The sequence below is a fragment of the Chanodichthys erythropterus genome, chromosome 7, assembly GCF_024489055.1.
Source record: "Chanodichthys erythropterus isolate Z2021 chromosome 7, ASM2448905v1, whole genome shotgun sequence".
Lineage (NCBI taxonomy): Eukaryota > Metazoa > Chordata > Actinopteri > Cypriniformes > Xenocyprididae > Chanodichthys > Chanodichthys erythropterus.
Genome location: NC_090227.1, coordinates 32,921,273 through 33,161,755, shown reverse-complemented (window position 1 = coordinate 33,161,755; position 240,483 = coordinate 32,921,273). Strand labels below are relative to the sequence as shown.

Sequence of the window (240,483 nt, the reverse complement as noted above, 5' to 3'; positions counted from 1 at the left end):
ATTGTTTCTAGGACAATATTGGGCAGGATATGAAATACATTTTTTTTTTAATTAAATACAGATTTTTTTTTTTTAGATCCCAGTCCTATGCATGCCTTAAATACATGCATGATTACTTAAATGATTATTTAACAGTTAGCCTATTAATTCCTGCATTTCTATTCATTCTATTTTTTAATTGTGCCCCATCAAAAAATTTTTGCACCAACCGCCACTGGTTTGTATAGTATTTTAAAATGTAACGCCAGTACGCCATATTAAGTTAATGCATACTATTGCCTGCGAGCTTCTCCTCCTGTCTGTACGGCAATTTCTCTACTGTGCGACAGAGAGTCGAGTGGTTATGACGAAATCGTTAGCCTATTTTTTACAAAAACTGTTTCTACGGGGCCATAATGTAACATAGAAGGTAATGGAGCCCTTTATACATTATCGTGTATGTTTAGAAATAAATTATGGACAAATGGAGTCTTTAAATGCCTTAGATGTAAAGTTATTCGATGTCAAAGTGACACCAAAATGAATGGGAGTCAATGGGATGCTAACGCAAGTGATCGTTCTGCTACAAGATGGCGGCACGCAGCCGACTTCAACTTCCGGTCGACTTCCTTGGGCACTGACAAAAACACGGCAGCACTCTATAGGGTATGCACGTGACGTCACCGTCGACCGTTACGACTGCGGTCACGTCCACTGAGTGGCAAAAGACTGAGCGGCAGCATTGTTTTTCAGCGTGAATGTCGCGAAAAAAAAACACAAAACACATCGAAACGGGAAAGAGCTTTGTGATTGACTGTACAAATAGCTTTGACACAAACCCTGAGGTATATAAGTTATTATTCGGATTTAAACCTACCTGTATTGTATATTCACTGGCAGATTTGCTTTATGTGTCTCCCCGCCGTCGAAATCAGGCACATATAAATGTCAGGAAACACGATTCCTGGCTGCATGCAATATCCATGGATTAGGTTTATTTGACAAGTTGTAATGAACACATTCAATTCCAACCTTTAGTGTAATTCGTCGCGTTTTCGCAGTTTCCTCTATTAAATCCAGTCACGCAGCAGCTTCTTTTGCCACTCAGTCCAGCTGAGGGAGCGCGCTTTCGGCGGGAAAGTGACGTCGATGCATACCCTCTATTCAAAAAGATAGGAGCTGCACTTGGATGCCCGATAGCCGTTTCAAAGATGGCCGCCGAGTGAAATGACTTGTCTTAAAGGGACTTTGGTGATAAACAGGAAAATAATGATGCAGTGATGCAAACAAAATTCAATTCTGCCTTAAAGCTGCTCAGTAGTTTCATTATTCAGCTGAAGTCAGTTCAGTGTTGGTTCAGTTGGGCTCACTAACTGTGTAAAGTTAATCAATTCAGTTCAATTCAGCTATAAAGCAGCTCTGCAAAAAGAGTGATTTCATCATCCAGCTCAGTTCAGTTCTCATTCAATAGTGTCAGTGCAGTCAAATCAATAATATTGCTGTATATTAAGTGTTCCCAACTAAGCAAGCCAGAGGCGACAGTGGCAAGGAACTCCATACAACTCTGACCGGATGAATGGACATGTGTGATTATGATAATGGAAATAAGAAATTATGAGTACAAATAAAACCAGTCAAATGAAAGACTGTTGACTTTGTAAAAAAAAAATTAAAAAATGTAGGCTAAAATTTATATTAAGTTTAGGGCGTAAACATATTTCTCACTCCCATTTCATGCCAAGCACCAACATCCACACCACATGCAAATAATCTTGACTTGAGGTTAGCCAGACTACCTAATCATTCCATTTCCATATGTACTGTTTTACCACAAACACTTTTTCTATCATAATGTAAATGTTTGACGCTTATTTTAGCAATCTGAGGTTTATTTAACTTACTTTTATGCCCCCATACGGCTATTTAAAAGCTGAGATTCAGCAGAGCAGTACACTAAATGTAATTGTTCTCATTTACAGCCTTATATTTGATGCAAGAGTGATCCTGATGTCAACCAAATTTGCAACAGACACATGAAAAACACAGATGGACACCCACTGCTCTTGAATGAAATGTAAAATTTGCTTTTTGATTTGTAATGACGTCATGAAGTATTCACTGATGATTGTGTGTTTACATATCTTTTCAGATGCCTGACTGAGAAGCTGTAATAGGAGGTTAGCACAATAAATATCTCTCTCACCCGCACATATGGCCGTGCACAGTAATTGACATGATTACTCATGTGACTCATACCGTGAAAATACAATTTTTGAGGGAATAACAAAGAGGCATTTAGAAATAAACTCTCAAGTGTTGTTCTATGGGCCAAACTAAATATTACACATATAACCATCATCTCAGTGGATTATGCACCAGCTGGCTTGGATATGGTCGTTTTCCTCCAGTTTAGCTCACTCAAACCAAGGAATTTAAATTAACTAACAGCTGCTGAATGAACACTTTTTATCGCGATTTTCGCAATAGCCCACAGTTATCCCTGTGCATTCCCATCATTTAAACCTAAACTAAATCAGTAACGTATACATTATTGAGGACCAGCAGTTCATCTACAGTTTTTCAGGTGTTTCCTTGTTTAAATGCACCTGCATTTTTTAAGTAATTGAGTGGATTTTCTGTTGATTTCAAACTATTCTTTGTTTATTACTTTGGCACCGAGGCACTCGTTAACTATGCCAACCTGCTATCATAGCTGACATATTTACTACCAGTTATAGGCCTACAGGTTTTGTCTCACAGCATGTTTTTATAATGTGGGTCATTGACGAATAAGGTTTTTAAAAGTGTAAAAAAAAGATTTTATTAAGTTTTATTAAGTGTTTACAATGAGATTATGTGGTTTTTATAATCAATTAACACAGATTTTGTCATTTATTTACAATATGGACAAAATTTGTCACCAAAAAAGGTCATTCGGTTTAACCAAAATTTCGGTTTTACCGAATGACACTTTTGATTATACCGAATGACGATATTTTCAAATAATGCTAACAGGCTGATATCTAGCTAGCTAGGTAATTAGCTTGCTAGTTAGCTAACAAAAGGACAAACAAACATTTTATTTCGTTAATGTTTTTAAAATATTACAACATTTTCCATGTTTTCTAGCGGTTGCACCGAATAGCCGGATGTTTCGGGACATGCGTATGCGCAAGAGTAAACATGAATTTTTCAAAAAGTTAAGAGAGAGTTAGTTACTTTGCTGTCTCAATGATGTCACATCCTGTCACATGATATTGAAAGCATGACTTGATCTAAAATGGTCCCTTTAAATTGGTTTTCTGGACATTCTTTCTCATAACAAAGCACATAATTTTATGTTGTTTTATGTTAATATGTTATAAAATCATGCCAGAATAAAAATAAATACATTTATTACATTTTAAGTAAATGAAATGTATGTATTGGCTTTTGGACGGTTAAACCAAATGACCTTTTGACACTTTAAAATCTTTAAAATACCTTTATTTGTAGCAAAATATAATTAAAACCTTTTGGATTCAATAAAAGAAATCTAGTACTTTGGATGTTATATCTTTGTTTTTTATTATTATTAAGGCCTTTGGACAAAAAAAAAAAAAAAGACCCATCATGTCATTGACCCATGTATTTATTCATTTATATTGCTCCCTGGAATACTCAAATCTGATTGGTCAGCTACAACACCTAATGGTCTTATATTCTGCATCTTCCAAAGTCCACTCAACCTCCATCTCTCGTTTCATAAAAAAAGGAGAGATTTCAGTAGCCTATTTATTTTCCTGTATTACTGTTGCAGTGTTCCTCTTGTTGCTAGGCAGATTGTTTTGCACATTGTAATGAATTTCCCGTCCAACATTTTTTCTTGTTCGAGACTCTACGTCACAATCAGGTCACAATAGGGAAAGAAGACCACAACTTCCCTTTAAAGATAACATACAGGTAAGATTATAAAATATTTTTAACTCTAAGGAATATTTTATATCCATGTTTTTATTTATTTGCTGAGTACATGCTACATGCAGTTGCATCACAAAATCATCACGAAATTCATTCAAGTTTGATGATCTAATTGAAGTCAATGCAAAACATAATTAGATTCACTAGTGTCTCAGCCTTTTGGACCACACTGTAGATGATAAAGATCATTATGATATACAATTAAAACAACTAAAGGAGATGTGATCCTTCAACTTATTTAAGTATAAAATACTATTAACTAAAGATATCAAGTTAAATGTATCATAACTGTAGGATCACTGCAACTCTATCTAAGAAAGCAGACCTTCAAATGACATTAAACCCGTCATATTATCTGCCGGTGGGATTATCATGAAGACCTACATGTGTTACACACACTTCTTATAATGAGGGATTTTTTAAGCAACATAAGCCATCCTCAAAACAATCGTTTCAAGTTCTAAGAGCCAGATGTGCCGGCCAAATGTTGTCTGAATGAAAGTGTCTATCCATGTCTACGCATACCTTTACAGTTGTGTGCGTACGTGTCTGTGAAAGCTCCCAAGACCTATTAGTGTGGGTTTGTGGCCCTTGTCACAGACCACCCGGCTGTCTGGTTCACACTTAACCTACGGCGAAACTTGACTCCAGTTTTTGCCTCCCAAAGAGGGTTTGAAAAGTGCACAGGCCTCCGAGGTCCACTCCAACTGACCGACTACAGCAAACTGTCTAAGCCGGCCAGCCAAACATCACACAGACACACTAACACAGAAAGGGATTTAAACAAAGATGCATGAGAGGATGTATATGTGTGTTTATGAGATTCTGTGTTTGAAAATGGGTAGACAGAGATATTAAGGATAAACATAGGATTTATTGTCAGGAAACAGAGCTATTTGGGTCCCATTTTACACTCCGCTTACAGGATCTGTACTTGTACATGCCCCTTAAAAAATAAAAAAAACATCAGCCATCCTCAGAACAATCGTTTGAAGTTCTAAGAGCCAATTATTAATCTGAATATTGACATATTTCTATATGGTTATCAGCCCTGGTAGCTTAAAGGGGTAGTTCACCCAAAAATTAAAATTTCTGTCATTTATTACTCACGCTCAAGCCGTTCCACACCCGTAAGACCTTTGTTAATCTTCGGAACACAAATCAAGATATTTTTGTTGAAATACGATGCTTTCGATGCTGTGCAACAAAGGCTCTGATTCCTTGACATGTTTTTTTTCAAATTCAAAGAAACAAGCAGCAAATCTATTATCGGTTAGCATTTTACTGAGTACAGTAATAGAGGTAGTGGCAGAATACAAATATCTTTCTGCTCTCAGGTTTAAAACAAACTGTAATTTCAGAACTCATAATTGTGTATAATAGAATAAGTTGGTCCTCATTATTGTACTAAAGCATACCTGTTCATTTACAAATCTATTTTGGGTCTATTGCCATCATATCATTGTTCCCTTGGCAGGACACTTCGAAAAGAGATTTTTTATCTCAGAAATTTTATTTCCTGGTTAAATAAAGGACAAATAAAAGTATTTATAATTATTAATAAAATTATAGGCAGTTTCAAAAATCACTAGATCCCTCTAGGTGCGTGTATAAATTAGAAAAATATAATAATTTCTGGCACAAATGACATGATTTCCTGACAAAAAAAAAGAGTCAAAGAAAGACCAAGAAAATAGAAGAAAGGAAGTAGAAAGTGCAGAAGGATGTGATCAATCACTAACTGTTCAAGATAAGGCGAGTTTATATTGTTTGATGAGGTCTGGGATTAATTAGTAGAGCTCTCAGTGTGTGACACTAGCGCTTGGCCTTTCACAGCTCATTACTGTGCGTCCAATCAGTGCAGGCCAGTGTGACTGCTGTTTATTTATACACACAGCCAACCATGGCAGCCATTTGGCAGTTTTCTTCACTGGGGAGCCTTAAACACTCCCACATTGAGCTGAATCTGCACGGACATATTCAGTAACACATTATCAGGCATAGAGCATGATCTAATATATCTTATAAGATCTATCCCAGCCTAAAAGTTGCACTATTTTATTATTCTATATTAGGCTATATAATGAAAATAAATTACATCTTAAATATATTAAAGGTGCCGTAGAACATCTTTTTAAAAGATGTAATATAAGTCTAAGGTGTCCCCTGAAATTGTCAGTTTCAGCTCAAAATACCCCATAATTTGTTTTAATTAATTTTTTTAACTGCCTATTTTGGGGCATCATTAAATATGAGCCGATTTATTTAATACAAAACATGTTTTCTTGTGAATATCGGTTAAATTATTATTGTTTAATTCAATTTATAGTATTTATTTCTGTTAGGAATGCTTTCATAATTCATACTTTCTTTGAATGAGGACTAAAAAGATAGAAACAGGAAAATAAACATACATTTGTTTTGTTTTTTATTATAAACACTTAGAGACAGGACAACACCTCTCTCGTTGGTTTCCAGATATGTTCCAGTAGGAAATTCAGGGCACTTGGGAAAAATACAATGCAGACCACTGAGCTTACTATGAACATTAATTTACATAGACAGCACAATATTAACATTAACATCATCTGAAATGCAAAGACTGGACCAAATCAAATTCCTGATACAACCATGCACCCATGTACAACACATACAGACATCAAATAAATAAATCCCCAACAATCTGACGATCACTTTAAACCAGCCCATATTTAACATCTGATTCCTCATTATTCGGTTAACAAAACAATGTATTTACAAACCAAATATATTAACTTTTGTTTGTTTTTTCCTCACATGGAGGACATTTGATTCAATACAAGCTCTTGAAGTCCCCACTCAGTGGTTGACATTCACCTCCACTGATCTACAGTCGAAGCGGAGGGTTATGATCGCCCTCTACTGGCTTGAAATGTAATTGCACAACAGTGTAAGTAGATGGTAACCAATGTGCATGCATACCATGCGCTAAAGACACAACACTGTACGACACTCAAACAGCTGCAGCGTGATACTTTTCTTTAACTGACTCTAATACAAAACGCAAGCATTATCCACACAACACTAACACATCTACTAGCTGGGTGCACAAACTTATGAGCGCTAACCCAGAGAGTCATGGGAGGATAACAGCATGCTGGCACAGGTTTGCTCGGACTAAAATGGGAAGATCACTGCTTAATAAAGGACTAAAGGCACTTTAAACAGGGGAAGAGAGAGACATGGTTCTAGTGTCCACAAATGAGGATGTCACAAACACTATTAATACTCAGTTTATCCGTACAGGAAGAACACAAGAAGTGCAATAGATGAGGAACAGGCCCAGTAGAGAATTTTGGAGAGTAGATGGATTAAGAAATATTGAGACTGATATCGATATATTGAAATACTGATATTGTTAGACTGTATTTTTGTTCATTATTTGTCATTGAATTTGCTCAGAGGGCACTTTTAGTACTATAGCTCTGTACATAAAAGCAGCAGGAAAGTTAAGGAAATAAATATTTAACTGAATGGGGCTGAGGATGTGTTTTGCATCATATTCACATCGCACAATATCAATTTATAATGACAGATACTTTGTCTTATGATGCTTGAAAACTGCTATATTGCTATTGTAGTATATGTGCATATTTTGTCAAATTGTCCCGGTTTTGACAAAAATGAACCGTTTCCACACATTGCAGCATCATGGCATGAGGCTGATCTATGCCAACCATTTAAATTGCATGATTTCTGTAATGTAAGGATCGTAGTAGGACTTTGGAGTGATAAACTGTGTTTGCATTTGTGGAATACTGATCATTAGAGTTCAAATGGATGTGCTGATGTAGATGGTAGTGTTTAGATGATTTTGGATATTCACTCGGCAGCCATCTGCTCAATGTGATCGCACAGCAGCTTGTATTGCTCTGAAAGAGGATCATAAAAAGTGAGAATCGTATTAATACATACATTACCATTCAAAAGTTTTTTTTTTTTTTTTAAGAAATTGATTATTTCAGCAGTGATGCATTAAATTGTGGCAAATTTTCTATTCCTCACAGAATCCTGAAAAAAATGTAACACAATTTACACAAACATATTAAGAAGCGCAATGGTTTTAAACATTGATAATAATAAAAAATCTTTCTTAAGAACCAAATCAGCATATTAGAATGATTTTTGAAGGGTCATGTGACACTGAAGACTGGAGTAATGATGCTGAAAATTCAGCTATGCTATCACAGGAATAGATTAGATTTTAAAATACAAAACAATTATTTTAAATTTAAATTGTAATAATATTATTTTACAATATTACTGTATTTTTGATCAAATAAATGTTTCAACAGAACTGTAATGAAGGCCACAAACTAAAAAAAAAAGAAAAAAAAAAAAAAAGAAAAAAAGGAATTATTTTTAATTTGGAAAATTACATTACCTTCATTCAGATTTCCAATGACTGCCTGCTTCTTCAGGAAGTCATTGCAAAGTTTCTTGCTCAGTCCAAATGCCACCATGTTATGAGTGAAAGTCCTAGACAAACAGAACAAGTATATGTGAGCATAAGAACATACAAAACTATGTCTGAACCTAGGGTGGTAAAATCGATTAATTGCAATTAATCATATTGTTTACATAAAATGTGTTTGAAAATATATTTTATATATATAAAACACACACACACACACATTATATATATATATATATATATATATATATATATATATATATATATATATATATATATATGTGTGTGTATATATATATAAATATATATATATATATATATATATATGTGTGTGTATATATATATACATTTCGTCTGTATTGTACAAAACAAGACCGATGCCATGTGACTCACCCCAGCTGACCAAAGGTGATGTTCTCATTAAATCTGGAGCTATCGTCTTTCTCTTCTTGGGTCATATGACACCACTTCTCTCTGAAGGTACAAAAACATAGGAGGTCAAGGTCAGAGGTCACTGATATTTTACCTTTTTTCCTCTCATCAAGAATGAGAGACCATCAAGAGATTTGCCTCTATAATGATGTAAAAGTTCACTCAGAAACCTTTTAAACACATTACAATGAATACTGGGAGGTTAGATAGTTAACAAGGTGTAAAAACAATCATACAAAAGGACAAATGTGTATTAGCCATACATTGATGCTCATGCAAAATCCAACAAACATTTCAGAATAAGGTTTAGTGAGCAGTCAGCTGTAGCCATGATTCACAATGAATCAAAACAAAAACAAGACAATTTAAATAATAAAAAGCATATGAGCAACACAGAACCACAGCATAATTCAGCTCAAAAACAGGAAAAAAAAAATGCTCAAGCAAACAAACCAAAATGCATTTTTTTTTATGTACAAAATGTTCCTTTCTTAAAAATAAACAGTGTTGGGGAAAGTAATGCATTATTCTTCTGAATCATTTTTACTTATTTGTATGATTTAAAGTGGATCATTGACAGTCAGCAGCAAAGACATTGGTTAATAAAGTGAAATTAAATACATAGTGCAGGTTTGCGTAATATTCAGAGTTTGCATTTCAGTTTTTTTCCTTTTCTTTTCATTTTGAAGAATACTGAATCTGATTTTGTGCAAGTGAGATGAATAAATGCATGTTGTTCACATTTAGTCTAGAACTACAATAACCATCATGTTCACACAGCCCACACAACACTGCACTTACTCACGATTTCTCTCAACATGGGGACAGGAGAGCTGTCAGTCAATAAATGGGAAAACAAAGTAACTTGCGGTACTTAAAAAGTACATTTAAAAGTAATGCGTTACTTTACTAGTTACTTTAAAAAAGTAATCTGATTATGTAACTCGTGTTACTTGTAATGCGTTACCCCCAACACTAAAAATAAATAAGCTCTTACTGGAAAAATGTTTGAGTTTAAAGGGGTTAGTTCACCCAAAAATTAAAATTCTGTCATTAATTACTCACCCTCATGTCGTTCCACACCCGAAAGACCTTCATTCATCTTCGGAACACAAATTAAGATATTTTTGATGAAATCCGATGGCTCAGTGAGGCCTGCAATGCCAGCAAGATAATTAACATTTCCAATGCCCAGAAAGCTACTAAAGACGTATTTAACACAGTTCATGTGACTACAGTGGTTCAACCTTATTGTTATGAAGCGACAAGAATACTTTTTGTGTGCCAAAAAACTAAATGACTTTATTCAACAATATCTAGTGATGGGTGATTTCAAAACACTGCTTCATGAAGCTTTGAAGCTTTACAAATCTTTTGTTTCAAATCAGTAGCTCGGAGCGTGTATCAAACTGCCAAAGTCGCCTGATTTCTGTAAACAAGGCTTCGTTACGTCATAAGTGTTTCGAAATTTCAATTTGGCAGTTTGATACACGCTCCGAACCACTGATTTGAAACAAAAGATTTGTAAAGCTTCATGAAGCAGTGTTTTGAAATCGGCCATCACTAGATATGAATGAAGTCGTTATTTAGTATTTTTTGACACACAAAAAGTATTTTTGTCGCTTCATAACAATAAGGTTGAACCACTGTAGTCAAATTAACTGTTTTAAATATATCTTCAGTAGCTTTCTGGGCATTTGAAAGTGTTAATTATCTTGCTGGCAATGCAGGCCTCACTGAGCCATTGGATTTTATCAAAAATATCTTAATTTGTGTTCCGAAGATGAACGAAGGTCTTACAGGTTTGGAACGACATGAGGGTGAGTAATAAATGACAGAATTTTCATTTTTGGGTGAACTAATCTTTTAAGTCTCATTTTTTTTAGCCCATTTAATAACCTACCAGGTGAAAGTCTAAACACTTTCACCTGTAATAGCAAACCTCCCTTCAACAAGCTGAATGATTTGAGGAATCATTTATGTCAGTAGCACAAACAGTGTGGGATGAATTACATGCAGAAGTACGGCTGGTTATCTGAACGAACCCCCTAACAGCAAGTATGAGCACAAGTAATAGAGATACTTCTCTTAGCAAACACTACTAATAATTCAAGCTGTTCTCGGTTAGCGGTTGACATTGCAATGAACAGGCACTAGGAATACAATACACTCTGAATGCATGCAATGATACAGCAGGAAAAATCAAAGAGCGAAAACACTGTGATCTCATTGCCCTCTTCTCATTTTGGGTAATGTAGATCAGCGGTTCTCAACTGGTTCCAGGACACAGATTTTTCATCAGACATCGTGGTGACACAAAAACAGTCCCAAAAATGTTTATCGTTCAAAAGTAAACAAAAATGTCCCTGGTTAAACATTGAAATGTATTAATATTATTGTTTTCAATAATGAGGGCATGTCATGCAACCTGTCCATGCTGGCCAGATGAATTTGATATGCCGTGCCAAAATACTGTGTTTGATTGGATGCAAGGCTTTTGAAAATCAACAATAGAAACATTTTCTCTTCCTGTTTTAAAAAAGAGCCTATTTATTTGCATTTATCAATGTTTTTTCCCTGCTGTCAGAATTGATATGACACTCTTTTTTATGTCACAATCCAATAGTATTTTAGTATTAATAAGTATTTTATTAGTTTTCAAGGTCCACTGTGTCTTTGAGAGCAAAGTTGATAAAAAAAGACAAAGCATTACATTAAGGCAAATGTGCCATGAGTCAGTGCTTTTTTGGTGGACCTCAAGCACTGTGAAGTTTCCTTTGAGCACTGTTGAAAATGTTATCAGAATGTTACACAGTTTCCTGTCTGGATCATGCGCTGATAGATACAGCTTATTGTGATTATCTAGCTGAAATACGTCAAGGGTTCACAAGGTTTTTGACTCATGAATTTTCCAGTCATTTGTGATAAGAATTACACTACCGCTCAAGTTTGGGATCGGTAAAATTTTTAATGTTTGTAAAAGAAGTTTCGTCTGCTCACCAAGGGTGCATTTACTTAATTAAAAATACAGTAAAAACTGTGATATTGTGAAATATTATTACAATTTAAAATGACTGTTTTCTATTTGAAAATATTTTAAAATGTAATTTATTCTTGTGTTGGCAAAGCTGAATTTTCAGCATTGTTTCTCCAGTCTTCAGTGTCACATGATCCTTCAGAAATCATTCTAATATGCTGATCTGCTGCTCAAGAAACATTTATTGTTTACAATTGTACAAAATATTTGTGTACAATATTTTTTTTTTTCAGGATTATTTGATGAATAGAAAGTTCAAAAGAACAGTGTTTATTTGAAATCTAATCTTTTGTAACATTATAAATGTCTTTACTGTCACTTTTGATTGATTTAATGCATTCTTGCTGAATAAAAGTATTAATTTCTTTTCAAAAAAATAAAAATAAAAATAAAAATTCTTACTGACCCCAAACTTTTGAACGGTAGTGTATAATGCTACAGAAGCTTTGTATTTCAGATAAATGCTGTTCTTTTGAACTTTCTATTCATCAAGGAATCCTGAAAAAAAAAGTACACAACTGTTTTCAACATTGATAATAATAACAAATATTTCTTGAGGAACTAATCATCATATTAGAATGATTTCTGAAGGATCATGTGACACTGAAGACTGGAGTGATGATGCTGAAAATTCAGCTTTGCCAACACGAGAATAAATTACATTTTAAAATATTTTCAAATAGAAAACAGTCATTTTAAATTGTAATAATTTTTCACAATATTACTGTTTTTACTGTATTTTTAATTAAATAAATGAAGCCTTGGTGAGCAGACAAAACTTCTTTTAAAAACATTAAAAATCTTACCGATCCCAAACTTTTGAGCGGTAGTGTACATTATAAAGAATTATAGATATTATATAATAAAGAATTTATTGTTGTTTCTAGTGGAGCAGAACTAGAAAAAAAATTATTTATAATATAGAGTTTTATATACGCTACCATTCAAAAGTTTGAGGTCAGTAAAATTATTTAAAAAAAATTGATCTAAAGTTACACAATACAGTTACATATACATTAATACAAAAGATTTATAGTTCAAATAAATGCTGTTCCTTTGAACTTATTCATTAAAAAAAATCCTAAAAAAATGTACCACGGTATCCACAAAAAATATGAAGCAGCACCACTGTTTTCAGGATTGATAATAATAAGAAATGTTTATTGAGGTCCAAATTAGCATATTAAAATGATTTCTGAAAGATCATGTGACACTGAAGACTGGAGTTATGGCTTCTGAAAATTCAGATTTGCCATAGAAGAAATAAATTATATTTTAAAATATTGTAAAAAAAAAAAACAAAAAACAAAAAACAATTGTTTACAATTTTAATAATATTCTACTCTTTTAATAAATTCAGCCTTTGTAAGCATAAGAGACTTCTTTGAAAAACATTTAAAAAAAATTACTGACTTCAAAACTTTAAAAGGTAGTGTTTTGAGATTTATTAGTTGAGATTATTAGTTTTAATTCTTTTTAGGTCAGGAAATCACCAAAATTCTGATATTTCCCAGTTTTCCATGACTGTAAGAACTCTTGTGCACAGTGTATGTATTTAAAATGCTGTTCCAATTCTGTCAGTATATCATCCTTTTCCTAAACTCTTTCCACTTTCCCCCTTGATTTATTCTGTGCTCATCTTTCACTCTCAGTTCATTCTAACTGATCTACCCCCCCCCTTTCCTTTATAATCCTCCCTTTTCTTTGCCTTTCCCGTCTAGCGGTGTCCAGGGCAGCAGACGGAATGAAGGACAGACCTTTCATCTTTCTCTTCCTCAGCCGTCCGCCTTTGCGAGGCAGCAAGGCACAGGGAGAAAAAGGGTTAAAGTCACATGCATAAAGAGAGAAAGAGCCACAGAGAGGAGACAAGATGAGCAGATGAGCAGTGTGGAAGAGTGAACCATAAGAGCACAAAGAGAGGCTGCAGGATCCAGACATTGAATATTTCCACTACAAATACACTGCAACACTGTCATATGGACTGGGCACACAGTCACGCACCTCAGCCGAAACTTCAAGCTAGTTTATTTCAACATCACTAACAATCTATCAAACACACTGTAAACTCTCAATCTCTCCCTCCGGCTTTAACAGACACACAAACAAACACGCAGTCTAAACAAACACGCAATCTAACATGTGCATTAGGTGCTGTGCGAAGTCTGTTTTGTTTAATAGCACGATATATTAGGAGAAAGAGAAAAGAAGCACTCTGTAGAAGTAATATGAATTACAGAGTATACTTTAAAACCCTGCACTCTCTCACCTTGTGGTAGGGGATCTTTTATTTCTCTCACAATGGACGGCATCAAAAAACGCTGCGTTCCAAAACCTCAAAGTGTGCCTTAAGATAAAGAGAAACAGATACAATCAGACCAACATTAGCATCTGTATGGGACAAATGATCAGACATTGTGAGTGAACAATGTTAGAAAAACACTGTACATTAAACACAACAGCCTCCTTTCCTGATAGGCTTCCATTGTAAGTTTTCTGTTTTGTTTTACAAACTTAAAATATTTTCTGAAGTAATGCGACATTTTGAAATTATTTTTATGGCAAGTAATTATTTCTCTGCCCAATTCTCATTACTGAAATGTGAAAAAGTAATGATATTACTAATTGTAAATACTTTATATAATAATATAATGGTACTATTTGTTGCAGGAAATTTATTTAATGCTGATTTAATAAGAGATTTATTTAAAGCACAACTGGTTTAATAATAATCCGAAATGTTTCTTGAACGCCAAATCAGCATATTAGAATGATTTCTGAAAAAATCATGTGACACTGGAGACTGGAGTAATGATGCTGAAAATTCGGCTTTTCCATCAAAGGAATAAATTAGATTTTATTATATTAAAATGCCATAAATTAAAACATTTTAGAATGATTTTTAAAATTTAAAATAAAAAATAAAGATTTTAAACATTCTGTCATTATTTTCATGACAATTAATTATTGCCCAATTTACCATAATGCAAAAAAATTTATATATATATATATATCATATATATTTATATAATATTAATATTATTCATATAATATAATATAATATAATATAATATAATATAATATAATATAATATAATATAATATAATATAATATAATATACACAATAAATGGTATATTGTAAATTATTTTAATATTATGGTAGCATTGTAGTAAATTTAATTAAAGGTAATTCTAATAATCGTATCAATAAAATAATAACTGTATAGAAAATTTGCAGTCACAAATCAAAATAAAATTAACGTCACAACTTTGTCTGGTTTGGTTTACTGTAGAGAATATAGAGAATACATTTGTATTTTTTTACATTACAGAGAATTACTAATTACTGTAATTTTACAATAAAAATAATAATAATAATAAAATGATAAAAAAATCATTTTTTTTTTATTCTGCCGTGAAATATGATTCTGGCGAATTCTTTGATTCTGATTAATATGTCTGAACGTAACAGTTGTTTGAAACATTATGCCACAAATGCAGTTCATAAACAATGAATTGTAAATAACAAGAATATTCCTTTAAAATGCTGATTATGTGAAAGGATACATTTTAGACAACTTCAGCTGTTCATTACATCAATTCTGCGGTGAAAAAAAGATTATTGACAACCTACCAAATGGGCTGCTGTTTCAGGTGCGTGTACAGGTAAATTTTCTCCTCTTCTTTTCTATCCGGGGAGAGGGGGGGAGAAACTACAGGATACGCAAGCAGAGATAAGCACAGTTAATAACTCAAACACCTACACATGTCTATAATTCCTGTGGGTTAGGTGTCTTGCTCAACCGCACACTGGTGGTAGTTAATGAATGGTTTGGGCAACCAACCCAGATTTTTAACCACTAAGTCTCACCACCACTATACATATAGAAAACCCAAAGTGAAACTGGTAATGACACAACAAGAGGTTACCACAAGTGAGAAGAGGGAATTAGAGAACACCTGATTAAATACATGGTGAACTACTGTACCTGGAGTTTTGGTTTTCTGTTCAACAGGTCTGTCTGCGTCTCTGAGGAGGAGAGAATGAGAACAGGATGAGCAGCAGAATCTTCAATGATTAAAGTGGTATTAATAGCAATGACAGAAAATCACTCACTCATTCTTTCGGCCCAAGGGTCCTCTCAGTTTGCTCTCAAGACCCCCAAAGAATCCTTTAACGTCAGTCTTAGCGGAGGTGTTTTTGAGCAGTCGCTCTGCGATATCCTTCTTCCCAGAGAGCCAGACCTTTCCAGTGCGCAAGTACGAGTCGATGCCCCCGCTGGGCCTCTCCAGCAGCTCTGTTGGAGACAGCTGGGACTTACCTGTCACAAACATATATTCATTAGAAATTAAAATGAAATTAATTGAAAAGGCACAGTAGGCAGTCACACTCTTTGTATTTGTATAATAGGAGTAGGAATCGTTAGGCACCACAAGGTTTAAAGAGTCATGATCCGATTCCAAAACGATTCTCAACATCCATGACATGAATTCAAATCTTTAGCAGTGTTGAATATAATGCATATAATGTATCTGTGTATACTTTTTCAATAAGAAAAAAAATTATTAACTACATTTTTTGTGAATCAAATCTAGTGAATCACATAACTATTCAAATGTTTGGGGGCAATACGATTTTTAAAATGTTTTTGAAAGAAAAACTGCTTACCAACGCTGCATCTATGTGATCAGAAATACAGTATAAACAGTAATATTGTGAACTATTATTACAATTTAAAATAACTGTTTTCTACTTGAATACATTTTAAAATGTAATTTATTTCTGTGATGGCAAAGCTGAATTTTCAGCAGTCATTCAGTGTCACATGATCCTTCAGAAATAATTCTAATATACAGATTTGGTGCTCAAGAAACATTTATTATTATTATCAATATTGAAAACAGTTAATATAAATATTATTAATATAGTTAATATTTTTATGAAACCCATGCCTTTTTCATGTTTCTGTGATGAATAGAAAAGAACAGCATTTATTTGAAATAGAAATTTTGAAGAATTATAAATGTCTTTTTTTGACCAATTTAATACATCCTTGCTAAATAAAAGTATAACAAATAAACAAAAAATGACTGACCCAAACTTTTGAATTGTAGTGTACAGGTGCTGGTCATATAATTAGACTATCATCAAAAAGTTGATTTATTTCATTAATTTCCTTCAAAAAGTGAAACTTGTATATCATATTCATTCATTACACACAGACTGATATATTTCAAATCTTTATTTCTTTTAAATTTTGATGATTATAACTGACAACTGAGGAAAATCCCAAATTCAGTATCTCAGAAAATTAGAAATATTACTTAAGACCAATACAAAGAAAGGATTTTTAGAAATCTTGGCCAACTGAAAAGTATGAACATGAAAAGTATGAGCATGTACAGCACTCAATACTTAGTTGGGGCTCCTTTTGCCTGAATTACTGCAGCAATGCGGCGTGGCATGGAGTCGATCAGTCTGTGGCACTGCTCAGGTGTTATGAGAGCCCAGGTTGCTCTGATAGTGGCCTTCAGCTCTTCTGAATTGTTGGGTCTGCAATATCACATCTTCCTCTTCACAATAAGAAAATATATGGGGTTAAGGTCAGGCGAGTTTGCTAGCCAATTAAGAACAGGAATACCATGGTCCTTAAACCAGGTACTGGTAGCTTTGGCACTGTGTGCAGGTGCCAAGTCCTGTTGGAAAATGAATTCTGCATCTCCATGAAGTTGGTCAGCAGCAGGAAGCATGAAGTGCTCTAAAACTTCCTGGTATACGGCTGCATTGACCTTGGACCTCACAAAACACAGTGGACCAACACCAGCAGATGACATGGCAAGTCAAACCATCACTAACTGTGGAAACTTTACATTGGACCTCAAGCAAAGTGGATTGTGTGCCTCTCCTCTCTTCCTCCAGACTCTGGGACCCTGATTTCCAAAGGAAATGCAAAATTTACTTTCATCAGAGAACATAACTTTGGACCATTCAGCAGCAGTCCAGTCCTTTTTGTCTTTGAGACGCTTCTGACGCTGTCTGTTGTTCAAGAGTGGCTTGACACAAGGAATGCGACAGCTGAAACCCATGTCTTGCATACGTCTGTGCGTAGTGGTTCTTGAAGCACTGACTCCAGCTGCAGTCCACTCTTTGTGAATTTTTGAATGGGTTTTTTTTCACAATACTCTCCAGGGTGCGGTTATCCCTATTGCTTTCTACCACATCTTTTCCTTCCCTTCGCCTCTCTATTAATGTGCTTGGACACAGAGCTCTGTGAATAGCCAATCTCTTTTGCAATGACCTTTTGTGTCTTGCCCTCCTTGTGCAAGGTGTCAATAGTCGTCTTTTGGACAACTGTCAAGTCAGCAGTCTTCCCCATGATTGTGTAGCCTACAGAACTAGACTGACAGACCATTTAAAGGCCTTTGCAGGTGTTTTGAGTTAATTAGCTGATTAGAGTGTGGCACCAGGTGTCTTCAATATTGAACCTTTTCACAATATTCTAATTTTCTGAGATACTGAATTTGGGATTTTCCTTAGTTGTCAGTTATAATCATCAAAATTAAAAGAAATAAACATTTGAAATACATCAGTCTGTGTGTAATGAATGGATATAATATACAAGTTTCACTTTTTGAATGGAATTAGTGAAATAAATCAACTTTTTGATGATATTCTAATTATGTGACTAGCTTCCCCCATCCCCCGTTTTTATACCAGGTCAAGAAAAACATTAAAATGGCATTTTTTAATTTGCCGAAACAATAAGAGACAGTGCCAGTAATGTCTGAGTCATATGCTGTAACAGGAAGTCGTCGGAGATCAGGACGTTTCTTTTTCAGACTCTTACATTCCACATGGTATTATTGCTTAATATTAAAGGTTAATATAAAAACTTTCTTACCAATGTAGTAATATGTGAAGCACATGGTCATGAGGTGTTTGGCAGGACTATAATCATCCACCTGGTGACATCTGTCAATCAATAAAATCTGGGTCACATGTGAGTCACACACATGGCACAATCGCCAGGAGTTCTACAGAAAACTGGTGAAGCAGCTCTCAGATGGTTTGGAGTGGCTTCCATGTAATGTCAAACATAAACCAGAGATATTATCGCTGATGTACTTACTCAAACAAAACAACGGCGAAGGACTGCACCAGCCTGTAGAAAGTCTGTTCGCTCACACATTTGGAGTGGCAGCGCTGCAAACACAACGCACGGTTATCATCACAACTGTATTTGTTTATGCATATGTATTTATTGCACAAGTTTTCTTGATCTTTCAGAAAGACTGAGCGATCTGCATATTAAGTCCGTATGGACTGAAAATGATGGCCAATATTTATTTTCAGATAGCCAACAAATGGGCAATTATTAAAATAATAGATTATTATTGACTAAGTAAATAAATTAAATCAATGAAAAACCTAAAATCAATAATTTTAAAAGCTACAAATGAATTCAGGCATCACACCATTAAAATGTACAGTACAAAAAATGGATATAAAAAGATTACATTGAACAGATTTATTAAAGGTGCCCTAGAATTAAAAATTGAATTTATCTTGGCATAGTTAAATAACAAGAGTTCAGTACATGGAAAAGACATACAGTGAGTCTCAAACACCGTTGTTTCCTCATTCTTATATAAATCTCATTTGTTTAAAAGACCTCCGAAGAACAGGCGAATCTCAACATAATACCAACTGTAACAGTCGGGATCATTAATATGTAAGCCCCCAATATTTGCATATGCCAGCTTAAGTTCAAGCATTAGACAAGGGCAGAACGTCTGGATCTGTGCACAGCTGAATCATCAGACTAAGTAAGCAAGCAAGGACAACAGTGAAAAATGGCAGATGGAGCAATAATAACTGACATGATTCATGATAACATGTTATTTTTAGTGATATTTGTGAATTGTCTTTCTAAATGTTCCGTTAGCATGTTGCTAATGTACTGTTAAATGTGGTTAAAGTTACCATCTTTTTTTACTGTATTCACGGAGACAAGAGCCGTCGTTATTTTCATTATTAAACACTTGCAGTCTGTATAATTCATATAAACATTAGCCACAGAGCATAGCCTCAAATTCATTCAATCAATGTAAACGATATAACAGTATACAATACTCACATAATCCGATGCATGCATGCCACATGCATGACGAACACTTTGTAAAGATCCATTTTGAGGGTTATATTAGCTGTGTGAACTTTGTTTTGCTGTTTAAAGGCAAGCGCAAGCTACATGGGCAGAGAGCGTGAGCATTTAAAGGGGCCGCAGCCTAAATCGGCTCATATTTAATGATGCCCCAAAATAGGCAGTTAAAAAAATTAATTAAAAAAATCTATGGGGTATTTTGAGCTGAAACTTCACAGACACATTCAGGGGACACCTTAGACTTATATTACATATTTTAAAAAGACGTTCTACGGCACCTTTAAATCATTAGTGTTGTTAAAGATTCACTTTAATATTGGCTGATGATAACCAATATGGTAATTGTATATTGTGCACCACTGCTGTGTTTTGGTCATTTTAACTGTTAAGTAGTCAAACTATTTTCACACATTTCTCAAACAATGGGTGTGTACTAGTTCCCACCATTATTTTGTGTTGCTTCATAAAATCCTATATTGCCAAAATGTGTGTTGCTAAATAGGTTTGCAGTGCATTAGCAACATGTCTGTTTTGTATGACACAGCAAAAATAGGTTTCGGCACTCACACTTACACTGGAACCAGTTAATGAATATGCACCATTCACACTGTGTTATTTTAGTATTTTATATACATACATATATGCTATTATAGCATTTATTAGCATTTAAAATTATCTTTCATATATATAAGAATATATAAATAAAATAATATATATGTGACCCTGGACCACAAAACCAGTCATAAGTCAAATGGGTATATTTGTAACAATAGCCAACAATACATTATATGGGTCAAAATTATTCATTTTTCTTTTATGCCAAAAATCATTAGGATATTAAGTAAAGATTATGTTCCATGAAGATATTTTGTAGATTTCCTACCGTAAATATATAAAAAAAAATATTTTTGTGAGTGTATATGTGTTACTAAGTACTTCATTTGTACAACTTTAAAGGAGATAATTAGATTTTTTTGCACCCTCAGATTAGAGATTTTTAAATATTTATATTTCTGCCAAATATTGTCCTATCCTAACAAACCTTCAAACATCATTTGAAAGCTTATTTATTCAGCTTTCATGATGTATAAATCTCAATTAAAAAAAAAAAAAAAAATTAATAAATAAATATATATATAAAATTGTTTTCATTTTAATTTTAGTAAAATTTTAGTAATTTTATGTGCTTTTGTCATTTTTATTAGTTTTTTTTTTTTTTTTAATATTTCAATTCAGCTTTAATTAATTTTTAATTCAGGTTACATTTATACAACAAAAATGTACTAAAAAAAGTTTTTCCTTTGCATTTTTTGTGTACAGACGACAACGTTGTCAAAATAATCCCGTTCACTCAGATCCGCAAAAATTACAAAAATCGCTGTATTATGCTGCCAGGCCAGTAGTTGGCGATGTCACTTTGTAAAGAAACACTACATGCCTCTAGACTGAACACGTAATACACGTGCATTACATCACCATTTTCACAAATTCACATTTTTATAGTGTACATGGAGATCATAACGGTATAAATTTAAAAAATGTGCACTTTGAAACCCGTTTTCAAATGTTTGCATTTTCTGGCCCCCAAAACGTGGTTGTCGTGTAAATGAACCACCAAAACGTGTAAAGGGACCCTTAGTTTCAGTTTTAATTATTTTTTAATTATATTAACTTACACTCATTCATTTCGATTTAAGTTAATTTTTTTCAACACAATATTTATATTTTATTTTATTTCAGCTTTATCTCAATTATTGAAAATGATTTTTAATAGTTTTACTTAATAATAACAACACTGTTCAGTTCACACACCTTTGGTGCAGAATGTGTGAAACAGGTCTAAACCAACCATCACCCAAAATGTAACCATAATCAATCACAAAATTAAAAATGAAAAGTCATGCAGTGATTGTTTATATGATTGACCATTGTTGCTGCTCCCATACCTGCGCACTGACATATTTGGCGAACCACTCCCTGCCTTTCCCATTCTCTCCAGTGCACAGCTCTCCAAAACGAGCCTTCTCCTCCTGATCAAAGTCCTCCCTGAGAGAGGGAAAAAGAATAAAAGGAACCATGAGCAATCGCAGGAAGAGAAAGACAAAAGGGTAGCAAGAGAGTACTTAAAACAAAAGGAACAAACGCAAACACATGCATCAGCTGATATGTGACTATAATTCACTGTGAAGTTTCTTCCACAATCAAGATAACAGTTCAACCAAAAAAATCGTTTACTCGCCCTCATGTAGTTCCAAACCTGTATGACTTTCTTACTTCCGTGGAGAACAAAAGTAGATTTTCAATACAACAATAGTGCACAGTGACAACTGGCTGTCAAGCTCCAACAAGGACAAAAAAGCCTAATAAATGCAGTCTATGTGACTCATACACTATATTCTAATCTTTCTAAAGCTAAACAATAGCTTTGACTCAGGAATAGACTAAAATTTAAGTTCACCTTAACAGTGGCATAGCGTCTGATCTGTGAGCTATGGTGGAAATTTTCAGTAAATAAAATCTTAAATTTGGTCTGTTCCTCATACAAACTTCTCATAAGTCATAGCACACAAGTACATTTATGGTGCTTTTTTGTACTTTCTGGAGTTTGATATTCACCAGTCACTGTAGTTACAATAAAAAGAGCGACATGAACATTCTGTGAAACATCTCTTTTTGTGTAGTTTGTGAAGTAAATCACCTTCCATGGAAGAGCTTTGCCACATAGGTTTTCATGAACACCCGTATCTCTGTCTCCTCTGTGTCCTCAGTGCTGTGACTGGAGCATGATGAGGACCGCCGCGTGCTTGATGGATGTGATGGCGATTCTGTGCCCTCGATCTCACTGTCAGCAGATTCGGTGGCATCACTATCTTCTTCTTTGTGGGAAGTGTGTGTGGGGGCAATGGGCTGTGGTAGAAGGGGCTCCATGGTGGCGTCGCTCGCAGGCTCAGGGACGAGAGGCTCGGATGAGAAAAAGTCCGCCCCACTAGGAGGTCCAAGAACAGAGGCCGCTGTCCCTTCTGGGGGTGAGTCGAAGTCTATGAGGTTGTTCACCACGGCCCCCTCCATGCTTTTTTTATGGGGGTAATTCAGTCACTAGGTGAGATATGATGATGTCAGCTCAAAAACCCACGGAGGGGACAGCAGTTTGCAGCTCCACAATTTCGTCACAGCAGGACCTAAAAAAAAAATAGTTAAAATTTTATAATCAAACATAAAATATATATATATATATATATATATATATATATATATATATATATATATATATATATATATATATATATATATATATATAGGGTTTGCAAGATTTTTTTAATGCTTAAATGTCTTTTATGCTCACCAAGGCTACATTTTTTTAATCAAAAATAAAAACATGAGTGTCACATGGCGCGACACGTCAAAAGATAATAGAACCAATTATAATCTGTAGGGATGCTCCGATCGATCGGCCCGAGATCGGTATCGGCCGATAATCATATTTTATGACTCGATCGGTACTCACTAACTTGGCCGATCTCACGAACCGATCGCAATTTGATGACGTCAGCGCGTGAGTGTGAGGACGCGCGGGAACATAGTGCTGCAGACATGTCGTCACCTGTGTGGAATTTCTATGACGTTACGAGAAACAATAAAAAATTCGCGATTTGCCGTGTATGTTCTGAAGAAATCTTTTGTGGAGGAGTATTGTCCAAAACGTTCAATACGACGAACCTGATTCGGCACCTGAGAACAAGCCACTGCGAGACTTATGCTGAATATGAAAAACTGGCAACTGCAAAAAAGGCAACGGTAACAACTAGTAATACGAATCTCACTCAGCCATCCATTACAGACATTCTGAAAAGTTTTTAAGTTAATTCAGACTACTCCATTTTAGGAGATTAAATGTTTATTTTGTCCTCAACATTTTACTATGGGACAGTTTTTAAGTAAACCTAATGAGCTGCATCACACTTATCCGATTTGTTGTTTTAGGACTTTAAATGTATTTTTCTTGGTTATGTTGTCCTGCTAGGACTGGTATTGGACAATGTTTAAGTTAATTCAGACTTCTCCATTTTAGGAGATTAAATGTTTATTTTGTCATCAACATTTTACTATTGTACAATTTTTAAATAAACCTTGTGGGCTGCATAAGACTGCTTCATTTTGTTTGTTTGTTTTTTTCTGTGCAGAAACACCATTTTAAATGCATATTAAAATATTCACTGTATAATGAATAATTGTTGTGATTTAGTGCCCTGTTAAAACTATAGTTGCATTACATACATTACCATAAAAATGGAACAAAAATATAATAAAGGCAACATCTATAGTATTTTTTTATCTGGAAAAAAGGTGATCAAAGAGCTTACAAATCAGTGAAGCATTGAAATCGGTACTCTGTATCGGCTGATCACCATGACAAGAAATCGGTACTCGGTATCGGCTGCCAAAATCCTGATCGGAGCATCCCTAATAATCTGTGATATTTTCTACTCTGGATGCAGCACTGAAGACAGATTCCAGAATCTACACGAGTTCAATGCTGGATTTGCACAAATGCTATTACTTAAAGATTCACACTTTAAAAACAGAAGCTGCTGTTTATTGGCTTCAAACTGTACGTACATTTTATTGTTTGTACATGTCTTTTAAACGTAATGTTATATTTCTGTTGCTATTTTTAATGCATCAAGGACATATACAAAGAGCAACTTGTTTTTGCTAGCCAGTTAGCTAAGTTCTAGTGCAACAAACACCAACAAAGATCTCTGTTCATAGACAAAAAGTTGTTCATGCATGCTATAAATGAAACGCTACCTTTACAAAAATGCGACTACTCAGGCATGTATTTACTACAGTAAAGCTTTAATCAGGATAAAACTGTATATTGAAAGCTAACAGCAGTGACAGCATATCTAAACACTTTGACACAAATACTAAATGAAATACCATTCATAAACGTCTTTTAAAAGCCGCGATTGCAGAGGTTCTGCTTTACCCTCTTCATCTGGGTCTGATTTGGCTCAATTTGATACAGCAATACAGGCACCATTATTTACATTTCCAGCTTAGCGCGTAACTACGAATGGTAAGGGGCGTGGCGTTTCCAGACGCTTCAGCGAATCATGATACACTGGGCCAGCTACCAACCTGCTAACCAATCCAAAGTCCCTTTAAGACAAGTCATTTCACTCGGCGGCCATCTTTGAAACACCTCTCGGGCATCCTGGGCATCATGCAATCTCTTTGAACGGGGAAACATCAAATTCTCCAAAACTGTTCGCCAACCTTACGATTAAATTCCATATTTGAAATCTAACAACAACCGGCTCATAAATTTAGTTTCTAAACGCTCGAATCATGACAAAAATGACAAATATTTTTCAGGCTGGATCAAGCTAATGCGCAGACTTAAATGCGCGTCTGACTGTTTCTATAGAAACCGGTGATTCTAACGGCCGCTGAAGTGACGCGATGACTTTACCAGTCGGCGTTTGGCTCTTATTTAGAAGGCGGGACTTATTCCGCCATATTGCGCGTTACACTTTCTCCCATTCAAAACAATACGAGTGACACGTCTTGTGTTATTCTGTAGTCTTTGACCAATCTGAGCACATTGCGTATTTCGGAGGGAGTGGCTTAATAGAAGCAGGAAGTCAAACGAGCCGTTCATGTGAGAGTGGAAACAGAGGTGTAGAATAAACATAAAATATATGAAAAATACAGCGTTTTCAAAAAAACAAAGCGTTAAGACATGTTAAACTGTGCCCCAAAACACAATCAAGCCTAGAAAAAAAACACTGAACCACCCCTTTAATGCATCTTTGCAGAATAAAAGTATTGATTTCTTAAAAAATATATATATTATATGTATATTATATAAAATAATATTATAAAAATACATATAAATATAAAAATTCAACTATTCAAAACATTTTCATGAAGTGGAACATTACGGTAAGGGTACTTTAACATCCTCTTTTGTCATAAACTTCCTTGCAGCTGTGTTTATACAGACTGACCACAGCATGAGGCAACGCAGAGTCTGTCAGAGCCTGTTAATATGATGTTAGATTATGAAATCCATTGCACAGAATCTCAGTGCAAAAGCATGTGTTTCTATGTCTGCCAATGAAGCACCAGACATAGTATAGAGCCACAATGATGCCATCTGTGTAATGCAATGAGTGTCTTTCACTCTCAGACGTGGCCAGAATACAAATATATATCGAGAATACATTTTTTTCAAATCTCAAATTAAAAAAATTCTCATGAAAACCAGTATAAAAGCTGCCCCATCAAATATCGTAATTTTTATCAATTTTATATCATGGTTAAAGTTTAATTTTCACAAGTACTTAATCTTGCCTCTGTGAAAATACCATCTGCTTCATCATACAACTGAAGACGACGTGTTTCCTTCTCAAACGAAGGGCTAGTTCAACAGACGCTAATGGTTATGGTGTTAAATTCAATGTGAAGTGCCATTTGCAAACCACTTCTAAGCATGACATATTTCAGAATGTAACAGGATATGAAAGTATTGATTGGATCATGAAAAGAAGTTATTCAGCTATTGGTTAACATTATCCATAAGCCTTAAGATGCAGTAGACCTTGCAAGGCTACCATAGCTTTTTTTAAACAGAGGCTTTTGGAAGTCAAACTCAATGAAAACAATGAATTCTGCATGTAGACCAATCATTCATGCTATACCGGCATTATTTTTTTTACAAGGCCAGAAACTATGTCCCCTTAGGTTTTGGACAAAACCCTGAGAATTAGGACTGAGAGGATGGTTATGTAATGCAGAGCTGGAGGAGCGTGACTTGGCTGGCATACACGCTCACGAGTGCACACAAACACACACACACACAGACACACACGCATTGACCAGAGTCAGAGATCGTGTCAACTGCGCCTGTCTTTTTTCACACTTATCTTTAAGAGGCACAAGGCGGAAAAAACAACTGTTATGTTAGCGTGAGCATTATGAAGAAAAGCTTTTATCACAGTAATGGTATAGGCGATATCACAACATTTTTTAGTTCTTCTAAATATGGATTTATTTATTTCAAAAGCATGTGGTAGTTGGTGACCTACCGAATACTAATACAGACCAAATTTATAGAAATGCCACCAAATATAAAAATTTGAAATAAATACTGTACATGTCAAGAGCAATCACTAAACTTACTCATGCTTCACAAGCATTCAGTGATTTTTTAAAATGATTTGAGGCTCATAACTAAAGATACCAAACTCCTACACATTGCTGCTTCTCTTGAGTTTTATAAATCTCAGCATTCGAGGGTAAATGCACATGCTGTAATATTCTTTCCTCCCTGCACCCTTCCCCCTCTTTCTACTGCATCCATCCATCCATGCAACAAAATGCCCCTTCATGGTGAGCCTCAGGGCCCAGCGCAGAGGTTCTGCTGTCAGAGTGATGGGTCACAGATGAGTTGGAGTGGGTCCACTGGTTTAAGAGACTAAATGGGTTAAGGGTTACCAAAGCACTGCAGTGATATCAGAGTCAGCAGTGCAGAGAGAAAGATAATTACATGTGTGATGAATGTCTCGGGGACAGAGATATTGGGTTGGCTTGTGGGCAAGGTCAAGTCGGTCAAAACTAGAAAACTAGTGAGCTAGAACAGTGGCTTTCAATTAGTTTTGTGTCAAGGCCCAGATGTTACACTGAACATCACATGGTGACCAGCGCCAAAATTTCCATCACACAAAAGCAAACAAAAATGTTTGTAAAAGCAAACATTTAAGTGTTTTAAATTCCTTTCCATTCAATTTCACTTTTATTGTTGGAATTTCTTCAAACATTGTCTTGCATCCCACAGCGTTCACCGTCTCACATCAATACACTTCAGTACTATTAATATTTTTATAATGATATAATATATATGTGACCCTGGACCACAAAACCAGTCATAAGTTGTAGCAATAGCAAACAATACATTGTATGGGTCAAAATTAATTAAATTATTACTTTTATGCCAAAAATCATAAAGCTATTAAGTAAAGATCATGTTCCATGAAGATATTTTGTAAATTTCCTACTGTAATATATCAAAAATGTATTTTTGTGAGTGGATATGCATTGCTAAGGACTTCATTTGGACAACTTTAAAAGGAGATTTTCTCAATATTTTCATTTTTTTGCACTCTCAGATTCCAGATTTTTAAATAGTCTCCAAGTATTGTCCTATCCTAACAAACCATACATTAATGGAAAGCTTATTTATTCAGCATTCAGATAAAAAAAAAATTGACACTTATGACTGGTTTTATGGTCCAGGGTCACATATATAAAAATAATCTATAATATTATCACAATAAATAATAATGATAATAATAATAATAATAATAATAATAATTCACATGAAACATTGCTTTCAGCACAAACCAAGTTTATCCTTGACGCAAAACAAGTGAACCCATATTTAATGTCTGGGTTGCATTTAATTTTACCTAGCATAATTTTGTTCATGTCAGACAACCCATTTGTCCCATCATTGTATAATCTGTGTAGCTTCTACGAAGCAACAGATGAATTTGTGCCAAAATACTGTTGAGTTTGATTAGGTGCACAACATTTGACAACAAGATTTTGGATAAGTTGGGAAGTCTGTTTATTTTGCCATCATAGATTTTATCATTTGCATTTGGCATTGTTTTTTTCCCTGCTGTCCCTGCTATCAGAACTGACCTGTATTCAACCCTTTGAGAACCACTTGTTTATTGCATTACAAGCAAAATGCAAACATGGAGGTTGATTCAGATTACATGCTGGTATAAAACCAAGAAGTAAAACTGTTGTAGGGAAGAAAATAATTATAAATCATGCAGGATAATACGTTGCCAGACAAAACCCAGAAAAGAAAAGATTTCATCTGGATTTGAAAAACTTGCAAAAGCTTGCAGAAATGTGTTTTTGGTGGAGAAGGCTGTGTTAATGGTGTCTTTGATGTGAAAATAAGGCCATGGAGAGGTTAATTTGAGGCTTTTTTATTTGCATCATTATGTAACATGCCCTGCTATTTCCTCAAGGGAAACCTCACTCATATCTGTCCCTGTATCAGTCACTGTGAACTGTCATTCATTCATTCATTCATTCATTCATTCATTCATTCATTCATTCATTCATTCATTCATTCACAGAGCTTGATCAGCTAGCCGCTGACTGATACTGCACAATCAGACACATAAACAAAGTCTAAGTGGATCGATGCTTCTAACCAGAGAGTATCAGATTCAATAAAAGTCACATAAAATTACCCTTTTACTGAGACACTGCAAAGAGCGCAGAGACTGAAAATTGCTTCTAACAGTGAGCTTTTCATCAGTGGCCTGCACTTGAATAGGACAAGAAAAATGATCCTCGGCTTGGCTAGAAACAAGAGCACTCTTATCTCCGGCCACTAGAGTTTAAAAATATGTATTCATGTTCATGAGGCCTGCAGTCAAGCATGGATGCCAGGTTTATCGGACTAACGCTGTTCAATAGGACTTAAAAGGATAGTTCCATCAAAAAACCCATGATCTACTCAACATCAAACCATCCAAGGTGTATATGACTATCTTCTTTCAGACAAACAGAATTAGAGATATATTTAAAAATATACTTAGCGTTATGAAGCCAAAAAAAAAAACTCCATCCATAATCGTCATTACGTTCGCCATTAAGTTGTGCATCAGGTCAAAGGATACTCTTCCGCCGCAAACTGACTTGCGCATTCTGCATTGAGCTGGTTATTTAAATTTATAAAGTTTTAAATATGGATATTTTTCTTACAAAAACGCATCACTTCACTTCAGAAGGCCTTTACTAACCCCCTGGAGTTGTATGGATTACTTTTTTTATGGATGGATACATTATTTTTGGCTTCAACAAGCGGCCCCCATTCACCGCATTATAAACCTTGGAGAACTAAGGATATTTTTAAATATATCTCTGATTGTGTTGGTCTGAAAGAAGATAGTCATAAACATCTAGGATGGCTTGAGGGTGAGTAAATCATGGGATAATTTTCATTTTTGGGTGAACTATCCCTTTAATGGCAAAAATGCACTAGGGTTGTGACTTTAAAAATGAATAAACCCCTGATAAATGCTTGCATCTAATTAAAATAATAATAGCATATAGCCTAATATTTCAGTATATCATAATTTATAAATGGCAGGTTAAATAAGTACAGGATTCTCATAATTAACTAAATCTTAAACTATTATTAAAAACATTAGTTAAAAATACAAATACAAGTGTTTAGAACGTAAGGGGAAAAAAACAGGTAATAAATTATATAACACTTGGCTGATAATTATTCACAATGATCTGAGTAGAAACATCTAAGTATATATCAACCACTGATCCAGGCAAACACACAAAGCAATTATTCACAACATATTGAAATAATGTGTGAATCAGATGCCACACCTGATAATGCTGTCCCAGACAGTAAGCGGAAATAGAAATCTTAAGAAAGTGAGAAGGAACTAGATTCTATGCTGTTGCAGGTAATCCCATAGATTTCTCCATTGAAAACAATAGCACTTCTGCTCCAGTGCTTTAGACCTTTTCTTTTAGTGTCTTAAAATAACACCTGTCAAAATACCAGCTTATCAAAAGACAACTCGCAGGCTTCATCAGAAAAATTTCCTACAGTCAAAATGGCCCTATTTTTAGCCTCCACAACAAGTGCATATTTTCATTAGCACTAATGCACAGGCTGCATCTCTGGTTGCTCGAAACACTGATGAAATAAAATAAGCAGTCACACATTGATCTGACAGGGGCTGTGGGAATCATTCGGGCATTAAATAGCACACACACATTGTAAAAATGATGTCTAGATAGGCAGTTCACTAGGTTTTGAGACATGTTCTCAAAGCTCATCATTCATACTTTCCTCGTACCAGCACTCTATGGCTCAGTTTACTCTTGCAAAATGAAACCTCCACCACTCCACCTCCTTATTGTAAACAACACTGTGCAATCATATGGCACACTTTCACGCGGAAAGAAAAGCGGAAAATTCTTGAAGTACATATGGGAGTTCATTTCACAGTGTTCATTCTGTCACTAACAGCATTTATATAACGGCTCGCGCATATATGTATACGGGTTTCTGCCTGCAACGTAATTACTATCAATAATGATTTTTATTGTAACATCCTGTTCATTCGCGCTTCGAGCTTAAGAAATGGCATGATGATGGACATGACGGCACCTATGCTGCGACTGTTAACGTCAAGTCCCCTGATAAAGTCTTGTTAGATGACACTTACCCTGGATGTTCCAGCTGGAGCTTCGTCTTCCCAGTCAGTGCGTACGATGTACAGAGCGCTCTGAAGAAGTCTTGAGTGTGCGCATGCGCGACAATATCAGTAGCGGATGGGGGAATCCAGTGACGTAGCCTTGATGACACGTGACTGCTCACTGCGCATTTTTTACTGTTCACGTTTGATATGGTCAGTTTAGTTGCTGCATGTGCAGTATTTTTTTTTAAATGTATTTCAGAAAGAAAGCCTATGTAGCAATTTTTGAATGTCACACATTTTCTCATTCCATATATGTTTGCATGACAACTATTAAATAATTAATAACACGAAAACGATTATATTATAATATTATTATAATTAATATACAGTAAATAATATATTATTGTAAGTATATATGTATATGCTAAATATTAAAATGTAAAAAACATTTTAAAACATGCTTGATTTTTTTATTACTTAATTTCATAATGTATTTTCGGTTGTAGCCTGTTGTTTCCATCTAAATGCGAACAGTTTTGTACATTCATTTTAATTTCATTCTCAAACTATTACACACATCCATGAAGGTATTTCTAATCATACAGGATACTGATACTTTTTTTTTTTATGCCAATTTCCAGATTTTGGCTGGATTTGGGAAACATTGAAATGCTTGCAGAAATCTATATCAATAGCAAAAGATTTCTCTGGCAACAACTGAACTGCATGGAGACAAAAATAATCATTTATGCACAGCACTATTGTTGTAATATAGAATTAGGCTGTGTGGAGTGCAGCAAGTTTTTTAGGCAGTTCTTCAGTGAAAAAGAGCAGCTTGCCCATCTTCAGACCCTGGCCCTCTGTTTGCTGCAATCCCAGGTTCATGTATTTATTAGACTGGTCGTATACAGGCCAATGCACAAGACCGGGCCCATTTGGTGAGCTGAAATAAAATATTTATTTAATGAATAAAGGATCATCAGTAACAGATCCTAATACTCTGTGTCCAGCATCTAATGTACTCACCCAGTACGAATAAAGTTAGCCCAGTATCCCATGACAGTTCTGCATAGTTTGTTTTCCTCCTCACTTAGTGTTTCTGTGGAGGACAAAGAGTTGATATCCATAATATAATTGTCAAATATCATAATAATTAACCAGGGCAAACACTTTCTTAAATCTGCTTACCCACAATTTTGATATGGCCATCCCAAAAGCAGGCCCCAAACATAAATCCAACGTCATCAGCATGGTCAGCCTTCACAAAGCTGGGTCTGACATCTTTAAATATACTGGGCCGGTGCTGGAACTCATACATATACACAGGCACCCCAGCATCTGTGAAGTTATAATTAGGATGTTGGCAAATAATAATGCCAACCAATAATGAAACTGCAGTACAAGTAACATTGCAACCAACCTCTGTGGTAAGTTGCAACCGTAATGGAGGGCATCACCATAAAAATATCCCCCAGCATCTCAGTTAATGCGTCACGAATGTCCTCAGGAGTTTTAGCATCTTTTAAGTATTCTTCTGCAATGATTTCATTGGCTCCTGATTTCTATGATGACAGAGAGAAAACTTAAACACCTTCTGCCAAGTCTTCTGAATTGTATTTTGTACTATGTCCACTAGAGTGAGACAAATACTAACAAATTAGCCAGAATGAGTTAATACAAATAAACAGGGCTGCATAATTTAAAGGGTTAGTTCACCCAAAAATGTATCACTCACCCTCATGTCGTTCCACATCTATAAGACCTTTGATCATCTTCAGAACACAAATTAAGATCTTTTTGATGAAGTCTGAGAGGTTTCTGTCTCTCCATAGAGATCCAACGCAACTACCATTCCAAGGTCCAGAAAGATAGGAAAGACATCATTAAAGTACTTCATGTGACTCCAGTGGCCTAAATTCAATTTTATGAAGGCAAGTGCTTTGTTTGTGCAAACAAACAAACAAACATAATTTACCACTTTATTTACAAAATAATATTATCCAAAGCATGTTCACACAATAATGCCAGCTCTCACATGAACACAAAACACATGAGTCGTGATGCTCTTGTGAACGTGCGTTGCAGATTATATTTTTGTAAGTAAAGTGGTAAATTACACTACCAGTCAAAAGTTTGGAAAGATTACTATTTTTAATGTTTTTGAACGAAGTCTCTTATGCTCATTAAGGCTGCATTTGTTTCATAATAAATACAGAAAAAACAATAATATTGTGAAATATTATTACAATTTAGAAATATGGTTTTCTATTTTAATATACTTTAAAATATAATTTATTTCTGTGATGCAAAGCTGAATTTTCAGCATCATTACTCCAGTCTTTAGTGTCACATGATCCTTCAGAAATCATTCTAGTATTCTGATTTATTATCAATGTTTAAAACGGTTGTGCTGCTTAATATTATTTTATAACCTGTAATAATACTTTTTTCAGGAAAATATCAGCATTTATTTAAAATAGAAATCTTTTGTAACAATATATACTACCATTCAAAAACAGTTTAAGGTCAGTAATTTTTTTTCTTTCTTTTTTTTGAAAAAAATTCATATTTTTATTCAGCACGGATGTGTTAAATTGATAAAAAGTGCTAGTAAAGATTTATATTGTTAGAAAAGATTTATTTTTTTAATAAATGCTGTTCTTTTTAACCATGTATTCATCAATGAATCCTGAAAAAAGTATCACAGGTTATAAAATAATATTAAGCAACACAACTGTTTTCAAAAAATTATATTTTAAAGTATATTAAAATAGAAAACCATAATTTTAAATTGTAAAAATATTTCACAATATTATTGTTTTTCTGTATTTATTATGAAATAAATGCAGCCTTAATGAACATAAGAGACTTAGTTCAAAAACATTAAAAATAGTAATGTTTCCAAATTTTTGACTGGTAGTGTTTTTTGGTTTTTGTTTTTTTGCACAAACAAAGCACTCACTTCATAAAATTGAGTTTAGGCCACTGGAGTCACATGGAATACTTTGATGACGTCTTTTTCCTACCTTTCTGGACCTTGGAGTGGTAGTTGCGTTGGATCTCTATGGAGAGACAGAAACCTCTCAAACTTCATCAAAAAGTTCTTAATTTGTGTTCCGAAGATGAACAAAGGTCTTATGGATGTGGAATGACACCAGGGTGAGTGATAAAGACAGAATTTTCATTTTTGGGTGAACTAACTCTTTAACTATAAATCACTAGAAATGATCTGGGAAGACAGAAGTTGTTGAGCTTTACACCAGCTTCGTTAGCAGTGTCCAAAATTGCTTTCACTGATTTTGTGTCCATCCCTTTTACCCATTCTCCTGAGACAAAGACCTGAAATAATAATATTTAAAAAATTAGCACATCCTGTTCAGCACCATGTATTGTTTGATTTTCCTATTTCATAAAGTTCATAAAGATTCTTAGACCTTTTGTTTCACTGTACTGTTCCATACAAAAATTATATGATACTTACCTGAAGAAGTATCCATCCAAATTCATGGTTTGTTGTTCCGACTAGAATTGGAACTTTCTGAAAGTCTTTGCTCTTTAGTATGTCCTCTGGTAGATCTTTCAGAAAGACCCCATCAACTGTCGCTCCAAAGAAAATGTGTTTCTAAGGAAATCACTTGGTCTAAGAAATTAATTAATTCTCTCTTCAATCTGTATATTAATACAGAATATCACCAACAGAGCTTAGCATTTTTTAAAATTCTCTGCTCCTACCTTTTTAGTTGCATTGATGATCTGTTCCTCAGTCAGTTCTTTTATGCACTTGACCAGCACTTCAGAAGAGCTGAAGTCACACTCAGTAACATTTGCTATCAACTGGTCAAACAGATTACAGACAATCAGCTTTCTTCTAAACATTGAAAATATCTATATATATATTACTCATGTCGTTCTACACCCGTAAGACCTTCATTCATCTTCGGAACACAAATTAAGATGTTTTTGATGGAATCCAATGGCTCAGTGAGGCCTCTATTGCCAGTAATGTCACCGAACTTCTCAAGATCCAGAAAGGTACTCAAAACGTATTTAAAACAGTTCATGTGACTTCAGTGGTTCCACCTTAATATTATAAAGCACTGCTTCAAAGCTTTATGAATCTTTTGTTTCGAATCAGTTGTTCAGAGCATCAAAGTCATGTGATTTCAGCAGTTTGATACACAATCCGAATCACTAATTCGAAACAAAATATTTGTAAAGCTCAGAAACAGTATTTTGAAATTGCCCATCACTAGATATTGTTGAAAAGTCGTTATTTTTTTGGCACACATTCTCGTCGCTTTATAGTATTAAGGTAGAACCACTGAACTCACATGAACTGTTTTAAATATGTTTTGAGTACCTTTATGGATCTTGAGAGGTTCTGTGACATAGCTAGGAATAGAGACCTCACTGAGCCATCGGATTTCTTCAGAAAAGATCTTAATTTGTGTTCTGAAGATGAACGAAGAACTTACGGGTGTAGAACGACATGAGGGTTAAATTCAATTTATGTGCCCTATATATTCTAACATCAGCAACATATTGCTAATGTTCCCATGTATGTGAACATTTCATTGTATCATTTTGCAAACATTATGGAAATGTTACTTTTGAATGTTCTCTAAACTGTCTGAAACAAGTAGTAACATTTAAAAAATTTAGGACGAACGTCTAACTAAAGCAGTTCAGAAAAAAAAGGGTCCACGAAAGATGTATAAATGATGTTTTTGTGCTAACATTTTGAGAACATTATTAAAGACCAGATAACTTGGAATGAATGTTCTATTAATGTTAATGGAAGATTGTTTGTTCATAACAGATTCCCTTAAGGAACTATTGAGCAGTACACACTGATTGCTGTTTTTGGACTAAATACCTTTCCATATGTCAATGGGTCTTTGGTGGAGTAACCCATCAAGGTTGCTACTCCACTCTGAAAGATGGCCCGTTGAAACAGACCCTTGGTCATGGGTGACAATGTCTAAATTAAACAATTAAACATAATTAAAACATAAATAATTAAAAAATAAGCAACAATAAACTGTGGCAGAGAAAGATAATGTTGCATTACAAACACTGACTGACCAGGAAAGAGGCACTGATTCCTCCTGCAGACTCCCCTGCTATGGTGACAGACTGGGGGTCTCCTCCAAAACCCTCAATGTTTTGCTGCACCCACTGTAAAGCTGTTATCTGGTCCAGGAAGCCCCAGTTTCCTTGTGCAAGCTTATCACTTGTGCTAAAACCAACAGCACATTTTATTATAACCCACCCAGCAGAAGCAGTGTCTTCAGTAAGCAATAATCTTATGTCATTCTTAAAGGGACAAACTGGATGAGTAGTGCCCACTGTTGATCCATAAAAGAATACCTGAAGAATCCTAATATTCCAAGTCTGTACTGAATGACCACCACAACTATGTTTTCATAGGCCGCCAACGGGGATCCGTCAAACATGGAAGCTCCGCCCATGACCAGGCCCCCTCCATGAATCCACACCATTACCTGGTGGTTTGGATACATTGCTTTTGTCAGAGGAGTTAGGAAAATTATACATAAAGCAGAATAGGAAAGTTCTATTGTGAATAAGTGCTGTCCTCTAGTTCAGCCACAATTCAGTACTCACTGGAAGTTTTTCTGATTCTGATCTTTGAGATGGAGTGTAAACATTCAGATACAAACAGTCTTCTGAGATTCCTGTGGGGGTGAAATCCATCTTCATGGCCTTTGATACCATAGGCACAATATCTGGGTTTTGAAGGCACCTAAAATGCAGCAAGAGAAGATAAATACTGCACATATACAGTAGGTGTGGTAAAAGGAGCATATAGTGTAAAATAAGGTTGGAAATCTGAGCTCCAACGTGGTCTATATTACTTTAATATGGCATGCTGAGGGATAATCACAGACGTAGTCTATTACTTTACCCATTGTAATATAATCTGACTTGATTTTGATCTAATTTGATTTTCACACACACATACAATAGTAGTACAGATATAGCCTATGGCATATATATTTCAGTTACTGTATGACTATATAGCCATCAGAGCTGGGTAGTAACAGATTAGTAATCTGGATTACGCAATAAGATTCCAAAAATCAAGTACTTGTAATTAGAGTAAACTACTTTTTAAAATACTCGTAATCAGATTACAGTTACTTTTTATGGATTACATGATTACATATTATTTACACAATGACAGTAAGTTGTTCACAATTCATTGATTAATAATTTTTCATTTTTTTTACGTTTATATATTTTTCATAATAAACCTGCCACTTATATATGGCGGTGAGGAGAAAATCTATATGAAATATATATGAAATATATATATGAATATAATAATAAAATTATATATGAAATATAGATGAAATATTTGATGAAGCAGTGATATTGCTTTATATGTTTTTCAACATTTGTTTTTGTTATGTTGCTGTTTTCTAAATTTACTTAATTTTAAGTAAATATGTTTTAAAATCTTAAGATGTGATTTTGTTTTATTCAGTGTTACTATCAGCAAACACTAACACGTACATTAGTGTTAGTATTTTGAAATATTAACTGTCCATACAATGCAAAAAATAATTTGCTGAGGCTGAATAGAATAGAATATATTTTTTGGAATGTATTTTTTCTTTGTATCTGTCAAAATAGTACAAGATTTTCCTACAATATCTGTGACATCAAATAAGTGTTAGCACAAAAGTAATCTAAATGTAATCCATAGGTAGTCAGATTACGTTACCAAAAATGTGTAATCTAAGAGATTATATATTACTGATTACAAATTTTGCCATGAAATTTGTAATCAGTAACTGATTACAATTCATAAGTAATCTACCCAGCTCCGATAGCCGTACTCACATGAGTGGGTGCTCAGTGGCATTTCTTATGCCCTCCCATCGCTGTACAGGAATAGGTGCAGCCAGACGGAGAGGACCAACAGGTGGCTGTGCAAAAGGAATGCCCAAATATTGCTCCACCACTTTTTCAGAGCCTTTAACTTTCATATATTGCCCACGGACACTGCCATGCTTCAGAACAACCACCGGCCCAGAGTCTGCACATATGCAAACAGAAATCTGACATAAACACACATTCTTTAATACGTGTACAAACTATATATACACACACACACATATATATTCGTGTCCATTGACAATACTTCTTCAAAAAATCAATAAAATAGATAATTAAATTCAATAGCATTTCAATGTATCATTTTTAATATTATTTAAAAAGCAATATAATAAGATGATATACTTGCCTGTTTGTACAAGGGCTGTCCAAACAGGGGCCAGGGCCAAGCACAGGCAGAGCAAAACGTCTTTTGCCATAGCTGTTCTATTAGACTGATACTGACTCAAGCCTCTAATGTAATGAAGACCACACAAAACAGGTTCAGTTACAAAATACTGCCCTTTAACCTGATCCTACTTTACCCCCTAAAAACAAATCAACTGTTACCTGTGTACACAGTAGAATCTGTGTACTGCACACGGAGGAGGGGAAAAATCACCCTATATAATAATTAGTTAATAATTGTATTGTATCTCTGTGATCTCTCCTGACATATTTGTTAGAATAAAGAGGTCTAAAATATTAAATGTATGAGTGAAGTGAACCAAACATATCAAATGAATCAACATATCAAAGAAAAGTCATAAATGAACTCCTACAAAATCATTTTCATTCTCAGCTATTCTCCCATATGGATAATTTAATTTGCCACCACAGTAAATTCTTCTGTCAAAAAGGTTCATTCTGATAAAGTGTGTCTTAATTCAGATGTTAAAGAGTGTCACAGAGCCTCAGATTCTTCACGGGTAGGTTAATAATTCATGTCTTATGCCGTTTTTATTGAACAAAGCTTCCAGGAAAGCTTGAAGGTTACAAAGTTGAGAGGTTAAAAGCTGTAAGGTTTCTTTCTTTTTTCTGAATAAACAGTTGTTTGACTAACTGGCATAACGGTTAACAACCTTCAACCCAAGGTCTGGGTTGGTAACACAAAGACTGTAAGTTCAAGCTTAAGAGGAATTGGTCTAGAAACAGGGGAGGTATACTGAGAGCTCACTTCTATAGGGGTGAAATGGTTAGTATAAATTTTCCATAAAAATGTAACTACATTTTTATATGCACTGGTGTAAATTTTAAACGGTTGATGGAAAATAAGCCAAAGTGCATTCTAAAAATGTCAACATTTGTTATAAGGTATCTATAAATATTCACGGAGCAGATAAAATATATAATCATTTATCATTTTGACATCCCTTTTCTTAAAAATGGTTTGAAGGGTAAAATGTGAGATTTATTAGTATTTTTTAATTAAAAGCTCATAAAAGACTCATGTTTCTTCAAATACACTCTTAAAAACAAAAGGTTTTCAAAATGATGCCATAGAAGAACCATATTGTGTTGCCTTAAAATGTTGGTTCACCCAAAAATGAAAATTCTGTCATTTATTACTCACCCTCATGTCGTTCCACACACCCGTAAGACCTTCGTTCATCTTCAGAACACAAAGATATTTAGTTGAAATCCGATGGCTCAGTGAGGCCTCCATAGGGAGCAATGGACACTTCCTCTCTCAAGATCCATAAAGGTACTAAAAACATATTTAAATCGGTTCATGTGAGTACAGTGGTTCAACAGCTGCGCTCTGAACAGCAGATTCGACACAGTGATTCATCTGTGCTCAGCTTCCTGAAACATTGTTTTGAAATCGGCCATCACTAAATAAGTCATTATTTAGTTTTTTTTTTTTTTTTGGCGCTCCAAAAATATTCTCACGGAGCCATCAGATTTCAACTAAAATATCTTAATTTGTGCTGAAGATTAACAAAGGTCTTACGGGTGTGGAACGGGTTAGTTATACTTTTAAAATAACGTTTGCACTAGATAGACTTTGCATCTAGATTTGTGTCTTTTTTATATTTTGCACACCTACTGAATATAATTTAAGGTATGCATGGGCTTGACCATTTCCAGCATTCATTTATTGCTAACAATTTTTCTTAAAGGTTTAGTTCACCCAAAAATTAAAATTCTGTCATTTATTACTTACCCTCATGTCGTTTCACACCCGTAAGACCTTCGTTAATCTTCGGAATACAAATTAAGATATTTTAGTTGAAATCCGATGGCTCCGTGAGGCCTGCGTAGGGAGCAATGACACTTTCTCTCTCAAGATCCATAAAGGTACTAAAAACATATTTAAATCAGTTCACGTGAGTACGGTGGTTCAATATTAATATTATAAAGCGACGAGAATACTTTTGGTGCGGCAAAAAACAAACAAAATAACGACTTATTTAGTGATGGCCGATTTCAAAACAATGCTTCAGGAAGCATCGGAGCATTGTGAATCTGTGTGTCGAATCTGCAGTTCAGAGCGCCAAAGTCACGTGATTTCAGCAGTTTGGCGGTTTGACACGCGATCCGATTCATGATTCGATACACTGATTCATAATGCTCCGATGCTTTCTGAAGCAGCGTTTTGAAATCGGTCATCACTAAATAAGTCGTTATTTTGTTTTTTTTGCCGCACCAAAAGTATTCTCGTCGCTTTATAATATTAATTTTGAGCCACTGTACTCACATGAACTGATTTAAATGTTTTTAGTACCTTTATGGATCTTGACAGAGGAAGTGACATTGCTCCCTATGGAGGCCTCACGGAGCCATCGGATATCAACTAAAATATCTTAATTTGTGTTCCAAAGATTAACAAAGGTCTTACGGGTGTGAAACTACATGAGGGTAAGTAATAAATTACAGAATTTTCATTTTTGGGTGAACTAACCCTTTAAAACCACTGTATAACCTTCTGTAGAGGCAGAGCGCACCCTAGTGGCTTCACCTTGTAAACAGGTTTGAAATAACTGCATTTGAAATAGCGTGCTCGTGTTTAATGTCTCCTGCTTTTAGTTTATTGTATTATGACATCATTTATTGTCATTATGAGTGTGTTATCCTTTTCATTTTAGGTCTTGATTTCATCACGTTTAATCATGAAAGACAAGATAAGCAATGTTCCACCATTATCAAGATTAACAAGATCAGCATTGATCTTATTAATAGCCTATTAGTAGTCTGAACCTTATAACAAATCTTAAAAATCATGACACAATACTGTTTTGTTATTGTTGTTGTTTGTTTGTTTGTTTTTGGCTAGTATTTGTGGTTGCTGCACAACTTTCAGGTTAGCAGTTGCTGCATATGACACGGTTGATGTACTTGACATATATTCAAATGCTGTGGTCTGCGAGGAATGTGTCCATAAGTTATCTCACTACAAGCATGGTGGCCTCTACTGTGAAGGATAAGATTAGCTTTTTTGTTGGTCACTAGATGGAAGCAGTGAGTTTTTGAGGAGGCCACAATGTCAGCATGTGTGCTAAGAGAACAGTAGCAGCATTCTCACTTTTTTAAGTAATTATATCATGATTGATAGCTATAATTGAATGACTTTTTTATTTCAATAACCACCACTCAGCATTTTACTTAAAGATGCTAGTCACGATCCCATTTAGGATTTTAGTAGAAAAGTATTGCAATGTTGCAGCAGAAAGCAACAGAAAGCAATAAACAATCAAAATAATCAAAGATTTGAAGTGTGCAGATTATACAATAAGATAAGATTTGTTTTATGGCAAAATATTTATTATCTTAATATAATAAATTACAAGGACAGAAATAATAATAATAATATATAATGATAATATTATTATTAATGATAATTAATTCAATAATAATATTATTTAATTTATTTTAATATATGTTATAATAATACTTATAATAATTATTCATATCAATAATAAGAATAATTCAATAAAATATACTTTTTATAATATATTTCATAAGAGTAATTCAATAATACTACTATTAAATTATAAAATATTTAATAAAATATCTTATAAAATATACATGTATTATTATGATCTTATTCTTATTATATCTATTTATATTCAGTAAAATGGTTATGAATAATAAAATATAAGAATAATAATCAATACAATATGAATTTATTATAATATATTTTATAAGAATAATTCATTAATACTACTATTAAATGTGTTATAAAATATTTAATAAAATACTATATATATGTATTATGATCTTATTCTTATTATATCTATTTATATTGAGTAAAATGATTATGAATAATAAAATATAAGAATAATAATCAATACAATATGAATTTATTATAATATATTTTATAAGAATAATTCAATAATACTACTATTAAATGTGTTATAAAATATTTAATAAAATACTATATATATGTATTATTATGATCTTATTCTTATTATATCTATTTATATTGAGTAAAATGATTATTAATAATAAAATATAAGAATAATAATCAATACAATATGAATTTATTATAATATATTTTATAAGAATAATTCAATAATACTACTATTAAATGTGTTATAAAATATTTAATAAAATACTATATATATGTATTATTATGATCTTATTCTAATTATCTCTATTTATTTATATTATTGGGTAAAATGATTTATAATAATAAAATATAATAATAATAATAATAATAATTCAATAAAATATGAATTTTTTATAATATTTCTAAGAATAATTCAATAATACTAGTATACTAGTATAAATGTATTACAAAATATTTAATAAAATATATTATGAAATATATATGTATTATTATCTTATTATTATATCTATTTATTTATATTATTAAGCAAAATGATTAATAATAATAATAATAATAAATTGTTATTTACAATTTATTATCACAAATTAATAATAATAATAAATTGTTTTAATAAATTGTAATATTTATTATAATAAATAATATCCAAATATTATTAATAATTATTATAGCAAAATATATTATAATAAATGTATAATTATTACTATTATTATATATATATATATATATATATATATATATATATATATATATATATATATATATATATATATATATATATATATATATATATCGTTTATAGCTTAAGTAATACACAATTATAATAATTACTGTTATTAAAATGATTAATGGTAAATAATTTTATTATATATTTTTTTTTAATAGCCCCTTGATATTTTTCGCACACGCGAAAATTGTATTGCATGCAAACGAGACATACATTTCATGTATGCATTGATGAAAGTATGAAGTATGATGATCGAGAGTTGTCTGAGAGCGCGGGCGCAGTGGGGAGCGTGCGGCATGGCATCATACGCAAGGGGCGTGACGGAGGCGTGTCATAACATATCAGCGCCACTGTTTCATGTGTCGATCGAGCCCCGTTGAGAACTGCGCTCTCTCTGTGCTTCACCGGAGTAGACATAAACAAATCATTAAAAGCTACAGGTTTAGTTTTCTAAAGCAGCATATGCGCTGTCAGGGCTACACCGGCAGAGTTTGTTGTGGCTAACAAAGAGGATAGATCGCTCATCTGGGAAGACGTCGAAAAGTAACTAAGGCTCACTCGGCCACAGGTAGCTCTTTCGGCTCTGAATATCAAAGTACAGGTCATGCGGGTGTCTCCGGACGGGCAGAGAACTGTGATCCAGTGCTGCTGTTACTGCTAGTCACCCCGCTGGACTGATCGCTTTTGCCGCAAGCTGAGCAGGAACGACGGAATAAGCATGTCTCGAAGAAAGCAGAGCAAACCCCGGCAGATCAAACGTAAGCATTTAAAGTTTCTCTGGAACCGGTGCTGTTGTTGTGAATGGTGACTCACTGTAAAAAGTGTGTGACATTATTCATATGACGGGATATTATTGTTTTCATGAGCGCAGCTCAACAATTTCTTGGAAACTGACAAGATATTTCTATTAACACGAGACAAACGGCACACTTTAGATGTGTGAGCGGTCTGTTCAAATAATCTTATTGTGTTTTAATGGTTTCAAGACAGTAGAAAATTAGAAATGGCTACATTTAGTTACAATTGCCATAGTAACCCCAGTAGCTTTTAGAACGCGCAGCTCGTTTTGTAAAAGCGCGCGGCACATGTGAACGAACTCGCGCTTAATTTTTCAAATCCAGCCGAGATAATTGTTTAAATCCGTTTTATTTTACTTTTTCATTTGTAAAAGTGCTTTCGTGTTTGCTTCAACCGAAGTGTAACCGTGGCTTCCTGTTTAATACTGTTGTGGAAACGTCACTGTTCTCTGAAAAAGACGATATGAGTTCAGATAAACAGCGATCCGATCCCAGTCGAGATAAGGATTAAAATTGGATCTTTTATTTGTTTTCTGTCTGTGGCTGCACCGAGGCTGCTGTTGCATTTTCCTCCGGCTTTTCAGTTCTCTTTCCAGAGATGAGACGTCAGATAGCGCACCCAGCTGATCTCTCCACATGATAGTGGATTACAATTGGATCTTTTTTTTTTTCCATCTATCCATTTTAACCCCATAATGTTCAGGCACTAATTATTTTGACTTAAAATGACATTTGCATGATTGTATGCAAAATATTACATTCTGTCAAATATTTGCACTCCCTCATGTTGACTTTCTTTCTTCTGTGGAACACAAAAGGATACATTTTGAAGAATATCATGGTTGCTCTTCTGCATACAATAACAACAAATGGTTGCTGAAGATGTAAAGCCTCTAGAACGACGCATAATAATCATAGAAGCGATGTATGTGACAACAAGCCTCTAAACCCTTGTCACTTTCCTGAGAAAAGTAGCAATGTTTGAGTATCTTTTTAATGAAATCGTTGATAGAAATCAGAAATATTTGTTGATGAATCAAACTTGAGATATTGATCCGGTTCCAGCCATTTAACGGCTCAGTGGAGGGGAATATTAATGGTGAATAACAACTCTGTCTCTCACACAAAGCAATAATAGGGCTTCAGACTTGGAATATAGTGTGCTTATACGTTTATAAAACCTTTTTGAGGCTTGACATCTTCGGTCATCATTCATTGTGATTGGAAAAGATGTTTTTTTTTTAAAACATCCACTGCTGAAATAAAGTCCTACAGGTTTGGACAGAAGATTTTGGTCGAAGTTAACATTTTGTGGCCAATAAAATCATAAAGTAAAAATCAAATTCGTTGACCCTTGCCTCTCCCTCTCTTTCTCTGAAAAGAACCAGCAGTGCTGAAAAGTCGTTTTGCTCTGGTGCCAGGCGCTGTTTCAGTTCTTCATCCAGAAGAGATGCTTCCAGGCGATAAGCACAGTAGCAATATCTTGGAGGTTGAGTTTGAAAGGGCTGCTCAAAAAAAATAAATATTAATGCGATTCAAAGGCAGAAAGCGACTCTTGAATAGGAAAGAAAAATGGGCTGATAAGGCAGCATTAGCATATACCACTGAGTGTAAACGGGCGGTATCAAGGTTTGTTTAAGTGACTGGAGAGTTACATTGGCCAGTGACAATGCCGGTGACCTGCTGACCCATGAAGTCGTTCTCTTAATTGAGATGTCTTATCTGATATAAAGCTATCTCTGCTTGCTTTCTGGAGAACTCATATTCTTACCTAGAGGCAGTTGCGAATGGTGGAACCAGTGTTACTACTTCGGTTGTAGCTGATGATTTAAACAATACAGAATAAACCTTCCTTATCTAGATTTCATATCCGGTGGCTACCCATGATCGCCAACTCAAGATGGTGCACAAGTATCTCAGATTTGGTGCTAGATTTCCCCAAAGGTGAGTTCCCCCCATAGACTGTAAAACTCTGGAACGCACGTGAACGTCTCTTATCTTACCTTTTTGCATATGTAAACGCCAAGAAGACTGCGTATAATAAATGCACGTTTGCATTGTTTTGTTACACTCTTACTGGAAGGATTACAATCCCGGCCCCTCTAAAAGAGGTATCCGGTGTCATGGAAGTCTATGTTGAGAGGAAATATTTTTGTGTGTCTTTTGTGCGTCACTCTCCCAATGGTGAAGATCGTGCTGATAGATTATCCATCCCTCCCTGATGGCGAGATTAGCTCACGGCCTAGCGGGGCCACATCCCAGGGCTTATATTTTGGCAGTTGAGATGGGAGACAAGATAGGTGAGACGGCGATCTCTGTGGAGATAGAGCCAACGTCGAGGGGGGTTGGGGGGAATTGGGATTATAATTACATTTGGCTGAAGCATTCTCATCTTTGTCATGTTTGTGTTGTTGTTTGGGACTGGCTGGGTGTATCTCTAGATAAAGAGTTAAAAAAAGAGAGAGGAGAAAAGCAGATAAGGGGAGAGTAGGATGGCAGGGCTGATAAGGGCTGGGGGAGAGAGGCAGGAATACAGAAATGGTAGATGGATGTACGCTGCGTTTTAAAAGCAGCTGCCTCAGTGAGATGGCAGGGGCCGATAAGAGAGCCGTTGAGATGATTGGGAGATAACTGAGAGGAGATTCTCGCAGATACCAGCCGAGTGACATCATTCAAATGGCTCAGAGGTCGGCATGGATTATTCATGAGCTCCCAGAAATTGGCGTCAGCGGCTGGAGGATGTTTGAGAAGCTTGGGCCAGACAATGCACTTGTTTGAGTAACCACCTCCTGTACCTTGGGCTTGCACTTTTCAAAGTGTGGACAACTGATGGGATCTCTTCCTGTTTTTGTTGAAACCATTCTTAGAGCTTTCGCTGCTGTCAGGTTCAGCGTCTCGGGGTCATTTGACCCGAGGGATAGTTTAATACTCGGCCAAAAATATTGAAAAGAATGAGAGATCACAGGCTTTCGCACACATATTTTCACACATACGCAAACACGCCTATGCGTCGCGGTGGTTTTGCTTGTGTGTTTTCCTTCTTTGTTCTGCTTTTAGCTCGATGTGAACTTTTGATAAAGCCTGGGGCCTGATCTCCGGTACAGATAGAGATCGCCAAGTGCGATAAGAGTTGTTATCAGCACAGAGCAGGCAGGAGCTGAGGCTTTGCTGCAATAACAAAGCTAAACGTAAGAACAGCAGGGCCCCGGACCCTGGCAATCAGTTCCAGCCTTAATGTGATTAATGTTGTTGTATAATTAGATGATAGGTGTGAATGCATTTTTTCCCCCCCTCTTAGTTACTCCCCACCCTCTCTTGGTTCCCACCCTTGTGTTTTCTCCTAACAACCATTGTAGTTGATTAATTTAATTAAAACTAATTCCACATATTACTCACTGTAGATCTGGTGTTAGATAGCATTGAGATGCAGGGTTTTTTTTTGTTCATCGATGTTAATCTGTGGGGTGCGTTTTGGTGAAAAACAGTGAAAAAAAAGTATTCAGCTCTACGCCTTGCGAAAGGAAACAAGAATGTGGCGTCAGCAGTATGGCTGAAATGTTGATTTGTACTGAGATATTAGATGCTGAGTGATAGTGGGTGCAATGAACACTGTGAGAAAGTCATAACGTTTTTATAATGTGTTGCAAAGCCAAGGACGACTTTAGTGAATTTGAAAAAAAAAATGATAATCTTTAAAGCAAGGTTGTTGAGGTCTTCAAAGTCCTGCTTTTAATGAATATAATTTAATAATCATAATGCATTATTGTTTCTAACTGTGCTTATATATATTAATGTTATTGTGGAATAAAGACTAAGCCAATTATTTATATTTATAATTATAATATCATACACACGGACACTATTTTTTTAAAAATATATAGTTCAAAATATATTCCTTTGATGCAAAGCTGAATTTTCAGCATCATTATTTACTTCAGTCTTCAGTGTCACATGATCTTTCAGAAATCATTCTAATATGCAGATTTGGTGCTCAAGAAACATTTCTTATTATTATCAATTTTGAAAACCATTTTACTGCTTAATATATATATGTTGTTACAGATTACTCTGACTGTGAAATACGTTACGTTAGTATATGATGATGTGTATCTATTATAGGTTGACCACACTCTAGTAACCTGACAGACATCTCAGAATCTGTTGATGTAAGGATTTTTATGAATTTCTTTGTTGCTTTCTGCAGACACAGATCTCTGTCACTCAGTCGTCAACTTGCTGAAACCTCAAGTTTTTATCTAAAACCCAAGTCCTTAAATATAGCTTCTTTTTTTTTTTAAAAAAAGGCCTATTTATTTCAAATAACATGTTTAGCTACTTTGTCCTGTTATCTTTTTCAGTACTTATGGGTGATGTTCTGATTGGCTCAGCCCATGAGCTGAGAGAACTTACAGTATGTGGACTGAGCATGATGTCAAAAAGCTGTAAGTGTAGATTAGAATTTACTGTTTAGGAAGTGTCTGCTGGTTTGCCACAGTGAAAGGAAAGGCTTTTAGGTGTTTTGATGAATTATTGCTCTTTCCTAATGTTTACGCCAGGGGAAGTAGAGTGAGTTATGATAACTGATTCTTCAATGACCCTTTAGCACTCCTAAATCCTCACTTCTTCTTTTGTTATGTAGGCTCGTAAAAAGCTTGAGTTCGAAAATGAATAGTAAGGTTTAATCTAAGATGATTCTGTTAAGCAGAAACTTTACATCCCATCAAGTCATATTTTGTTTTTTGTCATCCTATTTTGTCTGTTTCGACAATCTAATATTTGTCAAGTCAACCACATGTTTTATTTTATTTATTTAGTTTATATTATGTAAATATATGTAAATGACACTTGATACAGTGCCGTCAGAGTTCCAGCACTCTTTCAGTCCGCCCATCTTTCTCAGGAGCACAACTTAGATGAGCACCATAAAAGTTGTGAGACACCTCCTCAACCCCATCAACCACATCCCTGCCAAACGACAAGCATAAAGTGTTAAACACAGCTGCAGTTGCATATGATTGTGGAGCGGTGGATGAGAATAAAATATTAATGTGTTATTAAGGATCCCGTAGCCTCTGGCCCCAATGCAATTAAAAACAAGATGGGAACAGGGCAGTAATCTTTTAATGCACTGTTATCACATAGCATCTTATGAAGAGGACTTATTTTTATGTGCCGTTTTGATAGGAACGGCGGAGGTGAGATTTGCCATCGCAGGAGGGAGTTTTTTTTTTCTCCAGAAGGCTGGTGTAATAGAGTTTTCTGTGCTTTTTGGTTGGAGTTAATGAGTTGCGTCGTAAGGAGAATGGAGATATGATAATTTGTCCGATGTGGAGGAGCCATATTTGATGTGGATCACGGCTTACAGGGTTGATTAGATTGGCTGATTTCCACGCTGAGGTTTGATGTCATGTTCTTTATTTGATGTGCTTAATTGGCATGGTAGGGGGTGTGGGCCATCAATTTGATGTAGTGCTAAGGACATAAAGTTCAAGAGTGACACTATATACTGTTCCCTCCTTTAAAAGGATCTGTGCAGATATCTCAAGGGGGGCTTTATGCAAACAGTTCAGATGGGTGTGTTTGTCTGAACCATAAGGCTGTAGATTAAATCTGTTGGTCACATCCCAATGGCGTTCAGGTGAGTTTCTGTCTCAGAGTGTAAAATATACACTCTGGGACAGAAACAGCCCTCACTGGCTTGCTTGTTATGGCTTCCAAGAGCTGAAGTGTAATCAAATGCACAAGGCCAGATTTTTACTATTTATATAATGTTTGTGCATTGTGTGTCATTTTACTCTTATAAATGTGGCACCAAAGACTTCAAATAAGGCATTTTGCTCAAGAAGTTAATGCTGGTTCTGATAGAAAAGTGTCAAAATACACAGTGCATTGCAGTTTGTTGCGTATGGGGCTGCAGACCAGTCAGGTTGCCCATGCTGACCCCTGTCCACTGTCGAAAGCACCAACAGTGGGCATTTGAGCATCAGAACTGGACCATGGAGCAATGGAAGAAGGTGGCCTGGTCTGATGAATCACGTTTTCTTTTACATCACGTGGATGTAAACAAGCCGGCGGAGGCAGTATGATGCTTTGGGCAATGTTCTGCTGGGAAACCTTCCATGTGGATGTTACTTTGACACGCACCACCTACCTAAGCATTGATGCAGACCATGTACACACTTTCATGGAAATGGTATTCCCTGCTGGCTGTGGCCTCTTTCAGCAGGATAATGCACCCTGCCACAAAGCAAAAATGGTTCAGGAATGGTTTGAGGAGCACAACGAGTTTAAGGTGTTGACTTGGCCTCCAAATTCCCCATATCTCAATCCAATCGAGCATCTGTGGTAGGGTTGTGCCGATAAATGATATCGTATCGAATCGCGATAAAATATATGTCGATAACAATGTTAAGCTCTAGGCGTTTTTACTCGATATGGATTAATATAAGAGCCAATCATACAGCAGCCAATCAGCGTGTAGCTTTTAACGTTCACGTCAAAGAACAAAGTCAGTTTCCTACGGCACTTTGCAAAGCAAACTCGACACAAGGACGTCAAAAATGAGTGGAAGCAGCAACGAAAGTGAAACTAATTTGGTTATACAGGGAGTGCAGAATTATTTGTTGAATAAGTTGATTTTCTGATCATATTTTTTTTCCAAGCACATTTTACCAATTCCAATCCACATCAATCTTAATAACTACTATTAATATTGTTTTTAATCATTTATAAGTGATATATAATTGTTCGTGAAGGCTGGAAATGAAGAATGCCCTATATTCAGGTGTGCAGAATTATTAGGCAGGTTTTCTTTTACAGATAAAATGAGCCAAAAAAGAGATTTAACTGCAGACTGAAAAGTCAAAAATTATTAAATACTCATGAGAAGGACGCAATACTAATGTAATACTAGAAATTGCAAAGTTAAAGCATGACCATTGGACAGTGAAATGCTCATTGGGTCAGCGGGGTCATACAAAAACAGCTGGAGAAGAAAAGAAACGTTAACTGCAAAATAATTAAGAATTAAGGTGAAGAATTAAGTGTGAAACCATCAGGAACCCTTTAGTCTCCAGCGCCACCATTTCCCAGTACTGAAACCTACCTGGAGTCTTCAGAAGTGTGAGGTGTCAGGATCTCAGAGACTTAGGTTAGGTGAAGAATCCTAAAAAGTGACTTGCTCTTAATAAGAATCACAAGCTGAAGTGTTATAAAGTACATGAAGACTGGGTTTTTATAGGCCTTATAGACAGACAGCTTGAGAGTGACTCCTGAAGGACCAGCACCACATCCTCTTGTACCACTGTTTGAAGAATTTATCTTCCAGAATCTGGCAGTAAGGTGTGGGAGTTCACTTTTAGTCCATCTCTTATCCTGAAATGTCCATCTTGCAGAGATGGACTAAATGATCTTCCAAAACTTACTGCCAGATTCTGGAAGATAAATTCTTCAAACAGTGGTACAAGAGGATGTGGTGCTGGTCCTTCAGGAGTCACTCTCAAGCTGTCTGTCTATAAGGCCTATAAAAACCCAGTCTTCATGTATTTTATAACACTTGAGCTTGTGATTCTTATTAAGAACGGGTCATTTTTTAGGATTCTTCACCTAACCTAAGTCTCTTGAGATCCTGGTAAAATTCCACACATAGACTTTACTTGGGTGGGCCACCCAGGTATATTAACGGCCGTCCAAGTATATTTGGAGACACATTTATGCTTTTATTTTTATCCTCTCATACTTTTTTATCCGCCCAAGATAATGAAACCATCCACGATCGATTAACTAGTAGAAAATCTCCCCTCGCCCTACATGTTTCGTACCTGCTCATTATGTGTGCGTCAGAACTGTTTACTCCCGCTGACATTCCCACGTGCACTGCAGAGATTCTGTGAATATTTCACGAAGAGCGCTGCATGTTGCAACGTCACAAGGCGGTGCTGTTGCGCGTTCTATATGCTCGCGCAACAGCGCTTCAGGCTGCTTCAAAGTGATTCTCAATCAATAAAAAGCGCAGATTTATGCCAAGCGATTGCTAATGAACTCAAGTTGATGAATTATTGCAATGTCTACTTTATGGCCTTTATATAAAATGTTTTAGACGGTTGTAAGAATCTGAAGGATCAGCCCGCTATTGTGTAGACATTTTAAAATAAAAGTCCCAGTGTATTTCAGGTTTGTTAATAATTAAAAGTCACATGCTAAGTTAGTAAGTTGTCTTATTTTTTTAAGGCCAAATGTGTAATCTGTTTTTTTAATAAACTATACTTTGAAATGTAATTAATGAACCCTCAAATTGTTGTGGCTTCAGTCATAGTTGGGATACTCTTTTAAAGCTTGCAGCATTAACAGTTTATATATTGAAATATATATCTTTATCGATCAATATGGTAAAAAATGATCAAGATTACATTTTTGCCATATCGCCCAGCCCTAATCTGTGGGATGTGCTGAACAAACAAGTCCGATCCATGGAGGCCCCACCAATAGTCCAATGTCTCGGGGCTATTGTGTCTTCTTCCATTCGGGCTACCAAAATGTATCACCGTTGTATTAAATAGTGAAATAAAATTCCTTCGTTGATTCGCATTGTTCACTCTCTTGACTTTTTAAAGGAAAAATAGGATCACATACAATCAGTTTTTGATCATGGCGATTTGTTCAGCGTACTCCACAGTAAAGTTTACAGCCAAAGAAAGCAGCCACAAAGTAGAAGAAAAAAATCAGACTATGAGGTGAAAAGAAAGCACAGCTTTTTGGTTTCATGGGCAAAAGAATTTCCGTGGCTGAATCTGTTCTATCAGGTGTGTCGTCAGTTCACAGCAATTTCTGACTCGACGAGTGCTTATGTCACTGGAACCAGTAATTTTATGTGGGCTAGTTAAATTAATTTCAGGCTACCAAAATCTGAAGAGTGCCTGTGATTTTGAAATTTTGCAAGCCCTGCACTGACTTGTTGTACAATGTGAACAATAATGTCCTGAGTATCCCTATTGCTCACGGTGCATAAGGCTCAGGCTTGGGTGTTATATGCCAAGCAGGAGGCTCTTGTGGGAAGGGAACACCGGGCATGTTTCATAAGGAGAGGCGGAAAGAGAAGAGATAAGCACAGAAGGGCAGCTGGGACAAAGGCCCTAGAAAGAGGAGAGGTTAGACCGCCTCCAGGGAGCCACCCCTGAACAGAGGTGGTCTAGACCAGAGTGGCTCCTCTTTCTGCTCTCACACACTCCACTTGGCCTGCTCTAGAAAGAGAAGGGAGACCGCCAGAGATCAGCCTCCAACCTCTTTCAGCTTCTGTCTGGGAGGGGTATGTGTGTGAAGTGTGAATCATATCGTGTTAGCCACATGAAATTGACAAAAAGTTTCAGTTATTCAGACATGTTGCAAATGTAGCTAATGGTCATATGTGATCTCATTGCTCTGTATTCGTACATTTCAGACACATTGCTGAGCTTCCGTTTAACAGTAAACAACTCCCATTTAACAGTGTACAATGTGTTTTTGCCTTTTTTATCCTTTTTATTGGGAAATCTAGCCTAAACCAGTGACAAGGAAGACCACATTGAGGTTGTCTTGAGGCGATAGATGGCTTGCCTTTGCCACCTAAGTTGTTTCTTCTGTGCTATTTCTGGTCATGGCTTTCTCACTTCCTCTTATTTCAGTTTTGCCCCTTCGTTGACTCTTATTATGACCCCTTTAGCAAGTTGCAAACACTTATCTCATTAGATTATTTGTTTCACACCCTTTCTGCAAGGCCAAAGGAATATCTCTGTAGCAACAGGTGGTAGCATGTTCTTTATAAGGCGTTTCCCACGTTAGGTACCCAGCATTTCGTACAACATATTAGTTATTTGCTTTAATTAATAGCAGAGCTGCATGATTAATCATTAAAAGATCTCCATTCAAACACCCATGCGATCTTTATCCTCAATGACAACAATTCGCCTGTCTATTAAACCTTTGACAATGTCAAATCTGTTCACGCTGTCGATGACACAAGGAGAGGAGTTATGTTGAGGTATGAAACCGCTTCACAAACAGTCTTTTCAACCACACAGTATTGTTATTTCTCCTACAATAATTCAGATTATCACAGAAGTACTGGGATAAAAGTTTATAGTTCAGATATAAACACTGATGTCTATAGTAGTGATCAAAATAGAGCAAATCACCTTTTGAATGTAAAATGGTGCTTCAAATAACGATTGTATCGATGACATTGTAATGCCACTAGGTTAAAAATGTATTTGTCATTGAATAATTCATTCAAGAGATTCAGGAAAAAGTTTCATTGATGTCATTCAGAGTATCCAATATAAATGGACCATTTTGGATCAAGTCATGCTGTCAATATCATGTGACAACATGTGACATCATTCAGACATCTGCAAAGGACCACTTGGTCATGAAGCAAAGTAACTGACTCTGTCCTAACTATTTGAAAAATTCATGTTTTCTCTTGCTCATACGCAGGTCCCAAAATATCAGGTCATTTGGTACAACCGTTATAAAACATGGAAAATGTTATAATATTAGTTGAAATTTTGGTTAAACCGAATGAATTTTTTGGTGGTCGATTTTGTCCATCTTGTAATAAATGACAAAAGCAGTGTTAATTGATTATAAAAACCACATAATCTCATTGTTAACACTTAATAAAACATAAAAAATAATTGTAGTTTTTTGACACTTTTAAAAACCTTATTTGTCAATGACCCTTCTATTGTTTTATTTTTTACTTAAATAGACAAAGCAGTATAGAATTTCAATATTGGCCTTTGATTTTAATGTAATCATCTGCATCACTACAAATAGCATTGCTTACAATAAGTAGATGAGCATTGGCATAATAACTGGAAGATCAGGAAGATTGTGTTTTATAAACCTGCAGGGTTGAAATGGGTCAGTACTCCACAGGAATTTATTGTTTGGTCTATGACTATCATTGAATCCATTTGTTGTGTATCCTTGCTCCAATTCCAATGAGCAGTATCTTAACAGTATCTAAAATGAAATCTTGCCTGTCAAAGGTCATCATCCACAGGGGCTTATCTTTTTAAATCATCACAGTGAAAATATTATCATTATCATGATGATTATAGGATAAGACTTGGTAGTACATTATAGGCAGTAATCATTGCGATTTCATGGACTTTTGGACGTCACCCATTCTCTTGTTTACCCAGAATGCAGTCTGAAAGTCAAGATTACTTCTCAACCTGTCAATCAAAGTCCTGCCCAGTACGTACGCCCTTCCTCCTCTGTGTGTTATCTCTGCAGACAATCACAATGAAAATATTATCATAACAGAGTTGATTATATGATAAGACGGGTGGTATAAAATCATCAATCAGCATAGACTTTACTCCTCTAGGCATTCCTGACCAGAGTTTCATTCTGTCAATCAAAGTCCTGACTTCCCAACCCTTTCAAGTAAGCCCCTCCTCCATCTCTCCCCCTTCATTTCTGGGCTGCTTTCCATTACTCGTCTCTCTCTCTCGTCTTCGATATCTACCGCTATCTCACTCTTTCTCTCTTCCCCCCCACCCCCCCAACAACTGTCTCTCTGTAACCCCCCTCCCTTCCCTTCTCCCCCTGTCTCCAGTCAGACCTCTAGCCTCACTGAACCAGGTCTTAGCGGTATGATAATGTGGAAAGTTGAACTGGCCCCATTACAGCTTGGCTGATGGCAGCGCCGATAAGGCCCTTGATAATGGGTGCAGATAGAGCTGACACAGCGGTCCAATAGCCAGCCCTCTCTCTCCCATTATCATTCCTGCCCACCGATGGGCTCCCAGCACACTATCTGCTCTCCATTTCCACTCCTGCAACAGATAAGAATGGAAATACTGACTTCATAGCTGACTGATTAAAGTGTCTGCCTTTCTTGATAATACACAGATAAATTATGTTTTTTTTTCTCTCCCTCTTTCTCTTTTGCTCCTTTCCTCTGTCTCTATCGCTTTCTCTCTTCTTCTGTTTCTCTCACTCTCTAGAAAGGAGAGGGGCGGCAGGGAGAAAAACGTCTCCTCTGTTAATTTCTCTTTCTTTGTAGGTTTATTTGAGAAGGAGAGAGGAGGAATGGGGAAGGAGGGGTATGTGGGAGAGATGGCGAGATGGTGCGGTTAATAAGAAAGTTGTGGAGGGCGGGGGAGCACTCGGGGTGTGATGGGGGAATGACTCCATTCAAGTGCCTCTCAGGGACTATTACATTTGGAATCTTGTCGACTGACACTCTACGACGCGCAATCACATCGCCATCTGCATAAACATGCACTGCCTAAATGCTCCTCTCTCTCACTCGGAAACACTGGGTCACCCAACCGCTGTGAATATTCATGGAAACGGGCTAGTGGCCGGCCAACCACTAATTTCCCACAGCGACCGGAGGAAGTAGCCAGGTAGTGCGTGGGCAGCCCTATCGCTGCTGATGACCTCCCATCTCCAATAACACGCTCTTCCAGAGTGTGTTTTATCAATGATTGCTCCAAAGAGATACCGTGCTGATCAAACCGATTACATCCTTTTGTGTACAGTAAACCATGTCCGCTCTGTCTCTTCCTCCTTGTTTCTTAGTTGTAAATTGTGTATTTTCCTCTCACACTTCCTGGATCGCATTGCTGATGTCATACGGACTCATGTGTCATTAATGATGCAATCTAGTAGTGGCACACCTCAAATCTAGGTGTTCCTCCTGCCCTGCCCACAAGTGATGTCATGCACATGTGTTTTTATGTGGATGTAATAAAGGATGTCTAACAGACTAATATTTTCGATGAGGGATTTAGGCCTCTTTTTAGTAACTTTATCTTTATTATGCATTTTCTGTACACCGCCTGGTTATCTTTAGTTGGTCTTTCTAGATAGATAAACGTAATTATACAGTAGATTTTCAAACTGGGCTGTGCAGAAAAAAATTGTGAAAAAGTACAAAATAAATTTTAATATTTTATAATTAAATAAATATATATTTTTTTATTTTTTTAGGTAAAAAGTGTAATGAAACTGTTTTTGAATGAAGTCTCTTATGCTTACAAAGGCTGCAATTATTTGATCAAAAATGCAATAATAAACGGTAATATTCTTAAATATTATTGCAATTCAGAAGAATAACTGTTTTCTATTTTAATCTATTTTGATATAATTTATTCCTGTGATGGCAAAGCTGAATTTTTAGCAGCCATTACTCCAGTCTTCAGTGTCACGTGATACTTCAGAAATTATTCTAAAATGCTGATTTGCTGCTCAAGAAACATTTGTTTTTATTATCAATGTTGAAAACAGTTGTACTGCTTAATATTTTTGTGGAAGCCGCCATTTTTTTCCATTCTTTGATAAATAAAAAGTAAAAAAAGCCAGAATTTATTTGAAATAGAAATCTTTTGTAACAATGTAAAAATTCACTTTTGATCAATTTAGGGTACATTTACATGACAGCAATATGCTTAAAACAGGGAAGTTTTTCCTTTTGAGTTTTCCGCGTACAGTCGACACCATTGTCAAAACAATCCCCGTTCATACGAATCTGTAAAAAACTACTAAAAATGCTGTATTCTGCTGGCAGGCCATTAGATGGCGATGAAACACTAAAGACTGAACATGTAATACGCATGTGCATGACGTCATCGTTTTCACAGAATCGCGTTTTTGTTTACATGGAGACCATTTGCTAAAACTTGCATTTAGGAACCCGTTTTCAAAAGTTTGCATTTTCATGCCACCAAAACGCTGTTGTCGTGTAAATGAATAGCCAAAATGCTCACATGACATTGCTGTGCTGTCATGAAAGCTTATCATTTGAATGCATTCAAATTATTGTATGCCTGTATAAACAGTCAATTATGACTTAAGTGAACGTAAACAGTTTAGAAAGAAAACGCATGTGAATCAGTATTTTGGATCCATGCATTCAGTCTTAAAGTGACAGCAGCCTAATAAACCTGCTGCTGTCTGTGTCAGTAATGTTAAACAACAAATGACAGAAAATATCTCACTGCTCTTGACTGAATCACTTTTGTAACTTTTATAAGAATAAATGTGTATTTAATTTACACAGTGAAGACTCTGCAGTGTTTTTTTTATATATACATTTTTATACATACAGTTTATGTACTAGTATTTCTTATTTCTTGTGCTTTAAGTTTTTCAGGTAGGCGTATTTCATTTGTGTTTGTTCTTTTGTAGTTTAATAACTATATCATAATATCATTAACTTGAAATAAAGTTTGTGATATCGTGTCACGAGTAAGATTGTGGTCATGTGGTGCATCTAATGTCAATGACATAGTGAACATTATTGTTCACCTGTTGAAACCTTCCTGAAAATCTTTATTGACCTCTAAATAAAACATATTAACATATTTAGCAAAGCATTACTCCAAAAGAATGTTTCTGGGGTCATTCTCTGCATTTACTGTTGATTTTCAATCACTTAATCCCGGAAGTTTGGGGTGAATTCTGTCTGTTGTACCGTCTAACTGACTATCTGTCCTTCTATCTTCCTGTCTTTCTGTCCAAGCGTCCGTTCTCTGCTTACATAGAGAGCTCACTTAAACTGCTCTTTTAAACAATGCAGTATTTGTTCAGGGCACTGTAACTGACCTTGATAGATTAGAGACCTTTTTACTTTCTGTGGGAGTTTGATCACGTTAGACAGAAATTATTAGTTTGTGTCTGAAAATGTCAGTTTTTTTCCAAATCGTTTGGTTTAGGAAGCAATATTTTAGATATACGGGAAATTTAAAAAAAAAAATGTGCTGAAAATCTTGACGTTCATTCTGACATAGCTGCACTCGCACAATCTCTTCAACCATGTGTCCCTGCGTGTTGAATTATTCACATTAGCAAGCCTGTAAAAAGCCTGCATAAGGTTAATTTGATACCAAAACCTTGCCTAGATTTTTAAGGGCAGTAGACCTTTTTCAGTTGGGCTACAAAGAACAGGGAGTGGAGGCGAAGAAGAAGAAAAAATAACGAAAGCATGATAAAAAGCTCTGATAACGGAATGACTGTGTTGTGTAGGAGTTGATATCAATGTTATCTATCTGTCTTTTTCACTCTCTTAGCCCTTCTGTTGTTTTTTATGCCTTATCTCTCTCTACCAAAATGCCAGGAACAAAAAGGGAAAAAGAAAAGAAATTACCGTACGGATTATTCATGGGGCCTGCTGATAAACGGGTGATGCAAAAATTAAGAATATACGGGGCTATTAGGTTTTTTCCCATGGCAGTTGTTTTGTAGGATTAATATGATTATATTTATTTTATTTTATTTTTTTTGATGAGGGAAGAGTGAAAAGATCTTCTATCTTTCTATATCTGTCAGAGTTAGTGATTGGGCCTGTGTTAACCCTTTCTGGTCTGTTTCTAGACTGACACACATGCTTTCATAACACACACACCTCAGCATTTTTAGAGCTGCTGGCCTCTGATAAGGCTAACCTCAGTCTGACCCAAATAAAGAGGCTGGACAAAGCGGACAGGCATGTTGCAGTGGGCGACAGGCGTCTGCTGTTGTTGAGGACAGCTGATTGGATGATCGTTAGGGTGCAGTACAGCTCACTTCCAGCAAAAGTGGAAGGAACGCGACGTTACACGTTATTGACTTTGCTTAACATTTATAAACTCGTTTTTGGAGGCTCAGTTCAACGGCTTAGTAATTTATTACCTGGCTAATAATTTTTCCCTTTGACAGTTTTATTATGACTCAGAGTTTCTAAACTTGTGTGTCTTAAAGGGACAGTTCAAAAAGAAACTCAAGTTTAATTGTTAGAACTGAAATTTTAAACATGTGATGCTTTGAGCGATGTTGAGCGGATTCGTAAACACCTCTGATTGGCAATTATATTTATGCGCTTATCAGATATATCTGTGATTGGCTACAATGATCAGCGCTTCAAAAACGTTGTAAGTAGTCATCAGATGCCTGCTTTCAAATGCTCCCGCTTTCAAAACGTTTTCAAACACTTCCGTGTGCTTTCAAACGCTCCCGTGCGTTGATCATCGTAGCCAATCACAGATCTATACGTTGAGTGCGTGAACACAATTGGCAATCAGAGGTGTTTACGAATCAACTCAACGATGCTCAAAGCGTCACATTTTTAAAATTTCAGTAGCGACTTGGTATCAGTCGTTACTTTTGACAACACTACAATTTAGTATTCACGCACACAAAGTGTGCACGCACAAACGGGCCCGTTTCACATAGCGCGCAAAGACCGAATTAACATGAAAACATCAGTTTACTGTCAGGGATTTGTTGTGTCGCTGCTCGCATCCGGTGTGGACACGGTGTTATGCTGCGTTCACACCGAACGCATTTGGGGCGTCTGATTTAAATGTTAAGTCAATGTAAACGCGCGTCTAGGTGTCCTGCAGCGCGAATCGGCCGTTGACGTGCGAATTCAGCGTCTGACGCCCAAACGCCTGAGTTGAAAATTTGAACTTTGGCATAAATTCACGGCACATTAACCAATCAGGGACTCTGCTTTGGAGGTAACGTGTTTATGATGTGATCAGTGGTGGAGACCAGAACAAAGATGTCGCTGTGTGTGGCCTCCCTGCTCTATTATATGTTATTATGGCTGTTTCTCAATTCCAAGAACGCAGAGAACAGACTTGCCAGGTGACCTTTAAAAAGAACGATCTCGGAAGGACACGAGGACAGAGAACGCATCATTTGAGAATTGAGATGTGCTGCGATCTTGTTGCTCAACTGACCAACTGACCGTCCCAGCATATTATAAGTCGCTAATGCACAGTAAATACAACATAACATCACAAACAAATGTCATAACCTGTTAAAAAAATATATTTCATATAACGTTAATGTTTTCATATAATTATCTTTTTATTTCACCGCGTGTATTTATGAAAATGAGTAGCCTTTGGCTGTTATGCTTTGTCAATGTTAAGATTATTTTTTTATATGTTAATAAAAATACTGCAGGCTTTCTTCAGTTTATTATTTTATTAAAATTAAGCAAAACAAACGGTTTACTTGCACGAGCCGTCAACGTATTTGCGAGCTTGTAGCTGGAATCTCACGAGAACTTCAAAGCTTACAGGCTTCCATACGTCGACCGCCGCAGCGTCTTCTGGGACTTTTAACGGTTCGATTCCCTCAAGTTTGCATTCGATGCATCCTCGATATCAAGAACACATCCGGGTACCTTGAACTTCGACGGTTGATGATGACGTAAAGCAAGAACACAAGGACGCAAGATCGCTGAAGAACGCATATTGAGAAACAGCCATATTTTTATCGAGACAGGAATAAAAAGGACCTTGCCTGGAAGAGAATAAGCGAAGAAATCGGACATTTTGGTTAGTTGTAAAACTTTTTGCATGATTTTAGCCGTTGAAACTAGCCCACCTTCTAGCTAGCAAAAGTCGGCCAGCATAACAGAGTTAAATTGCCGCTACAGGTTTACAACTGACGAGATTATGTGTTGTTTATTCAGAGAATCTGCAGAAAGAGATGAAAGCCCCTCCCATGACGCGAATTCGCGTCTGAACAAACTTTGTTTAGACGCGCGAATTGAGCGAATTTTACGCGCGTCTGAAGCGTCTGACTTCAAAATGTTCAAGCGTCCAAGTAGACGTTCGATGTGAACGCAGCATTAGACCTTTGTTAAATTGTATTATTATATATGCTTGTAATTAGTGTATTAGTTCTTATTTTTTTACAGACCTCAATCCTCCCCCTCCCCATTATTTATTTATTTATTTTCTTTCTGATCCGAAAAATGATCTGATCTGTATCACTACCATTCAAATGTTTGGGGTTGGTAAGATATATATTTTTTTTTTGTATGTTTTGGAAAGGATTCTCTTATGCTCACTATAGCTGCATTTATTTGATCAAAAATACAGTAAAACAGTAATATTGTAAAATATTATTACAATTTAAAATGACTGTTTTGTAATTAAATATATTTTAAAATGTAATATTATTCCTGTGATGGCAAAGCTGAATTTTCAGCAGCCATTACCCCAGTCTTCAGTGTCACATGATCCTTCAGAAATCATTCTAATATGCTGATTTTCTTTCAATATATGACAAAATATCTTCTTTATTTATGTCTTGGGTACAGTAATGTTCTCTCATATCTGAGTATGGTCCAGTCAGGAGTCTTTCTGTGGAGTCCTTGTGATTTACACTTGACCCTGTTTTTTTAGCGGAAGGTCAGGTGGTACTCCAAGTCCTGCGCTCGCCCGGACGCTTCAGATTTCCTCTTGTCTTTGTGCCTCGGGCTGTTGTGTGTGAGAGCGGTCTCTGTGTGAGAAGATTCATGTGTATATTTTTGTTTGCGATTATGCATGTAAGAAAATGTGCACACATTAAAAGTTTGATATTTACTTTTTTTATGGAGGTGCATCTCCATGACAATGTTTTGTCTCTATTGCATTTTTCCTTGTTTGATTGCAATTAGCAATTAGCATGATTGGTTTATTTTTAAGATCTTTTTGCAGCTTTTGACTGAGAACCACCCACTTTAACAGTTAGAGATAATATAAATGACATGCTTAGTGACCACAGTTTTGTTTTTGCAGATGTGAAATAGCACATTGTGGGGAAAAACACATTCAAATGATGGTGTTTAAGATGACGGAAAATCTAAATTTCTGTCATCCAAAATCGGTTTGGAATCGATATGTGCAATTTTGTAGGCATGTCGATTAAGGCTATTTATATGTTTATTTCTCATTTTCGTTATGCTGCCTAGCTGGAGATGTTTAACTGCATAACTGTTTAACTTCTTACTTATATATTGTCTGTACATACTAGTCTGAAACATACTTCAGCACTTTTTAATGTTGAGTTGCACACAAAGGCAATATGCAGCATTTGAGTTTCTGTGATATTGAGCATTATTAAATCAGATTGTGGAGTGAAAGGAATGTATAATCTCTACGAAAACTGTCATTTTAAACCTGTGCTACTGTTAGAGCCCATTTTGATCACAATCACCTCCGTGAATATCCCTTACTCACGCACACACACACACACTTGGCTCCTTTGCCCTTTCCTCTTTGTGCTGTCTATCCCTCCCTCTTTCTGTTCTCCCTCCATAAGCGGTGAGTCTTGTCTAAGTATTAGTATTAGAGGCAGCAGTGTCCCCTGAAGTAAAACAATCTGCTGTAATCTATCAGTGTGTTATCGGCCCTATCTGAGAGCTGGAGCGAGCCGGGCCGGGGCCATGGCGCCGTGCTCCGGAGCTGATAAAGTTTCAGAGTTCAGCGATGATGAATGTTAAGAAACTACACCCTCGTTAGAGAGGATGTGGACTTGGCAGAGACCATGAAGGGGGCCGCACATGAAAGCAGGGAGAGAAAGGAAAATGTTGGCACCCCACACTAGTCGTCAGGTTAGAGGTCAAAACCCTGTTATTGCATTTTCGCTTTCCTCTTTATTTTTCCCCTTCCTTCTTTCCTAGACTTTTTCAGTTTAAACATCCTGACGTGTTAATGCGCAAACGTGTATCCAGTGGTTTCAAAACGTTTTTTGACACAAATTTTAAATTGTATTAATGTCTTTTTTCTTTATTTTTCAATGTATCAAACCAAATTTTTATTTATTGTAAGCAAAGTGATACTAAATAGTACTTTTAGGTCAAAAATTTTGTTATTGGTTCTAAAAAAAAAAAAAAAAAAAATCTAAAAATTATTTTTGAGGCATTGAAGTTTTGCCTTTTGGCATTTTAAAATATTTTAATAATATTAAAATATGTAAAATAATATTTTAAATTATTTTAATAATATTTTGTTTAATATTTTTTATTTATTTATTGTATTTACTATCAAACTATGCATTAAACTTTCTAAATCTACTTGGCATTATAACTTGGTTGAAAAAAATAAAAAGCACTTTTTAAACTAATTCAGAGCATATATAAATATTTAGATATACTTTCAGTATCAATTGAAGGCTGAAAACATATAGAATTAATTGTTTTAGCTATATCACCAAGCCCTAATTTAAATTTCTTCTGTATCACTACATCTTGATGATAAAGTTGCTGTCTTAGCGTTGCTGTCTTAGCTGAAGATTGAAAGTGCTTATCTCTGCCTCTAATAAACTAGTACAGTCGCTTCCCTCATGAGAAAGTTTACAGAGGACAGCTGGATGTCATCTGGAGTGACTGCTTTGTTGTCCTCTGTCATTAACTAGCTAATTATTTTGAGCTTGTGAAGAACCAGCTTCTCATGTCCAGAATCCAATCCTGAGAAGAATTGCAGAACTGGACGCAGACCAAGCGCACAGCTTGTCTTGCCCTAGTACTGTCCTCTGGCCCATCTTTCCAGTGACCTCTCTGCCTAAAGCCAGCACATCAACTGCTCCCATCTATCAGTTTGTGTCATGCCTCAAAGTCCCCTGATGACGATGCATTTGATAAGAGAGCAGTACTTAGAAGTGCACAGTGCAAATAGCCGATAAAGCATTATTTTCCTGACAGATATTAAGTGCTTAGAGTTCAAATTTCAGGCTAATAGCTTTTCTGAGTCTTTACTCAAGATTTGTTGTGGTGAAACAAAAATAGCTCAGCTCAGTCTTGGGAGGGATGTGCGACGTTTTGTCAGTGTGAAAACCTGCATGTCTTTAACTAATCACCTTCAATCCAGTTAACTAGGTGGTAATGGTACCATATTGGTTAACAGCCTATATATGGATTTTATTTTTTAATTTATTGATATTAGAATTTAAAATATGATGCTCATTTCCTCTGTTTTTACATTTAGATTATCTTTGTTGTCATCTAACACTCACTTACTAACACTAACAATACATTGGTACCACGGGTTTTTGGCCTATATTGGATTTATTTTCCATATTGAATTTATCTATCAATATTTGATATTTGAAACATGCACATTTCCTTCATTTTTACATTTAGATAGCCTTTGCTGTCATCTAATGTTCACATAAATGTAATCTTTAAAAACAATAATAATTTAAGAAGACTTAAATGTAATCTTAAATGTAGCAAATCTCCCTTTTTCATACTGTGCATTATAATGTGATGCCTAAATCTGCTAAAATTGGTTTTAGTTTTAAGTTTTTTATTTTTAATTTCATTTAGATAAAATAGTATAGAAATTTGACCATTTTATCATTTATCGACCATAACATTTTACACACATGACACAACCCATAACACACATGACACTTTTTTTTATTTACCGTGTGGCCAGACTTTTAATATCATTAAATTCATATAGTTGCTAAATAGTAGTGTTGTAACGGTACACATATTCATCCCGAACCGTACAGTACAGACGTCACAGTTTGGTTCATGCAGGTAGACGACAAATACAGTTAGTCACAGGTGATACACACTCCAATCCAGAAGGGGGCGCGCGCTGTAATGCAATGCTGTTTGCTAACCGCCACAACAGGAAAAAGCGCAGAAGAAGAAGAACCGATGATCTAGATATGCATGTAATGTCTCAGCCAGTGTTTCAACCTTGGAAAGACATAAATAAAACAGCTTGAGAATAATATCTCACGTAGCATTACATTTACCTCAAGAAAGTCATTTAGTGTCCACAGAATGTTAGTTCACTAGAGAAATGAACTATAGAGAGGAGCATTTCACTAAATATATGCACTATATTAGCTTATATATTCATTATATTTACTTTACCTGTTAGTAATGTCTTAATTATCGATCAAAATGATCAAAAATGAAATTTCTATCATAAACCCTAATGTCGTTTCACACTCGTAACACCTTTGTTTATCTTTGGAACACAAATTAAGATATTTCTGATGAAATCCGAGTTTTTTTTTTTTTATCTCCCATTGAAAACAATAAAATTACCATCATTCAAGGTCCAGAAAAGTGGTTCAACCCTAATTTTATGAAGTGACAAGAAGAAAAAAAGAAGAAAAAAAAAAAGTAATTTTATGTTTAGTTTTCTCCCCCCTGCTGTACTGAACGTGTACCGAACTGTGACTAAAATACCGAGGTACGTACCGAACCGTAATGTTTGTGTACCGCTACACCCCTACTAAATAGGTATTTAAATGAATTAATTGTCATCTTTTCATTGCAAACACCCCTGATTTCTATAAAAAACTAGGTGCTTGGATGGTGAAATTTTTGGCTGTGTTTGTGACGTAATTTTTCTAGTTAATCAGGCACTAAAACCGCACAAAAGATGGTTCAGATAAATGGCGCTAATAGTAGGAACAATTATTTCTTGGTGAATTCTTCCACTGTCTGTTGAATTAGACCACGACGGACCTCAATAAGAGCACGACTCGCGTTTCCTCCTTGTGCAAAGTCATATTTGAGTCTTCTGATAAATAGAAAGGAATTCTCAGTCCTAAAAGCTCTTAAAAGACGGCTATACCATTGTGATCACGACAAAGTTCATGAGCGTATAATGGAAGCTAATGTGACGCAGGGCGCGAGTAGCTTTGTTCGCAGAAGTGCAGAGCGTTTAATAGAATCTGATAGGCGTCAGTCCCCGGGCCCAGAGGACAGAGGGGGGACTACGCGCTCATCAAGGAAGTCTTTGCTCATCAAGGGAGTCGGGCGCGCTCTGAAGGAATAATTTGTCAATAATTGGCCGTGTCAGTCTCGTTAGACATTTGATAATGTCCCGTTTCTTTAGGGTCGGCCTGCCAAATATCTCCAATGAAAAGCAGCGCATGGCAGCAGATCTCCGCTCCCGATAGCACCATTAAGAGCTTTAGAAGTATTTTAGCTGAATTCACACAAAGCAAAAATAGATAAATAAATAATGAAAAAGAAAAGTGGAACATCAACTGTCAGGGAAGTGATATGGACTATAAAAATCATTGGGGAGGGTTGAGAGATAAAAGATTATCCCTTTTTTCTGTCGCCTTACTGCCTCCTCAGCCATCGCTGAGGCTAATTCGCTTACTCAAGCAATAGAGCAGACTTACAGTGCAAGTGTGTGTGTGTGTCCTGTGGCCCTGTTTTAAGAACGCTTACTCTAGCACTGCAGTACTCAATACGGGTGTCTGTCATTTTCATAAAGTGCCAGATTTATTGGGGATCTTCTTTTGGACATGTGCATTCTTCAGTTCTTCTGTCAGATCCCAAATCACTTGAAGAAGTATGGGATCCATTATCCATTCTGAGAGGCCAGGCATTCCTTTCCGCAGATATGGCGGAAAGTCTATCTCTGAAATATCTCAGAATGGCTAACCTTCATCAGATTTCCCAAAAACCTTGATGACAGCCACATTCCAGAGCGCCACTCAGGTCTGTGGTTGTAGAGATGTCAGTGTAGTCATACAGGCTTGTGTATGACAGAAGCTGTGCTATCGTATGAATCTACGGTGGTGTCGTCAGATTGTCAGAGTTTGTGTGAGGTCCATGATCTCTCCCCTGGCCGTAGTTTGGGAAGGTGTCCCTTAGTGCCTATCAGAACAGAGATCAGCCTGATACGAGCTGTCAAGCCCTGCTCTTGTTCGCCCTGTGACCTTTTAGTCAACTGGGCCCGGTTTGCATGCACGGTTGCTCTTTCCTTTTTATGCAAATGCACTCTCAGGGGTTGCTGAGAGAAGTCTCGGCCCTGCCTAGAAACAGAAGTGTGTGTATATTAGTTTTAGTGTGGACTTACTTATCTGTTTATTGCTTTCTTTTTTATTCCATTGCTTTTGTTGTTAATATTATATTCCAGGTTATATTCTTATAAATAGAGTTAAACTGGCCAGAAAAACACCAAGAATTCAAATATTCAAATGTATATATGATTTTGTCTTATATATTGTCATTTACTGCAAAACAAACAAAATTTATATATATATATATATATATATATATATATATATATATATATATATATATATATATATATATATATATATATATATATATATATATATATAAATTAGATTTACATATTATATCTGTCGATATATATAAGGAAATCTTTCCTTTTTTGTTGATCACTATCGTCTAACTGACCATAAAATCAATTAGAATTCAAACTGAATATTTGCATTATCTTTTACTACAAAACTATTTTTACAAATATGTAAATTTCTTTATTGAATATTTGAATATTTTATATATGATTTAAAGATGTGTGTGTGTGTGTGTTTATTTATTTATTTGTATATATATATATATTATATATTAGTTTTTTTAAATTAGATTTTCATTTTTTATCTGTCGATTTATATAAGCAAATATTTTCTTTTCATAAAGTTGAATGTTGATCACTATCATCTAACTGACCAGAAAATCAATAAAAATTTAATATTGAAATTTAATATTTGCATCATCTTTTACTTCAAAATAAACTAACTTTTACATATGATTTAATTAGAGATGCTATATATATTTTTTTATAAAGATTTTATGCTATATATATAATTTTACACATATGTAATTTACATATATATTATAATGTATATCACAATTTTATTATGACCGTGTATAAGCAAATCTCAAAATGATTATGCATTTCAGTCTTAATTTTGTAATACCTAAATTCACTTGAATTTTTTGTTATTTTATTTTATTATATTAATTTTATTCAGCCTTTTATCCGCTATTGGTCATAACTATGAAATAATTACTGCTTTATCAGTATCGGCCAGAATTTTTATCAGTGCATCCTTAGCATTTATAATTAATGGTTACGAAGTCTTTGGAAAGGAATGCAAGGCCCTCATCCCACCACAATCAGGCAAATCTTGTTATGGTGCATGTGGAATAAATATCATACTTATGTTTCAAACTGCTTGTTATGGATTGTGCCATGTTCTCACATTAATAAGAAAAAACTATTACCGTCAATGGGATAAAAAAAAGTGCAGGGGGCTTAAGAGTTGAATGATGAGAATGAGGGAATTGTGGGTAAAGGGCTTGGCTGGGTAGGGAGGAGAAAGACAGACACATTAATATTCTCTTCCCAGTGAAAGTGTTTCACAGAAAAAAAGGGAAAAGAAAGAAACGAGACATCTATCGCTCTCACCCCATGCTTTTATTTCCTATTGCCTCATCTTAAATTTCCATTATTCACTGCGAAAAAGCCAAGCCAAGCCTATTCACACTCCTCTCTGACACGGGCGGCCCCCTTCACACACACACTCGCATACATTCACTTCAACCAAACACCATTATTAATCATCCCTATCAGTTTCTTCCATCTCCCTGCTATTTGCTGTTTAATCACTAAAATAATATCAAGAGGGGGGGGGTAGAGGGCCCGTTACCATGACGACCAAATGGAAAAGGTCAGGGTGAGTTTATCTTATCAGCGATAGAGAATGGTTACTAATTACAGATAGGTACTACCAGTGCTCAGTCCACAGGGCCCTGCCTTAAAACACTATCAGCAATCCACACCAGCCTGATATTAAAATTATCTGTAGTCATCCACATACACACGCAGACACACCTCATCCTGGCACACGTCGGATGAGATGGGCCTCGGTTTTCTGTAATGTCCATTAACCCTGCTAATTCACAAATTGCACTTAATACTACTGATAAACAACGTTTGTTCTAGCTAGAGAGTTGTGTCTACTTTTAGAAAAGCCTGTACTTGCTAGCTTTGATTTATGACAAGACCTAGCATGAAAACCATTAATGCTTCACACTAATGGTGCAACCTTTATCAGTCCAAGTAAGTCATCGTCAAATATTTGCTGTATTAGTATAATTGTCGTGAAACCAATACCCCACATCCTGACAACAGAATCCTGTTTGGAAGTGACAAGACGTTGTGTTCCCCTGCTGAGAGCCACTGAACTGGCTTTGTAACCGCCGAACTATTGACCCAAACTAAAGTGACTGTTTCATTTAGTTGGCTTACCAATGTTCTTCTGAAGCGAGTCGCTCTCATTAATGTTTCCTTACCATGATTCGCGGTTAATGACAAACCAGTTGTAATTAGATTTAGTGAGGCTGTGGAGATAACGACGCTAATTAATGGTAGGTGTTTGTGTACGTGCATCCGCACACATAATGTTAAAGCAATAGTTCACCCAAAAATTAAGATTCTCTCATTATTTACTCACCTGTTTCATAACCTCATGAATTTCTTTCTATCGGTTTAGTACTGAAAGTGAATTTTGGAATAAAATGGAAGTAAATTATTAAATGAATGTTTGGTTTGAGTTGGGTCTTTTTGATGAGTCTGTTGATCCAGTTCACAAAAATGGTCTGAATGATTTGTTCATGAATCACTGACTCGATGATCCAGCTGTAACTGCTTTAAGATTCTATCATTATTTACTCGTTGTGTCAAAATAGTTTAACTTTCTTTCATTGAGTACTAGAAGTGAATTTTTGAACCTTGTAGATACTCTTTTAATAGGATCAATATTGATTAGGGAATTAAATATTCATGTGAGTTGGATTCTTTGGATTAATCTGTTGATAAGGTATTGGCATTTTTGTCTTTTTTATTTTTAAAGTACTAATAGGTCTCAAAAAAGAGAAGTGGAGGGCGAGGCAGGGCGTGTGCAGGGGGCAGGGCTTGTCCGTCGTGGCTATAATGAAGAAATTTGAATTAAAACACTGTTATGAAAGAAATAAACGCATAAAAATATGACATGAAAATGTCAATCAAAATAACGCTAGATTATCAATAATGCATCAGTGTTTTCGAAAATGAAACATCTAAAAGGAATAGCTGATGAATAGATGAAACTGAAGAGTGAATGAAGACCAGTAAACTGAAACTCGTTCTATATGACATTAGGCTATACAACAAAAGTAATACTACAACTTTGATTTGCACAAAATCATGCAAATGTGAACTTGACTGTGCTCAGAACTTCTGTTGTGGATGCGCTTTTCCCGTAACAACAACGCTGAAACACGGGCAACTAAAGCACAACGAATTTATAACACTTTGTTACAGTAGTATTCTCATTATAATGTTATGTACATGGCAGATTGGCACTTCACATTTTGCACTTTACTGTATTTTCATGATCAAAGTGATTCTAGGCATCACTGCACACTTTAAAATACATGGTTACACTTTATTTTGCCAGTCTGGACAGCATGCTGTCCTAATGCTAACCAATAAGACCTCAAGTACCGGAAAAAAGATGGCGATCATTGTTTTTATGGTTGATTATTGCTGTCATGTCCAAGTACTCAAGTACTCTTGCACATCCCTACTGTTGATCCAGTTCACAAAACTGGTCTTAGTGATTTGTTCATAAGTCACTGATTCTGGTTCGGTTTTTATTGATTATTTGTGAATAATGCGTAAATTGCAGGCTTTGTTTGTCATGCAAAGCTATCATATGACTTCAAAATACTTGATATATACACTTAAATGTTTGCCCAACCTGCTGGGTAGTTTTATTTAACCCAACTATTGTTTGAAAATGACTATATGGCTGACTTAAAATGAATCTAAAATGAAATTAAAATGTTCATTTATTAAACATATTAATGTCAATTTTCAAGATATTTTGGGTTCATTTTAAGTAAGCAATACTGTAATTTTTAAACAATAGTTGAGTTAAGTAAAACTACCCAGCAGGTTGGGCAAACATTTAACCCAACTGCTGGGTTAAAACAACCCAATCGCTGGGTTTGTCCATTTTCAACCCAACTTGTTTTTAACCCAGCATTTTTTAGAGTGTACACTGCCTGGCCAAAAAAAATAAAAAATTTAATTGGCAAATATTTAGTCTATGGATGGATCGTTATTACAGTGATTATTACTTTTCTAGCATGTTATATGTTTGGCAATGGTTCTTTTAACCCTAAAAGATGGTATGTGTAGCACTCATTCATTTCTTAAACAACCATGTATTTCTTAAACAACCATGTATTAAGATGTATCATGGCCATATTCCAGAATGACAATGTCAAGATTCATCAGGCTCAGACTGTGAAAGAATGACTGGGAAGGAGCATGAACAATCATTTTAACACATGAATTGGCATCTCTGAGCCGTGACCTTAATTTCATTGAAAGTCTTTGGGATGTGCTGGAGGAGACTTTACAGAGTGCACACCTCTTGCATTCTCATTTACAAGATCTTGACCAAAAATTGATGCACCTCTTGATGGAAATAAATGTTGTGATGTTATTTCCATCAAGAGGTGCATCAATTTTTGGTCAAAAATTATTCTTCATGCTCTCTGAACCATTCTCTCACAATTTTAACCCTAATGAATATTGGCATTGTCATGCTGGGATATGGCCATGATACATCTTCCAGCATGGTTGTTTAAGAAATGAAAAGCTACACACTCCGTCTGTTAGGGTTAAAAGAACCCTTGCCAAACATAAAACATGCTAAAAACATAATAATCATTGTAATAATGATTCATATATAGATTCTTAAGTATTTGCCTATTAAAATCTAAACAGCAAATCAATTTTTTTTTTTTTGTGCATTTGGCTGGGCATTATATATTTATAGTAATAATATTATTTTATTATTTAAAATAATAATACTTATATTTTTATTTAAAAGCTCTAGTCACCATTTATTGCAATTGCATGGAAAGTTTTACATTTTGCTTTCAACTGAAAAAAAAAAAAACTAATGCAGGTCTGTAATGACTTGAGTAAATTTTCATTTTAGTTGAACTATCCCTTTAAATCGGTGGCTCTTTTTTTTCTGTTCTCTGCTTGCAACTTTTATCATTGTACATTTTTGTTAAAGAGAGCAAACAGACATGTTCTGTTTGTTCGCGTCTTAGACATGCACATCAGAGTATGCTGGTGTTTCTGTGCACTCCTTCATTTATCATCGTTGACATTTGGCTGTGCTCCCTCTATCTTCCTCTCATCTGAAAAGAACACATTTTTCCCATCAGAAATCCCGTTGTGACTTTTGCGTTCGAGGGGTGGTGATACTTCCTTTCACAAACGGCATCTCTGTGCGTATCTTTCCCGGGCTGCGTTCCCTCATCTCCCCCCCCCCCCCCCATCTCTTCTTCCCCCTTCTGTACTGCTCTCTCTTTCTCTCTCAACATGGATGTTATCGGAGGCACTGAGGGCTCCAGTGGTGCCCTGCCTCTTGAAAATACCCCCTTTTCTTTCCTGCTGCCAGCTGTGAGAGGCTTTATATTTAACATACCTACTTCATCTGCCCTCACCACCCCCACTCTACGTTCACCATACTTATCTGTGCCACCCTCACACATCGCTGTATTTTTATTTACTTTTTTATTTTCTGCCTCTGCGACAATGGCGAAAGATAACATTTCAACAGCAAATCCTGCCTCTTTCCCTCTCTACTATCATGCAGATAAATTTGTGTGCACCTGTACCTCAGATGTGGCACATGCATACATGTACATCTGACCACAGCTGAATAATGCGAATGCATGTGAACAAAAGTCCTTTGTCTAGCTTGTGAATTCTTTCAGATGAGGTTCCTGTGCAATGGTTTTAGTGGGTTTGGGCAGCCTGAGGTGACCCTTTATTCTTGCCTTTTAAAGGGATCATTCACCCAAAATGAAAATTCTGTCATCATTTATTGAATGTCATGTCATACCAAAACTTTTTCTTCTGCAAAACTCGAAGAATGATATTTTGAAGAATGTTATTAACCTAACAGTTCCGGTTACCATTTACTTCCACTCTATGGGCAAAAAACACAGGAGCATTTCTCAAAATATCTTCTTTTTTTCTGCAATCTTGCAAGGATGGTTTTATGATTAGGCTGATGTTTTCTAGATATTCTCTTTCTCTAGGAAAGGAACGATATCATTTGATGTCCCTCATATCCAGCTTATATTAAGAAAATTAAGAAAATATTTAAACCATTAGGTAACGATTAATGGTTCACATGACATCAGTGAGAGGAGTGAATTGTTTAGAAGCAGTGCTGGCCGCTGAAGTGTTTTAGTATGTGTGTGTGTATATAACAGTTATCCTGTCTGTCTGCTTCAGCTCCTGGCCAGTAGCTCACTATGTTGTCTGTTTTTATGTGCTTTTATGGTGATTAAGTCATAACAATTATACAAGAGCCATAAAGGGCTTTTCTCTGCCTCTTGACAAGGAGTTGAGAAGAAAATATACACACTCGCACTACAAAAGTATTTATATATAAAACGCATGTATTAGTTTAAATGTACACAACCATTCAAAAGTTGTAAGATCGTATGATCTTTTTTTGAAGTCTGCAAGGCTGCATTTATTTGGTTAAAAATACAGTAAAGACAGTAAAACTGAAATATTATTACAATTTAAAATAACACTTTCTATTTTAATATGTAGTCATTTATTCCTGTAATGGCAACACAGAATTTTCAGCCATTTTAATATGCCATTATGATTAATTTCTTGTTATTATTAATGTTGAAAACAGTTTAATATTTTGTGGAAACCATGATACACCAATTTTTGAGGGTTCTTTGATGAATAGAACCTTAAAAAACAACAACATTTATTTGAAATAATTTGTGTTTTGTTTTATTATACATGTATTTACTGTCACTTTTGACCTATTTAATGTATCCTTGATGAATAAAAGTATTAATTTCTTTCAAAAAAATAAAAGAAAAAATGAACTGACCCCAAACATTTAAACAGTAGTTTTTATTTTTTATTTTTTAAACATGTATATGTTTGCAATGTCCATTTCATGTCATTGTGTGCTACAGTTCCCTTTCCCATCTCAATATTTTGTATAATATATGTATTATAACATGAAATTCAAATGAACCCTGTCTACATTCTTAATGCATATTCCTGGTTGTATTGTGAACTATGACATCATTTAAGCTGTGTAATATTGGATTACTTCATCCTAGTATAGAACTACCACTTTTTTCACAATTCAAACTATTGTAATTCACAAACTCATCAACTACGGAAGTAAAATGTCATCAATGGCAATTACTATTAGTTTAGTCACGCCCTCTGCTGTTCTTCTTTGGGGCATCATGTGGTCTTGTGCCCCAGTCTGCACATCCGCGGTGTGTTTGCATGATCTGCCATGTTTAGTCTTTACTCTGGACTGGAACAGCTGGGGATGTGTCTGTACGGGGGAGCTGGAAGATCTGTACAACTTATGTCTTCTTGAAGCTCAGATCTCAGGGTCAAAGTCTGGATAACCGGTGAAGGCCGTGTGCATGTCTGTGTGTGTGTGTGAGAATGTGTGTGAAGAATGAGAATCGTCACTAGTAAGGGGTTGATTATGAATCTGTCAGAGCAGAAAGTGAAGGGCATGATGGAACGGTGAAAAGAGGGAGGGAAGGAATATGAGAGGCATCTCCTCCACATACCGTTGCGATGGCTGCCTCTCCCTTTCCTCTGAAGAGTCTCAGAAATGTTCTGGGTGAAGATGAGTCTTAAGAGGGATTGCTCTCATCCTCCCTCTACTCTTTCAACCCATCCGCCTCGTTGATGCATTCTATCACTGATACATTCGTTGTAAGATATAGTATAAAACACACATGCAAACGTGCTTATTGTCTTGAAGGTTACGGCGTCTGATGTTAATGTATACTTTTGATATTAATTTAATCTGCGCTCGTTTCTTTTGTTGGCTCATGCTGCTTTAATTGAAGGAGTTTTCATGGGAAAAGAATGTGTCTGAATATTGCCTCAGGCTTATCCAAGGACAGCTCATATCAATCAAGTTAGGGTCTGATAACAAATGCAACAATATCTTTGAGAGGCCTTTTGCTAGTACTAGGGGAGTCTCTTTTACCTTGTTCAGTATTTGATGAGGTGAGTGTCATTAAAAAAGACAATATCAAGATCTTTTATTTGGCTTTAGTTATGCTTATAGTATAAAAGAAATTATAGAAATACAGAAATTAATGGTGGGCAATATGATCAAAATCTTATATCAAGAGTTAATTTAATTCACAATAACAATATAATTCTTTTTGACTGTTAATGAAGATCCTCGCAAAGACGGGCATTTTGAGACAAGTGTGTGTATTTGACCGTTCAAGCCATATGGTGGCAAAAAGAACTCAGTTCAGTACTCACACTCTCTATGACTACTTTCAGACAGTGCTCACACACAAAGGGGTGGAAAATTTCTGGTAAATTTCTGGTAAATTTCCAGAGTTTCTGGAAACTTTCCTGGATTTTTGGAAACTTTTGGGAAATTTTGAAAAGTTTCTGGAAATATACCGGAAATTTTCCATCCCTTTGCATCCCTAGCGTGCACATAACAAAATGAGTTCTCTTTTGCTGCATTATGTGATTCAACTGTTTAAAATAACTTGTTTTTAACCCTTTAAAACCGGATGTGTCGTCGGCGATACATCCAACCAAGCTGTATTCATGTTACCGTAACTCTTGAACCCATTTGTGCCATTGTAATCATTCAATTTGCTGCAGACAATACACAACATGGACTTTTTGGCAATATAAGGGTTATTATGGTAATTTTGTGCCTTCCGTCAGCAAATGGCAGCCGCTTTCGGGGAGAGATTTGCACAGAGCGATATGGAGCGTGGCAGTTTAGGGAGTTTTGGATCGCATAAATAATAGAAGAAACAAACAAAAACATGGCGAAGGAGTACACAGTCATTTGGGATTATTTTTTTTTTTATAAGACTTGGGAGGAGGCTAAATGAGACTCGCATTTCGCATTTGCTGTGTGCATCTGTATAATGTGTCCGTGCGGTAAATGTATGCATGCCGATGCGTGCATATGTAGTATATGTATGCGTGTATAAAAAAAATTCTCCTGAATGAAAACTTTCGATCATCATTTTTCTCTTTTTTTCTAAATAAAAATCAGAAAATGTATTATTATTATTTTTTTTATTTTCCTCTATTTAAATTCTATTTACAAGCTCACCATATACATTAATGGTCAATAACTGTAATTTATTGAAAGCCAGTTGTTTTCTGAAAAAGAATGACACCTTGCACTTGAAGATAGCACATTGTTAGAGAATTTTATAATTAAAAAAAGCATAATATGGGCTGAAAACGGGCTATTTTAGCTTTGGTTCTAAAGGGTTAAACAACAATGCTTAAAAATGCATGCAAATGATAAGCTTTCATGATGGTGCAACATGGCAGCGTCACGTGACTGCATAACCACAATAGAGAGAATAGTCCAAAATCGCTACCAGTTGATACATTTCTACCAGTTAATCGTGTCTACCCCACCCCTGACAGAAATGCACTTGTAATAGAAGTCTACGGGGCAGTTTAATGATTATATTTCCATTTAAAGTGCATAATTGCAAACACTTTTTTTTTTTTTTTTGCTGACAGGCAAGTCAATATAGAGCTTAACTACTATTTAATGCAGAATTTGGAAACAATCTTTAGCTGAAACATGAATGTGAGCAAACTGAGAGCAGTGTGTGTGCCTGCCTGTATTACACTTGTATGTGCGTTAACAGGTTGTGACCCCTGCATAACCCCACGGATCTGTTTGCACCGATGCTCATTATTCTATTAGACGCGTCTCGGCAGCTGTTGCCCTGACCCCTTTTGAATAGACAGAGAGCTTGATGCGGCTTAGAGACTGTTTAGCTTAACATACACAAACATGCGTTTGCGTATTGATCTAAACTTGCATTTGGGTGATGGGTGGGAGGGGTGCTTCATACAAAAGAAGTGCCAAAATCGGTGTCGGATAAATAAGCATGATAATGCTGTGTCCATATGCTTGTCAGATTCTTTTTATGCTGTTTTCACACTTACTAGCTCCATTATAAACCTAGTGAGCTGCCTACTGTTAACTGATGTTAGCATGTTACTAGGCTAATAAGTTATAATCAAATAACCATAAGACATAATGGGTTAAAAGAGTCAATTTTTTTGTATTTTAATTGGTGTTATGTGGTACTGAATTCATTAAATTAAAGTAAATTAAAGCCTGAAGTATACTTGGAGCCTTGAAGTAGCCTAACTGGTTTTTGCATGTATGCAAATGTAAGCATCCAGTGCATGTGACATAAATTTCATCATTAGCATAGTATGGGTGGTACTGCATGTGTTCATCCAGACTTTTTTAACCACAATATGCATATGTTAAGAGATTTCGTCAAAACTGAAGTATGCTTTGGCCTTTATAATCAACATTTTACTTAGGGCTGGGCATTGAATCAAATTTCACAAATCGATTCACAAGCTCCTGATTCAATTAGATTTCAATTCAGTATCAATTTATTTGGATATATCTCACATACAGTGCATATACATTTTTAGATATAATGGTGAACACTCAAATAAATATGTTGTATACATTTAAATTGCACATAAGGTAGTTATTCTGCTTAATAATATAAGTATGATTTCACTTCAATTTGTTATTTCATGTAATTTGAACTAAGGTGGCACCAAAACAACATTTATTGTTTGAGTTTCATGATAAAATTGACAGAATTTGAAAGCTGAGGCTGTTTTATGTAAAAAGTAACAAAGCACAAGCTTATTGCGATTACTGGATGGGAGGCATGTGACAAGCATGTTTGGTGAAGATTTGTTCACACATCAGCAATAAACAGCATAAAGATCAGTTTTGGAATTTAAGAAGTGTTATCAGTTCATCAAAATGAATATTGATTAAAAATCGATTAATCTATTAGCCTTAATTTATCTCAGCTTGCCGCCATCTTGGCCCTGTAATGCTGTTTTGGTAGTCAACTATCTAGGTTTTAGAACATCTTTGTCCATCCTCAATTCTTAAGAACATTTCCGCTTTTAATCATAAACAGAAGTTTTCCGCTTTGCTCCTCCTGCACTTGCTTGTAAGGTGGGGTGAGCGTGGCGTGAGGAGAGAGGAGGAGAGATTGAACTGGGGGGAGTAAAGTTGCCAGGCAGCCGGAGTGGAGACCCTGGACTATCGAAGCCAGGCACGCAGACAAGAGCCAGAAGATAAGCCGCCTGATAAAAGATAGAAAATAGCAGCAGATTTCAACTTTCCCACCATCCAAGATTCCCGGGGAGGAGGGGCGGCTGAATCAACTACTTATTTCATCCATCCATATCTGTCTTTCCCCACGAACAACTTGCAAGGCTATTGAGAAGGCACACATACGCACACACACACGTTCAATCTTAGCGATGGGCATTTCACACATAATGCACACACACTCTTTTCTAGACTTTCAACTTTTTGCCTGACCTTCAGCTGAAAATGTTCCTCTGCATCTGTAAAAAATGATTGTAATTTTAACTGTAAAAATGTGATGGTAAAAATCTGTTAATTGGTTAACGGTAAATTACCTTACTATATACAAGCGAAAACTATAAAATATCTAACCTTAAATTTAATTTAAATTTACAGTAAAAAGATCAAATTTTACTATTAAATGTACCTTTTTTGGAAGTAAAAAGAACACATCATCTTAAAATTTAGTGTTAAGCTGTAAACCGACATTCCCAGTGACACTTCACATGATTATGTTTCTTAGTTTTTTTGTTATCAGTGATGTACACTAGGGTTTTATGTTGTTAAATGAATGTTTATTGCATGGTTTTGTATTTGTGTGCATGACACTGTGCACCTTCTATATATTACCACAGCTTGTGGAAAAGCTACTTGTGAATGTGATGGACGTTGATTCATCATGTAGTTTTCTTTTACTCCCTCTGTTATTATGGTGGATGTCAGTATATGTAAAAACCACACAACAGATTTTAGTAGCAGCATGGCCTTGCCAAGTAAGCAGAAAATATCTTTACATTTTTACTGCTTTTTTTTACATATTATACTGGCAACCACAGCTGCCAGCTTTTTTTTTGTGTGTGTGTGTGTGTGTGTGTGTGTGTGTGTATCATTTCCTTTCACCCTTCTGTTTCTCTCCCTCACCCCTAGCTTTTCTTTTTCAATCATTCTCTCACATAAATACTCATACACGCCCCCTCTTTCCTATCGTGTCTCACTTTGCAAACATACACAGGCGCACATGCTCGGATATGAGTCCGTGTACTCACGTATGATCTGTTTAGTCTATTTCTGCTGTTCTGGTGATGGGAGGAAGGTTGGAGGAGTGAAGCAGAGATGTGGCTTGGTGTAAGACGTGTGTGTGTGTGTGTGTGTGATGAAGTACCAGGGTGTTTAGCAGTGACTCAAGAGGGAAAATGCACCTTTTCACCTCTCCAGGAAAAGGGGACAAACAATGCTTATGTTTTTCAGAGAGTGTTCTGACCTTTTCTTGTCATATTGAGAATTGTATAGTAAACATTATCATTAAAACGGTAAGGTTTTTTGAAATATGTCTCTTATTCTCAACAAGGCTACATATTTGATTAAAAATACAGTAAAAACACTAATATTGTGAAATATTTTAAAGTTGTAATATATTTTAAAATGAAATTCATTCCTGGATTTTCAGCATCATTCCTCCAGTCTTAAGTCACATGATCCTTCAGAAATCATTCTAATATGTTGATTTGGTGCTCAAGAAATTTTTATTATTATCAATGTTGAAAACCGCTGTGCTGCTTATTATTTAAGTGGAAACTGTGATACATTTTTTTTAAGGATTCTTTAATGAATTGAAAGTTGAGAAGAATGGCATTTAATTGAAATATAATTTTTTTAGTATCATAAATGTCTTTACTGTGACTTTTGATCAATTAAATGTTTATTCACTGAATAAAAGTTTTTTTTTTTTTTTTTTTTTTAAGAAATTAAAACATGACCCCAATTACTGACCTAAAACTTCTGAATGATATTATAAATATTCTGACAAATTGCCAACAAATAGGATTTTTTTTTCTGACCCCCCCTTACATTTCCAGTCCTGTCTATGCCACATATGAAAAAAACAGTGGTAAAAAAATGGACTTGCCATGTACTGGGTTCCCATTATGGAAAACTGACATGGGATATTAAGACTGGCTTGGAAAAGCCATATAAATGTAACAAAATCAAAAGAATCATGGTGATTTCTATAGTGAATATGTAATTTTTGCTCCGCTCCAAAATATTTAATTGGCTACAAAATTAAAAATCATTCATTAAGGGCTAGAAAAGCTGGTCAAAAGGTGTGAGAATTTCCTTTCATGTGGATTTTTGAGGCTCAATATTATGTAATAACTTGAAACGTTCAGTATCTTTTCCCCTGAATATGACGTTTATATATATGTTGTAAGAGAACTGTATCAGCGTAATTGTTCCAACACAGAAAATAGAACTCAGACGTATTTTGGCTGGGCTTTTTACCCTCTACAGGAAGGGTCTGATAAATTGGTGAGAGCAGGTTTGTTGATCTGTACTTGCAGGGGTAGTTTTTCTCTCAAAGGGGCATGAGAAATACCCTCAGATGCACCATCCATCTCTATGGCGACTCGACTGGCTTGTAACCTTAGAGATATCGTTGCCGACAATCGCACCTGCCCTCTGTGGACACAAAGAACAATTTCCAGAGCAGGGGTAAAATCTGATTTCTCCCCTGTTCAGTGAATCCATCTATGTTTTTATTCCTCTTTTCTTTCTCTCTCATTCAGTCTCTAGCCCTATCGCCTCTCCTTGACCATTATCTGGCAGACAGCTCCTGCTCATTAAGGAGTTAATTTTCTTCTCTCTATCTCTGATTAGTATAGTTGAACCTAAAGCACTGTGAATTCTTTAAATTTTCCCTCCCTGTTATCAAAAGGAGAAAAAGGGGAGTGGGGGATATTTAATCGTTTAAGTAGTCTTCCTGGGGAACTGCTGCTGCCGTTTCTGTTTTTTTTTTTCCCTTCCCTCTTCCCAGCAATGTAAAGAAATCCTGCCGAAGCCGCCCAGCTCAGTAATTCAGGTTTTAAAGCATGAAAAAAAATGACTTGATGAAATTCCACTATCAGCTCCGAACCAATATGCAAAATATCTCGCTGGAAATCAAATAGCTATTATGTTTTCATTTCCACGTCGGCGTATTTGCTTAATGAAGAGGAGACAGATCAGACCGGTAGAGTCTGCAGGAGGCGATAACCGAGAACGGCTCGCAGCTATCCACACAGAGTGACGCTCCCAGTCACTCTGTGTGGATAGAGAGAGAGAGAGATGAAGAGTGAAAGAAAGGAGAGAGAGTAATGGGGAAAGGAAAGAGCCGAGAGAGAGGCAGAGAAAAGGTGCAGACAGTAACATGATGGAGGGATGTAAAAAGTAAAATAGGAAGCATAGAGTGAGAGAAGAAGATAAGGAAATCGAGGGATGTCTTTAAAATGTGCCTCTTTGCAGTGTCCTGGGCTCACGACTGTTTGATGTTTGACAACCTGCTGACAAATCCAAGGCGAGGATCAGTTAGGCCTGTTTGAAGTGCTCCGATGCCCGCCGCACATGAATACCATCACCACACATTATCACCTTACAATAATCAGTCATTATCATAAGTATTATAATCACTCACTCGTGTGATTTGACTGATGGAAATGAGAACAGTATCTTCCTGCACTGTTTACTCTTTTTATTTCATTATTAACGAGCCTCGTCAAGTATAACTATATTATTTGTTCTGTGTTCATGCTCTGTCTTAAGAGTTTTTGATAATTATTCTTCTTTGTTTGGCTGGCGCTCTTACTCTTTATGTTCATGCTTTGGCAAGTATAAAAGATATTAAGTAAATATACTGTGGTCCTGAATGTGTTTATTTTTAAGCCTCTCTCTCTCTTTAATATTTCAGTTCAGATTTTAAAGGAATTATACAGAGGTATTGTTTAATTACTCTAATGTCTTTTGAAACCTGTATAACTTCTATTTACTATTGTATTAAACTATTGAATGGCCTCAAAAGACTTAGCATGAGGCGTTTAGACTGCTTTCATGGTGCTTGGGAAAAAAAACCTAAACCTGTTGTACCCATCCACTTTCATTGTATAGAAAAGAGCAGCATGAACATTCATTCAAACATCTCCTTGTTGCAAGGGCGTAGATTTGGTTTCAACTTTTGGTATGGTTGTATTGTATTTGGGGGATTGTAACTGATGGCTTTGAATATTGGGGGGGTTACCTCCCCCCACCCCCACCCCACAAACTACACCCCTGCCTTGTTGTGCTTCACAGAAGCACAATCATATGGCTTTGGAACAACATGAAATGAATAAATGATGATAGAACTATCCTTTTAAATAGAAGTAGGCTAGTTCACCCAAAAATTTTGTCATCATTTACTCATTCTCATGTTTTACCAAACGTGTATGAGTTTCTTTCTTCTGTTGAACACAAAAGGAGATATTTTAAAGATGGTTGGTAATCAAACCGTTGACGTTAGCCATTCCATAATTTAATTTTTTCCTACTATGTAAGTCCATCGACTGTTTGATTACCTACATTATTTAAAATATATTCTTTTGTGTTCAACAGAAGAAACTCATACAGGTTTGGAACAACTTGACGGGTGAGTAAATGATAAAATGTTCATTTTTAGGGTAAAGCTCAAGATTTTTGCCATTTTTAATTACCTTTTAATAGATTGTGTACAATAATTTAGCAAAAACAATTCACAAAATGCTCTTTCAATTAATTTTAGATGGAATATAACATGCAACACCACTGCTCATTTTGTTATACATAATTAATGATTTCAACCCAGTCTTTTGGGGCATTCTTGCTATATGGCCTTTAACTGTATAACTGTGAAAATGAACAACATACCATGTATTAAAGCACTTTAAAATGAGCTTATCGAACACGTGATGTTGTGTGGCCTAGAGACTCTACTGTTAAAGGTGCCCAAGAATGCTTTTTCACAAGATGTAATATAAGTCTAAGGTGTCTCCTGAATGTGTCTGTGAAGTTTCAGCTCAAAATACCCCATAGATTTTTTTTTATTTTTTTTTAACTGCCTATTTTGGGGCATCATTAACTATACACTGATTTTGGCAGCGCGTCGCCCCTTTAAATCACGTGCTCCCTGCCACACGAGCTCTCAACTATATTACAGCGCATTTACACAGCTAATATAACCCTCAAATGGATCTTTACAAGATGTTCGTCATGCATGCTGTATGCAATGCATTCTAATGCATTCTAATGCCTTTAACATGGACTGGCATATATGCAAATATTAGGGTCATACATATTAATGATCCCGACTGTTACGTAACAGTCGGTGTTATGTTGAGATAAACAAATGAGATTTATATAAGAAGGAGGAAGCAATGGGGTTTGAAACTCAATGTATGTCATTTCCATATACTGAACTCTTGTTATTTAACTATGCCAAGATAAATTAAATTTTTTATTCTAGGGCACCTTTAATTTAGTACAATGATTAATAATATTACACCGATGCCTGTTTCTAATTGTGAATGGTGTCTTGTCAATGACAAGACTCTTTGGCCTTGTGTGGATGAAGTTACTCCGTTTTCCTGAATGAACACAAGAGTGCTATTCACTACCTCATTTCACACAGCATGCTGTGTTGGCAGAAACAGAGATGGAGCGAGTCTTGGCAAAGCAAGTGAAAGTCCACTCCTGTACGGCAGTGTGTCCGCAGAGGTCCTGCCAGTGGTGCGCAAGCCCAGAGGCTCCCGGCTTATCTACGGCTCCAGCGACGCTGGTGACACGAGTCCCGTCCAGCCAGGCCTGTGTCTCAGCACTCGACTGGCTCATCAATCATTTCAGCGCATTTCCAGCTCACAGATCAATAGCTCCTTTTACCTGTCTGTATATAAACTGATCCGTATTCCCATCAGCCGTTTCAGTACTCAAATGATGCATTTAAGCAGAAGTCTCCTTTTGATTTATGTGGGATTCCGTGCTTTCAAGTGCCCGGGATCCGGTCTAACCCTTGGATCCATTTAATTACCAAGAGCGTGTTAATGCCCTTGGCTCTGATCAATGCGTGTAGCCACTTGTGCTTGAAATTATAAGTACCGCAGGTACCGCAGTTCTTCCTTGAATGCTTGCACACACACACACACACACACACACACACACACACGTGGACTCCCACCAAAGGCTCACTGTTCTCCTCGAAGTATCTTTCTTCACAAGTCCCTGATTTCCCGATACAAGCAGTGTTCTTTTTTTCCAGTGTGTTTTGGCTGTTTGGTAATGTGGTGATTAACGTGAGGGTGAGGAAGTTTGTTCGTTTAATCAGGGCTCAGGTTTGATGTGTTGTCTCTTGGTTTAATCACTGCCGCTAAGCACACTGGTTTGATGTGGACGGGGGCTGCTTAATAAAGCCCTATCTCCTCCGCCTTCATCAGCTTTCTCACTTTGTTCTGTCTGTTCGAGTGCCAGTTAGAACTCAAAAGTGTATTTCTTTCAGTTCATCTTCTTTCTTTTGCTTTGTATAACAGACAAAATAGGGGCTTTTACAGTTGACAGTTTAGTCCTTAAACGTGGATTGGGAAAAGTTAGCATTTTTATCATTTAAACAATTTTATACCATAACATTTATTTTAAATCTTAAATTATTGTTTTTTTTACTATAAATTTACAGGTTAAAACAATCTCAGACATTTATCTCACTGTATATTTCAAAAAGCTCTCATGTTTCTACATGTTAAATGTCATTGAGTGCCAGATTTTTCATCTCTTTTTTTTTTCTCATTAAATTTATGGCAAACAAAGTTGTCTGCTGACATTCTGAATGTAGACAACCCTTTTTCTGTCTTAATTTCTGTGAAAGATACATATTATTCCTTGTACAAGACGAAGAGGGAGAGCAGAAACTTTTTTCCGCGCCATTTGATGTCTGTAAGCAGTGATGCGGCGATTTATTCATTTAACCAGAGCGGTAATAGGAAAGAAAATCATAATTCAGACTTACATTTAAACACGAAATGTAATTGGAATTTTAAACAGAGGAGCCTCTTTGTACAATTATGATTAAAGGAAAATTAATTGTATGAAAATGTCGCCACAGATATAGAAAATTAGATCTAGCAATGCCCAGACTACATTCTAAAAATATGGCATATGGGATCGATCTTTTTTACTTTTCTCTCTCTCGCGTCCTTTATTATTAAGGTCCAAATCTAAGTGTGTTAATTTTATCTGAAATTACAGTGAACCATGCAGGCGTGGAAGTCGAAATTAGCCTAAAGATGTTTCATTTACAAAGACAGAAACACTTTGTCAGGGAGCGATTGTTTCCAAGCATTATCTCCGCCTCGTTTTAATTGCTTTGGAAGTGAAATTAACAGAATTAGAAAAATTGCCTTTGCCTTTTTCTACAAGGCTCTTTATTCACGGGTATTGTTGTGTGCTTTGTATAGATTATAGGCCTCTTTGTTCTAGGAAGTGTAAATATATACGCCTCCAGTCACGGCTTTAGCTCCGAACAATCCCCTCCCTGTTCATCACAACTTAATGAAAATTAATTTACCAAAACCTGTGGTAAAATCCGATTTTCCAACCTCTGGTAATTTTGCTTAGATGCAGATACATAAAATAGTGGGTGTCCTGGTTGAGTTTTGCATTGTGAAAATGTACGTGATTCTTTTCAGCACTGTAGTTTTGCTCATCTCAAACCTAATTAGAATAACAATACGGTCGACGAGGGTTGAATTAACATGCAATGGCGTCCACTACAGCAGCCCTTGTCAGTCTGCGTTCATTTATTTTAGAGGGAACAAGCCATACAATAAAAGCGCTTTGTGAGAATATTATCATTTAAAACAGATTTTATGTTCAAAAATAGTTTTACTACTTCTGGAAAGGTTTTTTTTTTTTTTTTTTTTTTTAAAAATCAACTAATTAAATAGGTATTTTTAAACACCAATGTTTGGTTATCTCATCATGGTTTGAAAGTGTAATGTTTTGTTCAGCCACTGCCAACTGGGAATGTATTGAGTTATACAAATGAGTTAATCACCCTGGCAAGCGATACAACACAGACACACTCCGTGTTCATTTACTTCCTTGTGGTCTGAAGCTCTGGGATTTCCAACCAATTAAAACTGTAAAAGACTTGTAGAAAGAGGGTTTGAAATGAAACGGAATTTACTTTCTTAATCATGTACTTTATCACTTTTTATTTACGGAACACCCTACTTCCTTTAAGATATCAACAGCATATATTCACATTATCTAAAGCCTCTCAACTGAGGCTTTGGCATGATATGGGATCTTTTAAAAGGCCTTTTAATGTTGGATGACTTTTACTTTATATTGCTCCTCTTTTTATGACCGCACTCTCTCTGTTTTTCTCTGCAGGCTCTATTGGGGATCTTAATGGATGTGAGGATCCATCTGATGATGTAAGCATGTCAGGAGAGGAGGGCGGAGCTTCAGACCAGGAGGACTCTGCAGAGTGTGACGGTTCAAGTCCACCTTCATTTACACCACTTTATAACGAAGGTGAAACGACGCATACTAAAACGGCTGACTTAAGAAAATCGTCAGAAGCCGTCTGAATGTTCCTGTATTGTTTTGTGATGAAACCGTTTTAACACTGATGTCTATTGATAACAGTATTAGATATCTTATTCACATCTGATATTCTGGATTTCGTAAAATGGCTTCTTTTTGCCATACGACTTAAAGGGGTAGTTAAAGGATACAATTGAAATTCATTCTCATATTGTTATAAACTTATTTGCCTTTTTCCCCCCAGTGGAATACAGAAGGAGAATTTTCACACATTCAGAACATTCACATCAAGCTCTAAAAAGGACAAAGAAAAACAAAAATAAAAAACACAATCAAAGAAGCATAAATCTATGAACTTCTGGAGCCATGTGATAGCTTGTTTGAAATATAGACTGAATTTTTTCACTGAAAATCCACTAGCATTCTATATAAATGTTAATGAACATGCAAGAGACATTGATGTTTGCTGCTGCTGATGTCCAACCTGACACGCATTCCAAAGCTGCCATATTTGAAATGAGAGCTACAGAGTTTTCAGTGAACTTGGGATAGAGTGGTGCAAAACATCAAAATATAGTCAAGTTATGTTTACCACAGGCGTTATTTTACACATAAATCGAAAAACCCCATTATAAAACCCCATAGGAAAATCTCGAAGGAACCAGCGGCCAATTAGCCTAGTCTTCCAGGTTCTGACATCATACATGCACCAGTCTATATAGTGTTGAGTCATTATTTTTGTTATTTTTACTTCATTTTTTTAATGAAAAAAAAATTTGTATATGGTTTTTTTTTTTTTTTTGTCCTTTTTAAAGCTTGATGTGGTCACTATAATGTCATTGTATGAAAAATCAATGCAAAGATTCTTCAAAAATTACGTTTTTTGGTGTTATGGAAAAAAATAATAGCATACTGGTTGGGAATTACAAAAGAGTGTAAATAGTGAAAGAACTATTACTTTATAAAATAATTGTTCTCTTCAGTGAAAAAAAACACTTGCTGGATGAGACAGAAATCTTTGTTTAATCAAGTTTCCTCTGAAGAGAGCCCATCAAAGTATATGATTAGATTGTTTTAATACCTAGTTTAGTTCATGGAAGTGTTATAGACTATCTTTTATAGACTTAAATAAACAAATTATACGCATTTTATTTTTAATTTAATCTTAAATGAGGTAAAATAATTGTAGTTTTGCAGACATGGATGTACTGTATATGGTTGCCTTGTTGCACTTTCTGTCTGTTTTTCTAGCCTTAAGATATTTAAGTCACATTCTTAGTTAAGATTTCTGTTTTTCCTCCTTTTTTTTTAATCTGGAAAATTCCTGTTCTTGTGAAATTGGGGACTGAGGAGATAAGAGCCGGTTCGTTGGCTGCTTTTGATAAACGCATGGAAATTCTGTCAGGTGCTAATCGTGACTAGTTTAGAGATTGTCCTGTTTTGTTTGTGTGTGCGTTTAGACAAGTGAGTATATGGCATTTGCAAGTTTGTATTTGAGGTGATGTTTGTCATCCTCCTATTTTCCAGTGTGAAAAGAGGGTCTATGTTAACGTGTTTCTTTAGCTCTTTTTCCTCTATCAATCTCTCGCCCCCACCCCTCTGGGCTCCACTGTTGCCCAGTGCTGCTATTATCAGCCTCTGTAAATCAGTCGTGTTTGACGAACCTGCTCTTTCAACCTGCGATCAATACCAGGTCTTTATCAGGCCAGCAGTGGCTAATAAAGGCAAGCTCCCTTATCCACCATCTGGGAGAGAAAAAGACAGGCGATAACCAACTGATAACTGCTTCAGAAAAACACTCAACCAGTCACAGGACACACAGTGTCGATAACCACCTGTAAAAAAATAAATATAAATGAAAATACCACCTTTTAATAATCATTAATGACAAAGCGGCTGCTGGTTTCCATGTGAAAGGGTCAGTCTGAAGCAATCCGAAGGAAGATCTGATGGTGAAGTCCTCATCCATATCAGCAGAGAAGCTGATAAGCTTTAAGCAAAGATGGCTCCGTGTTCCAGAACACCTTTTGTTATCTCAAACCCGGTGAGGAGGTCTGATTGCGGGCTTGATCTGGCTTACGGTTTCACCGAGGCTGAAATAGTTAACTGGATGGAAACATCTTAGCCTGTACACCAGCTAGCCCCACTTTGGGCGCCGTGTTGCACTCGGAGGCGATATAGTTGAGCTAGGTGTACTTTACAAGAAAAGAACTTGACCCTGCCATGATGATCTGTTTGGGAGAAAGAACTTACAGAAAATTGACTCTAAAAAATGAGGCCAGCCAGGAAGAATGGAGCATGTTGGGTGACTTTGCCCTCCAGGTGTGACAAGGGAAGTTGCTGTTATCAGATGAAAGGAGGTTGTTGGGTTGGCGATGGGGTGTGTGTGTGTTTGCATGTGCTGGTAGACTAAGGAGTATGCCGGGGAGCCAGGATGGTGGCAGCTCCCATCCAGCCCGCCCTCTTTTCCTGATACCTGTCGTCTCTGCTCAGATGATATGGAAGATTATATTGATAATATTAAATGCAATAACTGTGGCTCCAGCTCCTCTCCCCACGCTGAGCGCTGCAGGATAAAATCAATGTGCCATTCAATGTGATTTATCGCTGAAAATAATAGGGCTTCTTAGGCAGGGAGGGAGGCGCGTCATGGGACGGCATGCGCTGGGACGGGCTGAGAATGGCGGTTGGGCCTGGGTGGAATTGTCGAGGCTGACGAAAAGGGCGTGTTCATGTGTGATTTATTTGATGATGAAGATCTAATCTCCAAACTGTTGCATTAATAACAGCAGCTCTGTCCGCGGCATGTTTATGGCCGGTATCGATCGGCAGCTATCGCTGTTTATCGCCACGGGAATGCAAGGGTAAACATGCCCTTTGTGCACCACAGATGAGTTGTAATCGAGGTAGGGTGAATGGGAGGGGAGTTGGGGAAGGGGAGAGGAATAAAATGTGGAGTGTGGGAGAGAAAAGAGCAAGAAGTCATGTCAGTTTACTCATACGTTACACTGGCACTCAACCAACCAAAAGAGAGACTGCTATCAGTAAGGTGATCACATTGATCAAAGAGAATTAGTAATCATTGGCATCAATGTCTGGGAGATCTGTACTCTTGTCTTTCACACTGATGTAAAAGATCGCCTTAATAAAAGGAAGACGCTGGCCGTCTGTTGGCAGGGGTTTCCAATTCTCGCTTGGTAAATCAAAAGCGTATGGGTCGGGTTTATCCTAAGATGTTGTGTTGCTGAATCACACAGGCCTCTCTGTCAGCCGCATTTGATCGTCAGAGCGAGACCACGCTCATTTGTTGAGTATTAGAGATAATTGGAGAACAATAAAACGAAAATGAAACATGAGACGTAATGTAATAATCACATGCTAAATGCAAGGTAATATTATAAATAAAAAATGAAAATATTAATAATATGTGGAATTTTTTTATTTCATTTTATATCATTTAAAAATATAATAATGTTTAAAGGTAACTTTTTTTTTAAAGAAATTAATGCTTTTTTCAGCAATAATAAATTCATTTGATCAAAAGTTACTGTTAAATGCATTTATAATTGTATAAAAGATTTATTTTTCTAACAAACGCTGCCCTTTAAACTTTCTGTACATCAAAAAAGTCCTGAAACAAAATGTCATGGTTTCCACAAAAATATTAAGTAGCACAACTATGATAACATTTGATAATAAGAAATGTTTCTTGAGCACCAAATCAGCATATGTAAATGATTTCTGAAGGATCATGTGACACTAAAGACTGGAGTAATGGTTGCTGAAAATTCAGCTTTACCATCACAGAAATAAAAATATATTTTAAAATATATTAAATAGAAAACAGTTATTTCAATTTGTAATAATATCTCACAATATTTTGATCATTTTTGATCAGATAAATGCAGCCTTTGTGAGCATAAGAGATCCCAATCTTTTGAACAGTGTCTGTGTATAATAAATATTATATCATATTTATTTGGAATACAATAAAAATGTAAAACGAGTGAAAAAAATGTTTTAAAAAAAAAAGTGCAAAATACAATCTCATGGTAATAAATATTTTCTCAGATTTGCTCCCCATTAGCAGCTGTGACAAAAGTTAACTTTAAAGTCGCAGAAGCATCTACAGATTTAATAAGTAAGGGGTACTGTGCAATTTGCTGGTCGTGTTAAAAAATGATAATATAACACAAAAATCAAAATGTCATACGAACATAAACTCTGGTTGTTTTCAGAATATGAATGATTTTTAAGTATTAATTCCCTGTCATCTAATTGTTCCACTGGTTTTGACAGAGCCAAGAACGCACGAGTCCCTGGCAGTGCCGGATGAGGGTGAGGAAGATGAAAAAGGACTGAAACGCTGTGCAGAAGATGATGATGAGGAGGAGGATGAGGAGGAGGAAGAGGCGGATGGGGAAGGGGAACCCCAGTGGAACGGCCCAGGTCAGTCTCTATCTGTCCCTCCTTCAGGAGTGTTTTACTGACACATGAGTCACTGGCTTCTCAGGAAGGGCCAGCCGCAATCATACTGTCAGCTTGGCAGCCATGAAACAATATAGGCCATGACTTTATCAAGATACGCATTAAAAAGAGAAATGATTCAGTCTGAACTGCCTGTAAATTTTAGAGAAAGTACTGTCATTCTCATACCTCTTTGCAGGGTGAAACTACTGTACACTATCCAGTGCTTAATCACTTTTTGTGGCACGTTTGAGAATTCTGATAAACTTTCAAACCTGTTTCCAAAAGAGCCTCATTAAACAATGCTTTAACTCCTGGGTCAGACCACTAAGTTATCATGTAAATGCATTACTGTTGACTCAGAAAAAACTCTAGTGCATTTATTGACCACACAACATCTCAGAAATGTTCTAACAGTCTCTGTGAGAGTTCGGACTTGTTTCTCTCATACACCCAGCCCTGTTTTGCAGTAAGATAACCAGTGCAAATAACTTCATACTAAGCTGTTTTAACATTGGTCACTTCATGTTCTATATTTGTGGTATAAAGCAGCTAAGAAAACATGCAGGTTAGTCCTATCACACATAATTTAAATTGTTATACGTGACACGTCTGTATTTACATGATAAATATGAAGTAATATAAATTTGTATATTTTAATATAAATATTTTTTATCATAAGTATAATATTAATTAATATTATTATTTTTCAGGTTTGATAAGTTATTAATAACTAAAACGTTTCAATTCGAGGGCATTTTTATTTAGTTTTTTATGATAAATAACATTTATCATAAAAATATTGGGTTGCTACTTAATGTTCAAACTAGGGCGATTAATCGCGATTAATCGCATACAAAATAAAGGTTTGAGTTGGCCTAATACATGTGGGTGTACAGTGCATAATTATTATGTATAAATACAAACACATTCATGTATATATTTGAGAAATATTTATAAATATATGTATTTATTTATATTTTATATAATTTATATTATATATAAATAAAAATTATTTTGTACATAACATATTTCTCTTAAATATATACATTAATATGTATATATAAATACACACAAATTAATTACACACTGTACTCACACATATATCATACAAACTCAAACTTTTATTTTGTATGCGATTAATCGCGATTAATCATTTGACAGCCCTAGTTCAAACTAGGTTCTAAAGCAAAATCAGTTTAGAACCACTGCCATTCCTGCTGAAGAAAAAAAAAAAAACACATCTTAAACCAGCCTAAAGACCTGGGTATACTTTGTTTTTTTACGCGTATGCTAGTACATGCACAGTCGAACGCACAGCCTTGGAAAGTATACTTTTTTAAAGCAATCTCTCGCCACAAGTTATAACCCATGGAAACATCTTTGTATTCTTTCATGCTAGAGTTGTAAAAATGAGGGTACTTTGTAACCTCTTCGCACAATCTCTCGTCTATGTAGGCCTCCATCGTCGCTGTAGCTTGCATGTGTTCCCGTCTGTTCTGTTTATGCAGTTTTTCTATGACTACCTTGTGAATAGATGCCCCCAGGACACAGTTGCCACCTTGTGGATAAACTAATTACTGCAAAAAAAATTTAATGCGCATGTGCAACCGGCACGTACAAGTACGCGTGGTTAAAAAAATCTGGCGATGCCCGTACAGTACGAAGAACTATACTTTGGGCTTAAGCTGTTATTCTGGTCTGTTGCTGGTTTTAAAGGTGTTTTGGCCCTCTTTCAGCTGGAGACCTCTAAAGCAGTTGAAGACCAGCTAGTTTAAACAGGTTTTTAGCCAGGGATACAGTTCCCAGTTGTTCCCACGCCAATAACCCTGGTGAAGACTCAAAAGTGCAAAAGTATAAGTATTCATCAACCTCTAGGATGTTTTTGAGTTGTTTTCTTGCCTTCAAACTGGATGTATAAAATCGAAGACATCCTAAGAACATTAAGATTTTACTGCACTGTGAGTGTAAAAACAAATTGGTAGTCTTTAATATCGGCCTGGATAACGTAATAAGGCTTTTTCTATCGTTTTTCTCCATCTATTTCTCTCAGGACCACACGGCTGAGCAGTACAGCTTATAGCGATAGTGCGGATCTAGTAGAGTATGACATGATTCAATATGCAAGGCATTTTCTTTATCTCGAATATTTAGAAATCGCCTAAATATGTGTGTCTTCCCGTGTGTATGTGTGTTTTAATTTTTCACGTCAAGGATGTGTTTATTATCGTCCTGTTCCAGCCTGTCCTTTTAACAGTAATTGGAGTGATATTAATTGCTGTGCGGTTGCCGCTTGATGACAGCGCTGGCGATGTGAGTGCGATAGGCTCCCCCCCCCCCCCCCTTCCCTCGCAAACTAACTGCCAGGAGAATGAGGAAGACGGGGAGAGAAAGAGAGAGAGAGAGAGAGAGAGAGAAATAAAGAGGGGGGAGCAGGAGAGAGATAGGCCTTCTATCAGTACTGGAGCAGGCACTGCCTTTATCAGGAGCACGATTGGCAAAAGGGAAACTTTGACCGGTCTGAATTTTTCCCTTATCATCATGACCCCCCTCACACCACCCCACATCCCACCATTGGTCTCTCCATCCCCACTAACGCCCCCCTGCACAATGCAGACATGCACTTTTTCCTTGTTTCTTGTTGTTTTGGCCCCTCAGCATCAGGGGCGGAGTCGCAGGGTGTTTGTTCATGCGTTCATTTGGTGCAAGTTGTCTGGGAGTTAAATGTTCGGTTCAATGGTTTCATTGTTCACTGTTTGCATTATTGTCATTAGCCGAGTTCTGGTGTTAACGACAAGACTGACCTCAGCCTTTTCTGATGACGTCACATCCTGTTTTACTCTTTCTTGTGGGCTTTAGGTGATGGTATGGTTGGACAGCGGCAGCCAAACCCATGAATTCCGCATATTTTTCAGTCATTATGCAGTGTTTTTGTCATTCTGTACTGACCATTTCTCTGTTTTCTATTTCTATTTGACCTTTCATATATTGACCTAATGTTTCCAGAAAGTTCTTAGCTGGCAGGTTCTCATCCAATGTCCTTCTTATCAGTTTATATAAAGCTTTATTGTATACGCATGCACAAAACTCATAGATACAGAGATAGAGATAAAACATGGGCCATAAATAAACAAGTATGCTTATTTATGTGTTCCTTATCGGTTTTGAAGCTCTACAATTTACTGAATTAAAATGAAAAAGTATATGAGCCTTTTAGCATATTATATATCCATTTAGAATTGTCACTCAGAAATATGGGTATTATTAATATTATTTTTTTTCAAATTCACCATATCATCAAAGGATATCGCAATTTAATATGCATGGGTGGTCTATTCGTCCTTTAAAGCATCCATACGTAACGTCCATGGAAAATTCTTGCTTGTTATTTGTTAATTGCTTCTGTATCTTTATAGAATATTTTTCAGGGTGGGGTTCTGTTGAATGAATTGATAGGCAGTGGTGAGGCAGAAGTGTCAGGAATGGGTTGATATGGCAAAGCAGCTTTTTAATCTATAACGTGTCCTGCTGCATGATATGCAAAATAAATTATGAAGAAAAAAATTATCTTCAAAATGACCTTGCTGGCTGGAGGGTTTGATATTTTCCTCTCTGCTTAAAATTCTTGATATGCAAATGGCCGTCACAGTAATCCCTTCTAGCTGGCGGACCGTTACTCCTTTTTCCCTTTCTCCCCCTCTTTCTTTCTCTCTCTCTCGATCTTGCTTTCTCTTTTAGAGTTTCACAGGATGGAATAGGACCTTGACTAAACTGGCTCCGCATATAACGTTCCTGCTTGGCTAGCATTCCCTCCCCATCAGCATTCCTTATCCACACAAGTTATTCAAATTACTCCAATAAAGCATTATAATGGCAATGATAATAATGATTATTATTATTTACCTAGTGTGGTGGGATTTTATCATATTTAATTATAAGGGATCGGAGGGAGCAGCGTGTGCATATTATCAGTGGCATTTAAAGGCTGATAAATTATTTGCGGGTGCTGGAACTGGCATTGATGAGAGGGCTGCAGGGACGCTGATAGGTGCGGAGGTGTTGGTCAGGTTTTACAGCGTCAGCAGAGAAGCAGGAAAATCTGCATAGACCTCCTGAAGAGTCCTGAGCGCTGGAAAATTAAAAACATATCAGCACAGCTCAGAAAGAGTGAGAGAGTGGAACTAAATTTAAATAGAAATGTATTTGCGGATGTCAGTCCAATGTCATGAAATGTTCCTGCAAATACAGACACATACACATATTGGAGGTGTTGCTGTGAATATTTTCTTAACTGTGGCTAGTGGTTTTCCAAAGTTACTAGCCACTCAGCATTTTCACTGGCCACAATTTTGACATTGATACCATGGGGAAAAACTGCTATACACATGGATATTTTTAATATTATCTCATAATTTGGCAGCAGATATATTAGGCTGCTGTCACTTTAAAGGGTTAGTTCACCCAAAAATGAAATTTCTGTCATTAATTCTTCCCCCTCATGTCGTTTCAAACCTGTAAGACCTTCGTTTGTCTTTGGAACACAAAGGCAAGATATTTTTGATGAAATCTGAAGGTATCTGTTTCACACATAGGCACCAACGATGTTTGCACCTTTTGCACCTTCCTGATCTGCAGGAATGAGTAAAATTATGCACAATATGCAATCATCCAGAGCAAATGAAACAAGTGAGTTTGTGAGTGCGTGTCAACTCGCTGTCGGAAAGATGAGAGTGCAAGAAAGTGCAGCTGGTACTGTGTATTTATTCTGCGCAGAATGAGTCTTAGAAGCTTTTCAGATATTTCAGTATTGATATGTATCAAAAAAACAATATTTTTGACAACTCTACATTGCACTTAGTGTATTATTTCAGATGCCTTTTTAAAAGATTACAATTAAAAATGTATATATTATATATATAAAATTTAACCCGCGAAAGTGGCTAGTAGGAGTGACTGTGTTAAACGCCACTGCTGAAATCCACCCGCATTATATATATATATATTTCTTGCAAAATTTGTATTTGTATTGTACGGAAGAGGATTAGGGCCAAGCAATAATAAAAAAATAAAACCATCTCGAGATTAAAGTTGTTAAATTTCGAGAAAAAAGTCGAGATAAAATGTTGAGAATAAAGTAATTAAATTACGAGAAAAAAGTCTAGATAAAATGTTGAGAATAAACTTGTTACATTACGAGAAAAAAACTCGTTAAATTTCGAGAAAAAAGTCAAGATAAAATGTTGAGAATAAAGTAATTAAATTACGAGAAAAAAGTCTTTAAATTACGAGAACAAATTCGTTAAATTATGAGAAAAATTTCATTAAATTTCGAGAAAAAAGTCGAGATAAAATGTTGAGAATAAAGTCATTTAAATTATGAGAAAAAAGTTGTTAAATTACGAGTACAAATTCGTTAAATTACGAATTTGTTCTCATAATTTAACGACTTTTCTAGCAATTTAATTACTTTATTCTAAACATTTTATCTCGACTATTTTCTCGTAATTTAATGAGTTTATTCTCAACATTTTATTTCAACTTTTTTCTCCCGAAATTTAACAACTTTAAACTCGAAATGGTTTTATTTTAATCCTCTTCCGTAGTATTGTAACGTACTTGCTCTGGCATTAGTTTTGGATGAAGAGATGTGCTTGTTGTCGTTTGTTATCGTTGTACAAGCAGAATGTGACGGTTGGTCAGTGTGGTATTTGTCCCGCCCCTCCTCCACTGTGATTGGATGGCTGGGCAAAAAGTGACAGTGATGAGCGCATTCTTGAACTCTCAGTGACCAGTAGAAAATGCAGAATTTTAAAGCAGCAGACAAGCACACTCTTAGAAACAGAACGAGACCACCGCTAGTGTGGACACTAATATAGTTATCTTTAAAGTTACGATGTTGGTGTGAACAGGCCTTTAGACTGTGTGCGATGCTCAAACGAGCAGAGTATCAGTGTTTTGATAGTGCCACAGTGGTTATGCTTTTTACAGTAAAAATACTCACACATCAGCTTTAAATCAGATGAACCAAGAAAACCGAATATTACTGTTCAAACAAGTGAATTGAATTTAATTATTATACAGAGTAGCGTGTGGTAGTCCTTGTTAAACATATTTATATTGTTCTCAGGGAGACAAAAGCGCCTGCAGTCTGAGGTTTTATCAGACGTGTCTACAACACCCATCTGCAGGAGTGAAATTCACTGGCGAGTCATTCAATCTCATCCCTGGACCCATTGTTTCGCTGCTGAATGAAGAAGCTTAGATCAGAGCGCCGCAGTGTATGGATATAATATCCAATTGTGCTCCACATTTCAAAGTTAATTCAAAAGATTCATTCACAAGTTTATTTTGATCTGCTGTCACTCTCAATGGAAGGGCATTGGTGGCGCTGATGCTTTGCTAGACCTTTGATGATCTATATCCTGCTGTACTAAACTGAATTTCTTTCTTTCTTGGCTTGGTCTCTTTGTTTTTCTTTCTCATAATTTCTTGAATGTGTTTTGTAAGCAGAATTTAGTGGAAACCTGAAACCACTATGTTGGTACATCTGTCTAGACAAATTCAGCTCAGCCTAAACATGCTAATAATCTTGACATGCTGTCAATTATGTGGTTAGTGTGGTTAAGATTATTTGGGTTACACAACAGTACAAAAGAAATACACACTATAAAAAAGACTCCAGTACATAAACTTAAAGCAGATCTGTAATTGTGTACTGACTATTAATCTTCTACATGCGGCAGAAGTTTTGTTTTCTTTAGAAAAATATACGAGAGAGAGTGTGTATTGTGTAAAACCTAACAACTTTCATGTTGTAACAGGTTCATGGAATGAAAGGAGCATGATGGCAGGTGTTTTGAGAGAGTCACACGAAGTGCCACTGTACAACAGCACCTGGTATTTTGCCAGTGTACCAAACGTGTTTTTTTTTTTTTTTTTTTTTTATAATTCCTGTGTCGCCGAGAATGTATTGGCAGTGTAGATATATCAGAAAGACAGCCTGTGAGCTTGATGGTTTTCAGTTATTCTGATTATCTTGCCTTCTTTTGCAATCTTACATTATTTCTTCCTGAGATCCGGCTGTGGTTGTGCTGCACTATGAGGGACTCGGGCGAAGCTGTTATCTGAGGCTGAGCAGAGCGGGACCAGCGTCAGACCGTTAACTTCCATTCTCAGACGCTCTCACTTCCCCACGTTACCCTCTTATCCCAGCACAGCGTGTTCCCCAGATTCCTGACCTGACATGTGGGAATTGTAAATTATCTGTATCTGTTTATATTGGTTATATACTGGATATTTAACTGTGCATGCTCAGTTCTCGTTTTTACATTTACTTTATCTTTGCTGTCATCTCATGCTCTCTTTAAGTTGATCTTTAACAACACTAATAATTTAATAACACGTCTTTAGCAAATCACATCATTATATCCATTTTTCTTAAGGTAAATTATAATGATGTGATGCCTAAATTCACTTTTAGCATTTAAAATAATTGACTTTACATTTCGACAACACAGGCCAATAGCATTTTAGGTAATACTTTACAATAAGATTCCATTTGTTAATATTAGTTAACTACATCATTTAACATGCACAAACAATAAAAAATACCTCTAAAGCATTTATTAATCTTAGTTAATGTTAATTTTGACATATACATTGTTAAAGTCAAAAGTTGTATCTGTTAAAATTATTTAATGGGCCTGATCTAACATGAACAATGAATAGTGGAATTTTTAATAACTAACGTTAACAAAGATGAATAAATACTGTAATAAATGTATTGTTAATTGTAAATGTTAATTAATCCATTTGTGTGAAAGTCACCATGAAATCAAAATGTATAATTCTTATTTTTATGAAATATTGCAGTATTTATTAGCTATAAATGATTTATCCATATTGTTTTTTTTAATCATATGCCCTTGTAATCTTTAATAAAAATAACTTTCCTTCCCACTTGTAGCGATATCTCTTTTCTTCTCTTCTTCTCTTCTTTTCTCTGATGACGTTTACTGGCGTGAGGGCGGAACAACCTCTCACATGAGATCACACCACAATGATCCAACTAATTCCTGATGGACCAAATCAAGTCCTGTTCTGCATTTTTTGTTGTTCGAGAAGCTGTTCACTCGGATATACGTCACAACAGGGAAGAAAAGACTTTTGCGACTTCTGCTTCATGCTGACTAATTAATGGGACTTTATTGTAAAGTGTTACCAGATTTTAAAGGTGCCCTAGAACCCCTTTTCAAAAGATGTAATATAAGTCTAAGGTGTCCCCTGAACGTGTCTCAGCTCAAAATACCCCATAGATTTTTTTTTAATAAATGTTTTTAACTGCCTATTTTGAGCCATTATTACATATGCACCGATTAAGCGTGCGGCCCCTTTAAATCTCCCGCTCCCGCCCCCGCTAGCTCTCAACTGCCTTAAACAGCAAACACAAAGTTCACACAGCTAATATAACCCTCAAAATGGATCTTTACAACGTGTTCAGCATGCATACATCGATTCCTGTGAGTATAGTATTTATTTGGATGTTTGCATTTGATTCTGAATGAATTTGAGGCTGTGCTCCGTGGCTAACGGCTAATGCTACACTGTCGGAGGGATTTATAAAGAATGAAGTTGTGTTTATGAATTATACAGACTGCAAGTGTTTAAAAATGAAAATAGCGATGGCTCTCGTCTCCGTGAATACAGTAAGAAACGATGGTAACTTTAACCACATTTAACAGTACATTAGCAACATGCTAACGAAACATTTAGAAAGACAATTTACAAATATCACTAAAAATATCATGGATCATGTCAGTTATTATTGCTCCTTGCTTGCTTACCTAGTCTGATGATTCAGCTGTGCTCATCCAGACGTTTTGCCCTTGTCTAATGGCTTGAACGTGGGCTGGCATATGCAAATATTGGGGGCGTACACCCCGACTGTTACGTAACAGTCTGTGTTTTGTTGAGATTCGCCTGTTTTCCAGAGGTCTTTTAAACAAATGAGATTTATATAAGAAGGAGGAAACAATGGAGTTTGAGACTCACTGTATGTCATTTACTGAACTCTTGTTAATTAACTATGCCAAGATAAATTCAATTTTTCATTCAATGGCACCTTTAACATCTGCGATTTATTGGTTATCAGTCATAACATAATCAGCTTATATGTATCAGCCTGAAATTTTAAGGAATAGTTCACCCAAAAATTAAAATTCATCATTTACTCACCCTCAGGTTGTTCCAAACCTGTATGAATTTCTTTCACAATAGAAGATATTCTGAAGAATGTCGGAAACCAAACAGTTGATGGATCCCATTGACTTCCATAGTATTTTTCCCATAGTATTTTTTGGTTACACATATTCTTCAAAATATCTTGTTTTGTATTCAGCAGAAAAAATAAATTTATAAAGGTTTGGAACAACATGAGGGTGAATAAATGATGACAGAATATTCATTTTTGGGTGAACTATCCCTTTAAGAATGACATTCCTACTACTGGACTAACATTTCTTTAATTTATTAAGAAATGTTTTCTTCCTCACATTGGTCATTGTGAACCAGCAGAGCGACTGGTGCCCCCTCAAAAAAATCAGTGCATGATGCCTGATTTGCATGCTTTTTTTCTGTTGTTTTTAACAAGACTCACTATATCTGATAGGCGATTCAGTTGAAGATTATATCATAAATGAACAGTAACAAATGTGTCTTAAGTTTGTCAGTTTGTATTTTTTTTTTCACTGTCTTTGAATTTGGCACGCATCCCACACACCTGCTGAATACTGGAACTTTATTGCACACAGTGGGCTGCGGGACAATCGTCCCACACTTGTGGTTAAACGGAGCTCAACGGCAAGCTAATACTCATCACATGAAAATGTTTAGAACGACCGCGTGTGTGAATAAGTGAGCATTTCCCTGTAAGGCTCACACAATGATGATTGACTGTGTAGGAAGGGGCATTTATCTGTAATTAAGAACATACTCTTCCCTTTCTGTCTGTCACTCTCTTACCCTGTTGATGATTGAGAGGTGTGGGCTTTAATCTGGAGGAACATTTCTCACTGCCGTCCCCCGCTGCTATCTCCCCAGCTGCTCCATGTGGCCCACGAACTGGCGGCTGTAGACGGGACACTGCCACGCCGATTACCAGCCCTATCAGATGCCTGCGCTTTCCTGCCGCTTCCTGTCTCTCTTTCTCTGCCCTGCATTTCAGTTTGTCCTTCCTCCCTCCTGCTCTATATCTTTCCTCCGCCAGGCCTTGTGCCACTTGCATCTGTCATTTGCGCCTTGTAAACAGTTAAACGTGAGGAATATTTTATAGGCAATTATGAAGAAACTGGCAGCATAGGGCCTTTTTTGTTTTGCATTGATATTAGATTCATGGTTGGATTAAATCGATTAAATATTTATTTCCTTCAGGCTTTAAGTCATTGACAGTTTCCTATTTCAGAGTACACATACAGTGTCTTCAAATTTTATTTAGACTGTTTAGCCATACATAAAAGATTAGTTCACTTTCTTTTTAAATGAAAATTACCCCAATCTTTACTCTCCCTCAAGCCATCCTAGGTGTATATGACTTTCTTCTTTCTGATGAACACAATCTGAGCTATATTAATAAATATCCTGGCACATCCAAGCTTTATAATGGCAGTGAACGGAAAACAAGAAGTATGAAGCTCAAGAAAGTACATTCATCCATCATAAACGTACTTCACATGGCTCTGAGGGGTTAATAAAGGCCTTCTGAAGCGTTTGTGTAAGAAAAATATCCATATTTAACAAGTTATAAAGTAAAGTGTCTAGCTTCCACCAGACCGCCTTCCGTCTTACACAAATGCATCGCTTCACTTCAGAAGGCCTTTATTAACCCGTTGGAGTCATGTGGAGTATGTTTATGATGGATGGATGGAAGCACTTTCTTGAGCTTCATACTCATTGTTTCCCATTCACTGCTATTATAAAGCTTGGACGTGTCAGGATATTTATTAATATAACTCAGATTGAGTTCATCAGAAAGAAGAAAGTCATATAGGATTCCTTGAGGGTGAGTAAATCTTGGAGTAATTTTCATTTAAAGTGAACTAATCCTTTAAAAAAATCATTCATTTATTTGCATTACAATAAAGTATTAAGCCAAATGGTAATGATGGTAATAACAGCAATTTTTGTAATGAAAGATGGCACAGGCACACTGTTGAAGGGAAACATTTTGCAAAAAGACATTTTGATCATCTTGGGATTGGTTGGTTTAAAGCAATTAGTTAAAATGTTTTGAGAAAAGGTTTTATTTTATTTAATGCAGTGATAATTCATGCATTTTAAATGTTGGCCAAATGTGTGTTTGCACTCACGGAAGTCTAGTTTTTAGTGTTTAAAATCTCTCACCCCGTATTTCAGTGTAATTTCCCATACTTTCCTTTCAGAATCTAAATCCTTACGCCGCTATCATCAAAATGTCCTTTTTCCAGCCAGAAGGAGTTGCTAAAGTAGACATGAAATAATTATTGAATTAATTATCAAAGTCACATACCGTACAATTAATTTGATGGCTTTTCCCGGAGTCTTTTCCCCTGTCTATGCAGCGAGAATGTCAAGAAACATTTTCTAATTAATTTATGTGTGATTATCAGGACGAGTTTCTGGAAGGTCCTCACTTTCAATTTGTGAAAGGGTAACGGTGGTGGAAGACAAGGAAAAGCAGCTGAAAACGCACACACACAAGATCAGGCCTGCAGTCATACAGAAGATTATAGAGCATCTATATGGTCTCTTAACCAGAAGACAGTCAAACGTATAAATTAATTAAAGTAGCAGCATTAAGGGCAAAACTATTCTCCTAAAGCAATGTATTACCTGTTAAACGTCATTTCCAAACCCCATGAAATCAAAATTAGAGGTTTGTGTCTATTAGCTGTGAAGCTAATCTGTATACTTGTATAGGCTCAAATCCTTTTTTAGCAGATGTATATGCATTTAAAATTTACATTGTTTCTCATGGAGGAAAATGTACCACAAATATTGATGACTCATCCAGATTTTTGTCCAATCAAAAGCTCTCCAAAAAAACGAATGTCCCTGTATAGCAATTCATATTTCATGACTGTGAAGTAACTAAACCCTTGTTTTTGACCCCTTAAAATAAAGGACAAACCCTTCAATATGTTCCTTTTCCACCTCGTAAAGACTAATGGTACGGCCAAATCGGTAATGGTGCTTTGCGTCTGTTAAAAAAGTATGTTGTATATATAGTATGAATATTTTTTAAATTTAGATTTAAATATATTTCTCATTGTGTCCATCAGACTTGCATTTCTCTCATTTCTACTATAAACTCTCTTCAGCACTTCAAATGTTTCTCCATAGTGGAATCTAACATACAGCTCAAAGTCTTTATTTGTTTCTCCAGGCATGTGTCTTCAAAGGCACATCTTTGCAGCAGTGTGAAACGCTTTCTATTTGAGCATAGCTCATCTTCTCTACCCCTTTGCATATTTGCTGTTTGGCATCAGCTCTTTTCCAGGCCTTGTGTTGGTCAGATAAAAGTTCAGAAGTACAGTTAAGAGAAATTAGTTGTGTAAACAGTAGTAAATGTCAATGATAAAGTTCTGTTGAAGCTCATCTGATGAGAGTGGCGAACGCAGGTGTCTTATCTCTACCCAGCAAAAGAAGGGTAAAATGGAAATGATGCTGTGCTGAATATACGATGCCTATCCCAGAAATTTGTATCTTCTCAACCGTACTCTTTGACCCACGGACGCTTGGGTGAGTTATCAGGGACTGTTGTGTGAATGTGAGTGTGCGTGTGTGTGTGTGTGCGATTGTTGATCACTGCTGATGAACTACAGAATAGCCACTTCTCTACTAGCGTTACACACATGCTCGCTGACAAACACGCCTACACACTCTATTTTCACTCTCAATGGGTTAGGAAAGTGTGGGATTTGTCATTCAGCAGAGGTTAAACCCCACCTATTAGCGTAGGGTCGGAGTGTGGCTCTGATAAAGATTTCCTGTTGTACTGTGTCAAAAAATCAATGGCCACAGAGCGATCTGCTCATTTGATATCAACAATAGTCTTTTTAAAAATCAATTAGTCCTGATAGAGAAGCCAAAGGAGCCACGGAAACCTGAATTGGGGCCGACTGGATAACTACTTGCTTTTTTTTTATCCAATAAAGAGGAGCGAGTCACTGGAGCTTTAAAAAGATGAACTCACTCAATTTTGTCGTTATGAGAATATGAGGATGCTTGTTTGTGTTGGACTCATATTGAGTGTTTTTCAGGAACATATCTGATAAGGTTAAAGCTAAAAGGGAAATTAAGTGTGAAGCTGTTACCAGTCAAAAATCAAAATATATTGAGAGGAGAAATCACTAAGAATGAATAATGTTGATAAATTCCATGCATTGTTTTTAGGGATGCATTGATGTTCAAATTCTGGTGGATGCTATTAATATTAAATAGCCTAAAATAATTTCTCATCATGTTATGTCTAATAACAGATAATTGGCTTTTTGTCTAATTAAATTAACAATAACTAAATGCTACTGGTGAATTTAGATATCACAATAATCTTGGAAAAATGGATATTTATTTTGAGATTTTCTAAACAGTACTGTTACGTCTCCCTATTCATGTTGCTTAGAGTATGTATCATAAAAGTGTTAAAGTTAAATAAAAAAATAATAATAAATCAAATAAACGGGTTCAGATACTGATAACTTGTGTGACGAGATGAATCAGGAAGAGACAGATTGGAATGAATGCTTTTTAGCATCTCATTATCTTGAAGAAAATACACCCGATGGTTTTTACAAGGAAACAGTGAATCCAGAAATAAATATTTACAGAATTATGTACAAATAAACTTAAAATGATTCAATTAATAGTGACTTTAAAGATTTAAGTGAGTATTAGATGATGGCAAATGCGACCTTAAAGGTACAATATGTAAAATTTTTGCAGTAAAATATCCAAAAAACACTAGGCTAGTGTTATATATTTTGTCCAGCTGATTACTAACAATATCTCTAATGTTTTCAACTACTTGTAAATCATGAGAAAATTCCAATTCTAAACAGTGACACGGGCAGTGCAGTCCCTTGTCAATGACGTCAGTTACCTTTGTTACCGCCTTTACTGACGTAGAAACCACATGACAACAGTGCTGTGGACAAATGCGGAAGTAGAGTCTAGCGTCCAGCAAACCACTAGCTTGCTTCAAGCAGTTCCTTATTTACTTCTTGCACGTTTTATGGTGGATTGTGTTACTTATTTATGGAACTTAATTACTGTTTACCATCTGCCGCTGGTTCTGTCGACAAGGACAGCTCCCGTAAACTCATGACCGGAAAAGCGGCGCCGGCGACTGTGTCATAATAAAAGTCCCGCTGCTCATGAGGAGTGTGTTGATCAATCGCTCCAGCTCCTCGTTCAGCTCCCGCAACACTCGGCCCTGCTCTGCTTCATACTACAGTAACGTTAATAATCGCATCCACGAACATGAGTTCTTCCAGACTCCAATCCCTATTCTTTTGCACCGTCCGTTGAGATGGAGACCACATGTCCCAAGTTTCCGCTCTAAAACTTGGCGTCATCAAACTACGCCTTTGTTTTGAATAGGCTTCTAGCGACCTCTAGCGGAAAAAAATATCACAGATTGTACCTTTAATGTAAAATTAAGGAAATGACACATGCAAAAGTAGGCTAAATATATTGAATATTGTCATTTACTAATATGGTACTGATGTACTGTGCATCCCTAGTTGTTTTAGCATCAGATTCACTAGTAATAGTAGTAATAATAATACAAAAGTAATAGTAATACTGCAGCAGGTAATGATTGCAAAATGATTGCAAAATCTGGGATGTTTGCGTGATGCAATTCTGCAACTGTTTATTCATTTCCCCTCTATGTGTGTGTGTGTGTGTGTGTGTGTATTATACATACAACTCCTAGTGAAAAAAGTTAAAGCCACAGCCCATCAGTAACCGCTTTCCACTGGAATCTGTGTGATCGTTAATGAATTGCCTCAATTTATGGCAGTTTTATAATCAACGTTCATCTGTCTTTGCATAACCATGACTGCCAAATTTACCAAAAATAGCTCTGAACAATAACCCAGTCATGTATACTTGCATGCAAATGATATGAGAAGTAAAGCAAGAATATGTTATGTTAATTGAGAATTGGTCGTTATAAGAAGGAAATTTTGTGTTTTTGTTTGGTTTTAGTTGAGCTAAGGTGAATCCTCCTTTAAAGGAAGTTTGTGGCTGTGATAACTGTGAGTACTACTGGTTTCTCAGCTCCCACCATGGAGTGATTTGTGTTGCCTTCAGGGTGTTTACCACATTGCTGCTGCTTGTGAATTGCTCTTTTGTAGAACATTTTCCTCTTGTATGATATGCAACTGAATTCATCCTTTCTTTCTTTCTTTCTTTCTTTCTTTCTTTCTTTCTTTCTTTCTTTCTTTCTTTCTTTTTGTCTGATGGTGTTGGGTTAATGATGGGGTGATTTTCTTTTTTTATATAGAACACTGGCTACTTTGGTGTCTGCGGAGGCAGGCATATTGATAAGGCGCTGTGTGGACACTGCAAGTGTGTAGAGCTATTGATAAGAGCTGTGTGGACTCATCGCTATCGATAAGGGCGACGTACATTTTTGGAAACCGGTCACTCAGAGCTATCGATAAGGTTGATGGGGTTATTGTAGGGGAGTTGCTATGGCCCAACACAAGGGCAGCGTCACAATTATGTCAGTGTATTGTGTGGGAAAATGGTAGGGTTTTGAAGATAAGACTTCTTGGTCTTTAGAGAGAAGGTGTTTGGGTTATTCACAAGGGTTAGGGTTGTAAATTGTTCAGCATATGCCCTGAAAACAATTAACTTGATGGAAAGGTGTGGCAGAACTGTGTACTTAAAGTTACCATGAAATCAAATTTGACACTTCCTATTTTTATTAAATAATGCAGTATTTATTAAATGATTTATCCATGCACATCATAATTAAAAAAAAAACAAAAAAAAAAAACATGACCTCGTTATCTTTAATCCAAATAACTTCCCCTCCCTCTTGCAGCAACATTGCTTCTCTTCTCTGTTTACGTGCTACTGGCATGAGGGTGGGCAAACTGTCACTCACATGATACTGACCAATGGCAAGCCACGACAATCCAACCATCCAATCAATTCCTATTGGACAAAATCAAGTCACACCCTACATTTTTTCTTGAACATGATGCCATTTTGTCACATATACACCACAATAGGGGGGAAAAAAGACTATCTCAACTTACGTTACATGTCCACTTCAATATATTATGTTATTCAATATATTATAATATTTTTTTTATTTAATACTAATACGTATAATAATACCTATTATTAATGTTAAATTATATAATGATTATATTATCAGTAGAAGTAGTCTGTATTATTAATTAATTAATATATTTTATTGGTGGTTTCTTTTTAGTCCTTGCTTTAGTGGGATTTTGTATAGAATCACTTTTGAGAGTATAAGAAATTGCAAAAACAAATTTTTGGGTAAAATGTGCTTAAAGGTTGCAATGTGTAAAATTAAAGAGAATCTATTGACAGAAATGCAATATAATATACATAACTATGTTTTCAGTGGTGTGTATTGCACACAGAATTGCATCACGCAACCATTACTAATGGACCGTTGTGTTTTTATTACCTTTAGAATGAGCCATTTCTATCTACGTACACCGCGGGTCCCCTTACATGTTTCTACAGCAGCCCTAAACATCTTTGTCCTGTGTTTACCAGTTCGCAACCTCACCGCTACATGCCGCTAAAATTCACACACTGCACCTTTAATTGTCAGTAAAATTTGCAAGAATCGAAAGGGTTTGGAAATCATATTGTTTTGTTTGTTTGCTTGTTATTGTTTACCTGGACCTTTTTCCGTTGGATTCACTTATTCAGACACCTGAAATTTTACTGTGGAAAATCTACCTGTTGGCAGTCACCATCTGCTGATCACAGATGGTGTAGGAATTGCTTATGTAGGAATTATGCCAGTGATATAATAGTGTGTTGGTAATAATGGCAGCTGTAGTGATAAGATTGGGTCATGTGAGAGGTCAGGGTGGGTACTGATGCTGGGCTTAGATTAGAAGGCGTACAGTAGATAGGAGTCATTGACTCTGTGCTGCGGATGTACAGCTCTGGACTTTAGACTGCTGATAGAGGCCTAACCTCTCATTAATAACAAACCAAACCCACCACTGACTGATTTATAACTAATCATTTAATACTGCCTTTTAGACCATTACAATGATATTGTCTGGTAAGTCTCTTTCTCACTCGGTGATGTGTTTCTGTCCTGCATCCGTCCCATTCCACCTATGTACCCTTCTCTCTCACTCCCGTTGCCCTCTCTCTCCCTCACGCCCTCCCCCGCTCCACGTCTTGGCTGTGGGAAAGCCATTTTATCAGCGTCTGTCTGTTGTTCTCTGGTGGGGATAGATACAGAGAAGATAGATGAGTGTTTTGACATGGAGAGTGTTAGACAAACACTCTTATCGGCCCCAGCACTTTAGCCCGACCCCCAAAAGCGAGGCTGGTGGGGGGGCTAAAGGGAGGGGGTAGTTAAACAGAGCTGCACTGGGATGAAGATGCTGGAATGGACTGGAGCACCACCACAGGTCGGCCTTTCCAGCGACTCTACTTTTAAGTTACCCATACCAACTGTAGCGAGGACATGTGCGGAAGAGCTTTCCTAATAAATGTATATTTAAAGCATAAATACTAGGTTGAGTGAACGGTTGGGTATTGTGTTAGCTGCGCCATATCTCTATTTGTGGAGCCTGTGTTTGTTCCTGTGTTAGGCCTGCGTTTGTGACTCACCAAAGCCTTGACTCCCATCACACTGCACTTATCTATAATAGGAAGTACAGAAGTTGTCCCTGTTTTGGTCCAGTGTCACTGCTCGGTGAGCGTCAAACTCCCCCTAGTGGTACTGCACGTCCTTATTTTGCTGAGTTAGATGCGTTCCTGGGTCAACATATTTTGTTGATCCTGGAACAACATTCCAGTCTGAAAATTTAGTCTTAACCCTATTCCTACCCCTAAACCTAACCCTAACCATAAGTTATCCCAAAAATCAGAAATGATAAATGAATAACACTGATGTAGAAGCACCAATTCATGATTTTAAGCCTAAACTTGACATAATCTATAAACTTGTCCCTCAAATCTGATTGGTTGATTTGAATGTTGTTCCAGGATCAACAAAAATGTTGACCCAGGAACATGTTGAACTCAGCAAAATCAGTGGTACTAAACTTGGTAGTCTGTTTTAGAATTGATAGTCAATAAGGATAAAGACTGAAATAGATATGGTTTGCTAAGGTGTTCTGAGTGGTTTTTACACATGCGGTTGCTAGGTTGTTGCTTGTTGGCCCAACGAAGTCGAAAGAGCCAGCCTTCAAGTCTCTGGTATTCTGGTTCCTAGATATTGCTTAGATTGTTCCTGTACCATTTATTTATTATTCTTTCAATTATTTATCATATTATGTTATTGGATTTTTTTTGTTTGTTTGTTTAGATATACTTTTAGGATTATCTAATGGCCACTTAAAGTTGATCTTTAGAATTACTTCAAATTTATTAACAGTTAAATGATTTTTTTTTTTATCATTTTAATTATTTATCGATATATTGATTTTTTTTTTTTTTTTTTTTTTTTTTTACATTTACCTAGATACATAGATTTATCTTTGGCATTATCTAATTCTCACTAAAAATTATCTTTAGAGACACTACAAATTTAATAACACTGTTAAATGTTATCTCCAAATTATTATTTTTTTACACCGTACATTATACTGTTATGATGTCTAATTTCATTTGTAACATTGAAATTATCGTTTTTTTTTTTTAAATTTATTTAGATAAAACTTTAATAGCGACCATGAATTGGTTATCGTTCATAACATGAAGAAAATTAGCAGCTTATAAGCTAGAATTTTAATATTGATTCTTCCTACTTAAAGGGATAGTTCACTCATCATTTACTCACCCTCAAGTCGTTCCAAACCTGTAGAGCTGTACAGAATGTTCATTTTTGGGTGAACTATCTCTTTAAGGATGAGCAGTAGCTATCACCTTAGCAATCACCAAAAAACAAACCAACACTCCTTCTTTTAATGGTTGCTCTGATATATTTACACTCTTTCTCCCACTGTGTGTAAACAGATGATCTTATGCTAAGCGGCAGAGCTGATGACATCAAGGTCCTGGCCCTCAGAGACCTGTCAGGTGACACTGTGTGGGGTCCGTTTTCTGGCAGCATCCAATCAGGAGAGACGACAGATGGACCTGCCAATGAGGTAAGAGTGATATGAAGGGGTCATCGATCATGTCATGAGGATATTTGGTTAAGATTCCTATCTCATCTCTGTTCAATCATAGCTCTAACATTACAGTTAGAAACAAACAACATGTTATATTGGAGTTGCTAATATCAAGTGTTTTTTGACACGCCACCATTTACTGTAGACTTGTGTTGTATTAGAGTATCAGTCATGTGCTGTAGGTCATGTGATGTCAGCTCAGGGAGAGGTTTCCTGGCTCAGACCATGCTCTCAAACATTTTAGAGATAACACACACTCGTACACACTTTTACACACAGGCAAAGTTCCTCGCTTGGCTGATTTCCATATGAGATGGATGCATACAAAATGTTGCATGTTTTTGATTCAGGAGTAGGTATTCGGTGAAATGTATTGTGTATTAAGTAAAACGGGATTGAATTTATCATCCAACCCCCTTGGCGCTAACCTATTAAATTAAGGATGAATGGGCGGACGTCTGCTTTGCACAGATTCAAAGTGAGGAGTAATCCACGGGAGTATGGGTGTATGCAAATGGAAGCGCAGCGAGGTCTTGAGCGAGTGTCATCTTTTTTTCCCCTGAACTGCGCTCGGCCGTTCCTGCACGAGATTGGCTAGACCCCCCACCCCCCAGACGGACGCTTCTCTTTTATCTCAGCATGGCGCCATCCTCTTGGACAACAAACCCCAGTGATTGATTTCTACTTGATAGGCTCTCATTTCTAAGATTTCATTTATTATGAGAATTTCTAAGGCCGCGCACCCCGCGCGCCCTCCCCTCCCTGCACCTTTCCTTCACCTCCTCCTAATCTCTCTCCCTACCTCTTTCTCTCTCTCTTTTTTTAAAAAAAAATCTCGTTATCGAGGCAGGGCTTTGTTGATGATTTTCAGCTCAGAACTTTCACATTCGCATTCTATTGCGTTTGCTCTCGCTCCGCTATCTCTTCATTGAAGGAGTGTGTATCTGGCAGAGATAGTGTGACGAATCTCACATTCCTACGGCATCTCTCGCCGTTCCTCCACATCCTCCTGAGTCTGGAGCTGCTGGGGTCACTCGGCATCAGGGTCCGTCCTGTCACGACTGCGCTTGTGTACTTCTTGGTCTCCCTGTCCTAGAGTTTAATCTGAGACACTGTGAGACATGAAATGGATTGAGTTAAAGCAAAGTGAGCTATCTGTAAATTGGTTGAAATCAAGTATGGTATTGTATTTCTTACAAAATACACTTTCATACTGAATTCTGTTGTTTTTGGTCATACATCTAATTCCTAATTTGTTTATTTTTACTGTGCGCATGAGGATTTAGTAGGCATTAAGTAGGGCTGTGCGATTAATCGTAATTGATTTTTAGATTTTCAGATCTGCTGAATAAGTGAGTTGTAAAATGCAGTCTACTGTTTCTAAACTGTGGGATATGCCTGATATTAAAGTGTCAAACGCATGTGTAACAGTACATTGGATCCGTGCAGCTCTTAAAGTGACAGTAGCCTAATAAACCTGCTGCAGTCATTATTGTTAATCAAACAACAAAAGACAAAGATCTATATTTATACAGTTTATACATACAAGGCTATGCAGTGTTATTTTACATTTAAATACTTTATTCAAGTTCTGTTGTAGACTATTACTTACTATCTGAATACTACTGTTAATACATATTCCTGATAATGTTTAGTTTCTTTGTTCTTATTGTATTGCTGACTGTTTACTTGTCTTGTGTAACTTGTTTTCTGTCTTGAGGAGCTTTCACTTAGGGTGCGTTCACACTTGTAGTTCGGTTTGTTTGGTTCATTTGGTCCGGACCAAAGAAAAAAAAAAAAAACATTTAGTCCTGGTCTGGTTAGCGTTAACATTGGCAATTTTATCACCGAACCAAAAGATACCGAACCTTAAGGCATAGGGATACATTCACAACCTGATTGGTCGGATTTTATGACGTATTGCCTATTTTGAGACGGAACTTACCGAACATCCAAAACAATGCTCGTTGTGTGTGTGTTGCCTGCATGTGATGGTATTTTGGCCAGCTGGGAACTCGTGAAGAGCTTATAAAATGTGTAAAGTAGTCAAAACACCGGCGGGAATCCATCAGTCACACACACACAAACGATCTGCTGCATGGAGACGTGCGTCTGATGCCTGTGATGGGCAAACTTTTCAGCGGTCTCGGTCCGCTTGTTTGGTGCGCACCAGGGTTCGGATGGCAGCGTTCACATTATGTTCAAATGAACCGCACTAACCGAGCAACCGCACCAGGGTTCGTTTTAATCGAACCAAACATGACAAGTGTGAACGCACCCTTAGCTATATTAGTTCACCTACTTGTAGTTTTTTTCTGAAATAGCCTATTGATAATTGTGAAATTTTACTAAAATTTTATCTAAAATGACTCGTATCATGAAACAAGACTTTGATCATATCGCCCACCAATAATCATATTAAATAATTGTAATTTCAGTATTGACCAAAATAATCGTGAATACGATAATCGAGCAGCTCTAGTGTTAAGATGTTAAGAGAAGCTTCTACGAATTCTGTGAAAACTCTCCTGGTCCAACAGGTCCTTTTATTATTGATTATCTCTTTGAGCTGGCTGTTTTATGTAAATCTTTAAATTTGCATATTTACAGAAACCACCATAGCATGTTATCTATTTGAATATGTCTTTGATAACTCAAAGACTGAAAAAGCTTATACGAACAGTCATCTCTGTGTGTCCAGGTGTCTTCATTGGGATGGTAGACACTTTCCATAACAGATCCATTTTCACTGTTACAAGTTTCCATTGTAAAATAACTGTTATGCACTCACCTTTTTTATAGATATATAAACAATGTAAAGAACGACAGTAGACCCAAACCGTAAAATTAACGTTTTGTCATTGGATTACACAATAACATAAGAGACTGAATTTGAGGGAAACTGACTTTTAACATGCACTAAAATCACCTCAAAACCATTTAAAAGTAATTGGCAAAATGATTAGGAAAATTCAAATTAGCTCTAGCATAATTTGTTTACAGATGAACATGATTTGTTATTTTGTTTCCTAATACAATTACATTGACATTTTTAAGTGTGACTAAAGTGTCCAAAAGTGTTTAAATACTTTTTAGGATCACTGGATAATGTTTGAAAGGACACTTCTTCACTAATTATCAGATTTATGGATATAAATGTATTATCAAATTTTATCTATTATTTTGCAGTGTTTGTTATAATATACACTACCAATGTTTTTGAAAGAAAGAAGTCTATAATGCTCACCATGGCTGAATTTATTATGATTGTGTAAGCAGTCATATTGTCAAATATAACAATTTAAAATATCTGTCCTCTATTTTAATATCTTTTAAAATGTAATTTATTACCGTGATTGTAAAGCTGAATTTTCAGCATCATTACTCCAGTCTTCAGTGTCACATGATCCTTCAGAAATCATTCTAATATGCTGATTTGCTGCTCAAGAAACATTTATTATTATTATTAATGTTGAAAACAGTTGTGCTGCTTAATAATTTTATGGAAACGATGATACATTTTCAAAAGAACAGCATTTATTTGAAATGGAAATCTTTTGTAATAAAGGTCTTTACTTTAGCATTTGATCAATAATGCATCCTTGTTGAATAAAAGTATACATTTCTTAAAAAAAAAATACTGATTTTAAAAGGTAAAGTATTATATATTTAATATATTATAATACAGTATTTTTCTGTGTAATCATTGTACTGTAAACATGTAAGGACATTGATCCTGTGATTAGCCTACTTTTGATGTCGACATGAGCAGAACCATCAGTCAGACTTTTGGTGGTTAAAAAAAATATTCGCTAGTTGCAAACAAGCGCAGAACGACTTCCACTACCACTTCGCCATTGTTCTTTCCACTTCGCCTCTCCTGTTATTTCGTGGAACGCCGCCCGAAGGCACGATGGTAGCGGGTGGGGAGTTCAAAGCGTTATCATGCACCGAGCGCCTTTTCATCATGTTTTAGAAACAAGCGTCCCAACTAATCCCCCAATAATCTCTCCAGGAGAACTGCTCAGATAAGCCCCGCCACCCACTGCTCTCCAGCCCACTTTTTTAGGGGGAGCCCTGCTCTCCCCCCTCTCTGCCACCCCACAAAGGACACGTGAAGGTGAGCGCTCTTCATCTTTCTTTTTTTCCTCTCTCGCCCACCCTTCTTCCTTGCACCAACAGGGTTTGTTTACCCTCATCCCAATCTCTGGTTTATCTACATCTGTCAGTAGAGTGATCTCAGAGAGTTACCCCTCGCTACACATGCTTTTCCCTGAAAGGAATGCATGAATACCCTTAATTATTGGCCCTCTCAATTATCTGCATAATGATAAAAGGGAAAGCAAGTCAAGCTTCAAATGGGAGTCCAATTGAGAGCATCACACATTGGCACCTGTGGACCTCTCTGCTCTCCACCCATAGAGGTGCAGAAATGTAGCGGAATTGGTTGGAACATCAAAAAATGTTCAAAGTAGAGAAACTGACCAAAAAATAGTGCAGAGAATTTAACAAAACAGGCATAAAGTGTAAGGTTGAATGTTAAAAAAAAAAAAAGAACAAAAAAATTGCAAAAAAAAATCTTTTGTTTTTGTCTTGTTTTTCAATAAAATATTTAAATATTAATATTTACATAAAAAAGATTTTTTTGTTAGATTAAACCTTTTAGAAAATATATCATTTTTCTTACCTCTTTTTATATTAACCATAAACCTCACTTTTTAATTAAATACATATATAAAACATAAAAAAGTGATTATCAATGCAAAAGGACCTGCTAAAAACAGGAGAGTTTTCACAGAAATCGTAGGTGTTAAGATTTTAAAGGTTCACCCAAAAATGAAAATTTGATGTTTATCTGCTTACCCCGAGGGCATCCAAGATGTAGGTGACTTTGTTTCTTCAGTAGAACACAAATGATGATTTTTAACTCCAACCATTGTGGTCTGTTAGTCTTATAATGCATGTCAATGGGAATTCCATCTATAAGAGTAAAAAAAAAAAACATGCACAGACAAATCCAAATTAAACCCTGTGGCCTGTGACGACACATTGATGTCCTAAGACACAAAACGATCGGTTTGTGCGAGAAACCAAACCGTATTTATATCACTTTTTACCTCTAAAACACCACTATGTCCAACTGCCTTGAGCATCCGGTGTGTGAGGTCTGAAAACGTGCTCTGATGCCAGAAGAGATCACTTCCGGCGTCAGAGTGCATTTAGACCTCACACTCTTATAGTTTTGACTCTTATAGATGGAGTTCCCATTGACATGCATTATACGACTGACAGACTGCAACGGTTGGAGTTAAAAATCATCATTTGTGTTCTACTGAAGAAACAAAGTCACCTACATCTTAGATGCCCTGGGTGTAAGCAGATAAACATTAAATTTGCATTTTTGGGTGAACTATCCCTTTAATCAAAGCTTCCTCATGCGCACAGCAAAAAAAATAAACAATTTATGATAATATATATATATATATATATATATATATATATATCTCTTTGAAAACAAGATAATATCTAATGAATTTTTTTTCAGAATACAGAAAAAAACAGTAAAATATTGATATGGTGTTTAAGAAACATTCTTCTTATTATCAATGTTTACAACAGTTGTGCTGTTTAATGTTTTTGTGGAAATCATAATTTTCTTCCAGGATTCTTTGATAAATAGAAAGTTCAAAAGAAGTGACAACTCTCGGAAGATTAATTTAAATGTGTTGAGCAATAAGCATTGGCTGCAGATACAACATGGACCAATCAGCTTGTGCCAAGTTGTTAACTGTGTAATTATCAGCTTGCGTTAGAACCATAAGCCATAACCATAATCTAGAGTTTAATTACAGAACTATACATGCATACAGTATATGGATAGTATAATAATATATATATATATATATATATATATATATATATATATATATATATATATATATATATATATATATATATATATATATATATATATATATATATATATATATATATATATATATATATATATATATATATATTTATATTTGTAGGAAGCAACAACACTCATCACTTCAGATATGCACAAAGATGTACGGTTAACGTTTGATCGTCATGTACTTGGATTTGCAGGCTTTACAGTGGAGAAAATGACAAAGAAAGATAGGATGGGTGGGGAGTGGAGAGAGGGAACCTTCCTCTATCTCCGAGGCCGATCACCGGCAGATCAGGAGCCCGCTTTCCAAGAGTGCCTCATTTTCAAATCTCTTATCGCACCTTTTTAAGTATCACAGTTTCCCATTTTTACATGTCATTTGCATGCTGCTCATCTCACCTGGATGCTGTTTTCTGGAGGGATGTGTATGCGGAGATGTGCTGCTATTTGCTTTGGGTTCATACATAGGAATATATGTGCGTAAGTGCTTTCAGTTGGATGTGTGCGAACGAGGCCTGAAAAAAGAGAAAGATGGAGAAAAGGAGAGGGGAAAAAAGGATATGTGTGTGAGAGAGGCGGATGAGAGAAGGTTTCTGATTGTTATCGCCCTTCCTTTTCTTCTCTGTATTTTTGGAGGATTCACACACTGACCTCTTTGTTTGGGACAGTATGAACCCCTTTTCTACCCCCCTTTTGGGAAAGAAACCATTTCCTGTGGAAAGGAGATAGAGAGAGGGGTAGACAGAGGGATAGGATTGGGAGAAGAGGTTGGAAAAGTGAGAAAGGGATGTGTGGAGAGATATGGAGAGGAATAGATAGCGAGAAGGAGATGGAGACAAAGAGTGTGGCGGAGCATGAAAAGAGGGATATGGACAGATGAGGAGAGGGATAAAGGTGGAGATAGTAGAGAAACAGGAACAGAAGAAGATAACGCCGGAGTAAAAAGCAGAAAAATGAGAAAGAGAGGTAGAGAGCACGCTGGTACTGAAGAAACATACAGTGGGAACAGGGTTAGGTTTCATTTTAGTCATTGAAGTTTTTCTTTTGACCAACATATCTGTTAAATTATGTTAATATTGAATTGTATTGTATCCATTTTTGGCATATAATCTTAATTTAGTTCAATCATGGCTGTGAGTGATGGTGTTAAATGTGGGAATGATTCAGTGGGCCATCAGGTTTAGGATCCAGTATAATTAATTCAATGCATTTTATGTCAGGAAAGGGGCCCAGAATTCCTGGTTACGATCCTGTTTTACAAATTTTGTTCATTTTCTGTTTTAGAGACGGTTAAGTATGTTGCGCTAAATAATGCATGTATAATTACACACTTTGACTAGCATGTAACTTAGTTTAAGTTCATTTTCTTTACACATTGAAGTTGTAATATTAGGTTGATGTTGTGGATATCAGTGATTATTCTCACAAACACTATAGTTCATTTGCATTAAATTGATCAAAAGTGACAGTAAAGACATATTGTTAGAAAATATTTCTGTTTCAAATAAATGCTGTTCTTTGATTAATTAAGCAGCATGACTGTTTTGAATTAATCAATGAGCAGCAAATCAGCATATTAGAATGATTTCTGAAGGATCATGTGACACTGAAGATGCTGAAAATTCAGCTTCACCATCAAATATATTCAAATAGAAACCCAGTTTTTTAAGTAGTAATAATATTTCACGATATTACTGTTTTTACTGTATTTTTGATCAAATAAATGCAGCTTTGCTGAAGAACATAAGAGACTTCTTTCAAAAACATAAAACAATTTTACTGACCCAACCCCAAAATTTTGAACTGTATTGATGTGTTTAAATGAGCTAGTTGGCCTGCTAGTAAAGCAGTTTGGTTTACTGCTGTTTAGCTCTTTCAATTAAAGCCAATTCACACTGCAAAGGCAAATGCCAACAAACACGTTTGTTGGGTTTTGTCAGATTGGTTACCCTTATCGGCATCTGTTGCATTGGTCAGGGTTTGTTTTCACCCAACTGAACATGTTCAGTCAGCGTTTGCCGGTGTCTGTTGGGGCAGTGTGAACATGACAGCTATTTTTCATAAAATTTTAAATCTAATGGCCAACTTGTTTGTTGGCGCTTGTCTGTGCGGCGTGAATTGGCCCTTATAGCATATCAATCCCCAACATACGATGACTGGATTATAGATCCTTTTTATAAATTTCTTTTCTTTTTGTCATATTTTTGTTGAACTATTAATCTTTTCCCTCTCATATTCATTACTGCCAAGTCGACAAACATTTTACTTTAGTGATCTCAGTAAATTGAGACAATTAACACTGCCAGGGCGCCTCATTTAACAATGGCTCTTTTATTTTTTATTTCACTTCTTGCAAGTGTTACATCACAGACCACTGCAGGATTACACATTGTCAGATACATACTGTCATATCTTGAGCAAACACTTTTTAAAACCTTGTTCCACACTATCATAATGAGCATCGGTTTTAGTGTATTTGCTCAATGTTTAATGCGTTAAACATTTACATGTGAAGCATATGGAGTGTGCGTTCCAGAGATGCTTAAATGATGATTTCTAAGAATGTCAGAAAGACCGGACTGTCCTTTGGCTGCTGGAAGATGAGTTCAGTCAGTTTGATGGGTTTTAATTGGCTCCGTAAACCTGGATGGATTTGACTCAGGGGGGTCATACTGTAGGGTCACAGAGAGATACGGCCCTGTTTCTCTCTTTAATGAGACGGTGAAAGATTTTTTCCCCTACCGAAAGGAGACAAAATGAGAAACGAAAATCGTCCAAGAATCATTTGCATTCAACTTTTATCAGAGCGAGAGGAGGGTGTTTTTAAGAACGATAACGCTGCGAGTGGCATGCACCAGGCTTGACTGTGAGAGTGTGTTAAGGGTGTTGTGGTATGATGGTGGTGCACAAGTGTGTGTGTTTGTGTGTGTGTGTGGAAAGGTGCATCTACCTCTTTTCCTGATGTCGTGCTTGTGTAAGGAGGAGAGAGGGAGGGGGCTGGTTAATATCAGACCAAATAATTAGATTCGCTATCAGGGCGGCGGCAGCAGTGCGGGGATCAGGCAGATTAAAGCACGGCCGTCGTCATTAATATTCATGAGGGAGCAGGGCTCGGACGAGGGGGCTTAGACTGTTCCTCAAAGCTCCGCACTCGGTGGGGCTTAAAGCGCCGCTCTCAAAGTACCCTAGTTCCTTGTGTGTGAGGGGGTGGGGGGTATATTCACCAACACCAGGGTTACACTCTAAAACATGTGGTGATCCCATACCAGTCAACATTTGGTTACCGGGAGAGGCAGGCTAAATACACATAAATGAATGCATAATACATTGATTAAAAATTAAGTCACGTTATTATGATAATATTTTCTAGCTATGGCAGAATCAGGAAACATGCCTGCAACACTAGCGTTGAAGTCATCACAAAATAAAAAAGGATATTCTTTCTTCGCAATCAATCAACAGTGCCATTTTCACTTCCACCTGTAACACGGTTTCTGTCTTCGTCCATCCCTGTGGACGAAATGGCCGGTGTGTGTGATTGTGCCATTGTGATTAACGTCATTTTTCCCACCGTGTCCGATATTAAAATCAGTGCGACACACTTTGCGAAAGGCGTGGGCATTGTCGATATGGCTTCGAGATATGGAATTTAATTCTTCCGTCCACCTGTTGTTAAATTTACTTATTACACGGCTCTGTGGAATACTTGATTCTGATTGGTCAATCGCGCCATCCAGGGGTATGTTATTCCCAGATAACAACCGCTAAAAACAGATAACACAGGCTCATCTGGGTAACTGAAGTCTGCAGCGCTATACGCTTACTAGGAATGTTTTTTCCCGGTGGAAGTTTTGCGTTTGGTGAGCTAATAAAATATTAAAATGCAGTCAAATCAGTATTTGTGTTCAGTTATTTAATTATGTCATCCGGTATCGCGGATTCGCGCTCTGTTTCATACAAACGCAGCTGCTGCCATTTGCGACTGTTGTTTTGTTCGCTTTAATGGATTATAAGATAACAAACAGGTACGATTTTAAATCAGTTTAATCTCAGATCAATATCTCTTATCCCCATAATCATTTATGTTGTGAAATGCCATGTAATCTCTTATATGTTCGTCGAGTTTGAACTTGCCACTTGCTAGCAACTGCTCTTTCCGTGGAAGCTTTGCGTTTAAAGAGCTAATGAAATATTTCGACTCAAGATCAATGCTTCATGTCTAATTATTTACTTATGTGGCAAGTAGCCATGTAATAAGCGGGATAATGTACATCTAGCCGGTTGTTATCGCAGGATAAACCCCTTCAGGCTGATGCAAGACCCCTCCGCTCCGTTTCAGGGTCCTGATCACTCTGTCAGTGTTTATTCTGCGATAACAACTGGCTGGATGTACATTATAAATTACATGTAGGCCTATATTTTGTTTTGGGTCAACTTCCTACGTCTATTGCCTGCGCAGACAACAGAGCAACTGGGTTGTAGGCTGCCAGGTTGAGGTTACAAATGGGTTGAAATTTGTATGATGTGTCGATTGTGTGAGTAGGATGCGTTTCATACAAGATCTGGCAACTGGACAACCTTGGAATAATATTGATATGATTATTTATTCATATAACGAGGTTTGGGACATACAAATCATGGGAGTTTCCCGGGAGGAATAACAAACGTAAGGGGGTGGAAAATGGGTGTGAAGTACAGGGGAGACTCCCTAGAAAAAGTGTTGACAGGTATAGGCGGTCCTCCTTTATAATAGTGTACATTTTGTCTGTCACCACACTGTCTTTCAGCACCCACGTTAACACAGGTGGTGTGATTCATGTGTCACCTGCATTTTTAGGCCTGTTAAAACAAGAGTGTGTCAACTTTAAAGTGGAGCCTTATTTACCACTTTTAACATTTAGTCTTTAAAGGGTTAGCTCACCCAAAAATGAAAATTCTGTCATCAAGTACTCACCGCCATGTCGTTCCAAACCCGTAAGACCTTCGCTCATCTTCGGAACACAAATTAAGATATTTCTTTATGAAATCCGAAAGCTTTCTGACCTCCCTACACTCTAAAAAATGCTGGGTTAAAAACAACCCAAGTTGGGTTGAAAATGGACAAACCCAGCGATTGGATTGTTTTAACCCAACTGTTGGGTTAAATGTTTACCCAACCTGCTGGGTAGTTTTATTTAACCCAACTATTGTTTGAAAATGACTATATGGCTGACCTAAAATGAATCTAAAATAAAATTAAAATGTTCATTTATTAAACATATTAATAAATGTTAATTTTCAAGATATTTTGGGTTCATTTTAAATAAGCAAAACTGTAATTTTTAAACAATAGTTGAGTTAAATAAAACTACCCAGCAGGTTGGGCAAACATTTAACCCAACTGCTGGGTTTGTCCATTTTCAACCCAACTTGGGTTGTTTTTAACCCAGCATTTTTAGAGTGTATACATATAACAAATTTTAAGGCCCAGAAAGGTTATAAAGAAGTTATTAAAATAGTCCATGTGACTTCATTTCTTTGTTCTGCTGTACACAAAGGAAGATATTTGGAAGATTGTTTGTAACCAAGCAGATCTCGCCCCCATTGACTATCTTAGTATTTTTTCCCTACTATGGTAGCCAATGGGGGGATGAGATCTGCTTGGTTACAAACAATCTTCCAAATATCTTGCCACTTAGTCTTTGCCCAAGTGATGTGTCATCTCGACACTTACCGATCTCCTTTATTTAGCCAAATAAAAATAAGGACCTTCTGTGTTTGTCTTGATCGCTTTGAACCAGTTCTTGTTCACTATTCACAACAGGTCATAACCATTTACATCTTCACTTACTCCCCGTCTGCATCTGCGTGTGCAGATCTGACTGTGTCAATATGTGTGTGTGTTTAATTAGAGAGCGCGTTTGTCTGGAAGTGTTTTGTCAAAGGCGAGGGCTGACCAGCCTGCCCTCTCCTTTTGTGAAGCTTAAAGTCGAGTCGTGTTAAATGAGTCTGAAACAAATTAGCAGAAGCACGCAGCACTTATGCCACAGACGGCTCCAGCATTGGGTTTCAAATTAAAACAAAAGGAGCCCTATCTCCTTATCAGCACTAGTTCCCCATGAAATACAATACGGACTGTATCTTCAGGCAAGAACAGACAGAATTAGAAAGAAACCCTTCAGCTGTCCTCCTCTGCTGCCCATCTCTTCCCCTCATCCTCTCGACTGGTGGCTTTTATCCTCCTTTACACAGTTGAACTAATGTCTTTTCATTTTCCCCTGTCTTTAAAGTTGATTTGGTAGCATGTCCGGGATATACTAGTCTCCCCAAGGGCATGTCTTTAATTCGGTGTAGCCGAGTGAATAAAGGAGTGGGAATCTTTTCTTAAATGTGAGGTTATTACTGAACTTGGCCTGCAGAAATGCTGCCACCTAGTGGAATGGATCAGTCACACTCAAAAAATTTGCTCTAAAATGTGACATGCAATTTTGTGAATTTCCGCCTGAAAATCAACCTTTCAGTTCATGTACAGCCTATTATAAGCACCATATAATGCCTTTATTGTGGCTATATTGGGATATACTTTGTCAGTCGTTTTGCTGCTCATTGTGACTGAGAATTTCTGTTAAAGGATTAGTTCATTTTCAAATGAAAATTAGCCCAAGCTTTACTCACAGTCAAGCCATCCTAGGTGTATATGACTTTCTTCTTTCTGATGAACACAATCGGAGTTATATTAATAAATATCCTGATGCATCAAATGGTTATTAGCTGAAGAAAGTGCATCCATCCACATCCATCCATCATAAACATATTCCACATGGCTCCACAGTTCAACAGTTCAAAAAGCTTACGCTACATTCTACGCCTCTCCTATTCAACTTACGGAAAAGGTGTAACTGACGTGATGCCAGTTTACACTTTCTTCGTAACTTGAATACTGAAGACTAGCTTGGAATTTTACTTCATAACTTGTTAAATATTGATATTTTTGGTCCCACTTTATATTAAGTGGCGTTAACTACTATGTACTTACATCAAAAATAAGTACAATGTACTTATTGGGTTCATATTGAATTGCAAAACACTTTTGCTGCTATTGAGGTGGATACAGGTAAGGTTAGGGAAAGCTTTGGTAGTATGGGTAGGTTTGAGGGTAGGGCTAAGGTGTAAGGGATGGGTCAACAGTGTAATTATAAATGTAATTACAGAAATTAATTACAGATGTAATTACATACAGGTGTGTTTAAAATATAAGTACAATGTAAAAACATGTATGTACACAATAAGTGCATTGTATCAAATGATTAATTTAAATGTAAGTACATAGTAGTTAAGGCCACTTAATATAAAGTGGGACCATTTTTTTTTTTTAAACAAACGCATCGTTTCACTTCAGAAGGTCTTTATTAATCCTCCAGAGCCGTGTGGAATATATTTATGATGAATGGATGTGGATGGAGGCACTTTCTTCAGCTCATACTCGTTTGGTAATGTTAACTGCCATTAAGCTCACATGTGTCAGGATATTTATTAATATTTCTATGATTGTGTTCATCAGAAAGAAGAAAGTCATATACACCTAGGATGGCTTGAGGGTGAATAAAGCTTGGGGTAATTTTCATTTGAAAGTGAACTGATCCTTTAAATCTTAGGGTTTCTTTTCCATTAAACCTATTAACAAATTCTTCTACTGAACAATGAAAAGATTGTGTGGGAGGATCCAGGTGTGTTGTTTATTAGGATATTTGCCAGCTGCCAATATACACTTCTACCGTTGCATACCCTGTTTATTTTACTGAACATGTTCAGTTGAAATGGATCACGTATATACTTGCGTGATATCCCATTTCCAACTGCCATTGTGATTTTCCTGGGTGTTTTTTTTTTCTTTTTTTTTTTCCTTCTTTTCTCACTCAGGGCATACATGTGCCTAGTGCCCTATTGTAGGATGTCTTTGCCTCTTTTTTTTTTTTTTTTTTTGTCGTCTTTTTTTAATGTCTGTGGTCAGAAGTTAAATTATTAAAAAGCTATTTATTGGTCAGGAAGTGTAGGTCTGCTTGTATAATATTAAAAGTTAAAAGAGGTATGCAGGATGCTGAATTTTAATGGCACACTATCAGGAAGAAGGGATTAAGTGTGCATGTGCTTTTTGTATTTCTTTGAAAATAACATAAAACCATTTCTGGAGCTGAAAAAAAGTCACCGTGTCTCTCACAGATAAACAGGTGGTTTTCTCTTGGAAAGTGCAATTCAAAAGCAAGTTTTGTACTGAATAGACAGCTGGAAAATATAGGAAAAGAGCAGAGAAATTAGTAGTGGTCAATTTTAAAGGCAATAATTATTGTCTATTTTAGAAATAAAGCAACGATAACCTCCCCGTTAGATCTACTGTAAGTGTCCCACTGAGGCCTGCTTTACCTCTATCTCTGTTCTTTTAAAATTGCAGGCTGACCTTGTTTCTCTTTTTCTTTGTGTGTTTAGAGCCCTGTAATGTCTCTGAAGTGTGAGGAGGCAGACTGCTGGCTCAGAAGAATTCCTGTGACCTCAAGCTTCACCGAGTCAAACTGCACCATCTACAGTCAGGGTATGACACAAAAACACATACACCTCTCACATTCACTACAGTATTAGATGGAGAGTCTTACAGTCACAGTTTGTTTTCCAGGAGGAGCGTTATTCTGTAAGCTGACACAGGAGCTGTCCAGTGGAGATGCACTTCTGGCAACGCTGTCCTGCTCCACAGCGGAACAATCGGCAACGACTCAGACCCACGGCGTGCAAGTGAAGGAGGAGCCTGCCTATCCCGCCGCTCTGCACTCTGAGATCCAGCTCCTCCCACAACAGGCTGGCATGGCTGCCATCTTAGCCACTGCTGTCGTTAATAGTGAGTCACTGCTTGCTGATAAACACAACATGTCTTCACAGCTTCTTGTGTTTTTATGAGTGTGTTTATATCTGTGATGAGGGATGGTGGGCTGTGTTTTTGCATATGTGCGTAAATCATGATGCATAATGCGCAATAGATTAAAAAAATAATTTTCAGGGGTTTTTTTAGTTCTACTTCCACAGAAAGTACCATGATGTTAATGTTTTTAGACACTATAACATGAAAATATTCTTTTAATACTGTTTTATGGATATGTACATTGATCATATCATATCATATAATATTTTCGAAATATACCATGTAAATGCCATGGTATTTGAATGTGGTAATCATTCATATGTAAAATACCCTGCTACTCAATTTTTTTAATTATCATTTTATATATATATATATATATATATATATATATATATATATATATATATATATATATATATATATATATATATAATTAACACTTTTATGCAGCAAGGATGTATTAAATTGAACAAAAGAGTGAAATATTTTGTAACAAAAATGTAAAAGTCTTAACTATTTCAAATAAATGCTGTTATTTTGTGAACTTTCTAGTCATAGAATAAGGTTTCCACAAAAATATTAATTGTTAGAACTTGACTAAAATTTAAACGAAAACAGTTATTTTAAATTAAAAATAATATTTCAGTTTATACTGTATTTTTGATCAGATAAATGCAGCCTTGGTGAACAAAAGAGACTTCTTTACAAATTTAAAAATCTTAAGGACCCAATCTTTTGAACTTTTGTGTTAAGATTTTAACATTTTTAAAAAATATAATTTGAAAATATACATTTTATACAGTCTTGTATCATCACTGGCTTGTGCAGTTTTGTATTTAACTTAAATGGTAATAAAAAGTAATTGTGCATTTAATTTGGGAATGAGACACATACTTGTTTGAAGTTTCTGCATGTTGCCAAATTAATTTACAATGGAGAACACATTAGTTCAGCCATCAAACAAAACTCTAAAAATAATGATTATTTTTTATACAAGTTCACAATTGTAATGTATTTTAACATGGACAAATGACAAGACTTCACCGTTAAGTTGCTTGTCATTTATGGCCATCGCCAGTAGGTGGCAGTGTTGTGTCAAGTCCGACAGCGCCTGCCCTACTGCCCTCTCTGCTACATCAGCTAAACTGCATGAGGAGTGGGAGTGGACATGCACATGCCATGATGAAGGCATGAATCACTGTAAATAAGGCTAAAGGGTAAAACATGATCAGCCCAACTTTGCGCTTCCCGCTGCATTAGCTGGGCTGCAAGTAGACGGATAATTGGATGTGACGGTTGTTATCAAATATAGCCTGTTCAACATGTGCCCTGACACCATATCAGCCTGATTACATGCACACTTTTGCGCACATCACAAACTCGACGTGCCCGTTGCCGTGGAGATGGAACAATTCTGATTTTAGAAATTTGTGTGTATTGTGTTTGTGTCGGTTATATATGCAGTGGGTGCATTATTAAACATTGAACATCTCACATATGGTTAAATGCATTATGTATATCAGTTAAAAGTGGGCTTGCAGAATAAATGGGATAAAAGCATTGTCAGAAAAATATTGTTATTGCTATTAAGTATGCATTTCTAATTAATTAAAGTTTTTATTTCTATAATCCATGTTTTGTCCTTTATAATAAACACACAAAGCACAAAATATGCAACATCAAGAATGGACACTCCTCTCTAAACATCCTCTGTGATAAACTATTTATATCTTGAAAGGATAATCAGTTGTTTCCTTTTGTTCTTAATTGTCGTATTTTGTGTGTTTGTGTGTGCAGAAGACATTTTTCCTTGCAAAGACTGTGGGATCTGGTACAGAAGTGAGAGGAATCTTCAGGCCCATCTTATGTACTACTGCGCAAGCCGACAGAAGCAGCAGACTTCTGCCTCTCCTCCACAGGACAAGCCTAAAGATTCCTACCCTAACGAGAGGTTGTGTCCCTTCCCGCAGTGCAACAAAAGCTGTCCCAGTGCCAGCTCTCTGGAGATCCACATGAGAACACACAGCGGTGAGACACTTTCCTGACAGTTACTTTTTTCTTCTTGAAATTGGCATGCTTGCTTGAGTATTAACAATGTTTTAATAAATTGTCATGTATGCCTGATTTGTAAGTAATTATGTGTGTGTCTGTTAATGTTTCTCCAGGAGAGCGTCCATTTGTGTGTTTGATTTGCCTGTCAGCATTCACTACTAAGGCAAACTGTGAGCGGCACTTGAAGGTTCACACAGACTCGCAGAATGGTTTGTGTCATGGCTGTGGTTTCATCTCCACAACGCGAGACATCCTGTACAGCCACCTGGTCACCAGTCACATGGTTTGCCAGCCTGGCTCTCACAGTGAGGTGTACTCTCCCAAACTACCACTGGCTGGAGGTAACAGCTCTAATATCTGAACTCTGCAGATCACAAACAAATCCAATACAAACAATGCTGCATATTAGTATTTAATAAACTGTTAAATGACTAATAAAACATATTGTAATTATGTACTGTAATACAACAGTTTTTATAATATATTGAAATATAATAATGAAACTTTTTCTGAACTATTCATCAGATCTGAGTTTTCCTGTATCTGAATGTCTGTAATTTTTTCTTTGTGACAGGCTTGAGTCCAGGAGACTCTGGCATTGTTCTGAAATGTCAAGTGTGTGGCTACTCTGCTGACACACCTGCCCTACTCCAGCAGCATGTCCACACTCACCTGGAAGTGAGGGTTCCTGCAGAGAGGAGCCCCACGCCTCGCCAGAGCAGTCCTACTTCCTCTGAGCACCAAGACCCGCAAGAGAGGGAGCTTGATGCCTCCGTGCCCCGACCTGACTCTTCCAGCCCAGGAGCCAATGGTAGCTCTGCCTCTCAAGGCTGCAGCCCCCTCAACCAACTCAACATCAAAGAGGAGCCACGTTCAGACTATGAAAACGATACAAAGGAAGAAGAACAGGTGGGCAGTCCTCAAGGCAATGCTGTGGAGGCAAGCTCATCTCAGTCTACTTCACCTAAGAGTCCTACGGTGGTGGCGGTTAAGACTGAACCGGCCAGTCCCACCCCAGGTTCCAGTCCCACACACCCTGAAACAGGGGGTTCGGTTCTATCTGGAGGGGCGATGTTCTTACCGCAGTACATGTTCAATTCTGAGGCTGCCATAATGCCACAAGCGTCTGAGATTCTGGCTAAGATGTCTGAAATGGTACACAGTAGGCTTAAACAGGGACAAGGACCAGCATCTGGACAGCAGAGCTTCTATCCACCAGGCTCTCCTGTCAGCGTTCAAAAAGGAGCCACTTGCTTTGAATGTGACATCACCTTCAACAACATCAACAACTTCTACGTCCACAAGAGGCTTTACTGCTCTAGCAGGCATCAGCAAGGAGAGGCAGCAGGCTTGATGAAGGAAGGGGCGGTCACTGCAGCTGCTCCTCCTGCTGCCCATGCTGCTTCACCCCAGGCCAGACCGGTCAGTCGTGCGGCTTCGGCCTCTCCTAGCTACCCCGACCCTGCAACTGGAGGCACAGCCTCTGAGCCCAAGTTGGTGGAGGTGAAAAGTGAGGATCCAGGGATGAAAGATGTCACCTGTTCGTCGTCCTCGGAGGGAGAGGGACCAGGGGGTGGGCAGGCCAGCGAGGGTAGCCAAAGTCCTAGTGGCTCCGCTGATGACACAGATGACGATCCCACTCGCACCTTCTGCCAGGCCTGCAATATCCGCTTCAGTCGTCACGATAACTACATTGTCCACAAGCGATTCTACTGCGCCTCGAGACATGATCCCTCCAACCAGCGACCCCATTCTGGCAAGACCGCCTTCCTTCCCCAACCTATCCGCACACGCAAGCGCAAGAAGATGTATGAGATCCACATGGCTCAAACCGAGGCTTTGGCTAATGCCACTGCTTTGCCAGCAGCAGCAAGTCTGGGGGTGAAACAAGAGGGCCCTTCCATTCCTCCATTGCCCCAAGTGTCCACCCCAACACAAAGCTCAAGTCCTGAGGGCGACGGACCCATCGACTTGAGTAAAAGACCCCGACTAAGGGAAAGCCAGAGTGGCAGCAGCATTCCCGCTCTGCCCCTTGCTGACTACCACAAGTGCACCGCCTGCAGCATTAGCTTCAACAGCATAGAGAATTACCTGGCCCACAAGACCTACTACTGTCCGGCAACTACCCTGCAACCGCACACTATGGAGCAGCTTAACCGGCTAAAGAGACCCGCTTCCACCTCACCGAAGAACCGAGCTTTGGACCTGCACCCTGAGGCCAAAGGGCTTCAGACAGGTAAAACTGCAGTGGTTGCGCATCCATCCACCTTGCTTGGCTCTGAAACTACCCCTCCACATGTGCAGGGAGCAAAGACCCCAAGCACCTCCCCAGTAGTGTGTCCCTACTGCCCTCCCAACAAACTGCTGACCTGTGATCTGATGGAGCATTTTAAAACGACTCATGGTCTGGTGCTCACACTACAGCAACATCTCGAGACTCAGTCTGCTGGAGTCAGTCCCAGTCCTAGCCTTAGCCCTCGGGAAGGAGCTCCTCTCACCCCTCCCAAACCAAGCCCTCGGCCCCGTAAGGACAGTGTGAATGGCCGGAGCATCAAGTTGGAAGCAACTTCTCCTTCCTCACCTGTACTTAATGGAAGTCCACTAGAACCCCAGTCTGTGGGGTCTGGTTCTCCAAAAACCGTACCCCCTGCCCTCTCCCCTACAGGAGTAACTGTGTCACCTGTGCCTGAAGCGCTAAGAGAAGTTGGGCAGCTAGGCCACACCCCATTACCCGCACTCTTCCCTGAAAAGGCGGTCCTTGCTATAAGCCATGCCCACACAACTCCATCCATGCCTAAAACACCCCTCGCCTCACCCCTGCAGAATGGGAACACACGCTACTGCCGGCTGTGTAACATCAAATTCAGCAGCCTTTCCACTTTCATTGCACACAAAAAATACTACTGTTCCTCTCACAGTGCCGAACATGTCAAGTGAGCCCTTTACCTAGTCAATTCTGCCATTCCTCTCATGCATAGAAGTGCCAATCACGGCACTACCCGACCTGATCTGGACAGAGCATGATAGCGGGACTGTTACTAGCCAGATACAGAGGTTTCCATGTCGACCATGTTATCTGGTGTTGTTACTATGGTAACTTATTACATGTTTTGGGTCAAGTTTTTATCACACTAAGAGATGAGACTACCTGCACACAGAATGTGCCCCACTGACCTATTCCCACATCCCTGCAGACTTCTCATTTCACCTCTGAGTTTAGAAATGTGCTGATGGAACGTAACCCTTTAATTAGCTTTGAAAATGTTGTTTAATCACTCCTATGTTTTTATGTTCCTTCTAATCAATGATGGCATTGTATATTTGTAAAAGATTGTTTGTCTGAGCCATTTTTGTTTTTTGTTCTAAATTGCTAATTTGAGGTAAACTCTGACCCCTAGTGGAGGTCTTTATAGAATCCAGTCTGCAGATTTTTGTCAATACACTGACTCAAAAAAATTGAGTATACAGCTGAGTAACCCAGTTGAAATTGGTGTCACCTGGTTACCAGTTCAAGATGAAAGAAAAATGTGAAGAAACTATTTATCATTTGAGTCCTTACGCATTTCATGCGAGTTAAATACTACCTAGTTTCTTTTTAAAGAAATACTTTTTGTTTTCATACTGTCAAAAGGAACCATTTCAGTCTTCAGTGTGATGTATTTTCTTGGTTCTTGCATATGGAAATGTGTCATATTTGACTTTATTGCATTGATCAATGGGACTTGGGAAGTAATTCTGTAAGTGTTTGTCTAGTACGGGAGAAGACGGCACATGCTATACTGTCTCAGTATTTGGTCATGGCTCCCAGACAGACATTTTCCATCAGATGGATGTGCATTTCGGATCTAAGGACTGTCGAAGGGTTTTAGGGTTTGGATTTCGAACAGCGTAAGATGTTTGTTCTGTCTCTAGTCACCAGCTCACCTTGTCTTTGTACCTTCACTGCTTCAAATCCAAAACCCTTTTGACCTGCTGAAAAAGTGCCATCTGTACTCTACACAAACTGTCATGGACATGCAAAGAAAAGCATGTTTGTTTGGTCTTTTTTTCTTTTTCTTTTAACCTTGAAATGAAGAATAGCATAGAAAAGATTCATATCAATGTCTTGCACACTCACTGTTGAATAATGTTGAAGGCCACTGAAAGCAAGAGAATTCGAAACTGACTCATTGCTCGTATTGCTTCTTTCTTAAACTGGCAACGCAGCGTCACTCTTGTCCCCTCATTTGCGCTGTTTCTCTTTCAATTTTACATTCTCAATGATGACTCATTGACGTTTTATGCTCCTACATGTGCGTGTATGTTGAAAAAAAACAGCGTCATGCAATCTGTCCTCCTACGCAGGCTACCTTGGCAAAGCCTTAACAAAGACTCTCGTCACTATGTCTGATACAACGGGTCACTTATGTCAACGATGCTCGTCACTCTCCCCCACTAAGTGGACTTTGTGTATGTTACAAGTGGTGTTTTCCCATTTCCTGTGTTACAAGAAAACAACCTCAGTCATCTCTGTGGTAAGAACAGGAACACGCAAAACTGCGTGCAAATGAGAAAAGTTTAAATTTCTCTCTGCTGTTGTGGTTTGAAACGGTGCTGCAACCGTCATGAACACATACAGGGGCGTTTACAATTGCATTGTTTTATCATTTAGCGACTGTCGCAAGTCCAAAAGACCAGTGCTGAAAACTTTTGACCTTTCCAGATCCCTTTTCTATTGCACTGTGTTGTACAAAAATGCTGAATGTTTTAGTTTTAGAAGCTTTTTTGTATGTATTTATGTTTTTACAGCACTTTTTCTTGTTCAAACCTATCCCCGAAGGACTTACTCGTGATTTAGAACATTCTAACACAAGTGAAAGGTAATTAAAATACTTTGTGAATAATTAAAAATGTTGATGGAAAAAGAATGAATGTCAACCTTTTTCTTTGGGTTTGTTTTGATTGATTTTTTTTTATTTTATTTTTATTTTTTTCAGCTACAAAAAGTTCCACTACACACTTGTCCAAACTATGCATGGGAAATAAAGAGTCCAGAAGGACATTCAAAGTGCAAGAGAACTTGTCATACTCTTCTCTCTCCAAGTAGTTTGTATACTGTGATGCAACACACGTTCTGCATTGTGGGAACTTTGCATATTATTTTTTATAAGATTTGTTTATTTTTCCCTTTGGCGTAACCGTTTGACGCAATGTTTATATTGGTGGCATATTTTACTTTTATGTGTGTGAGAACAAATATTCAAAGGGAAAGTTCAATCAAAAATGAAAATTAGGCCATTTATTAAGCAGTGTGTTTTTCTTTGTTCAGTGAAACACAAAAGAAAATATTTTTTTAGAAGAACATTCAGACTACACTTACATCCTGTGCCTTCCCTATTCAACTTATGGGAAACGTACCATTTTTTCCGTAATTTGAATTTGGAAGGTGGTCTGGCGGAAGCTAGATATTTTACTTCATTACTTGTTAATTTTTTTTTTTTTTTTATACAAACACATCACTTAACTTCAGAAGGCCTTTATTAACTCCCGGAGCCGTGTGGAGTACGTTTATGATGAATGGATGTGGATGAGGACACTTTCTTCAGCTCATACTCGTTGATCCTGCTCACTGCCATTGTAAAGCTTGGATGCGTCAGGATATCTAATATATCTCCGATTGTGTTCATCAGAAAGAAGAAAGTCATATACACCTAGGATGGCTTGAGAGTAAAGCTTGGGGTAATTTTCATTTGAAAGTGAAATAATCCTTTAATGTGTAAGCTTTAGACAAAAATTTTAGTCATGTTAACTGACTATCTTGCCTTTTGCGGTGCTTTATTGTGTTTTTTAGAACTTTGCAATGCAAAAATCTCAATCCACTTTTGTTGCATGGAAAATAAGCATGAATATATAAAAAAATCAGTTTGGGCAAACTTCAGGCCTTTGAAAAATTTTAAATGAGTGCTTTTTATATGCAACTCTTTGGCCATTATTATAGTGGTTTTTTCAAGCCTTCTTGATTTATAAAAGTACTGCTCATGCAGCCATTCCAGAAGCAACATGCTTTTACAATACACATGTTAAACCCAAGCTGTAATTATCTTAAAGTGAAGCTTTCTTGCCTTAAGAATCAAGGCTATTCCGCCCGCTCTTTAAAAGGACTGCTGGATGCCTGTACCTGTGGATTAATCTTCATTGTGAAAAAAAGAGTGAGAATAACATTTACCTGTGTCATCTTGACATCAATTTTAAGGCTCTGCTTTTATTTTGTCATCAATTGAGCATATAAGATATCACTTGTTGGTGAAGCTATGTGGAGAAAGAAAGACAGGCATTTGTTTCACAAACAGTCATCAAGATGAGGTTTGGGGAATAAACTGTTTCTTTAACTTGTGTCTTGCGGGAGCCAAGTGCAATTTTACCTTTCAGTTTTCATGGTCATTATGAATGATATTTAATGAAAAGGTTTTGTTGAATAGTATTTAGATGGGTAAAATCCATTTGGTATTTTAATGGATATAATGCATCACAAATTGTGGAGTTGGGTTCGTAAATGTTCCATTTTTGCATAATGGTGCACAGTTCCTGTAGGAATCGAGTTATTTAGCATATTCCTGACTTGCCGAGGCAGGGAGGTCAGAAGACAAGAACTCGTCCTTGACTAAAACTCCTCTCCATTTTCTTGAATGTCCAATAAGGCTTTATTATTTATAATCCACATAAGTAGTTTACTTTATAATCATACATTCTTGAATGTTAAAGGGTTAGTTCACCAAAAAAAAGTAATTCTGTCATTAATTACTCACCCTCATGTCGTTCTACACCCGTAAGACCTTCGTTTATCTTCAGAACACAAATTAAGATGTGTTCAGTGAGGCCTGCATTTCCAGCAAGATAAAAAACACATTCAAATGTCCAGAAAGGTACTAAAAACATATTTAAAACAGTTAATGTGACTACAGTGGTTCAACCTTAATATTAGAAAGCGACAAGAATACTTTTTGTGCACCAAAAAACAACAAAAAAAAGAATAGCGACTTTATTCAAGTGATCTAGTGATGGCTGATTCAAAACACTGTTTCATGAAGCTTCAAAGCTTTACGAATCTTTTGTTTCAAATCAGTGGTTTGGAGCGCCAAAGTCACATGATTTCAGTAAACGAGGCTTTGTTACATCATAAGTGTTTTGAAATTTCAATGGTTCATGTGACTTTGGCAGTTTGATACGCACTCCAAACCACTGAATCAAAACAAAAGATTCGTAAACTTTCAAAGCTTCATAAAGCAGTGTTTTGAAATCACCCATCACTAGATATTGTTGAATAAAGTTGCTATTTTGTTTTTGTTTCTTTTTTTGGCACACAAAAAATATTCTTGTTGCTTTATAACATTAATGTTGAACCACTGTACTCACATTAACTATTTTAAAGGTGCCCTTGACTCAAAAATTGAATTTACCCTGGCATAGCTAAATAACAAGAGTTCAGTACATGGAAAAGACATACAGTGAGTCTCAAACTCCATTGTTTCCTCCTTATATAAATCCCATTTGTTTAAACGACCTCCGAAGAACAGGCGAATCTCAACATAACACCGACTGTTACGTAACAGTCGGGGTGTACGCCCCAATATTTGCATATGCCAGCCCACGTTCCCAACAATTATCAAAGGCATTACACAAGGGCAGCCAGTTAACTATGGAGGACCAAACCTGCAGAAATTAAAAATGAATAAATGAATAAATAAATGAATGAATAAATATATAGATTAATAAATAGATAAATAGGTAAATAAATGTGATAATAGGAAAATAAATTAATGAATAAGTGACAATAAAATAAATATAATTCATTTTTAATAAAATTCATTTTTTAAATTTTCCCCCCTTAATTTATTATTTTCTGCGTTTATACATTGTTACATTTTTAAAACTTTTTTTAAATTTATTTTTATATTTATATATTATTTTTACATTTATTTATGTATGTATGCATTCATTTATTTTTAGATTTATTTATTCCCACATGTATTTATTTTTAGATTTATTTATTTATTGATTCATTTATTTTAACATGGAAATGAGGAAGGCGGTCCTTCTGTAGCTTCATTGCATTATTGGTTAAGAGCTCACGAGCAGAATCGTCAGGCCAGCTAAACGATAGAGATCGGAGTTTGCAACGAAAATGGCGGCAGCCGTAGAGTTGTAAGTTATTTTCACCTACTGTTATTCGCGTTATTCCGAAATATGTAAGCTATTTTCCAGAAATAAAAACACAAAGCTGAAGCTACTTATGTGATCCCCCACAGCATCATCGTCATCGAGTCTGGAACCGTCGACGTCAGACGCTAGGGTGAGTCAGACACTCAGTGGACGATTGGTTAGATTATTAATAGCTATAACTTTAGCAAAATGACAAATAACATTAATGCAGTAAATGTTTTAAATTGGGAGCACGGAGAAAACTTAATACGACGATCAGATGGTCTCATATCGACATTGTTAACGTGGATATAGACGATATGAAGAAGTGGCCAGAGGAAACCATGGGACTGTCAGGAGTTGATGGAGCAGCATGTAAAGGGTGTAGGTGAAGAAGACTGGAATTATTTTAAATCAGCTTTGTAAAACAAGAGATAACTTTGTGATTTGTTTTAGAAAATGTATCATTTAATACAAGTTGTATAAAATCAGTTGTAAGAGTGTTTGTTGTTATCAGGAAGCTAGAGAACTTTTACTGACCTTCATGTAATGTTTCACCATTTAATTTTCATATGCAATAAACCAAGATGGAATTTATTTGCAAACTTGACATGACTTATTCCATTTAAATCAGTAGACTTCATTCCTTCCAGTTTTAAGGGGAATCTACAGAGCTTACATTATATGGTTTTATAAGAAATTACTGACAGCTAACATCTGGCCACATTGTAAAGATTAAAACAAAACTTCACAAAAGATAACATTATCATATTGTAAAGGTTTATAGAAACAGATAAGTAACATAGTAAAGGTTTATAAAAAATAACTACATACACTATTTACACTGATTAGTTAAATCAAAACTACAGCACAGACAGAAGTGGAACGCACCTACAAATCAACACTTATTCCTCCTATACATCAGAAATTATGTTGCTTAGGTTACACAGGACAAATTCTCTAAATGATCAATTTTAGGGGTGAGTTTAATTGGAACTGTTTTAAGAAAGGATTTTGAAGTTTTTCAGTCATATGACCACTTGGCGATGGTGATTTCTTCAGAGAGTCTCTCTTGGTGAATGATGCTGGAATGACAAGTTTCACCTTCCTTTCATAGTGGAAATCGGTAATGGTGAAGCCTCTGTCTGCATTTACTTCAGCGCCTGGACAAAGGTATTCCAGGAACTCAAAATTTGCAGTTATGAATTTATCACAACACCAGGATTTGAAACACCAAACCTTTAAGCAAGATCACCCTGCAATAAATTAAGACACAGCTTCATCAGTAATCAGGAGCTGATCCCAAGTGTGTAGCTGGAAGCTGTTGGTGTATGTCTTGGTAAGGTGCTCGGCGACTGAATGAAACGCATCCGATGTCAACCCTGTGTGCTGGCAAAGATGGTTGTTTCTCAGCAGGATTGTGTACAATGGCGCTGGCTCAACGCATTGCATTCTCATATCAGATGTAGGTGGCTTCAGGTTGAGATGCGATTTTGATGTGTAGATGTGGTCAGAGACAGATGGATCCTCCTATTGTGTTTCTGCATCACAGTTCAGGGCATGTGGATGTGAGCATCTTCACTGTTGTCTACATCACTGACGCTCATCGATGCATCTGTGGAAATAGTATAACCAAACACATTTTTACATTAGTAATAATACATCATGAGAATGAATATCCAATGCCACTCATACTTGAACAGAACAGTGTGAGAGAGAGATGCATTAAAAACGAGACAGTATATACACAATCTCTAACTCTAGTGTTGATACGTACATCAATATCAATTTGAGAGATGTTGCTAGATTGCCTGCTATCATCTGCAATCTCTGTAATTTACAGGAATAATGTAAGATACTGTAAGACTATTGTACCATAGTACTACAGTAAATGTACTATCGTATATGTGAAATATACAGGTGACAATGGTAATAGTGCAAGATTCATTGTGTTTTGTGAATATTACTGATCTCAAATTCATAGAACGGACTTCACAAATCTATGGTTAGGTTAACAAGCACATGGCTAGCTAAATTAGCTTACCTGAATCTGACAACCTGTTCAGCATCTGGCGTGACTTCTTCACGGGAACATCGTAGCCGAGACATTTCTCGGGTAAGGGTGTTCGTCAGTCAGCTTCCCGTCCATGAAATGTGGGCACTTCAAGTTTAGCGCCTTCAGCCATTGCCTCAGGTGCTCCTCCTCGTCTTAAGGCGGTGGGTGTTGAATTGTAAAGTGCAGCGCAACACTCCGACCGCTTAATATAATCTACCGTTACAGTTATAGGATTACGGCTAGAGACTAGCATTAGGTCCCTATCAACCATAAGTAAGATAACTAAACGAACGCAATGGTGTCACCCTTGTTGTCGTCAAAATAACGCGCGAGAGCTACAACCTGTCACTACACAGCCAGAGTAATCGAGCAAGCGCTTCAATCAATGATGAACCAATGGTAAGCAAGACCAACCCACCTAATTATCATACATGACAAAGAAATGTAAAAATAAATATGAAGATAAATTTAAAAAGTTGAAATAAATAAATGTTACAATAAATAAATCTGGAAATAAATACATATTGGAATAAATAAATATAAAAATAAATGAATGCATAAAATAAGTAAATATAAAATAAATGGAAAAAATAAATAAAATAAATAAATAAAATTAGAAATAATTAAAACATAAAAGCAGAAAATAATAAATTAAGGGGGGGGAAATGAATTTTATTAAAAATGAATATTTATTTTATCATGTTGTTTATTCACTAATTTATTTTCCTATTATCACATTATTTATCTATTTATTAATTTATATATTCATTCATTTATTTATTCATTTATTCATTTTTAATTTCTGCAGGTTTGGTCCTCCATAGTTAACGTCTGGATCTGCACACAGCCGAATCATCAGACTAGGTAAGCAAGAATAACAGCGAAAAATGGCAGATGGAGCAATAATAACTGACATGATCCATGATAGCATGATATTTTTAGTGATATTTGTAAATTGTCTTTCTAAATGTTTCGTTAGCATGTTGATAATGTACTGTTAAATGTGGTTAAAGTTACCATCATTTCTTACTGTATTCACGGAGACAAGACTGTCGTTATTTTCATTTTTTAAACACTTGCAGTCTGTATAATGTATAAACACAACTTCATTCTTTATAAATCTCTCCAACAGTGTAGAATTAGCCGTTAGCCACGGAGCCCAGCCTCAGATTCACTCAGAATTAAACTTTTAACATCAAAATAAATACTTTACTCACATAATTCGAAGCATGCATACAGCATGCATGACGAACATCTTGTAAAGATCCATTTGAGGGTTATATTAGCTGTGTGAATTTTGTAAATGCGCTGTAATATAGTTGACAGCTCGTGTGGCAGGAAGCTCGCGTCTTAAAGGGGCGGCGTCGAGTGAAATCAGTGCATAGTTAATGGTGCCCCAAAATAGGCAGTTAAAAAAATTAACTATTTTGAGCTGAAACTTCACAGACACATTCAGGAGACACCTTAGACTTATATTACATCTTGTAAAAAAACGTTCGTGGGCACCTTTAAATATGTTTTTAGTGCCTTTTTGGGCGTTTGAAAGTGGTAATTATCTGAGGCCTCACTGAGCCATCGGATTTTATCAAAAATATCTTAATTTGTGTTCCAAAGATGAACAAAGGTCTTACAGGTGTGGAATGACATGAGGGTGAGTAATTAATGACAACATTTTCAATATAGGGGTGAATTAATTTTCACCAACTGAAGTCTCAAGGGTAACCCATATGAGCATGAAATCTTTATTGCACTCTAAAATTATTCATTCAACCAGTTTTAACTGCATTTACATGCTGATAAAATATACTGAACTTGATTCATCTGTAGTCAAGTATGTCCAATAAAACAGAATAAAAGGGGTTAGAGAATAATGACCCAGAGAGGTCTCCTCTTTAGGAGCAAATTACAAAGAACCTGACGTGTTTTTCCTTGTAGCAGTGCTTTTAAATCTCATTTAACATTCAGTTAACGTATTCACCATTTATCGTAGTTCTGACCCCTATAGATCTCTTTTGGAAAGGAGACAAAGAGTGAAAACAGAGTCTGTCTGTGCAAAATAAACCAGTCAATAAAGAAATATGAAAACAAAGCTCACCTGTTGTGCAAGAATGCAATTTAGCACAGCATGTAACAGACAGTGATGGTTCTAATCAAGTGGGACATGTAATCAAGTGCATGTTTATGAAGGTCAGATTACCATTAGGTGGTCATAATTCATGCTTTTTTTTGTATCTGACAGTGCTTGTTTGGGTTATTTTTTTTTCTTTTTAGTTGTTTGAATGCTGTAAAATGGCACAGCCTTTAGTGTGACATCTGGCAATGCAGATAAAGTCAATGAATGCAATTTCAGATGCTATGTATTCTTGAGTCGGTTTTGAATGGCTTTTCAATCACGTGTCGTGACATCGCTGTACCTGAAGTACCCAAAGCTGTCCACTTTGGCATCCCCAATACACATCAAGTGTCAGATCTTCGACAACCTCCCCTGGCCTTGGCTGAGCTCATCTGTGAAAATGCTTTGGCACCACTTTATTTCATCAGTGTTTTTCATTTTAGGGCTGACGGCAATAGTGAAGATGAATAATCATATCTAAGCCCATGGAAATGCTCTTCATATGTTGTTTCAGCCTGTTTAACAATAAAAAAACAACAACAAAAGATCATAATCCAGCCTTTCTTGCACCATTTTATTTACACACTCATTCTCTAGTCCTTCTGGGCAGGAAGTTTAGTGATAGGGTCAGTGACCTTTGTTTATTTTCAGTAATCAGATACTTGAACTATTCCTCTCATTTTCTTTATTAACTTCCCTTTTCTCCACAGGAGAACGACACATCTGACACAAAGGCAAAGAAAGAATAGGGATGAGTATGTTTGAAGATCAGAGCTTGTAGATCTCTAGATAAAAGATAAATTATCACACAGTGTTGGGAAGTAACTAAAAGTAGCAATGCAATAAACCTAACAGCATTTATCAGCAGCATGACGGTTGGTCAGCTGCACTGAAAACGCATTAGAGTTGTCAGCAACAAGCTTTCCAGCTAATTGCATGTCTAGCAAACAATAAATCGTCATTTGTCACTTTATATTGTACACGTCGAGTGAACTGACACAGCTCGACTGCACTTTCTTGATACTGGAAAGACTGATTCATTTTATTGGTCAGTTTGGACAATTCATTTAAAGGTGCAATGTGTAAAATTTGGGTGATATAATATACATAAATATGTTTTCAGTGGTGTATAAAGACCTTACATAGTGAACCGTTGTGTTTTTATTACCTTAGAATAAGCCATTTCTATGTACATACACCGTGGGTCTCCTTACATGTTAAGACGCCATTATGCACCATTGGTTCAACAAAAAAACAAAAAAAAATACATTCTACAGCAGCCCTAAACGGACAGACACTCTAAAGAGTGTGTTTCGTCACTATGTTGTTGTTCTTCTAAATTGTTCATGTTTTTAGAGGCAGCTTACATCGTCACTATGTTGAATACGCACAAAGTAGAAGTAGTAGTTGTAGTCGTCTGGTTTATTAGAAGCAGAGACCGTTCTTTGTTAGAAGTAAGAAGAAACCTCATTGTTTGACTAACTAACGCACTCTCAGACAACGACATCTTTGTCTTGTGTCAGCCAGACGGCCACCATAGCTTCTCTATTTTGCTTTGTGAGCGCTGTTGTTTGCAGTTCGCAACCTCACTGCTAGATGGCGCTAACGTTTGCACACTGCACCTTAGTTAACCTTAAAGTGTTAGCTAGTTCACCCAAAAATGAAAATTCATCATTTACTCACCCTCATGGTGTTCCAAACCTGTAAGACTTTCGTTTAACTTTGGAACACAAATGAAGATCTTTTTTAATGAAATCTGAGAGATTTCTGTTTCTCCATTGACAGTCTACACAACTACCACTTTGATACTACAAAATGTTTATAAAGAGATTGTAAAACTAACCCATATGAATTGAGCAGTTTAGTCCAAATTTTCTGAAGAGACACGATTGTTTTATATGATGAACCGATTGAACTTAGGCTTTTATTTACATATAAACATTCATTAACTCACACAACAGATGGTAAACAGAAGCTCAGCATGTTTTCTTTGACGTGTGAGAACCAATGAGGTTCATTCTTGTGTGTTACGCAGCATGTTTGAGCTTCCGCAAGAACCAATGAGGTTTGTTCTCACGTGTCAAGCGGTTTCAGCTGAGCTTCTGTTAATGTCCTCTGATATATGTGAATAAAACCCTAAATTCAGTCTATTCATCATATAAAGCAATCGAGTCTCTTCAGAAAATTTGGACTGTTTTACAATCTCTTCATGAACATTTGTCAATGGAGTGACAAAAATCTCTCAGATTTCATTAAAAATATCTTCATTTGTGTTTCGAAGATGAATGAAAGTCTTACAGGTTTGGAACCACATGAAGGTCAGTAAATGATGACAGAAATGTCCTTTTTGGGGTGAACTATCCCTTTAAATGAAATGGTTCAAAGAACAATTCATTGAGCAGTGACGATTGCGTGACATTTTACACTCTAGAAAGTAAAACATTGGTTCAACAAAAAAAATAAAAAATAATAATAATAATATATATATATATATATGTGTGTGTGTGTGTTAACATTTTCCACTAGAATTTTTAACTTAAGCCAATTGGGACAATTACATTAATTCAAAGCAATATTTTGCGTTTATCCAACATAATGTTTTAAGTAAGATGAAGATGTTTTTTTGCCACAATAAAAACACAAAATTTCTAAGTAACATGAACTTAATAATTGTCAACATGAATTCAACTATTTAAGTTGATCCAACATAATGTTTTAAGTAAGGTGAAGACGCATTTTGGACAAAAACGCATTTCTAAATAACATGAACTTACCAAGCACTGCTTGTCACCATGATGGTAACTCTCCAAAAACCCACATTAACAGAAACTCTTCTAAATTAGCATAACAAAACACTAATTACTGCTAAATCTCCCTTACCATTAATCTTGTGCAAAAAACATTATAATAACACTTAATTTTAGCATTTACTCTCCCTTTCAAGTGCCATGGGCAAAGCATGATGGGAAATATAAATCCCAGCCTAGTTTCACATAACTTAAGTTCGTCTAAATTAAAAGAAGTGTACAACTCAAAACAATGAAACACGTTAACACGTCATCAGATTGTATTTTACATTAACAGAACTTAAAATTAAATACATTTTTGATTAACTAAAAATGTTTAACTATGACAAGTCATGATAGTATATCGAATCAATAGGCATAATTTGTGTGTCATCCAAGATCAATAAAATAACAATTACATGTAAAAAGTCTAACAGCATTTCAGAACTTGATTTTTTATTTCACAACAATATATATATTTAAGTAATGACTAAAGGTCCCCTGAATTAGTTTTTAGAGTGTACGTATTCTCTCGTCATGCCAAATTATACTGTTATAGAATCATTTTAGAATCAATATAATATTTAATTAAATTTATGTCAGTGTAAACAAAGTCCTTTTCAATGATCTTTAATGTAAATTGATTTGCCTAATTGAGATGATCATTTTTGTGTCCCAGATAAATATCCACTGCAATGCTCTGATTGCAAAAAACTAAATGTAAATGTTAGCTACTTTGTGTTAGTAGCTTGTAGTGTAAAGACTATATATTTCAAAAGTGTAGTTGAATGTAAAACTACTTTAAATTATGAGGAGCTTGTAGCTTGATTGCTGCAGTTTGAAAGTAACTTCTCCAATTTTCTAAATGTATTTACGAATGCTGTAAATATTATATATTATGTTTTTCTTAATTTATTTTTAAATGATGGTACATGAATGTGTGTGCAAAAATACTTTGAAGGTGGTTTTATTTGTAACAATGAATCATCAGAGATGTAGAACTCTGAAAAGTTCATAAATCATCGCTGAGATGATTATTTGGTATTCTGAGAAGATAGGGAGTAGGTGCTAAACACTGTCGTGAGGTAGACTAATAGTTATGGTTTTAAGACACACCATACTAAAGTGTCAATATAATCAGCTGCTTAACAACAATCCTAATGAGCTGTTCTTTATCAGAGTCACATAACTGGCGATCCTTTCTTGTGAATGCTTTCAAGCAGCATTCCGACAACGTGCAAAGAGCTGTTATAATGAGATGCCCAGGTTCTGAACATTAAGGATAAATATGTTATACTACAAAAGTGTTATCAGCTCCTCAGGTGTCTTACCCCTCGACATTGATGAACTGAGCACCACACCAGGAGTGATCTGAATGTATTGTCTTCATGGTTATGACCTCTCTCCTTGTTATCTAATCTTTCTTCTGTTCTAGATGTATTCTCTGCAGGCAGACATAAAAGTCCATGTCTATTAGTGATGCAGATATATGCTTTAGACGAGAGACTGCACATTCTGCAGGAGAGGTGAATAGGCCTTTCTTTCAAACATCTTACAGTGTTGGTTTTAATGATGGGCTCCTCGGGAGCCACTATCCAGAGCAGATGATTAATCTCTTAGAAAAAGATACAACCATTCATTTATAGACCCCCAGAAGTACACGATTTGATAGGCCAAACCTTGACCCCTAGGTCTCACAGTGATTGACAAAGTGAAAAAGAAGAGGTAAAATCAAATGCAATTATATAAGAAATATTGTGTTCAAACAGATATTGGCAAGATCAAGGTGTCTGACCCCCATCTGGGGCATTTGTGAGTCACTCTTTCCTCACAGCATCTCTCATTAGTCCAACATACGCTTCTGAGAGCACCTCTGACTCACTCAGCCAGAGATCTTTTATTGTCGCACTAAGATCATTCCAGTCCTTTATCGGCATGTGATAATGTCTTTAGGTATTGTACAGGAGCTGTAGCTAAGTTAACAGAGCTCAAGTTTAAGTACAACTTATATTCACAATTATGCATTTAGCAGATGATTTTATTCAAAGCAACTTACAGTAGAGAAATATATGGAATTTGTCACGGATGCAATGATAGAATGCCAAGAGCGTTTTCTGCAAAAAAACTTTTCAAATAACAGAAAAGTATTGAGAAAAGACTGTTAGAGAAACCATGTGGACAGAATACTTTGACAATAATTTCACTTCATCAGAAAGGTGATACATATTTATTAAAAGGAAGAAATATCACAGCATAGCAGGCTGAACAGAACGTGAAAGTGAAACTTCATTGACAATTCTAGTTGAAACCTTCAACCTGCTATAGGTGTCTTCATGATTTGCTATTTATTAAATAGATTATCTGACATGTTTCTGTTTCATCTGCATAGTAACCAATTTTACAGTTACATTTTAATGAGTTATATTGATTTTCATTCGTCCATCCATTGGTTCATCCATCCATCCATCCATCCATCTGCACTTTGTTTGGTTTTTGTTGTGTTTAAGCTGGTTTAGATGGCCTCCTATCCTGGCTTATTTGGTGTGTGTGTGTATTGACATTAAAACATCATGATTTCACTGTAATGTAGCTCCTTGTCTTGCTCTCATTTTATGTTCAACCCTTTATACTGTGATTTTCTCCCAATATTATATAATATATATTCTAAGCACCTTTTTGATGTCACATTTTAAGGAGTGATATTGTTCAAAAAAAATGTTGGCCATTGGTTTCTCTTACAGTCTTTTGACAGTACTTTTCTGTTATAGGAAAAATCTGTGAACATTTTTTTGCAGAAAACATATTGTTCTTGGCTCAAAGCACAAGAATGTGACACAAGCGTGGTGCAATTATGTTTACTAGTTAAGGATGTCATCGGGCATTTATGCAGTGACTTTCAACCTTGTAACATTTGATTTCAAAATATTAGGAAAAAAGGGCTTCCACAGAACTTGTTTTGAAAGAGAAATGTCATGGGAAAACTCCATTTGGCTGTTTTTTGGCATTAGCAGAATAATTGAAAAATATCCATCGGTCCCCCCATCCATCCATCTGTCCACTGGCCCATTCATTCGTCCATCCTTCTGTCCATCCATCCCTCCATCTGTCCATCCATTGGTTCAACCATCCATTGGTCCATCCATCCATCCATCCATCCATCCATCCATCCATCCATCTGCACTTTGTTTTTTGTTGTGTTTAAGCTGGTTTAGATGGCCTCCTATCCTGGCTTATTTGGTGTTTAGCTGCACTTTATTTATACTATTTTCTAGTAAGTGCAATGAACTTTCATTTTAATTCGACAGTACTTTTGAACAGGCATTCTCTGGAAACTCCAATATTGTATTCCTACAATACCAGAGGCTGCAGCATTTCTAAGACCGTAGTTTTTTGCGACATAGCCACCTAGCCAATTCTACTCCAACAGAGGAGACCTGATTAAAACAAACAGAGGCAAAGACTAGGTCTACGGAAATGATTGAGTTTTTTATTATCTTTCAACCATATTTTTGTCAGGAAACAAAGACTCGATGATGGTAAGTAAAGACAGTAAGTTTATTTAAAACAGTCAATGGAATGCATAAATAACCGACAGATGAGTGAAGACAAACAGGGATACAACAGCAGGTGATAAGAACAACACACACAAACAGTCACTGATAATGATGATGATGAATAACTTTCCTTTTCTTTCTTGTAGATATTCGAATGGATGGAGAAGTAGTGTAACGAAGGGGACTCACAGGCAGGGATCCAAATGCAGCGTTTATTAGAAGTAAGAGTGGTCGTACAGGCAGGGTCAAAACAGGAACAAACAGGAGCAGTGAGGAACAGGCAGAGTCGTAGTCAAGGGACAGGCAAAGTTCAGGACAGGCAGCAACGGGTCAAAAACAAGAAACAGGCAGGAACGATAACAAGCAGGCAGACAGGATAGAAACGCTCAGAAATGATACAATGGTAATCAAGACCTCGCGGTGAGGTGGTGTGAGTGAAAGTCCTTTATAGTCCTGTTAATGTACTGCAGCTGGGTGTGGTGATTAGTGATAGTGATTGGTGGAGTGAGTGCAGGTGATTGGCAGAGAGGATTATGGGTAATGTAGTCCGGGAACTGACAGGAACAGACGGTGATCATAACAAGTAGATTGTAGACGGAGAACTGGAGAAGGAGACTGGAGACGGGGTACTGGAGATGAGTCCAAGACGAGACTAGACAAAGACTGTGTGTTTGGTGAGTCCTTATATCTGGTGCAGGTGTGATGAGTGACAGTTGGACGGTGATCAGTAATCAGGAGATTGTGAGCAGCGATACTGAGTGAGGGTGAAGACTGGTGATTCTGCGACAATTTTTAATGTCAGAGCAGGTGTTGCCATTTTAAACTTGAATGTGTGAGGCTTTCGGTGTCAGTAGTCTCTCCAGTTATTATTTAGCTGTGCAAAAACAGTGTATTGTGCTGCTGGATGTTGTAAGCTGGTATTTGTTTTCAAATTATTTTAATGTATTAACGTACTAATAAACACAGAAGTTTATAGTGCAATTGTTTTACTGTTTACCAAGAAAACTGAATTTTAAACCAGAATATCGTTGCTCATATATTGAAAAAAATTTGGTTAAATATTTCAAGAGGGTTACTAGTGGGTATCCTATGTTTAGGGGGTTTGTTAGGACAATATATCAACAACTAAATCATTCCTGAAAAATAATAATAATAATAAAAAAACAGAATTCATTAGTAACAATAGTAATGGCTGACCATTAGTGATGAACACCTGCTGTTAACAAGCAGAATCACTGAAGGACAGAGAAATAACAAGAACATAAAAAGAGAAACACAAGAACTACAACCAAAGTCCCTTTAAGACAAGTCATTTCACTCGGCGGCCATCTTTGAAACGCCTCTCGGGCATCCTGGGCATCATGCAGTTCCTATCTCTTTGAATGGGGGAAACATCAAATTCTCCAAAACTGTTCGTCAACCTTACGATTAAATTTCATATTTGAAATCACCAATGAAATCTAACAACAACCGGCTCATAAATTTAGTTTCTAAACGCTCGAATCATGACAAAAAAACTGTATTTTTCAGGCTGGATCAAGCTAATGCGCATGCGCAGACCTAAATGCGCATCTCTTCGGAGGCGAGCGTCTGACTGTTTCTTTAGAAACCGGTGATTCTAATGGCCGCTGAAGTGACGCGATGACTTTACCAGTCGGCGATTGGTTCTTATTTAGAAGGCGGGACTTATTCCGCCATATTTCGCGTTACACTTTCTCCCATTCAAAACAATACCAGTGACACATCTTGTGTTTTTCTATAGTCTTTGCTACAACTGACTTCCAGCCACAGCCTTGGATGAAAGAAAAAAGAAGACATTTAATCTCTCAAGATCTCAGCAGAGGATGATTGAAGGTGCCCTCGAATGAAAAATTGAATTTATTTTGGCATAGTTAAATAACAAGAGTTCAGTACATGGAAATGACATACATTGAGTCTCAAACTCCATTGTTTCCTCCTTCTTATATAAATCTCATTTGTTTAAAAGACCTCCGAAGAACAGGCGAATCTCAACATAACACCAACTGTTACGTAACATTTGGGGTGTATGCCCAAATATTTACATATGCCAGCCCATGTTCCCAACATTATGCAATAATAACTGACATGATCCATGATATCATGATATTTTTAGTGATATTTGTAAATTGTCTTTCTAAATGTTTCATTAGCATGTTGTGTTGTGTTAAATGTGGTTAAAGTTAGCATCATTTCTTACTGTATTCACGGAGACAAGAGCCATTGCTATTTTCATTTTTAAACACTTGCAGTCTGTATAATTCATAAACACAACTTCATTCTTTATAAATCTCTCCAACAGTGTAGCATTAGCCATTAGCCATGGAGCATAGCCTCAAATTCATTCAGAATCAAATGTAAACAATATAACAGTATACAATACTCACATAATCCGACGCATGCATGCTGCATGCATGACGAACAATTTGTAAAGATCCATCTGAGGGTTATATTAGCTGTGTAAACTTTGTTTATGCACTATTCAAGGCAAGCACGAGCTCCGTGAGCATGGAGCAGGAGAATTAAAGGGCCAGTAGCCCTGAATCAGCTCATTTATAATGATGCCCCAAAATACGCAGTTAAAAAAATGAATTAAAAAAAATCTGTGGGGTATTTTGAGCTGAAACTTCACAGACACATTCAGGGGACACCTTAGACTTATATTACATCTTTTTTTAAAAAAAAAGTTCTAGGGCACCTTTAAACAACTCCACAAACCACATTACCAGCTTCACTTATTGCAAACCAGCTTGACTTTATTTCTGTCATACGTTTACAAAAGTTCTTATTGAGAATTAACAGAGGTTTACATAGACTTTGGGTCACTTTATGATGACGTCACCATAAAAAATAGCCAACAATACCTGATCACCTTGCAACAAATAATGTGTTTTTCTTAAACACACAGTTAAAGCAGCCAGAGAAAATTAATGTTAAGTCAAGGGTCAAAAGCCCAACAAAAGCAAACACTGATTACCGTGATGGAATGTCAAACTAAACATTTTCAATAAAAATCATCTAAACCTCTGTTAATTCTCAGTAAGAAATTTTGCAGACATATGACAGAAATAATGAGGTTTTTCTCGTGAATTTTACTAGCCTTACTCTAGACTTCCTAATTCATACTTCAAATTTTGAATTTTACAATGTATGAGTGGTTGTCCTAGTTGGTTAATGAAAATAGCAGCAGAATGAGCAGGAGAACATTTGACAAATCAGAAAAGGATGCTAAACTAAAGCAGACAGACGCAAGTCCCTGGTGACTGGAGATGTTATGTTGTGTTCACTCAATATTGCACTTAAGTGGACATTAACTGATCATGAGTGTTAGTGTTAAGAGCTACCTTTTGGTGAGTGCTTTGTGCTGTGCATTATTTAGTGACTAAATTAATGTGCTTTGACATGATGCGTTCTTCTGTTCGAAAGGTAAACTTGAGTTAGATCAGACAACCCAATAGACACAAATCTGCCTCCTGTCATTTGAAGAAAATACTTCGTTTGTTCAGAGCTTTATACAGAGCAGGTTTGAATCTCAAATGATGGAGCAATTAGAGGAACAGAGTTGTTATATTTGTCAGATCACAGAGCCCTAATCTCACCTCCGAAAGAATAGGTGATTGCTAATTATAAATATGGCTAAACTTTGTCCTCAGAGTTCATGGATATACAAACTAATAAGGATAAACAGAATATGCAAAATTCTTGTCAATTTAGGGCTGTTTCTACAGCCAATAAGCATGTATATCTGGTGTGAGACTTTAACAGTGCTGGCCTTTTCTGCTTAAATGCACAACTCTTTCAAACCTAAGATTTTTTCATGTATTCTTGTAGCAGATGCTTTTATAGACAGCAATAAATGAAAAAAAAAAAACACACAAGCCATTACCTTATGAATGACCTCAACGTCCTTGCAAATTGTATTTCATTTGCTGTTTTTCTCAAATTTTATCAGGTTTTTATGCCACTAAAAATTATGATCACCTTTCATGAGAACCCTTCTTATTTGATTACACTTAAAGGATTAGTTCACTTTTAAATTAACTTTTGCTGATAATTTACTCACCCCTATGTTATCCAATGATGACATGGGGGTGAGTAAATTATGCTTCGCATCCGGTGTGCGACCCCCTTTAGAGGTGTTTTTGTTCTGATGGAGAAGGGTATGACAGTCTGATGGCACTGACAATACAGGATGGAAGAACCTGTAGTGAATGTGACAGACATAATTCACCTTTGTTATTAAGTGTAGTTCTGTACACCTTGTTTCAGCAAAGTTTGTGTGGCACGGCCTCAAGAAGGACGTTAGGGACTGGGCTAACACCTGTGTTGAGTGCCAACGGGCCAAAGTACACTGCCACACTAAAGCCCCGGTTCCTGAGAGGCGTTTTGACCATGTAAACGTGGACCTGGTTGGTCCTCTGCCCTCCTCTCAAGGTTTCACATATCTCTTAACCATGGTTGACAGGACCACCCGCTGGCCTGAGGTGCCACTGACATCGGCGGCGTCTGTCGAGATGACACAGGCATTTGTTGGCACGTGGATTGCCCGTTTCGGCACCCCTTCGGACATTTCCTCTGACCGAGGAGCGCAGTTCACGCGCTAGCTTTGGGACGCTGTCGCATAGAGCCTCGGAGTGAGACTCCACCGCACGACTGCATATCACCCGCAGGCTAACGGACTCTGTGAACGTTTTCATAGATCGATGAAGGCTGCCCAGTCTCAAAGACAGCAACTGGGTCGACAAGCTCCCGTGGGTGATGCTGGGTATCAGGACTGCACCAAAGGAGGACCTTCAGTCCTCGTCCGCAGAGCTTGTTTACAGACAGCCGCTGCGAGTACCAGGGGATTTTGTCCCTAGCACCACAATTCCCTGGTCTGCTACTCTCCAGCGGTCTACTCTACTGGATAATGCGAGGCTTTTTGCACCTGTCCCTACTTCCTGTCACTGCCTCCCTCAGTCGCACATCCCTGCTGGTTTTCAAACAGCAGACTATGTTTTCATTCGCCACGATGCCCACAGGGGACCGCTACACCCGCCCTACGAGGGCCCATTCTGGGTTCTGGAGACAGGGGACAAACACTTTGTGGTGGACAGGGCTGGTAAACCTGAGCGACTCTCCATTGACCGCCTTAAACCGGCTCATTTGGACATGGCCAGGCCCATTGACCTGGCCCAGCCCCCACGACGCGGACGGCCTCCTGCTCTGCCCCCACCCTGTGCTCCCATCCCACCCAAGCCTCCCACACCCCATGCCCTTCACCCGTCTAATGATGGTACACCGGCTGCAGTCGGGTCTCCTCGACCTCCGGTACAACGCAGTCACTGTGGCTGGTTGATACGCCCACCTCCCCGTTGACTGTTGGGTTTTTCTGATATGGTGAATTCTGGGGGGACGTGTATAGTAAATGTGACAGACATAATTCACCTTTGTTATGAAGTGTAGTTCTGTACACATTGTTTCTGCATAACTGTTCAGGGATCACTGTCCCTTTAAATGTTCGGAATGCATGATGATGTAAAACGCTGGTCAGCACCATCTTTCTGTTTTTTGTTTTTCCTTGAAAAATAAACGACACACGCATTCGTGTGCTCAAAGTGAGAAGTTGTCCCTTGCAAATTACTGCAATTTCCACAAACCATTAGTTGTTTTACTTTTTTTTGTAAACGGCGTTAGACTTAGTATTTGCACGTTCAACTTGTAAATGCTGAGTCGGTACTTCCGCCTAAGTCAAGCGTGACCTTTTCAACGTAATTGCATATTACGCGACGTCATGAAATGCTCGACTTCATGAAATGCGACGTCATGAAATGCATCGCAGAACAGAGCAAGTCGAGCATTTGTGCTTATAAAACTTAAACTTTATTATTTTTTAAAAATGACCTATCGTTTCACCAGATAAGACCCTTATTCATCGTCTGGTATTGTCTGGTATCGTTTAAAGCCCTTTGAAGCTGCACTGAAACTGTCATTTGGACCTTGAACCGTTTGGTGCCCATTGAAGTCCATTATATGGAGAAAAATCCTTTCATCAAAAACCTTAATTTCTTTTCGACTGAAGAAAGAAAGACATGAACATCTTGGATGACTTGGTGGTGAGTAAATGATCAGCAAAAGTTTATTTAAAAGTGAACTAATCCTTTAAGTAAACAGAGAGGCTTTTTGAAGTAATTGATACAGAGTTCTGCACTGCTAATTTGCTATAATGTACGTATAATGCATGCAGATTCGCCTGTTCCTTCCAAAACCTATGACTGATGGCCGGATGATTTTTGAAAGGTTAACTAATTATTCACACTTCTTATTCTTTTCCTTCATGAATTTCATTAGTGATTAATTATTGCACATAAATTGTCATGGCAGCAGCTCCAGTGAAAGCTAGCAGAGTGACTGTTATTGACAGATGTCTGTAAAGGCTGTGAAAACTGTCTTTCATTAAATTTTCTAAAAAATATTGTTAAACAAATTGTTTAAATGTGTTTATAATGTTGTAGAAGGAAGAAAAACATGTTTAAAGCAATTAGAGTAGTGTTGGTTGTTAAATGTCTCCATAGAAACGTGGGAAAATGAGGGACGAGATAGAAAAAACTCAGAACTATTGTTATAGCCTGAGCCAAATGGAGTTGAGAGCTACAGTAGATGATTTACTTTGAACTGCTTGATTGGAAAATTATCAGCCTTAAGCAAGACCCGCTGAGTTCCCTGGGCTCTGCAGACCTCGGGGTCTTCACGTTACATGAGAGCGTCTTTCAGCGAGGAAGTCTCTTCTTCAGAGTGAGAAGCAGGGTCAAATGTGAACTCACAGGCTGGAGAGACTCTGACAGTGTTGCCACTTAAATACTGGCTGTGATTGAAAATGAACGATCAATTAACTCACATGAACAATGCAATTAACTCTCTTTTATCTTATATTCTTGCTTTATATTACATCTGCTGATGATGCTTTATTCAGTAACAGATTAGTTAAAAGGATGATTATGATTACAGTCTTTGAATTCTTTGTTCAGTCTTCACTTAGAAATGCAAATGATCTATCTATCTGTCAGTCCGTCTGTCTTAAACAAATTCCTGTATGGTAAGAATAAACAGTGCCTGCTATGGAAAAAATGTAAATGTTAACGCTAAAACATTCTAAGATATTCCAAACTATGTGCATAAACGAACAGATTCCCACTTTTCAGAGAACACTATTTATTTGGAGGACTATCAAAAAGTGCTTTAGCCATATTACTGGAGTTTGATATGATCATTTAATTTATTTCAACGTGAATTCAGCTCTCATGTACGTTCCCAGACAGCCGTGACTCATAATCATGGGTTGTCTCATTGTGTGTACAGCTATAAACCATCACTCCTACACAGGGCACCTGCAGTTATTACCTGGTTTGTGTGTTTTCATTAACCAGTACCTGTTTTAATCTCTTCAATGCTGAAATTGATGAAATCATCAGCGGTAATGTCAGTAAGTTGCCCTTTTCTCATACAGACCCCCCCATCTTTCTCTTTCCTATGTGGTTGCCATGGCAGTGAGTCACACCAGCACTGTAAAAAATGGCCAAATTCTGACAGTAACATACTCTTTTACAAAACTACAGTTAATGTACTGTAGAAAAAAAGTGTATTTTGGGCAATAATTTGTATTATATTAACTGCTGTTAATTTATAGCCCATTTTCAACACTTTATGTATTATTTTGTACTGTAGTACGCAATGCATTGTGGGCATTTGAAGCAATAGCACTATATAGTGCCCCGGGGATGATGCGTTTTTGTAGGCCAACCCGGAAGTTAGCAGCGCACGGGTTCCCTCGGTTGAAATCCTATGTATTTTTCCCATAGACTTTTGGAAAATCGCAGAAAATAAGCTCTGTGTTTAACAAAGGGTTATGACTCTTACACGTTTTGTCTATCAAGATAATCTTTACAAGTTAACACACCATTTATAGATTTTGAAGCCTGAATAAAGTCGTCAGATATAAAAGGCTAACAGTAGGCTATAAACGGACTACAGCACACCATGGTCGTGGATCAACGTCACCACCACCAAGCTTCCTCAAACTGTATTTAGAAAACAACTCTATTTAAAAACATGCTCGCTGATTATGATCTGCGCTGTGTATGAATACTTATCCACTTTTTCATGAGAAATGCTGTCCAAATGTCCCGTTTTTAATGATGACGTCTAAAGTCCCCGCCAAAGGAAGTACGTTAGTCCCTTTTAGCAATTTGTTAGCAACCGCCGATTTTAAGACACAGTAAAAGTTTAAAAAATCACAAGTAGATTTTAACTGGTGTGTTTTATGTCATAGATCAAAACATGAAAGTATTTAGAGGCTTTGTAAACCACAGACCTTGTTTCAGGCGATTTAGCAAAAACCCATTCAAAAAACCCATAGACTTGATGGTGTTGGAACCGGAAGTCCTAAAATGCTAACTCGCTTCTGGGTTTTGCCTACAAAAATGCATCATCCCTGAGACACTCTATTGTGCTGAACAGATGTTTTACACAATTTGAGCGGGTTGCACAAATCGTCTGGCTTGAGTAGTCTTTGCCTATCCGTGTTTGTGGCCCTCATAACAGGAATATGTGCAGTGTTGCCAAGTCTGTGGGTTTCCCGCGGAATTGGGCTACTTTAACACTGTTGCTGCAAGTTGTTTTACATGTCTGCAGGATGAAGCAACCCCAAATAACATAATATTTAGCCCCTGGAATGTGAATTTTACAAGGGGAACCCCAGCAAAAACGTTGATTTCACCAGGGGACCCGCCCTGAAACGTGGTTGGTCTAGTTTTGGGCCAGTTTTGAGTAGCAATCGGGCAGGTTGTTGTGAAAATCTGGTAACCCTGAATATGTGTGGAAAATAGAAGAAAATTAATCGAAGCATTATAACTAGTCTTCTAACTATTGCTAGCTGTGGATGATATCAATTTACAGAAACCAAACCAATGCATTTTTTTACCATGCTGTCACTAGTCAAATCCATCAGATTAAACCAGTGACCTTTGATTTAGGTCAAAGTCCCTTTCAAGGAATGTCTGTTCACTCTGCGGCCATATTTGCAATGACTCTGGGCAGCTATTTTGGGCATCCAAGACCAAGTCCTATCTATTTGAATGAGGGAATCCTGAAATCTCAAAAACTGCTTGCCAAACTCTCTTAAATAACAGATTTCAAATCAGCAACAAAATCTGACTACCCAATAAATGTTGTTTCTTATGCTCAAATAGCGTTAAAAAAAAAGCACATGTTTTCCAGCTAAACCAGCCAATGCACAGGTGCAGTCCTAAGCGGAAGTCTGAGGTTTCTATAACCGGAGCCTCTAACAGCAGCTGCAGTGAAGCAATGACTTTACCAATCAGTGATTGGCTCTTTTACTTAGAAGGCGGGATGTATTCAGCCACATTGCGTGTTGCAGTTTCTCGCCTTCACACAGTGTTGCCACTTGCCAATAACACTGTTGCCACGGGTTGTTTTTCATGTCCGCGGGTTTAAGCGACCCCAAATAACATAGTATTTAGCCCCTGGAATGTGAATTTTACCATGCAGGGGAACCCTGCCAAAATGCTGATTTCTGGAATGGGATTTTTATCGGCGGACCTGCCCTGAAACACGATTGGGCTAGTTTTGAGTAGTAATTGGGCGGGTTTTGTTGTGAAAATCTGGCAACCCTTCATTCACAAGTAATAGAAGTGAACTGTCTGTCTATGCCTATAGTCTTTGTTTAGGTGAAATTATTTTCCATATATCCACTTAACTATGTTTTTATGATTCAGGCATGAATGGGGGGCTACCTAAAACAAAGTCTTTTTAAGATTTCTAAATGGCCATTGCCCTTTTTGGGCATCAGAACACTATAAAACTCTCATCCACTTGCTGACTCGATTTTGCCCGCTTTATTCTGGATCTAAATTATGTGCACCAGTTCAAAAATGCTGAATGCAATGTGAATTTGACATAAATCACTACATAAATCACTACCATGAGGGCTCTTACTGCCTGGAATTGGCTTAAAGATGGAGGATGAGAGTAGATGTGTGAAGATTGATTGAGGGGAGATGAGTCAGCCATGAACCACAAATATGAGAATCATCAGCACTTCAACTGTAGATTCAGCTGAAGGTAAACTGCATTGGCCTTCAAGGATGATGACGCTCTAAAACTATGTGCTTTCACTTCTAGGCGAGTGAGCAATTCAACAGGAATCCTGAGAACTCAGTTTTGAATTAAAAGAAATTCTTGGCTAAAGACATGACAGATGCTTCCTCTCTCTTTCTTGCATGCTTTCTTTCATTTTCCCCCTCCTCTCTATCTCTCTCTCTCTCTCTCGCCCCCTCCAAGTTATATTTGTTCAGAGACCTGAGGTCACATGCAGAAGCTGTGTGCTGGCAGGCATGATTTCAACATGCTGTTCCTTGGCTCTGTTTGTATGATAGAGAACAGATCAGTCGTAGTAGCTGTGACAGATACAAAATAAATAGATTATGAGTATTTGTCATTGTACAGCAATACTGCTAAATATTGTACTCTGTCACTACATTTTTTCATCTAAATTTTTCAGTTCCACTCTTTGAATCTGAATTCTGTCTGTCCATTAGTGCTGGGATTTTTTTCGTCACTCTTTCTGTAGGCTACATTGGTAGCCAGTTGGTGGCAGCAAGTGACTGTCTTTATGAGTGAGTCATTGAATCATTCATTCAACCGATTCCTTCAAAAACACTGAATAGCTGTCTCATTTTGAAGGCTATACATCCTCAACTGCATACGTCATTGAGGATGTCTTGTTTCAGAAAAGACTATTATGAAATTGAAAGCAACAATGGACAATTCTCCTGAGATCTTGAAAATAAATGAAAGAAAACAAGAACGTTCAAACTCATTGTGAACAGACAAATGTATTCTATGACGAAGATTGTTTCAGTTACTCAGTATGTATTTTTAATAATGTTAAAATGGTATAATGTTCATGAATTTATGTACTTTTCATTTTGTTGCGAGTGCCGGGAGCTTGCCGAGAGAGCCCGCCCACACGCTTTTCTGATTGGTTGATTTTTGATTGACTTTATCACATCATATCTCATAGCCAAGTCACGTCGCTGGAATCTTATCACATCGTGTCTGTTTAGGACTCAACAAGCCTGCATTTATTTGGTCAAAAGTACAGTAAAACCAGTAATACTGTGAAATATTATTACAATTTTAAATGTAAAATTATTTCTATTTGAATGTATTTTAAAATGTAATTTATCCCTGATTGCAAAGTATATATTAATTTTTTATGCATTTTTTTTTTTTTCAAGATTCTTGGATGAATTAGAAAGTTTAAAAGAACAGCATTTATTTATTTATTAGGAATTTATTAATTAGAAATTCTTTGTAAAATTATAAATGTCTTTACTGTCACTTTTGGTCAGTTTAAACTAAAGCATCATGTAAAACAATATTATGTATTGAATAATGTAACAAAATATGTGTATACATTACATTATATTAACGTGTATATATTAATAATGTATTGAAATGTAGGCTATATAAAATATGCAGTGCAAATAATGCTTTTCTTACTTTGATTTTTTTGTCCTGTTTCTAGTCCAAATATTTTTTTTTTTAAATGTCTGAAATCAAGAAGCATTTTCTAGACAAGTAAAAATTATTGTCTTGTTTTCAGAAAAAAAAAAAAAAGAAGTTTTTCCTTAAAACAAGCAAAATAATCTGCCATTGGGGTAAGCACAACAATCTTATTTCAAACCGAAAACAAGATTATTTTGCTTGTTTTATGGAAAAACTTGAAAAGACAGTAATTCTTCTTGATTTATAGACATTTGGACTAGAAACAAGACAAAACTCTAAGTAAGAAAAGCATTTTTTGCAGTGTGTATATTCCAAAATAATATGCTTTATTTTAAAATACAGAATTTATTACTCACTGACAACCCAGCAGGTCAGATAATACATTTTATCAGTGGCTGAGATTTTCACTGAAAGACTCATATCATAATTAATGTTTTTCTGTCTAATTCTGCAGCCTTACAGTTGCGATATATTGAGTCACAATCATGACCAATATCTCGCCAGCATGTTACGCGGGGCGTTAGGAATGACATCTCTGCAGTCTGTCGGTGGAATATCTAATTAACAACATAAAGGAGAAAAGAAAAAAGAGGCCATGACGACAAGGCTCTTACAGATAAAAACTCATTTTCATTAGGCGCAGAGTGACACGCAATCTGGGAACGGCCTTGTGTGAAAAGTTCACTGATAGTCGCTTCGTTTCATCCCTGTTTCAATCTCTGGAATTTCTCCATCAGTTTTCTGCCCATTTGCAGCTCATCAACGGTCCCTCACGAGACATTATTAAAGACGATTTGAGAATATCACACAGGTTATTATCTGGCTAGTAATTACGGAAGCCCGCTCCTCAAAGGCTCAAAAGATTCGCCACAACATTCTCCTGATTTCTCTTGATAAAAAATAATTTAGACCAAATAAAGTCAGTGCATTTTGTGTATACTTCCTTTTATTGAAATTACTCGTCTCTCTCCGTGGACCTGCTTGTCCATCAGTGAGCCTTTGCCTGCGTCTGTTTTGCCTTTGTGTTCTTGATCTGTGTGTTTAGTTGTCATCTGGACACGTGTCAGATTCTGTTATTATATTTTGAAATGATATTTCCCCAGCGACTCAGCATGTGGTAACGGCTCAATGGCCCTGCAGGCAGCTGCCACTGACTGGTCATTTTGTCTGTCACACTTCACTACCTCTGCAACCACTATCTGAACTCTAAAGGTCACTATAAGTTTATGTGTTATACATGTAGTCAGGCATTTGTAAGTGTTTTTTTTTTTTTTTCTGACTGTCAGTCTAAAAGTGTGTGCATGAGACTAAAGGGACCAAAAGATCTTGTCATCCTCAGACAACTGAGCAGTTATGAATGTATTTTTGCTGGTCTCTTGCTGTTGCTGATAGGAGGCTTAAAGAGATAGTTCACCCAAAAATGAAAATTCTGTCATCATTTACTCTCCCTAAAGTTGTACCAAAACTGTATGAATTTCTTTGTTCTGCTGAACACAGAAGAAGATGTTTTGAAGAATGTCGGTAACCAAAAAATTGATGGACCCCGCTGACTTCCATAGTATTTTTTTTCCATATATTATATTCTTCAAAATATATTCTTTTGTGTTCAGTAGAAGAAAGAAATGTTTGGAAAAACATGAGGGTGAATGAATTTTCATTTTTGGGTGATGGGCCAAAAATGGCCGAAAAACATCTTGCCACACAGTGGTCAACATTTTTAAATTTGTGGGCCATTTAAATGCATTTCAGACTCCAAACAGGCCAATGTGTTGGAAACTATTGCCCATTCATGTGCTCCACAGTGAATCTATTGTCTGATTCTATTAAATTTCTTCTGCTGTTTCCTTTTTCTCCTCAAATATGTTTCCAAATGCCCTATACAACATCAGGGACATTCAATCAAAGCATGACTAAGTGGATTTATGCTTTGAGTTTTAAAATTTTGAAAGAGGTCACAGCTAGTCTATGATGTTAAGCCACATGAAACATGAATTTGCAACCTTTTTTATTATGTATATAAATGATGGATGCTGATTTGAAGAGAGTGCAATCAAAAATGAAAATTCTACCATTTACCTTAATGTTGACTCAAATTAGTATGATTTTCAAACAAAATCAGATGTTCATTTGGATTTTGATGCTACTCTTTTACATTCAGTGAAAGTGAATCAGGGCCTGCAAATCTAAAAAATGACAAAAAGACAACATGAAAGTATGCTATATTCATATATCCAGGATCAGGTAATCCATTTTTGTACAGGTTTTTCCAAAGCAAAATAGGATTAGATCACCCTGATCCAGATACACACTTTTTCATTTTACCAAATCTGGATTACCAGTGCTCCAAATGGGGTTTACATTTCACAATGTAGGCTAAAGGACAACAGAAGGGAGTCAATGTGTAAAAAGAAAACAACATAAACAAACAAACAAACTTCCATTTTTAATTTTCTTTAAATATTCAGACCCCTACAGAGGTACTTAAGGGACATGGTGATAAAAGAAAAAAATGAAATGGGAGAAAAATATATATTTGAATGCTTTTGCATTCTCTCGCAAAAGTTTTGTGTTCCATCGAGAAATTTGCGTTCATTTGCAAAGAACTAGAAGGTTTTGTGAACACAGTTTCTCAGGGGAAGGCAAAACTTTTGCAAGAGACCACAAAAGCATTTAAAGGGTTAGTTCACCCAAAAATGAAAATTCTGTCATTTATTACTTACCCTTATGCTGTTCCATACCCGAAAGACCTTCGTTCATCTGCAGAACACAAATTAAGATATTTTAGTTGCAATCCGATGGCTCCGTGAGGCCTCCATAGGAAGCAATGACACTTCCTCTCTCAAGATCCATAAAGGTACTAAAAACATATTTAAATCGGTTCATGTGAGTACAGGGGTTCAATATTAATATTATAAAGCGACGAGAATATTTTGTGTGTCGAATCATGATTCGGATCGTGTTTTAAACTGCAAACGGCTGAAATCACGTGACTTTGGTGCTCTAAACAGCAGATTCGATACACTGATTCATTTGTGCTCGATGCTTCCTGAAGAAATCGGCCATCACTAAATAAGTTATTTTGTTTTTTTTTGGCGCTCCAAAAATATTCTCATCGCTTTATAATATTAATATTGAACCACTGTACTCACATGAACTGATTTAAATATGTTTTTAGTACATTAATGGATCTTGAGAGAGGAAGTGTCATTGCTTCCTCACGGAGCCATCGGATTTCAACTAAAATATCTTAATTTGTGTTCTGAAGATGAAGGAAGGTCTTACGGGTGTGGAACGGCATGAGGGTAAGTAATAAATGGCAGAGTTTTCATTTTTGGGTGAACTAAAAAAATTATTGAACTTTAAAATAATTTTTTCCTCCCATCGCCGTGTCCCTTTAAGGGCTCTGTAACCCCTCATGTGACCCAGAACAAAAACAAACCAATATACATTCAATAAAGGATGCTTTTGTTAGAAACTACTTCCAACTGGCTCATCTCTGATGACTGTGCCAATGTAGTTGATAAACAAAACACATAAATTTTTTGTTTAATATTGACCGCCTTACTGAAAGCCTTATTGGTAGCCTATATGTCTACTTCTAATTGATTACTTTAACGGTTAAAATAAACAAGAGCAAAATAAAAATATAAATGTGTGTATATATTACATGATTTTAATTTTTTTTTTTTTTTGACAAGTTTTAGAGTATGACATTTTTGTTTCTGAAATCTACCCTTCTGGGACCTGGATAATACTGATTTTTTTAAAAAAAAATTGTATCCCAATCTTACCAAAAGATTGGATTTTGTGATCTAATCTGATATCAGAATCTTATTTTTTCTTTTGAACAACACATTTTCAAGATTTGAACAATCCAGTAGTCGAAATCTGATCATATTACTTTTGAACAACTGGGCTCTGCATGGTCACCATTCCGTTTTATTGTATGGAAAAGAGTCAGCTGGTTGGAAAAGAGTCAGCTGGTTGGTATGAATGAGTGAGAAACTTGTAACAAAACCATCAGTGAATTCATGTAAATGACTATAAATGTAGTGGTACAGTATTTCCTGAAAGTGACAGTGAAAGAGGAGGGTTCAGATTTTCTAAGTGGATAAGTATTAATAGACTTTTTTCTGCAATATTTTGTGCAAAGTGCAAAGCGCCCGGGAGGTCAAGGATTTCCTCTTGGAGCGAGCTCTTCAAGTTTGCTTGTGTTCGCTCTGACATTTTCAAGTTTCAAGAACATCCTTAATATACCGACTTTGACTTCTGATCCCTTGGGAGTCTTGGCCCCGTTATTCTGTCAGCAAGGATTTTTCAGGGAGTCTTTATATCTGCAGGGATGATGTTGTACTAATTCATGCTAGCAAAGTGTTAAAACATGCTAGCAACATGCTAATTAATGCTATCAAAATGTTAAAACATGCTAATTCATGCTAGCAATCTGCTAAATCATGTTAGCAACATGCTAATCCATACTACCAACTTGTTAAATCATTCTAGCAACATGTTAATTCATGCTAGCAATGTGTTAAAACATCTCGGCAACATGTTAATTCATGCTAGTAACATGTTAAGCATGTTAACAATCTGCTAATTCATGCTTTTTTTATTTTTATGAGTAAAACCTTCAAACTTCAAGCTGTTCAAAGTTATTTTAAATTTTCAGAAAAGGCTTTGTCAAGCCAACATCAAAGTTTGTCATCAAACTTAAACTCAGCTTTACTCTAACATATAGCTGAGCTAAGGAAACACATCAGATGTAAATACTGTTATGCCGTATTTACGTACTGTATATTACCATTCAAAAGAAGGGTCAGAAAGATTTCTTAAAGAAATTAATAATTGATCAAAAGGCCACAGTGGAAAGGAACCCAAACTCCATCAGTTGACAGAAATGGAGAAATAAAAACCTTGGGAGAAACTAGGCTCAGTCGGGGAGCCATTTCTCCATGCTTAGATGAATGAACATGGTTGTGGATCGATATCATTCAGAATATTTCATCCAGTTACTTCTGCTTGAAGATTGGGATGCATTATGCCAGCATTTGGTGGGAGGTGGAATTAAAGATGGCCATAGGGTCTGTGCCGAGGACTTGTCTGGTTCCTGTGGTCTTTGCTGAGGGTCTGTGCCGATGGCTGTCTAGTCAATGAGGTCTTCACAGGCGGTCTGTCTCTAGGGCTCGTCTAGTTGTCATGTTCTCTGCTGACATTCAGGGCTGCTGTGGTCGTCTCTAGGTGCAGGTTCACAATCTGGTCTGGATCAGCATAGATGCCATTCCTAATTTGATGTAACAAGTACACTGGATGTCATGGGAAGTGTTCCCGGTTCTGGTTGACCTAATTTATGCAGCCTAACAATCCTTTAAGGGGTTTAAATTATTGAAATGTGATAGTGTATTTTGTGTATGCCAAGTTAAAGAGATGGGTGTTAAATCTAGATTTAAACTGACTGCCTTCTGAACAAAGCCTTACTGACAGTAAAGGTTTTACACTGTAACAAAATAAAATCTATTTCGAATAAATGCTTAATTTTAATTTGCATGTTAGACTGATTTCTGAAAATTCAGCAATTTGCCATCACAGTAGTAAATTGCATTTTAAAATATATTAAAATAGAAATTATTCAGAATTTTAATAATATTGTATTTTTCAAACAAATGCAGCCTTGGTGAGCATAAGAGAGTTCTTTCAAGAACACTGAAAAAACCTTATTCAACCTCACACTTTTGAACAGTAGTGTATTTTAAGACGTTCACTATGCAGACTGCAGAATACAAGCTGACTAGAGCTCTGAGTTATTGTTGAGAATATTTAATGTCACCCTGTTAGAGAGTAAATTTCAGCAGGCAAGTTTGGGAACGCAGCAATGAAAAACATGAGACATTGCAGATTGACATTGTGTGTTGTGGACTTCTGCCATGTGTGTAAATCCAAGCATTCCTGCCTGGCGTACCAATATGAGCTTCTTTTTTTCCATTTATGGAGTCATATCAGAAAAATTTCCTAGTTGCACAAAAATTTTGTTGTCAAATATTGTTTATCTGATGGTGTAGATAGTCAAATGCCAGAACAGGGAGGGATAATCCAGCCAATCACAACATGATCAGTTTACTTTACGTAATACAACATTTTTTTCAGCCTGTCTCCTCCACCCATTATTATAGTATTTATTTTGTCCCACACTGTAAAAAAAATCACAGTAAAATTTATGGTAAGCTGTGGTTGCCAGAACTTTACCGTAAAAAATACAGTAGTGACGTAAAAAAAATCTGTTAAATTTACGGTAAAATAACATATTTCATTAACTGATATAATGTTAATTTACCAACCTAATGAAGTACTAATATCTGTTTTGTACCTTTATAATACACTGACAGTCACCAAACACAGTGTTGATAAGAGTCACATGATGAATCAAAGTTCATCACAAGCAGATTTTCCACAAGCTGAGAAGGACAACACTAACATATAGAAGGTGCACACAGTGTCATTCACACACACACTAAACACCATCATGGTAACATGCATGAAATTTTAAAAATGCAATAAACATTAATTTAACAACATTAGATGTAACATAAAACCCTAATGTACATAACTGATTAGAAAAAAATGAGAAAAACTAAGAAGAAACAGAGTTATTTCAACGAAAATATATCAAATGTGAAGTGTTACGCAGGGAATTGTGGGAATGTCAATTTACCATTTTTTCACTGTAAATTTTACAATGAATTGTTATTTTTCACTTCCAAAAACTGTGAATTTACCGGTATTTTACCGTAAAATTACATGAAATGTACTGTTAGATCTATTACAGTTATTCACCGTATATAGTACGGAAACTTTCTGTAAACCAACAGTTGAGTTTTTCACTGCAGCATTTTTACTACGCAGTCTTTTACTGTTAAAATCATGGTCATTTTTTACAGTGCACATTAATTTCACACCTGTCCAGTACAATTATGTGGTTCTGTTTCATTAATACAGTGTATACTTTTTTCTTGATTTACCAAAAAAGAATGGAAGTGAAATCTGACAACATGCCCCATAGGTGGGGTACATTGTAACATGTGAGGGGCACATTGTAACATGACCATACAACAGCTTAAAATGTTATCTGATCTAATCAAAAAAATATACAAGAGAAACTAATATATTTTGTCAATAAAATACAATTATTAACTTTTAATGAAAAATAAACTTTTTTTGTGTGTGTTTGACAACAAACACGGAAAAAAACACAGCTATACAGCATAGTTCATAATATAATAATAATTAATAATTTCTGAACATTGACTCTCAGTCTTTATTCACCTTTTTCTCATGCTTTCTCAATAGAATTCATAAAAGTATAGAATAGAATAGCATAGTTCCAATAGGGGCACATCGTAACACAGTGTTACAATGTGTCCCATCGCCGCAACTGGGACTTAAACCCGGCTTGTGTCTTCTGCTGGCTAGATCAGCATTAAAGAAGTATCTCAACTGTTAAATAACAGATATAAGATTAAAATAATATCAGATTTGTCTCATTTTAAATAAACACAAAAAATAGAGATGAAAAATTAACTTAAGAAATTTACTTTTGCTATGGTTAAATAAATGTTCATTGATATCTTCCAAAGATTTTTTTAATTTTGATCCAATTTTTTCTCGATATAGTGTTAATATGGCAACCAATAAATACACTAAGTTTCATCATGCTGGCATGTGTGGAAAGTTTTAAACTATGTGTGTTACAACTAACCCCACGTTACTTTGTGCCCCGTGGGCGATACCACTTATTTTGTTTTCGATACGATACCGATACTTTCAAGGCCAATATCACTGATATCGATACCGATACCTCTAATATGAACTTTTAGATTTTAACATTTATTCAGTTATTGATTTACTAAGAGTAAAATGGGTTATGATACCCACTTAACATTATATTGAAGATTAATACTTAACACTTAATATTATATTAGACTATATTTTTGTTTACACGTGGCTAAAATGTTTACTTGGTATGGAAAATCTACAAATAAGCCTACTATATGCCTAGCTGAACTATGGTCACTATGGTCATAAGGGACTGCCATTGACAGGATGTTGCATTAAATGAAACATTTGTTTTCTGACAGATATCAATATGAACTTTTAACGTTCATTTTAAATAAATGTAATTGCACAAACCATTGTTCTGGGCTGCGTTTCCCAAAAGCATCAATGGTTTCTTACGATACTAAACACAGCCCTACAGCTGTTTGAATGTAGTGTCGGCAGTGAGCGAACGTTCTGTGATCGATTGGTTCTGACTTGGAGCATTTGCATGTTCAGATGAGCAGGAAAATACTTTTACTACAAATTATTCGCGTACCTAGGTTATTTGTCCAATCCAATGCATATTTTATGGATTAAATTTATTGTTAAATAAACAAAATCACTGGTTAAAAAAAAAACACCTTAGTATCGATATTTTAATTTGAGTATTGATGCTTTCAATACTCAACGTCAGTATCGATATATCGATACTTCATATCGATCTGCCCATCCCCATGCTCCCCTACCCCATTGTCTCTTATTACGGACAGATAATTTGTGTGCATGATATGAACATATGAAAGGTCAGGTTTTGTCAAATTGTGCTAAAACATGGTAGCAACATGCTAATTCATGATAATGTGGTAAAAACATGCTAATTCATGTTAGCAAATGTGCTACAACATGCTAGCAACTTGTTAAATCATGCTAGTAACCTGCTAAATCATTCACAACATGTTAATTCATGCTAGCAATGTGTTAAAACATGTTAGCAAAATGTTAAAACATGTTGACAACATGTTAATTCATGCTAGTAACATGTTAATCATGCTAACAACATGCTAACATGTTAATAAAAAATTTTTTACTTTCTCTGAGTAAAACCTTCAAACTTCAGGCTGTTCAAAATTATTTAAACTTTCTTTCAGACCAGGCTTTGTCAAGCCAACATCAAAGTTTGTCATCAAACTTAAAATCATCTAGTTCAGCTTTACTCTAATCTGTATAGCTGAGCTAAGGAAACACATTAGATGTAAATACTGTTATGCTGTATTTATGTACTGTATATTACCATTCAAAAGTTTGGGGTCAGAGGATTTTTTAAAAGAAATTAATAATTGATCAAAAGGCGGCAATGGAAAGGAACCCAAACTCCATCAGTTGACAGAAATGGAGAAATAAAAACCTTAGGAGAAACTAGGCTCAGTCGGGGAGCCCTTTGTCCATGGCTAGATGAATGAACATTGTGTGGTTATGATTCCAGGCTGCATCACAAGTCAGATTGTGGATCGATATCATTCAGAATATTTCATCCAGTTCCTTTCTTGAAGATTGGGATACATTAAAGTCACAGAAAAGTCACAACTTTTCGCATCTTTTGTGCGCTCGATATGAACATGTGAAAGGTCTTCATTCTAAACTGAAAATGAGAAGCACATTTGAGACATGTGATCATCAGTTACAGTAGTAAAATATGTGATATACACTGTGGTCTAAACGTCCAAAACCACAAGTGAAAATGCTTCTATTTTGCATTTTTGTAATTTAATGCACCTTTTCATTATACATGATAATGAAAAAGTGTCTTAACGCTGCCTCGGAACTATCGTAAATACGAGTTTGCTAGGTAAAAAATTGCACATGAATGCCCTCCCATTTCAAATCTTGAATGCGATGAGCTTGTAATCACGAATTCAGAATTCAAATTTCTGATAGCATGTGTTGTGAAGGCAGCATAATATACACTACCATTCAAAGGTTAAGGGACATTATGTTTTTTCTTGAAAGAATTGAATAGAAAATTTAAAAAAAAGGATGCATTAAAAGTGACAGTAAACACATTTATATATATATATATCAAATAAATGCTGTTCTTTTGAACTTTCTATTCATCAAAGAATCCTGAAAGACATGCAGCACAACTTTTTTCAACATTCATAAAAATAATAAATGTTTCTCGATCACCAAATCAGCATATTAAATTGATTTCTGAAGGATCAGAAAAAAATCAGCATTGCCATCACAGGATATTAAATTATTAAAACAAAAAATAATATATTAATGATACAAATAACATATTACATATATTATATTAATAATATATTAAAATATGAAAACAGCTCATTTAAATTTTATAACACTTTCGGTAACGCTTTAGATTACAGCCCGGAAAGTACTGCGTAATTACAACGAATTTACAGCATAACTTTCAATAATTATAGTGTAACTATACAGTAAGTATGTGTAAGTATAGGGGAACAATATGTAAAGTATTGGGAATAAAGGGGGAACAACCAGGAAAATAACAAATTATTTATACTGTAAATATTTTATATCTAAGGGGTACCTATGACATATAACTAAGGGGTAAGTATGACATTACGGGCCGTAAATTAAAGTGGTGCTTGTTACCCTCTTATTTCATTTAGTTACAGGGTAAGTAATTAATAAAATGCAAACAATCTGATATCACTGACTCCGAAACCTTTATTTGAAAAACAACTTTATTAAAAACAGGTCTACAACACTTATTATTCATTTTTTTAAATCAACTTTTCATTTCAAACTCTAAAGTCCTGACAGAAAGTAACAAGTTTTGTCCGTTTTTTGGTTGTTGTTTTTTCTCGCTTGGCTTCCACCTGCTCTTGTTTCTCAGCTGATGAATCTTAAGAAGGAATCCCGTTGCTATTCTGTATTATAAGAAAATACAGTACACCCCGACATTTTCTCATGGTTTAGGCTATTCATCTTTTCGCTTCTGACCAACTGTCACCAGCGCCTGCATGAGAGTCGACTTCGCGTTAGGGATGGGCGGATCGATCCTAAAGTATCGATACTTTCGATACTGGCGTGGTATCAAAAAGATCGATTCTCAAATGGAAGTATCGATCCTATCTGTTTTTTGTTTTTGTTTTTTTTGGGGGGGGGGGGGGGGTATTTTAATAATAGTAGTACGCCGTATATTATTTACAATTTACTTAAATAGGAACGGCAGTGGGAACTACATCTTCTTCCGCTGTATCTCCGCTTGTCGAGACAGTGTTCGCTCACTCTGTCAAAGACAAGCAAGCACGCACAGCGCAGGATCGTAAAGGGAGTCGAGTGCGTGGCTGCGGTCATGACTGAAAGAAAAAGAAGCATAATCTGGAGTTATTACACTCCAGTTAAGAATGATGAAGCTTCGTGTGACGTTTGTCAAAAAACAATACGCCACACTTTTTTCAAAAGCAAGAGATTTTGATCAGTCAAAGAAAAACAGGCTGAAGAGGAGAAAGTCAACATTCACTTTGTTTCATCTCAAAAACCTATAAAGGAAAGAAATGTAGAAACGTGACAATTATTGAGAAAAAGTTTGTGAGACATGTTACATTTTTTTTGTTATATTTTGTTTTTAGCCTACAGTGATATCTTTGTTCATTTAATTAATAATGTTCAGTATTTTTTAATAAATGTAAAAAAAAGAATCATGTCAATTGCAGTTTATTTAATATTAATAATGATGGCTATCAAAAAACAATATAAAATTACTCACATGAAAATATTTAATTGGAGTATCGGTATTGGTATCGATATCGTCGATACTCGTCTCGAAAGTACTTGGTATCGGATCGGAAAGAAAATGATTGGTATCGCCCACCCCTACTTCGCGTTCGATGCGGTTCGATGAAGCAGCGTGAAGCTTTCATGACGTTCTCGCGGGAGATTCGTGTGAAACTCGTGCGAGAACTGCCGTCTCTGTTATTCTGTCTTGTTTGTTTCTCATTCTCATTATCTGTTATTCTGTGTATTTTGTTGTGTGCATTACTAAAATAATAATAATGAAATATTAATAATGAGAGTTTCTCGGCATGCCTACGTCACGCTTCAAGTTACGTCACGCATGAACTCTCAACCCTCGCATGCACGCGCAAGGAGACAGCTGGTCGAAAGTTTTAAAAATATTCAAATATTTGGCATTTTTATTACAAATACGTATCGTTTCACTTCAGAAGACATCGATTCATCCATTGGGGTCGTATGGATTACTGTAGTTATTGCTGTTTGTGCTGTTTGATGCTTCGACTTTTAGGAACACGTGAGCTTGCATTATAAAGCGTTCCCAGATGATTTATTTTTTTCCTAAAATCCTTTTTGTGTTCATCTTAAGAAGGAAAGTCGTATACATCTCAGATGGCATGAGGGTAAAAGATGAGTAAACGGTGAGCACATTTCCGGGTGTTCTGTAATTTTTAAATACAGAATAGCAAATGGGATTCCCTCTTAAGATTCATCAGTGGAAAGAACGAACGAAGAGGAAGAAGAGGAGGAGGAAGCCAAGCAAGAGAAACAAATAAGAAGTGTTGTAACTTTAAATCTGTTTTGAAATAAGTTGTTTTTCAAATAAAGTTTTCCAAGTGATATGACTGTTTGCGTTTTTATTTATTTTTTTTTTTTTATTAATTACGTACCCTGTAACTACATGAAATAAGAGGGTAACAAGCTCCACTTTAATTTACGGCCCGTAATGTCATACTTACCCTGTAACTACATGAAATAAGAGGGTAACAAGCTCCACTACGGCCCGTAATGTCATACTTACCCTGTAACTACATGAAATAAGAGTGTAACAAGCTCCACTTTAATTTACGGCCCGTAATGTCATACTTACCCTGTAACTATATGAAATAAGAGGGTAACAAGCTCCACTTTAATTTACGGCCCGTAATGTCATACTTACCCTGTAACTATATGAAATAAGAGGGTAACAAGCACCACTTTAATTTACGGCCCGTAATGTCATACTTACCCTGTAACTACATGAAATAAGAGGGTAACAAGCTCCACTTTAATTTACGGCCCGTAATGTCATACTTACCCTGTAACTACATGAAATAAGAGGGTAACAAGCTCCACTTTAATTTACGGCCCGTAATGTCATACTTACCCTGTAACTACATGAAATAAGAGGGTAACAAGCTCCACTTTAATTTACGGCCCGTAATGTCATACTTACCCTGTAACTATATGAAATAAGAGGGTAACAAGCTCCACTTTAATTTACGGCCCGTAATGTCATACTTACCCTGTAACTACATGAAATAAGAGGGTAACAAGCTCCACTTTAATTTACGGCCCGTAATGTCATACTTACCCTGTAACTATATGAAATAAGAGGGTAACAAGCTCCACTTTAATTTACGGCCCGTAATGTCATACTTACCCTGTAACTATATGAAATAAGAGGGTAACAAGCTCCACTTTAATTTACGGCCCGTAATGTCATACTTACCCTGTAACTACATGAAATAAGAGGGTAACAAGCTCCACTTTAATTTACGGCCCGTAATGTCATACTTACCCTGTAACTATATGAAATAAGAGGGTAACAAGCTCCACTTTAATTTACGGCCCGTAATGTCATACTTACCCTGTAACTATATGAAATAAGAGGGTAACAAGCTCCACTTTAATTTACGGCCCGTAATGTCATACTTACCCTGTAACTATATGAAATAAGAGGGTAACAAGCTCCACTACGGCCCGTAATGTCATACTTACCCTGTAACTACATGAAATAAGAGGGTAACAAGCACCACTTTAATTTATGGCCCGTAATGTCATATTTACCCCTTAGTTATGTCATATGTACCCCTTAGTTATAAAATATTAAAAGTATGAATCATTTGTTATTTTCCTGGTTGTTCCCCCTTTATTCCCAATACTTCACATATTGTTCCCCTATACTTACACATACTTACTGTATAGTTACACTATAATTATTGAAAGTTACGCTGTAAATTTGTTGTAATTACGCAGTACTTTCCGGGCTGTAATCTAAAGTGTTACCACACTTTCTATTGGTATATTTCTCCTTTTCCCTCTTTAATCAGCTCCACCCGATGCTCGTGTTCTCAGAACAGTTCACAAATGATCCAAAGAGCATCATGTGTTTCACAGTGGAAGCGAGCACACACTTTTGTACAAAGTAGCTTGATGTTTCAAATTGCTTAGTGACCTAAAAGTAGTGTAGAATATTAAACATTTCTCATTCACTTTCCAACACAATGTTTCTTTGTTTAAAATTGCTTAAAATCCTAAAACTGTGTTTATTTTGACATTTAAATTAGATTTGAAATCCCAGATTTTCAGCGTGGATCTCACTGTATTTCTACACAGCTCTAAAAACAGCAATTTTCTCAGAGTATCTTTATGTCAGGCAGACTTTGGCAGACATGTCAAACGATTGAAAATTGAGACATGTTCTCAAGTGCTAACAGCTGTTTTCTGTCTATAATAGTGCTATGAGAAAGTCTTTTCCAATATATGGAGAAAGGGGAACAGTTCTTAGTGTTGGAGGTCCCAATGAGGCTTATTTCTCAGGAATGATATTGCCACTTTCACCTCACCATTCTAGGCGACAGTATGTGTGCATTTGTGCAGTTATTTTTTAAGTCCACCATGACCCTGACACACATACAGTAAAGAATGGCACCCCTTCTACCTGCTGTTTTCCCCCGAATCACAGGCACTTACTCTCTCTGTCTCTTTTTCTTTCTTTCTCCCATCCATCGATCAGCATGCTGTCTCTGTCCCCAATTTCCCTCCATCTTTTCAGTTACTCATAGTCAATGCACATGCTTTGTCTCTCCTCTTTTCAGTTGAAGCAGCTCAATCCCCAAATCAATGTCCTCTCTATTCTTTCAAATGCAGGGAATTTGTTTTTCATGCATCTCTTTGAGCCATTTGATGGAGCCAGAAAGGGGTGTTGGATGTTGAGGGCAGAAAACGAAAACCGAGTGAGAGAGTCATCTTCTGTGGAGAGCGAAAAACATAATTGGAGTCCAATTCAAAAATAGAGCACTCAGAAAACTGCTGGTTTTATCACTCTTATTGCTGTTTTCTTGTCTGCGCTATTTGAGAGAGTGGTGTGACACGTTTTAAACTCTTTATAGTGGCCTATCGTGCTACAAAGGAAGATATTGCATGGACATAAATGTAGATAAATCAGAAGTTATTTCGTACAGATCAGAAAGCATAAAGCCATTATGAACAAATGCAACAGTGCACACAAACAAGAGTTCTGAAAGCACGATATCACAGGAAATGGGAATGTTGTGTTGTGGTTCCTTCCTTATGCGGTGTTGAAAACCATGTAACACCTTTGATGTTAACGGTCAATGAGGCCTACAGTCAGTCAGTTTCAGGGGCCCCAATCAGTTACAACCCCCCCAATATTTCAACATGAAAATCACAGTAGATCTATATTAAAATATGTATAATTCATTTATTTTGTTACAATAATTTTGTTTCTAATCAAATGAGTTTGTCATAATAAATTAGTCAAAAAAAAGTGCCTTCCTTCCATTGAACCGATTGGTTACGCCCAACCAATGCGCATCGCACTTTCACCAAAACAACGCGAGTGGAGCTCTAATGTTTGAATGGAGAGTACAGGTAGCACCAAAAAATGAAGAGAACCGTTGCCCAGCCGACTATTTTAAATTTCTGTTCAAAGAGGGATGTTAAAAAGAATAAAACATGTACTGAGAAGGAGGTATGAAAACATTGTAATAGCTAAGTACACTCCACATATATTTTAGCTAGCTAATCCATTGTAATTTAGCCATAACTATCAGTGTAACTGTAACCACTTACTAAAACAGCCGTCTGTTTTGTTACTTCATTTTTCAATAATGTCTTATCAATGACAAAAGTATTCACATCGGTGTTTGTTTTCATCCTTAATTAATCTCATTTTGAACGAATTTGCTCGATTTAAGTAGCTCTCTCATTAAAACATCGAATCGCTGCCACCTATAGGCGTTTTTAATATTTAACATAATTTCTTTCTTTTTAAAATCACTCCGTTATGTTAGAATTTAATGAATGGTTATAGATAAATTCCATAAAGTTATGATAGATAGATAGATAGGAAATAAATTATCCAATAACACTACACATAAAACAGATTTTTTTTTTAATTAAAAAAATTACAGGCAGCATACCAACGCTCAATGTTGAAGCCAAATCTACGCCCTTGGTCAGTTTTAAACATAAATACAAAACCTGTCCTAACTGAAAGAAAACAAGTTAACAAAAAGATGTCACCATTATGTTCAGTTTAGTTTTGTTCATAGACTTTTAGTTTGTATTTCTTCAGTTCCTGTGTTCCGTCAAGCTGACGCTGACGAACTAGTGGCAACGAAAGCAGACTGCGGGATTGGCTCACGTCGGCAGCGTCTGGGTCCAAAGTTGGCCTGACACACCAAACCGACGCTCGACAGCCGACGGCCAAGTAGCACGTCCATTCGGCGCCTGCACAAGATGAAATGCCTTACCGTACCAGCAGGTGGCAGTAGCTGAACAGCCAATCAGAATGATCAGATGGCCCGATGAGCTCCGACACTGATTCAACATGTCGAATCTGCCGAAAAAAAGCCGATGAGGGCCAACTTCAGCCAACGATGTGGAACACACTGAGAAAACTTAGTCGGCCGACGAACAAAAACTGCCGACGGCCAAACCGTTGGCTTGGTGTGTTCCTGCCTTTTGATTTTCCCACCTCTCCGACGGCCAAACCGTTGGCTTGGTGTGTTCCTGCCTTTTGATTTTCCCACCTCTCATCTGTTACTATGGACACTAACTATCATCACAGCTGTTCGTCATTTAGCTCCTCATCATTGTGTACTTAAGTTCCTCCTGTTCACTTAATGTTTGTCTGGTCTTGTATATGTTATAGTGTGTTTCTCTGCCTTTGTTGGATTACTTTGCATGTTTGGATTAAACTTCATATTGGATTTTTTTTTATTATCCGTCTGACTCTTTGTCTGTTTGTTTGCTACACACACATGAATATGTGACATCACATTTATAACAAGGGGAAAACATGTTGGTAAGTACTAGTTAAAGGGATAGTTCACCCAAAAATGAAAATTTGATGTTTATCAGCTTACCCCCAGTGCATCCAAGATGTAGGTGACATTTTTTCTTCAGTCGATCACAAATGATGATTTTTAACTGCAACCGCTGCCCTGTGTCATTCAAATAATTGCAGTAGATGGGAACTTCATCTATAAGAGTGAATAAACCTTGCTTAGACAAATCCAAATGAAACCCTGCGGCTCGTGACGACACATTAATGTCCTAAGACACGAAACGATCGGTTTGTGAGAGAAACCGAACAGTATTTAATTTTTTACCTCTAATACACCACTATGTCCAACTCCGTTCAGCTTCCTGCTAGTGAGGTCAAAAAACGCGTTGTGATGACGGAAGTGATGTCTCGCCCATATACTTCAATAAGCGCGAGACATCACTTCCGTTGTCAGAGCGTGATCAGACCTCACTAGCCGGAAGCTGAACGAAGTTGGACATAGTGGTGTATTAGAGGTAAAAAATTATATAAATACTGTTCGGTTTCTCACACAAACCGATCGTTTCGTGTCTTAGGACATTAATGTGTTGTCACGAGCCGCAGGGTTTAATTTGGATTTGTCTAAGCAAGGTTTATGCACTCTTATAGATGAAGTTCCCATCTACTGCAATTATTTGAATGACACAGGGCAGCGGTTGCAGTTAAAAATCATCATTTGTGATCGCCTGAAGAAAAAATGTCACCTACATCTTGGATGCACTGGGGGTAAGCAGATAAACATCAAATTTTCATTTTTGGGTGAACTATCCCTTTAAGTGTGTGAGCTAAGTGTGAGCAAAGTCATTAAGTCCACATTCAGCAGCAGAATACGGTTGTCAGTCCTGTATTTGAGTTCTTAAAGGAACACTCCACTTTTTTTGAAAATAGGCTCATTTTCCAGCTCCCCTAGAGTTAAACAGTTGAGTTTTACCGTTTTCGAATCCATTCAGCCGATCTTTGGGTCTGGCGGTACCACTTTTAGCATAGCTTAACATAGTTCATTGAACCTGATTAGACCATTAGCATCTCACTCAAAAATGACCAAAGAGCTTTGATATTTTTACCCATTTAAAACTCGACTCTTCTGTAGTTACATCGTTTACTAAGACCGATGGAAAATGAAAAGTTGCTATTTTCTAGATCCGATATGGCTAGGAACTATACTTTCTTTCTGGTGTAATAATCAACGTACCCTGGGTGCAGCAGGCGAAAAGTCACGTGATTTCAGCAGTTTTGCGGTTTGACACAAAAGATTCATAACACTATGAAGCTTAATGAAGCAGTGTTTTGAAATCGGCCATCACTATACAAGTGTTTTGTTTTTTTTGCTGCACCAAAAAATATTCTGAGCATTTTTGGGAAAAAGAAAATGACACAAACACAACATAAGTGTAGAGGTCTACGAGAGAGACCCTTCTGGAACAGAAATCTGATGGCAAAGGTCATTTTAACAGCCATTTCTGTTCCCCTGGCAGGAGCACAGATGCAACAAGAACCAAGTTCTTTCAGAAACCTCAGGAGTGCAATCATGAACTAACATACAGTGATGCATATGTGCATCACACACTTCATCTGTAAGAGTTTTGTTGCTCACAATGGTGAACACTATTGGACATCACTTAAAACAATGCAATAAACTGCTTATACGTACCATGTATAATTTCTGCACCAAAGGCATCTGTAAAAACAACTGGATTTTTATACTTTTGGATAAAACCATGTTAGGGTGTTGCAGTGGTGTTCTGGGTGGTTACTAGAGCATTGATAGGGGTTTGCTAGGGTGTACTGAGTCATTGTTATGTGGTTTCTTTCTAGTCCACCCCGGAGTTTACATAATATTTCCTAGATAAGGCTCTTAAAGGGATAGTTCACCCAAAAATGAAAATTCTGTCATCAATTACTGACCCTCATGTTGTTCCAAACCCAAAGACCTTCATTCATCTTCAAAACACAAATTAAGAAATTTTTTAAAAACTCTGAGAGATTTCTGTCTCTCCATTTACAGCTATGCAACTACCACATTGATGCTTCAAAAAATTCATAAAGAGATCGTAAAACTTATCCATATGAATCAAGTGGTTTAGTCCAAATTTTCTGAAGAGACACGATCACTTCATATGATGAACAGATTGAATTTAGGTTTTTATTCACATATAAACATTGATCAGCGAACATAAACAGAAGCTCAACCAATGCGTGAGAACAAACCTCATTGGTTCTCACACGTCAAGCAAACATGCTTGAGCTTCCATTTACCACAACTGATGTGTGTGTTGATAAATGTTTACATGTAAATAAAAGCCTAAATTAAAATTGGTTCAGCATATAAAGTGATTGTGTCACTTCAGAAAATTTGGACTAAACCGTGCAATTCATATATGGATTAGTTTTACGATCTCTTTATGAACTTTTTTAAGCGTCAAAGTGGTAGCTGTCAATGGAGGGACAGAAACCACTCAGATTTCAGTACAAATATCTTCATTTGTGTTCCGAAGATGAATAAAAGTCTTACAGGTTTGGAACGACATGAGTAATTAATGATTTTCAATTTTCAATTTCAATTTTCATTTTTAGGTGAACTATCTCTTTAAGGTAACAAACTGTATTTATATCTGTACCATATATTTGATATATTTATACGCTCTTTCTTTTTCTTCCAGCCATGTCTTACTATTTTATTCATTGCCCCACTTTAACCCAGGCTGGTTGAGTCCACATAAAGCAGGTGTTGTAGACACAGGACATCCCGCTCACGTGGAAGGGGCTGTCATCATATTTATTCACACTCGAGTGCTCAGTGGAGCCAATTGCACACAGCAAAAGAGATGAGGAAAATTGCACATGACCCAGATAATCTGGGTAGACTCTCTGACAGGGCTTAATTTAATTACAGGGCAATTAAAGATCAGTATGAAGCAGCGAGAGGTTGGCCCCACCACAGAGTTGATGATCTCCCACAAGGCATCTACCTGCTGGCATGACAACCACTCACGGGCACGATGCATTACACGCTGCTAGGGGGAGAGTTAACTCGAGAAGTAGTTGATGTTTTGAGGTTACATGGCAGGCAATTTAGCATTTTTGTGTAATGCCATTACATTTTCATTTTCAAATTGTTGAATATGTGATATGTTATGTTTAAAGTCATAGAGGCAAACGAAAAATGAATGTTAGCTCACTATACACATTAAGCAGGGAGGGTAGAGACATGTCTCTAAATGTTCAAACGAAACCTGCGCCACCAGATTGACCTCTTGATACACACATAAAAACAACCAGAGCGCATAAACGATGGTAATAACATCAGACTCTAGCACTGAGCCATCATTTTATCACACCAGCTCCTGGTACACACAAATAAAATGCAACAGAGCCCAGCAGATGTGTTTTCTGCCCCTCACAACTGTCAGCAGAAGTTAACGACTTAATTTATGGCAACTTGACTTTACTAGTAGTTTTCCATTTCTGAGACATTTCTGACACTTCCATCTGCTTGGCCCTCCAGGTTTTTATTATTATTTTCCAAACTAAACAGAGGCAGAGAAAAGCCCCAAATTAGTCTTACTGACAGTAGGTGTCATTGATCTACGATTACTTATAGTTGAATTGAGGTGGCCTGAGCTCCCCAACAGCCGTCAATCACTCCTCTCACCTCAGCATCTCCTCGGGGCCAGATGGAGTATTTCCTCCAGAGCAGAGCTGAACCGTGAGATTAAGTGTGACAGTTTCCCTGCCGCCACAGCACAAGGGCTAATCCATTTCCCATCAGGAATCGCCGGGAGTGTGCAACATTTGTTTCAAAAGAATGCAAAACTACTCTACACCTGTGCTGCCCACAGATGTGAGTCATATAGATCTTATAGATTAATTTATTTTGATTCACAACAGTGAGTCATACCACATATCTCTCTCTCTCTCTTTTCTGTGTGTATGTGTTTCAAAAGTGCTCCCTACCCAAAAACTGCAGGCGCAGGTTTTAGTGTCTCAGGAGAAAGCATGACGCAAACGAATGTTTGAAAGTCAAGCCAAGCGAACAGTATCACAACAACACTTCTATAGAAGTAAAAGTTACATTTTAGTGGAGATTAAAAAGCATTTTGAGTCTTTGCCACAGTGCACTGCATGTCAACGATTCTTTATCACTTTGTGCAGATGTACAGTAAGATTATCAAGTAACTTGGATTATCACAATATAATCTATACAGTGCTCAGCGTAAATGAATACCCCCCCCCTTTGAAAAGTAAAATTTTAAACAATAACTCATGTGGCGAGTAGGGCGGCCGAGAGCCGTGAGGGAACGGCGTGAGGCCGGTGACGCGAGAGATAATGAGCTCCACCTGCGAGGCACACCGGCCTTGAATCTCTCACGGAGGAGCTCCGGAAGCATAAAAGGAGGAGCGACGACAGTAAAGGACGAGAGAGGACCAGGCCTGGACTTTATTTTATGTTTTATTATGTTTGTGTGGCCGGCAGATGTCCGCGAGGGTCTGTCGGCATTACTATCATTTTGTTCATTTTGAATTAAAGTTCCCTTTCAGTCGGTCACGTTCGACGTACGTCAGTAGTGACCGACGAATTGGGATATCGCTTAGAGAGCCCTATCATCTTCGTGTAAACTAAAACAAGCCAATGGAATTGGCGTGCGATATTTGCATAATGCGCACCGCCCCCGTCAGGTGTATATAAATAGGAAGCAGATGCAATCGCACTCTGTCTTTCGCTTCGGAGCCATTCACTGGTGTCCTGTTTTAGAAGACTCCTTTCTTCGTTTGTTTTATTCTAAAACATTGCCTCAGAAGAGGATTTACAGCGAGCTTTCAGTGCTGGTGAAAGGGCACGTTCAGCGAGGTCGCGAGTCTCCGAGGAGCTGAGCTATAAGCTCGAAAACTGCTGTTTTCACAGCAACACAAAGAGTGTGTGCGTGTGTAGCGATTTGGGCCGGTTCCTCGGTGTGTCAGGGAGTGGTGTACCTGACACATCGCTTCGCTCCCTGGGTGCTGGGGTCCCCTCTCCTATGCCGCGTACGACCGTTTTTTCCGGCCCCGGGAACCGGAATGACGGTACGGCGCTGTATAGGAAGGGTGACCGGAGGATTACGGTCAGGGCTTCCCCGCCGAGCGGAAACGCTCCTCGGGCCCCTGCCGCCTCATCAGCACCGCAACCCATCGTGCCACCGTTGGTTTCCGCTGGGCCCTCTACGGACTGTCCAGCCGTTACCTTTGGTGTGCTGGCGGCGGATCGGATGTCGATCGCTGCATCGGAAGGTGAGCCTGAGTCCTCGGGGGAGGATTCGGACGCGCTGCCGCCCGGGACGGTAGCGTTGCCCGAGTCGGATCCCGAGCTCACGGCTGTGCTCTCCCGGGCCGCCTTGTGCGTCGGGCTTGAGTGGAACCCTCCACCCTGTCCCGGCCCATCTCGGTCGGACGATTGGTACTTGGCGGGGGGTCGCGCTGGTCAAATCCAGCGTCCCGCCCCAATGCCTTTCTTCCCGGAAGTACACGATGAGGTGACCAGGTCTTGGCAAGCTCCGCATGGGGCTCGTACAGGGCCTGGTCCCTCGTCCACCTTCACCTCCCTGGACGGCGGGCTAGCCAGGGGGTACGCGAAGATCCCGCCAGTCGAGCGGTCTGTTGCGACGCAGTTGTGTCCAACGGCCGCTGGCTGGCGCGGTGAGCCGCGTCTCCCGTCCCAGGCCTGTGAATTCTCAGCCGGTCTGACTGAGAAAGCTTACAGTGCCTGTGGGCTGCCTCTGCCCTGCACGCGATGGCCCTTTTGCAGGTCTATCAGGCAAAAGCGCTGTCGCAGATGCCCCAGGAAGGTCCTGACCAACAGCTGCTTGGGGAGCTGCGCGCTGCCACTGACCTTGCCCTCCGGGCAACGAAGGTGACAACGCGTTCTGTTGGCCAGGCGATGTCTACTCTGGTAGCCCAGCAACGCCACCTCTGGCCACCTCTGGCTGACCGACAAACATCGGTTCCTGGATTCCCCCGTGTCTCCAGTCGGCCTTTTCGGCGACGCGGTGGAGAGCTGTGCCCAACAGTCCTCCGCTGCACAGAAGCAGGCTGAGACTATCAGACATGTCATGCCACGGCGGTCCGCTGCTGCCTCCACCCAGCCGCCCGTGGCTCAGCCTCAGCCCGCTCGTCGCCGAGGGCGCCCGCCTGCGTCTTCCTCCGCCCCTGCTAAGTTGGCAAAGCAGCAGCCTACACCAGCCAAACAGCAGGGTGCCGGGCGCGGACGTGGTGCCCAGCCCGTCTCTGCCAGCCAGGTGGCAAGCGGTCGGGGAAAACTCGGCCCTGAGACGGGCGACCTGGAGCGGAAGGTTCCTGCCCTTTGGGAGAGTATTCCATCTGCTCTCCCACCCCCGGAGGAGGGCCGGGGGGGATTTTGTGGCGGCTGTCCATCTACCGCCGCTGGCTCTCCGGAGTCCAGCGGTACCCACTTTGCCACAAAAGGAGCAGTTTCCTCAAACTCCAGGTCACAACAAGGGGTGTCTGCCAGTGTGCCAGGCTCCGCCTCGCTGCTGTCAGCTCCCTCCCCATTCGCCAGCAGGTGGCAGTGTGATGGTGCAGACCGCGTCCCGTGCGCCGTCTCCCATGCACACTACTGCCTCGCAGAGTCCGACCCCACTCCGGGCCGCCCTCAAGCCGTCCGAGTCGGGTCCCTCTCTGCCTTGCTGCCCCACCCCCGGTGCGTCTGTGGTGCCTTTGGTCCCGCTGACTCAGTGTCTGGAAGCGTGGATAGCACTCCCCAGCCTGTCCAGTTGGCTCATTCGTACTATCAGACTCGGCTATGCGATTCAGTTCGCCCGGCGTCCCCCGGTCTTCAGGGCTGTCCACTTCACTCAGGTTTCGTTGGACAGTGCTCCTGTTCTCCGGGTGGAGATTGCTGTCCTCCTGGCGAAGGGTACAATCAAGCCGGTCCCTCCAGCCGATATGAAGTCGGGGTTTTACAGCCCCTACTTCATTGTACCGTAAAAGGGCGGTGGGCTACGGCCAATCCTGGACCGTCCCCAGGATTGGTTTGCAGCAATAGACCTGAAGGACGCATACTTTCATGTCTCGATTCTGCCTCGACACAGACCCTTCCAAGGTCGGTCTGCGTTCGAGGGTCGGGCATGTCAGTACAAAGTCCTACCCGACATGGTTGTAGCTCCCAACCGGTTGGGTCTTCAGGTCAACTGGGACAAGAGCAAACTCGCCCCCGGGTAGAGGATCTCTTGTTTCGGTCTCGAGCTAGACTCGGTCGCACGGACTGCGCGTCTCACCGAGGTGCGCGTCCAGTCGGTGTTGAACTGCCTGAGCTCGCTCAAGTGCAGGACAGCGGCTCCACTGAAAGATTTTCAGAGGCTCCTGGGGCATATGGCATCTGCAGCCGTGGTAACGCCGCTCGGATTGCTTCATATGAGACCGCTTCAACACTGGCTCCGCGGCCGGGTCCCGAGATGGGCGTGGCAGTGCGGCACGCTCCGTGTCCCCGTGACACCGAGCTGCCGTCGCACCCTTGTCCGGTGGTTGGACCCTTCGTTCCTGTGGGCCGGAGTACCCCTCGAACGAGTGTCCAGGCACGCTGTGGTCTCCACAGATGTCTCTGCCACGGGATGGGGGGCCACGTACAACGGGCATGCAGTGACAGGTCTTTGGACGGGGCCTCAGCTGCATTGGCATACCAATTGCTTCGAGTTGCTAGCGGTTCGTCTTGCGCTGGCCCGCTTCAAGGAGCTGTTGTCAGGCAAGCACGTTCTAGTCCGCTCACTAAGCACTGCGGCCGTTGCGTACACCTACCGTCAAGGTGGTCTACGCTTCCGTCGCATGTTGCAACTCGCCCGCCATCTCTTGTTGTGGAGTCAGAAGGATCTGAGGTCCCTTCGGGCCACTCGTGTCTCAGGTGTGCTCAACCGTGCAGCCGACGAGCTGTCACGGCAGCATCTACTTGCGGGCGAGTGGCGGCTCCACCCCCAGGCGGTCCAGCTGATTTGGCAGCGTTTCGGCGAGGCCCAGGTAGTCCTGCTTGCCTCCCCGGAAACTGCCCTCCGCCAGTGGTTTTATTCCCTGACCGGCGGCACGCTCGGCACGGATGCCCTGGCACACAGCTGGCCCCCGGGTCTGCCCAAACATGCGTTTCCCCCAGTGAGCCTTCTCGCACAACTCATGTGCAAGGTCAGGGAGGACGGGGAACAGGTTCTGTTAGTGGCTCCGTACTGGCCCACTCGGACCTGATTTTCAGACCTCATTCTCCTCGTGACAGCACCTCCCTGGCCGATTCCTCTGAGGAAGGACCCCCTGACTCAGAGACGGGGCACCCTGTGGCACCCGCATCCCGATCTGTGGAACCTCCACGTGTGGTCCCTGGACGGGATGCGGAGGTTCTGAGTGATCTCCCGCAAGCGGTCGTAGACACCATCACTTCCGCTAGAGCTCCTTCCACTAGGAATCTCTACGCGCTGAAGTGGAACCTGTTCGTCGAATGGTGCGCCTCTCGCCGAGAGGACCCCCGATCATGTTCAGTCGGATCCGTGCTTTCCTTTCTGCAAGATGGGTTGGAGCGAAGGCTGTCTCCCTCCACCCTCAAGGTGTATGTTGCCGCCATTGCCGCACATCACCATGCAGTTGAGGGTAAGTCCCTGGGGAAACACGATCTGATCGTCAGATTCCTGAGGGGGGCCAGGAGACTGAATCCTCCTCGCCCTTCCTCCGTACCCTCTTGGGATTTGACCCTGGTTCTCACAGCTCTCCGGGGTCATCCCTTCGAACCTTTGCAATCAGTCGACCTGAAACTTAAGACGGTTCTTCTGGTTGCATTGGCTTCCCTGAAGAGGGTAGGGGATCTGCATGCATTTTCGGTCGACGAAACGTGCCTAGAATTCGGGCCCGGTGCTTCTCACGTCATCCTGAGACCCCGGCCTGGATACGTGCCCAAGGTTCCTACCACTCCCTTCAGAGATCAGGTAGTGAACCTGCAAGCGCTGCCCTCGGAGGAGGCAGACCCAGCCCTAGCTTTGCTCTGTCCCGTCCGCGCTCTGCGCGTTTACGTGGACAGAACGCGAAGCTTCAGGACCTCAGATCAGCTCTTCATCTGTTACGGAGGCCAGCAGAAGGGAAAGGCTGTCTCCAAGCAGAGGATGGCCCACTGGATAGTGGATGCCATCGCCTTGGCGTACGAATCCCAGGGCGTGCCTTGCCCGCTCGGGTTGAGAGCCCACTCCACCAGAGGGGTGGCCTCTTCCTGGGCGCTGGCTCATGGCGCCTCGCTGACAGATATCTGTAGAGCTGCGGGCTGGGCGACACCTAACACGTTCGCTAGGTTTTATAGCCTACGTGTAGAGCCGGTATCCTCGCGTGTACTCGCATCCACTAGTCGGTAGACGTGTTGTACCCACTCTAAGTGTCGGCTTGCAATGCCATTCCCGCCACTGGCCGGATACGTGCATACTTCCACTCCAGTCGTGTTCCCCGCTTGGCGAACCCTGTCGAGTTCCTCCGCCTCCCCCTTCGGCTCGGACATTGCGGAGTGTCTGATGCCAGGCCTACATCCGTCGCTGACGCTGTCTGTTGGCTGGGGCCCATATGTCGTGACCCCTCTACGTGAGCGGTCCCATATGTGTATTTTCCACGGTTTAAAACTCCCTACGGGCCGAGTCCGTGTCTTTCCCTTAGCAGAGCCAGCTCTGCTGTCACCTGTCAGATGAGTCTCCCCCTAACCAGGTGGAGCCATCCCAGGGACTCCATATGCGTACTGCCCCCCCGGGCCAGTCCATGTGTGTATTCCCACGTAAACTCCTCCCCCATTGGGTAGGTAGTGGTCTCCGCAGCGTCCCTTACGGGTTCGCTTTCCCAGTGTGTCTAGTTTACTTAGTGGGTAGTGGTTAGACAGCAGTAGACTCTCTCGGTGTAAGCTCGCCCCCTTCACCGCCAGCCGGTGCTATGGGCGGCTGAGCTTGCGCTGGGCACTGGAAGGGGTTTCGTAACTGTGGCGCTTTAGTTGGGATCCCAATTCGTCGGTCACTACTGACGTACGTCGAACGTGACCGACTGAAAGGGAACGTCTCGGTTACGTATGTAACCCTCGTTCCCTGAAGGAGGGAACGGAGACGTACGTCCCGTCGCCACAGTTTCTGTACCCTCGCTGTAGCGCGGACACCAGTTGTCTCCTCAGCGAAAAACAGAGTGCGATTGCATCTGCTTCCTATTTATATACACCTGACGGGGGCGGTGCGCATTATGCAAATATCGCACGCCAATTCCATTGGCTTGTTTTAGTTTACACGAAGATGATAGGGCTCTCTAAGCGATATCCCAATTCGTCGGTCACTACTGACGTACGTCTCCGTTCCCTCCTTCAGGGAACGAGGGTTACATACGTAACCGAGACGTTATGTTGAATGTTTGCCGGTTCCCGCCTCATTTTTCCGGTATCTACGAACTGTGTTACATCTCAATGAACACAAAAACAATTTCCAAAATGTTGACAAGACTAACTTTTATATAACATCTGTTTAACTTATAACATGAAAGTAAGGTTAATAATATAACTTAGAGAACAAAATTTTCAGTTTTACTCAAATTAGGGTGATGCAAAAATGAGTTCACCCCACAACAAAAACTACATCTAGTACTTTGTATGGCGACATTTTGCATCTATCATTTTCCATTTTTCAAGAATGACCTCTTTTAGAGAATGAATGCTGGATGGAGAATGATGCTCAACTTGTCTCTTCAGAATTCCCCACTGGTGTTCAACTGGGTTCAGATCAGGAGACACTGAATCACTTTCACGCCGTTCTTCTTCAGAAATCCAACAGTGGCCTTAGATGTGTGTTTAGGATCATTGTCATGTTGGAAAAGTGCACAACGACCAAGGGCACGGATTGATGGTAGCATCTTCTCTTTCAGTAGAGAGCAGTACATCTGTGAATTCATGATGCCATCAATGAAATGCAGCTCCCTGACACCAGCAGCACTCATGCAGCCCCACATAAGGACACTGATACCACCATGTTTCACTGTAGGCACCATGTATTTTTCTATGTATTCCTCACCTTTGCGACACCATACAGTTTTGAAGTCATCAGTTCCAAAAACATTTATCTTGGTCTCATCACTCCAGAGTATAGAGTCCCGGTAGTCTTCATCTTTGTCAGCATGGGTTTTTTTGTGCCTGGGCTTCAGGAGAGGCTTCTTTCATGGACGGCACCCATGCACGGCATTCTGTGCATTCTGCAGTGTACGCCGTATTGTGTCATGGGAAATAGTCACTCCAGTTTGGCTTTCTACTTCTTTAGATAACTGCAGTGAATTTGCATGCCGATTTTCTTCAACCCTTCTCATCAGAAGTCGCTCCTGTCGAGGTGTTAACTTCCGTGGACAACCTGGACGTCTCTGTGAGATGGTTGCAGTTCATCTTTTTTAAATTTTTGTATCACTTTTGCTACAGTATTCTGACTGATAAGTAAAGCTTTGCTGATCTTCTTGTAGCCTTCACCTTTCTGGTGTAAAGAAGTTATTTTCTTTCTCAGGTCTTGGGCCATTTCTCTTCCATGTGGTGCCATTGCTGACAGCATGAAATGGGAAGGGGTTTTAACAGCCTTTCATAGTCAACTGTCTGCTGGACACCTGTGTAATGAATAATTAGACTCACCTCTGGTTAAGGTGAGCACCTGGCTATTGATCTGTTGCGGGACAGTAGTTGTGATTTTTGCGGGACACGTGTGAGACAGATACATTTACAACTATTACGCTATGTAAATATTGATTTACATTTCTTGGCAAACTTGTTTCTGGCCCTAAAAAAGTTTCTGGCGGTGGGTGCCCACACTGAAATGTTGCTCTTCTGGCAACATTAAATCCTGGAGAGAAGATAATTCTACATTCATGGCTGCACATGCAGGAGGACAACGCACATGTAATATCTGAGCAAAAGCGCGCGCGTCCAGTTTTTTGTGAGAAGGTAATCCGCCTGTGAGCGGAGAGATCCCTGCTCGCGCATTCGATGTACTCGTGTTACAATAATGCGCTTTCGACATTTTTCATCATAATAACGCCATAGAACCCACATTAAATTAACCATTAACGTGAGAAGAAAGTCGTGTCTGAAAGACACAATCAATTTTTTATTGGTTAAAACAAATGGAGAATATCTAATGTTTTTCCGTAGGTGCTCGACCATTTCCGTGGGTAGCGGTTTGAGCATCCAGGATCGGCGCATGTTCGTTGGAAATATTTAACATCAGGATGGATGATTACATGTTTTAAATCATCAGTTTGGGCAGCTATGAGCAGCTTTGAGGTTCTTATCCAGTATGTGAGATGAAATTCCTACTGGTGAGCTGTGTTTACCCACTTTGATGAGGCCCGCAATTAGCTATTCCTTTGTGCTGTCTACTCAGCTGACATCAGCAGGAAAACCTCCCTCTATGATTAAAATCAATTGAGAACAAACATTTATTTAAGTTGCTAAGAGTGGTTGCTAAGACTGACACAGCAACATACACACTTAGTGGTGCATCGACATACTTATGTGGTCAGCTGTATGTTTTCAGGAATTTTACAACGGCTTCGAATTCGGCTCAACTAATCAGAATCCGGAACTATCCATTTTATAATCACCAATCAATGTCAAGGTTTCCAGAAAGCCACATAATAAATCACCATATAAAATTATCTATTTAAAAAATGTATTCGTCATATCAAATAAAATATTTTTTAAAAGTAATCGACTGACATACGTAATTATAAAAAATAAACTGATAATTGATCATGTTAGTACGGAAGAGGATTAGGGCCAAGCAATAATAAAAAATAAAACCATCTCGAGATTAAAGTTGTTAAATTTCGAGAAAAAAAAGTTAAATTTCGAGGAAAAAAGTCAAAATAAAATGTTGAGAGTAAACTCGTTAAATTACGAGAAAAAACTCATTAAATTTCGAAAAAAAGGTTGAGATAAAATGTTGAGAATAAACTCGTTAAATTCCGAGAAAAAACTCGTTAAATTTAGAGAAAAAAGTTGAGATAAAATGTTGAGAATAAAGTAATTAAATTACAAGGAAAAAGTCGCTAAATTACGAGAACAAATTCGTTAAATTATGAGAAAAATGTCGTTAAATTTTGATAAAAAAGTCATTAAATTTTAAACTTTTTTCCCGTAATTTAATGACTTTATTCTCAACATTTTATCTCGACTGTTTTTCGCGATATTTCATGACTTTTTTTCTTTTGAATTTGTTCTCATAATCTAACGTTTTCTCGTAATTTAACAAGTTTTTTCTCGAAATTTAATTACTTTAATCTCGAGATGGTTTTATTTTTTTATTATTGCTTGGCCCTAATCCTCTTCCGTATGTTTGTAGTTTGAGTATTGAAAATTATATTTTATAATAGTAAGTATTATATAATTATGATTTATTTTTCTATAGGCTAATTCCCAATAGAATTGTAGCTAGCTACACCTTAATAGATTCGGTCAGAAGGAAATGCTCAACAGGAGCGGCTAATGTGCTGTCATGAAGCCTTCCTGCAATCTTTCATCCTCTGATGGATGTTTTTCTCCGTCTGGCTCTGCTAAAGGGCTCTGGAGGTCATTCTCCTACTCAAGACGTGGTTATCACCACTCCACGGGCATGCAGCTGTCTTTGTGCCAGTGTTTCTGCCATGTTTAATTCATAGAGCCAGTCTGGCATGTGACTGCCTTTGAATAGTTACACACAACGCTAAACCCTGAAGCTCTCCAGCAAGCCTCCACAATACACCACTACTCTCACTCGACTTGTTTTGATATTTTCATCATCTCTCACAGGGGTGCCCTCATTCACTAAACCCTTTTTTGCTTCGCAAGATTCATTTTCTTTGCTGATTAAAAATTAATTGTGGCATATGAATATATTAGCCTAAGTATGAATATTATAATAAGTGCATTGTTTTTTATAATTTAATAATTAACAGTAGTAATGATTTAAGTGAGTGATTTTATTTACTCATCTTTCATTTATCACACAGACACACACACACACACACACACAAATACTTCTCTTGAAAAGGAATTTGAGTGATTTCTTTCGTCAGGCGCAGCAAAATGTTCCAATTTAAAAATATAAAATGTGAAAAGCTATACGCAAGCGGAAATAGGGTTAGACTTGTTTCCATGGCTACTTGTTCATTACTTTTCACAAGGTCCCATGCACTATGCAGGTTCAACAGTTTAGTGTATGTGTATTTTTCACTTCTGATCTGTTGGTAGTGGCTGAAATAGTTTAATTTTTATCGCTCAAATATCTTCAGAATAGAATGTCTCACAGGATCAATTCACTAGAAGTCTTCTTACACCTGCTGTCATTCACAAAACGCAATTCCCTCTTACAGTACGTCTGACATTCAAGTCACTCCATGCAGGAGAATGTAACATGGGGATTTCTTAACCTGCACACAATCCGTGACTAAAGTAACCTTGTCTATCGCCATGACGATAAACACCCCCACGCCCCTTGCATTTGTCAACTTGTGGCTAAATCAGTGTGGAACAGAAGGTCGACAGAAATCACATCCAACTTACTTTGACAAAAACAACCTAATGAATAAATCATGCAGCTTTCCACACAATAGCTCAGTGCTGTTTAGAAAATGACCGGTTTATCTTTTTTTTTTTTTTTTTTTTACATTATTAATACGACTTTTTTCATATTACTTTCAAATAACTACAAATGATTTTATCATTTGTGTGCAAATCACTTAGTTGGTTTGAAGCATTGAATTTCGTGCTTGTTTGTCTGTCAGCAGTTTAATATTTAATGACACTTCCGTGTTTTTTAGTTTACGAGAGTTGATCTCATATTTTAAATATTTATCTGCTACACGCAGTCTTCTAAGTTTTATTCCTTCTAGAAGGCCTATTCAAATTCATCCAGATTTTTTCCCCTTCATTTTGCTCTAACAGTATTTCTGTGAAGCTGAAAGGCAGCATGTTTTTAACCTTTAATGCTTTTGCTATATTACATGGGCTCTCAGTACATCTGCTGAAGATTTGTACTTCATTGTTATTTAATTGCTATATACTTAATAATTCCTTTCAACCCCTTACTTTTTTTTTTATCACAAATGTACCAAGAACATGTCTGTAATTGGACAGTATGAGATCATACGACTGATGTGAGCATGTGAAGTGCTCTTTTTGTTTGTCTGTACTGGATATGTGTGTGTACGCCTTCCCTAAAGCACAGCACCCATATGTTTGAAGTGCCATCCTCTGTCTGTTGTCTAACAAAGCACATGTATCCCCCAAGCTTGTGTCCTCCACATTTAAAAACACAGGCTCTTAGCTCACCCTCATAGTCCTTTATTCTTCCTACACTTTATTTAAAATAACCATACAACTCATTGTCTTGCCATCAACATTGTTATTGTGATCCGTGCAGCATAATCAGCATGGTAATCCAAAACAGATCATTCAAGTGTGGACATCAAAAGAGTGGACCTTGAGCTCAAGAACAGTTGAGCAGCTTTAACAATTGCTGTTTTATTACTGTTACTGCCTTGTGAGAGACGAGCAAGTGCACTTGTGTTTGCTATGAAAGGAGAGGTCATGTTGTTTTCTGATCTCTGTACAAGTGCACAAGACAAGTACACACGGTACAAGATGTTCACCACTTTCAAATTTGGTTTCTTTTTCTAAAAATGGCCATGGGAGCAGCTGTGATTTGGCTGTGGCCTTATAGCGGAGCATCCAACTAAACAGACTAAGCTTTGAAACACTGTTGTTCAAAGGTTTGGGGTCAGTGAGAAAGAGTAATACTTTTATTCAGCAAGGATACATTAAGGGTTAGTTCACCCAAAATTAAAAATTCTGTTAGCATTTTCTCACCCTCAGGTTGTTCCAAATCTGTATATGTTTCTTTGTTCTGCTGCACACAATGGAAGATATTTGCAAGAATGTTTGTAACCAAGCAGATCTCATAGGTTTCTCACCTGAGGGTGAGTAAATGAAGACAAAATTTTCGTTTTTGGGTGAACTATCCATTTAAAGGTGCAGTGGAAGACCTGGGAAATGCTAACATTAGCCTGCTAGCATTGAAAGCATACAATCCCAAAGCCACGCCTACTCAAAAAAACATGAACGCGCGCCGCACACACACAGCTGCTCTCTGCAAAGCGTCACAAGAGATAGCATTAAACTACCTCACGTCTCAAAGCACATAACATTACAATAAAAATGAACGTAAACAGCTTACTTGTACCTGACTGCTGCAGACTCATTTCGGTGTTGATACTGTCGACATGGAAACGTGTAATTCTGAGTCTGAAGACGTGAACTGCTCCGGTTAGAATGCCATGGGTTGCCATCTCTTAATTATGGTATTTTTTTACAGTCTATGGGTATGGCATGAACATAAGCTTGTTGTTTTGATTCGGTAGGAACTGTAAAAGGTGGCTGGCTGCTGTTTGTTTGCAGAGTTTATACAGACATACTTCTGTCATGGAGCACTGCATAGCATGAAACACTAATTTTGGACCGAATATAATAATTGGATGAGCATTTTATGGTCCTGTGCCTTCCACAGACGATATTTATTTATAAAAAATACATTTAGGCACAATATGTACGATTTTTAGATTAAAATATCCACAAACCACAACAGTGTTGTATATTTTGTTGACTTGTGTACGTACATTATCCCAAATGTTTCCAAGAATGTTTAAATCCACAGAAATAAGCACATTATAACCAGGACATGGAAGTGTCAGACTGTCTGTGCGTCGTCTATCAGTGACGCCATACCCGTGTTACCCTCGATTTCCGGAAACCATGGAAACACCAAAGACGCTTTAATATTTTACATGTTTCATTATTGTCTGGCTATCACCAGACCAAGCTCAATTTAAAATTGAACATTGGTCTGGGGAGTTTGCTATATATTTTGTACTGCACAAGAGGCGTGATCAATGAGCATTATTCACGCAATTGCATAGTCCTTCAACCAATCAGATCAACGATCCGGGTGACGTACTTTGCAGAGCGAGGTGAAAACTCCAGACAGGTTTAGTTTGTATTGGTTTGTAGCATTGATCAGCGGTTTGCAGAAGCAGCAATGGCATAGAGCGTTTTTTGCAGGTTGTGCAAAAAAAACATTGAAGTGAGTGGTATTTACACCCACTCAAGCGATTTGCTTGCTAAACTAAAGAAGTCATTGATTCAGCATCGTCGAGAGGTTAAAAGGAACTGGATTAACGGTCGTGCTTGCCGTCGCTTCTCTATCGTCATCGTGTTATACCCGCCAATAGCGAGCAAGGTGGATAAGCCAGTCTGTGATTGGTTCCCGCAAAAGTGTAACAGAAGCAGTAGAAATGAATGTACGGGTTTCCAGACTGAGTTGCCGGGTGAAATCAAATCGCCGGCAGATCAGGTTTTATTAGACAAGGGAACAACTGTTTGGATATATTTATAGACAGAAAATGAATTATTGTTACATAGCTGAACACATTTAGTCTTACTGTTTAAATCTAGTTTTAAATCTTGATTTTCTGCGAGTACCATAAAATAAACACTATTTTGTTAAGTAGCTAACATAGCATAAACAGATACAGCTAATACAGCATTTTCTCCATCAAACAATATGTTTGTATTTAATCTTATACACTAATACATATCAATACAGCCCTGCGTTACCTCATACGCTTGACCAGAAGAAGCGGCGCTGGCGACTGTGGCATAATAAAAGCTGTGTCGAGCCGTGTGTCGCACTCGTCTCTCAATAGCAATCGCTCCAGCAGCCTCATTCAGCTCCCACAGCACTCGGCCCCGCTTTGCTTCATACTACAGTAATGTTAATAATCTCATCCATGAACATGATTTCTGCCCGAGTCCCGTCCTGATTCTTTTCCACCAGCTGTGAGGTGAAGACGACATATCCCAAGATTTCACACTCAAACTCACCGTCATCAACTTCTAGCGGCGAAAAATCTACATACTGTGCCTTTAAAGCAGAACTAAGTAACTTTTTTTACCTTCATAAATTCTTTTCTAAATCCTTACGATGGTTAATTGACTTGTAGTTGTGTGTTTGAGGCGAGCACTAACCCCCTCTGGCACGTCTACGCCAAAAAACAGCACTTGCAAGTTGAGCTTCGCCGACCCAACACAATCTCGCCTCATGTTCACGTTCACGCGAGAGTGACAAAATGCTTTATGGTAATTCAAAAACAATGTATATATTATGACTTTATAAGACAATTTCGAAAATTACCCACCTCCATCGAGATTTCTTGTACTGTATTTGCAAAACTACTGCGCTGGCGAGCGTTGTAGTCGTTGTAGTCCAGAGCTGCGCTTGGAGTATTTACGACAGTGTGATTCACTGAAGGAACCTGTAGAGGGAGCTTCACAAATCTTACTGAGTTCCGCTTTAACATAGTGATTGCTATTAGGATATGAGGAGAAACAAAAAATGAAAAAATTTCTGTAGAGAATCACCTTTTGCACCTTTAAATTGATTGAAACATTAGATAGTAGATACATTTAAATTGTTAAAAAGATACTGTTCTTTTGAACTTTCTATTTATAAAAGAAACCTGAAAAACGTATCACAGGTTACACAAAAATATTAAGCAGCACAGCTGTTTTCAACATTGACAATAATAAGAAATGTTTCTTCAACGCTAAATCATATTAAAATGATTTCTGAAGGATCATGCAACACTGAAGACTGGAGTAATGATGCTAAAAATTCAGCTTTGCCATCACAGGAATAAATTACATTATAAAATATATTAAAATAGAACTGTAACTGTAATAATACTTCACAATATTATATATTATATGTGATTACGGAATATTTGCAGCCTTGGTGAGCAAAAATCTTACTGACCCCAAACTTTTGAACAGTCATGTGTAGTCTGTTATTTGAGAATCTGAATGTCATAAACAATTCCAAAGCCAATTTCCTCTTTGCAGTAAAGATTGTATTGTTTCTGCAGCTTTACATTCAACACGGAAAGTTCCTACTTAGAAAAGTGCAATCGAACGGCAACCTGTGAAATCCACATGTCCGATTTCAAGAGATGCGGGGGTTTGACATCACACAAGCACTGTGGCACCCAGGGAGATAATTATAATGATACGCAGCTAATGATACACGGCTAACGATAAACATTCACTTTCTTTGTGAATGAAATGCACCAATTAGCCAAAGTTTCCACATAAGAAAATCTGTAAACACTGTAAAAGAGCTTAAGCTTATTTCTTTGAGAATTGTATGCAAAAAAAAGTGAATACTACTGTTAGCATTACTTACCCTCTGCAATCTGAGGAGGCGTCTTTATTGACAATGAACAATTCCTAAGCAAATGCTAGCACTGCATTTTGTTTCTTTGAATGTATGAATCATATTGAGCCTTAGGGAATGGAACACCTTTATGGTCAGAAGTTAGATAAAGTTGTGTCCACATGCTAAAAAGGCAAGCTTTACCCCCTGACTAGGCCGTAATTGTAACTGATCAATATTACTGATTAGACAAGATTGACCAGCACTTCTTTTATTAAATTAGTTTCGTTCTGCCTCGAGCACTAAACAACAGGAGAGGTAATCACCCTCCACATTCACTGTCGAACATCACGCCAAACTCCTCGGCTGGGTTAAATTATCAATGTCTAAAAGGTCGTAGAGGTTTTCTCGCAGAAGAAGGAACATATGTTTAAACACAACAACACACCCACACGCCTCCACACACACCGGATATAGAGGAAACACAGGCACTGTGTGATCGGTGTAGTATCATGGCCAAGCAGCTCTGGCTTTCGGCACCCTGCGGAGGTTGGAAAAGACAAATTAAGCAGCGGCGTGTAGAGCCTGTTCACACTGGCATACATGAAACACAGTGTTAACGGAGGGCAGGAATGCCTTCGGAGCTAATGAGAACAGTGGGAGAAATATTCACAACATAAAGCTCCTTAAAATCCTACAGACATCATCACTGCTGTAATTGGTATAAGAATCTCACATATATGGGGTCCAAAATGAAAAGGGGGGATTTTTTTTCCCAGTTTAACCTGGACATAAAAGTTTTAGGATTTTGAAATATAAAAACAAACAATAAATGGTAACTCTGTACAATAAGGTCCCATTAGTTAACTAACAATGATTTGGAAATATAAAAAAAAATGGTAACACTTTACAATAAGGTCCAATTAATGTAAGTTAATGCATTAACTTAAAATGACCTATATATTTCTTATACACTGTAAAAAAAAATAATTGTTGGTTTAACTTAAAAAAAAAAAGAAGTTACCTGGTTGCCTTAAAATTTTGAGTTCATTGAAATTAAAAATTTGAGTTAATACAATGAAGGCGACGGCTTTAATGAACAGAAACTTGAAATATTATGTTATCTGAACCACATTAATTGTCCAAGTTGACAAAAGAAAAAAATATTTTTACGGTGTAGTATTTAATCATATTTGTTAAAATTCGTTAATAAAAATACTACTATTCACTGTTAGTTAGCTTCTTCACTATATCATACTGGTATATACAGTATAAGTTAATGAAATAATAATACCAGATACAACTTTTGATTGTAATATGTACTGGTAAATATTGAAGTGAACAATAAGTGAGATTGGAAAAAAGCTTTAGAAGTTTTTTTCATTGTTCATGTTGATGCAGTTAACTAATATTAACAATTTGAAACGTATTGTTAAGTGTTACCGCAAAAATTTACAGCACTCTGAAAAATGGCAAGCATTTTCATTATAGGACAAAGACAACTTGTGACATAAAATAAATAATAAATATTTAAGAATATTTAAATCAAAATTCTTTTACCTTTTTTTGTAAGTATAATTATTTTTTTATTTTATTTTAATTTGCTATAAATTAGTAAATTAGTAAAATTCTAAATAGAAGCAGTGGTCCTATACTTTTGAACTCTACTTATTAATATTAATTGAATACAGTATGTTTCTGAAAGGAAAATGTTAATTATAAAGTACTCAAACTGTAATGACAAGATTTTTTTCTGAGCTTGAAATTAAACAGTGGCTTTCAGATGTTTAAATCACTGGACATTTGGAAGGTAAAAAGAAAGTAAAGGTTACGTTTGCCATTTGTTAGATGAAGTCACAACAGTTCATTGTAGTAATTGAACCTTTTTAGACTGAGATCGAATTCTTTTATTGCGTGATGTCTCTGTGTGTGACACTTTTAGCTCAACAATTCTCAGAGCTACTGTGTCTCTTTCACTCCTTTATCCCTTTGCTAAGATTTGATCATTTCATCTGTGTCATGGTTAGCAGAGAGCTTATCCTCACAGTCTGATCTTCCACCAAATCCTGAGCTTTTCTACCGAAAGATACGAGCAATCTGACAGGGCAAAGACTTTAGTGAGAGCAAGAACATGTGATACTCCAGTCTGCAGATATGGTTTCTTTGAAAGAGCACCATCAAAACAAAATCATAGACTTCATTTTCTTGGGTTCTTTCCTAATGTTTAAGACAATATATATATATATATATATATATATATATATATATATATATATATATATATATATATATATATATATATATATATATAGGTTATCAGTCTTGCTGTGATGTAAAACTGTGAGTCATTTTTTAAAAGGGCAGCAATGATTCATAGTTTAGAAAAGGGCTGCAAATGTCACTTTTATTTCTCATGAATATGAAAGCTCTAGCGTAAGTTCTGCCAGGAAGACTCAATGTTACGTCACCAATTAGTTTATTAGAATTTTATCATTATCTTGCACTTGGAGTATATAAGATTGCTGACACATGTTTGTGTCTGCAGATGCTGACGAAAACCTTCACCTCCATCCTCCCCACCACCATCAGGATGGTCCCTGTCCATACCTCCCGGGGGTTGGCTATGCCCCTGCCTTCATCTTCAGGCAGGAAATGCAGAGTCCACAATCCTTTAGGATCTGAGTTACGGACGGGGCCTACGCCAAAGAACTTTCTTACAACATTTTGCTTGCTGATTGTTAATAAATATGGTTGTCACGTTATCTTTACTCCCGGAGTCTTTCTGGTAGAAATATAAATCTCTTTTAGTTCTGATCAGTCTAATGTCTTGTTATGATTCTTCAGAGAGTATCATAACAATGCGTATTAGATTTTATACAACAGTTAATGCTGTTTGGTTAGCATTGTTAATCAGTCTATGTAATAGAGGTGAACCAATTAATTAAAAAAAACACTGATTTAAGGACGACGTGTTGTTGCGACTTTGTTTGGATCTATTTTTATTGGTAAATTGACAACATAGTGTTACGGGTGGCTGGTAGAGAGATGAGGCAGATACGGATTTCCACGATAATAGAGACTTTACTTCAAACAATGGCATTGAACAACAGACAGACACCTTAACAAAACAGAGAACGGACCAGGAGTGAAGGGAGTGAGTGCAATATATGGGGAGTGCTGACAATAGAGTCCAGGTGCAGGTGATGAGTGACGATGAGGAACTGACGAGGGAAGTGAGTGCAGGTGTGGAGAACAGGAGGATTCTGGGAAATGGAGTCCAGGGAAACAAGGGATCTGTAACAGTACCTCCCCCTCCCGGTAGGCGCGTCCTCGCGCCGTAGATGTAACAACCGGGAGGGGGGCGGGCGCCCTGGAGACCTCAAACCGGAGCAGGGGGATGAGTAGACTGGAGTGGAGGTCTCCAGGGCGGGCTCAAAAGCCATGGCGGGTCAGGGGCCGAAGGCAGCCATGGAGGGTCAGGGGCCGAAGGCTGCCATGGAGGGTCAGGGGCCGAAGGCAGCCATGGAGGGTCAGGGGCCGAAGGCAGCCATGGCGGGTCAGGTGCAGCGGGCAGCCATGGCGGGTCAGGTGCAGCGGGCAGACATGCAGCGGGCATACATGGCGGGTCAGGTGCAGCGGGCAGCCATGGCGGGTCAGGTGCAGCGGGCAGCCATGGCGGGTCAGGAGCCGAAGCCTTCGAGGCGTTGAGCCCAGGCGTCGCTGAAGGACTGGCGGGTGATGGCGGAACCGAAGGCTCTGCCGACCGAAGCGCAGCCGGGGCTCCAGAAGGCCGCAGTGAAAGCAGAAGGACAGCCAACAAAACGAACACCGGGGGGAGTGAGGAGGCCAACTGAATCCGAGGGACGGAGTGACGGAGCGGAGACGGAGGAGTGAAGTCCAGAGGGGAGGGCAGGCTGATGAATGACCAAGGTGTGAGTGGAGGCAGGATGGAGACTGGTGAAGCTGGAGGACTGATGGGCAACGGTGGAGCAGAGGGAGGTTGGAGCCGGGTGAAGGTAATCGCCCCAGAGGTCCGAGGTGGAGTTCTGGGCGAGGGGGCTTGTTGTGGAGGTGCAGTATAGCCATGCCTTGGCGGAGGCGGGAGTGGGTGGCTGGGTGGGAAAACAGTCTTTGGGCTGGAGAGTTCAATCACAGAGACCATACTAGGAGCGGCTGGCTCGGCGGCGGCGGCTGGAGCGGCAGGCTCGGCGGCGGCGGCTGGAGCGGCTGGCTCGGCGGCGGCGGCTGGAGCGGCAGGCTCGGCGGCGGCGGCTGGAGCGGCTGGCTCGGCGGCGGCGGCTGGAGCTGAGGGCTCGGCGGCGGCGGCTGGAGCTGAGGGCTCGAGGCGGCGGAGACTGGAGAACTTTGCTCGGCGGCGGAGACTGGAGAACTTTGCTCGGCGGCGGAGACTGGAGAACTTTGCTCGGCGGCGGAGACTGGAGAACTTTGCTCGGCGGCGGAGACTGGAGAACTTTGCTCGGCGGCGGTCACTCGAGAACTCTTGCTCGGCGGCGGAGACTGGAGAACTTTGCTCGGCGGCGGAGACTGGAGAACTTTGCTCGGCGGCGGAGACTGGAGAACTTTGCTCGGCGGCGGAGACTGGAGAACTTTGCTCGGCGGCGGAGACTGGAGAACTTGGCTCGGCGGCGGAGACTGGAGAACTTGGCTCGGAGGCGGAGACTGGAGAACTTTGCTCGGCGGCGGAGACTGGAGAACTTTGCTCGGCGGCGGAGACTGGAGAACTTTGCTCGGCGGCGGAGACTGGAGAACTTTGCTCGGCGGCGGAGACTGGAGAACTTTGCTCGGCGGCGGAGACTGGAGAACTTGGCTCGGAGGAGACTGGAGAACTTGGCTCGGAGGAGACTGGAGAACTTGGCTCGGAGGAGACTGGAGAACTTGGCTCGGAGGAGACTGGAGAACTTGGCTCGGCGGAGACTGGGGTTGAGGGCCATTTCATCCCCTCAAATACAATTAAAATCCCCACAGGCACTGGAGCTGGCTCTGTGGGGACTGGAGCTGGCTCTGGAGATACTGGAGTCGGCTCTGGAGATACTGGAGCGGGCTCTGGAGATACTGGAGCGGGCTCTGGAGATACTGGAGCGGGCTCTGGAGATACTGGAGCGGGCTCTGGAGATACTGGAGCGGGCTCTGGAGATACTGGAGCGGGCTCTGGAGATACTGGAGCGGGCTTTGGAGATACTGGAGCGGGCTCTGGAGATACTGGAGCGGGCTCTGGAGACATTGGGGCCGCTTTCTTCCTCCTCCTCCGCTTACTGGGCCCAGTAGCGGAATATGGGTCCAGCCTGGGGCAGGCAGGGAGTTCGCTGGAGCGGTATGCGGAGGAAGCCGGAGGTTGACTGACTGGCCCGGCCAACCGTGTTTCTGGATGGACCGGACGACAACACTGATCCTGAACCTCTTCTACTAAGAAATTGGAGCCATTCAACCACAAAATTAAATTGATAGTGTCGCTTAAGGAGAAACAAAAAACAGGTTCATCAAAACGGATAGTGTCGTCATCCAATCCATCCAAAAACAAGGAGATCAACTGAGCATCGGGCCAGTTAGACAAGTAAGCAAGCTCAACGAACTCCTCCACATACCTCTCCAGCGAACGTCCTACCTGCAGGAGCCCGATAATGCGTTCGCTGGCTGTTAGAAGAGTGAGAGGTGCTGGAGGAGCTGGATCCAGGGAGCTGGGGAAAGTCTCCATTCTTTTTTTTCGTGGAAAATCCGGTCGGTTTTAGGTCCGTTCTTCTGTTACGGGTGGCTGGTAGAGAGATGAGGCAGATACGGATTTCCACGATAATAGAGACTTTACTTCAAACAATGGCATTGAACAACAGACAGACACCTTAACAAAACAGAGAACGGACCAGGAGTGAAGGGAGTGAGTGCAATATATGGGGAGTGCTGACAATAGAGTCCAGGTGCAGGTGATGAGTGACGATGAGGAACTGACGAGGGAAGTGAGTGCAGGTGTGGAGAACAGGAGGATTCTGGGAAATGGAGTCCAGGGAAACAAGGGATCTGTAACACATAGTGCTAAAGGATTAGCTTACTTCAGAATTAAAGTTTCCAGATAATTTACTCACCCCCATGTCATTCAAGATGTTCATGTCTTTCTTTCTTCAGTCGAAAAGAAATTAAGGTTTTTGAGGGAAACATTCCAGGATTTTTCTCCATATAGTGGACTTTAAAGTCCTGGTAGTGGGTATACTTCGTTTTTTTACGTATATGCTAGTTTACACACACAGTCAAATGCACAGCCTTGAAAAGTATGCTTAATTTGACGCGTACGCATATACAGGCGTTCAACACATGTGCAGTTTTGAACAATCTCTAGTCACAAGTTACAACCCATGTAAACATCTTTGTATTCTTTCATGTTGTTATAAATGAGGGTACTTTCTAGCCTCTTTGCATAATCTCTCATCTATGTAGACCTCCATCGTCGCTGTAGCTTGCAAGATCTCTGGTCTGTTCTATTTATGCAGTTTTTCTTTGACTACCTTGTGAATAGATGCCCCCAGGACACAGTTGCCACCTTGTGGATAAACTAATTACTGCAAAAAATGAAATGCGTACGTGTGACCTGCTCGTACAAGTACGCACAGTAAAAAAATACAGCGGTGTGCATACAGTATGTGCGTATTCTTCTGATGACGCAATTTGCATCACGCACACGCTACGCTGAAGCCCTGGGTATACTTCGTTTTTTTTACGCGCACGCTAGTGTAAGTGCACAGTCGAAAGTACAGCCTTGTAAAGTATACTTCACTTGACTTGTATGCGTACACAGGCGTTCGACGCATGCAGTTTTGAACAATCGCTCGCCACGAGTTACAACCCATCTTTGTATTCTTTCATGCTAGAGTTGTACACATGAAGGTACAAACCCGATTCCAAAAAAGTTGGGACACTGTACAAATTGTGAATAAAAACAGAATGCAATAATGTGGAAGTTTCAAATTTCAATATTTTATTCAGAATACAACATAGATGACATATCAAATGTTTAAACTGAGAAAATGTATAATTTTAAGGGGAAAATAAGTTGATTTTAAATTTCATGGCATCAACACATCTCAAAAAAGTTGGGACAAGGCCATGTTTACCACTGTGTGGCATCCTCTCTTCTTTTTATAACAGTCTGCAAACATCTGGGGACTGAGGAGACAAGTTGCTCAAGTTTAGGAATAGGAATGTTGTCCCATTCTTGTCTAATACAGGCTTCTAGTTGCTCAACTGTCTTAGGTCTTCTTTGTCACATCTTCCTCTTTATGATGTGCCAAATGTTTTCTATGGGTGAAAGATCTGGACTGCAAGCTGGCCATTTCAGTACCCGGATCCTTCTTCTACGCAACCATGATGTTGTAATTGATGTAGTATGTGGTCTGGCATTGTCATGTTGGAAAATGCAAGGTCTTCCAAGAAAGAGACGACACCTGGATGGGAGCATATGTTGTTCTAGAACTTGGATATACCTTTCAGCATTGATGGTGCCTTTCCAGATGTGTAAGCTGCCCATGCCACAAGCACTCATGCAACCCCATACCATCAGAAATGCAGGCTTCTGAACTGAGCGCTGATAACAACTTGGGTTGCCCTTGTCCTCTTTAGTCCGGATGACATGGCGTCCCAGTTTTCCAAAAAGAACTTCAAATTTTGATTCGTCTGACCACAGAACAGTTTTCCACTTTGCCACAGTCCATTTTAAATGAGCCTTGGCCCAGAGAAAACGCCTGCGCTTCTGAATCATGTTTAGATATTGTTTTGTTTTTTTTTTGACCTATAGAGTTTTAGCCGGCAATGACGAATGGCACGGTGGATTGTGTTCACCGACAATGTTTTCTGGAAGTATTCCTGAGCCCATGTTGTGATTTCCATTACAGTAGCATTCCTGTATGTGATGCACTGCCGTCTAAGGGCCCGAAGATCACAGGCATCCAGTATGGTTTTCCGGCCTTGACCCTTACACACAGAGATTGTTCCAGATTCTCTGAATCTTTGGATGAAATTATGCACTGTAGATGATGATAACTTCAAACTCTTTGCATTTTTTCTCTGAGAAACTCCTTTCTGATATCACTCCAATATTTTTGGCCGCAGCATTGGGGGAATTGGTGATCCTCTGCCCATCTTGACTTCTGAGAGACACTGCCACTCTGAGAGGCTCTTTTTATACCCAATCATGTTGACCTAATAAGTTGCAAATTGGTCCTCCAGCTGTTCCTTATATGTACATTTAACTTATCCGGCCTCTTATTGCTACCTGTCCCAACTTTTTTGGAATGTGTAGCTCTCATGAAATCCAAAATGAGCCAATATTTGGCATGACATTTCAAAGTTTATCCCTTTCAACATTTGATATGCTATCTATATTCTATTGTGAATAAAATATAGTTTATGAGATTTGTAAATTATTGCATTCCTTTTTTATTCACAATTTGTACAGTGTCCCAACTTTTTTGGAATCGGGTTTGTACTTTCTAACCTCTTTGCACAATCTTTTGTCTTTGCAGGCCTCCATCGTCCCTGTAGCTTGCATGTGTTCCGGTCTGTTCTGTTTATGCTGTTTTTCTTTGACTACCATGTGAATCGACGCCCCCAGGTCACGGTTGCCACCTTGTGGATAAACTAATTACTGCAAAAAAATTAAATGCGCATGTGCAACCTGCACGTACAAGTACTGTATGCGCAGTTACAAAAATCAGGCAGTGCATGACACGTACACTACGCGAGTACTCTTCTGATGACAAAATTCGCATCACGTGCACTGTACGTGTACATGTAAAAAGTGAACTATACTTTGAGCTTGACACTTGTGTACGCGTAAAAAATTAACTATACTTTGGGCTTAACAGGGTTCAACGGGTAGAAGGTCCAAATTGCAGTTTCAATGCAGCTTCAAAGGGCTCTACAAGATCCAGGCCGAGGAATAAGGGTCTTATCTAGCGAAACGATCAGTCATGTTCTTAAAAAAATAATAAATAAAATAATGATATACTTTTTAACCACAAATGCTCATCTTGCACTAGCTCTGCGATGCACATCCACAACTTCATGCATTACGTGTAGAGCCCTTTGAAACTTCAACCCACTGGTCCCCACTGAAGTCCACTATTTGGAGAAAAATCCTGGAATGTTTTTCTCAAAAACCTTAATTACTTTTCCACTGGATGACATGGGAGTGAGTAAATTATCAGGATATTTTAATTCTGGAGTTAACTAACTAATCCTTTAACTTCCTGTTTATTGAACTAAACATGTATATAAAAGCAAGCACATTATCATTAGGCCACTATAAGACATTACTTTCACGTTCCTCGTTATATAATGATATATCAGCACAGTGGGCAGCCCAAATTATCATATTAATTATTTATTTAAAAGACACGATTATTAAAAAACATGATTCATCTGTATTTGACTGGCAGTGAATATCAAGTTCTTAATTTGCAGTAAGTAAGTGATAAGTGTTTTGTAAGATGAGAAGGTTTTTCATGTAGGTAGGTGTCCTTTAAGATTGTGAAAATTGTTTTAATTAAAAATATTTATAGAATATGACTCTACTGTGCTGCTTTAAAAGTCAGTCCAAAAAATTCTTTTTTGTAATTATTATATATATTTTTAAATGACAGGCTCTTTTCCTCACCTCCTCCTAGTACAAATGAACAGACAAATGGTCCATTTCAAACTGATTGCCTGACATTACACTAAATGTATGAAATAGTAGGTCTTACTGAAAAAAACTTTCCACTTACCACTTTAAAGCTTTTCTTATCTTTTTAGTTTATCTTTTCTTTAACATAACACATTTTTGTATTAAAATATAACAACATGTAGTAAGAATGAATGGTATAGACTGAGTCATATATATTTTCTGATGCATAGTTCACAAAAACTGAACAGGTTATACTTTGATATGACTATTTTATCTTGAAAGCAATATAACACTCTCTAACAAGACTCAAAAACAAAAATGTAATATAATGGGCAGTGGGCAGTCAAGATCATAGCCTTCCCCTCTTGCAAGAGAAAGTGTTTGTCTTCAACGGTGGCTTTCAGTGATGAAAGGATTCGTTCACGGGCATCTGACATCATCAGCTGGATCTGTGAACTAATGCCATCGGAGAGAGAGAGAAAAGAAGAGAGCTGAAATGAGAGGAAGATGGTGATAAGCAAATCTGATGAAGTGTTTCTGTTTCCCGTTCTGAGGAACTCATCTAATTTTATCTGTCCATCTTCTCCGTCAAGGCACAACACTTCGGCTCGCCTGCCCGCCACTCTCTCTTAGAGAGAAAATCTGTTTTCAGCTCTCTATGGAAATGACTTTTGACAGTTACTCATAAGTGGGTGATTCACGCACCGAATGAACAAAAGATGGCACAAAAAAAGAAAAAACGATTTAGATCTAACCCTCATAATGGATATGTGTTATTAACTTTTTAATATTGAGCATTTGGAAGGCCAAGGGCACATGGTGGAAAAGCGAGGGCCGCTGATGAACACGACTCTGTCTGCAGCCTCATCTTGTTGAATGACACCTCAGTTTTGAAAAGATGGCTTATCAACACCAGGATTGGCACCACTGCACCTGGCCGGAAATCCATTCTCAGGGGCGTCTTATCTTCCCCGGCTACAATCCTCCAATCTAATCAGGCAAAAGTGAAGTGAAAAAGAATGTAACCTTAGCAACCGGCTGCCAAGCTACCTGCATGTTGAGCCAAACATTATCATAAGGTTGTTATTTTTACCTTCTAGAAATGTTAGAATATATGCCTCTTTTGCATATCGATTGGACAAAGAAGAGTGTGAAGCATTTCGAGAGCATGTGTGGCTATGTGCGCTGACCTTTAAGAGGAAACTCACATCCCGCAAGGATAAACACCACGCTTAAAGTGCACCAATTGCTGTGCAATCCACTGACAGGGAATACAAGAAAACTATATAAATGTTTTGTAATAAATAATAAAAAATGTCTCTGTGGTTCTATATGGGTCAGTCATATTATTTTGTTCAAAAAGACATAAAAATTCATACAAAAATGCATCTATTGAATGATGAACGTGTTTTCAATATCCTTTTCGACTTCAATTTCAAAAACGTCTTGGTGACGTAAGCCGGTAATACTTAAAAACAAAAGAATTGGTTGTTGTTTGAAATGCCATTTATATCTGAAAATCTTGTAGATTGTAGTAGTGTTATTTTGTGATAAATATAAAATTAATCATAAAATTAGACTCCTGAGTTTCAAGGTCATTACGCTTTTTTTCTTCAAAATATCACAGATTTTTACTATTTTATGAAAAGAAACATTTTGATATTTTCATCAAGTAATGAAGTTAAAAAATGTAGTAAATGTTTTTTAATTTTTTTCAGATATTTCTCAATATTAATTTCTCATTTTAATCATCCTTATTTGTCATTGACCAATATGTAAATTATTACACCTATAAGCTGATTTTATTGGCTCATTTTAGGGCTGTCAAATGATTAATCACGATTAATTGCATACAAAATAAAAGTCTGAGTTTGCCTAATATATGTACTGTGTGTAATTATTATGTATATATAAATACAAACACATCCATGTATATATTTGAGAAATATTTACAAGTATATGTATTTATTTATATTTTTATATAATTTATATTATATATAAATATTTTTTTGTACATAAATAACATATTTCTCTTAAATATATACATTAATTTGTGTGTATTTATATATACATATTAATTACACACATTACTCACACATATATTATACAAACTCAAACTTTTATTTTGTATGCGATTAATTGCGATTAACGGCCCTAGCTCATTTCCTTCATAGTGCAGTGCTGCTATTGACTGCTCAAGATCTCATGCAATGTGAAATTATCATTACTCGACTTTCTGCAGCCAGTAGGCTAATTTTTTTCCCTTCAGGACATGTGGCAGCATCAACAGGAATAAATCAACAACTCATTAAAATTCTGCACTTGTATCCAGCTTTAATTTTCACATATATGCCAAATGAAACCAGAGAGGAGTAGGATTTCATATGTACTGTATGTTTTTATGTGTTTTTAAATAAGCAGAAAACTGAACATGCTCACAGATCACTTGCACATTACTCTTGATATTAACTCGCAGTCACAGTCTGAGCAAACACAGAAATCAAAAGCAAACAGAAGCTTCATATCACAATACTAGCACAATAATAGGTTTCAAAATAGATTATTTATAAATAGAAGCTAATAATAAGCTTTATAGGCTCACAAAATGTAAATAACTTCTTCGGCAACACCAAGCGAAGCATCAAGGTGCGTTCACGCCATGTCGTAATTACCGTAATATATTCTGACTTGTAAAAAGCATTCACATGATTGTAGAACTCGTAATTACAAGTTTAGACTTGTCTGAGAGCTACGACTTGTACAATGCAACAAATGCAGATTTATTTTTGAGTTAATAGTGCAAGAGAAACAAGTCCGAATCCGAGGACATGAACCACATGAACAGCTCCAAGTACGGTGTCATGTGTTGTCATCTCTTATTTACGGTAATTATGACATGGCGTGAACGCAGCATCAGTCTGCAGAGGAAATCCACTCCTGGCACAGAAACAAGACCGCAGCAATCAACAATTGCGAAACATTATGGGAAAGAGTCAAGAGTAGCCAAAAAACTCATAGGCTAAGCATTATATATTTGTTTTTTCAAATGACTATTTACACCGATGATATAAAGAAATGCAAACCCCATAACATACGCAGAATATGTAGTCTGCACGGCTCATATTCATGGTCCAAAAATGTCATATTCAAATGATATTGAAAACGGAGCTTCAGTGAGGAGCTGCATTCTTCTCCAGAGCAACAACAAAACACTTAAGAGAGCAGTAGGACTTAATGGCATACTAAAATAACAGCACATTTCAACTAAAATGACTTACAAAGTCATGACAGAGCCAGAAAATTATGAATTATAACAGATAATCACACCAATGTTGAGTATTAAATGTCTCCGCATAAATATGAGGCATAAAATAGCGCTTGCTAAACAACAAAGTGCTTTGAGAAAACTCTTCAGCTCCACGGCTCTCCAACAGGAAGGATGTGTTCTGTTTATAGATGATTTATGGTTACAAATGTCTGCTTGCTTCAACAGAAAACATCAGCTCTGTTCTGTGTGAAAGGTGTTCCTTGCGCTCCACATAAAAAAATGAATAACTGCACCTGACAAATGGATGTCTGACTCTGCTCGTCTTCCACGAGGTTGTAAATGGGGTCTAAAAAGCTCAGACGTACCGCTGGGCACACAAATCCATCTCTGTTTACTTGGGCTGGAACAAATGTTGAGGCATTACATCTCCACATACTATGGAATTCATCCAGCGATGGCAAATGTCTTGTGTTAGCTGTGGGAAAACACAAATGTGTCATCATGCTTTGGGCCTTATTGTTGGACGAAAGCATTTTAAATGGATCTTATGCCCCATAGCATCCTGATTTTTTTATGGGAAAACTTAGTCTATTTGCTTTAAAAGCAGGATGGGGTTTGTTTGTTTCTAATTCTGCTGTGCTTGAAGACATAAAAGTGGGCAAAAAAGTTTTGTGTTGAGAGAAGACACATCCTGGAGCTGCACAATTAATTAAATTCAAGTCGAAATTGCGATTATGGCCTTGTGCGATTATTAAAAGGCTGCGATTTAATTAAATATGTAGTTTAGTTTCAAAGTGAAGGAGCCTCAATGTTTTGTGTGCATTTTTTTTTTTTTTACTCAGTTCACTTTTGGGTCAACTGAAAGAATTGGGTTCTTTTAAAGAGGACTCAAGTGTGATGAAACCGAAGTAGTGACATTTCAGTTCTTCCATATTGTGACATACATCCAAGTTAAACAGATTATTGAAAAAGAGAAAAATGTTGGTTGTTGATTGGATGAAGGCAGATCTGAATGCGATCTTGCAGTCAGTTGTAAGAAAGGGGTGGGGTTTAAGAAGATTAAATGATTGGAGAAGTCTGGCGTTGTGCCGAATTCCGACACCCTGCCAGATCATTACACCCCTAGTATTGGTAGGTTAGGAGTAGGTGCGGGGTTAAGATTAGGCAATCAAGTAGCGACTTCAACGAGGGGGTAATAATTTGGCAGGGGGTCGAAATTCGGCACTTTAACAAAAAACATCCATATAGGAATTGTTCTCAATAATATGTATTTAGAAAATAGATATGATGAATTTTCATTTCATAATGACTTTAAAGAGTAATATTTGCAGCAGACAAAAAAAAAAAAATGTTTTTTTGTTTGTTTTTAGTCTATACTATGAAATTTTTTGTTTGGACCACAATGACTTTCATTTACGGAAGACGATTATGGCCAAGCAATAATAAAAAAATAAAACCATCTCGAAATTAAAGTTGTTAAATTTTGGGAAAAAACTCGTTAAATTTCAAGAAAAAGTCGAAATAAAATGTTGAGAATAAACTCGTTAAATTACGAGAAAAAACTCGTTAAATTTCAAGAAAAAGGTCGAGATAAAATGTTGAGAATAAACTCATTAAATTACGAGAAAAAAATAGTTAAATTTCGAGAAAAAAGTCGAGATAAAATGTTAAGAATAAAGTCATTAAATTACGAGAAAAAAAAAAACTTTAAATTACGAGAACAAATTCGTTAAATTATGAGAAAAATGTTAAATTTCGAGAAAAAGGTCGAGATAAAATGTTGAGAATAAACTCATTAAATTATGAGAAAAAAGTCGTTAAATAACGAGAACAAATTCGTTAAATTCGAATTTGTTCTCATAATTTGACGACTTTTTTCTCATAATTTAATTAGTTTATTCTCAACGTTTTATTGACTTTTTTCTCAAAATTTAACGACTTTTTCACATAATTTAATGAGTTTATTCTCAACATTTTATCTCAACTTTATTCTCGTAATTTAACGATTTTTTCTCATAATTTAATTAGTTTATTCTCAACGTTTTATTGACTTTTTTTCTCAAAATTTAACGACTTTTTCACATAATTGAATGAGTTTATTCTCAACATTTTATCTCAACTTTATTCTCGTAATTTAACGACTTTTTTCTCATAATTTAATGAGTTTTTTCTCAACGTTTTATTGACTTTTTTCTCGAAATTTAACGACTTTTTCTCATAATTTAACGAATTTGTTCTCGTAATCTAACGACTTTTTTCTCGTAATTTAATGACTTTATTCTCAACATTTTATCTCGACTTTTTTCTCGAAATTTAACAAGTTTTTTCTCGTAATTTAACAAGTTTATTCTCAACATTTTATTTCGACTTTTTTCTCGAAATTTAAAGGAACACTCCACTTTTTTTGAAAATAGGCTCATTTTCCAACTCCCCTAGAGTTAAACAGTTGAGTTTTACCGTTTTCGAATCCATTCAGCCGATCTCCGGTTCTGGCGGTACCACTTTTAGCATAGCTTAACATAGTTCATTGAATCTGATTAGACCGTTAGCATCGTGCTTAAAAATGACCAAAGAGTTTTGATGTTTTTTCCTATTTAAAACTTGACTCTTCTGTAGTTACATCATGTACTAAGACCGACGGAAAATAAAAAGTTGTGATTTTCTAGGCTGATATGGCTAGGAACTATACTCTCATTCAGGCGTAATAATCAAGGAACTTTGCTGCCGTTCCATGGCTGCAGCAGTGCAATGATATTACGCAGCGCCCGTGAGCCCCTGCTTGCACAGGGAACGTGCCTTGCAACCATGGAGACGTATGTGAGAGACGCTGAGTAATATCATTGCGCCTGCTGCAGCCATGATACAGCAGCAAATTTCCTTGATTATTACGCCGGAATGAGAGTATAGTTCCTAGCCATATCAGCCTAGAAAATCACAACTTTTCATTTTCTGTCGGTCTTAGTACACGATTTAACTACAGAAGAGTCAAGTTTTAAATAGGAAAAATATCAAAACTCTTTGGTCATTTTTAAGCGCGATGCTAACGGTCTAATCAGATTCAATGAACTATGCTAAGCTATGCTAAAGGTGGTACCGCCAGAACCGGAGATCGGCTGAATAGATTCGAAAACGGTAAAACTCAACTGTTTAACTCTAGGGGAGTTGGAAAATGAGCCTATTTTCAAAAAAAGTGGAGTGTTCCTTTAACAACTTTAATCTCGAGATGGTTTCATTTTTTTTTTATTATTTCTTGGCCCTAATCCTCTTCCGTATTCATTGTATGAACTAAAACTGCATAAAACATTCTTCAAAATATCTTCTTTTGTGTTCCAAGGAAGAAAGAACATGGTTTGGAACAACATGAGGGTGAGTAAATAATTTTCATTATTGAGTAAACTATCCCTTTAATCAAAATTCCCAATTTTAATTTGCATTTTACTGTAACCTCATTGCTTTCTAGGAGCAACAGTTCAATTCTGGAATACACTACACAACTTTTGCCCATATTTTTTGCTCTGATTTGCAGTCTGGCAGAGTTAAAACATGCTGAAAGTCATAGCCAGTCTGCAGAAAATTGTGCAGTTTGATATCCCAGATTTCACATAAAATCATTTAGTATATGATAGACTCAGGCTCTGATTTTTTTTAGTTTCAGATTATGATTCTATCCAGTCCATTGGAAGATAAAGCACATTTTGTTGTCATCTGTCAAGTGTCTCCTAGCAATGAGGTGCATGTTTCCACAAGTCTGGTAGTGTGTGATCCTCAGTTGTTTAGTGTTCGATGGTCAGGTTTTCCACTGTAACCATTTACAAAGACGGCAAGTGTATAATGCATATTGTTTAAAAATCGTCTAGCACATTCCAGCCTTTTATTTTTGATGAGTGCTGTTTCTATGTAATTCTATATCTACATTTCTAAGAAGCAGCAATATGAGATCAAAATAATAGTTAAATGTTTTGTCAAAATAATCACAATATGATTTTTTTTTTATATATATCAAGTAGCCCTAGCTGGAGCTTTAGCACTAGGAGGCATGTGATGCTGGTGCTGACAGCCAAATGGTTTCACTTGTAAATTATGAGGAGTGAGTGGCTACAGTCTTGCCACCTCCACTGGAGAGAGAGAATGACGCCTGTTAGTACATACAAACAAGGTCCCAATTTCAAGATATAGTTTTATATATAGTATGCTGATCTATACAATGCTGTGATTTAGCTCTGTGTCATTCTGTCTAGCTTCCCCCAGAGTGGATTTGAATTCACCGCAGGCTAGCTGTGTCTGCTCTGTGTTGCTCATGTCAGCGATAATATCCTGAGTAGTATTAGTGCTTTCCTCCATTATTTTCCCATTATCATTAATCTTGCTCATGTCCACGTTCTCTACTGTAGGCATCTCCTTGTCTACTGAGGTTTTCAATTCCTCCATGTTGCAGTTTTCAACTGCATTTTTGTTGATGCTTTGATCAATCTCATTTTTTACGCCATCGCTAATTAGCTTGTCCATATTTGTCTTGTTCTCCATGCCTTTGTTTTGTTTCTTCTCAGGAGTGACTGAACCGATTTTCTTAGGTGTGTCTCTGGTGCCGTTGGTGTTGCTGCAAAGTCGGGGGTCTCTTCCTAGGCTGTATCCGCTCTGGAGCATGGAGAGTGTCCGCTGGTGCAAGTCTTCCCTATGGCAGCGGTACAGCCCACGGAAGGCCGAGCGAAACTTCTGGGACATCAGGTTGTAAACGACGGGGTTGATCGCACTGTTGGCATAAATACAGGTCCTGCAGAAGAGCAGGAACCAGGCGTCCAGGTATGGCGTGCTCACAAAGGAGTTAATGAGAACCAGGGTCCTGTATGGCATCCACAGCAGGGCGAAGAGCACAACCACCACTGCCAGCATCTTAGTGACCTGCAGAGGCAAGAAATGATAAAAGTGGTTCTTTGAAGTTTCTATATATTATCGCATATACAGCAAATGTAATGAAGTTCAAATGTGAGCTCAAAGCTTATGAATTAAGAAGAGTCCCTTTCCAGTATTTTTAGCAATAATGGCAAACATGTTCCTCATGCTCACATATTGCACTATTTTTTAACAAGCTGTTTCTCATGCCACTGACAGGAAGATGTTAATAGTGTGAACAGATGTTCATGTGCTAATTTAACCTTACTCTTTTGAATAGTTTATTTTAATGATATGTATCTTGAATTTTTTTTTTTTAGCAAGTTACAGTGTTTATATAACAAGATAAAAATCCTGACATTTGACTTTGTAAACTGCGATGGACAAAATGCAGAAAGAGAAGGATGATAGCAATGTTTCAGCCATTTCTATTCTCTTCTATTTACTTTTATTCAATTATTTTACACTACTGTTTTGAAAATAAAAATAAATGTTTCTTGAGCACCAAATCAGCATATTAGAATGATTTGTGAAGGATCACGTGACACTGAATACTGACTAAAATTTCATTACATTTAAAATATATATGTCACATCATTACTGTTTTCCTTTATTTAATCAAATAAATGCTGGTTTGGAAGCATACAAGACTTTAAAATGTAACGTATAACATAAAGATACTATTTATTTTAGCAACATTTTTTTTGTTTAATAAATGTCAAGATTTTAAGACAGAAAAACAAGGTACAACAAATAGTTAACCTTAAATTAGCTGATTTATAATCATATCTACTGGAAAAAAGAGGCCTACTGTAATCTATTAATAATTTTCAACTCTTTAACGGGGACCTATTATGCCCATTTTTACAAGATGTAATAAGTCTCAGGTGTCCCCAGAATGTGTCTGTGAAGTTTCAGCTCAAAATACCACACAGATAATTTATTATACCATGTTGTAAATGCTTATTTTTGAGTGCTAGCAAAAACATGCTGTTTTCGTGCATGTGTCTTTAAAGGTGCCATCGAACGTTTTTTTACAAGATGTAATATAAGTCTAAGGTGTCTCCTGAATGTGTCTGTGAAGTTTCAGCTCAAAATACCACATAGATTTTTTTTTATTAATTTTTTTAACTGCCTATTTTTGGGGCATCATTAAATATGAGCCGATTTATGCTGCTGCCCCTTTAATTCTCGTGCTCTCCACCCACGGAGCTCGCGCTTGCCTTAAACAGTGCATAAACAAAGTTTACACAGCTAATATAACCCTCAAAAGGATCTTTACAAAGTGTTCGTCATGCATGCGGCATGCATGCGTTGGATTATGTGAGTATTGTATACTGTTATATTGTTTACATTTGATTCTGAATGAATTTGAGGCTATGCTCCGTGGCTAACGGCTAATGCTACACTGTTGGAGAGATTTATAAAGAATGAAGTTGTGTTTATGAATTATACAGAATGCAAATGTTTAAAAATAAAAATAGCGACGGCTCTTGTCTCCGTGAATACAGTAAGAAACGATGGTAACTTTAACCACATTTAACAGTACATTAGCAACATGCTAACAAAACATTTAGAAAGACAATTTACAAACATCACTAAAAATATCATGATATCATGGATCATGTCAGTTATTATTGCTCCATCTGCCATTTTTCTCTATTGTTCTTGCTTGCTTACCTAGTCTGATGATTCGGCTGTGCTGCTCCACACGTTACTGGCTGCCCTTGTCTAATGCCTTTCATAATGTTGGGAACGTGGGCTGGCATATGCAAATATTGGGGGCGTACACCCCGACTGTTACGTAACAGTTGGTGTTATGTTGAGATTCGCTGTTCTTACGGAGGTCTTTTAAACAAATGAGATTTATATAAGGAGGAGGAAACAATGGAGTTTGAGCCTCACTGTATGCCATTTCCATGTACTGAACTCTTGTTATTTAACTATGCCAAGATAAATTCAATTTTTAATTCGAGGACACCTTTAAATACAAATGAGCTGCTGCTCCCCACCCCCTGTCCAGAATTGTGCTTCCTTCAATCACAGCTCCCGCATACACGCATCGGATACTCTGCCAAATACAAACAAGACATCTGCTTGGTTTTGATTATCATCTCTATCATGATCACGCTCAGTGACACTGCAGTTCTTCTTCATCATGAAAGTTTATTATCTACATGCATTTTGAAGCTATATCTGCACACATCTGAAGCACACGCACAGAAAGCTGTCTGTCAGACGGCACATCTCGTGAGTATTAACTAACTTCTCTTTCATGTTTTATTGTGCTTAAACTGCAAAATACACACAAGGTTCTGTCAAACACACAGAGTTCACATAACAGTCGGTTATGTCTGTGAGCGTAAACAGCAGGGACAGAAATTGCATGCGTATATTAGATCGTACATTCCCTTTAAAAATAAAACTAATCCACTGCGTCTTTAGCGGCTTAGATGTCAGGAGTAAATGAAGACTATGTTCATTTTTACATCCAACAACAAAACACCTCAATCACTTTCTTGTCGCTACAACTGAGACACAATGGCAGACTGTGTACAACTTGCTCAGGGCGGGGTTTATGCTAATACGGCAGTGTCTGTCAACAGTCATGGGTGGGGCCTGTACAAAGTGACATCACTTTGTACAGAATCTGCAAGTGGCTTGTTCTGAGAAATTGTTATGAATTATAGGGATTTTTTAAAAAGGAGTGGATGGATTTTTATCATTATAGGGTGGTTGTGTACATACAACACACATTTATGTTCAAACACCATGTAAAAGTGAATTTTGCAAAATAGGTCCCCTTTAAAGCGTATGCACCCTAAACTGTCATAAGTCACAATTTCTACAACATATCAATGTTAACTAGCTAGATAATGTTACCATGGTAACCCAGGTGAAAAAAAGTAAATTTCTATAATGTACTTAAAGTGCTCCATTTTCACAGTTTTTAATTTTGTACTTAATATACTAAAAAATCTTCTTTAGTACTTCTTAAGATAATCTTAAGAACATCTAAACTGTGCTATTTTGAGACACCATGAAATAAGAACTAAATTGTGCTTTTAATATTCTATCTCTGTATTAAAAATGTATGAAAAATGTATTTAGATATCACTTATAGTACATTTGAACCCATAGTGTACTACAAGTGGTAACTAAATATATTTTTTAAATACAGAGATAGTATATTAGAAGCACATTTTAGTTCATATTTCATGGTGTCTCAAAATAGCACAGTTGAGTACACTTAGATGTATTTAAGTTGTACTAAAGAATTTTTTTTTGTATATTGAGTACAAAATTAGTGCGCAAACATTTTTTCACCTGGGAATGTTATAACAGAATTCACAGCAACAATGTTCAATAGATCAAAAGAAAACATATATTTGCGCTTTCAAGGCAGGAAAAGACATGTACATGATCGATGAAAATAACACAATTTTCCATGTCTTCTTGTTAATGTGTACAGTATATATTTAGAGGTATTTTTAAGAGAAAATGTACAAACAGGCTTAGACAAAGTGCTTTGAGTTACATAAAAAAAAATAATTCATCCTTATCTAGATCATAATTACATATTACATTTTTGTTCATGGCATGAAAACTGTGGGATCGGTAGAGAGAAAGAGAGAGAGAGAGACAACAAGATGGAGACACAGTCAAACATCAGTTAAACATCATCTTTGTGTCAGTGATGGTTAACAGGCAAACTGTTGAATCCCTGTGTGAAGGGATATAAGGAATATATCCACACCAAGTTTTGACTGTCAAAGAAGGAATATATTTTGAAGGAATATATCCACACCATGTTTTGACTGTCATAAGAAAACAAAGAAGTCCTCCCTAATGTCTCCTCACTTAGTTCAAGTGACAAATAAATGCAAAAATTCCTCCCATTAACATTCACAGGGACTCCTCTGGGGTTTGAGCGCACTCATTGTCTCATGCTGGAGATAGACAACCGGTGACGGAGACCTTCAATAATAATGACAAAATTGTCTGCACAACAAAGCATCTAATTGAAGCTGTGTGGGGCTGGGAGGAGCTCCTTTAATTAACAAAGCAGGAGATAATGACTGCATGACTGGCAGTGACAATTTGAATATATATTTGGAATATCTGGTTATTGTGATTGCTTATCAATGGAAAACAAGGTCTTAACACAGCACAAACAAAGCCGGCTGCTACTCATGATTAGGTTAAATAAAGGGGAGCCTCTACTGTAGTGATGACTTTATCAGATTCCTAGGAGAGATAACTTCACTCAACCACTGCGGTGGCACAGGCATCTTGAATCGTATTGAACTTTATGAAATTTGCAGATGAAGTGATCAAAGCGCTGGAGGTGCGGCGTAACCGAGGTACAAAAGCGAAAGAAAGGGAGCCGCTCTTTTAACCTCAAAGAGCATAATCTCTAGGAGTATTAAGCATACTTGAGTGAACATCACAAATCATATTATGCAAATGTTCCACTCAAGTGGGGCCCTCTTGAATCTTCAAGATTTTGATCTGAGACTCACAAGAGTCTCCACATAAGTGCACATTTGAGGTAAACACAGTTGCAGGTACACGTGCGCGTAGGTCACCGCATGGTCTGAATTTCATGACATTATCTGTAGTTAGAATGGTTGGCACCCTTGGTAAATATGAGCAAAGAAGCCTGTAAAATTATTTCTGCATTGTTAATTCTTTTGATCTTTAATTATAAAATTCACAAAAAAATCGAACCTTTCATCGAAGTAAAAGAATTGGAAATGTGGGAAAATCTCTTTAGGAAATAAATGTTTTTCTCCAAAAGACGTTGGCATCATTGGCACCCTTTTATTCAATACTTTTTGAACCTCCTTTTGCTAAGATAATGGCTCTAAGTCTTCACCTATAATGACTAATGAGTTTGGAGAACACCTGAGAAGAGATCAGACACCATTCCTTCATACAGAATCTCTCCAGATCCTTCAGATTCCCAGCTCTATGTGTTACATGTATAGTCGGTGTCTCCCTCCTTCATTGTGTTTTTGGTTTAGTCTGTGACCTAGTTTCTACCCAGTCTGTCTAATCAGTAATGTCATTCACCTGTGCCGTGTTATTCACTCCTCGTGTGTTCTAGGCTGCGTTCCAGTTCGGTTTTTAAATGCCCTTCCCTCGCTAACTTCACTCGGTCTCGTTGACTCGGATGTACGTCATTGCTTACGTTGCACGAGTGCCCACTTCTGGCAGAACCTTTGTATGGGCTGAACTGGAACGTCCTAAGCCCTTGATCACTTGGAATCCGCAATGGAGCTGATTTATTATTTATTTTTACAAAATTGTTTATTACAGCATTCTATATGTTTATATGTGTGTTTTAAATGTTTAAAAAATAATTAATATATCATAGAGTTGTTTGTGGTGGGGTAAATTAAACGCGATATGCGCTGACGTCACAATCGTGTTGCATTGTGGGTTATGGAGCTGCCTGAAGTGTACATATGAAGTAGACTCGCTCCCTCTGTCAAAATCGAGGGAGCGAGGGTCTGTCCATATAAACTTCCCTCGTCCACTTCACGAAGTGGAACACACTTCAGAATGGCGGCAGGGATTCCCCCGAGGGCAAGTGTTTAGGAAAGTTCGCGAGTGCGTGTCTAAAACCGAACTGGAACGCAGCCCTAGTATCTCCCTGTGCCTTTCAGTTCTTTGTCCAATCACGTCAATGTATACGTGTGTTATGGTGTTTGTTAAAGGTGCCCTAGAACCCTTTTTCACAAGATGTAATATAATGCTGCATTCACGCCACCTCGTATTTTCCGGAATCTTGAGATAACAACACGTGGCGTTATATTCGGAGCTGTTCACATCCTTTTGGTCCTTGAATTGGGAATAATGCGTTTCCATGGCACCACACTATGAACGCCTAAATGAATCTACAGCAGCCACGTGGTACATCTGGGAGCTTTCAGAAAAAACCCAGCTTACAAGCTGTAATTACGAACTCTACGAGGACGTGAATGCTTTTTACAAGCAGGAATCTCATAACTACAGGAATTATGAGGCCGCATGAACGCACCTTAAGTCTAAGGTGTCCCCTGAATGTGTCTGTGAAGTTTCAGCTCAAAATACCCCATAGACTTTTTTTATTCAATTTTTTAACTGCCTATTTTGGGGCATAATTAAATATGCACTGATTCAGTGCGTGTCCCCTTTAAATGCTCGCACTCTCCGCCCCCAAACTCGCAACTCTAATAACGGACAATATTTTCTTAACTGTGTCGCTTTTATTTTATTTATTTATTTTTTGGCATTTGGTAATTATTTGACAACCTGTCACGGGAACACTAGTGCTTTTGTACGTTTGACTTATCTGTACTTCCTACTGTCATTTATAATGGCTATTGTTGTTTTTTTTTTGTTTTTTTGGGGGTTTTTTTTGAAATTCAATAAATAGTGCGTAATATGGATTGAGTTAAAGTTCCATTAAAATGCCATTAAATGAAGGCAAAACTTTAGGAGTGAATGAGACTCATTCAAGTCAGTCGCAAGAGACTTTTAAATTGAAAGGAACTTTTGCAAAGGAAGTTGTTTGATGTATGCTATGGAAAATTCCCTTAGCTGTAAAAAAGGACAAATAAGTTAAAAAGATCGCTTTTCTCAGCGGACATTCAAACAGACTTTTATAATGGATATAATATTATGGACATCGACCTAAAGAATTAATGTTATTTCAGACACAGGTAATGCTGCATACTGCACAAAATACAATGAGTTTCAATGGAGGGACTCAACTTGGTCCAACTGTCAACTTAGGCTAGCTAGACCCTCCCTCCTTCTCCTCCTCCTCCCCCTCCCCTCCGTGCTTCCTGAAACAGTCATGAACGCGCATTTAAAATCATTCTTGTCGGTTATTGGCTGGAGCATGTTTATTATGTTTCGTGGTCCAGGCTTCAGGTAGATTTTGTTGCCGTTTTTGGAGCTTGTGGTGACTACAGAGACCGCATTTTTTTTACTGTGTGTTCAGGGGACAGGCAGCTAGCGGGTAGTGAGGAGATGTTTGCTCTATGTGAAAAAAATGCGTGACATCGCTTAGAGCACCTTTAACAGGGGCAATGCACATTAATAAGCATAACTGTAAATGTGCCAGAATTAGCCCAAAAGGATATTTTTCATCTGTAGACCCTTGACAGAATGTTAAAAAGTCACCCTAAAAACAAAAACAGAGTATCATTACACATATACACATCAAAAAAAAAAAAAAAACATAAATGCACAGTAAAAAGCGCTACTAAAATACAAAATATAAGTAAATTATCTAGACAAAATAATAATATAAGGGAAGGAAGAGAGAGAGAATGAGTGAGAGTGAGATGGCAACAGGAGAAGGCAACATAGCCAAGAGCAATTTGTACAATTTGTAAGTCTATTTTGTCAAGAATACAATACTAATGTTGACAACGCTGAGTTGTCAGTAACCATTGAGTTACTGTCAGTAACTTGAGATTTGAATCCATGGCGGAAGGAAGTAGTGCTGCACAAAAGAGGGTTTTAAAGACACTCTGTTGTTATTTCTTATTTATTTACACACTTGTGCCATTGGACTGTTGTATAAACGCAATATCACACTCGTAGCTGTATATCAGCATGCTGTGATTACCTATGGCCAAATCACAGCCGTGCTGATCTACAGCCATATCGCACGGCTACGAGTGTGATATTGCACACACATATATATATATATATATATATATATATATATATATATATATATATATATATATATATATATATATATATATATATATATATATATATATATATATATATATATATATATATATATATATTAGTTTCATATATATATATATATATATATATATATTAGTTTCATATATATATATATATATATATATAAAACACAGGGACAGTGCAACATCTAATTTTCATTTAGTTTAACCTGATGTAATAAAAATAAATAAATAAACTGAATTTAAAAAACGATATAAAAACTGTATAGGAATATTTAAAAAAAAATGTGATTGTGTGTAAGTTCATCTTCATTCAGAGCAAACATCCACATGCCTTTAAACAATAAATACATGGAAGATCTTCTGAAATTCTTGGCCTCTGCATGTCTTTCATGTTCTCACGGCATGCATAGATCATATCTCTAATATCTATGATCTATCACAGAACCCATCATTCCAGTGTCACAACATAGCTGTGGCTGATGCAGTGATGGTAATCTAGACCCAGACTGTACCCTGATGGCCCCTAATGCCTCTCTTCTGATGAGATAGATCCTAATGATCTGCTTTATGATGATATTCGGCCATTATGTACCCTTTCACACAATAAAAAAAAAAGAGCTCAGATGTTTGGTCTGCATCAAAATATGACTTTCTTTGCACAAAGTAGGTGTGCAAATATATTATTGTGCTGTATACAGCATTTCAGACAACAAAAAAAATATTTAGCATAAATTCCACTTTGATGCTATCAGTAAAATGTGTTGGCAATGGTTCCATACATAACAGTATCAACCAAACAGACCTTTTCTTACACTCAGTTCACATGTACAATTGGACCTTATTCACTGCACCTTAAATTATGCATTGTCATTTAAACAACAAGTCAATAAATAGACTGGTGTAAGTCTTGTAAAGAATATACATAACTGGTTCATGAAAAATGACTCATGGTTCAGTTTTGAACTCAATAACGGCTCCTAAAGATTCACTGAATCTGGTTCAAACCTCTGATTCGTGAGTGAATTCGAAGCTGTGAATTATTTTGAATGAATCATCACAAATAATTGGTACCTAGGAATCATTTGTTTGTGACACAAAGGCTCACACTGTGTTTGTTGTTGGGTGCAGGAAACACTGCCGTGCACTTTATGTAATGATATTTTAAGTTTAAAACAGCCACCAGTGGCAACTATGTTTTAAATGATTGTCTCTTTTTTATTATCACGCCAAATTAGGCACTTGGCTTGTACGAATTAAAATGCAAGCAAATAAAAACATTTAAATCTTGACTTTATTATCTAAATTTTGCCAATTAAATTTGTTACTTTTAAACACTATTTTAAACTGCATCAGGAAAATATCATCACACTCTTCTTCTCACAAATTGACATTTAGTAGAGTAAAACATTCTTCTCAGAAAAAAGAACTGACCTTTCAAAAAACAAATATGAGATAATAATCATAAGGCACGGTACAGGAGAGGAGAACTGCCCCTCGTTTGCCATGTATTGCAATCTCAGTGGATATCAAAATGCAGAATTGTCTAAAAACAAAGTTATGCAGAAACACACACACACCTACCTGTTTCCGGGAAGAAAGCGCGCTCTTTGGCCGTCCCTGGCGACCTCCTTTTCCAGCGTCCGCCGGTTCTTTGCAGCTCCTCCTGAGAGTGGGGGCGGTTATGGTGCCTGAATCTGGTGGGTGGGGCAGAGGATTCAGGTAAAGGATTCGGGCGATGAGACCATAAAGAGCGATGGCCAGAAGCAGCGGGATAACGTAGAAGATGGCGAAGTCGATAAGGTAAATGGGCAGATAGAGGTCTCGAGAGACACGGTAGCCACACTGAACACGACCGTCAGGGTTCACCTGGATGTCTACCAGGAAAAGCCAGAGCATACAGTAGACACAGGTGAAAACCCACACCCCGGCAATGATGCGTTTGGCTCGGGAAACCGTACAGACGGTTTGTGCTCTCATTGGGTGACATATGGCGATGTATCTGTGGAACAAAGAGATATTAGTAATGAGTATTATTTAATTAAAAATATTTAACCCTCTGGTAAGCCTATTCCTCTTTTAGGGTTCACACTTGTGATCCTCTTTGGTAAAAAAAAACAGAAGACCAGCAGCCATACCACACTGTAGCCCAAGACTGGTTGCCCACTGAAGCTAAGCAGGGCTGAGCCTGGGCTGCGTTTCCCAAAAGCATCGTAAGCTTAAGTTGATTGTAGCTCCATTGAAACCAATGGAGCTACGATCATCTTAGGCTTACGATGCTTACGGGAAACGCTACCCTGGTTAGTACCTGGATGGAAGGCCTCTGGGTTGCTGCTGGAAGAGGTGTTAGTGAGGCGTTTATCGGTTTTTGCAAATGAACTCTTTAATTATTTAAATCCCAGGATGTCCTTCGAAAAGAGTAGGGGTGTAACCCTGACATCTTGGCCAAATTTGCACATTGGCCTCTATCCATCATGGCCTTCTAATCATCCCCATACACTGATTGGCTTATCACTCTGTCTCCTCTCCACCAATAAGCTGTTGTGTGGTGGGCGCTCTGGCGCAATATGGCTGCCGTCGCATCATCCAGGTGGATGCTGCACATTGGTGGTGGCTGAGCAGATTCCTCCTTCCATATGTAAAGCGCTTTGAGTACCCAGAAAAGTGCTATATAAATGTAACGAATAATAATAATAGAAGACAATAAGTAATGTACTATATTTTGATTCAGTAATACTTATTCTTTAATATTTTGTATTTGAGGGGGTTTAATGGTACTAGATAATATTCACCTCTAAATTATGTACTATTTACTGTTAGAATTACATACTATTTTCAATTATCAGTGTTTAAGTTTAAAATGGAGCAAGGATATTTAAAATCCAATGTATAGAAGGTATGGAGGTAAGGTATCTGATGGAAAAAAAAAAGAAAATAATTTGTAATACCATAGTCTAACCACTAGATGCCTGTATATTTAAAGGGTTGTGTATTCCCTAGTTGCTATGTGTATTTTCAGACTTTTTTTTTTAGGTTTTACATTTGGATTTATATTTAGAGACATAATCGAAGACTACTTCATCGTGGCTGATTGTAGATTGTACCTAATAAAATGGCTTTGTGTTTTTCCTCTGTAATTTCCCATTAATTTCCTATGGTGGTCAAAGATCACAAGTGTGACTTTTATATAAGATTTATTTAGCTTTTTCTAATCACGTCCACATTTTTTTTGTGTTTATATAACAAGTGCCGCAAAAGTCACCAAGTTTCATACAATTTTGATGAAGTAAAAAAACAAATTGTAAAAAAACATGACTGAAGACCACCAGAAGGTTAAATATTGATATTTAAAATGCTGAAATCCTTCATGGCAAAAAGAGAAAAGAAATTAACTTGTCAGTTTGTTTGTATACCCATCGCATAAGTAATAAGCCACAAAGTCTATCAATATTCATTAGACTTCTTGGGGCATTTCATATTATTTCACTTCAGAATTAAAATATCCTGATAATTTTCTCACTGCCATGTCATCCAAGATGTGTATGTCTTTTTTTCTTCAGTGGAAAAGAAATTAAGGTTTTTGAGGAAAACATTCCAGGATTTTTCTCCATATAGTGGACTTCATTGGGTACAAAGGGTTGAAGGTCCAAACTGACGTTTCATTGCAGCTTCAGAAAGCTCTACATGACCCCAGCCGAGGAATAAGGGTCTTATCTAGCAAAACATTTTCAAAAAAAAAAAAAAAAAAAAAAAAAAAAATATATATATATATATATATATATATATATATATATATATATATATACACACTATATATATATATATATACACACACTTTTTAACGACAAATGCTTATCTTGCACTGCTCTCTCATTTTCTCCTCCTACTTCAAAATCGTCCAACATTGTTGTTTTACCTTTTTTTGTAAAGTCTTTTTTTTTTTTTTACCTTTTTTTGTAAAGTCTTTGCACGTTCACTTTGTTGACACTGGATCGGTACTTCTGCCTACGTCACACATGACTTTTCCAACGTTATTATGTAATGCGTGGTGCATCGCAGAGCTACTGCAAGATGAACATTTGTGGTTAAAAAATATATACTTTTTTTTTTTTTAGAAAATGACCAATCGTTTTGCTAGTTAAGACTCTTATTCTTCAGCTGGAATCATGTAGATCCCTTTGAAGCTGCAATTTGGACCTTCAACATGTTGGCCCCCATTGAAGTCCACTATATGGAGAAAAATCCTGGAATGTTTTCCTCAAACCTTAATTTCTTTTCGACTGAAAAAAGAAAGACAAACATCTTGGATGACATTGGGGTGAGTAAATTATCAGGATATTTTAATTCTGGAGTTAACTAATCCTTTAATTACATTCAGTTTTATGTTACTTCCTAACAAGTCTTACCTCTCCACAGTAAAAGCTGTGATTGAACAGGAGGACGCGTTAATGCCAAGGTACTGGAAGTAGGTGATGCCCAGGCACCCAGCATGCCCATACACCCAGGTGGCCATCAGGCTCTCAGAGATGTTCGGCAGACCCGCGGCCACCAGAACCATCAGGTCCGCCACTGCCAGGCTCACCAGATAGCAGTTGGTGGGTGTACGCATGTGGCGCGTGGTAAGAACCACCAGCACGACCATGATGTTTCCCACTATTCCCACGCCACACACCAGCAGCACAAGGAACACAGATACGGTCTTATACTCCAGGGACTCGGACACAGCGTCCCCAGGTCCCACCAGGGAGATGTTAGTTGGAGTGTCCATTCTGGAGCTCACATTTTCTGGCATGATTAGTCTTCTTGATGTAAATACACATAAGATGTGAAGGAACAGGCAGAAATCAAATTGGTGGAGGATAAAGAAAGCAGAATAAAATCTGTTTGATGTTCAAACCATTAAAGAAGGTATAAAACTATCTATTCAGTTCCAGCTTTTATTGATGGTCTTTTCTCTTATTAAGTATCTTGTTTAATTTTCTTGGCTTCAACCGCATAATGATGTTCCTCTGCTGACTGCAACCCATTATTTCTTCAGTGTTAATCTGCAACAGTATCCTTGCATTAAAAGTGGAATCCAGAGTCAATTTTTTTCTCACGTTAATGCAATCGTTCATCCGATTGATCAACCTGGAATAAAGTCAGCAGGGGGAAAAGCAAGTCTCAATCACTGTTAAAAGGATTTCATAGCCGTCCGTTAATTGCTAAATAACAGTCCATTTCATCTGGTGCAAAAAGATAAGCCTGAATGCATAAGTACAAGAGTTGGGAGCATCACATATTAAAATAACATGATGCAGACTAACATAGACTTCCTATTTGTTCTCTTTACAAATATTCCCATAACACTTGCTCTAGTAAGGATTTTAGGAGACTTCCTCTGAACATTATTGAGACAGGATGAGAAGCTTTTAATTATTCAAATGAGACATTTTAAGTGGTGCACGGCGATAAGTAGGGGAAATCACAGAAAGACTTAAAGCCACGCAGCTGCTGTGGCAAATGGCATGTTTAATAACCAAGAATCTTTAAATCAAATCCAACCTCTATAATGTTTTTATTCTGCGCATTGAATGATCTTACAAATTGAATGATCTTCATTCAAATGACCTCAGTAGCTGTTTTTCAGTGTGTGTAATGCATAAAAGACTGAAAATCTCTGCTGTATGTTCATCATAATGCAAGAACACAATGTTTACCAAAAATATTCTTTTGATAACATATTTGAACATTAATTCTAGTCTGAAAATAGTGTTTTGAAAGCCACTAAATGGGGCCAAAACGTGCTACACAGAAGCTTGAAAAATCCAGACATCTGTTGCTCTTTTCAGCTGTCTCTTTGCCTTGTAAATAAGACTGCACTGCCTCTCGGGGCTTCCCTAATAAATTGAGGTGGACACGATGTGAAAAGTAATTTAACTCAATCCTGACTTCCCAACCCTGCTCGGACTTCACCTTACTCTATTTCATATTCCATTATTACTGCTCTGGCAATGCAAATATGGACAAGAGCTCTGCGGTTTCCAATCATGTAAACTGAAGAGGGAAACAAATGTGTGTGTCCCTAGTATGCCGTCTTTGCATGAATTAAAAAAATTCCATTATTTTCATATGAGGGACATGTTTGAAAAAAAATCTTAAGACTATAAAGTTAAATGCAATTAATAATTATATGTAAATAATAAAGTTTTTCAATAGAAGCACTATAATATCCTACTGTCACATAGGCTATATATATCTTCTTCTTTTCTTCTCTGAGATTGATTCAGAGATTTCCATTAATGGTGAAAGTCAGGCGTGCTGCTATGAAATGGGCTGTCATTCACATTTGTTTAGCTCTCCTAATTGACTGTATCACTACCAGAATCATAAATCAGTAGAATGCGCTCTAAGGAAAACAGCACGGCTGTGTCTTACAACCTAATGAGCTAGACAGCATTTTGGGGCGCCACAGGTTTTTCCAGACACGCTGTCTAGGTAGACAGCCTAGTGTTGTTTTAAAGAATCACCGTCTCTCTTATATTTGTGCCTGAACAGGAAAGCAGATGTTTCATTAATACTCTGAAAATAATTATAGTTCGCGACTGACCACCTAAAAACGAATTTTTTGCACATTTTTAAAGTAGTAACATTAATTTTGCAAAACAGTTTGGCGGATTGAAGATTATGTGAACTTGAGAATTATTTTCAAAAATATGTATGCTCTGCTTGTAATGTTTATATCGCAATATATGAAAGATTCAGTTGTATATTTGATCTAATTTTATAAACATTAGTAATCATTAGCACCGAGGTGTTGGCTATTACACAGACTTGAACGAAACAAAAAATTCAGTATTGTAAAACATCTCATGAGCCATTTGTCTTAGAAAACGCTTACAATATAAGCTAAAAGCTCATATTATATAAATACACATTTGTCTTCAAAAATACTTTTAGGAACGGAGTTATGCAAAAAAAGAAAATCGATTAAATTTTCGTATTATGGAGACTGACATCGATAACTTCTCAAGATAGAGAATAAAGCATCTCTTACCAGACATCATTCTTGTTTGTGTGGAACCAAAACAGCTCTCATGCAGTGTCGGCTGTAAACCCCTGATGAAAAAACAAAATGCACTGATATGAAGTATTTGACATGACGAGCAAATAATCTGATCTTGTACAGAAGCGCGAGTAAATGCACTCTTTTAACTGTAAGTCTTCTGAACTGTAGATAGCTTCATTACAATAGCGTCCCCTAGTGGAAGAGCTCGCTGGTAATTCGTGTCTATTGAGTTATTTGAGGCACACTGAAGTAGGCTATAATTAAAGATGAACATAAAGTTCTACGCCTAAAGAAATGAATTGTACTTTTGAAAAATGTACACTCACACGATAACTTTGTTGTAACTTCTTTTCTACTTTCTCCAAGGCCTATTATTAATATGAAATGGCAGTTGTGATAGTCTTTTTTTTTCTATTCGCTTGTTAAGTTGATGTAAACAATACTGTTTCCGGGTCCAAGCCTTCACTCATTTCAAAGTGAAAATACTAACGCCTGTTTCACACTGCAAGCGTGAGCGTCGCGTGAGCAGCGCGTGAGCGTAACTACACCGTCACTGCAGCTGCAGAGACGCGCGAGTATTCACACTGCAAGCGTTTGTACAGCGTCACAGCAGCGGCTCGAAGCTACATATAAAGTGAGCATTTCTTTACAAAGACAGCTATAAATTTGTTTTTATAAGTTGGTCATTTATAAACTTGATAGTCTTGAAAGTTTGTTAACATGGGGAGGTGTACAACATACTCATATAAACGTAAATACATAAATAAATAAAAATAAATAAATAAGCAACATTGCTGCACACGAATGAGGTAAGCTTTGTGTTTTACATCATCTGCCGCGTGCACATGTTTACAAGACGGCAAACTCGGCGAAAAAAGCCAGCAAACTCGGGTTTGATTTGGGTATGCTGCAGCCTCTGTGTAATAACTAAAATAATGTTTATATATCATATTTTCTGGCTAGCTTACTTTAGTTTTTTATAATACACCATACTTTAACCCAAACTGAATCATTAAAAACAAGTTTAAATGGATAAATCTTGTATAATTATTTTTGATTCTTAATTTTCTTTTCTGTCATACTCAAATTCTTGTTAAAACACATTAGACATGCTTATTCTGTGCATTTTGAACACTTTTTGTGTGAAATTATATTTATTTTGTCCATCAAAAGTGTGCTTTCACTTTAATTGAGCGTCAGCAGCGCAGCAAAAATAGACTCGGCGCCGAAACCTCCGCTTCACTGCTGCTCACGCGACGCTCCTGCTTTACGCTTACGCGCTGCTCCTGCTGCCTGTGTGAATGCATCCGTTGGTTAACATGGGCGCCGAAAAAAATACGCGCTGCTCACGCGCCGCTTACGCTTGCAGTGTGAAACAGGCGTAACTCAGCAGTACGGTGTTCATATTAGGACATTCTTAGACCTCAGTCGTACAACGAAAACGTTTCAGCCATTGGATGAAACGGCATCGCGCCTCAGACTGAACGGCTTCAGGTCTCAGGGAAAACAACGTCAGCTGTGAGGTCTTCTACTATTAGGCATTGGACGAAAAGGCATCGGGCGAAACGGACTCAGAATAAAAGGCATCAGGCGAAACGGACTCAGAATAAAAGGCATCAGGCGAAACGGACTCAGAATAAAAGGCATCAGGCATCAGGTGAAACGGACTCAGGTGGAGTGTGGGGCTTCGCATTGCCCCGCCCCATGTGACGTCACATGCACGCGGTTCAGATCAGAACAGAAGAACAAGGACAGATGGATGCAGAGGAGGTAAGCCCACATGATATATTTTATTTGTTTTAATTAAATGCTACACTAATTACGTTTTATACAGAACAGAACATACATTTCGTGAATTTTATTTGCACTTTTAAAAAGTTAGTTAGCTAGCTTTAGCTTGCACTCGGCAGACTATTGTGATGTTAAAGCGTGTTCGCGCTATTGGATTGCTTGATTAAAATGTGAAACAAAAAAAACAAACAGATAATAAGCTAACATTACACTAATCAAAAGCAAATAATAAGGCTGGAAATGATGGGGACGGACGGAAATAAGTTAATTGTTTTATATATTCTATATTATAGATAATGTAAGTTTTTATATTTAAATACATCTGAAATATAATTGAGAGTACCACTTCCCCTCCCCCCAAACTTCAGTCCACTCAGTTAATGCCATTTCCATCAGTAGTAATATGCTAACGTGATATTGTATAACTTTTTTAAGAATAGAAATATGAAGTTCAAGGCGTATGACAGGCTGAGGCAACAGCTGGATAATGGTATGTAATGGGCTTTTTATTGTATAATTGAATAATGTTGTAGTTATATATTACATAGAGTATCACTGCACGTGCATGGAAACTTACGCAAGTTATATTCACTTGTACTTTGCCTTATTTGTAGATGAGCTTACTCAAAAAGGCTTTGATGCCAGAGTGAAGCATTTATTAAGTGGAGATGAGCATACTGCGGAGGAAGGAACATCAGGTATACTGTTTTTATCTTTACATATAGGAAAACTTATATTTATTTAATTACTTTTCTTCTATCTAGCCTACATACTTTGCTTTTCTCTTTAACATTCTAGAAACAAAAGAAGTCAAAAATCAGAAGGCGTTTATGGGTAAGAAGACGAAAAATGTATAGCGTCTTACAGAAATATTGTCACCCTTGGTATATATGAGCAAATTGGTTTGTCTTTTCATTATTCTGATCTAAACTTAACAAAGAGAGTCCAATGGCATAGACCTCTGAATCTGAACAATGGAGTAATAGTCGCAGATATATTGTCATGCATTCTTCAGAAAATTCAGAGCTGTTATTTTGTCAAAAGGGGATTGCACAAAGTTTTAAAGGAAGGGTCACATATATTTGAGTAACAAATAAATAAAAATACACACATAAATAATTGTGTGTGTATATAAATATATATATACAGTACAGCTCAAAAGTTTGGAACCACTAAGATGTTTAATGTTTTTAAAAGAAGTTTCGTCTGCTCACCAAGGCTACATTTATTTAATTAAAAATACAGTAAAAACAGTAATATTGTGAAATATTATTACAATTTAAAATAACTGTTTTCTATTTGAATATATTTCACAAAGTAATTTATTCCTGTGATCAAAGCTGAATTTTCAGCATCATTACTCCAGTCTTCAGTGTCACATGATCCTTCAGAAATCATTCTAATATGCTGATCTGCTGCTCAAGAAACATTTAATGTGTACAATTGTACAAAATATTTGTGCACAATATTTTTTTTCAGGATTATTTGATGAATAGAAAGTTCAAAAGAACAGTGTTTATCTGAAATCTAATCTTTTGTAACATTATAAATGTCTTTACTGCCACTTTTGATTGATTTAATGCATCCTTGCTGAATAAAAGTATTAATTTCTTTAATTTCTTTAAAAAAAATAAAAATAAAAATTCTTACTGACCCCAAACTTTTGAACGGTAGTGTATAATGCTACAGAAGCTTTGTATTTCAGATAAATGCTGTTCTTTTGAACTTTCTATTCATCAAGGAATCCTGAAAAAAAAAAAAAGTACACAACTGTTTTCAACATTGAAAATAATCATAAATGTTTATTGAGCAGCAAATCAGCATATTAGAATGATTTCTGAAGGATCATGTGACACTGAAGACTGGAGTAATGATGCTGAAAATTCAGCTTTGCATCACAGGAATAAATTACTTTGTCAAATATATTTAAATAGTTCACAGTTATTTTAAATTGTAATAATATTTCACAATATTACTGTTTTTCACTGTATTTTTAATTAAATAAATGTAGCCTTGGTGAGCAGACGAAACTTCTTTTAAAAACATTAAAAATCTTAGTGGTTCCAAACTTTTGGACTGTACTGTATATATATATATATATATATATATATCAGTACAGTCCAATATATACAATTATTTGTATTTTACATGTATATATAATTAAGAGTAATGGTTACATATTTTGTGAAAATTTTGATTTAAAGACCAAGAGGATAAACAAATTTTTCCATACCCTAGTTTGCTAATATTTACCAAGGAAAGTAAATTCAACTGTCATTATAACAAGTTGTTTGTTTGCTTGGTTGTCAATTCTTTCATTTCAAAATGATAGTTTAATAGAAATCTTATGTATGTATTACAGATGCAGCACATATTTTTACCAAAGCAAAACAGTTAATGAAACCACAGGTGAAGAAATGCCAGTTTCCCCTTCGTCAAAAAGGAAAACCCCTTTTAAAGGTTAGTAGCTGCAATTATTAAAGGTGGGGTAAGCCATATTTCAAAAACACTGTTTGGAAGTTAGTCGAGCCAGCACCAACAACAAATGGTAACCAATCAGCATTGGGGCGTATGATGCCAGACCTGCCAACATGTACGCATTTTGTATAGCGGGTACGCATTTTGACCTCAAAGTACGCTGGTACGATTTGTCACTCTATATTACGCAAAAACCCAGTGACTCCTCTGTGCACGCGTAGTACTCAAATCCCGCAAAAGAGTTCGACCAATCATAGCGCTGGGTTCATTTCCCCAAATAGCAAGCGGGGATGATTGACAAATGCGTATGGCCTATCAATAAAAAGACACTAATTATTATTATCAATAAAGTACCTAATTATGTTACATAGCCTAATTATTTTGTATGAAAACTAGCACATTAGTTACTTATGCATTTAAAAGTACCGTCTCAGTGCTGCACAAGCTCTCTTTCATAAACAAACGCGCGCGCACACAGAGAGGGAAGATCAATGTAAAATGAAAATTGGTTTAAAATTTGTTCTTGCTTGTTTTGTTTTTTTTTTGTCAGAAAACTTTTTTAATTTATACATCCATTTTTTTTTTTAAGATTCGGTAATGTTTAACACAACCCCGCCCTCGTTATATGACTAACTTGTTGATAGCCTATTCTTGAATACTGGATGCGTTTTGCTCTTATTGGTCCTTTCTATTAATTGTCAATTGTTTTCTATAAATATGTTTGTATTGGCAAACCTTTATTCAGTGAATGTTTGTCTTGTTTATAATTCAAAGACAGCACGTTACAAATAGAACGCCTTTTTTTCTTTGTGATTTAGTATCAAATTTGGATATTGTAATAATAAATTAAGTATTTGAAATGAATCACATGTAAACTCAATGTTTACTGTTTTCTAAGGGTTTCTTAATTTTAGACTAGTTTTCATTACAAAACCTGTATAAAAGACTCAACTGTCAGGTTAGTTGTATGTAAATACAGCCTACTTGAAATTGCAAACAAAATGTTTAGTCCATATTAAATATATGAATGCGATTCACTTGTGGTTGTCAGTTTGTATAAGCACATATTATGCAATGCAATATTAATCATGAATTTAAGAAATGCTTTTGAGCAGGTGGAGTGAAATTTAAAAAAAAAACCTTTAACAGTCAAAATTAGATTAACAAAGATGGGTGTGTGTGTGTGCTTTGTGTATTGTATTCTCAAAAATGTTAAAAAATACATGACCCCCCCCCCCCGAAAAAAAAAAAAAAAAAAAAAAACTTGTACTCGAAAACATTTTCCAAGGTTGGCAGGTCTGTGACGTTGAGGAGACAGAACGAGCAAGAGAGAGATTTAAAGAAAGACGGCAGAAACAGAGATGAGCCACAATACAAGAGAGCTCAAAAGAATAACATTGGAATGAAGGTTTCTGATGGGGCAAGCGCTTTAGGACCCACGTTAGTATTAGAAAAGCTTTCCAGCGCTGGAGAGAGCTAAGCGTGAAGGCCTGAGAACAGACACGGAAGCTGCTTTGATTTTGCTTCACACGTGCATCATTCATTTATCGTTATTCGTTTATTTTCCGTGAAGCATTATTTTTTTGCACATCAGCTGTGATGAACAGACATCCACTCTTGCATTGCATGTGAAACAGTGGCCAGCTAGTGATAGTTGTGAAGGTAAACCACTGCAAACTGACGACCACTAGAGAATGAGGTGTTTAGTGTCATTGTTAGTGCACTCAACCACATGCCAGCAGCGACTGAGGTCCAAGATCGACTTGGAGCAGGGTGGTTAGAATTGAAGGGTGAGATTTGGAGGCTGACCAATGAAGAGAGTGGTGGGTTTGGGTTGATTTCAAATATCCAACAGCGTTAATAAAATATGGCTTACCCCACTTTGAGTCAGCCTTAAAGAGCCAACTTACTGATCTACTACTTAAGTTTTTTATTATTATTAAATTGGCTTGAAAAATGCCAAATTACTGAAATGCTATTTAAACAACTTCTTCTGAGACCAAAATGTCTGACTACTTTCCCTAGGGCTTTCAAGCTAGAAGCACCAAATTCAGGTCTATCCATCCATCCAAAATTTTAGCTTTTTAATGTAAGAAACTTAAAACTATTTCATACCTAAAACTATTTCAAACTTAAAATCATCCAACTTAATGCTGTCAAAACTACTTTTAACTTTCTCAAGCCAACATCAAAGTTTGTCTTGTTACATTTTACTATCTAGTTAGCCATTATGATTTGTATATAAAATGTTTCTGGGAAAATTAAAGGAATGTCAACACTTAAACCAACCTATTATTTCTCTTGTGTTACAAGATAAAAATGACTCCCATGGAGTGGAAACCAAGAACTGCAAAAAAACCAGGCAGATATCAAAAAATAATCCTTGAAGAGGCACCACCACGGATGATTGTCACAGGCACTGAGGGGTATGATGAACTCCTAAAACTTGGCCAGGAGGCATTTTGGTCAGACAAAGAGAGAGAGGGAGTGTGTTTACCCTCTGCCAGGCAGATGGGACAAGATGGACGAAGGAACAGTTCCACCAGGAATTTGGATCTGTGGCAGAGATCCCGACCCTCTGGAAGCGAACATTTTACATTGGACGTAGAGAAATGGGTATCACAATGTTGAAATTATATGTAAATTTGCTCTTGTCTTAATACAAGTACAAATTGTCTTAATACAGTACCAATTGCATGTTGTATCTACAGATGTCATTTGCATTGATGAAACCAGCTCAATATCAGGTATGTACTGTACCATAAGTTTTGATGACACATTTTAAATCCCATGTATGTTTTATAATTCATGATAGTTGTTCATTTAATTCTATTGTTTAGTATGCGTTTCATTTATTTGTGTATTGCTCCCTTCTTTTCCAAGGAATTGAAGAAAGTGAAGTGGACTCATCTTTGGTAACTTAAGTTTACTAATTTATATTTGTAAATAAAGTCTTACTGAAAAATTACTGTTCAATATTTGGATGTTTAGACAAGACTGATAATCTTGATGGTTGTTTGTAGGATTTCCAACCAAAGAGATCCAGATATTTAGGAAGACCTACAGACCAAAGTGTAGTGAGGAGCTTAGGTTCAGGTCAACGTGCTGGGATATCAGAAAGCGCTGATCCAGTTCCAGGTTCAGAAAGATAACATACATACATACTTAAATACATTCATACATTCATTCATGCATTCATTTAGAAGCAGAGAAACATCCTGAAGTCCTGATTCAAATTCAGAATTGGATACAGTGAGATTCATTAGCGCTGATATATTCTTAAAGGGGTAGTTCACCCCAAATTTAAATTTGATGTAAATTACAGCTTATGGTGACGATTACTGTCCAGCTCCAAAAAAAGACCACAAAAGTTTTCCATGTGTTGTGCACTAGATTTCAAGTCTTCCAAAGCCATGTGATAGTGTGGAATGGAATCTCAATCAATTGCTTTTTTGCATTTAGAATATTCAAACAGGTCCTTATTTGGATACAACACAAAATTAATCAACAATATCAATATGCCTTTTGAACAGAGCTCCCAAAAATGTCAAGATTATCAAGAACAAAGAAAATTGGTGTATTACTCATACAAAACTATAATATTACACTAAATGTCTTTCCTTAATGATGTATTTAATTTAGTTACACTTTGTTTTTAAGATTCAGAATGTTTTTAAATTTGTAAACAGTACAGTAATTTGGACACATCATGCATTTCTGTTATATGCATATATCATGCATTTCATTTGGTTAGTGTTGCCACTATCGAATATTTAGTAGTGCAAAGAACCTAATGCCTGTTTACACCACAAATAGTTTTAAATTTCACACAACTGGTGCAACTGTCCCCAAAATACTTTAAATATATTGCATAATTTTAAATGTATATTAAATGGCTAGTTTTTGTGGTTTCTGGAGCTTGACATCTGTGGTCAGAATGAACTGTCGTTGTGTAGAAAATTATATAAATATTGATACTTTTTTCTGTTTTGTGCATCAAGTGGAAATAAGAAAAGAGTAAATGAGTAAATCATGGCATGATGTTCATTTTAATGGGATTTGATTGATTTTTCAGAGCAAAATGCAAGTGGTTACACACCTCCAGAAATTCTTGCAGAGAATCCCATGAACGAAGGCATAGAATCTGTAGATGAAGTCGGTTGTCCCCAAAATCAAGTGTTTTATGTGTCATCCAATGTTGTCACCGTATTACCGTCACGTAAGTTATATTGCCAATCAAAACCTATAAGTTTGCAGTATTTTTTTTGTTTGTTTATTTTGTTTGTTTATAGTGGATAGATTATTTAATGTTAAATGCATAAAATTTTTATATATATATATATATATATATATAATTTTTTTTTTTTTAAATCTTTATTACATAGTATATTTTCCGCGGCTGCCATATTTGGACGAGTCCCTAATCAATTACAATGAAGAGAGCCTGTTGGGGGAAGGTGCATTTGGTAAAGTATATAGAGGTTATTTTCAGGGCACCCCAGCTGCCATAAAAAAGATTCTGTATGGCACAGCAGGACTTCCAGACCAAGACATCCAGCATGAGATTCTTGTCTCACTGTAAGATTCTCATCATTAATTAAATATGAATTTTTAATTTGAATCTTATATCAGTTTTAACAGTTGGGAAGAATGGAAAAGTTGGGAATACCAAATAATGCATTTTTACTGTGTTAGTTATATTGTTGTCATCTGTAACGGTTTGGCTGTGCATAGGATTTTAATAATTTACTAAATGCCTGATACACTTCATTGTGCTTAATAGGCGACTGAGCCATCCCAATATTGTCCGACTGATGGCTGCAGCCCGTACGGACAATGCGTTCCTCCTGGCAAATGAGTATATACATGGTGCAACCCTGGATGATGCACTACACAATGAACATTCTTGTGTTAAGGTAAAAAAAAATCACTTTCATGTAACATTTGTGAAAAATTGTTGGTTTCGCAGACCAGGCTTAAACTAGTCCTAGACTAAAATGCATGTTTGAGCTGTTTTAACTGAAAGCAACTTACACTGACATATCTTAGTATAATGTCAGTGCCATTGTTTTGTCTCAAGATGCACACCAGTAATGTTTTTTTTTTCTTAAAGCATGTTTAAAAAAGCTACTTAAATGTCCTTACTTAAATTTAGCCACAATTAGGCCTTAGTTCAATTAAGTTTAATCTAAGCCCTGTCTATTAAACCAGGCTGAAAAAGTTATCTTTGAAACCTTTTATAATGCACACATCAGTAATCCACTATTATTTCTAAATAACTTTGTTGGCTCTGATCAGGCAATGACAACCTTTTCTTAATTGAAAAACAATAACACATGTAAAGCAAATCAAAGGAGACAACATAACCTTAGCAAACTTGTCTCTTACTGTGTATGTGGTAGTTTGAATTTATGGTCAATTTTTGTGAAGGTTCTGCTGTTTTGTTTGTGTATCTCTTTGGTGAAATGTACAACCCTTTCATAAGTTTGTGATTCCAGTTTGTATTTTATTTTTTGTTAGTTTGAAGGAGATGACAATTATTTTGTTGCCCTGGACATCTCAATGGCCATTGAGTACATCCATTCAAAAAATGTAATCCATCAAGATTTAAAGCCAGCCAATGTTTTGGTAAGATATACATTTATATAATATTTTAGTTTTTCCTAATACTAACCAAAATTAATAGTAAGCTTAAAATGAGGATATTGGCTTTAAAAATATGAAGAAACTATATAATTTTAATGTTTTAAAAACTATTTTGTTACTCTTAACAGATTGACCAGTTCTCCAAAAAGGCTGTACTCACAGACTGGGGGCTTGCCAACATTAGAGACACAGTTGTACTGCGACAAGGAAGCAGACTCACTGGAGGAAGAATAGGGCCAATGGGTGGGACCTTTCTGTATATGGCCCCAGAATGCCTTGTTGAGTTCGAACAGGCTTCTAGAAGCTCTGACATTTGGTCCTTAGGAGCAACTTACCTAGAGATTTTCACCAAAACAGCACCATGGACAGTCAAAAACCAAAGACAGCTGTGCGGTCTAATGGCCACAAAGGTGCCACCACATGCTTTGCAACACCTAAATGACAAGTACAGGTTTATTGATCAAATGTTGCTCTATGATGCAGCAGCCAGGCCTGAAGCTTCCTCGGTGGTGCTTTCCATTAAAACATTGGAGGGGCTAGATTTCAAGAGCCGTTACGGTTACGAATGGTAAATGTAAAATACAAAACCTGACATCGGTTGGACCTTTCCTCAGTTACATGGACAATGTAACATTTCTTTTTCAGTTTGTACTACAAATACTACTGTTGGTAAAATGTTAACATTTCTAGTCACAACCCTTCTTTCTTTAACACTGTTGTTTGTGGTTTGAACCGAACATACTAATAACATTGACATACTTTACTTATTTTAGGCAGTGAGTGCAGGATAATGTACAAAACTTAACAAAATTTCATGGTATGTCCGTGATGTAAGTTTAATCGATACTGTTCTGATGTGAAACGGCAATACATTACTTGCTCATTACTATAGGTAGTGAGTGCAGGACAATGTACAAAACTTAACACAAAATTCCATGTTATGTTCATGTCAGTTTAATGGATATTGTTCCAATGTGAAACACCAATATAAAACAAATGTACAACTGTTATGCAATTCCAAAAAAAAGGTCACTTGACTTGACTGTCAGATAAACAAAAAAAAAAAAAAAAAAACTAACTTAAAATGAATGTTTAACTATTTGTTGGAATTCATGTTCACATCATTAAAGGTGTTGCATCTTTGTAGCATTTCTTTTATTCATTTGGCATCTATATTTAGATTTTGTTTGATAAGCAGTTACAAAGTCCATGACTCATTGGCCAGTAGCTGGTATATTTCATTAGCCTCCGCAAATGTGGATGGAATGGAAATGCCTCTTGAATCAAGGACTGTGGTGAATTTCTCGACCAGCATGAGGTAAGCTGCAAATGACCCATCTGGTGATGATGGGAAGTTGGTATCCTGAAGAATTACCTCAGTAATTCTTCTGAATGCTTCGTTTGCCACCAACAAAGGCTCCTCAACATCACAAATGAGCTGTTCTGCATACTGTAGGAGGTCATCATCTATTTTGCAGAGCATATCAGCAAAGCCTGCAGGTAGATACAAATTCCTTTTTCAAGTTGGGTACTGCTTTTCTCAACCATTTTAATTTAGATAAAAAGCATACCTTCAGGTGGGGAGTTGAAAAGAAGGTCTGGTTTCCCAAATGGACCTGGAACATTCCGTTGCTTGCGAATATCATGAGTGTTCCAGAGTCTTTGTTCCATGTTCAGCTCTCTCTCAAGAAGGGGAAGGTGTGTATATTGCAGGCAATTTCTATAAGTTAGCAGCATGTATTTATTTTTTCATTAAATGTAAGCAGAAACATGAGGGATGACAACAAATTTAACTTACATGTGAACAGGATTGTCCAAATCGAGCATGCCAGACTCCATCATGGCCTAAAAATGCACATTTTTATAAACTTAAAAAAATTACAAAAATGTTTTAATTAGCATCAATAAGCATTTGACAGTTCCAGTTAAAAGTTCACCTCAAATATCACCTGCCATTTTTTGATCCATGTTTTCTTCAGCATACTGTTGAAGCATTCAGCTCGCTAATAAAACAAAATAATGTTATTTCTTGTTACAAAAAAAAAAAAAAAAAAAATCTTCTATTTGCATTTTATGCTCACATACCTGATTATGTACTGATGTGCCCACTCTGAAGGAGTCTCGTCCTTGATCACTAGCCTCTCGGAAGTGAAATGCCACTTGCATCTGTCCAACAAGGAGATTTTCCTTTCCTCGGTCTGCTCTTATAAATCGTGGGCAACCTATAATAAATAAAAGTAATATTTTTAATAATAATAATAATAATATTGTTTATAAATATGAGAAGCTCTCTCCAATCATAACTATTGTAAGACATCAAATATACATACCACCGTGTTCCTGAATGGCATCAAAGAAGTACCTTGCAATGAAGGTTTGTTGTCGGTTAGAAGTGCCAGCCTTAAGCCAAATAATTTTCCTAGAAAATCTATTAAGAGCATTGCAAGTACATCAACAAAAAAACCTATGGGCTTGTTTTTACAAAAAAAGTAACAAATTAGACTACATTTCAGAGGCTAAAATTACAAGGCAATAAAATTTGTGAAACGTACCCATCAATACCAAGATGTACCCAGATTCCAAAGAATTTCAATTTGTCATTTCCTATAACAAATGATAAAATATGCATCACAATAAATATCAATTATTTAATAAAAACATCAAATAGAAAACTTGAAGGAATAGTTTATGCTTTACGCTTATTCTCATGTTTTTGATACCTATATAACTTTCTTCTGCATATGAAACACAAATAAGTAATCAGCAGCATAACGTCCAAGCTCTTTTCAAAATAATAGTGTAAACCTCTACAATCTGCAGTCTACCAGCCTGTCGGTTGGGCTACAACCTACACCTCTATGATCTTAGCTGGGTCCATCAAAGCCCATGCTGTCCAAGGAAATGCTATCAATTTCAACACCCTAAATCTGCAAAAAACAACTTATGCTGTAGTTTAGAATTATCTTTAACATTGTGCTCATACTGTAATACTCCATTTAACCCTAAACAATTTCTCCTTTTGTTTTCCACTGAAAGAAAATCATGTGGATTTGAAATTACACAGGGAAGAGAGTTTGGCTTAACTATCCCTTTAATAATATATGTTTTTTAATATTTATGTAATGTTCAATAATACTTACCATCAATATGCCAAGTGTAATTTGGTCCACGGCTGAAGTAGTTCCTACGTTCAATTCTTTTTTTCCTGGACATCTTCTAATAAGACCACTGCCATCAAGTTCTCTCATTATTAGAGCCACATCATTCCTAGACAAAGAACAGAGGGAAAACACATTAAGTAATGAAAAAAAAAAAACAATCTTGACCATATTTAAAAAAAAAAAAAAAAAAAAAAAAAGTAGGGTTAATATAGTTACCTGTAACAAGGCTGGATTCCTCTGACATCACGAACCCGTTTGTGCATTGCACGTATTCCTTGCCAAGGTGACCAGTGCCTCAGCTCACTCTAAATAAATATTTTGGATTATTAACACTATATGTAGGTTGACAATCCTGCTCTGAGAGAGGCACTTTCCTGCAGAGGTTAGTTTCAACTCCACTTAATTACATGCACCTGAAACAAAACATGGTATTTGAGTTTACAAAGTAATTAAAGCTAGTGTCCAGTTGAAACACACTTGGGTTAAGAAAACCCTCATTGATAATAC

At 37.4% G+C, this 240,483-nt stretch overlaps 7 protein-coding genes across 17 annotated transcripts; 3 read left to right on the top strand and 4 right to left on the bottom strand.

Moving 5' to 3' along the window:
• Positions 1 to 6,365: 6,365 nt before the first annotated feature.
• On the bottom strand, positions 6,366 to 31,388 carry kiaa0513 (KIAA0513 ortholog). 2 transcript variants are annotated; one of them, XM_067389260.1, is made up of 13 exons: positions 31,315 to 31,388; positions 22,722 to 23,202; positions 21,970 to 22,069; positions 18,989 to 19,062; positions 18,761 to 18,831; positions 15,976 to 16,180; positions 15,848 to 15,888; positions 15,493 to 15,571; positions 14,128 to 14,205; positions 13,619 to 13,648; positions 8,786 to 8,866; positions 8,363 to 8,457; positions 6,366 to 7,850 (listed from the first exon to the last, which is right to left on the bottom strand). In XM_067389260.1, the coding sequence occupies exons 2-13, from the start codon at positions 23,090 to 23,092 to the stop codon at positions 7,801 to 7,803; spliced, it is 1,275 nt and encodes a 424-aa protein (XP_067245361.1). In that variant the 5' UTR covers positions 23,093 to 23,202; positions 31,315 to 31,388; the 3' UTR covers positions 6,366 to 7,800. The 2 variants fall into 2 exon arrangements, with proteins under 2 accessions (XP_067245361.1, XP_067245360.1); XM_067389259.1 differs by lacking the exon at positions 13,619 to 13,648.
• A 360-nt stretch (positions 31,389 to 31,748) lies between these two features.
• On the bottom strand, positions 31,749 to 39,777 carry LOC137022799 (fatty acyl-CoA hydrolase precursor, medium chain-like). The gene is made up of 14 exons (XM_067389258.1): positions 39,761 to 39,777; positions 38,558 to 38,661; positions 38,155 to 38,350; positions 36,913 to 37,051; positions 36,658 to 36,791; positions 36,373 to 36,526; positions 36,164 to 36,268; positions 35,020 to 35,121; positions 34,769 to 34,909; positions 34,546 to 34,626; positions 32,708 to 32,849; positions 32,476 to 32,625; positions 32,314 to 32,386; positions 31,749 to 32,230 (listed from the first exon to the last, which is right to left on the bottom strand). Exons 2-14 carry the CDS (start codon positions 38,625 to 38,627, stop codon positions 32,065 to 32,067), a joined length of 1,653 nt encoding a protein of 550 aa, XP_067245359.1. The 5' UTR covers positions 38,628 to 38,661; positions 39,761 to 39,777; the 3' UTR covers positions 31,749 to 32,064.
• A 3,799-nt stretch (positions 39,778 to 43,576) lies between these two features.
• On the top strand, positions 43,577 to 144,717 carry zfpm1 (zinc finger protein, FOG family member 1). 5 transcript variants are annotated; one of them, XR_010895522.1, is made up of 10 exons: positions 43,577 to 43,963; positions 86,999 to 87,142; positions 91,454 to 91,603; positions 110,858 to 110,991; positions 125,393 to 125,495; positions 125,577 to 125,795; positions 127,614 to 127,844; positions 127,982 to 128,209; positions 128,443 to 132,727; positions 144,437 to 144,717. XR_010895522.1 is itself a non-coding variant. In XM_067390276.1 (10 exons), exons 3-10 carry the CDS (start codon positions 87,049 to 87,051, stop codon positions 130,803 to 130,805), a joined length of 3,522 nt encoding a protein of 1,173 aa, XP_067246377.1. In that variant the 5' UTR covers positions 43,577 to 43,963; positions 83,195 to 83,228; positions 86,999 to 87,048; the 3' UTR covers positions 130,806 to 134,083. The 5 variants fall into 5 exon arrangements, 3 of the variants coding, with proteins under 3 accessions (XP_067246377.1, XP_067246376.1, XP_067246378.1); XR_010895521.1 differs by lacking the exon at positions 144,437 to 144,717 and adding an exon at positions 132,845 to 134,083; XM_067390276.1 differs by lacking the exon at positions 144,437 to 144,717 and adding an exon at positions 83,195 to 83,228 and having other exon boundaries at positions 128,443 to 134,083.
• A 65,726-nt stretch (positions 144,718 to 210,443) lies between these two features.
• On the bottom strand, positions 210,444 to 227,352 carry trhr2 (thyrotropin releasing hormone receptor 2). 4 transcript variants are annotated; one of them, XM_067389255.1, is made up of 5 exons: positions 227,227 to 227,352; positions 226,889 to 226,950; positions 224,259 to 224,982; positions 221,437 to 221,854; positions 210,444 to 212,143 (listed from the first exon to the last, which is right to left on the bottom strand). In XM_067389255.1, the coding sequence occupies exons 3-5, from the start codon at positions 224,642 to 224,644 to the stop codon at positions 211,442 to 211,444; spliced, it is 1,506 nt and encodes a 501-aa protein (XP_067245356.1). In that variant the 5' UTR covers positions 224,645 to 224,982; positions 226,889 to 226,950; positions 227,227 to 227,352; the 3' UTR covers positions 210,444 to 211,441. The 4 variants fall into 4 exon arrangements, with proteins under 4 accessions (XP_067245356.1, XP_067245357.1, XP_067245358.1 ...); XM_067389256.1 differs by having other exon boundaries at positions 224,259 to 224,654; XM_067389257.1 differs by having other exon boundaries at positions 224,259 to 224,651.
• A 146-nt stretch (positions 227,353 to 227,498) lies between these two features.
• LOC137022925 (uncharacterized) lies at positions 227,499 to 233,800 on the top strand. Its single transcript, XM_067389393.1, has 6 exons — positions 227,499 to 228,670; positions 229,127 to 229,181; positions 229,306 to 229,389; positions 229,490 to 229,525; positions 231,054 to 231,151; positions 233,483 to 233,800. Exons 1-6 carry the CDS (start codon positions 228,617 to 228,619, stop codon positions 233,798 to 233,800), a joined length of 645 nt encoding a protein of 214 aa, XP_067245494.1. The 5' UTR covers positions 227,499 to 228,616.
• LOC137022797 (uncharacterized) lies at positions 233,654 to 237,822 on the top strand. 3 transcript variants are annotated; one of them, XM_067389253.1, is made up of 9 exons: positions 233,654 to 233,785; positions 233,881 to 233,916; positions 234,053 to 234,084; positions 234,193 to 234,307; positions 235,245 to 235,388; positions 235,662 to 235,747; positions 235,953 to 236,085; positions 236,690 to 236,797; positions 236,944 to 237,822. In XM_067389253.1, the coding sequence occupies exons 5-9, from the start codon at positions 235,320 to 235,322 to the stop codon at positions 237,385 to 237,387; spliced, it is 840 nt and encodes a 279-aa protein (XP_067245354.1). In that variant the 5' UTR covers positions 233,654 to 233,785; positions 233,881 to 233,916; positions 234,053 to 234,084; positions 234,193 to 234,307; positions 235,245 to 235,319; the 3' UTR covers positions 237,388 to 237,822. The 3 variants fall into 3 exon arrangements, with proteins under 3 accessions (XP_067245354.1, XP_067245352.1, XP_067245353.1); XM_067389251.1 differs by lacking the exon at positions 234,193 to 234,307; XM_067389252.1 differs by having other exon boundaries at positions 234,053 to 234,307.
• A 191-nt stretch (positions 237,823 to 238,013) lies between these two features.
• Positions 238,014 to 239,183, bottom strand: LOC137022924 (uncharacterized). The gene is made up of 6 exons (XM_067389392.1): positions 239,146 to 239,183; positions 238,901 to 239,037; positions 238,753 to 238,818; positions 238,614 to 238,660; positions 238,387 to 238,535; positions 238,014 to 238,309 (listed from the first exon to the last, which is right to left on the bottom strand). The coding sequence occupies exons 2-6, from the start codon at positions 238,979 to 238,981 to the stop codon at positions 238,014 to 238,016; spliced, it is 639 nt and encodes a 212-aa protein (XP_067245493.1). The 5' UTR covers positions 238,982 to 239,037; positions 239,146 to 239,183.
• Between the last annotated feature and the right edge of the window lie 1,300 nt (positions 239,184 to 240,483).

Coding starts and splice junctions, on each gene's coding strand:
- kiaa0513 (XM_067389260.1), bottom strand. CDS start 23,092: ATGGAGGGGGCCGTGGTGAACAACCTCATAGACTTCGACTCACCCCCA. Junction 22,070..22,721: donor GCAAAGCTCTTCCATGGAAG/GTGATTTACTTC, acceptor TCCCTCTCTCAG/GGAGGACTTTGATCAGGAGG. Junction 7,851..8,362: donor CATTGGAAATCTGAATGAAG/GTAATGTAATTT, acceptor ATCCTCTTTCAG/AGCAATACAAGCTGCTGTGC.
- LOC137022799 (XM_067389258.1), bottom strand. CDS start 38,627: ATGGCAAAAGACGTTTTGCTCTGCCTGTGCTTGGCCCTGGCCCCTGTT. Junction 37,052..38,154: donor GCCACTGAGCACCCACTCAT/GTGAGTACGGCT, acceptor GCTGCATTTTAG/GTGCCTTCAAAACCCAGATA. Junction 35,122..36,163: donor ACCCATTGACATATGGAAAG/GTATTTAGTCCA, acceptor CTGTTTGACCAG/TTGATAGCAAATGTTACTGA.
- zfpm1 (XM_067390275.1), top strand. CDS start 43,924: ATGTCTCGAAGAAAGCAGAGCAAACCCCGGCAGATCAAAC. Junction 125,496..125,576: donor CTGCACCATCTACAGTCAGG/GTATGACACAAA, acceptor TTTGTTTTCCAG/GAGGAGCGTTATTCTGTAAG. Junction 128,210..128,442: donor CAAACTACCACTGGCTGGAG/GTAACAGCTCTA, acceptor TCTTTGTGACAG/GCTTGAGTCCAGGAGACTCT.
- trhr2 (XM_067389255.1), bottom strand. CDS start 224,644: ATGCCAGAAAATGTGAGCTCCAGAATGGACACTCCAACTAACATCTCC. Junction 221,855..224,258: donor ACAGCTTTTACTGTGGAGAG/GTAAGACTTGTT, acceptor TTTGTTCCACAG/ATACATCGCCATATGTCACC. Junction 212,144..221,436: donor CGCTTTCTTCCCGGAAACAG/GTAGGTGTGTGT, acceptor TTGCCTCTGCAG/GTCACTAAGATGCTGGCAGT.
- LOC137022925 (XM_067389393.1), top strand. CDS start 228,617: ATGCACGCGGTTCAGATCAGAACAGAAGAACAAGGACAGATGGATGCA. Junction 228,671..229,126: donor GACAGATGGATGCAGAGGAG/GTAAGCCCACAT, acceptor AACTTTTTTAAG/AATAGAAATATGAAGTTCAA. Junction 229,390..229,489: donor TGCGGAGGAAGGAACATCAG/GTATACTGTTTT, acceptor TTAACATTCTAG/AAACAAAAGAAGTCAAAAAT.
- LOC137022797 (XM_067389251.1), top strand. CDS start 235,320: ATGAAGTCGGTTGTCCCCAAAATCAAGTGTTTTATGTGTCATCCAATG. Junction 235,389..235,661: donor TGTCACCGTATTACCGTCAC/GTAAGTTATATT, acceptor GGTTATTTTCAG/GGCACCCCAGCTGCCATAAA. Junction 236,086..236,689: donor ATGAACATTCTTGTGTTAAG/GTAAAAAAAAAT, acceptor ATTTTTTGTTAG/TTTGAAGGAGATGACAATTA.
- LOC137022924 (XM_067389392.1), bottom strand. CDS start 238,981: ATGCAAGTGGCATTTCACTTCCGAGAGGCTAGTGATCAAGGACGAGAC. Junction 238,661..238,752: donor AATGGCAGGTGATATTTGAG/GTGAACTTTTAA, acceptor GTGCATTTTTAG/GCCATGATGGAGTCTGGCAT. Junction 238,310..238,386: donor TTTCAACTCCCCACCTGAAG/GTATGCTTTTTA, acceptor ATCTACCTGCAG/GCTTTGCTGATATGCTCTGC.